The sequence below is a fragment of the Siphateles boraxobius genome, unplaced genomic scaffold (genome assembly GCF_051911475.1).
Source record: "Siphateles boraxobius isolate OS27281-9 unplaced genomic scaffold, OSU_SipBor_1 7, whole genome shotgun sequence".
Classification (NCBI taxonomy): domain Eukaryota; kingdom Metazoa; phylum Chordata; class Actinopteri; order Cypriniformes; family Leuciscidae; genus Siphateles; species Siphateles boraxobius.
Window position 1 is genome coordinate 33,095,776 of NW_027509197.1, and position 288,358 is coordinate 33,384,133.

Here is a 288,358-nt window from a genome sequence, read left to right on the forward strand (position 1 = left end):
TTTAGAATACTGTTCCAGGTTCTAGATAATTACCTCAGAGTTATGCAGTAATTACTAATGGGTTCCCTATATTTTCACTTTAGAATACTGTTCCAGGTTCTAGATAATTCCCTCAGAGTTATGCAGTAATTACTAATGGTTTCCCTATATTTTCACTTTCCTTCAGTAATTTTTAAGTAATTCCTTAAGAATTATGTAGTAATTCTTTTTTAAATATTCATGGGTTTCCTGTATTTTCACTTCCCCTCAGTCATTGCCTAATTTGAAATAGTTTACCCAATACAGACACACATACTGTATTGTATATAAATTCATAATCCTACCTGCGGTAAGTTGGCTAGTTATGGCAAGGCACTTAGAGTTGGGATGGGGTTCCATTCCTAAGTTTATTTCTTCTTAAAGACCTCACTCACAAAGCAATAGACCATACAGGAAAAAAAATGTTGCTTAAATGACTATTTTTGGGAGTGCAGTAATTCCACTAAATCCATATTGCATTTCTATAGTAGTAAAAATAATGATACATACATACATAATAATAATACTAGCATTGGTAATAAAGAAAAAGACCAACCTGATTATTGTAATGGCTAATTGTGTGACTGTTCATTAGTAGTTACTTCATAGTTATTTTTGATGAACCTTAATTAGTAGATACTTAATAGTAGTTCTTCAGGAGGCATGACTGAATTCAGTAGTTATTGATTAGTTAATTGTTACTTAACCCAATAAAAAAAATGATATTACTTACCGATTAGTTAACACATCTTCCTTAGTAGTTAATAGTAGTGACTGAAGTGTTCATAAATAATTACCTATTAGTTCTGCAATAATTCCGTATTAATTATGCATTAAGTAAGATACAGTATTCTAAAGTGTTACCAATAATTTTGATAAATCAGATAGCTGTCCGATTTGAGAAAACAAATGAAGTGGCCAGGTGTACCGTGTAACAGCCCCATAGTATAACGACCTCATAACTGTCAAAAGATCAAGGAAAATTTGAATTCTCAGCTCATGACCCCTTTAAATATAGATACATCTTTATAGTCCCAATAGCAGTGAGGGGATTACTCTGTCTTTTGTAGTTTGATTAACAGTAAAAAAACACAAAAAACACAGCAGCAGGTATAGGCTGCTGTCCCATTAAGCCCGAATGCACTGATCCAATATAGCCTTCCCTACTGTGTGTTTTCTGTTTACGTTCATTAAGATATAAACGACTATGTTTACCAGGATACTCGCCAAGATGGACGTTTTACATAATTTTGTGTGAATTTGTCCGTTCAAGCGCAAGACTGAAAGAGAATTTAATTCAAGTTGCACACTGTCTGAGGCAGCTTTCAGGGCGTGTGCTTCAAATGTTTACATTTGCATCTGTAATAATGTAGGGAAGCACTCGTTATAAATCACGTAACAGTTCATGTTTCACTTACACAGACGATTTAGTTTTAATCCAAATGATGCATGTGTGCCGAGTGAACGATCAGCAATCAAGAGCATGCAACAGAAGTGCGCTCTCTCTCTCTCCCTCCCATCAGTTAACGTTAGTAATACATGCTTCGTTTTACTTTCTTTGCCATTTACATATCTGACCGAACTACAAACTTTCCACTGATGTCTGTGACAAAGGGATGTGCTTAACAAGCTCACGCGTCTGTGCCACAGCCATGGGCCCCAAATCGGTATCGGTGCATCCCTAGTTATATTCATAAATAAATACATAGCCGCTGTTGCAAAGTGGACTGTGCACATTCACTTGTTTAAGTCTGTGTTGTGCCTCAATCCTATTACATCTCTTTCAACACTACTTTCCTGTCTATTCTCTACTTTCATATAAAATGAAGACAAACAGTCCAAAAGAATAACAAAAGAATGAGTAAATCATTGTACCATAATTAAACAAGACACATTGAAACCACTGAATAAAGACAAGGACAACATTTAGTGCTGAGAACATGCTTTATTGAATCATTAATACTCAAGGAGGTTGCATATATAGATAATTCTACAATTCTACATTAAATCAAACCAAAGTGCAGGGCATTAAGATACTAAACTGTTTCTTTCTCATTGCACAGCAGGTGGTGTTACTGCGGCACACTTTCTTGATGTTTGCCCAACAAGTGACAAGGTGAATTCTAAAGCTAACACACAAACACACAATGCTTCAAAGCAAACCTCCAAGAGGAGGCTCTGTTTCTGCAAGTAAGTACAAGATATACTTCCATTATTGGCCAGGAGATGTTAATTTTGAAAGTTTATTCAAGCAGTCCCTTGCCAGAAACAGAGCACATTAAACATTTTTGCTCATAAAGTGCAGGCCGCTCGCACCTTGAGCATGTCATTAAAATGGTGGTATGACATAGTCAGTCAGAACACAAGGCCTAGTCGCCCTGCTTACATGAGGGTACAATGCAAACAACACTCAAGGCCTTACGTTCAAGTAACAATGCATAAGAGTATGTTATAATATCACTGCACGTGTAAACATGCAGGCATAACTTAGTCTCCCAGATTTAGTGTAACGTCAACAGGGAGCCTCTCTACCTGTTGAGGCAATCTTAAGACTTCAACTTATTGTTGAGGCACAGAGTTTAGTTTCAGGTTTATCAGGGTATTCGTTCCATGTGAAACTTTCTCCTGACAAACATTTAGTTCCATTTGTTTCAGTTAATATTGTTATAAATAACAATTCATACATTTTCCATAACCGTTAAATTCGGCTATATACATTATGTACATGTCACAGAAAATTGGATCAAAAATCCTAAGTCATAATTATCCAATATGGCACATTTTATAATACTTTAGACCTTAGTCTAGATTGGCAAAAATTAATGTCAGGTTTGGTATAAAAATAGTTTATATTTACAGGAACAGATATCCAGGTAACTTATCAAGATTTTTTTTTTCATTTCATTTAAAAAATACAAAGTCGCTTAATGAAGAAAGGGTTGGGGGTATAAATTATGGCTTTACTTTGATCGAATACTGATGGTAACTGTTGCCATGTCAGATCCATTCTCATTGGAAAGTTTGAGTGTGTATGCCCCAGCATCACTTTCTTTCACATTAGTGATGATGAGTGTCGTCAGGTCTTCTGTGGTGTCAATATGGAACCTGCTACTTTCTTCCTCGCCAGGCAGTTTCTTTCCACCGCGTGACCACTCAATACGAGGTGCTGGCTCTCCAGAGAAAGCACAGGTCACCGTTAGAACCTTTCCAGTTTCAATGCTGATATCTTCAGGAAGAGCTTCAATTCTTGGAGCTAAGCCTATAAAATATAAATTGATTTAAAATTATATTCTTCCATATTACAACATTATTTTACAAATTCTTATGCATGCTTGTTATTAAACTGGTCCTTACCTTGAGCACTGTGGAGGGCTGCTCTAACTGAAGATTCTTCAACATGTGAATGACTTGACATTATACTGCTTGAGCTCATTGCATATACTGACTCTGATGTCATAGAGGATAAGCTAGACATTGACATAGTTTCAAATGTCATCTCAGCCATTGAAGAGCTGCTGAAGGATGCTTCTTGCATTGTGCTCTCCATGTGGATGGATTTTGAAGTAAAACTTTCATGCATGCCACTAACAGCAGCACTTTCCTTCTTAAGAATCATTTCACTTCCCCCATGTATTTGGGAAGACACAGATTCTGGAAAAGAAGACAATAAAGCATTGGCACTAAGAAGAATGGGCATCGAGACTTTAAATGGATGAGAATTTAATATAATTTATGGGAAGTTAAATTTACCTTGAACAACCTTATGTGTAGCCACAAATGCAGTTATTTTTGTGTAGATTGCTTGAAACAATTGACCAAGAAATGAGAATGATGTTCTTGACATAGCTCCTCCTTCATTTATGATTTCACAGGAGTATTCCCCTTGGTCACTCTCAGAAACATCAGATATATAGAGACAGCAAGTTCCATCTGCAGATGAATGAATCTGGTAGTGACTACTTTGACTGAGTTTTCTGCTGTCCTTGTACCACACAACTTCTCTTACTGAGCTCTCAGCAACAAATATCATCTTAATTTTGTCTTCATAAGCTTCAGCTTTGAGTTGCTGAATGATCTTTGGTGGTGCTTCCTTTGACGGGGTTGGGGATTTCACTGTAAGTGGAGATTTAACTCTTTTAGGTGACATGATCGGCTCAGGAGATTTGACTGTTGGTGGGGATTTAGCTCTCTGAGGTTCAGGAGACTTCAGGCCTGTAGGGGATTTAATTCTCAGAGGGGAGGCAACTGGCTCAGGAGATTTAACAGGAGGTGGAGATTTTACCCTGGCAGGTGAAGCTATTGGCTCAGGGGACTTAAGAGCTGTTGGAGACTTTACTCTTTGAGGGGTGGTTGGTTCAGGAGACTTAATAGGAGGTGGAGACTTTACCCTCTGAAGAGAGCCAACTGGCTCTGGTGACTTCACTCTGAATGGGGATTTGATACCCTCTGGAGATTTAATTCGAGGTTCAGGAGATTTCACACCAGTGGGTTCTGGTGATTTAATTTGGGGTTCCGGAGACTTTACTGAGGGCACAGGAGATTTTAATGAAGGCTCTGGAGATTTAACTGAGGGCACTGGGGATTTCACAGAGGGCTCTGGAGACTTTACTGATGGCACTGGGGATTTCACAGAGGGTTCTGGAGACTTTGCTGATGGCACTGGGGATTTCACAGAGGGCTCTGGAGACTTTACTAATGGCACTGGAGATTTAACTGATGGCACTGGAGACGTCACTGAAGGTTCTAGTGACTTCACTTGTGTAGGTGTAACTTCCTCTTTAAGTATTGGTTTGTGAATAGTCAATGTAAACCTTGCCTCTTGCTTTCCTTCTGAATTTTCTACTACCACAGTATAGCTGCCTTCATCAGAAAACTCAACTGATGAAATTTCAAAAGTAGACTTATACTGAGTTGTAGACACATGAATACGGTGTGAAGAGACAATTGTTCTTCCCTCATGCATCCAAGTGACACTTGGTGCTGGCTCTCCATCAATATCACAGACAAATCGTGCAGAGACACCCTCAGATACAGTCAGAGACTGTGGTTTTGTAAGTATTTTGGCTGAAAGAGTAGCTTTAACTTTCTTTACTGATACTTCAGTAGATGTTTTTTCTGATTCTTTTATCTTTGATTCGAATGACACATGTTTTTCAGATGTATGCATTTCAGAAGATGAATATGAAGCTGATGATAGGTATTCAGTGGATGCATATCTAATTGGAGATGATGCAAGCTTCTGAGATTCATATTTTTCAAAGGCAGAAACTTCACGTCTCTCAGTTAGTTTTGTTTTGGTTTCTTTGATCTCCAAATTAGTTATTGACGCAGAGGAAGCTCTGATTGTTGTTGAATGATAATAATCAGTTTTTGTTATATCAGGTACAAAGTGTGTCGGAGCCTCTTCATCTCTACGTCTTGATGAGTACGTAGTAAACGCTCCACCTGAAACATCAAGAGTTCCATAGTCTGATGCCTCCCCCTTTGAATTTGTGCAGACAACACGGTATGTGCCACTGTCCTCTGCCTGACAGTCACTAATTTGGAGAGACAGAACTCCACTCATATTTGTGAACTGGTATTTGCTGCTCTCTTGTATTTGTTGTCCATTATGGAACCACTGGATATCAGCATCTGGCTTTGATTGAACATTCAAAGTGAATTTAGTGTTTTGACCACGTGGTACACGGTGAGAACGGATTCTTACTGTGATACGTGGAACATGGTCAAGACTGAAGGGTTGCTGAGTCACAACCTGGTATTTGCGCTCAGATTTGAGAGCTGCTTTTCTTGCTTCATATCTAGACATGATGTCAAATCTTGCAGACCTTTCAAATCTAGAGGAGGATCTGGAAGATCTTCTCTCAGTGGATACAGGACTTGGTGATCGAGGGCGTGTTCTCTCAGGGGTGGGTGATCTTCTTTCAATGAGTTCAACTTCAGCCTCTGTTGAGATGCGTGCACGGGGTTGTCTGACGAGTTCAGAGACAGGACGCATCAGTTCAATGTATGTTGGAGACAAGGATCTCCTCCTTCTCAAGAAATATGAAATGGGAGGAGGAGAGCCTCGAGCTTGCTCAGTTTTTGTTACATGTTTGGTCTCTTCTACACGTCTCATTTCAGCTTTGTGAACAGGTTTTGGTGAGGCAAGTCGCAGTGCAGACAGCTCAAATCGTATGGGGCTTCCACTGGGTGGGGAGGCAGAGAAGCCAAGTTCTAGTTCTTCTTCAAGCTCTTGCCTCTCTTTTTCAGTTCTCTTTATTGTCAGATAGTCCTCACCCTCGAGGAGCTCCTCATCTGAAAGATCTCCTAGTGAGCGTCTTCTCAGTCTGAAGGATGCCTCAGATTCTGGGGATGGTGATCGCCTTGCTGGTCGAACAGTCTCTAAATCGTCTTGTGTAAGTTTTGGAATGCGCCACTTTGGTCTGTACTGATCAGTTATTCTAGGCAGTGGCATGACATAAAATTGCTCCCATCTGGAAAGACGAATACGCCTCTGTCTCTTCTGAACAATTCTTTCCATTCTCTCAGGAATCTCATATTGGTCACGCAGTTTCTTGTACCATTTCATGTCAGATAACGGCACAAAGTGTTTGATCAAGTTATCTTCACCAAGAACAGTTGGATCATGTGCACGAGCTTCAGGGATTTCGTAAGGCATACGCATCTTCTTATCTTCTTCTTTTATTTTCTTTATTTCTTGATCCTCTTTATCAGAGATGTCAAACTCACCCTGCACATGCTTGGTGCTCACTGCAGGTTTATATAATTCAGCAGCTTCCTTCAAAGCCTCCTGAGCTACAGGATTAAGTGTAACAACCTCTGCCGTTGAGAACTGTTGTGCCATTTTCAGTGTCTTTTCTATTTGGTTTCTAACATATTTCTGCCTCTCTTCCTCACTCTTGAACTCCCTCCTTGTGTATGTCAGGCGTTCAACTTTGAGAGTAGCTTGACAACTTGCTGATCCAGCTGTATTTGTTGCAGTGACTCTGTATGTGCCCGAATCCTCTATGAGTGTTTCTCTGATATGTAGAACATGATAGTCTACATCCTCTAGAACGACTTCAACTTGTGGTCTGAACTCAAGAGGTTTGCCATTTTTCTCCCATTTCAGAGTTGGTGCTGGAGTTCCTGATACTCTCAAGTCAAAGCGAACACTTTGCCCCTCAACACACTCAATATTGGCTAAGAGACGTTTGAACATTGGTCTCATAGTGTCCTCAGCAATTAAGTGTGGTTTCACAGTGAGACGTGCCTTGCAACTATCCTCACCAAACTTGTTGTTTGCTACAACAGTGTATTCAGCATCATCACTGAGGTCAAGATTGTGTATCATGAGTTGATAAAGACCCTTGTCACTTGTGAATGTGTATTTTTTAGGATCTGGTTTGATTCTGTGCCCAGCCTTCAACCATGTAACACTTGGCTCTGGATGGACTGTTATGGTTACACCAAAGCGAACATTGTCACCAATGTATGCTGCACGGTTGTATAATGGCAAAGTAAACTCTGGTGGCCTCTGCAAAATTTTGGCTTTGTCAATTCTACGCCTTGGTTTCTTGAGTGACCGTCCCAGATAGTATTCACGGTAGGACCGAACAGTCTCGATAAACAACTCAGCATAAGCACTATCCTCCCGGTCTTCACTAACAACCTTGCATCTATATAATCCATCATCACATTCTTCAATGTCTTTAACATAGATGCTAGCAACTCCATGAGCATAACTGATTTCATATTTGTGACTTGCAATCAGTTTGCGGGACCCAAAGTACCAGGTCGCTTCAGTGTTTCTGTCATAGTTTTCAATGCAGCAAACAAACCTGACATGTCCTCCCTCTTCAGCAGATCCATGCATGACAGGACCCGCTCTCAAGCCTTGTTCAGGATGTCCAACTTTCACTCTACCAATGGAAACATTTCTCTGGTTTCTGTAGCCACCACCATAGGCAACACGTGCCGCTGAAACAACAGTGCTCCATTCCTTTTTCACCAGGGATTGGTAGTATCTTCTGTGTCTCAAAGTCTTGATGACCTTTGAACTAATATGTTCCAATTTCATCTTGAGCCAAGGGTGCTCCAAAGCTTCGGAGGCAGTCATACGTAGCTTGCCGTCTTTAGTCAGCAGTCTGTCGACAAAGTCCATACCCTCAAGGCTGGTCTCTTTAAAGGCTTCACTATCAAACAAATACTCTGCATTTGAAATGTGCTCAACCATTTTCAGATGTGATTCAGCAGCAAATGGATTAAGTCCGCTAAGGAGGACATATACAAGAACACCTACAGACCACATGTCAGTGGCAGTGGTTACAAAATCACTGTTGTGGATTTCAGGTGCATAGTACTCAGGGGCAGTGAACTGAATCCTGATGTTTTCTCCAGGTGTAAGTAACCTGGCTTGACCCATTTCAATTATCTTAATTGTATTGCTCTTCCTTGTGGAATAAACAATGTTATCAGGTCTGATATCAAAATGACAATAGTTGCGACTATGGAGGAACTTCAGGGCTCCACACACTTGTCTCATATAACAAACAATTTCTTGCTCTGTGAGGTCAAAGTTTGTACCAAGGCGCTCAAAGATGTCCATACCAGACATGAATTCATAGATCAGGACATATTCTTCCAGGCTATCAAACGATTCATGAAGATATAGAAAATTTTTATGTCTTGCAATATTGAGTGTCTCAATTTCTCTTGCAACCAACTCTCTATCTGCATCTTTAACTTTGATAAATTTAGCCAAGAATGTCTTCTTAGAGCTAATTTCAATACAGCGATGGACAATGCCAAACTGTCCATTGCGTGCAAGTTCCTCAGAGATTGTGTAGAGAGATGGTACAAGCTTGACTTTTGAATGTGGTGCCTCCTCCATTATAACCACTCTTGTTTCATCTACTTCTTCATCATAGTTTCGAATTGCTAACTTATCTTCTTTTGTAGTCACAGGGTCCGTTGGCACAGATGGATCACTCAAGCCAAATCGGTTTTCTGCAATCACACGGAACTGGTATTTTGTTTTGCCAAAGAGACTCATCACAGTGTATTGGGGCTCAGGAGTCTGAGCAACACGAATCCATCTGTCTCCAGTGGTAGGGCACTTTTCTATAATGTAATTGATAATTTCACTCCCTCCATCATTTCCAGGACTCCAAATGAGGGTGAGTGTATCTCTGCTAATATCACTGACTTTAACATCCTTTGGTGGATCAGGGACATCAGCAACATCAAGTTCAACTGTCTGCTTATCCATGCCAAATCGATTTTTGGCACATATTATGTAGTAGCCGGAATCCTTCCTTTGTACTCCCTTTTGAAACACCAGGGAGGTGAATGATCTTGTGAGAATGACTTGATGATAAGCTGTATTATTAATAATATCTTGTCCCTTTTGCCAAGTGACTATAGGATCAGGTTTTCCACTAATTGGAATTTTGATGGTAACCACTTCACCACGAATGGCATGAACAGCTCCCATGCCTTGGAGATGTAATGGTAAGTAAATTTTGGCAGGAACTAGAAAAAAAAAAATCAATGATAAGACAAAACTTAATATGGAATAGTACATTCTAAGCAGTCGTTCAGAATGATAAATGTATAAAGATATTAGTTTTAAAAAAGTCCTCAGGTTGAACAACATGTTAAAAAACAAACCACAAGAAATACTTACCCTCAACCTCTAGGTTCATACTTGTGGAGATTGATCCAAGCTGGTTAGTAGCTCTAATTTGGTAAACAGCTGCATCATTCTCATCAGCATTGCTGATAACAAGTTGGAAGTAACCCCCCTTGAATTCTTGGACCTTTATTTTCTCTCCATCAGGGAAAATTTCTTTGCCGTTCTTGTACCATTTAACCACTGGCTTGGGATGTCCAATAACCTTTGTGACAAATGTGGCATTTGCCCTGTATTTGACACACATGTCCCTCAATTCTTCCTTGAAGAATGGGGCACGGAGAGCTGTATCTGATTTTGGAATGACTGGTTCTGAAATCTCACTCCAGTCACTCTCTCCACCAATATTTTCACATTTGACACGGAATTCATATTCGAAACCTTCAAGAAGGCCTTTAACAGTGTAAGATGTCTCGTGGATTTCTTCTGAAGTAACTGTAATCCATTTGTTCTGTTTCTTCTCTCTTTTTTCAAGGTAATAGTTCTTAATTTTGGCACCCCCATCACTGGCTGGTGCTTTCCAAGAAACAACACATGAATCCTTTGTTACAGAAGAAACAAATGGCTGTTGTGGGACTCCAGGTTTCTCTGTTGAAAAAAAATAAAGAGGATTAAATTTAGGGGTTGCACGATCCGCTTTTTTTGCCTCCGATACCGATTCCGATACCTGGGACTCAGGATCCTGCAAATATTGGTAGTATCGGAGCAATACCGATACTGAGTATCGGATCGGCGCACCCCTAATTAAATTTAATGGATTTGACAATCTATCCTTTTGTTTCAAGCTAATTTATTGTTAAATTTCTAATTAAAAAATATATATTTTTATATATATATATATATATATATATATATATATACAGTATATAAATATATATATATATATATATATATATATATAAATATAAATATAATATATATATATATATATATATATATATATATTAAACTTACCGAATGGACTCTTGATAATCACAACAGATGGTATCTCAAGAGGTTCACTGATTCCATACTGATTCTGTGCAGAAACCCGGAAGTAATATCCCGCACTCTCAATGAGGTTTGGAACACGACATGTGGTTCCTGGGATAGCTGAAGACACAAGATGCCATTGCTCGCCCTCTTTTGCTTCATGTTTCTCTACAATGTAATTTGTGATCATTGATCCACCATCATCCTTAGGTTGTTTCCAGCTAATGATCACAGCACTCTTCAAGAGAGCATCAACAACGATTGGTCCTTCAGGCATGAGAGGTTTATCTGAAAAGTCAGGGAGAGTATTTTTTACATTTCCAAATATATTTCATGTTTTACATTTGCAAATATATTTCATGTTTTACATTTGCAAATATATTTCATGCAAACAAGTCTATTGGCATTTCTGTGTTTATCTGTTTAAAAATGGACCTTAATTTACCTTGGATTTCAACACGGAGGGTAGTGTCCACTGTGCCAAATTTGTTGCTCATTTGTACCTTATATCTTCCAGCATTGGTCTTACGCTGGACATTTCTGATTACTAAGTGAGTGTAACTTTCTGTGTTTTCAATTATTACATTCTCAGATGGATTGAGAGGCTTCTTGCCATAGAACCACATTATTTGTGGAATAGGGCGACCAATGTAGACGACATGGAGACGTAGGCTTGTTCCACAACCAGCATAGTATTTCTCCTTCAATGGGAATCCAGGATGGAATTGCGGGGCAGCCTGCAATAGGAGCTTGCCACTGGTCTCAGTTTCACCTGCCTCATTGACAGCTCTGCATGTGTACATGCCCTCATCTTCTTGTTCATCTGTTGACACTGTTATAGAGTGGTTTCGGCCATCAGAGCTCATCTTGTATTTTCGGCTCTGGATCAACTCCTTTCCATATCTATACCACTTAATTTCAGGAAGAGGTCTTCCAATAATTTGGCATGTCATTGTTCCAGATTCTCCTAGTTTAGTGGTAGTATCTTTAATTTCCTCTTTCAGGCATGGAGCCTCTCCAACTAGAGGATCATTGAATATGTTAGTCACGTTGCATACTTCGTTAATGTATTTTTCAGAAAAATAAATAAAATGTCATTAACTTACCACTCAGTTTTGTTTTAATGCCCATTGCTGTTCTTCTTGGTCTACTCAGTCCAGTTTCATTTTCAGCAAACACTCTGAATTCATACTCTGTTGCTTCCATGAGTCCACCCATGGTAAACTGTCTGTCCTTGGAACGCTCTTTGTTGCATTTCTTCCAGGCACTTTCCCCTGCTTGCCTGTATTCAATCCAGTACCCAAGGATTTCTTTTCCACCATCGGATTCAGGACGCAACCAGTGAATGGTAATGCAGTCCTTGGCTATAGAGATGATGTCAATCTCACCGGGTTGGCCTGGTTTATCTGTTGAACACAAAGAATGGTTTAGGGATGTAAAAATACTTTAGTTTCTATTTAGGAAAATTATTAACTTCTTTGGAAGGGAGAAGGGAGGGTTACGTACCAAATGGATCTTTGCATACAACTGACTCAGATACCGGTCCAGGCTCACTTTGACCAATATCATTTTGAGCAATCACACGGAACTGGTACTCTGCATCAGGGATGAGACCAGTAAGAGTATACATTGTTGTTGTGATATGCGTCTTGTTATGACGCACCCACTTCTCAGTAGAAATCTCTCTTCTCTCAACATAGTATCCAGTGACACGAGATCCACCATCATCCTTGGGTCTTGACCAGGACAGGCCAATTGTGGTCTTTGTAACATCCATGATTTCTGGAGGGAAACTAGGAGGTTCTGGTGGACCTTTATGCAAAACGAATAAAACAATATATAATAATTAGTGTGATTTTCAATCATTTAAATGTGGTTATTAAGAAAATTAAAAATCAATAAATAAAAATGCTTACAAAGAGGTGTCTTTGGTGTAACAGATTCATCAGATTTGAGGGATTTGCTAATACCAAACTGGTTCTCTGCAGTAACCTTGAAGTGATATTCAACATTTTCCTTCAGTCCCTTGACCACAAGTGATGTATCAACCACACGTGAGTCCACAGTGTACCAAGCTGCTTTAGGCACCTCTCGCCTCTCCACAATGTAACCAAAGATATCAGAGCCACCGTCATCGGAGGGCGGTCTCCAGCTCACTCTGACTGAACGTGCCTGAATATCATCAAATTCAAGAGGACCCTCGGGTGGATCTGGCCGTCCAATTACTTTAACCTTAATATAGACAGCCTTCTTTCCACATTTGTTTTCCAACACAAGGTCATAGGTACCCGTGTCATCCCTGTGGGCCTCCTTAATCACAAGCTCAGTACGTTCTTCACTGGTTGCAATCATAGCTCTGTGAGAAATGTCACGACCTTCCTTTGTCCACTTGCATGTTGGGAAGGGTTTACCCTTGATGGGCATAGATAATCTAATGACACCTCCTTGTCTGACAACATAGCCTTCCTGGTAGATTTTATCCAACTCATAATCAGGATATTCTGAAAAGAAAATACAGTTCTTACATTACAAAAATACACTGCCATATACATGTATGACAGAATAATACAGTTTGTATGTGTACATATGTTTATAATAACATATTCTTATTCCCATTGTTAGGTATTTCCTCTTACCAAGCATTTCTGTAACTTTGACCACTCCTGAAATCTCAGCTGGTTCTCCAGCTCCACCAGCATTACATGCCAACACACGGAACTTGTATTCAGCTCCCTGGGGCATATGTGTCAAGGTGTATTCACAAATCTTTGTTGGTGTTGTGTTGCATTTTGTCCATTCAACCTGGTCAACCTTCTGCATCTCAATCAGATAGCCAGTTATAGCAGCACCTCCCTCTTCCTCTGGAGAAGACCAGGCAAGCGAAACTGATGTTCTTGTGGTATCTGTGACTCTTGGGTTCAGTGGAATACCAGGAGGCTCTGTTTAAGAGGAAAGTTGAAAACATTGGTCATGTTTGGTCTACTGACAATTGATTTACTTAAATTTTTACAAGCTTGTGTTGTTTCTTTGTACATACCGATAGGATCCATTGCAATAGTTGGTTTAGAGTTTGCACTTGGTTTTCCGGTTCCTCTAGAGTTGATAGCTGTCACTCTATACTCATATTCAAGGCCCTCAATAAGTCCTGTGGTTCTGTATCTTGTCATGGTAACTGGATTCTTATTGATGCGAAGCCATCTGTCGGACGCAGCCTCTTTGCGCTCAATAATGTAGCCAGCAATAGTAGAACCACCATTATCCTCAGGTGGTGTCCAAGTAAGGGTCATGCCATCATGAGACACATCAAGTATTTCAGGTGTGCTTGGTGCTCCAGGTACAGCTAGAAAAAAAGGATATGATACTAATTTAATACTTTCATTTTTAAATAACGTAAATATATATAGAAAACACCTGAAGTAGGAAAAAAACATACTTTTGACACTCTTGCACTCAACAACTTCAGATTGCAAGAACCCGCCAATACCAAAACGATTTGTTGCAGCCACACGGAATACATATTCAGTGCCTTCCACAAGTCTTGTAAACTTGAACGTGGGTCTTGTGACAGATTCAGACACAGGCATCCATCCAGGTTGATGTGCATCACGCTGCTCAACAACATAGCCACTGACATTTGCACCTCCATCTTTCTGTGGTGGTTCCCAGCTGCAGGTGACAGACGTGGCATCAACCTCATCAATTTTCATGGGCCCAACAGGTACTCCAGGTTTATCTAGGAAATAAATAAATTTGGTCAAATTCAAAAAATACTTCAAATGTAGCTGTATACCTGTAAGGAAAAGTAAAATGTAAAATTCTCACCAAGAATGATAACTTTGATGACCTCAGTTGCTGTTCCAGTGATGTTTTTCACTTCAAGAGAATAGTCACCAGTATCATCAATTGTGGTTTCACGGACTGTCAATTTGGTAAATTTAGCAGTTGTCTCAATCTTGATGCGGTCAAGCTTGTCCTTCATCTTGACTCCACCAAAGAACCATGAACAGACTGGTATGGGTCGGCCTTTAATGGGAATGTTGAGCACAATTGGCTTACCAGCTGGCACATTGACAATCTTTTCTGGGATGCCAGTCAAGTCAATTTTTGGCATGACTATAATGAAAATATAAATAACAATAATTAACCTTTCAAACAGACAATAAATAATATGAAAATCATTTTTTGACGTTTTTCCTCATTTCATTTAGCAGTTTTTAATTATATCTTACCTCTCTGTTCTTTTATTGTTACAGGTGTCATGAGATCTCTGGGCTCACTGACACCTCTGCTATTTTTAGCTCTGATTCTGAAGAGATATTGCTCATTTTCATTCAGTGAGACAATTGTGTGCTGCAGCACAGATGATTTCACATTAGCAACATTCATCCAGCGGTCACTTCCAGTTTTGCACGCTTCGATGACATAGCCAGAAAGTCTGTTGCCACCATCGTGAAGGGGTTTTTCCCATCCAAGTATGACAGTAGACTTTGTGGTATCAATGACATACAGATCTTGAGGAATAGATGGAACTTCACAAACCAGTACCGCATCTGTAATTTCACAAGGTTCTCCAATACCATATATGTTCTCAGGCAATACTCTAAAGAAGTATTGAGTTCCTTCTTCCAGCCCAGTGATTCTGTATAATGTCTTCTTGCATTCTGTTGTCACAGTTTTGTAAGATTTCATTGAAGCTTCACGCTTCTCAATTATGTAGTTGTTGATGGGAGCACCTCCATCAACAGTAGGCACATCCCATGTGATTACAACAGACTCTTTTGTGTAATCTTTAACCTTTACTGCAGCACATGGTCCAGGAGTATCTACAAGACAAATTTTAAACGGTTTTAAGCGTTGGTTGCTCAAGTTACAAACGACTTACCGTATTTAATAGAAGTGAATGCACAGTATTCATTATTAATTGCATACATTTACTTACCATAAATCTTGACAATAATGGTAACTATTTTCTTGCCAGATGGATTCTCTGCCTCTATTGTGTATTTTCCAGCATCATAACGATGTACCTTCTCCACTATTAAAGTTGTAGTGTTTTCTGTAGTATCTATGAATCCACGGGATTGTAGGTCAATTCCAGGCTTTCTCCAGGTAACAACTGGTGCGGGTCTTCCATTTGTAGTTACATGAAGACGTAAAGTGTTGCCAGCTCTGATGCAAACGGTTTTCTTCAGTTCATCAGGTAGTTCAATATCAGGAATTTCTGAGAAGATAGCAATAACAGATTTTATGCAGTAATTCCACATAAAAAAATAGGCCTTTAGGAGCAGAAATGAGTTTGACCATCTTTGCACATCACTGTTGACCATTATTAAAAAAAAACTTACCAATTCTTTCTGAAGGTGCAGCCTCAATACTGCCTTCACTGAATTCTCCAGTACCCATATCATTGACTGCAGCCACTCTGAAGCTGTACCTTTTGTTACTTGCCAGACCAGTTACTGTGTACTCGGTACTGCTCAAGGTCTTCTGGGTAGCTCTATACCATTGCTCTGTTCCCTCCTCCAGAATTTCAACAATATAGCCCGTGACAACAGATCCGCCATCATACATCGGTCGTGTCCATGTCATACTAATACTGTGCTTTGTGGTGTCTGTAATACGGGGAACTGATGGTGGAGCTGGGGTATCTGTAAAATGACAGGGCAGTTTAGGCATGTTACTATATTCTATGCAGTTAATAGTTTTTTTTGGCCATGAGGGTCAGTGTTACTCACATGTTGGGTCTCTACAGTGAGCATACTGAGATGCATCACTTGGAATGCTGGTGCCAGCGGCATTGACGGCTGCAACACGGAATTGATAATCGCTACCCTCAAGGAGACCAGTGATCTTGAGGCGTGTATCATAAATGGTGTAGGTTTTGTTCACTCTTGTCCATCTGACACTGCTCGTCTCACGTTTATCTACAAGGTAGTTTTTGATTTCACTTCCACCATCACTTTCTGGTTTAAGCCACTCAATAATGACATGTTCTTTTCCAACAGCAGTAATCTCTGGTGCTCCAGGAGGTGTTGGAACAGCTATAATGTGAATTACAAACTAATGTTAATATTTTATCCTTGGTCCTCCTGTAGGTAAACCTAAATTATTAATGGGAACACTAATACATAATATTTGTAATTAAACTTACTGTATGCATTTCTTGCAATAACTGGTTCAGACTCTAGGGGCACACCGGGCCCGTACTTATTTACACCTCTGACACGGAAAATGTACTCATTGTTCTTGATCAGTTTTGTGCTGACACAAGACAGAGTCTTGCATTCATTTTCCATCATGACCCAGTTGAGTCTGCTCGTCTCACGTCTTTCAATAATATAATGAGTGACATGATCTCCACCATCCTCGAAAGGGATCTTCCAGGAAACTGAACATTTCTCCTCTGTGACCCTGCTGATTGTTATTGTTCCCTCAGGTGGACCAGGTGTATCTTAAATATAAAAGATTTTCTCATTAAATATACAGCCAATAAATGGTATTTTTGAAACACGTGATTTATTATGTTCTTACCAAGTACTTTAACATTGACAGCAGCTGTTTTGATTCCACTTGCATTCTTCACAGTAAGGATGTATCTTCCAGTATCATTTCTATCACATGACTTAATGATTGCCATCGCTCTTGTACTTGTGTACGTCAGTGAGTATTTCTCTCCAAGATCCAGCTCCTTATCACCCTTGGCCCAAAAAACCTTAGGCTCTGGTTTTCCACCAACAGCAGCATCAAGAACAAGGTCTGATCCTGCTCTAATAGTGATTGTCTCACCCACAAGTTTACTGTCCAGCTCAGCCTTTGGTGGTGCTGAAATAAATAAATAACATATTAATACATATTAAAAACAGTATACAGTATATGTGTGTTTCTACACATACTGTAAGCATGCATCCAATTAAGGAAACCATCTTACTATATTCATCTTTGCATGTAAGAAATCCTGTCGATTCAGATGGCATACTGTGGACTCCAGCACCATTTCTGGCAATAACACGGAATTCATACTCCTCTCCCTCATGGAGTGATGTAATAGTGAAGAAGTTTTCTGTGATTGTAGTGTAGTTGCACTTTAACCAACGAGCTTCTTCATCATCACTGGATGCCCTGCGTTCAACAACATATCCAACAATCTTGCTGCCACCGTCATTGAATGGTATAGACCATTTAATAGACACTGAGGTCTTGGTTACATCATAAACCTCTGGTTTGCCAGGTGGATCTGAAAATGCAGACAAAACAAGTGATGCATATTAAGCCATGAATAAAAACAACACACATAAATGATAGTAGAAAGTAACAAAAAACTTACCAACTGGATTTAGAGCCAGTACTGGCCTTGATGGTTCACTTGCTTTACTCAAACCAGCGATGTTCATTGCATATACTCTGAACTGATACTCAAGGCCCTCAATAAGGCTGGAGACCTTGTAGTGACACTCAAGGCAAGGAATCTTGTTCTCCCTCACCCACAGAATGGTATTACGCTCTTTCTTCTCAATCCAGTATCCAGTTAATTGGCTTCCACCATCATGATATGGCAAGTCCCAGCGGATAGAAATTGCATTAGCAGACACTGAAACTACATCTGGGCGGGTTGGTGGGCTTGGTGAAACTGAAAACAGAAATTTAACTTTTATTAGACAGGAGACAACAAAAATAAATACAGAATTGTTTATGTTTCATTTCATCAATAAAGTTATATACAATAATAAATACTTACTGAATGGATGCTCAGCAACAATAGCTTGAGATTCAATAGACTTGCTAACACCAAACTTGTTCTCAGCACAGACTCTGAAAGTGTACTCCATGTACTTAGTGAGATGAGTTACTTTGATGGTGGTCCGTTTCACACTTGAATTCACAACCTGCCATGTGGTGGAGCCAGACTCGCGTTTCTCAACAATATAATTGGTTATGTCCGTTCCACCATCATCTGTAGGTTCTTCCCAAGTCAATACACATGATTCTGATGATATTCCTGAAACCTTAACAGGTCCAGTTGGTGGGGTCGGTCTACCAAAGACAATGACGGTAACAGTGAATGTCTTTGATCCAGCTGCATTTTCAAGCATGAGATAATACTTTCCACTGTCACCTCTCTTGGCATCCTTAACCAGTAGAGTGGTTCTGCCTTTAGAAATCTTAATTGACACTCTGTCTGTTTCTTTGAGTTTCATTTCTTCAAGTTTCCATGTTACCTTGGGGGCTGGTCTGCCACTGATTGGAATATCAATGGCAAATGAATTTCCAGTTTTGCAAGTGATGAGCTGTTTATCTATGCCACTGAGATCCGCTGTTGGCTCAATACGTGGTTCCTTTATGATGACAGAGGCTAGTGCATCTCGTGGATGACTAATGCCAGCATCATTCTGAGCCTTGACACGAAACTCGTATTCTGTGTTCTCAACCAAGCCTTCAAGGACCATTTTCAAAGATTTAGTTTGACCACCTACAACCCAGTGAACAGAGCCCTTCTTTCTAGTCTCAACAATGTATCCAGTAATGCGGCTTCCACCATCATGCTCAGGCTTCATCCATACTAAGCTGGCTGTTGAGGATGTAGTATCAATGATATCCAGTCGCTTAGGTGGTGCAGGCTCTTCTGTGGCTACAATAGGCTCTGTCATTTCAAATGGCTCACCTTTGCCATATTGATTTTCAGCGATAACTCTGAAGAAGTATGGTACGCCAATATCAAGGTTGGTCACTCTCAGGATTTGACGTGTGCACTTTTCACTGACCTCTTGCCAACTCAATCGACTTGCCTCTCGCTTCTCAACAATGTAATGATGAACCCGTGCACCTCCATCATTGGATGGTGCATCCCACATGAGTGTCAGAGCACCTCTTGTCACATCCTTGAATGAGAGAGGTCCTGCTGGTCCAGGTGTGTCCAACACTTTGACTGTTAATGTAATAGCTTTACGACCACTGTTGTTTTCAAGAGAGAGTGTATACTTTCCAGCATCATACCTCGTGCAATTTTCAATTGTCAAAGTGCTGAATGTGTCTGCGGTATTAATATCCACCATTATGCCAAGATCACCATCTGCCTTTGTCCACGTGGCAAGTGGGGCTGGCTTTCCACGGAAGGGAATATGAAGTGTGACTGTTCCGCCGTTCTTCACAATATGTGTCTGCTTGAAGTTTGCATCTATATCAATTTCTGGTGAAGTCAGTCTATCAACAGTTTGTACTACATTAGGAGTCTCAGAGTATTCTCCCTTGCCAGCACCATTGACTGCACAAACACGGAATTTATACTCTTCACCAGGTTCTAACTCTGTTACTTTGTAATGTGTATGGATGCAAGTCTGATTGTTGACTCTGTGCCATTCCTCAAGGCTTGCCTTGCACATCTCAATAATGTAACCAATGATTTCCATGCCACCGTCAAACACTGGTTTTGTCCATTCCAAAGTAACAGATGTCTTTGTGGAATCAATGACCTTCACTAAAGTTGGTGCACTGGGTGCACTTGTTGGTTCTCTACATTTGAATAATCTGGATGTACCACTTGCAGGTCCAATTCCAGCACCATTTTCAGCCATAACACGGAATTCATATTCATTTCCTTCCGTAAGATTTGTAACTCGGTGCCTTAGTTCAGTTATTGGTCTCTTTGCGGAAACCTTCAACCATCTTAAGCTCTTCTTCTCTCGTCTTTCAAGAATGTATTGCTTAATCTCATTTCCTCCATCATGTCTTGGTCTTGTCCAGCATAGAGTGATACTGTTTCCTGTCACATGAGTGCAGTCAGGTGTTCCGGGAGCATCCGGTACCGCTGTTAGATATCAAAAGGAATGTGTTAAAGTCAAGAATAACCAGTACTAAATTAGAAAATGATTGGATCAAGAACAACTATTTTTACTTACTGTACTGCATTTGAGCAATGATTGGATCAGACACTAGTTGCTTGCCCACACCAAATTTATTGACAGCAGATACACGGAACTGATATTCATTGCCTTTGATTAGTTTTGTGGCATTGAAGGAGCAGGCTTCACACTTAGATGTTACAAGTGCCCATGAAATTCTGGAAGTTTCACGCTTCTCAATCAAATAATTAGTGATAGGTGCACAACCATCATTTTCAGGTGGGCTCCACCAAAGAGTTGCTTTCTCTGCAGATATATTTGTGAAGCGAATAGGGCCTTCAGGTGGTCCAGGGGTATCTGAATAACACAGAGTGGAAATAAGCAATGACTAAATCAACTTTATTAGGGACCGTTCGGTATTTATAGAATGGACCACCGGAGGAAAATAGGGGAGGGTCATGACTTTTTATTCTTTGTTGAGGGGAGGGTCATCCAACTTTTTTTATTCTAGGTGGAGGGTCATCCAACTTTTGTATTCATGAAAACAGCAATATTTCAAAATGGCTTGTTTGGTGCATAATTTTCCATGTAGCTCTCTCAGTCTCAGCCCCCCATCGCTAGCAGATGGGTCTGACCCAACAAAAATCAGACGCGAAAGAAAAAGTCCAGTTTGGCGCTGTTTGACATTGCGCGCGCACGCGCTCAGAAAAAGTGCATCATGTCAGAACAGAACACCAATAAAATGTTTCCCGGCAAAGCTTTAAAGTACGAGCAAATAATGAACTTTTGTGATTGCGAATAAGTGCAGTGTCCTGTGAGTGTAACTCTGCATTAACATGTGTTGTGAATGTACGTTGAGTTATACAGTATTAGGACTTAAGCCTTGTTTATACTTTCGCCTGGCTCCGCAGTGCGAGCCTCCGCTGTCTGCGCGCGCACTTCCCCAAGCGGACGAGGCATTTATAATTGACGCGCTCGCCGTTGTACTTTTCTTTGAAACGACCAGGAGGCGACTCGGAGTAATTGCCCTCTAAACCACCATAAATCAGCGGTGAGAAGAAGTAAGGTACACAGGTAAATGTTTATTTTAGTACACTTCACCAAAACCTCACTACAAAAGTATCATGTAAAGCAGTAAACCTTGAGATTATTACTTGTTACATTAGAACAAAATAAATAAATTTGAGAACATAGCCTATACGACTAAATTAACGAAAACGTATTTTCTAATTTCACTAAACATTTTCATTTAGTTTCGATAATTTTTTTTATAAAACATTGACCATAGTTAAAAGGGCTTATGTCTGCTATTGTAGGCTCATTTTGTAAATTTAAGCAACTATTAGACGCACAAACTGGGTGCCGGTGTGACGAGACGTATATGCTCGGCCGGATTCGACTCGGAAGTCGTGCATCTTCGGATGCGGAGACGAGCGCACAGTCACAAAATCTGCCGTGGCAACAGGCAAAATGGGGCTTGCGCACCTTCACGCTCACGCGGACGCGGCGAGTTTCTTCAAAAGCAGATCGTGGAGGCATTAAATCATCCACGATCAAAAATCATGATATCGCATAAGCTCAAGTATGAAACGACTGTTATCATGTCTGAAAACAAACACAAGTAACAAGGTTTACAAAACTGTATCGCACACGTGTTACAGTGGTGCATTTATTCATCCCACAGACCAGTCTTTTCATAGATAGGATATATGTCGCACTGTACAGGACCCTTTTTAATGAACGTTTGGTGTAGGTCTACTAGGCATAGAGATATCTGAACATCTTTGCCAAGCGCAAACCATATAGAAGTAATCAATAAATTATCGGGGAGTGCCTTTTTTCACAATTATTTTGGAGGGTCATAGAAAAATGTATTGCTGGCGAAGGGAGGGTCAAGTCTATTTTGACTATAGATCTCAAAACTCCTCGGGTAGCCCCTTAAATAAAAAATGAACAGTCCCTTAAAACTATCAATCAAAATTGATTTTAGATTATACCTTGTACTCTGACAAGAACATCCACTTTTGTTGTGCCTGAACTGTTCTTGGCCTCAACTGTGTAGATACCACGGTCATTGCGGTCAGCATCTCTGATGAACAGTGAGCTTGATCCAATAACAGTTGTGATGTCAACCAGCATTTTGTCTACTTCCTTTCCATCTTTATTCCAGGTGACTTGAGGTACAGGACGTCCACTTATACTGCAGCTGAGTTTAATGTTTTCTCCTGCCTTGATGGTGAGGGTCTTCTCAGCTTTAAACTCAATCTCAGGGATGACTGAAAAAGAAAATGTTTGTTTTTTATGAATATCTCCTAGTTTTTGGCTCGTCTCCTGAGGCCACAAGAGGGTGCAAATCAGCAAAATATGAATGCACTGCATTAAATTGCTTATTCAAAGCAATGAAATAACAAGACTGTCTGTAAAAAAGTGCATAACGTTTAAACTAATGTTTATAAATCAAATATAATTTCGGAAATTGCATAATTATGAACAAAACAGCATCATGTATTTTTGCCTAGTTTAATACAAAGAGCCGAAGCACTGATCAGTATTTCTTTTGAATATTAAAACATGAGATGTAGTGGAATGGGGAGAGGCACAAAGTATTGAGAAATATTTTCTAAAAGTTGATCTTCTTTTAACTCTAGATGGCTTTCTAAACATGCGGTTCTCTAGGTTAACAAAAACTTTAAAACGCAACAACGATTCTAACATCATCATCATCGCATCTCGTGCACCACAGATAAGGCTGTTTTTAAACAGCCTTATCTGTAAACAGCCTTATCTTTAAACAGCCTTATCTATAAACCTAAAATTTGAATATAATGTTTTTTGCATTTGAATGTGGATTTTTAATTTAAATTAGAACAATATTCAAAATTTGAATTTAAAATTTTACAGCCCTAATATAGAACAATTTATATTGATAATGCCTTTGTAATTACATACCACTTTCATCCTTGGTCATGATGTAGCCAGATGACTGAGAGGGTGGACTAACTGTTCCAACAGCATTCCTGGCAATTACCCTAAATTCAAAGCGATCACCAGCAGCTAGGCCTGTTACTGTAAACTGACATTCGCTAATGTCAATGAAATTGCACCTCAACCAACGTGCTCTTCCTTGACGCCTTTCAACACTGTATGCCACAATTCTACTTCCTCCATCACGTTTTGGTGGTTCCCATTGAAGTGTTACAGAGTCTCTTGTAACATCAATGCAGTTAAGATTGTCAGGAGGATCTAAAGAAAAAAAAAAAAATATTTGGGAGAGAAGAAAATAAGGAACTTATGCATTCTGTGAAGTAATTAAAACCATAAGCATTGACAAAAGCTTATCGTGGATGAATGTTACAAAGACAATACTAAGACTTACCAACAGGGGAAATTGCCAGTTTGTGCTTGCTCTGTTCACTGACTGGACTCATGCCGGCATTGTTTTGTGCATAAACTCTGAATGAATACTCCAGACCTTCAATAAGTCCAATTGCTCTGTATTCTCGTCCAGAGATAACATTGGAATTCACTTTCATCCACAATAAGCTGTTCCTATCTTTTTTCTCAAGATGGTATCCAGTGATTGGAGAACCACCATCAAATCCTGGGGCATCCCACTGAACAGTCATGCCATCACTTGTAACATTGAATACTACAGGTTTTCCTGGTGGACCTGGTGGCTTATATTGGTGTTGAGCAACCACATCTGATGAGGTTAGAGGCTCGCTCACTCCATACTTGTTCTCTGCACGTACCCTAAATTGGTATTCAGTACCCTTAAGCAATTTTGTTATCTTGAATGTGTTCCTGACCACACTAGAGCAAACCATCTTCCATGCTGCTTGACATGTCTCTCGCTTTTCTACACTATAGCAGGTGACCTCTCCTCCACCATCTTCCTGGGGTTCATCCCATGAGATAATAATACTCTGGGCTTTAATTTCATCAAAACGGATTGGGCCTACAGGCTGAGATGGTGGCCCAAGTGTAATCACTTTGATGTCAAAGAAGTTCTTGACAAGTTTGTTATCAAGAACCAAGGTGTATTTTCCTGCATTGTCCTTTCTTACATTTCTTACAATGAGACTTGCCTTGTTTTCTGTTTGCCTGAAACGAACTTGTTCGCTTTCCTTGAGTGGAACATCATCTTTCATCCACTGACTAGTTGGTTTAGGTTTACCTTTGTAGGGCAGGTCAATATTTACATTTTGTCCAATGCGAACGCTTAATTCTGCATTAGGATAGTCAATAAGGTTTGCCTCAGGCGGTATAAGGAAGTCCTTTACAGTAATGGGTCCAATTTGAGAGAAGTCACTGCGACCCTTCTCATTTTTGGCAAATACTCTAAAGTAAATTTCTGAAAGCTCTTTAAGGTGCGTTACCTCATAGTGGCAACATCTGCATGTACCACCAATGCTCCAGGCTTCTTCTTCCTTTGTCTTCTTCTCAATAATGTACTCAGAAATGTGGCTGCCACCATCATGATCAGGCTTGGTCCATGCCAAAGATACAGATGTATTAGTTGAGTCTACCAGTACAATATCTTTTACAGCACCAGGCATCTCAGTTGCTCTCACAGGCTGTGCAGTCTCACAAGGATCACCAATGCCATATTCATTTTCAGCAGAAACACGGAAGAAATAGGAGATTTCTTCAGAAAGACCATCAACTTTGTATGTTGTATTGGCACATTCATTTGCCAAAATGGTGAATGCCTTCATTTTAGCATCCTTCTTTTCAACTATGTAATTTGTGATTGAAGAGCCACCATCAATATAAGGTGGTTCCCAGCTCAGTGTGAGTTTACCTCGTGTTACATTCTTCACGATCAACCTATTACAAGCAGAAGGTGTGTCCAATACTTTAACAGACACAGTAATGGTTTTTGGCTCTCCGACCCCATTTTCAATTTGAAGAAGGTATTTGCCAGTATCATCCCTCGTGACTTTTAGAATGATGAGTGTAGTTGAGTATTCAGTGTTTTTGATGACATATCTTGCATCACCACTAATGTTCTTGTCTCCCTTCCTCCATGTTACATTTGGAGCAGGTCTACCCTTAAGAGGGATTACAATCTCCACATCTCTTCCAGCCTTTGCTATGTATTGAGTTGACATTGACATGTCAAGATCCACATCCGCCTCCTCTGTTAAAATGAAAGAAGAACATAATTTGATCAGGTTCACATTATCATAAAAAAATTTGAAGAACATAATTTGATCAGGTTCACAGTATCATAAAATAATTTGAATCAACTTTTTTATTGCTTCAGACAGTTAGAAAGGACAAACCCAGAATATCTTTGGCTTGCACTGGCTGCATCATCTCAATTGAACGTCCAGATCCAACACAATTTACAGCAGAGACACGGAAGAAGTAGTACACTCCAGGCTTCAAGTGGGACACTACAAACTCAGTTGTCCTTACTTCTCCTTTAGAACTTATAGTGACCCATTCTGTCTCGTCAGCCATTCTTTGTTCGACAACGTAGCTTGTGATTTCACTACCACCATCATAGACAGGCTTCACCCATCTAAGGGTAATGGATGTCTTTGTTGAATCAACAACTGTGAGCTTGGTTGGCTCACTTGGTGAATCTAAAATAGCAATTAGTAAATATAACAAATTCTGTTTTAAATATCATTGGATACTTTGCACACAATTAATGCACATTCAAGAAAATAAAACAATACAAATAAACCACAAAAAAGCTTACCAATTGGGTCATAAGCTTTGTAGAAGATGGACACTTCAGAATATGGGCCTGCGCCAGCTTTAGTGATTGCACAGACACGATACTGATATTCATTTCCTTCTGTGAGGTTGCTGACTTTCTGTCTGGTATCACGAATCGTATCTTTAATAACCTTGAACCACTGTAGACTTTTCTTTTCGCACTTCTCCAAGTAGTATCCATCAATGTCACTGCCACCATCCAAACTTGGTCTTTCCCATACCACAGTCATTGTTGATCTTGTAATCATAGTGACTTGTGGTTTAGAAGGCTGACTAGGAGGAACTGTTGGGCAAAATTAATTACATTAGGTCACAAATGTAATGGTAATAATAAAAATATTAGATCATTAAAAATGTTCTTACCAAAGGAATTCTGTGCAATTATTGGTCTAGATTCCAGAGGATCTCCGACTCCATATTTGTTTACACCACGAACACGGAATATGTATTCATTGCCCTTAATTAGCCTTGGGACTGTGATAATGCAGTCTTGTAGTTTTTCAGAGATAATGGACCACAAAATTCTGCTTGTCTCACGTTTCTCCACAATGTAGTGGGTTACCATTGCACCACCTTCGTCAACTGGGGGATCCCACATGATGGTCATAGTATCTGCTGTGATTTTCTTGAACTCTATGTCTCCAGCAGGGGGTCCTGGTTTGTCTGATGAAGGTGAGAACAAAATGTAGCAAACAAAAATTCAAATTAGGGCTATCAAAGCTAATGATTTAAGGCATGCAATTAATTAAATAATTTAATACAGCATTTTTTTCTTGATTCCTTAAAAGTAAAATAACTACATAATAGCATGTAATTTAGAAATAAAATGATTCATGGAAATAGTGTTAGATATAATGCAAGTTATTAAAAGATATTCGCAACATACCTTGGACAAGTACTCTGACAGCAGCATACGCTGAGCCTAAAGAGTTCTTGATCTTAAGTTCATATGTTCCAGTATTCAAACGGGTGGCTTCCTTGACTGAGATGCATGCAGAGTCAGTGGTGTTGGAGATAGAAATCTGACCTCCAGGCTCTAGCTCTTTTCCATCCTTGTACCATTCAATTGTTGGTTGAGGTTTAGCAATAATACCTATTTTAAGCTGAACTGTAGCACCTGCTTTGTATTTTACAACATCAAGATATTCTTGAGGAAGTTCAATCTCAGGGGCACCATAAGTGTCCACGCATTCGACTGGTCCAACAGTTGCTGATGGGTTACTAATGGAGCCAACTGCATTCTTAGCCATGACCCGGAATTCATAAGATTCATTTTGAGTCATGCCTGATATGGTGAACTTTGTGTCAGTAACATTTGTCAAATTAGCTTTTGACCATCTGCCTTTTGAACCATCCTTACTTTCAATCAAATATCCAGTAATTTTACTTCCTCCATCATATGAGGGTTTCTCCCAGGCAAGGCTAATTGAACTCTTTGTGATATCAGTGACTCTAAGGTTGTTTGGAGGTTCTGTGTGGGGGGGGGGGGGGGGGGGGGGGGGCAGGGGGGTGGGGCAGAGAAACAGTGGTAATTAATGTTAATTAGAATTTTCTCAATGGATTAAACTATAATTATTAATACCAATGGTTCAAATATATGGAAAAATTATTTAAAGGGAACTGAATGCTTACCACATGCATCAATTGCAAGCACAGGATCTGAGGGCTTGCTAACTGGACCAATACCAGCAGCATTTTCAGCTGAAACCTTGAACTCATAGATTAGACCAGCGTTCACGTTTGATACTTTGAAGTGTGTAGCACGGATAACAGTTGTGTTAACTTTCTGCCAAAGAATGCTATTTCTGTCTTTCATCTGAAGGTGATATCCAATAACATGGCTTCCACCATCCGAAGATGGCTCCTTCCAGTTAACAGTAATACTTTCCTTTGTTACTGCTGATACCCATGGTTGTGAAGGTGCCACGGGGAGTGCTGAAAAAAAATGTCATAGGTTTTCATAGATGCTTAATTGGGGATGCATTTGTATTTACTAATTTGCTGCATATGATGTAGAGAAGAATTTTACTTACTGTATGGAAGACTGACTGTAACAGTCTGTGAATCAATGTGCTCACTGATGCCGAAGCGATTCTCAGCCTTGATTCTAAACTGGTACTCAATTCCAGTAATCAGCTTCATGATCTTGATTGTGCACCTTGCAACAGCAGATGAGATTTCTATCCAGTTTGCAGTAGTCGTTTCACGTTTGAGAATGATGTAGTTGGTGATTGGGCTACCACCATCATATGCGGGAGGCAACCACTTAAGATTGACACTGTCCTCTGTGACATCATACATTTCAACAGGGCCAACTGGAGGACTTGGTCTGTCAAGGACAACAATATTCACAAAAGACTTTGTGGTCCCACTGGAGTTGGAGGCTGTGATATCATATCTGCCTGTGTCCGAAGCAACACTCTCACGCAAAGAAATGATAAGGGAGTCAGTTGTCACGTCAGAGTTGAATCTTATGGTTGACTTTAGAACCTGTCCATCCTTAGAGAGAATTACTTTTGGTAACGGTTTACCACTGAGGGGGATCTCAATCTTCAGATTTGAACCTGCTTTAACATAAGCAGTGTTATGTTGGAAGTCCTTCATGTTAATTTCAGGCGCCTCTGTTGATTAAAGAAAGCAGCAAGATTATATATAATTTATCATCATAAAATAAAACATTATGCAAGTGTAAAAATGAAACATTGTTAATAATAAATAACTTACCCAGCTGGTCTTTTACAAACACAGGTAAAACCATGTCTTTGGGGTCGCTAAGTCCTGCATGGTTTTCAGCCCGTACTCGGAAGTAGTATTCAGCATTCTCTCTCAATCCATAGACAACAAAGTGAGTCGATTTGGTGGAACCACACTTTATCCACTTTTGTTGTCCTTTTTCAAGAGCCTCAACCAGGTAATTTGTAATTCTGCTACCTCCATCGTGTTCTGGTTTAAGCCATGCTAGTGAGACACTGTCTTTTGTGACATCAGTGACTCCAAGCTTGGGCAGTGGACTTGGTTTTTCTAAAAATTAAACATAATAAGTATCATAAGTATAAGAAACAAAAATATGGATCAAAGATTTAAAATAATAATCAAACAAATGTGCTACAATCATGATGCGGTAAATTAAATACTTTTAGTTTACCTGTAATCTTTGTTCCTTCTTTAGTCTCAAGTGGCACTCCTATACCATACTCATTTTCACCAGTAACTCTGAAATAATAAACCCCCCCTTCTTGAAGGTCAATCACTTTATAAGTCAACCTGGGACAACTGTCTGTAATCCTGGTCCAGCCCATTTTAGTTGCCTCGCGGAGATCAACAAGGTAGTTCTTGACTGGAGCACCACCCTCATTCTCAGGAGTATCCCATGAAATAGTTGCAGAGCTCCTAGTGACGTCCTTTACCTCAATGTGGGCTGGTGGGCCTGGAGAATCAAGGACCTTTACACTCAATGTTAGTGTAGCAGTTCCAGCAACATTTTGCAGGGTTACAGTGTATTTCCCTGAGTCATCTCTTGTAGCTTGCTCAATTGTGATAGATGTGCAGTTATCAGTTGTATCAATAGCTGCCCTTACTCTCAGATCAACATCTGGTTTGTTCCACATTACATGTGGGACAGGCTTCCCCTTGAATGGGATTCTAAGGGTAAATGAGCTGCCATCTTTCACAATCAGTGTCTTCCTCATTTCATTACTGATGAGGAAAACTGGCTCATCTTCTCTGTCCTTTGCTAACTGTGGATCGGTTTCATTGCTCGGCTCACTTGGTCCAATCTTGTTAATTGATCTTACTACAAAGATATACTCTGATCCTAGTGTGAGTCCAACCACTGTGAACTCTGTGCTCTTAGTGTTATTGACACCAACTGTCCAGTCCTCATCATTGGTTTTCCTGTATTCCACCATGTATCCTGTAACTGGAGAGCCACCATCAAATAATGGCTTGTTCCAAGAAAGTGTTATAGATGTTTTAGTAGAATCAATTATTTTAGGTTTAGCTGGAGGTGATGGTAGGAACAATGGATCCTCTGCCTTTGTCAATGGACAAGGTACACTTGGGGAACTCAAACCAGCAGCATTCTCAGCAAATACTCTGTATTCATACTCGCATCCTTCACGAAGATTGGAAGCTTTTACTCTCAAGTCATAAACAGGCTTTTTGTTGACACGTACCCAACGAAGACCGGATTTCTCACGTTTCTCAATTACATAACCATAAATGCTACTGCCTCCATCAGAGACAGGTCTTTCCCAGCAAATTGTCATTGCTTCACTTGTAACACTGGTGACTTCAACATCTGTTGGTGCAGCAGGGACTGTAAATGGATCCATTGCCTTAGCAGGATCACTCTCAAGAGTTTCACCTGTTCCATACTTATTAACTCCCCGAACTCTAAATATATACTCATTACCTTTGAGCAGTTTTGTTACTTTACATGTTGTGGCCTTCATGTCTGCATAGACCAGAGTCCAGGCAAGCCGGCTTGTTTCACGTTTCTCAACTATGTAGTGCTGAATTTCCGCACCTCCATTTTCTTGCGGTGGTCCCCAGGCCAATGTACATTTCTCTGCAGTCAAACCAGTTACCTCCAATGGTCCAGATGATGGGCCGGGCCTGTCCAGCACCTTACAGTTTACTGCTAAAGATCTGGTGCCTGCAACATTCTGCAATGTAAGAACATACTGTCCTGAGTCTCGTCTAATAGCATCCGTCACAATTAGTGTTGTACTAGTTATTGTTGATGAAATCTCAAATCTGGCCTTGGCTTCAATTTCTTTTCCATCCTTTGTCCATGAAATCACAGGAATTGGACGTCCTGATATTTCAGCATCAATTCTCAGTATGTCTCCAGCTTTCACTACAACCAGTTGTCTTAGCTTGTCCTCAATTGTGATGCGTGGTGGATCAACATCATCTTTTACAGTTACAGGTCCTGTACTCTCTGATGGTTCACTAAGTAAGCCAGCTGCATTCTTAGCAATGACACGGAAATCATATCTTTGATCTTCAATTAGACCAGTGACATCAAAGAATGTTTCTTGAAGATTGGTGAAATTACACTTTAACCACCGACCATCTGGAAGTTCACTGCGTTCAACAATGTAACCAGTCACCTTAGCTCCACCATCAAACTCAGGTTTTCCCCAGGAGAGCGAAACAGATGTTCTTGTGATGTTCATAACTATTGGCTGACTTGGAGGCGCACATGGATCTCGGGCAGAAACAGGGTCACATGCCTTTGTGCAAAGTCCAATACCAGCTATATTTTCAGCATATACTCTATACTGATAGAAGAGGCCTTCTTCCAAACCAGTTACTTTGAACTGAGTTTCTGGAATAAGTACTCTGTTCATCTTTGTCCAGAGAATGCTGCTCTGATCTTTGCATTCCAAGTGATATCCAATGACTGGACTTCCACCATCACTTGCTGGTTTGTTCCAGGTAACTAACATTCCTGATTTAGTGGCATGAGAAACTTGAAGACTGGTTGGAGGGCCTGGAGGTGTGAAAGGGTACTGTGCAACAATTGGGGCAGAGTCAATTGCATGGCTTTTACCGTAACGGTTCTCTGCAGCAACACGGAACTGATATTCTGTTCCTTGTGTCAAACGAGTTATTTTGATTGATGTTCTTGCAACTGTTGCTGAAACAATTTGCCACACTGTAGTGGTCGTATCTCTCTTCTCAACTACATAATTATTAATTTGACAGCCACCATCATAAATTGGAGGGTCCCATGATAGTGAAATAAAATCAGCACTTAATTCCTCTACCTTGATTGTACCTGGTGGACCCGGTTTATCAAGAACAATGACACATATTTCTGCTGATTTGACACCAAATGTATTGGTTAAAGTAATTTCATATTTTCCAACATCCTCTCTTGTTGCATCCTTGATGACAATCTTGGATGCTGTCTTTGATGTCAGAACATTAACTCTAGTTGTTTGCTTCAATGAGTGACCATCCTTTTTCCATGTAACCTCTGGAGATGGCCTGCCTCTGAATGGAATATCTATTTTGAGATCATCTCCTGATTTTACACTGTATGTATTAAACAGCAAATCAATAATGGGTTCAATAGTAATATCTCTTGCCACAACAGGTGCTCCCAGCGGTTTAGTATCACTCTTTCCTTTGTCATTAAGTGCTGTAATTCTGAAGCTGTATTCCTCTCCTGTTGTAAGTCCTTCAATTGTGGCTTCCAGTGCCTTTACTGTAGCACATACTGTCCATTTATCTGATCCCTTAGTCATCATTTCCACCACATAGCCTGTGATTTTGCTGCCACCATCATGATCTGGCTTTTCCCATGCTAGAGTAACAGTGTGGCGAGTTACATCAACAACTGCAATTTTACCAGGTGGTAAGGGTGCTTGGGATACTTTGATAGCCTCGGTGGTCTCTGCAGGCAAACCAACACCAAGTTCATTCACAGCCAAAACGCGGAAGTGGTAAAGACCTCCTTCTTGGAGATCATCAACCTTGAATGAATTTCTGACACAGCTGTTTGTCACAGTTGTGAATGCCAGCCTTTTAGATTCACGCTTCTCCACAATGTAATGGCTGATCTTGGCTCCACCATCAATTTGTGGAGGCTCCCATTGTAGAAGGACATGGTCTCTCTTTACATCCCTAATTTCAAAGTTCACTGGAGCACTTGGAGAGTCAAGGACTTTGACATTAATAAATGCAGATTTTGAGCCACATATGTTTTCAAGGGTCACAACATACTTTCCTGTGTCAAATCGATTAACATTGTCAATAACAAGCACAGTGTAAGAGCCTGTAACTTCAATTTGAGCACGCTCTGGTAAGGTACCATCTGCCTTTGTCCACTTAACCTCTGGCTCAGGCCTTCCCCTTATAGTGACAATTAAGCGTAGTGTTGCACTGGCACGAACAGTCACACATTTCCTAAGATCTGCATCAAGTTCTACCTCAGGAGCTTCAAGTTTTTCAGCAGCAATTACAGATCCTGGAACATCAACTTGTTCTCCAGCCCCCTCAATATTAATTGCACAGATACGGAAGTTGTATTCTGCATTTTCCTTTAATTTTTTTACTGTGAAGTGAGTTGTTTGTACTCCGGTTGGAGGAGTGCACACTGTCCATTCATCTTCACTAACTTCCTTTGCCTCAACAATATATCCTGAGACCGTTGCGCCACCATCATAAATTGGTCTACTCCATGCTAAGGAAACAGTTGTGCTTGAGTGGTCTGTCACTTTAGGATTATTAGGAGGACCAGGGGAATAAGTTGCATCACAAGCTTTGTAATATTCAGATGGCTCACTTGGTGTGCCAACACCAGCTGCATTTTCAGCAGATACTCTGAATTCATAGAAGTGTCCCTCTGTAAGCCCAGTGGCTCTGAATCTCAAGTCATTGAGTCTTTTCTTGTTACACTTTGTCCATCGGATACCCTCTTTATCACGTTTCTCAAGAACATAACCATCAATTTGTGATCCACCATCCTCCTCTGGCCGTTCCCATGTGAGGACTATTGAGTCTCTGGTGATGGCACTTGCTTCTGGAGTTGAAGGTGATCCAGGTTTGTTGAAAGGATTTTTTGCAAGGACAGGTTCAGATTCAAGTGGTTCACCAATACCATACTTGTTTACTGCCATGACTCTGAATATATACTCATTACCAGGTAGGAGTTTAGTGACTTTGTAACTGATAGCTTGAATTGTTGGTTCCACTACTGTCCAAGACAGTCTACTAGTTTCCCTTTTTTCAATGATGTAATGAGAAATACCAGCTCCACCATCATGTGATGGGTGGCTCCAATGCAAATAGCATTTTTCTGCTGTGACACCAGTTATTTTCAGAGGGCCATCAGGTGGACCAGGTCTATCAAGAACCTTTACATTAATTGGTACCTGCTTTGTTCCACCAACATTACTAAGACTTAATTGGAAATGACCACCATCTACTCTGATGCAGTCCTTAACAGTCAAAACTGTTCGTGTGATTGTGGATTTAATCTCCATTCTAGGTGTAGCACTGTCAATTTCCTTTCCATCCTTAAGCCACATAATATCAGGAAGAGGTTTGCCAGCAATATCAGCATCAATAGTAAATGATTCACCAGCCTTTACAATGGTAACATCTTTAAACTTGGAATCCATAGAGACAGATGGAGCTTCAATCTCGTCCTGAGCAGTAATTGGTCCAGTGCTTTCAGAGGGTACACTTAAAATACCAGCTGCATTTCTGGCTATTACTCTAAATTCATATCTTTGTTCTTCTTCTAATTCAGTTATTGTAAATTGTGTGTCTATGATATTTGTGAAACTGGCCTTCATCCAACGACCTTCAGGCAGCTTCTTTCTTTCAATGATGTATCCTGTAATTGCACTGCCACCATCATACTGTGGTTTAGACCACTGAAGAGTTATCAGATTTCTTGTAATAACAATTGCTTCAGGAGTTCCAGGTGGATCACATGGATCACGTGCAACAACACTTTCTGAGACTTTGCTTGATGGACTGATTCCTGCAATATTCTCAGCATACACTCTGTATTCATATTCAATTCCTTCCTCCAGACCATTTGTTCTCAATCGAGTGTCAGTAATAAGAAGCTTGTTAAGTTTAGTCCATAAAATGCTGTTCTTTTCTTTACGTTCCAGGTGATACCCAATAATAGGGCTGCCTCCATTATTGCTGGGGGGTTTCCATTCAATTGTCATGTGGTCTTTTGTCACTGATGAAACAAATGGAGCACCAGGAGCTGCAGGCTCAGTGAAAGGATAACTGACCACAACTGTTGCTGAATCCAATGATGTGCTTTTTCCATATCTGTTCTCAGCAAACACTCTAAACTGATATTCAGAACCAGTCTTCAGCTTTGAGATTTTGATTGTGGTACGAGCAATGGTTGCTGAAACAATCTGCCAGTTAGTAGTAGTTGTATCACGTTTTTCCACTATGTAGTTGTTTATCTGACAACCTCCTGTGTATACTGGTGGCTCCCAGGAAATGGTAACATAGGTAGCACTTACTTCATCCATTTTGACTGGTCCGACTGGTGGGCCTGGTTTGTCAAGAATGATTATGCCAACTTCCTCTGTGACAATACCTATATTATTTGTGGCTGTGATTGTGTACTTGCCAGAGTCCTCTCTATTTGCATCTTTAATTTTAAGAACTGTTAATGTTGCCGTGCTCAAGACATTCAATCTGGTTGTTTCTTTCAGAGATTGTCTATCTTTCATCCATGCAATTTTCGGAGTTGGACGACCTATAAATGGTATTTCCACTTTGAGATCTTCACCAGCTTGAACACTGTATGTGTTGGAAAGTATTTTGAAGCCTGGTTCAATATTTACATCCTTGGCAATGACCGGAGCAGCTAATGGCCTTGGGTCACTTTTTCCTTTCTCATTGTAAGCTAAAACTCTAAAGAGGTACTCTTGTCCTGAACTAAGTCCGGTCACTATACCCTCACATGTTTTGGTAACTGCAGCAACTGTCCATTCCTCTGATCCTTTTGGCTGCATTTCAATATAATAACCCAAGATTCTACTACCACCATCATGATCTGGTTTATCCCAGGAAAGTGATGCTGTGGTTTTTGTCACATCAGTCAAAGTTACCTTGCCAACAGATAGAGGAGGATCAGCTGTCTTCACAGATTCTTCTGTTTCTACAGGCAGACCAATTCCAAATTCATTTTCTGCCATGATTCTGAAGTAATAAATACCACCCTCTGTCAGATCACCAACTCGAAAGCTGGTCTTGGAGCACTTAGTAGTAATGTTTGCAAATCCTTGTCTATTTGATTCCCTCTTGTCAATTATGTAATTTCTTATTTTGGAACCACCATCAATAAGTGGTGGTTGCCAAACCAGTGTGGCATAATTTCTTGATATATCTTTCACAACAAGGCTCTGTGGAGCACCTGGTGTATCGAGTACTTTTACTGCCACAAATGCTGATTTAGAGCCAGCACTATTTACCAAAGTCAGAATGTATTTTCCAGCATCATTTCTGTCACATACATCAATTGATAACTGAGTGTAGTCTGGTCCCTTTTCTAATTGGGCTTTATCTGGTAAATCTCCCTCATCCTTGGTCCAGTTTATCTCAGGAATGGGGCGTCCTTTGAATGGTATGTTAATTCTCATAGAACCTCCAGCAGGCACAACAATACCTTTTCTCAATTCAGAGTCAAGCTCAATTTCAGGGGGATCCATCTTATCCACTGGTTTGATGGTTCCTTGGATGCCCACTGGCTCACCAACACCCAGTTTATTAAGGGCACATATGTGAACTCTGTATTCTTGGTGTTCAGTGAGTTTAGTAATTGTAAATTTAGTATCACTTAATCCAGAGGGTGGAGTACATGTGGTCCATTCTTCTTCATCAACTTTACATATCTCAACAACATAGCCCTGGATGTCTAAGCCACCATCATATATTGGTCTACTCCATGCAATTGTAATTGAATTCTTTGTAGTGTCAACAAGGTGTACATTAGTTGGTGGGCCAGGCTTAAATGTTGGATCACAGGCTTTGTAATAAACAGTTGGTGGACTTGGTTGTCCAACTCCAGCAGCATTTTCTGCAGATAACCTGAATTCATATTCATGATCCTCTGTCAAGCCTGTGACTCTGAAACGTAAGTCTGTGACCCTGCGTTTGTTACATTTTGTCCACCGGACTCCAGCTCTGTCTCTCTTCTCTATGATGTAACCAACAATCTCACTTCCACCATCAGTCTCAGGACGAGTCCAACATACCGTCATAGAGTCCCTTGATATATTTGCTATTTCTATGTCTTTAGGTGGTCCAGGTAGAACAAAAGGATTTCTCATAATCACTGGTGCAGATTCAAGTGGTTCACCATCTCCATACTTGTTGACAGCCATGACACGGAATATGTATTCATTTCCTTTTAAAAGCTTGGTAACTTTAAACATTGTTGCTCCACAATCACCTGAAACTACAGTCCAAGCAAGACGACTTGTTTCTCTTTTCTGTATGATATAGTGAGAAATGCTACTGCCACCATCATGTCTTGGAGGTAGCCATGACAATGAACACTTCTCACATGTAACACCAGAAATGGTCAAAGGACCTTCAGGGGGTCCAGGTCTATCTAGGACCCTTACATTGAAGGAAACAGACTTTGTTCCAGCAACATTAGCGAGGTGCAATGTGTACTGTCCTCCATCAATTCGAATGGCGTCTTTGACGACAAGAATTGCTTTAAAGTCAGTGTTCTTGATCTCAGCTCTTGAAGAATTCTCGACTTCCACATCGCCCTTAAACCACTGCATTGTTGGAATTGGCTTTCCTAGTACGGATGCTTCCAGGTTAAATGTGTCTCCAGCATTCACTGTCAAAATCTGGCTATATACTGAGGCAACCTCATAGGTTGGTGGTTCAATTTCATCCTTTGCTGTAATTGAGCCTGTGCTCCCAGAGGGCCGACTGACCGATCCAGCTCCATTTCTGGCAATAACTCTGAAATCATATTTGTAGTCTTCTATCAGACCTGTGACTGTAAATTCAGTTTCAAGAATGTTAGCAAAACTAGCTTTCATCCAACGGCCCTCTGGCAGGTCTCGTTTCTCCACAACATATCCAGTGACAAGGCTACCTCCATCAAATTCTGGTGCTGTCCATCTAAGTTTTACTGAGTGCCTTGTCACAATCACTGGCACAGGGGTGCCTGGTGGGTCACATGGGTCACGTGCCACACAACCCTCAGATATTTTGCTGCACATTCCAATTCCAACTATGTTTTCAGCATAAACTCTGAACTCATATTCAATGCCCTCTTCCAATGAAGATGTTTTGAATCTGGTGTCTTGAATGAGTGTTTTATTGATCTTTGTCCAAAGAATACTATTTTTCTCTTTTCTCTCAAGATGATATCCTAGAATAGCACTTCCACCATCTGAGACTGGTTTGTGCCATTCAACTACCATAAACTCTTTTGTGAATACAGACACAAATGGAGTTCCTGGAGGCCCAGGCTCTTTGAAAGGATACTGGGCAAGAACTGGATCTGAGTCAATTCCATAGCTTTTACCATATCTATTCTCAGCAAAGATCCTAAACTGGTATTCAGATCCAGTTTTTAAATTACAAACTTTAAGTGTCGTCCTTGCTACTGTTGCAGAAACAACTACCCAGTTTGTGGTGGTGGTGTCTCTCTTTTGGACAATATAATTTGAAATCTGGCAGCCTCCAGTGTATGTTGGTGGGTTCCAAGACAGTGTAATGCTCTCTGCACTCACTTCATCAATCCTGACTGGGCCTGTTGGTGGGCCAGGTTTTTCAAGTATGATTATTTCAACGGTGGCTTCCTTTTGTCCAAGTACATTAGCCACAGCAATGTTATACATACCACCATCTTCTCTTGTTGCATCTTTTATCGTAAGAGTGGTATGATGTGCAGTGTCAGCAACATTTACTCTTGTGGTTTGTTTCAGAGCTGAACCATCTTTGGACCATGTAATTGTTGGTTTTGGATGACCAGCAATTCGTGCTTCAATTTTCAAATCTTGCCCAACCTGTACATTGTATGTACTAAGTTTTGTTCTCACTGAGGGCTCAATAGTAAGGTCCTTTGCAACAACAGGATTTGCCAGGAGTCTGGGATCGCTCTTTCCTTTATCATTAACAGCAATGACTCTAAAATGGTACTCCCCACCTTGGGCTAAATTAGTTACAACAGTGTCAAGGGATTTTACTTGAGCACAAAGAGACCATTTATCTTGATCTTTTGCTTGCATTTCAATTTCATAATGAGTAATTCTGCTGCCCCCATCATGCTCTGGTTTTTCCCATTTGAGAGAAACACTCTTCCGTGTTACATCCACTACAGAAACTTTACCAGGAGTTTGTGGCACCTCTGAGATTTTCAGTGGTTCTAGAGTCTCTGCAGGCAATCCAATCCCATGTTCATTTTCAGCAAGAACTCTGAAGAAATAAATGCTCCCCTCTTGGAGAGGTTCAATTTTCCATGTCATCTTGTTGCAGGAAGTAACAGCTGAGAATACCTTTCTTGTACTCTCTCGTTTTTCAACAATGTAGTTTTTTATTTTAGCTCCACCATCCAACAAAGGTGGCTCCCAGGTAAGAGTGACTGAATTTTTTGTTATTTCCTTCACACGGAAGTTTGCAGGTGCATCAGGAGTATCTAATACTCTGACACTAATAAATGCAGATTTTGTTCCAATGGCATTCTCCAGAGTTAAAGTGTATTTTCCACTGTCAAATCTATTAACATTTTCAATGATGAGTGAAGTGAAACTGCTTGTAATATCAATCTGAGCTGCCTCATTGATTTCACCTTCAGCCTTTCCCCACTTGACTTCAGGGGTCGGCCGTCCACGGATAGGAACAAACAATCTGAGAGAGCCTCCAGACCTGACAGTGATCATCTTTCTCAGGTCAGCATCAAGATCAATATCTGGTGCTTCAAGTTTATCCTCTACGATAATGGATCCAGGGATATCAGTAGTTTCTCCCACGCCAACCTTATTTATGGCACAGATTCTAAATTTGTACTCATGCTTTTCAAGGAGTTTTTTAACCTCAAATCTTGTCTCTGTTATTCCTGAGGGTGGTGTACACATTATCCATTGATCAGAAGTGACTTCATGGGCCTCAACAATGTAACTTTGAATCTCACATCCACCATCATAAATCGGCTTGCCCCAATGCAGGATAACAGATGCTCTTGAGACATCAATTACCTTAGGGTTGTTTGGTGGACCGGGCTTGAAGACTGGATCCACTGCCTTGAAGTACACTGTGGGTGTACTTGGTTTACCAACCCCAGCTGCATTCTCAGCAGACACACGGAATTCATAACTTCGGTTTTCAAGAAGACCTGTTACTCTAAAGCGTAGTTCACTCACTACACGTTTGTTGCATCTTGTCCACCTAACGCCCTCTTTGTCTCTCTTTTCAACTATATATCCTGTAATTGCATTACCACCATCATTAGTGGGCCTTTCCCATGTGATAACCATGGAATCCTTTGTTATATTTGACACTTCAACATTACTTGGTGAATCAGGTGGGACGAATGGATTTGCTGCAATCACTGGATCAGATTCCAAAGGTTCACCAATTCCATATTTATTTACAGGTATCACTCTGAAAATATACTCATTTCCAGGAAGGAGTTTTAAAATTTTAAGATTGAGGGTTTGTACCTTAGATTCCACAACAGTCCAAACTAATCGGCTGGTCTCTCGTCTTTCCACTATGTAATGAGACACCTCCGCACCTCCATCATGCAATGGAGTTTTCCAGGAAATGCAGCACTTTTCACTGGTAACCCCATAGATTGAGATTGGGCCATCTGGAGGTCCAGGTCTGTCCAGAACCTTGACATTGATGCAAACTGATTTCTCTCCACCAACATTTTTCAGTAGTAAGGTATACTGGCCTCCATCAACACGGATAGCCTCCTTCACACTAAGAGTAGTTGTGAAGTCAGTATTCTTGATCTCAAATCTTGCAGTATTTGTAAGTTCTTCGCCAGCTTTTATCCAATGAACTGAAGGAATGGGTTTGCCAAGTATCCCTGCATCTACTTTGAATGATTCACCGGCATTAACAACAATAGTTTGTGAATATTTAGCATCCAAGTCAATTTTGGGTGGATCAACTTCATCCTTTGCTGTGATTGCACCAGTGCTGTCTGATGGAGCGCTAGACACGCCAGCAGCATTTCTTGCAATGACACGGAACTCATACTGCTGCTCCTCTACTAAGCCACTGACGACAAATTCTGTCTCAATGATATTAGCAAAAGAGGCTTTCATCCAGCGGCCATTAGGCAATTCTTTCTTCTCAACGACATATCCAGTGATCTTGCTGCCACCATCAAAGTGTGGTGGTGTCCACCTGAGTGTTACAGAGCTTCTTGTGACGATAACTGCTTCAGGTTTGCCTGGAGGATCACATGGATCTCTAGCCACCTGGATTTCTGATACTTTGCTTGCTTTGCTTAGCCCAACTATATTCTCAGCATAAACTCTAAATTCATATTCAATGCCTTCTTCAAGGCCACCTATCTTGAATCTTGTGTCTGGAATGATCGTTTTGTTTTGTTTCACCCACAGCAAGCTGTTTCTTTCCTTAATCTCAATATGATATCCCAAAATCTTGCTTCCACCATCACTAGTGGGTTTGTTCCACACAATAACCATGCTTTCTTTAGTAGCAGACTGAACAGTGGGAGTTCCTGTTGGATTTGGAACCTCAAAGGGATATTGTGCAACAATAGGCACAGAGAGAAGAACGGAACTCTTTCCATATCGATTTTCAGCAGCAATCCTAAATTGATATTCACAGCCAGTCTTTAATCTTGCAGCTTTAGTTGTTGTTCTCGCAACTGTTGCAGAAACAATCTGCCAGTTTGTGGTGGATGTGTCTCGCTTTTCAACAATGTAGTTATTAATGCTACAGCCTCCTTCATACTCTGGAGGCTCCCATGATAATGTAACACTGTCTGCAGTTACCTCATCTATTTTGATTGGGCCAGTTGGTGGTCCAGGTTTATCAAGTACAATAACATTGATGTCTGCTGTAGCTTCACCAGCTGAGTTTGTCAGTTTAATAGTATATTTGCCCACATCATCCCGTGTTGCCTCTTTTACCACAAGGTAAAGGTGTTTCTCTGCTACTTCAGCATTTACTCTTGTTGTTTCTTTCAAAGCAATGCCATCTTTTTGCCAGGTAACTGCTGCCTTGGGCTGGGCAACATATGGCACATCAATTTTCAGATCATCACCTGCCAGAACACTGTATGTGCTGAATACAAGTTTGAAGGCAGGAGCAATAACAACATCCATAGCAACCACAGGGACATTAAGTGGACGTGGATCACTGGTTCCCTTTTCATTGGTTGCTGAAATACGGAAGGAGTATTCTTCACCTTGTATTAAGCCGACAACAACTGCCTCTGTTACTTTAACAGTCATTACTTGGGTCCATTTTTCACTGTTTTTCGTTTGCATTTCGACAATATAACCAGTAATTCTGCTTCCTCCATCATTGTCCGGCTTCTCCCAAGAAAGTGTTACACTGTTGCCAGTTACTTCTTTTAGAGTCACTTTTCCAGGAGGAAGAGGCTTCTCAGAGATTTTTATAGCTTCCTTGGTCTCTACTGGAAGACCAATACCAAACTCATTTTCAGCTAAAATTCTGAAGGAATACAAGCTTCCCTCTTGTAAGCCTCCGATTCTCCAACTTGTTTTGGGACAAGAGGAATTAACAATGGAATATGCTTTTCTTGTAGATTCACGTTTTTCAACAATATAATGCCTGATTCTTGATCCACCATCAATTACTGGAGGATCCCAGATGAGTGAAGCAGAATCTTTTGTTATATCTTTGATTGTGAGGTTTTGTGGTGCACCAGGAGTGTCAAGAACTCTGACATTAACAAATGCTGTTTTAGCTCCTGAACTGTTTTCCACTGTTAGCATGTACTTTCCACCATCAAATCTGTTTACATTCTCAATAAGCAGTGTGGTGAAGGATGATGTAATATCAATGGATGCTCTATCAAGGGGTTCACCATTCTCCCTTGACCATCTGACTTCAGGAGCAGGTCTTCCTTTAATTGGGACAAATAATCTTAAGGTACTGCATGCTCTGATGTTCACTACTTTGCGGAGGTCTGAGTCAAGCTCAACTTCAGGTGGAAGGAGTCTGTCTTCTGCTTTCGGTGAACCAGGCACAGAGGCTGGTTCTCCAACACCTTCACAGTTAAGAGCTGAAATGTTGATCTTATATTCTTGGTTTTCAATAAGGTTGGTTATGGTGAATGATGTTGCTGTTAGACCTGCTTTTGGAGTGACAATTGTCCATTCATCTTCCTCTGGCAGGCATGTTTCAACAATATAACCTGTGATATCCGAGCCACCATCATAAACTGGTTTATTCCAAGCAAGAGTAATGGATGACTTTGTTGTATCCAAAACCCTAGGATTTCCAGGGGGTCCAGGTTGGAATATTGTGTCACATGCTTTGTAAAATGGACTTGAAGGGCTTGGTGCACTTAAGCCAGCAGCATTTTCAGCTAAGATTCTGTATTCATACTCATGTCCAGGTGTTAGTCCTGACACTTTGAGGCGCAGATCAGTAACAGTCCTTTTATTGCATTTTACCCAACGAAGACCAGTCTTATCTCTCCTCTCAATGATATAGGTATTTATACTACTTCCGCCATTATGTTCAGGATGTCCCCAACAAACCACCATTGAATCTTTTGTGATAGAAGTTACTTCTGGTGGCTGTGGAGGATCAGAAGGCACATATGGGTTGGTGGCAACAGCAGGCTCAGATTCAAGAGGTTCCCCAACTCCATACTTGTTCACAGCCATGACTCTGAAGATATATTCATTTCCTTTCAGCAATTTGGTAACCTTATAGCGGTTAACTTGTAAATCTGTGGCTACATTTGTCCATGTAAGTCTACTTGTTTCACGTCTTTGAATGATGTAATATTCAATCTTTCCTCCTCCATCATGAAGTGGTGGAAGCCATGACAGAATACATTTCTCTGTTGTCATGTCTGTGACATGCAGTGGTCCCTCAGGTGGGCCAGGTCTGTCAAGAACTTTAACATTGAAGACAAATTTTGCAAATCCTCCCGGATTGCTGGCAGTTAGAGTGTATGCACCACCATCTCTACGTAAAGAATCTTTGTTAATCAAGCAAGTATAGAAATCTGATGTTTTGATCTCTAGTTTTCCAGTATCTTCAAGCTCCTTGCCATCTTTAGTCCAAACCAAGGATGGAATTGGGCGACCTGTAACATGTGCATCTAGCTTGAAGATATCACCTGCTTTCACCACCACACCACTACTGAAACTTGCATCAGCATCAATCTTCGGCTCTTCAATGTCATCTCTGCAGACAATTACCTCTGAAGGTTTAGATGGTTTGCTAACCGCTCCAGCTGAGTTCCTTGCTAATACACGGAATTCATAAGAAGCATCTTCTGTGAGACCACTCACAGTAAAGTTTGTTTCAAGAATGTTGCTGAAGTTGGCTTTGAGCCAGCGACCATTAGGAAGTTCTTTTTTCTCGACTGTATATCCAGTTATTGAGAAACCACCATCACCCTCTGGCTTTGTCCACTGAAGAGTAACTTCATGTCTAGTAATGTTAAGGGCCACTGGTTGACTTGGGGAGTCTATGGGATCAAGTGCATATGTCATCTCAGATGGCTTGCTTGCTTTGCTGAGACCAGCCAGATTTTCTGCAATAACACGGAATTCATATGCAATACCATCCATCAGACCTGGTGATTTAAACATATTGCCAACAACTGGAGCTTTGCTGATCCTCTGCCAAAGTATGCTGTTCTTCTCTTTCCTCTCAATGTGGTATCCTAAAATTGGGCTACCTCCATCTGAAGAGGGTTCATTCCAGCTGATTGTCATTGAATCCCTGGTGAAGGCAACTATTTGTGGAATTCCTGGCTGTCCTGGAACATCAAATGGATAAGCAGCCACCACCGGTTGTGATGTTATGCAGGGTCCAACACCATATCTGTTCTGAGCTTTAACACGGAGTTGATATTCAATGCCAGTTGTAAGGCGTGCAGCTTTGAATGTTGTGCGGATAACAGTTGCTGCCAGTTCAGCCCAGGATGTACCAGTGGTCTCACGCATCTCAACAATGTAGTTATTAATTGGAACTCCTCCATCATTTTCTGGAGCTTCCCATGATATTAGAACATAGTCACAAGAAACTTCATCCACTTTTATTGGTCCAGTTGGAGGTCCTGGAATATCATGTACTTGAACAGTAATAATTTCAGTCACAGTTCCTAGGATGTTCTTTCCAGTCATTGAATACTGTCCTCCATCTTTTCTCTTAATTTCATTAATGTTGAGAATAGTAGAAGTTGCAGTATTTTCAACGTTTATTCTCTGTGTTTGTTTAAGTTCCTGATCTTCTTTCGTCCATACAACAATTGGTCTTGGGCGACCGAGAACAGGGATCTCAACTTTAAGATTATCACCTGCTTTAGCTACCACAATCTTCTGATGTATACCTCTGAGGTCAAATTCTGGAGCTGTGGTTTGCTCCTTAATTACAACTGGTCGACATTCACGAGGTTCACTCCTGCCTGACATGTTTACAGCAAAGATGCGGAACACATATTCTGCATTTTCCAACAATTCTGTTGCAGTGTAGTCCAAAGCTTTGATTGTTGTCACATGGGTCCACTGATCAGAATCTTTCAGTTGAGCCTCTATCACATAGCCAGTTATTCGACTACCACCATCATATTTTGGTTTTGTCCATGCAAGAGTTGCTGTGTCTTTGGAAACATCAGAAACAATCAGATTATCTGGTGCAGAAGGAGCCTGAGAAGCTCTTATTGGTTCAGGTGTCTCTGCTGGTTCACCAATACCCCTTTCATTCTCAGCTAAAACTCTGAAGTAATATTCTGCGCCCTCTTCCAAATCTGGAATTTTGTACGAGCATTTCTGCCAGTTTGCAGTTATAGTTGAGAAAGCCTTTCGTGTTGCTTCCCGCTTTTCAATAATATAATTTGTGATCTTTGAACCACCATCAATAATTGGAATCTCCCATTGTAAAGTAATGCTATGCTTTGTGATTTCCCTTGGTTTCAAATTTACTGGAGGTCCTGGGGTGTCCACAACACGAACATTGACAAATCCAGTCTTCTTTCCAGCAACATTTTCTAATGTTAGGACATATTTCCCAGCATCATATCTTGTACACTCAGGGATGACTACTAGAGTGTATGATTCAGTAGTGTCAATATGAGCACGGCCTTTAAGAGGTACGTCTTCCTTATGCCATGTTACTTCTGGAGCTGGCCGGCCCTTTATTGGCACAAATATGCGGATTGAAACACCTGACTTCACAACAAGTGTTTTTCTCAGCTCTGCATCAAGTTCAAAGTCAGGAACCTCCTCTCGATCCACCAGTTCAATAACTTGCTCAACTTCAGAGGGTTCTCCAAGTCCTTCTGAGTTCTGTGCTCTGACTCTGAAGTGATATTTTCCTCCTGATTGTAGACTTGAAACTACAAATTCTGTTATTCTCAAGGGAGTAGTTGTGTCTTGAACCCAATCATCATGTCCTTCCTTTTTATGTTCAACAAAGTATCCTGTAACATCAAGACCACCATCATAGAAGGGTCTACCCCAGTTAAATGTTGCTGTTGTTTTGGTGGTGTCAGTAATTCGTGGGTTGGATGGAGGCCCTGGTGGATCTGAAAAATAATTAAATGATAATGATAAATAATCAAAATTCTTTGATACAAAAATTAATAAGAAAAAATATCTGGAAATATGTCATTAAAAAAAGAACAATTATCAGCTTACATGCAATATCCTTTGTCATTACAGGTTGTGATGGCTCACTGGGCTCGCCAAAACCAGCCTTATTCTCTGCAGTGACACGGAATTCATATTCAATTCCCTCTGAAAGGCCTGAGACCTTATAACGTAGATCAGAAATTGACTTCTTTGAAGCTCTGACCCATCTCATTCCTCTTCTCTCTTTTCTCTCAACACTATAGCCTCTAATGTCACTTCCCCTATCTATAGTTGGTCTCTTCCAGGAAATTGTTACAGCATTTCTACTGACATTATCAATTTCTGGTTTTGATGGTGGCCCGGGGGGTCCTGCAAGAAAAGTGAAGAAGTTGAAAAAACAATAATGAAAAAACAATAATATATATTTATATATATATATATATATATATATATATATATATATATATATATATATATATATATTCTGAAACAAAATAATGCAGTAAAAATGGAAGTTGGGCTAACCAAAGCTGTCAACCATTTTAACTGGTCCAGACTGTGTTGCATCCCCAGTGCCATACTGATTGACTGCTGAAACACGGAATATGTATTCATTTCCCTTTATCAGCTTGCTGGCAACATGGCGGCAATCCATAACATTTTCAGCAAGCTTTGTCCAGAGTAGGCGGCTGGTTTCTCTCTTTTCTAATATATATGATTTGATACTGCAGCCACCATCTTCTTCTGGTGGCAACCATGTCAATGTGCATTTTTCAGCAGAGACACTGCTGGCTTCAATAGGACCTGGAGGTCCAGGCACATCTAGGATTTTCACTTTAACTTTTTCTTCTTTGATACCAAATGGATTGCTTGCACTAATGGTGTACTCTCCAGTGTTCTTTCGGCTGGCATACTTGATAGACAAAGTTGAAGATGTGGGAGTGCTTGTGATTTGGACAATATCTGAGGATTTGAATTCTCTTCCACCCTTAGACCACACAGCTGTAGGAGGTGGTTTGCCAAGAATGCTTGATGCTGTGATGACAATTGTTTCCCCAGACCTCACAGTCACTCCATCCTTCATTTCAGGGTCAATTGTGATAGTTGGCGGTTCTGTAAAAAGGTAGTTAATGATTATAAACATTATTATGTTTATGGAGGGTTTGATTAAGCAAATTCATTAAAATCTGACAATATAACTTACCATATTCATTTTTGCAGATAAGAGGCTCAGTTGTCTCTGAGGGAGCACTGATAGCTCCAGCTGCATTTTTAGCCCTTATTCTGAATTCACAAGTACAGCCTTCCAGTAGGTCTGTAACAGTGTATGCACAGCTTTGGACATTCACATGGTTAGCCTTCATCCATGTCTTTCCAGGATGCTCTAATTTCTCAACAATATAGCCAGTCAATTTGTGGCCCCCGTCATACTTGGGTGCAGTCCAAATAAGTGTTACACTGTTTCTTGTGACATTGATCACATCAGGTTTGCCAGGTGGATCTATAGAAATAGACAATAATAATAACAAAAATCATTTTCTGCTCTCTTCCTCATAAGCAGCACAAATAGAAGTAGGAAAAGTAAAAAGATAGCACACTGAGACTCACCAATAGGATCAAGAGCAACAAGTGATTCAGTTGTTTTGCTTGGCTTTCCAAGTCCCGCCACATTCATAGCTATGACCCTAAATTCATATTCCAGGCCTTCAACCAAACCGGTCACTCTGCATTCTTTCACTCTCAAAGGTGTCTTGCTGGCTCTCTTCCACATTAAGCTATTTCTATCTTTGAATTCCATGTAATATCCTATAAGCAATATTATAAGTAAACGTTTTTAGATACGACGAAACTGCTAAATAACTACAGTAAATAAATAAATAACTGTAGTTAAGAAATGTTTTACCTGTGATGGGAGAGCCTCCAGTATCTTTTGGATCAGACCATGTTAGGATAGCAGACTCATGACGAATGCTCACAACCTCAGGTGGTGCTGAAGCCCCTGGTGCATCTGGTGTAGGGAAAAGTGTGTATTTGATGTAAACATATGTTTTAAATATCCATCATATTTCATTAAATAAATAAAAATTGGGCTTTCCTGTTAAATACTTACTGAATGGATGTTTAGCAATCACTGGATCAGATCTGAGGAACTCTCCAACTCCATATTTATTTTCCGCACAAACTCTGAAGATGTATTCTGTTCCGTCATGAAGTCTTGTAACTCTCATAGAGTTCTTCTGAATCGCAGAAGCAACTGTGACCCACTTGTTGGCAGTAGAATGCCTCTTCTCTAAAATATAGTTGCTAACTTCTGATCCACCATCCTCTTTGGGTGGGCCCCATTCTACAGTAATCGCCTCTGCTGTGATCTCATCAAATTTGATAGGACCAGTGCATATTCCAGGCTTTCCAACAACTTTAATGTCAATAGCTGATTCCTTTGTTCCAGCAATGTTTCTCAAAATGATAGTGAATTTGCCAGCATCGAGTCTATGGCAATCACGAATTAGCAAGACCGTGTTTGTTGCGGTTGATTCAACTGAGATTCTGCCACTATCTGATAAAGTAACATCACCCTTTTTCCATGTGACTGCTGGAGCAGGTATACCGATAATAGGGATATTAAGGCGAACAGTGCTTCCTTCCTTTGCCACATAGCTAGAGTCTGGCAAGCCTTTAAGGTTACATTGTGGAAGGACTGTAAAGAGAAAAGAGAAAAAGGAATGTATATTAATGGACATGATTGTATACCCACTAAGACACAAATGCAACTATTAGGTACACCAGGGCTTCTGAAAGTGTGGGGAGAGCACTTCAGTAGGGCTGGGTGACAAATATATAATATAATGATATATAATATAGTTATAATAATAATAATAATAATAATAATAATAATGTGCAACCAGTTTCAAACAACAGAGATATTGCTTTATATTTTATATCACGGTATGTTAATCTATCTGCTGAGTGTGGGGCTGCTTAAAGTTATTAATAGGGCTGGGGTAATAAATCGAAGCATCGCAAATCGATAAATGATTCTGGATCGATTCTGAGATTTTCAGAATGCATCACGATTCTCTCTCGCACAAGCGCTCTTCTTCATGAGCATTTGAGTGTGCGGTTAAAAACTAGCCTAGAGCGCTATCTGCTGTTAAAAACTAAGCTCAGAATCGATTTGAGAGAGAATCGCAATGCATTCTGAAAATCTAGAAATAGATCTATGAATTACGATGCATCAATTTATTGTCCCAGCCCTAGTTATTAACATGTCAGAGCAATAAAGAAACATGGGTGAAGGAGAAAATAAAGACTGAAACATACCTGAAAGTTATTAAAAGCACAATAAACCATGCAAGAGAACTGAATTATTCAGATTGGGGGGTTAGGAGAGATTGGGGGTTAGGAGCCTTGCTATCGAAACCGTAACCTTTGAGTTACCAGTATGACTCTCTAACCATTAGGCCACAACTGCCCCAATTCAGCACCCAAACGCTGACAGGCAACCTTCCATGCACACACAAACGAGGTGCACACACAGAAAGCAGTCTTGTCAGCATGCATTCAGTTCTCTTGCATGGCCCATTGTACCTGAACGGACAATTACACACACTTTGTTAAAATGACTTGACTTTGAAAACCTCTGAAAGTAGATTATATGAATACCTATTTGATCTTTAGCCAAGACAGTGAGCTCAGTTGACGGTCCCTCAGCTGCTTCATTAATGGCCTTGACTCTGAACAAGTACTCCTTTCCTTCAACAAGATCACTCATTGTGTACTGTGTGAGCTTTGACTTAGTTAGAAGCTTCCACTTGTCTTCGCCTTCATTGATCTCTAGAGCATATGCAACAACATGGCTTCCACCATCACTGATTGGCTTCTTCCAGCCAAGAGTGCAAGAATTCTTGGTGATCTCTGAGGGTTTAAAATCTGTAACTGGTCCAGGTTGCTCTGCAATATACATCAATATAAGAATTTGGTATAATTAACAGATCAATGTATTTAAACTTTAAACTAACTTGCAACATTATCAAAGAAGTCTCACCTGAGGCTTTGACTGGTCCAGCTGTCTCACATCCCTCACCAATGCCGTATATATTTTCAGCTAGGACTCTGAAGCAGTATGATTTTCCTGCTTCGAGATTAGTTATCCTGAAAGACGTCTTGGAACACTCAGGAGCGACAGAGGTCCATGCCTTTCTCTCAGCCAGACGTTTTTCAACAACATAGCTCTTAACTGGACTACCACCATCAATTAAAGGAGCATCCCAAGTAATTGATACATGGTCCTTTGAGGTCTCCTTAACAATCAGATTGACTGGGGGTCCAGGTGTGTCTGTGTACATTTACAGACAGTAGTTAGATACAGTAAATAATAAACCTCAACTTGAAAATTGTGAGAAAAAAAAATCAACTTACCAAGTACTTTGACAATAATGGTATATGACTTGGTACCACTACTGTTTTCTAGAGTTAGGACATATTTGCCGGCATCATATCTGTTGATTTCTTCACAATAAAGGAAAGTATCCCATTCAGTTGTCTTGATCATAAGACCTTGTCTCTCTTTCAAGTTTGCATTGACCTTAGTCCATGTTGCCTTTGGAGCAGGACGCCCTCTCAGAGGTACATAAATTCTCATTGTGACTCCAGCACGCAAAACTAGTGCTTTTCTGAGATCTGCATCAAGTTCAGCCTCAGGAGCAACTAAGAGTAAAATTAAATGAAAATAATATCAGAAATGTATAGATTTTGAAATCCCATATATTTAGTTATGATATATACTTACTCAGGATATCCTTTGCCATATGTTTTCCAGGAACTTCACTTGGCTCTCCAAATCCAATCTTGTTTACAGCAGTAACACGGAACTGGTATTCAGTGTTATCCATAAGACCAGTAACATTAAATTTTGTTGCCTGGAGATTCTTTGGAACATTGCACTTCAGCCAGTCTTCTGCATCTGCTCTCTTGTACTCAACAAGATAGCCCATAATTTCACATCCACCATCATAGGCTGGCTTGGTCCAGGACAAACTGATTGAACTGTGTGTAGAGTCAACAACCTTTGGAAAAGCAGGTGGTCCAGGAGGATCTATGATAAAACCACAGAAATAATGTGAGAAACAACACTTAAATGCATGAACTATAAAATGTATTTTTTTGACAACTTAATTGTTAATTATCGTCCAATGCAGTATTATTAGTACTTACACACTGGGTCTACTGCAATTACACCAACTGATGGATCACTTGGTTTGCCCAGACCAGCTTTATTGAGTGCAATGACTCTGAATTCATACTCGGATCCCTCTGTAAGGCCTCCAGCTTTAACTGTCCTGTCAATAACTGGTCTTCTGTTTACTTTAGCCCAATTGAGGTCTTGAGTTTCACGCTTCTCTACCATGTATCCAAGAATAGTAGCCTTGCCATCATCAGCAGGGGCCTTCCAACTGACAGTCATGTGATCTCTAGTGATATTGGTAATAATTGGAGGTTCACATGGTCCTGGAACATCTGAATTTGGAAATTAAAAATATATATATTTAGGTTGGATTTGTTTAATCACATTATTTTTTTTAAAGAATATACATTTTCAAAATTATATAATATATTTACATTAATTTTAGAGATCAACCGATAATTGGTTTGACATTTTTGAATGATATTTAGGTTTTTCTAATGGTGAAAAGCCTTTAAAGAATATCACCCAAAACACCATTACAACTTATTATTGACCAATAATGTAGTTAACCAATAATACATTGCTCATGTTTATATTACTTAATGTACATAACAACCATTCTATGCAGTAAAAGCTTACAACAAAATCTACCTGTGCAAAACTTTCAACATTAGATTAACACGTACAGTTAACTTCATTTTTGGCATTATCCATCAACATAATTACAACCCTGTAGAAAAGTAATGCAACATGTTTGATTTTAACTAAGACTAGAGTACTAAACTGGAGTACTACAAGTGGTTTTTCATTTCCCTAGAATGTATGATTTTTGCTGTAAACTATTGGGCATCATACAGCCTTCTAAATAAAGAAAAAATTAAGAGTACATTCTAAATTATTTTTAGTTAGATGTAATATTATTTATATAAGTAATATAAAAAAGTCAATGCTGTAATGAAAATACTGTAATGGTCACTCATCTGTCTATTTCTATAATATATAAATGCACAAGAAAGAATAAAATGTTACCAAATGGATTCTTGGCGATCACAGAATTAGTCACAATTGGGTCTCCAACACCATACTTGTTCTCAGCACTGATGCGGAACTCATATTCATGGCCTTCAATGAGTTTCTCCACGGGACAGTCCGTTATCTGACCATTAATGTTAGCAGTAACTTGTGCCCAGTTAGCTCTGCTTGTTTCACGTTTGTCAATAATGTAATTTGTGATTTCAGAACCACCATCAGCAAGAGGTGGCTCCCACCTCAGTTTCACTCGGTCAGCAAAAACATGGCTTATCTTCACTGATGCTGGGGGTCCAGGTTTATCTGCAGAAACAGAATTATACATTTTTCACATAACAAATACACTTTCTTAAATGTTTGAAAGACAATACACACTCAGAGCTTTTTTGGCATATTTTTAATGTTAACTTACCTAGAACCTTCAATTTAATGTTGCCAGACTTTGTGCCACTTGGGTTCTCAGCAGAAATTGTGTACTCGCCAGACTCTTTTCTTGTCACAGAGAACAGTTCCAAGGAGGAGAGATGTACCTTCTGAGTCATTTTCATACCTTCTGCCAATTTTAATGTAACACCATCTTTCTTCCAAGTAACCTTTGGCATTGGTTTACCATAAACTTCAGCCTCCAGGCAGACATTTGCTCCAGCTTTGACAACAATTAAGTTCTTCATTGCAAGACTAATCTCAACTCTAGGTGGAACTGAGATAATAAAAAGAGAGACATCAAATAAACTATATAAAGTCCATCATTTAGAAAATTATAACATTATTGGTGGAACGCAAGACTTACCATGCTCTGCAATAACTGGGATAGCATCAGATTCCTCTGAGGGTAGACTGACATTAATTGCTGTCTTTGCAATTATTCTGAACTTGTACTGGGCTCCCTCCTCAAGTCCAGGAACAATGTATTCTTCCTTTGGTACATTTTGACTGCTTGTGTTGACACGCATCCATTTGTCACCTGGAAGCTTCAGAGATTCAACATAATAACCAATGAGTTTGCTTCCACCATCATGTTTTGGACGGTTCCAGACAAGAGAGACAGAATTTCTGGTCACATCAAGAACTTGGGGTTTGCCAGGTGGATCTGAAAAAGAATATACATAAAACTTGTAGTGCTTTTATTTTAACTTTTATTAAAAGTGACAGCAGCATGTTTTCCCCCCTACACATACCAACTGGAGATCTCGCAGTGATAAAATCTGTCTGTTTGCTTGGTTTGCCTTGTCCTGCTTTGTTAACAGCAGACACTCTGAATGTGTACTCCAGACCATCGATGAGGCCAAAGCATGTATATTCAGTTGAGCGAATAAGGACCTCATTTGCCTTGACCCACAAGAGGCTATTTCTTTCTTTGCGCTCAATGCAATATCCTGTGATGGGACTGCCACCATCGTTCACTGGTATCTCCCAGGACAACACAACAAAGTCCTTGTTGATTTTGTTGACACAACAGTTCCTTGGCTCACTGGGTGGATCTGAAATCGGACCAATTGTATTGGTGTTAATAAAGCCTAATCCCTTTGCTTGTCTGTGTTCAAATGTGTCAATTTATGAGACTTACCAAATGGATATCTAGCAATGACCTTCTCAGCGTAAATTGGTTCTGAAATTCCAAAGCGGTTTTCAGCACGGACACGGAAGCCATACTCTTTGCCACATGTGAGCTTTCCAACTCTGCAACTGGTCTTGGTGCAAGATGCAGCTGTGACCCAGTCACCTCTTGTCACATCACACTTCTCAACAATGTAGTTTGTGATGTTGCTGCCACCATCTTCAGCAGGTGAATCCCATGCTAGTGTGCAGGCATCTACGTCCACCTCAATAATTTGTAGAGGACCCTGTGGAGGACCAGGAATGTCTAAAGAAGAAAATTTTTTTTTAATTCAGTAGAATTCAAAATAGACTTCACCTTTTGAGACTATTAAGAAAATGTTCTTAATAAATATCACAGCCGTGCTGATATACATCCATATTGTATATTGCTACTCGTGTGATATTGCTCATATATATAGGGCTCAACATTAATGCTTGTCCGCTTGTCCAGGACAAGTGGATTTTTTGAAGGGGCAAGTAAAAGATAATTTTACTTGTCCGACTGGACAAGTAGACTGATTAAAACCTCAGTGACAAAAAATAATTAAGGAAGCATCGCAACGCGAGAATTCAGTGAGAATTAATTACAGTCATCGTAAACAGCAATTGCCAATGGATAGTATATTTTTGGTAATAAGGTCAAGCTGTTGAGACTCATGCTGCCTGTCTCTTTATGAGAGACTTTGGAGAGAAATCAAAACAAATGAGCATAACAACACATAAAATAACTCAGAGAAGAAACATCATGAAGTAAAATTCTAAAAGTTTCATTTTTTATTTATAATGTGATCTGGTTAAGTAACGTAACAAGAACAAGGTTGCTGTATTACTGAATATTATCATGATTGCAAATGTTACATTGATTTTATAGTTCAATAAACAATTAGTTAATAATAAGTCACAAGACACAATATTGACTGTTTTTGTTTATTTCACCAACGAAAATAGTTCCAAAAAAAAAATCACAGTGGAACTATTGCGCATTCTCAAAGCACCACTCACTGGTGTTTTGTTACTGAATGATTTAACATTTTAAATGAATCGGTTGAATGAATGACTCAATGACTCACTCATTAAGTGACTTGCCGCCACCTACTAGGCCTAGTGGTTTAGTTTCATGTTTAAAAGTCACATTGGATTTTTTCCCCAACATTTCTTATTTGTTCATTCAAAAGTGTTATTAAAACATTAATCTCATCACATTATTTATTGCAGTTGTAATTTTTCAGTGTAAATTATTTAATTTAATTGGTAACAGCCCCGCAGTTTATATTATTATAATTGAATTTATTGAGCAAATGTAAGAATTTGACATTAGAAGATTCAACTATAGATTTAATAAGGTTACAAAAATTGCCTTTATACAGGTAAATAACGCCCTGGGCTAATAATCCAAAATTTACAGATTAAAGTATCTAAAAGATAAAAATATATATATATATATATATATATATATATATATATATATATTAATACACTTACCCATAATGATTATCCGGATGATCTGGTTGACCTTAGCAGTGCTGTTTTCAGCAGAAAAACTGTAATAACCACTATCCTTCCTTGTAACTTCTTTGATCAAAAGTGAACTTGTGGTTGATGTTTTTTGTATGAAAAGACGATCAGATGTAACTAAATCATCATTTCCTCTTCTCCATTTTGTGACTGGTGCAGGCTTCCCAGACACAAGAGCCTCAACTATAAGTTTAGTTCCTGCTCTTGCTGTAACCACATCAGAGATGATGATCTTTGGTGCCACTATAAAAAAGGTATAAAATGTATTCAGAGAATGATTCATGAAAAAGACAGCACTAATAAAAATAAATTAATAATGGGAGAGCACAAAATCTTTGTCTACATACTCAGCTGTTCCTTGACCTCAAATATACCCTCAGCTTCTCTTGCCAAACTGCATCCTATTGCGTTTCTTGCGGCGACCCTGAATCTGTACTTTGTGTTTTCTTTTAGTCCAGCTACAACAATGGTCAAGTCTTTTACAACCGAGTATGATGTCCACTTGTCCTCAGGTTGACCATCCTGCTGGTATTCAACAACATATCCATTAATCTTAGATCCACCATCTCTAAGTGGTTTCAGCCACCCAAGAGTTGCACTGTTTTTAGAAATTTCTAATACATCCATCTTCTTTGGAGGATCAGGCTCACCTTTACAAAGTAAAAATATACATGTTATTTTTAAAATGCATCATATTATATGACACAATACAATATAACATATATAATAAATTATACTGTGCATTGTGGACTTACTTTTGGAATCTGTAGCTAGGTAGGACTTTGGAGAGTCTTGAGGCAAACCGATGCCATACTTGTTAACTGCCATCACCCGGAAGTAATATTCTGTTCCTGGTGTCAGATTTGTGATTTTGAAGCTTGTCTTCTTTAAGTCATTTGTGCAATTTGTCCATGTTTTCCTGTCAACCTCACGCTTTTCAACAACATAGTTAAGGATTGGACTACCACCATCATTTTCTGGAGGCAACCATGCAAGCTGGCAGGTTGTCTTTGTGATATCAGTTCCCTCCAGTCCACCAACAGGACCAGGAGTATCTGTTGATAAATTTCAGTAACAGTTTTACAGACAGTACTTGGTATTGTGTAAATGTAAAGCTTATCTTAATTTTAAAATGCATTTTATGCAAATGTAAGTTTACCTAACACTTTTACACGAACAAATACAGCCTTTTCTCCAGAGGCATTTGAAAGAGTCAAAGAATATTTGCCAGAGTCTTCACGTGAACACTCAGGAATCACAAGAAAGGTCATTGTATCAATCTGATCCACATGGCCCCTTCTAATGACATTGTCAACACCAATGCGCTTCCAAGTCACTTTAGGTGCTGGTCTTCCTCTAATTGTTGCAAAAAGTCTGATAGGACATCCAGCTCTAACGCTAAGACCTTTTCTTAGACTGGCATCAAGATCAATCTCTGGAGGTTCTGTTGTGAAGGAACAAGACTGAATAAGTATACTGAATTTCAAGGGGAATCATATCAGTGACACTTTAAAACAAAGACTTACCATTGATCTCCTTTGGTGATACAGCATCCTTGAGGTTTGCGGGACAGCCCATGCCAACTTGGTTTTGAGCGGACACTCGAAATTCATATTCCTGTCTCTCATCCAATTTAATAATTGTAAATTCAGTTAGGACAAGTTGTCCAGAAGTATTACATTTCTTCCAGCCTTCCTCAGGATCTCTCTGTAGTTCACCTTCCATTTGCACCTTATCCCTCATTTCAACCAGATATCCAATAATTGGAGCACCACCATCATACACAGGTTTCGCCCAGCTAAGTGTAATCGATGTCTTTGTGCTATCAACTACTTTAAGGCTGCCAGGAGGACCAGGGGGCTCTAAATATTACAAAAAATGTCAGCTTAGTTTAAGATACAATTAAATACATCCTTAGGAGGAAAAAAAACATTATACAATCTCAGAAGAATAGATATACTACAGACTTTACATACCAATTGGATCTTTTGCAGTGACGGGCCTGGATGCTTTGCTTGGTTCTCCCAATCCTACTTCATTTTCAGCTTTGACACGGAATTGATAATCGTGGTTAGGGATCAGATTGGTGACCTTCATGCGTCTCTCAGAGATAGGGCTCTTTGTGACAGGAACCCATCGAACAGCCCGCTTTTCTTTTCTCTCCAAAATGTAACCAGTGATAGACTTTCCACCATCATTCTCAGGAGGAGCCCATACCACAGTCATCTCATCTTTACCAATTTTGGTTACCTCAGGTGTGTCAGGTGGACCAGGCCTGTTGAATTGTGTCTTAGCAATAATAGGCCTACTCTCCATTGGTGGCCCAGTCCCCATTTTATTTTCTGCTCTGACCCTGAATATGTACTCATTTCCCTCAACAAGGCGTGTTACATTACAGTAGTTCGTGACGACAGAGGCAGAATAAGTGGACCAAACCATTCTTCTCGTCTCACATTTTTCTAGAATATAGCTGTCCACCTCACAACCACCATCATCCTCTGGAGGATCCCATACAACTCTGCACTTGTCTGTGGAGATGCCAGAAATCTTAATATCTCTGACAGGTCCTGGTATATCCAAAACTGTAACATTAGCATATGCTGTGAATGATCCTGCTGAGTTTGTAGCAGTGACCACATATTTTCCAGTATCACTACGTTTGGTTTTAGTAAGGAGGAATTTTGAGTAATCGTATCCAGTGTCAATACTGAGCCTTGGGTTATCGCCTGTAGCCTTGTCCTTCACCCATGTAACCTCAGGCTGTGGTTTTCCTCTAAGTCCAGCTTCAAGTCTTACTGATTCACCTGCTTTGACCACAATAGTACCAACAAATTTCAGGTCAAGAACTGGTTTCTGAACTTCTTCTTTGACAAAAATATCAGATGTCTTAACCCAGGCGCTTTCACCTCCATCATTTGTTGACTGGACTCTAAACTGATAGGTGTGGTTCTCAACACATTTGTCTACCATTAAGAATGTCTCTTTTAGGACTCCCTCATGTACCTTTTCCCACTCTTCAGCATCCTTTGCTTTTCTCTCCAAATGGTAGCCCAGGTTAGAACTGCCACCGTCGTAATCGGGTTTTCTCCATTTAAGGAAAACATAGTTCTTACCGATATCACTGACATGGAAGTTCTCTGGCTCACCTGGCTTCTGAAGTGGGTCGATTGCAAGGATAGGAGTTTTGGTTTCTGTTGCTGGTCCAGGACCACACTTGTTTTCAGCAGACACACGGAATAAATATTCATGATTTTCCATGAGTTTTGCCTTTACCATACGATTTGTACAGTCAGATGATATCATTGACCAGGCTCGTATACTTGGCTCCCGACATTCCACAATGTAATTTGTTATCTCAGTGCCTCCATTATCCTCAGGAGCATCCCAGGACACCATGCAAGAGTTTTTAGTTACATATGTCAGCTTAAGATTCTGGCAGTGCCCAGGTCTATCCAGAACATTTACAGTAATAGTAGCTGAGGCCTCTCCAGCTTCATTAGCAGCTTTGAGTATATACTTTCCATGATCTGCTCTGGTTGCTTCCTTGATACGCATTTGCACTACTGGGAAGTTGTTTATCAGAGTGGTACGCTTGCCCCTTTCCAAAATACTTTCACCTTTGCTCCAAGTGATTTCTGGATCAGGTCTTGCTTTTACATATGCTACAACATTAATGTTATGTCCAACACGGACAGTCATACGGTCACGGCATGTGGCATCCATCTCAATCTCGGGAGGAATGACAATATCCTTAGCAATAACTGACTCTGGGATTTCCCTAGTCTCACCTTCTCCAATCATGTTAACAGCTTTAACACGGAACCTGTATTCTGTGTCCTCTGTCAGTCCTTTTACTCTATAAGCACACTGCTTAATCAGATCATCCTTATTGACTTTCTCCCACTCAGCACCTTCTTTATGGCATTCAACAATATATCCTAAGACTGGACTGCCTCCGTCTCTTGTGGGTCTGATCCAGACTAAGTCAGCATGTGTACAACTGTAGTCCTTTATCTTAGGGTTAACTGGAGGTCCTGGAACAGTAATTGGTCTGCAAGGCCTGGCAGGATCTGAGATAGGTGAAGGTCCACTAAATCCAGCAATATTTTCTGCAAATACTCTGAACTCATATTCAATACTTTCAAAAAGCCCAAGCACTCTATATCTAAGGTCCTTGCAGGGTGTTTTATTCACTCTAATCCATTTGCCTCCTTTATGTCTTCGCTCAACAATGTAACCACTGATTGGACTACCACCATCAAACAGTGGCATTGTCCATCCAAGTGTGAGTGCATCTTCAGATATATCAGATGCAACTGGTTTTCCAGGATGGCCAGGGGGCTCAAACTGGTGCCGGGCTACAGTTGGTGCACTTTCAAGAGCTGCGCCAATTCCCATTTTATTTTCAGCGCGAATTCTCACAACATACTCAACTCCTTGCTGCAGGCGAGAAATCTTGAGCCTTGTGGAAGTGCTGCCAGAACTTACTCCTCCCCAAGTTTCCTTATTTGATTCCCTCTTCTCAACAATATAGTTCATGACAGGGCTTCCACCATCCTCTTTGGGAGGACGCCAGTCAATGACCATGGATTCAGGAGTAACTTCAAGGATATTAACAGGACCTATCGGGGCAGATGGCACATCAAGGACTGTGACATTCAGAGAAACAGTCTTACTTCCTGCTGAGTTAGACACTGTGAGAATATAGATTCCGGTGTGATTTCTTGTGCAATCAGCAATGCTCAGAACAGTGGAGAAGTTGTCTGTGTCGATTTTGATATTGCCTTCACTCTTGATTTCCTCTCCATCAATGACCCATTTGGCAGTGGGAACCGGAAGGCCTCTCATAATGGCAGGCATCCTAATAGTGCTTCCAGCTTTCACAATGATTCCCTCAATCAATTTCACATCAACCTCAACAATGGGTGGTACTACAAAGACAGTAGAAGAATACAAATTTTAATAATACATATTGAAAAAAAAAAATCTTTAAATATTCATACATGACATTAAAACTAGTGTCTACCTAGTTTTTCCTGGCAAAGTACTGGCACAGTGGTATCTGGTCTACTAAGACCAATTGCATTCTCTGTCTTAACACGGAACCTGTACGTCTTTCCTTCTTCCAGTCCAGTCACATGGCACTCAGGAATGCTGACAGTCTTAAAAATGATCCAATCCCTTTCACCTTCTTCTTGGTACTCAACCAAGAAACCTGTGATGTCACTTCCTCCCGTGCGATCAGGCCAATTCCACTGGAGCCATACCTCGGTTTTATCAGCATCTACATGATGCAGGTCTTTTGGTGGACCAGGAGGAACTGAAATATGAAATATGAAAACAAATTTTAGTTTATTATATATATATTTTTTATGTTATACATTATGGAAATTGTTTTTAAAATGAACATTAAATAAGCCTCAAAGTGGAGAAATTTCTAAGGCCATACTTACACAGGGGATTCATTGCTTTGATAGCTTTTGTTGTCTCAACAAATTCGCTTCTTCCAAACTGATTTTCAGCCGCCACACGGAACATGTATGATGTTCCCTCAATCAAATGCTTAGCCATCATGCTTCGTTTTTTGGATGATGAACACACTGGCACCCATTGTGCAGATGCTGCATCCTTTTTCTCAACAACAAAGTTAGTGATGCGTGCACCACCATTATCTTCAGGATCTTTCCAAGACAGCTGGGCAGAATCACATCTGACATCAGATACCCTGAGATTCTGAACTGCTTCAGGCTTGTCTACAAAAACAAACAAATAAAACAACAACTTAACTCTTTGCCTGAAAAGAATGGTATGTTTTAGGTGTTTGACGAGTCACAAGATCTTGCTATATTAAAAAGTGACGATATTCCTTGTTGAGGTGTAAAGCTGTCTCACGATATCAGCATGATGGTGTTAAGTTTGTGGCAAAACCTTCTACAGTGCTTATGTTGTCTTTTATTGCATAGGATAACTCCTACTCATAAATTAGAAATAGTATTTAAATAGTTAATAGTCAAAAGTCTTAAAAATACACCTGCATTGTTTTGCATTTTGTGACTCAGTCGAAAAATAGTCTATTTCTCCAGGTCATATATTTCGATATTGAAGATTTCTTAAAAATAGTGTTAAAATATCATCTTGAACCGCTCTCGTGAGCCCAATATCATGTAGTCTTGTCTCATGAGCTAGGTGTATTGTCACACCCCTAGTATTTTTCATTTACATTTATTTTCATGTTCTATTTGTTATAAATTATTTAAAATTGTACAATTGCTGATTTTTCATAGTCTTTGTAATATAAAAAAAATTACCAAGAACAAGCACGGTGCATGTGGCTGCCTTTGATCCAGCTGAATTTTCAATAGTAAGTGTGTAATCGCCACAGTCTGCACGGGTGCAATAACGCATCTCTAGTTTGGTTGCTGTTCCAGATGTTTCAATCTCTGATCTTGTAGGAACATCTAATTCATTTTTCTTCCATGTGACTTTGGGGAAAGGCATTCCTTTGATTCCAGCAATAATAGTAATATGGGTTCCGGCCATTGCTTTGAGTTCACGAGGCATGCCCAAATCCAGTTGAAGTTCTGGGGGCTCTATAGACAAAAACAAAACGAAAATAGCATTTAATATTGTTACACATATTTTCTTAATTGCAATAACATGCATAATTAATAACTAATATAATAAATATCCAAATACGCATAAATTACCAAGTCTGTCTTGTGCTCGAACAGGCTCTGGTACATATTCAGGCTCAGATTCGCCAGCAGCATTCACTGCCTTCACTCTAAATCTGTAAAGTGCACCATCCTCAAGGTTGATAACCTTGAATACAGTGCCCTGGCAGGAGTCAGGTGTCTGATTAACTTGAAGCCATTCCTCATCACCAGCTTTCTGATATTCAAGGAGATAGCCAAAGATTTTGCCTCTGCCACAGTCTTTTGGTGGCTGCCAAGAAAGAGTGACAGACTCTTTTGTCTTGTCAATTGCTACTGGAAGTACAGGTGGGCTTGGAATCACTGTGACAAGAAAATCATGAAAAGGGTAGAGGGTGGGTGTAATTATTTTTGTTTAAATAATTACTTTGTTTAAACCTTTTTTTTTTCTTTTTTTTTTCAATAGTTAATTGTATTTTTTTCATTTAAAACATCTTTGGATACATACCAATAGGATCTTTGGCATAGATGGGCTTTGAAGGTGGACTGGGGTCACCAACACCAATCACATTCTCTGCCATGACACGGAATTCATATTCACATCCCTTGAGAAGATCAGGAACCCAATATTCTGTGTTGGGGTATATGCGGTCTTTTCCAGCTCTAGTCCACATATTGGCCTTGGTCTCCTTTCTTTCAACAATGTAGTTTGTGATTGGTTTGCCACCATCAGCTGGCTGGAGCCATGAAATCAAAGCTGTATCTTTATAGATTTCTTTTATTGCAGGTGCCTGTGGTGCATCTGGAACCTCTGCAGGTGTTTGAAATTTGAGAACATGAGTAAAATTCTAGACCATTCATTAAAAGATTATTGTTAAAATAATTTATTGACTATTATATTATACTGCAGAATCTGTTACTTACTGAAAATATCCTTTGCTTTTGTTTCAGCAGATAGCAATGGATCACTAATACCATGAATATTTTGAGCACAAATTCTAATGATGTACTCTCTTCCTTCAATTAGTTTTGGAACTCGGCATGATGTTCTTGTGCAAGATTCTGTAACAGGCATCCATAAATCCCTGTTGGTGTCTCTCTTTTCAACAGTGTAGTTAGAAATAGCAGCTCCACCATCATCCAATGGGGGCTTCCAAGAAATGAGCATATAATTCCTGTAAATCTCATCAAAGACAACAGGACCCTCTGGAGGTTGTGGACGGTCTGAAAAATGCATAAAACAAGATTCATCATTAAGTTTGCAAAGAAATAATTGTAAGATAAGAAAATAATATATATAAAAATATAATATCTAGTTGACAAAAAGTAGACATTAGCTTACCAACAACAGTAACAGTACATATGCCCTTGCGTGAGCCAATGGAGTTCTCCAGAACTACAGTGTATTTTCCACTGTGATCACGTTTTGCTTTTGCAATAGTCAAGAATAATTTATTCTTTGTGCTGGTAAGAGCGATTTCTTCATTTGCCTGAAGCTCCTCATCATTTTTGAACCATTTAATTGTTGGTGCTGGTTTGCCTGTGTATTGGCTTTGAAGAGTGCAAGTTTCCCCAACGCGAACAACAAGCTTGTCACGGAACTCAAGATCAAGGTTTGGTGGTTCTAGTAAAGAGTATAGTATACAATAAATCAAAGTCAATAGAATTTTTTTTTTTTTAAATCACTTCAGTGCATCACTTCAATTACTTACCAAACTCTTTTTTGCATGTAACTGGTTTGGTGCTGAATGATGGTTTGCCTTGACCGATTTGATTGACAGCACTAACTCGGAATTCATAAGAATAACCTTCTTTAAGACCAACATGTGTGAATTTACGGTCCAAAAGTTTATCCTCTGTGGCAATAATCCTGAAATTGTCCTGTCCAATAAGACGAACTTCAAGAACATAGCTTGTAATGTCTGAACCTCCATCATACTTTGGAGGCCTCCATGCGACGCTGATTGAATCATTTGTGATGGCTGTAACCTCAAGATCCTCTGGACGCTCAGGTACAGCTGAAGATGTTGTGTGAGAAATGTGTGAGACATCATACGAGTAATTAAAAGTAATGACATGTAAAAACAACAAAAAACAAAAACAGTAAAAAATACAAAACACTGATACAAACTAACAAAAACAAGGCTTACAGAGTGGATCCTTGATGACGACTGGAGCTGAAGTCTCAGTGAAGGGACCCATTCCAATAATATTTTCAGCTGCAATTCTGAAGAAGTAACCCTTGCCATCAATAAGACCCTGGACAACAGCATTATGTCTTGTGACAGTATATGTCACTGATGTCCAGCCTCTGCGATCAGCTTCTCTCTTCTCAATTATATAGTTGGTGATAGCTGAGCCACCATCATCTTCAGGAGAGTACCATGTCAACTTACAAGAGTCATTGGTGAGATTCTCACCAGAGAAAGGCTGACCCACTGGGCCAGGGACATCTGTGAAGAGAAAAAACAAGCAGTGTTCATTAGTTTATTGAAATCATTTCAGAATTATATATATATATATATATATATATATATATATATATATATATATATATATATATATATATAAATAAAAACACTCACCCAATACTTCAACAATAACTGCTTTCTTCCTCTCTCCACCTGCATTCTTAGCAGTCAGCGTATAAATGCCTTGGTGTTGTCTCCTGCAACTTTTGATAACCAAAGCTGAACTTATAGAAGTGGTCTCAACAGCAGCCTCCTTCGGTAAATCACCAATGTCTCTATTCCAAATAATCTCTGGAGCAGGCTTTCCTGACACATAGGCCAGGATGCGGATTACCCCACCAGCATGAACAACAATCTTTTCCTTGACAGTTGCATCCAGGTCTACTTCGGGGGGAACTAAAATATATGGTTAATATAAAATAAATAAATAAATAAATACAGAACACAGAAGACAGAAAAAAGACAGGAGAGAAATCTAAAATCTGAACTAATGCTTACTTGTCCTGTCCTTGACTTCAATCACATCAGAAACCTCACCAGGTTCTCCCACACCTGCAAAATTTACAGCTCTCACTCTAAATCTGTAGAGTCCAAGCTCTTTAAGTCCAGGAACAACAAACTTGGTGCCTCTGATTTCCTTGTCTTTAACCTAAGATAAAAAAAAGTAAATTATATATATATATGTGTGTGTGTGTGTGTGTGTGTGTGTGTGTGTCTGTGTGTGTGTGTCTGTGTCTGTGTGTGTCTGTGTGTGTGTGTGTGTGTGTGTGTGTGTGTGTGTGTGTGTGTGTGTGTGTGTGTGTGTGTGTGTGTGTGTGTGTGTGTGTGTGTGTGTGTGTGTGTGTGTGTGTGTACACACACCTTCTCCCATTCCTCTTGCCCTTCTTCTTTGTACTCCACAAAATAGCCTGTGATCTTAGATCCACCATCAATAAGTGGAGGAATCCATTCAAGATCAACAGTTGACTTGGTACAGTCTGTTACTTTTGGTGTTGGAGGTCCTGGAGGTGCTGTTAAAAAAAATACAAACGTATAATAGATGCATGAATTAGAAAAAATGAAAGGGCCACCAAAATACAAAAGTACACGAGTAAAAAAAAGGAAGACAACAAGAACTTCCTAACATACCTATGGGGTCTCTACATGGAACAGGATCAGAAGGAACACTAGGAGGGCCGCATCCAGCTGCATTAATTGCAATAACACGGAACTGGTAGATAGCACCCTCCATAAGGCCTGTTACAATATGGGAAACTCCTAGAGTCCTGATTCTGATAGGTTCGCGATTTACTCTTGTCCAACGCTTTCCTGTAGTTTCCTTACGCTCTAACCAATAGCCAGTTACTGGAGAGCCACCATCATATTCTGGCTCATCCCAGTTGACGGTCATAGATTCAACTGAAACATCTGTAACAGTTGGCTTCTCACATTGGCCAGGCACAGCTATTAAGGGAAGAATGGAGTAAAATAAGTATTTCATTGAATTTAAACAATACATTTATTTTTGCAAGGATCCAAGTTTGAATAGTATATTTAATACATTTAAAACCATTATAGCTTTTACTGAATTTTACAATGCCATTGTTTCATTCTGTTTTCAAAAGACTGGAAATCGATAACCAAAAATCATGAGATAATTCATCTTACTTTTACTTTTTAACAGTTATACAAAAAAAGAAATACATATAATATTACTCTAACTATGGGTAGACTGTCACTAGACATCAACATACACTGACAAATTAATACATAGTAAAAATGTTCCAGATAATATTTGAATATTCTCCTTTAGTATAATGACAATATAAAAGCCAATTGTTAAATTTGAATTATGTCAAGCTTAACATTTTTCTCACACAGTATAAATGGGTCCTTATACATCTACATATTTCAGTAAGGTGGTCCCTCGCTAGGGGATCATCATATTTGGAGGTCATGGGATTCAAAAAGTTTGAAAACTACTGGACTTAGAGATTCCAAGTGTATGAAACTTACTAAAGAGGTTTCGTGCTTTCTCAGGTTCACTGTACAAGGGTGGTCCAATTCCATATTTATTCTGAGCCATAACACGGAACTCATACTCATGGCCCTCTGTTAGCCTTTGTACTGTGTATTGGCATTCCTTTGGATCACTTGAGACATGGACCCATGTTTTTCTGTTTTCCTCACGCTTTTCAACGACATAGTTTGTAATCTTGGAACCGCCATCATCTGTGGGTGAATTCCAGGAGAGACCAATCCTTTCAGCGAAAATCTCCCCAATCTTAATTGGTCCTACAGGTACACCAGGACGTCCTAAGGACACAAGAATAAAATATTATAAATTTGTATCTTTCAAATGGATGAATCATTTCAAATTAGGAGAAATGAAATCATGGAATTCAAGGACTTACCCAAAATGCTAAGCTTGATGCTCTTGGTGGCTGTGCCCAAACTGTTGGTGGCTGTCAGAGTATATACTGCGCTGTCACCTCTCTTTGACTGCTGAATTAACAGGGTGCATTTCTCATCAGAAACAAGTTTATTGACATGTTTGTCATACTGTACAGCAGCTATGTCATCAGGCTTGTCCTGAGGAGCCTTGTGCCAGACAAGAGATGGGAATGGGCAGCCTTGTATCCTTGCAACAATGTTGACATCATATCCTTCTGCACCTTCTAAAGTCTCTCTGAGATCAATACTTGGAGCACCTAAAAAAGATTTAAAAGAAATGTTAGCAGATAACTAAGTGTCATATTTCAAGAAAGTTGCTCAAAAATTACATGATCTTCAACTCACATGTCTGGTCCTTAATGACAATTGGACCGGCAGTAACAGAGGGTCTGCTTGCACCAGCTTCATTTACAGCTTTAACACGGAACTCATATTCGCCACCTTCTTTAAGGTCTTCAATGATGAAGGTAGTCTCTTCAACATCTCTCTTGTTGCATTGTTTCCAAGTCTCTTTCTGTGGACCACTGGTATCCCAGCTCAACCTCTCAATGATGTAATGCTTTACTGGTGCTCCACCATCGTTCTTAGGAGGAACCCATGTCAGGGTTACAGTGTTCTTTGTAACAAGGTTAATTTTCACCTTGGTTGGAGGATCAGGAGGATCTTGACATTAAAAGAAAATAAGATTAATCAGAAATTAATTTTAACAATTTAGAGGCATGCAATGCTTTTCAAAATACTGGGGTAACCAACTTACAGATAGGATCCCTTGCCCTAACAGGTTCTGTGGTCTCGGTAAATGGTCCAAAGCCAAGGCGATTCTCAGCACGAACACGGAATAAGTAGTCCTGTCCCTCAAGGAGGTTGGGCACGACAAAGGCCATGCTGCCACAAGTAGCGTTGGCAATTGTCCAAGCCTTTCCATTGACAGCCTTCTTCTCAATAAAATAACTTTTGATTCTTTCACCACCATCATTGTCTGGCAGCTTCCAAATGAGTCTCATTGTGGTTCTGGTGACATCAGTAACTTTGAGCTCTTTGGGTGCTCCAGGAACATCTGGAAAAAATATATAAATTTACTTCATAGCACAATGTTATTTTTTAAATTAATTAAAATATAAGTAGCAAACTCACCAAGCACATTTACTCTGACGTTGACATGCTTCTGTCCTGATTTGTTCTTTGCTGTAATTGTGTACCTGCCAGAATGGCTTCTCAAACTCACAGGAATTGTAATAACTGAGGTAGTGTCAGTTGATTCAACCTAATCCCCAAGAAAACCACCAATAAACATATGTTTTAGATTCAGAAGAAAATAGTATTTGTGTCTAATATTAGAGAAAAAGTATTACCTGTGAATCCACTGGTAAGATATGAAGACGATCCTTCTTTTCTGTCTTTGCTTTGCCATCAAACTCCCATGTAACTTTGGGAACAGGACGTCCTGTGATGGTAGCTGGAATCTTAAATGGAGATCCAGCACGGATACACAGAAGATCATGAGCACTGATATCCATGAAGATCTTTGGTCCAGCTGTGGAATTAAGAGAATGCATAAGGTCGTGCAAAAATAAATAGTGTGACTCTTGAGGAAGTTAATTTGTATTTCAGTACAAAAGACTTTACTTTGAATGTCCTCTATGCGAACTTCAGTGGTTCTGGGGCTTGGTTCAGACTCGCCAATTTCATTGACTGCAATGATTCTGAATCTGTATTTCTTAAGTTCTGGGAGGTTTGGAATTGTGAACACAGTAGAAGGATGCAGATTTTCAGCATCATTAATCCTGGCCCACTCAGAAGTTCCTTCATCCTGGATCTCAATGATGTAACCTTTGATGGGGCGACCACCATCTTTAGCTGGTGGGGTCCACGCAAGGGTGACACTATGCTTGGTTTTGTCAGCAATCTCAGGAGCTGCTGGCATGCTGGGTGGAGCTGTAAACACACACACACACACACACACACACACACACACACACACACAAAACAAACAAACAAACATGAAATATACATGAAATATAAAAACAACATTCATCAAAATCTATCCAAAATAAAAATGTATTTAATTCATGTTCTTACTCAATGGATCATCAGCAATGGCAGATTCAGAAATGGCACTAGGTGGTCCAATACCAGCAGAATTGCAAGCCATTGCACGGAATTCATACTCCGTTCCCTCTATGAGACGGGTAACCTGGTATTCCCAACCTTTCATCCCACGTTTTGACACCAGTATCTTATTTACACGAGACCAATAGGAAGTTCCCTTTTCACGCTTCTCAAGCCAGTATCCAGTAATCATAGAACCACCACTGTCACTAGGTGGTTCCCATGTCAGTACCATATGGGTCTTAGAGCGCTCCGCGATAGTGACCTTCTCAGGTGGGCCAGGCAGAGCGAAAGGATCCCTAATCTGAACTTCTTCCGTTTCACAGGCCTCACTTATTCCATACTTATTCTCAGCTTTGACCCTAAATTTATAGTTGCCACCAGTTGCCAGGTTCCATACCTGCAAAGAAACATTAAAAATGTATATAGCCTTTAAACAAGATGATATCATTATTTCAGCAAATTTTCCCATTCTATGTGTCTTATATCAACAATACTCTTGTTTGACACATTTTGAATAACTACCTACAAAAAATTATATGAAACAATTGTTTGCTTACCCCATATCGCTTCTCAATAATGGAGTTAGTAACCTGCACCCACTCAGCCTTTTCAGGATCTTCAACATTAAGGTCTTTCATCTCAACAATGTAGTTGGTAAGTTCACTGCCACCAATATCCAATGGGGCATCCCAGGTAAGGTTGCAAGACTCAGATTTAATATTTGAAACAGCAATATTCCTTGGTGGTGTTGGCCGATCTATGAAAAACGAGTTAATTATAAATCATTGAGGATTATGCGAAATAAACACACTTTGGACACTTAAGCCATGACATACTGCTTGCCATTGAATCATATAAAAAGCATACATTTCAAGTAAAACATTTAACAACATTTTTTTTTATAAATAAGAGATTTATTTTTTTTAAATACAAAAATTAAGACAAGGGTATTAGGCACCTTTTGGTTGTCAAACATAAGTCGATGATTTTCATAGTTAATGTGATGAACTACGCATTTGGCTATTCAACTAGGACAACTGTGTGAACTTGTCCACTACAAACACCCACAACAATCACCTCAGCATGATGCCACTTGGTTGGACATTTTGTCCAAAAACGTTTTAACTGAAGTGTTCAAGTGTCCAATACTTTTTGTTGTATAGTATAGGATAACTTACCCAACACTTCCACTGTGATTGAATGACTGAGTGTTCCCAAACGATTTGAGGCACTAACAGTGTATGTGCCCTTGTCCATTCTTGTAACACCAGGGATGGAGAGTTTTGTATGTGATGTCACTCTGTCAATCTCTTTGGTTTCTATCAGGAGTTTCTCAGAGGGTGTGTCAATAACAACATCATCCTTCAGCCATTCAATCTTTGGCATTGGTAGGCCTGTGACTTCAGCAGGCATCTCAATAGGTTCGCTTTTCCTTACTCGGATCAAATCACCCTTGAAGTGCTTCAGCATATGCAGACTTGGTGCCACTAAAATTATCAAAAGACAGACGAAATGTGTGTCATCAAAAAAACAGATGAAATGTCTCTGCTGAACAACAGTGATGTTAAACTAGAATAAGACAAACCTTCATCATCCTGAATTACAACAGTCATGGTAATTGAAGGCTCACTTTCACCAAGTGCATTGACAGCCTTTGCACGAAACTCATACATATGCAACTCATCAAGGTTTTCAACTGTCAAAATTTGAGCAGTGACCAGCTCTGGGTTGACACGCTGAAAGGCTGGTTCATCTTGTCGCTTTTTCTCAATGATGTAACCAATGATTGGACTACCACCATCATTACGCGGTGGTCTCCATTCAATAGTAACAGAGGACTTGGTCCTCTCAGTATAGTGGAACTTTTCAGGAGAAGTTGGTGGACCTGGCATCCAAAAAACATATGACAATAAATACACAAGAAGAGTCATAATGGTGAGAGTTGTTCTAAGAGTAAAAGCATTGTGTATGTCAGGTTTACCTTGAGGATCCACAGCACGGATTGGTCCGAGATCGACTGGGGGTCCACATCCATACTTGTTCTTAGCCACAACACGGAAAATGTACTCCTGTCCCTCAATAACACCTACAATCTCACATTTGGAGGAAGGAGTTTCAATGGGTTGTCTCCATGTGTGCATCTTTGGTTCCCTCCTTTCAATGATAAACCCTGTCACATCGCTACCACCATCATCATCAGGATCTGACCAATTCAACATCATTAGCTTTCTTGTAACCACAACAGGTTTCAAGTCAAGAACTGGTCCAGGAACATCTGCAGAGAGATTTTAAATGTTGCAAACTGTATGTTATGCATGCTGTAATGAAAAGGAGTGTACACTTTGAATCCATATTAAAATTTAAAAATTCTTACCCATAACTTCAACCCTGGTCCATGCAGACTTAATACCACTTGGATTTGCTGCTTGGATTTGGTATTTGCCATGATCACTTCTCTTTGTTGTTTTAATGACAACAGTGCTGATTGGTCCAGCTTCTTCTACCTCCATACGATCTTTTTCTAATGCACCATCATCCTTTGTCCATTTCAAAAATGGAAAAGGTCTACCAGTCACATGTGCTGGAATTCTCAGCATCTCTCCAGCTCTAACGACAACGCCATTTTTCACAGAGATATCAAGCTCGATGACAGGAACCTCTGTTTTGGCAAAGAAATAAAGCTATCTGTTTATCTTGGAACATTTTAATTGCTTATCAATTAAACAATAGCCTATGATAATTAACATTAGTATTATGTTTATACCTGCAGGGTTTCTCACAATTACTGCATCTGTAAAACCTGGTTGTCCTTCACCAGCACAATTGACAGCAACAACACGGACAATATATTTTGCGCTTTCTCTAACCCCATACACTGTAAATGTGCGGTTCTTCCATGGCCTCTCTGTGGCTCGTGACCAGTCCTTGGTACCAGCAACAACTTTGTCAACATGATAACCAAAGATGTCTGCACCACCATCGTCTGCGGGAGGATCCCATTCAACATCAATTGAAAAGTCTGAGGTGTCAACAACTCTTGGAATTGGTGGACCCGGGGGCACTGAAATAACAATTGTTATATAATAAATATTACATTTTAAATTGATATTAATTTGATATTAAATATAATTCCGATATTTTCATGGTTTATATAGTCAAGTTTAATGTTACAAACTTACTGATTTGTGCCTGTGCTGTTTTTGGTTCTGACGGGGGACTGAACTTTCCAGGTCCAGCTACATTTTCCGCACAGACTCTGAAAATATATGTCAGACCCTCTAAAAGGCCCTCTACATTTATTTCCAAATCAGGAACCATGGTGCGATTGACTCTCGCCCAGTGTGTGCTGTTAATTTCTCGTTTCTCTACCCAATATCCCTCAATGGGGCTGCCATTGTCATTGGGTTCTATCCAGGTAACTCGCATACTGCTGGCTGTGACATCCTTAATTTCAGGTTTCTCCGGTGCCTCTGGAGGATCTGAATTGACAAAGGCATATTTAACTGTTAAATTAACTGTGAAAAAAATAATGCAAATTATGTGATCAAACAAACAATGGAAAGTCGTAATACCAAATGGATTCTTTGCAATGACCGGTTTGGAGATGAATGGGGTTCCAGGACCATACTTGTTCTCAGCAGTGACGCGGAAGAGGTACTCCTTGCCCTCAATAAGTTTGGGCACTAAAAATTTACAACCTCTAAGGATTGATGTTACAGTCATCCATCCAAGCTCAGCCTTGGAGTTATCTTTTCGCTCTAATATGTAGTTAAGGACTTCACAACCACCATCATCCAGAGGAGGATCCCACTTACAGAGTATTGAGTTCTTCCTTATCTCTTCGAATTCGAAATTGACTGGAGGTCCAGGAGTATCTGAAATATGAAAGTGTAAAAATGAACGTTCCATTCTTTTCCCAAAATATTCAAGCTGGAAAAGGGTTTATATGTTTCTTGTAAAGTGTCATTATTGAAGTCGGTTTCAACTGATGTGTTAACAAACCAATGTGGTATACCAGACCAAATAAATTTACTTGAACAATGATTTGCAAAGCTATTTGAGTATTGATTACATTATCCAATAGCTTGTGTGGGGTAAGTGACATCAGCAAAAAAAGGAAAGTCATGCTTTATCTTCTTCAGATGAATAGTAAATTATCATGTTTTGATTAAAGATTACAGCGACAAATAAAATCTTTATAATATTATCTCAACTCACCAAGGACATTAACTTCACAGGAGGCAGAAGCAACACCATGATCATTTTCCACTTTTATGGTGAAAACACCATGATCGCCTCTGATAGTATCTGTTACAATAATTAAGGATTCACCCTTCCTCTTGGATTCAATGGTAAGACGTTCATTTAAGCTTGGGTGGTAAGCTTCCTCAGGTTCCTCCGGTTCCTCCACCTCCACCTCCTTTTCTTTCTTCTTTTCTTCTTCCTTCTTTGCTTTGTCCTCCTCCTTCACCTCTTTATCTTCCACCTTTTCTGCATCTGCCTCTTTCTTTTCCTCCTTTTCTTTTTCTTTCTCTTTTTTCTTTTTAATGGGCCTTTCTGGTCTCTTCTTCAGTGGCTCTGGCCAAATGGTTGAATTGTTCCTCATCCATGTAATTTGGGGGTAAGGAAATCCAGAGATGTTGGCATCCAATCGGATCTCTTCACCTCGTCTCACAGACAAGCCTGATTGTAGACTACCGCTAAGGAATACCTTTGGACGATCTGGAAGCAGAATAACAAAAAATGCTTACATATACCAATAGCTTGCATCAGAGGGACTTCACATTTGAAAAAAACTTTATGATTTGACAAGTAACAAAAGATTAAGTTCATACCAACTGCATCTGAGGCTTTGATCAAAGGTGAGCTGCGTGATGGATCACTGACACCAGCTGCATTTTCGGCACGCACACGGAACTGATATTGTTTATCTTGCGTCAACCCCTTAACCGTATAGGACAACACTGGCACAAGGAAGTCATTACATCTCTGAAAATTATCTTCCCCTTTCATCATCTTCTCAAGAATGTAACCCATAATTTTGCTTCCACCATCATACATGGGAGGCTTCCACGTAAGGGTCACACTCTCAGAAGTTGGGTTGTGTGTTTCTACATCGACTGGTGGATCAGGACGTTCTGTATTTCATGGACAAAAATTGATTAAAAATATAATGTAAAATGAAAGGTACATCCAAATCCATTCAATGAATGTCATTACTTACGCTTCTGATCTTCAGCAATTACAGGATTACGAAGCTCAATGAATTCACCACCACCAATCTTGTTGACAGCTCTGACACGGAAGTAATACTCCCCATTTTGAATGAGATCCTTAACTGGCCAGCTCACTTTGTTTTCTCCAGACATAACATTGACGTAGGTTCTCCTGCCTGCTTCTCTGCGTTGGAGCACATAGTGGAGAACGGGGCTACCACCATCATAGTCTGGAGGATCCCAGGACACCTTGCAGGTGCTCCTGGTAATTTCACTTGCAACAATTTCTTTACACGGTCCAGGAAGACCTAACGTTTGTTCAAAAAAAAAAAAGCAATTGCATTAGTTTAAAATGTAAAGGTGCATTTTCATTTTTATGTTAGCATAATCAGTTGTTAACAGTTAAAATATTCCAATAAAGCAGTCAAACTAGTAGCAGAACTTAAAGTCATACCAATAACTTTGACATTGAGTGTTCCACTTGCTGAACCATTGCTGTTCTCCAAGGTAACTTTGTACTGGCCAGCATCAGCGTGTAAGCAGCTTGGAATTTCCAGGTGGCAGGATGTGTACTCAGCTCTGAAGAAGGTTCTGTCATCAGCCTTCAGTTCATTTCCATCTTTGTGCCATGTAATCTTAGGTGACGGCACAGCCTTAAATGGAATAGGTAGGTGCATCTTTTCACCTTCTACAACAACAAGGTCTTTGGTCTGGAAATCAAGGGTTGGGCTACCTGCAATGATGTGAGTAATAGGGCAATCAGCTATCCTTACATTAAAATGGATAACAAATGATAATTTAAAACTTTATTTAAAAAAAAGAAAATAGAAAAAAACTCTTACAGTCAGAATCTTTGGCATATACGTTCTCAGAAATGTCAGAGGGCTCACTGGCACCAACAGAATTGACAGCACGGACTCTGAAGGTATACTGCTTCTCAGGAACAATGCCCTCTTCATCCCCTGCTCTGTATTTTAGCTCTTTGACAGGACGAGAGTTGACTCTCATCCACTTCTCAGTTCCAGCCTCACAGAGCTCAATATGGTAGCCGATAATGGGACTTCCTCCACTATTTTCTGGTGCCTTCCAGGCAATACAAATATGGTCTCTGGCTGCTTTTGTGACGTGCAATTCTTGAGGTGGTGATGGTGGGCCTGTCAAGATAAAGAATGGTTTCATTATGGATTACATCTCAAATCAAACATTCAACCCATTTTTTTAAACCACTTTTTTGTCTCATGAAAATAGTCCATATTATGTGTTTACTAGTCTTCTGAAGGCATGCAATAGTTGTGTGAACAGTCCAAAATATAATTTGGATTTTCAGTAAATAACGACTTAAATGTCTGTCTGTTCCTCGAAGCTATCGTACTTGTCTTTTTTTTTTGCCTTTATATTGGAAGTCCTGGAGACACCATTATTATTTAAAACATAATTAGAATAAATTTGCTATCATTCCAAACCTATTGGGCATATGCAATATTACTAAAGATGTAACTGTTCTGTTGAATCACAAAGAATTTCTGTTGAATTTATTATTATTTTGCATATCTTTCTTGTTTGACATGCAATGATTCGGGAAGGAAATACGGTAGGGGGAAATTCTTTTTTGGTGAAGTTCCCCTAAATGTGAGCTGCATCTGGAAAAATTTTGTGGTGATAGCAGTAACCAAAAGTTAGCCTTTGTTTAGTCCTCACACATTTGGAAGGCATTAATAAAATTGTTGTTTTCTGCGTGACATACACAAAACTAAAGACTCATAACTCCAAAAGTATAGCAAGGAAAGTCAAAAGGTAGGTATCGTTTGATAGAACACTGTTTACATTTTTAGAAAATATACAATTTCATTGTATTTGGACATTCTCATGGTGAGAAACTGTTGAGAAATGACAAAATATTTATAAATATATATTTTTTGATTTTGCATCTTTCTTATTTGACATGGAATAACTCAGGAAGGAAATAAGGTAGGAGGAAATTCCCTCTACATGTGAGCTGCATCTGGATAAAATTGTGTGATGATTGCATAAAGTAATCAAAAGTTACAGCATTTGGAACCAAGATAGCCTTTTTGTTCAATCCTTGACGCCCCCTAATGGGCAATTTTAAAATTGTTCCTCCATGAGGAATATCTTGCGATCAACGCAATAGATTATGTTCATTTTGGGATTATTTTAATAGTAATAATATGCTGTAAAAAATCATGGTCCATTTGCAACGATCTGTGAATGTTTTATGAGCTGTATGATGTTTTTGACGCATTGCAGTACATAGTACAGAAAAGTATTTTATAGATTATGAAAAATTTTTTTATCTATTTATCAGCAAATAACTACTTAGGAGTTTTTCAAATTGGCTACATTCATTGTGAAGTGCAGACTCTAAGCTTTCAAATGACACCTATTTTGTGTTGATCAAGATGTTCGGGGTGTTTAAGGGGTTAAACTTCTAAAACGATATTGGGGTCTATATTTAGCATACCTGTTGGGTCCTCAATGACCACAATATCAGTGGGTTCACTTGGGTGACCAACTCCAGCCTCGTTCTCAGCAGAGACCTGGAACTGGACTTCAGTTCCCTCAATGACATCAGTCACTCTGTAATGGCAGTCAGGACCTGAAGTCTTTCCAGATTTCATCCACCGGGTTCCAAGTTTCTCCTTCTTCTCAATGACATATCTAAGAAAGATGGATATTTAGAACACAAAAAAATAAGGAATTATTTTTTTACATGTCTGTGATCTTTGAATAATTGATACATTGGATGAACTTTTTTGTATGCTTTGAGACATATTGACTCAAGCACTTTAAGGCCAATTCACATCACACAGACAGACGGAGGCATGGCAACAGACACTTTGCCGGGTTTTGTCGGATCTGAGTCTATTGCTGTCTGTCAGAGCTTGTTTTTGCTGATTGAACATGCTAAATTGGCATGAGAATGTTTAAAAAGTGACATGCTGTAATCTGGTTATTATCTGCGTAGGTCTGCGTCTGTCGGTGCAGTGTGAATTGGCCTTTACAGCATGATTCAAGGGTCATACAAAAAAATAATTAAACATGAGTTAAATGCTGAAATAAAATAAAAATATTAAAATTTGATGAAAATTTTAACTTGCAAAACTTAAAATAAAACTTAAAAATGTTGCCTTGGCAACTAACTTAAAATGAAATAAGTTGAAGTACTAAAATTATTAAAATTGAAATAGATCTAAAATAAAAAAAAATAACAATAAGTATATAAATTAAGTAATCAATTACAAATAAAATGTTTACATAAAGCTTAATTCAAAATATTAATAAACTATAATAGTATATGAAGAATTCTAAAATAACAACTGCTAAATGTTAAAATAACAATCAACTGCTACAATGGCCATATGTACGTAACTACCTCAAGATAGGTCTTCCACCATCATTCTTAGGTGCATCCCATTTCAGGTCAACATGAGTCTTGGAGACACCTGTAATGGTCAGATTATATGGAGGTCCAGGGGTACCTGTGAAGAAGAAAAGCATATGTGAGACAAATTCAATACTAAATTTCAACTAATCAAAAGGATCAAACAAGCAATTAGAAAGTCTAAATACGCACTGAAAGTATCCTTGGCGAGAACAGAGTCTACAAGTTCACAAAATTCACTGGGTCCAACTGCATTCTCAGCAGCAACACGGAACACATAGAGAACCCCTTCATTTAATGGGGTGACAGTGTACTTCAGCTCCTTCACAGTGGTGTCCACAGCCTGCCAGCCTTTGCGTCTGACATCTCTCTTCTCAACAATGTAGTTTGTGATTGGAGAGCCACCATCTCTCTCAGGTGCTGTCCATTTTAGTTCAGCGCTGTTCCTGCTACTAGAAACTACATTAAGCCATCTTGGTGGCGATGGAGGATCTACAGGAGGATCATCATTAGAAAATGTTTATAAAGAATCATGCACTTGAATATGTAAATGTTAGAGCAATAGTTAATTATAGACTTACAAATTCTGCCATCATTTACTCACTCCAAATCTTCCAAACCCGTATGATTTTCCATATGACCACAAAATAATAATATTAAGAATGTCAAGAATATCCTGCCCATTATAACTTTTTTGTAAGTAATGAGAGAAAATAGCGATTAGTGCTTAAAATAAAGCACCAGAAAAGTGCAACTTGTGTGCTATATTTCAAGGATTGTGATGCCATACGATAGCTTTGTATGAGCAACAGACAGACATTTAAGTTATTTACTGAAAATCCAAATTAAATTTAGGACTGTTAACACAACTGTGGCATGCCTTCAGAAGACTAGTAAACACATGATATGGACTATTTGTATGAGACATTTATGATCTCTTTGTGTCCTTTTTGAAGTATGAAATCTCCCCATTTATTGAAATTGCATGAAAAAGAGTAATCAACTACATTATTCATAATTTCTTCTTTTGTGTTCCACTGAAGAAAGAAAGTCATAGATTTGGAACTGAATGAGGATAAATAAATGAAGACAGAATTCTTATCTTTAACAGTGTGACTTACTGAGTCTCTCCTTGCAGAGCACTGGATCGCTTGGTTCACTAGGTTCACTCTCGCCTGCTGTGTTGACAGCTTTGACACGGAATGAGTACTCTTGCTTCTCCATCAATCCTCTCAGGAAGTGCTCAAGAGCGGGGATACCATCAGCTACACGAACCCACTCATCAGTTCCGCTCTTGAGGAGCTCAATGGTGTAAGACTCAATCTTTGCACCACCGTCATGTTCAGGTTTTGTCCATTGCAGGAAGGCAGATGTTTTGGCCACATCTTTAACAGTGGGCTTACCAGGAGCCCATGGAGGATCTAAAAGAAAATTTCACATCATACAGTATGAAATTTTGTAGGTGAAATAGGCCAAGTATAATATTAATCAAATGTTAATCCTACCAATTGGATCTTTAATCAAAATTTGGTCTGTTTCTTTGCTTGGTTTGCCAGGCCCGGCAAGATTCTCTGCCAAAACACGGAACTTATACTTCTTTCTTGTGGGCAGGCCTTTTACCCTGCAAGAAAATTTGTAATTCAGACATTTTATAATACAAACAAACAAGTTTATGACACACAAAAACGGCATACTAGGGTGATTTGACATCCATACATACCTAAAGTTTGTGTCCCTAATAGGTAGCTTGTTGCATCTGATCCATTTGTCATGGTCAGGCTCATATCTCTCTACCCAATATCCAGTAATAGGACTTCCACCATCATCATCAGGCTCATACCAGGACAGAGTTACCGCATCCTTTGCAATATCAGATGTCTCCAATTTATATGGGGCACCAGGTGTATCTAATATATTGTGAACATATATAATAAGTAATAATTCAAGTAAAAATTAGGCAAAATGTGTTTGAATTGTTGAAGCAGCATTAAATAACATACCAAATGGGTATCTGGCAATTATTGGGGCATGTTCTGCTGGAGGACCAACGCCAAACTGATTTTCAGCATAAACCCTAAAGACATACTCCTTGAAAGCCACAAGTTTGGTGGCTTTGTATGTGGTCTGCTTCACAGTGGAGGACAACTTGTACCAAATTTCACTGTCTACAGCTCTCCTCTCAACAATATAGTTTGTCACCTTTGAGCCACCATCATCTCTTGGAGGATTCCAGGACAACAAACAGGACTCATTGGTGATTTCAGAGATATCAAAGGCAGCTGGTGGACCAGGTTTATCTAAATGGAGTTAGCAAAGATTAGATATTAATATAATCGAAATAACTTCTCATAAAAATATTTTCTCTAAATAAATTTTGTCTCATTTTCCATTATATATATATATATATTTTTTTTTTTTTTTCACACAACCTAGAATGTTGACATCAACAGTTGCAGTTGCACGGCCACTGCTGTTGACTGCCTCAATTATGTATGTAGCTGTATCATCCCTCTTGGTCTTAGCAATGGACAGTGTTGAGTGGCCAGGTTGGGTATCAATTGTGATTCTGTCGTCTGGCTTCAGGACTAGGTCAGCCTTGGTCCATTTGACTTTAGGCTCTGGTTTGCCTGTGATGTCAGCAGGAAGTTCAATCTTAGTGCCAGCTTTAGCAGTCAGGCCAGCCAGCAGCTTTGCATCTAGTTGAATCTCTGGAGGCTCTGTGAAATTGGTAAGTAAAGCATGCAAACATTGAGCTTAACCTCAATCATAATGTCATAATGTCACAGAATGTGAAAGCATAATCTAATAAAGTACCTTTAGGATCAACGGCCAAGATCTCATCTGTCGCCTTGCAATGCCTACTGGCACCCAGTTTGTTCAAAGCCCTCACACGATAAGCATACCACTGTCCTTCAATGAGACCAGTCACTTCAAACCTGTTTGTAGAGTTAATTTAGTTTCACTTTTGCAAGTATGCACCTCAATTCAGTTTACAAAAAAAGAAATATTAAATGATCACTCACTTAAGCTCAGGCACTGGATCTCCACATGGCTCCCACTTGTCAGTGCCACGTTGGCATTTGTCAACAATATAACCTTTAATTGCAGTTCCACCATCCCATTTGGGAGGCTCCCATGACAAGAAAATCTTGCTAGCAGACTTGTCTCGCCATTTAAGGTTTTCTGGTGGGTCTGGTACAGCTGTGAATCACACACACCAACACAAGTATTTCATACTTTTTACATTGTGAATATTTAACACTGACTAATCTTTTATTAGTATTGAAACCCACTTGCAGGTGAAGACACATTCACAGGCTCATCAATATAGGCGGGTTCTCCAGGGCCACATTTGTTACAGGCAATAACTCTGAACAAGTACTCCTTTCCCTCAACAACATCTGTGACTGTGTATTCCTGGTCTTGCAAACCTGACATCACCTAAAATTGCATAAGCACAAGGAAATAAAGCACTGTAAGTTTGCAAAACAATTAATAGAAATTAATGGTCAAAGATATGTTAATGTTTATACCTTCACCCAGGTCTTTCTGGAGACCTCGCGCTTCTCAACCTGGTAGCCGGTGATCGGACTGCCTCCATCATGATCAGGTGCCTCCCACATCAGGTGAACATGCTTTCTGGTCACTTCTGCAACCTTTAAGTCTTTTGGTGCACTTGGAGATGCTGCAGAATAAAAAAGTATAACTCTTTACTTTTTCCTTTCTGAAATGTAAATTGATGTATACATGACTATAATAAAATATTGTGTGTACCAATGACATTAACTTCAATCTCTCCTGAGACACTGGTCACATCATTTTCCAGCATCAAGGAGTATGTGCCTTTGTCAGGACGCACACTTGGGGTTCTAATGAGCTCTGTGAAGGTTGACTTTGTAACCATGGACACACGTTCACCAGCCGTTAGCACATTTTCACTGAACGTCCACTTTGCTGTGGGCACCGGGTACCCAGTGATAGGGACACGAATTGCAAGAGGGTTAGGGACAATAACCTCCAGACCATCCTTAAATGCACTCAAGTCCAGAGTGGGTGCAACTGTGTCAAGAGAAGCAAATCATTTAGTAAGCAACTTGATTTGACTTGAAGATTCAGATCAAAGAGTTCTGTAGACTTACAGTGTGGATCATCTGCCAACACAGGTCCAACAATGTTTGAGGGGTCAGACTGCCCGGCCGCATTCTCAGCAAGTACTCTATAGCTGTATTTTTTGCCAAATTTCAGGCCTGACATCTGTGGAAATAGTTTAATCACAAGCATTTCGTAGCATACTAATAAGCACTATAACAATCAAAGACAAAATCTCTTTCAAGGAAATTCAGTTCACTAGGAGGTTGAGGTCACTTTATTTATTCACATTAGAAAAGGGGAAATACTGAAATCTCAAAATTGATAGCCAAATTCAAAGTCTAACATTGACTGTCCCATAAAGTATGTTTCCTATGCTTAAATAGCATTAAAAAGCATACATTTTAGGTTGGTCTTTGGCAAAGATTGAAAAGCTAGCACACTTACCCTGTATAGCAGGTCCTGGCAAAGCCTAGCATTGCATCTGAGCCACTTGTCTGTGCCTTCTTCACATCTCTCAATGACGAAGCCAGTGATCGCTGTGCCTCCGTTTTTTAAGGGAGTCTCCCATGTCAACAGACAGGAATCCTTGGTCTGTTCAGAGTGTGTCAAATTCAATGGAGGGCTTGGTCTCTCTGTGAATCAAAACATTGGATACATATATTACATGTGAAAGCTTTCATGTGTGCTAAAGTAATGATATTTGGGATTTTACAAACCGATAGGGTCCATGATCTTCACTGGGTTAGTGGCAGCACTTGGTTTGCCAATTCCAGCCTTGTTCTCAGCCTTAATGCGGAAGATGTATTCTTTGTTCTCAATAACATCATTAATGATAGCTGTGCGCTCATGTGGTTTGGTCACCATTACCGGAGCCCAGTTCACAGAAGTTCTATCACGTAGCTCAATAATGTATGATGTGATCTCAGATCCACCATCGAACACTGGTGGTTCCCAAGAGACGGTTGCACTAAACTTGTTGACATTTTCAACAATAACTTTCTGTGGTGGATCAGGAACATCTGGAGTGTGTACAGTTAAAAAACAAATTGAGAATCATTGGCTAGGGTGCACAAAAACTTGACTTTCAGATATTCTTGACTTACCAAACTTATTCTTGGCTTGAACAGCTTTATCTGTCTCAACATTGGGTCCACTTCCGACTCGGTTGCGTGCACAGACACGGAAGAGGTACTTGGAGTCTTTCTGCAAGCTAGTTACACAGTACTCTGTGCTATCGGCACAGTCAGTGGCCAGAGTCCAGGTCTTACGTTTGATATCACGTCTCTCAACCACATAAGCCAAGATCTTGCTGCCACCATCACTCTCGGGCTCTTCCCAGGAAATGCTGACCTCACCGTCAGCAGTGTCAACAACATGAAGGTTCTTCACAGGCCCAGGAACATCTGAGAAAAGATCAATATTTTTAAACAACAATGCAATATTGGGATGTATTACTAAAACAAAATGATATACTATGAAAATAACTTACCAATAACTTTTAGGTTTATGAAAGCCTCTCCTTTTCCATGTTTGTTCATGATGATGATTTTATAGCGGCCTTCCTCTGACTTCTTAGGGTCCTTAAGCCTGTAATCTGTCCTGTCGATAGAAGTGTGAATATTGTCTTTTGGCAGACTGATTTCATTGTAGAACCACTCAGCCTCAGCATGTGGGTAAGCGTTGAAAGGAACTGCCATAACAAATGGCTTTCCAGCATCTGTCACCAGGTCTTGATCCAAGGTTTTAATCGTTGGTATGGCTGTGGAGAAACACCAGGGCATTGTAAACATGCATTGAATGTGATTGTGCTCTGCTTGTAATATATATATATATATATATATATATATATATATATATATATATATATATATATATATATATATATATATAGAATGTCTTACCAGCAAGCTCAAGCTTGGCTCTGGCATCTTTGTCCTTGGCAATGCATCTGTACTCGCCTTGATCACGTGGCCTAATTTCACACACTTGAAGCCTGTGAATCTTACCCTCACTCATCATCTGGTACTTATCACCTTGGACAATGGTCATGTTGTTCCTCAGCCATTTGACCTCAACTCTGTCTTTGTTTAGCTCAACTTCATACACAATATCTGATCCTGGGGGCTCAAACACATCTGTGGGTGGTCTGACAATCTCCACAGGGGTTTCTAAAGAGGTGAAAAAGTCATAAAGACCATTTAAGATTTCACTAATTTCCATCACTAATCTATGCCTGGAAATCACAAATTTTAAAAATCTGTGATATTTTCAGGTTTTTGATGGACACTGAAACAAACGTACCCTCAACAAAAAGACGGGCTCTGGTTCTCTTGTCATCCACTCCACAGGCATATTCACACTCATCATCTGGTCTGCACTCCTTTATACGCAGTCTGCATGTTTTGCCATCTCTCTCAAATTGGAATCTTAAAAACAAACTTATGCATATTAAACAACCTCAAGCCAACAAAAATACCCTTAACAAAAGCACTTAGAACAACACAATGCATCTTACCTGGGTCCTTCTCTGATCTCCCTGCCATCTCTGTACCATTTGATTTCAGCCTTCTCTTTGGAAATTTCACAAGTGAACTCAGCATCCTCAAACTCTGTGATGGTTTGGTCTCTGAGCTGAGTGGTGAAATCAGTGGGTGCCTCACTAATGATCAGTTCTGCCGTGGCCTTATCAGCACCAGCAACTACAGTGTATTCACCTTCGTCTGCAAGGCTGCAGTCCTTAATGGTCAGAGTGTGCTTGTCCTTGTCCACACGATATAGAATTCTCTTGCTAAGAGTGATTTCCTGACCTGCCTTCATCCACTGTACTGTCAAATTTGGTCTGTTAACCTTGCATGAGAAGCTGATGGTCTTTTTCTCCTGTGTGTCAACATCCTCAGGAGGAACAATGATTCTAAGATCTTCCTCTGTGGAAATTAAGGTGTATGGTAAGTTAACTAGGCATGTGATTTTGAAACAAAGTCTAAGTCTCAAATCCATTAAGTTAAAATGTCACTGTATGATGCAGGTTAGTTGTCTTTTGCAGTCTTTTGGACAATTAATGCCATATTTATTAGAAATACATGACTATATATGCATGTTAAATATATTGTATAATAATTAAATCCTTTAAAATAATGTTTTAATACTTGTCAAAAATGTATGTTAGCTTTAAACTAGCTTAAACTTACAACTTTAAAACCCCTTTACTGTTAAACAAATTCAAAACAGTCCACTAAATACCGACTCAATGGGACATTTTATGTTATTTTTTTTTGGCAGATGGTTCATGAGAGATCGCCTTTTATATAAACACAGTTGCAGTATTCAGAGAAAACATTTTCCTTGCAGGCATATAGATTTTTGTCCATGAGTCTCTACTTTGGAGCCCAAGTCAATAGTTCTGCAACTTAAGTTGGATTCTCATGCTCAAAGTCAAAAAACTATTAACTATAAAAAATAAAGGACATCCATGTATGTCATACCTTGCACAGTAAGGTTGGCAGAGCTATTTGCATGTTCACCACGCTGGTTGGTTAGTGTAATGGTGTAGTTGGCCTCATCTGATTTGTGGGTGTCTTTGATCCTCAGAGAGAATACATTGTCCTTCTGGACCATGATGAACTTGCTACTTTCAAATAATGTTTCATTATTCTTCAGCCATTTGGCCTTTGCATCCTCAGTGTTAACTTCACAATTGAGGACAGTTTCTTGTCCTTCATTTGACTTTGTGTCTCTGAGAGGAGTGACAATCCTGAGCTTTTCTGTAATAAAACACAGTAAAACATCAGAATTTTCATATTTCTGTCAGCATTTCTAAAATAAATAAATAAATAAAAATCACAACATGCTGTACATACCAAGCACAGTCAAATCAGCTGAGGCTCTTGTGGTGCCAATTAGGACTACAAATCCTCCCTCATCCATGAGTTCACAATTTTTGATAAGAAGAACTCTCTTTTTGCCCTCAGAAATAATGTCATATTTTTCATTTGTCTGAAGTTCCTTATCTCCTTTGAGCCATTTCACTTCATATGTGTCTTTGGAGACTGAGCACACAAATTGTGCCTTTTCACCTTCAACCACTTCCTGGTTTTGAGGCCTGGCAATGAACTCAGCGGCAAGTTCTAAAAGGTTAATAAAAAAAAGTATGAAAAAATGGCAATCACGAGTATGGAGCACGTTTATAGAAACAAGGAATAAAGTTAATAAGTAAAAAATATGAAGTATATTTTCAGGGACAAGACAAAGTCTCACCATTAATCTTCAGGTTTCCTGTGGTCTGTGAGGTTGGAAGTTTGCAGTGGTACTCTCCAGCATCATCTATACGGAGGCCCTTAATAATGAGGATTCTCTTTTTTCCATCTGCAATATGCTCATATCTATCAACTTCAGGCAACTCTTGGTCCCCCTTGTACCATGAAACCTCCGCACTGGGCTTGGAGACCTCACAAATCAGTTTAACACTGTCGGTTTCAGTGCCTTCAACATTAGCCAAGTTCTTTGTGAATCTAGTCTCCTCCTCTGTTGTAAGAGAAATCAAGAAAATCAGTCTACTGTTCAAAGTAAGCAGTTGAAGTCTGTTTAGACTACAAATAAACAGGATAACTTACCAACAACAGTCAGCATTCCAGAGGATTTGGAGGTCCTGGCATCACATTCATATTCTGCTTCGTCATCAAAAACAGACTTGCTTATGATGAGAATACGCTTTACTCCTTCAGAAATCATCTCATATTTTTTGCCTTTTCTGATTTCATTGCCATCTTTGAACCAGCAAACCTATGCAAAAAGGACAATGGAATATACCGATAAATTCAATTTCAGACATAACATTCAATGATAAATTCAATATTACATAACAGAATATCTAACATTTAACTTATAATTAAAATAATTACACTGATAAAATAAGTTTAAATGTCAGTTGAAAAAGAGATGAATAAAAGGCTTAAGGTGATTAATAAAAAAACTTAATTGAATATTAGACAACCAACCTTTGCACTTTCACGAGACACTTCACATTCAAATCTGGCAGATTCCTTCTCTTTGACCTCAACATCATGGAGTGGCTTTGTAAACTCAACATGTGGAGCTGAAAATCAAAAGGTAATCAAATTCGGTGATTAATATTTATTTAAGTACAATTTGAATTTGAATGTTTTTTCCTTTTCATTCTCGTTGACTTACGTTCAACATTTAAGAAGGCTGAAGTCTTGAACTGTTTAGCATCACAGGTATATGTCTTTGAGTCATCAAGTGTGCAGTCCTGGATAACAAGTTTTCTTTTACAGCCATCAGCAACCATGTCATACTTCTTGGTTTTGCGAATTTCTTGTCCATCTCTAAACCACCTGACCTCTGCTTTCTCTTTGGAGACTTCACACTCTAGTTCAGCAGTGGCTTCCTCTTCCACAGTCTGGTCCTCCAGAGGTTTGGTAAATTCAACTGGAGGCTCTGTGCAGCAAATTAATTTAATTCGATTTTTTACAATTCACTGTTTTTAACAATACAGTTATACTTTCCAGTGCTACTATTTTAAGACAGGCTTATTATATCTTTATTTTAAACAGCGAAAGACACTTTCTTACACATGTTTAAGAATGTTTTGTGTTATTAAGAAGCACCTGAGCTAGATTATAGATAGATATTTACTTACCCATGATTGTGAGCATGTCAGGCCGATTTAAAAAATACATGTGATGCTTGTTAGTAAAGAGGATGCAATTACAGTAAATCTACATTTTATAGTGAACAAACGACACCCACCATTTACAATGAGTTGAGCCTGTGTCAAGAAGTCCTTTGCAGTGAGTTTTACTTCTCCTGCTTCTGTCAGCTTCACATCCCTAAGTGTCAGCGTGTGAGTTCTGCCTTCTGCCCGTGTCACCACCTGTGCCAATCAAACCAATTGATAAATCAATCCCCCTTGCCATGTCAAGGGTGGGGGAGGCTATTTACTGCCCCTCTGCAATAGACATCAGCAGCTGAGCACTAGGAACTGTTCTCAATTTCACACCTCTACTGCCCCAAATATGTGCCCTGGGAGCCAATTTATACACTCCTACATTTGGCTTGTGTAACTTCAAATAAGGCTAAATTGTCTAAGATGAATGAACAGATTGAAAACTGTTGTATATGATTTGTTTACAACTAACATATTCCTTAATTTATCAATAGAAATAAAACTAAACTTTTTTTATTTTTTACAAATTAACTTAAAAGTCTTAAATCATCAATTCAAGCATTCTGCAGCTATATCTTTTTAATTTTTTTTATTGTTCAGTACCATTTCTAAAAACTTTCACATATATATTAAATACCTTTAGTTCTGTTAAACAACGTTATAATATATTTATGTGATAATAATAGTACAATAATAATTAAATAAAATCCATGTATGTTGTTAAACCTAATATGAGTGCTTTCCTGAATACAATGCAGAAGCTAGAAAGTACATACACTGAAATCAAAATATCTATCTGACAAAAATAAACACAAGTGGTGAAAATAGGGTTCATTTGTACTAAGAATCAAGTTCAAATCATACAAACATATCAGGAATACAAACACATCTTGAACCACAGCTATCGTCACCTAAATGTATAGCCTTTTACCAAAACCATTTTCTACACGACACTCAGTAAGATAAAGGTATAATGTAAAATAGGCCATTACTGAAGATCTAACTCACACACATTGCAAATGACATGGCAAACACTTTAAATGCTTTTAACGAAACGTAAAAAAATACATACATTGCTACATGTATAAGCTATGTCTGTAAAAAGGCCTCTTGCCACCTGCCACTGCACAGAGTCTTGGAGTTGAAGCAGTTAAAAATAACCAGAGGAACGCTTGCAGAGCAGAATACCCCTGTGTGTTATCTCAAAACCCGGATCAAATGCTCAACTGGTATCCTGATCCCCCAGGTCCTTATATGAGGAAAACATTTAACTCACATATGTAAAGAACTATTATGCAATATGCAGAAAAAAAAAGTCTTTCAGTTGTTAAATATGTATTTAATCCTAAAGGTTAAACACAATTTACCACAATTGATTTTCATGTACTGGTATCCCATTAGCAGTGTATCATAGCGACCATCTTGAATTGATTAATTCAGGTATAATTCAATTATTGTATACACAATAAAATGGCACCAACCCTTTTTTCCTCCAAAACCACAAAAGACATGCATTTCTACAGGACAACATGCACACTTACTCTGTCACTTGGTTCCAGCTTTGTACCCCCAAGGAACCATTCCACAGGTATGCCCTCATAAGACAGTTCGCAGTCAAAGGTTGCAGTCTCTCCCGCTGTCACTGTTACATCCTTGAGAGGCCTCAAGAGGCCTATCATTCGTGCTTTGGATTCAGGAGAAGACATTGTTAGTCACCTCCAAGTTCCAAGAGACACTGGTAATCCCTTAACTATAAATCCACATAGCGTTTTCCCGCTGACAACAGGCCACTGCTCTGGAGCCTGTAAGCCTCCAGGACAAGTGGGATTCAGCAAGAGAGGGACTTACGTTGGGGGCCTACAATCATTTGCATATTGAGTTTCCTTATGATGTATATGGTCAGAAACAAAATTGGAGGTAGGCCTGTTGAGCCTCTGCCAATCACTGACAGAGCCTCTCTCGATATGGGATGCAGATTCTAAAATAACCGCAACACCTGATTGGCCACTAGCCCACCCCTGTAATGACACCCTGCTCAGAAATCTGTTACTGTCAATCAACCTACTGGAATTTTCCAGGAAAAGGAGAATGTTACATGTTACATGTAAAATTATAATAGACAAAAAAAATCCCAGATCATTGTTAAGGGGTGGCATGTCATAACAGTGTCCCCGGCTTGTTTCTAAAGCATGAGTATTAAAAAACTAAACAAAAAATTGTTTGGCTGCCAAACCTATCTGTAAAACATTAATCCCTGCCATAATAAATGCTTTTCACACCCTGTTATCACTACATGACATCTGTCAGAGTAATTTATGAGCTAATGATAAACTGCAGTGGCCGACTAATTCAACTGCCTTTAATTCACATATTGTATTCTAAAGCAACACATATCATCTGTCTTGTGACTCAACACAAATTGTTTCTAGTCTGTCCACTGATATACAATTTCTCTGGCGTATCCAAAATATGCAAAGAAGGAATCGTATTCATCACCCTCACCTTTAACTCTGAGCTGAGCCCTAGATTTAGCATTAGCAGCACTGAAGTCTACACCACCAGCCATATCCATGTGGACATTGTAAAGGATAAGCATGTGCTTGGTGCCTTCCTCCTTAATTTCACAGTCCTAATAAATGAAATAGAAAAAATACTTGAAAGATAATTTTAGCACAGAGAACAATTCACAGTAATTAAAATAAAATCACACAATTTAGCCCAACAGTAAGCTCTTAAAGGTACAGTTCACCTTAAATTGAAAATTTTGTTCTAAGCCACAAGTAACAAACAAGTTTCAATCTATCCATCACACATAGTGCACAATAAGTATTTGATACTTAAATAATTTTATGGTGCTTTTGTGAAAAGACTATTATGCAATATTTATGAAAAATTCATTTGAGTTTAGAACAACATGAAGTGTGTACTTGACAGAATTAGCATTTCTGCATTAAAGGGTTGGTTCACCCAAAAATGAAAATTATGTCATTAATGACTCACCCTCATGTCGTTCCAAGCCCGTAAGACCTCCGTTCATCTTCGGAACACAGTTTAAGATATTTTAGATTCAGTCGGAGAGCTTTTTGTCCCTCCATTGAAAATCTATGTACGGTATACTGTCCTTGTCCAGAAAGGCAATAAAGACATCATCAAAGTAGTCCACGTGACCTCAGGGGGTTAGTTAGAATTTTTTGAAGCATCGAAAATAAATTTTGTTCCAAAAATAACAAAAACGATGACTTTATTCAGCATTGTATTCTCTTCCGGTATTGTTGTCAATCCGCGTTCACGAGGCCAGTGACGCTGCTGACGTAAGACGCTACTGACATGTTATCTGGTGCGTCCGTGTATTCGGGTTCAAATAAATATGTCTGGTTAAAAAAAAATGCAAGTCGAAATCCTTAGACATGTTTGCAAAGATTGTTTTGTTTACAGTGTGCGTCTCCCTCAGACTGTAAACGAAGCTCGGGCGCACCAGATAACACGTCAGCTCGTCTTACGTCAGCGGACTCATGAACGCGGATTGAGAACAGAACCGGAAGAGAATACAATGCTGAATAAAGTCGTCGTTTTTGTTATTTTTGGAACAAAATGTATTTTCGATGCTTCAAAAAATTCTAACTAACCCACTGAGGTCACATGGACTACTTTGATTATGTCTTTATTGCCTTTCTGGACAAGGACAGTATACCGTACATAGATTTTCAATGGAGGGACAAAATCTAAAATATCTTAAACTGTGTTCCGAAGATGAACGGAGGTCTTACGGGCTTGGAACGACATGAGGGTGAGTCATTAATGACATAATTTTCATTTTTGGGTGAACTAACCCTTTAATTATTCCTTTAATAGAATTCATTATTAGGATTCTATTTGAAATTAAATTATTCTAATTAACTCAAATTATAGCTTTGATAAACATCAAAATGTCCAAAAAGCATCTGTAAGTTATGCTAATATTCTATTGAGAAATCATTCTTTGGTATTTTGGAGTAACAGAAATTACCGGTGACTGGTGCAGGGCATCTCCTTTGAGTTTCCAGCTTCCATGAACATCCTCCTCAGAGATTTCTGTCTCAAATCGAGCAGTCTCTGTCTCTGTGACCTCCACACTGTACAGTGGACGGACAACCTTAATATCACGTTCTGCAGAGAAAGGAAGAGGAGGAGTAAAGACTATATCATAGTAGGTCATCAATTGAATCTATTAATCTATAGATGGAATTTAAAACAAAACACACAAATACATAAAGTACATACCTTCAATGTTAAGCTTGGCTGTTGTTTTGTCAGAGCCGCAGTCACACATGTAATCGCCAATGTTTGCCTTCTCTGCCTTTTTTACTGTCAGGATACGTTTCTTTCCATCAGCCTTGATGAGGACATTCTTAGAGGGAGTGATCTCATTGCCATCTTTGAACCATTTCACCTGAGCAGATGATTTGCTCAATTCGCACATTAGGACAACCTCATCCTTCTCAACTGCAGTATAGTCCTGCAACTTGGTAGTAAAGTATGGTTCTCCCTCTGTTGATATACAAGAGGAAATTAAATGTAATTAATTATAAGTACTTAATTATAAGTAATTAATAAGTATTCTAAGATACTATTATTAGTGTCCAATTTTTTTAACACCTACCAAGTACAGTGAGCATTGCCTCACAAGTTTTTCCGAGAGCCTCAACTTTAATGAGAGATGTGTCATCAATAGACACCTCTTTGAAGGACAGAGTATGGATCTTGCCATCCTCGGACATGTGCACCACTTTGCTTGGATGCAAACGCACGTCATTCTTGTACCAGGTGACTTGAATCTTCTCATGAGAGAGTTCAATGCTGAATTCTGCAGTCTCACGCTCCTTAACGGTGACATCTTTAATGGGTCTGACAAACTCAAGACGGATGCCTGGCGAAATATGCAAGCACATGATTCAATCTGGCAGTAGTCTTCACTTAAAACTTTATGGAAAAAAAAAAACATTACATAAACTCTTTTTTAAAATAATGTATTATTTTCTCCCCCTTACCCTGAATAACAAGTTTGGCAGACGTTCTCTTGTCTTCAGCCTCAAACAAGTACTTAGCCTCATCCTCAAAGGCAGCAGATTTGACCACCAGAATGTGTCTTTTGCCCTCCTGAAGTACCTCAAATTTATCATCAGGTGTAATCTCCAGAGATCCTTTCAACCAACGGAAGCTCTTTGGCTGTCTTGAGATCTCACACTCAAACCTCGCATCATCTTTCTCATATACATGCACATCAGCCAGAGGTGTTACAAAAGTAATAGGAAGCTCTGCAAGAAAATATATGAAGAACATATCCAATAATCTGCAACAGTGGCTCTCAAACTGTGCTCTGTCAGCTGATTTAGAAAAAAACAAAAAACAAACTTTAACAAGATTTAAATAAATAAACGAATTAAAATTTACAAGCAACCAGAATTATTGAATTAAACGAATTAACTCATTATAATGATTGTGTTAACATTCATTTGTGATAAAGTGTTTCAGTTGTTTCACTTCAACAACTTACTGGTATATTGCAATGTATGAAAGCAGCAGTCTAGTTAATTACAAAGAATTAAATAATAAACCAGCAGTCAAGAAAATAGTAGATCGGTAAAAAATATAAAGAATTGAATTAAGAATGTATGTATTTAGGAATCTAGCCTTAAAGTGTTGGTAGTTTGCAGTTTCCCCCAGAAATGAGTTCCACACTTTTTATTCGATTGATTAAGTTTGAAAAAGTTTTAGAACCACTGACTGAGAATCAACAATGGCTGCATAAAATTTAGGCATGATGTACCTTTCACTTTCAAATTGGCAGAACATTTTGCATTGGCACCCTGGAATGAAACCTCTCCAGACTGGGACACTTTGCAGTTGTACAATGTTAAGATGTGCTTAGCTCCATCTTCAATGATTTCGACATCCTGTTGCCACAAAGATAAAAATACAATTAAGTCGTTCATGCAAATGTTAAATTTGTCACCATTTCAAATAGTTTCAATAGCCTTACCGGTGATGAAGTGAGGACTTCTCCTTGCAGTTTCCATTGGCCATGGACATCATCTTCAGAGATTTCCACTTCAAAACGTGCTGTCTCACCATCGAAGAGCTCAACACCGTACATGGGTCGTACCACTTTGATGTCACGAGCTGAAAAATAAATTAAAAAAAAGTTATAAGGACTTTTATTTCCTCAAGACAGCTCCTCTTTAAAATATATATATACATACATATATATATATAAAGAGAGAGACAGAGAGATAGATTATTTATATAGAACAAAAAATATTTGTAGAGCAATTTAGAGCAAAAAAAAATACCATATGGCCATAACCTTGAACACTGACCTTCAATGTTCATGGTGGCCGACGTCTTGTCTGTTCCACAGTCGCAAACATACAATCCTTTTTCTTTGTCCTCAATTTTTTTGATGTTTAGGATTCTTCGTTTGCCTTCAACTTTTATGGTAACCATCTTGGAGGCTTTAATTTCAGTCTCATTGTGGAACCATTTCACAGGAACATCTTTGCTGAGCTCGCAGTCAAGATTGACCTCATCTTTCTCAACTGCAGTGTAATCTTGCAGTTTAATTACGAAGTAGGCATCTCCCTCTATATTAAAGTAAATAAAATTAAAAAAGTAAAACATTTTAGAGAACCAGTAATGTAATTTGTGGAATAAAACACTGTTTTATATGATTATTGTTTAGTTAACGTTCACTAGATTACAGATTTCAAGACCACTTATTTTACCACCACCATCATGTATATAAAAAGTTACCTAGCACCGTCAGGTTTGCTGTTGTCGACAATCCTTTAGCCTCTGCTTTTATTTGGCAAGTATCATCTAGAGTAGCATCCTTGATTTCTAGTATATGTTTCTTCCCATCAACATGCATAAGTACAGTTCTGCTCGGATGCAATTTTGTTTCATTTTTGTGCCATGTCACTGGTACACTGTCATGGGACAGTTCAAGCTCAAACCGAGCTGTTTTACCTTCCTTAACAGTTTGATCCGATATCTGTGAGATGAATTTCAGCCGCATACCTATAATGTGTTAGTCCATTGCAAAACCATTTTAGCTTGGTGATTTTGTGAACAAAACACATTTTTCAGAGAACCCCATGGAGAGTGAAATATGGCTTGAATGAAAACTTACCCTCAACTGTCAGTTTGGCTGTTGATGTTTTACCCAACACCTCAATAGTGTATTCTCCCTCATCCTCAAATTCACAGTGGTTTATGACCAACATGTGTTTCTTTCCATCATCAATGATATCATATTTTTGGTCTGATGTTACAATATCAGATCCTCTCAACCACATGACTTTAGGCACATCTTTAGTGATCGTGCACTCAAACTTTGCCTGTTTCTTTTCATGCACAGTAACATCCTTCAATGGGACTGTGAAGTCCATTTCAATTTCTATAGGTGTGAATAACAGTTATCACAAGACAGTTATTTCTCACCCTCTTCAGTTTATAAATACTGCATTTCTTGATTAGACATACAATTTATGCTCATCAACATACCTTTGACTGTTAGTATTGCACTGGTGATGGCATTTAAAGCTTGGTAAGAGACTTCTCCAGCCTGGTCAAGTTGAATATTTTTCAATGTGAGGAATCTTTTATTTCCCTCTGCTCTGATATCACATGTCTGAAGATGAAAAAATATAGAATTACTTGTGTAAAAAAGCCTATATAAAACGGCATCTTCTTCAATTATATACTAACTTACCGGTGATCTTGTCAGAACCTGTCCTCTAAGTTTCCATTCCCCTGGCACATCATCTTCTGAAATTTCAGTATCAAAGTTGGCCTCCCCTTTCTCGACCACCTCCATACTAGCAAGAGGCTTCAAGATCTCAGCTTCACGCTCTATATTTTGGACAGTCAAAATAGTATTTAAAGGCAATACAAAAATAATATTCTGCAAAAGGTAATAAATGAAAAGTCTGTCTAAAACCTCCAAGAGTGAGTTTTGCTGCATATCTGCGGCCCTCAACTTCGATGGCATACTCTCCAACATCATCAGGTTGAGCATTCTTGATTGTAAGAGTGATATCTTTTCCATCCTTTTTCACTTCAGTCTTATTTGTAGGGTCAGTAGGAATTTCTTCATCTCCCTTGAACAACTTCCAGTTGGGAGTGTCCTTGTACAGTTCACACTTGAATGTGGCAGTAGCCTTTGGTTTTACATGCTGGTCCCTCATAGGTTTTGTCAACCAATCTCTGATTATTTCTGCAAAGGTAGATATTTAGTTTAGTAATTTTTGGTACAAAACTATTAATAGATAAAGTAAATAACTATAAAGATGCCCATATGCATACCAATGACTTTGACATTGGCTTGTGTCTTGATGTCTTCACACTCGCAAGTGTAAACGCCAGCATCATCATCATTTGTGTCTTGAAGCGTCACAGACCGCTGCAGTCCAATAACGTTGATTTGAATTTTGCCAGCAATTTGCTTGAGCTCTTTTCCATTCTTCTTCCATACCACATCCCTGTCCTTGCTCAACTCACAGGTCAGATACATTGGCTGTCCCTTAATCACAGACATTTCCTCTTCCAGAGTCTTTGTGAACTTCACAGGTAACTCTATAAAAAATTACAAATAAATAAACAGAAGAAAATCTCAATTCATGTGGTATTATTTTTTTGTATACAGTATATATTTTAAATGAGATGACAGTATATTAATATTTTTACTCATAATCAGCGCACTACCTTCAACAATAAGTTTAGCTGTTGAGGTCTTCTCCTTGTTTCCAAGCTTTGCAACACATGTGTACTCTCCAGTGTCTGAAAGCTGTACATCAATGATTTGCAGTTTGCGGTCTTTGCCATCAGATGTGAATTTGTGCTTTGGACTCTCCCTTAGATTGCTTCCATCTTTCATCCAGGTGGTGATAGCCGTAGATGGAGAGATCTGGCACTCAAATACAGCCGAGGAGCCGATTGACTCAGCCTCCTGCAACACAACATCTTTGAGCTCCTTCACAAACTTCAGGGGGACCGCTTTGAGCTGGAAACCAAATGGTGAATCTCCTGGAGGTTTGTCACCACCAGCACCGGGCTTCAGGCCTCTACCCCTTCCACCATCACCAGGAGAAGGAGTTTGTCTTGCTGTAATATAAAAAGAGGATTAATTAAACTAAAATGGTACACTTGAAGACATGATTAGTAAGCACATTTCATACAGATACATTCCTTCCAGAGCTGTCATGAGTGAATATATAAATGGTGCAAAATGGCTAGGGGAAAAAATAAATAAATAAGCATACGTTTCAAGCCTCTGCCTCGTCCAGTTTCCTCTTTAGGCTTTCCCTCTGAACAAACAAAAATCAATTATTTTCAATTCATGGACATGAAAAATGTAATTAAAATGTCAGTTAATGAAGAAACACTTAGAGACAAACGGGAAAATACTAAACATAGGGAATGAAGGGTCATGAAGATGATAAAAATCATGCTTCCTATTAATGGGAAGTTAGATGACAAGTTACGATCCAATTACGAAAACCATTCCTACCACCATTGGTTATACTTCATAGATCAATGAAGAAACAGATAAACAACAAACAAGATGAAAAGACATTTAAATACAACACACATGCCACAATGAAGATTGAAAGAAGATGAAGAAGGCGGCAGACAAGATTTAGCAGTTTTATGTGGATGGACATGGATGTAGAAATGGAAATTATCTGGGAAGAAAATAAATAAAAATAGGGGGCTGGTTTCCATAGCACGGAAAATGAGGCATTCAATGGTGTAGTTCACAGCCACCCTCTCACCTCGTCTACCCCCTGGCATCCCAGGAGTCTCAAGTGCCCCTTCCTCCAAATATCTTTCTTCAGAGCCTTCTGAACCATAACTGTCTCGAGAAGCAACCTCCCATCCCCACGCTTCTTCTTCATCTTCAGCTTCAAATTCAGCCTCAAACTCTTCTTCAAATACTTCTTCCTCAAACTGGGTTGACACTTTTCTTAACTGTACAGCTCCAGGAGACAGCTCCTTTAGGACTTGAATCTCCTCTACTTCAGAAATAGGAAGAGTTTCTTCAAATTTCTCCACCTCAGGTGAAACCTTTGAAGGTACTTTTTTCAAGATAACAGCTTCAATTGAGTCTTTGGGTGAAACTTTCTTAGGCTTCTTTGCTAAATCCTCACTAGGCTTCCTCTCCACAGGAACTAATTCAGTTAGCTTTGGTTTCCCAACCTTGGGCAAAGGAATCTTTTCAGACTCTACACCACCCTCTTCATGCTCAATGGGTTTTAGAATTATGTCTTCTTTCTCCTCAGCCTCTTTGGGTAAAATACCCTTTTTGGTGACTATAGGCTTCTTCTCATCTTCCTTTAGTGTAATGTCCTTTACCGGGGTAACCTTTTTAGGTAGCATCTTTTTGTCTTCTACGGGTACTTTAGTTGGTATCTTCTGAACCTCTTTACCTTTGTCTGGAGTTTCTTGACTCTCAACTCTTTTCGGTGGAATACTTGGTTCTTTTTTAATTTCATATTTTGGTGCTCTACTAAGTGGTGACAATTCAATTGGTTTTTGTTCTTCTGGCTCTGGAACCTCCTTTTCTTTTGGTGATCCAGCTGAAGGTTTCTTCATAAATGGTTTGAGTTGAACCTTTTCAGACTCTTGATCTTTAGATGGAATTTTACCTTTACTTTTAAATAATTTCTCTTTAGGCTCTGAAGGTGCTTCATCTTTGGAAGGTCTGGTTACTGCTTTAACGGCAACTTCCTCTGGTTCCGTTTTATCAGGAACCGAGGGCACTTCTTTTTTCATGAGGACATCAAGTTCTTTTGGCAATTCATACTTTTCAGGTCGCTCTCCTTTCTGAAAAGTAACTGGTTCTCTACTTCTGTCAAAAGTTACAGGTTCTCTTCCTTTTTCATCTTTTTTGGTGTCTTTTTCAGTTTCAGCTGGCGGTTTTACAGGTTTCTCAAATGGCTTTAATTTTACAGATTCTTGTTCTTTTTTGTCTAATGGTAACTTTTTAACCTTTTTCAGTGCGAAGCCAGGCTCCTCTGGTGTATCTTTTTTTGGAACCTTTCCTATTGTCGTGTGCTTTGCTTTTTCTTCTACTTCGCTTTCTGGCTTTATCTGAGGTGATGTTTGATCAGGATCAACTCGACTCTTTTTGTCTACCTCAGGTTGAATTTTCTCAACTCTCTTGGTAGTTTCAAAAGTCTCAAAATGCATTTCTGCCTCATAACTTTTAGTTATGATAACTTCAGTGTGAGCTTTAGCATACACTTTTGGGCCTTCTTTATATTCTTCCTCTTGTGGTTTGAGCACTTTCTTCAGTTTGGCCATTTCTTGATCTTCGTCTTTATCTTTGGATACTCTTCTAGCTTTCTTTAAGGTAGGAATTTCAAATCTTCCCTCTTGTTCCTTTATTTTAAGAACTTTGCCTTCAGATTTGGAAATTTATTGCATTATAAAGTGAATGGTACATACAAAAAAAAAACAACCACAGCACATTTAACACAGTAACATCCTTTGGCCTCCAAGTACAACAACATGACAAGACAAAACATAATACAAGACTAAAGAACAATCAATAACAGACAAAGGGACAAAGGTGGAACTGACAACATATAACATTTTTTAATACACATAACCAAATTCAAAATAACATCACAAATAAAATTAGAGAGAAGATCTAATCTAAAATGGCTCAACCATCTGCGAGAAAATATTTTCGGTAAGATTTAATTTTTTTTAATGCTTTTACCTTTCTTTCCTGGTCCAGGTGCAGAAACTGGTCCCTTTTCACCATCTGATTTAGAAATGTGGTCACAAAAAAGTTTTAAAAAAATTACAATAACAATATTTCTTATCTACTGCAAAGAAAAGTGTCTAAATTAAATAATGGAAATCAAAATGTGCAGAAAATGTGCATTTTCACTGGTTGTGAGTTGCTAAAGAAGACACCTCTCAATATGAAGTGGAAACTTAAAGGGGAAGCTATTAAATACATTCACTTAATAGCTTACACATAAGAGAAACAAATGCAAAACACAACTTGACAGACATTACTGCACACCTTACAAAGTTTTTACATTGAGAAGCAGAATATGACCTACCTTTTATAAACAATTTTTAATTTTTTTTCAATTAAAATAATTCCCTAAAGATATATTATAAACAATGGGAGTTATTTTGAAGAAGGGTTTCTGTTTCAGTACCTTCCACTGGTTGGACTAGTACCAGTTCTTCCTTTGAAGCAGGCTTTGGTTTCTCTGGTTCTTTAGGTGCCGGTACTTCAAAAGAAATTTCAAAGATATGATGAGATTTCTGTACTAGACATTCCTTCTCAGCACATTACAGGGATGTAGACTTGTGGTTACCATAATACCTTTTGTTGGAATTGTCTTCTCTCCCTGGGGCTTAGAGATGAGTTTATCTTCAGCCTTCTTATCGACCTCTTTAAATTAAAATAAAGTGTGTTGTTTGATTTTAATTTAAGTCAAAAGACATTTAAGATAACAATGTGATGAAAGAACTACCTCTATCGAGGTTAAGAAATAGACACACAGATATTACAAGCATGACATACAACACATGAAATGCTCTGCTTAAATCTATACGCGTTATGTTAAAATAAAGAATCAGTTATTTTAGTTGTAATGTCCAAAACATTCTCATGACATTACTCTATATGCTCTACAGATTAAAATTGTACAAGTGATACAAGATACAATTTAACATCAAGATAAGCAGTCATAGGGAGTTGAGATATGTGGAGAAATCACACAGCTTATATTTTAAATAACTATTGAAAGAAATGTTATAATATAAAAGATATTTGCTGTGACACCTATTAGTCAGTAATAAGAACTCATGCAAACAACAAGGACATGCATTCACATAGATTTGACAGAACATGTTTTAAGCACCCCAAAGAGATCGTGTCTTAACGACACAAAATTGTGATACAATTAAAGATTAATTACTAAGTCAGAGTGGTTCACTAAGCATGACATTTTTATCAAGACTGTTCGAGACTTATAACAAGACCAATATTGGTATACACACTGAACACAAATGATACAGAACAACATAAAAATATGACAAATGTACAGTATGTTAAGGCCCCCATGAGGTTAAAATATAACAAACAAAAGAAACAAACTATTGTTGTTAGACAAAACATATTACATACATATAAAAAAAAGTACCTTCTGGGGAAACTGTCTTTCCCTGAGGCTCTGGCAAAGATTCTTTTTTTCTTTCAGGTTCTGGAGATGGTTTCTTTTCAACTGTGAAAATTACAAATTTGAATGTGTTATGATGAACAAATACCTAGATATGAAGGATTTGACTTGTCAAAAACAGGACAAACATGGAAAAGAGACCACAATAATTTGACAAACTGAAACATAACATTTAGTATGACATAAAAAGAGTTTGTTGAAGAAACCCCATTGTACCTTTTGGGGGTGCCACTTCTTTCAAAGAAGCAGGTGTCTTCTCTAGAGATGATATCTTTTCTGGAGATGTTTTCTTCTCTGGTTCTGCTACTTTACATCACAAATACAATTTTTACATTATAAACCCAAACCTTTTTATTTTTAAATTAAAAAATAAATAAAAAATTTAGCCATTTTACCATTAAACTCAACAAATATAATATAAAAAGTTGTTTACACACTTAAAGGTAAAATGACAAACACTCATACTTAAAGATCAGGGGTCATAACTTTATGACTTCAAGACAGGACAAAAAAGAGGTTAGTCTCTTCTCTTAAAAAAAAAAAATAAAATATTGTCCTGAATGTTTTGTGTTGTTTGTCCGGCAGTATCCAACTTGATGTAATTGTAAGAAAATTTCTACTTTCTGTGTCGATAAATATTCAGCAGACAAGTGACATACGAGACCACACAGACATATAAACAACTCAGTATAAGATTAAAAGAAGTTCAAAGAAAATAATTTCTAAGAAACCAAGTTTTAGAATAAGATAACACAAGATGGTGTCTGATGTCATTATACCTTTTTTAGGGGTCACCTCTTTCATTTGAGGTACTGTAGCATCTGCTCTTTTAGTGACAGAAACCATTTCTTTCTTTTTAGGCTTAACATCTTTCTCCTGTGGTTTAGGCTCAGAAAAGAGTTCTTCTGCTTGAAGAAATGGAACAATCTTTTTTAGAAAAGAATCTTCTTTCTCTTCCAGTTTAATTATGTGGGACATTTCCTTCAGTAGATATGTAATTTCTTCCCTATCAAGAGAGGGAGCAACTTCTGTTCTTTTAAGTGTACTTTCTTCTTTATCCTTTGAAATTTGTGTGGGCATTATCTCTTTTGTCTGAGGTACAGTTTCTTCTATTTTAGAAGCAGTGACAACCTGATTCATTTTCAGTGGAACTATAACTTCTGCTGTCAGTGAGGGAGCCTCATTTTGAGTAACTGATTTCTCTTCATTATGAGGAAAAGGAACCTCATTCTTTTTAGGTACAATTTCCTTATCTTTTTTAGAAGAAAGAGGGATTTCTTTCTCCTTAGACAATATTTCATACATTCTGGGAGGAAAAATAACCTCTTTCTTTCGAGGAGCAATTTTCTCATCCTTTCTATGAGGAACCCCTTTCTTGATAGATACAATTTCCTCTTCCTTTTTTCCAGGAAGAGAAACCTCTTTCTTTTTCAGTAATATTTCCTCTTCCTCCCTGGGAGAGGGAAGAACCACTTTATTTTTAGATACAATAGCATCGTCCTTTACAAGAGGAAGAGGAAATTCTTTCTTTTTAGGCAATATTTCCTTATCAGTTCTTGGAAGAAGAGCCTTCTCTTTCTTTTCAAATGCAATTTCCTCATCCTTTCTGAGAGAATCGTCTTTCTTTTTAGTTAACATATCCTTGTATTGATTAGCAGGAAGAGGAACCTCTTTCCTTTGAAGTGCAATTTCCTCTTTCTTTTTTAAAGGAAAGGTAACCTGTTTCTTTTTAGGAAACATTTCCTCATCCTGTTTAGCAGGAATAGGAATCTCTTTCTTTTGATGTGCAATTTCTTCTTCCTTTTTATGGGGAGGAGGAACCTCTTTATTCTTAGGCAAGATTTCCTCATCCTTTCTGGGAGGAATATATTTCTCTTTAGGTAACATTTCCTCATCCCGTTTAGCAGGAGGAGGATCCTCTTTCTTTTGAAGTGCAATTTCCTCTTCCTTTTTAATGGGAAGATCAACATCTCTTTTTTTAGATACAATTTTATCTTTCTTTTTAGAAGGAAGATGAACATCTTTGTTTTTAAGCAATGTTTCCTCATCCTTTCTGGGAGAAACATCTTTCATTTTGGGTAACATTTCCTCTTCCTGTTTAACCTCTTTCTTTTGAAGAGCAATTTTGTCTTTTATTTTAGGAAGAAGAGGAACCTCTTTCTTTTTAGGTAGCATTTCCTCATCCTTTCTGTGAGAAAAAGCAACCTTATTGTTTTGGACTACTATTTCTTCATCTTTTCTGAGAGGAAGAGAAACCTCTTCCTTTATAGGAGAAACAGCAACGTTTTTCTTTTTAAGTACAATTTCTTCCTTTTTAGGCCCAATAACATCTTTTTTAGGCAGTTGGTCTGCAATTTTCTTTTTTTGGTGACAAGTCTCTCTTTTTTGAGGTACTTTGCCTTTGATATCTTCTAATTTACTATCTGCAGCAACTGGTTTCTTATAATATATGTCCTCAATTAAATCTCCTCTCTCAGTAGCCAATAACTGAGCAACCTCTGGCGTTTTAGAAGGTTCTTGCACTTCAAAAGAATAATGTTGAAAAATAGTTTCTGTAAAAGGAGATTTACAGAAGATTAATGTTGTCTATGGCTTTGAAACAACTCTTCTTATTTTATGATTTTGACATGGGAGATATCTGATCACTGAGAGTTTAGAGGGGTTGCTCCTTATAAAAGATGCAATTCCTCTAAACTCTAAATGATCATATCCACAATTTTGAAATCATAATGTAAGGACTGTTTTCTGTCTTTATCTTTTAGTTTTTACAGTTTATCTTACCTGTCATTACAAGTGCTCTAGATGGCTTTTCATCAGAAAAGTTTTCACTCATACTAAAATATTCTGAAGACAATCTACTTTCTTTTGAAGAATCCTCCAGTTTTGAAATTTGTAAGCTGTCAATTTCTGTGCTCTTTCTTCTGTCATACAGTATTTCTGCGTGTGATACGGGTTTTTGTTGAGAGACTTGCTCTTTAGAAGTTTCCTCAATTAGCATTGTCTTCATTGCAATTTCCCGATAGTCTGATGGCATGACTTCATCCTTCTTCAGGACAGAAGTGGACTCTTGAAGATCTTGGATGTGGTGAAAAATTTAAGATTTTTTTTACCCAACAGTGGAACCAAGAGATTCATAGATAATAGAAAGACAATACGTTTGTAATGGAGATGAATCATAAATCTGGTAACGGGGTATACTTAAAAGTCGGAAATCTTTGCTGTGTCTTTGCTGAAAAATAACTTGAATGAATACTGTCTTAACTCTTTACAACTCTTTAAAAAAAGATTAAATCTAAGAGCCATTACATTTCATACAAATTTACACAAATTCTCTTGTAGGGATTTCATAATCTGTACCTTTAACAGGGTGCGGCGACTCTAAACCCTTAGTGATTTGTTGTTTTTGTTTAGTTTGGACATTTTGGGGTTTGATTTCACCCACTTGAAAGACATTAAAGATTGCTGTACTTAGTATACCCCATGGGATTTAAACAGAATATGAAGACAAAGATGTTCAAGAGAAAAAAGTTGTTGAAAAGAAGGTCAAATAAAAATATTACAAAGAATCCAGTGGTGTTTGATTTATGTATGTTCAGTCTTCTCATATTTCTTTGGTGGAAAAAGAACTGTAACTGGCTTTCTTTGTAGTTCTTCTTCTGTCCATCTTGACACCAAAACATTATATTTAATTTTCAGTTAGCACAGTTTTAAGAAATATAAGTGAAAGTTCACATCCATAGGATCAAGAGATCACTCTAGCGAGTGGTAAGAGGTTAATGAAGAAGAATAAAAACAAACTGGAAAAGGACAAGAGACAAACATATATGGGACTACACAGCCACTAAGAAATTAGTACAATAAAATAGTTCAAGATAAGTTTTCAAAGAAAATCGTTTATATGACAGGAAAGTAAAGAATAATAAGAAAAGACAATCAGATGTTATCTGATATCGTTGTACCTTTTGTAGGGGTCACCTCTTTCTTTTGGAGTACAATATCTTCATCCTTTTTAGCAGGAACAGAAACTTCTTTCTTATGAGGCAGTATGACCTCATCTTTTTTAGTGACAGCAACTACATCCTTCTTTTTAGGAAAAATATCTTCTTTCTCTTCCAGTTTTGGTATAAAGGATACTTCCTTCTCTAGATGTGTAATTTCTTCTCTGAAGAAAATCTCTTCACTTTCTTCTTTCTTCTCTGAAATTAGTGTGGGAAGCATCACATCTTTCTGTAGACGTGCAGTTTCTTCTATGAAGAAAATTTCTTTTTCTTCTTTCTTCTCTGAAATTTGAGTGGGGAGTATCTCTTTCTTATGAGTCATAATATGAGGCACATCTTTTTTAGGAACTTTCTCCTCTTGAAGAATTTCTTGGGAGGATTTTTTAGGAGGTAGAGGAACCTCTTTCTTTTTAGGTTCAATTGCCTCATCCTTTTTAGGAGGAAAATAAACCTCTGTTGCTTGAGGTACGATTTCCTCCTTTTTAGCAGGAAGAGGGACCTCTTTCTTTTTAGGTAATATTTCCTCATCCTGTTTAGCAGGAAGAGGAACCTCTTTCTTTTTAGGTACAATTTCCACATCCCTTTGAAAAGGAAGTGGGAGCTCTTTCTTTTGAGGATCAATTCCTTCATCCTTTCTTGCTGTAACATCTTTCTCAGTGGGCAACATTTCCTCTTTCTGTTTAGCCGGAAGATAAACCTCTGTCCTTTGAGGTACAATTTCCTCCTTTTGAGACACAATTTCCTGCTTTTTAGGGCTAGAAACAGTCTCTTTTTTAGGCAGTTCTTCTTCAACCAAGTCTTCTCTCTGTGTAACCAATATCAGAGGGGCCTCTGGCTTCTTGGAAGGTTCTTGCACTTAGAAAGAATATTAAAGTTAAGAATAATGCTTCAAATCGCACTGTTTTAAGACCGAGACAAGATGAGTGAAAGATCATTTAGGCAGATATGAATGCAACTAAATATAAAAGACTTAAGATACATAAGAAATTAAGACATAAGATGTAAAAGATATGGTAGAAGCTGCAAATAAGAATACACCAAACTCCAATAATATTGCAGGACAAAGACAATGATATAAAACCCAGTGCTTCATAAGAGTGTGGATAGTTAAAGAAACAAAATACAAAATCTTTATCTCTATACCTTTCTTTGGAGGTTCTTCTACTGCAATGGCTTGGTCAAGTTTAGCTGGCACTTTCTTTGTTGGTTCTTGAATTGTTGGTTTTGGTTTCTTTTCTTCAACACGGACTTTAAAGAACATGCATTGTATTGTTTTAAGAAAGACAAATGCAACAGAAAATATCCCTACATACAAAACCTTTATGTCTATACCTTTCTTTGGAGGTTCTTCTACTGCAATGGCTTGATCAGGTTTAGCTGGCACTTTCTTTGGTTGTTCTTGAATAGTTGGTTTTGGTTTCTTTTCTTCAACAAGAACTTTAAAGAACATGCATTGTACTGTTTTAAGATTAATTTCATAGGCACACATACAAAAACAGTGTCACATAAAATGTGCTTCCTTCCTGGAAGCTGGACAATTGCAACAATAAAGACATGTATATGAAAAGCCCTTAAAAAATAAAATCACACAACATAAACCATTAGAAATGAACAAAATGCCATAATGAGTTAAACCAAATAATATTGCAGGACAAAGACAATGACACAAAAAAACACAGTAAGGTTATGTGTTCCTCATAAGATTGTGGCAAGTTAATAAAGAAATAGCCCTACATACAAAAAGTAAGTCAATACCTTTCTTTGAAGGTTCTTCAATTAAAACCGCTATGGGTTCATCAGGTTTAGCTGGCAATTTCTTTAGTGGTTCTTGGATTGGAGGTTTTGGTTTCTTTTCCTCCACAAGAGCTTTAAAGGACATGCATTGTATTGTTTAAAGATTTGTTTTCATAAGCACATCAAAGCACTCACAGTCTCACATATAACATGCTTCCTAATGGAAGCTGGACAAGAAGCAATGAACAGTATAATAAGAGTACATGGGAAAACAATAATATTGCAGGACAAAAATACTGTCATAAACAAAAGCCACTGTAAGTCATGTGTTCCTCATAAGAGTTTGATAGTTAATAAAGGACACGCATACAAAAGAAAACAAAGTGAGTCAATACTTTTAGTGTAGCTGGCAATTTCTTTAGTGGTTCTTGAATTGGTAGGTTTTTTTTTTCCTCCACAAGAACTTTAAAGAACATGCATTATATTGTTTAAAGATTTATTTTCATAAGCATGTCAAAGAACACACAATGTCACAAAAAACATGCTTCCTAATGGAAGCAGGACAAGAAGCAATATACAGCATATAATAATAAGCATGTACCAAAAAACAATATTAATCGCAGGACAAAGACATTGACAAACAAAAGCCACCGTACATCATGTGTTCTTCAAAAGAGTGTGGCTAGTTAATTCAGAACACACACAAAATAAACATAAAGTGACTCAATACCTTTCTTTAGAGGTTCTTCAATTGGAACTGCAATGACTTCCTCGGGTTTAGTTGGCACTTTCTTTAGTGGCTCTTGAATTGGTGGTTTTGGTTTCTTTTCCTCCACAAGAACTTTAAAGAACATGCAATGATTTGTTTACAAGCACATGTCAAACAACATACAGTGTCGCATTCAATGCACTTGGTAATGGAAACTGGACAATTGCAACAACCAAGACAGGTATATAAAAAGCTTGTAGACAAGAACATGAACACACAACATGAAGCATAAGCAATTAACAGTACCTTTAGCTGGAGGTGACTCAGGCTTCTTCACAGGAGTAGGCTTAGCCTCAGGCTCGGGCTTAAGCTCAATCTTGGATTTTGGTTCTGGTTTGGGCCCAGCTACTGGTGTAGCTTTAGGCTCTTCAGGTTTAGGTGCAGGAGCCACAGGAGCTACAGGTGCTGCTGGCTGTGGCACTTCTTCATATAACACATATTTTGGTATTAGTACATTTGTAGTGTTTCGAAAGAGTTAAAATCATACATCAAACAGAGAAAAAGACAACAAGATAACTAAAATTGGACAGACACAAGATTTGCTGTTTGCATGCAATAAGAAAAAGAACAAGCAGACTTGACATCAATAAAGATCCCAGATATAAAATAAGGAAAGAATTAAGAGTGTCATATCTGACTTTGTCAATTTGTTCACAAAACGTTTATGCATTAACATAAATAAACAGACATTGAAGCAAAATGTCTACATTCACAAGAGGGTGTAAAAAGGACGTCTTCAGCTTAAGAGGTGTATATGCACACATTAATAACCAGGTATTATGACACAGAACAGGAAATAATGGCATGTGTTCTTTGCATACCTTTTGCTGTAGGCCGTTCAATTGGCTCTGGCACTGTAACTGCAGTAACTATTTCTTCCACAGGCTTTTTGGCTTTTTGGACAAAAAATTATTACAAATGTTGTAAGAATATTCAATTAGACAAAAAAACAAACAAAAAAAAAATTACACTACAACAGAATATTGACATCGCAGACAGAATTAGAAGAAAGTTTAAAAAGTGTTTTTTAAACAAACAGAAATTGATTAAAACTGGAGCACATTAGACCGACATTTGCATACCTTTCACAGGTACTTCAGTTTTTAGCTCCACTGGTTTAGATGGCTCAGGTTCCTCGAATTCTTTGAGAATATTAAGAACAATTACTCTATAATATCAAGACTAGTAGCTTTGCTAGGGGTAGCAAAGCTTCAGCCTTGAGAGTGACCATGCATATAAAAAACATTGACAGCACATAACATTGATGACACAACATAACTAAGGATGTGAAAGTCAACACAAATTTACAAACACACCCATAAACATGACAAATGTGAAGATAATCCAAACATGTTTGCCAACAAGTAGTAAAGCAGTGAGCTGTTGCTTTCAGTACCTGTTGTTGGAGCCACCTCTCTCATTCCCAAAGTTTTTCTACTGACAGGCTCTTCGATCGGGACCCTCGGGGCTGATGAGACAAAGAAAGTCCTTAGGATAATTAGCAACATATGAGAAACATATGACAACACAAAATCTTAAAATAAATCTGTTTAAAAAGATTTTAAGTTGGTAAAGTTGCATATGATTGTATGATGACACCTGCAAACAACACACAATACAACTTAATGAGACATTGTGAAGGCATGGTGAAGACAAAGGGAGATAAAAACATTGTACAAATGTCAGAAATGCATACGAAACAGAAATAACAATATGTGAGCAAACAAAAGAGGAAAGAGGGTGAGAACAACATTGTGAATTATTTGTTGACCCAAAAGCTCTCAGTAATACCTGTGACTGATATTTCCTCTACAACACTCTCTTCTGTCCAGGTCACATACTCTGGTGAATAGTAAAATGTTGTTACAACGTGTCAAAAGAATACTTTAAATATTGACGTTATTTGGTTATTTCACGCAAGATATTGGACAATCAAAGAAAAAAAAAACTCACACAATCATGTTATTCTTTTGAATGTTTTGTTGTTGTTGAACAGATGAATGGTTAATTGATTTTTGTAAATTTTAGTGAATGATACTATATGAAAAGGATGATGTGAAAAAGTTAGTTTATTTCTTATAATAATGCAGTTTTACCTTGCGTTTCCATTTTTTCTTCATAATGGTAATATTCCGTGGAAGATTCAGCTTTTTGAAAATAATAAGTGTGTGAGTAACTGTCTCTTATTTTAAGGATAAGGATTTATTTATTTTTTAGAAGTATTTTTTTATAAAATCCTAACCTTACCTTCAATGGTTAATGCAGATGCCTCAGGCACTTGTATTGATGTATCCGGGATGTCTGTGTGAGTGTTGTTTAACATTTTAAATTTTACTTATATAAATTAATTGACTATGTGAAATAATCTGTCAATTTGCACTATAGGTTAAAAAAACTTTAAAAAGTGTCACATACTTACCATAAGGTACACTTTCTATTTCAATTTCTGAGGGGGGGAAAAATAAATATATATAAAAAAAATTGTAAGAAGCCTTGATATTCTAGAGATTGTTAGTTAAGTAAATGCTGGAGCACGACAGCTGTACCGACCTTTGCCTGACAGGTAAAGTTCAGCTGTACTTTTAGCCTCACCCCTGGGCTCCAATCTGACAATGACCGAGTATACGCCTAAAGGATTATTGATTTGGTTAAATGGGCCTTCTTTTTTAATATTATTAAAAAAAGAATGGTCCCACACTAGAACTCCACAAACCTTCATCAGCAGAGGTAACATTGCGGATGATCATGAAGTGCCGTCGCCCTTCACTTTGAAAGGTATATTTGGGGCTCTCTTTAAGCTCCCAAGTGTTCTTATACCATGTTACAATAGCATTGTCGAAAGACACCTCACACTCAAAAGTGGCGGATTGATGTTCTCGCACCACAATGTTCTGGATGCGTTTGGTGAAATGTATTTGCTCGGCTAGAAAAAAGATAACGCAAGATGGATGATTAGGAGTGAATCTGATGTCGAACTTTTTATTTTATTTTTTTAAACAGTCTGTTAAGATTTGGTACTAAAGAAAGCCATGAAAATGTGAAGACAAAAAATCCCTGGCATTTAAAATAAGAAGAGTTCTTTTTCCATAAGAGGTGAAGGGAAAGAAGTCAGATGATGATAGAAGAGGTTAGTAGATGGCATAATTTACAGTAATCATAAGTCTGACAGTTCAGTGAATCTATACAAACCTTCAATCCAAAGATTTGCAGTCGTTTCAAGATTTTTATATTTGCAGGTATATTCTCCTTGGTCTTCAGGTCTAACATCTTTGATTGAGAGCTTCTGAGTGTAATTGGCCACAGCACATGTATATCTGTTATGAGGCTCTAAAAGCTTCCCATTTTTAAACCACTGGGTTTTTACATTAGGTACAGAGAACTGGCATGTCAATGTACAAGTCTGGCCTTCCTTACCAGCCACATCCTGCATTCCCTGTTCCACTTCAGCCTCTGTAGATAAAATAAGGGCCAATATTATAAAAACATACAGTATAAAATATAGTTATAAAGTTTTGCATTCACTAAAAGGAAATAATGTTGCTACATACCCAGCACTGTCAGTTTGGCACTGGAGATATGTGGGCCACACACAATACGATAATTGCCTTCATCTCTTGTCTGGCAATCCTTGATCTTTAAGATGTGACGATCACCCACAATTTTGATGTCATACTTGTCTCCACTGTCAAGTTTTTGGGTTCCTTTGTACCAGGACAGTGTGATTTCGGGGTAGTTAATCTTAATCTCACATTCAAACACAGCTTCCTTCTTAACAGCAGTTGTCTGGTCTTTGATATCACGTACCACAGTGACAGGCTGTATAGAAAACGACACATTAATACTCTATAAATTACATACAGTGGCTCCACAAAGTATTTAGGCACACAATATTTGGACACTAACCAAAGCTGTATTTAGCAAAGTTGGAAATTCTAGGCAATACTCTAGTACTGTAGCAAACACTGTAAGAACTGGTTGTGAAACAAGTCTGTTATATAATACAATGATATTCAAGAATGTTTGCTGTCCGAAATAACTTATTTAATACAGATGATAAAATTAGATTTCAAACCTCTGTTTGTTCCATCCTCTTTTGCAAATCAGCAACAAGTTTAGCCAAATCTTCCTCAGACTCTCTTGCACCACTTTCCACTTCCTGTAATATAATAAATCCAAGCAGTGAAACAATTATTATAATTTACTTTCATTCCTGGCTTGAAAGTTGAGTTCCTGAAAGGTGTCACTAAATGCCTTCCTTGACCATATTCTTTGAGTTAGTAAATTTAAGCTAAACAAATAAGATTTATCAATTAAAATGAGTATTATCATGAATCAATTGAAATTTTTGATAACAAAGGATAAGGTTGCAGTGCACTTTGTTTGGAAAGACACTAAAATGTGTCAGGGAGATAATTAGGTAATGTATTATTAATTGATACAGAAACAATGTGCTTGGTCTTATCAACCAAATGAACCGATGCTCTTGTACTGTTATCTGACTCAATCTTACTGGTCTTCCACTTTCTTGTTCTTTTTCCTTCTTCAGAAACTCAATAGCTTGAAGTAGGCCCCGGTAGTCTGTGATGCCATACATGCGAGCGTATTTCTCATACTCCTTGGGATCAACATTTCTAAGCAACTCAACAATGTCAATATCCTTGTCCTCTTTAGGGCTTTTCTGCTTTGATGGAGTCCTGTAAAAATAAATAAATAAATAAATAAATAAAATAAAATAAAAAACCTTAGGCAATCTTATATAGTTTACTAGTTATCATATTAAATCATATTAAATCATATTAAAGCAGTGTTTCACAAAGTTGGGGGATGTGACCCCTACTGGTCCATAGCAAAATTGCATAATTAAAAAAAAAATCTACTTAAACTCTAGTAGGCACAAATGGTGCAGCTTTAATAGCAACCCATGTATTTAATACAAATTTAGCCTTTAATTAATTTATTTTAAATTAAAATGTCTAACTAATGTTTGTGGAGAGGGGTCCTTGGAAATGGTTTGCAATTGACACACACTTACTTCTTGAGTTTGACCACTTCTAAAGATGTCTCTTTCTTCTCATCAACATTCAAGTCTGCGCTGCACTCAATTTCTCCATGTTTGTTTGAAGCAACACATCTGTACTGGCCAGTGTCAGATTTGGTCACCTCTCTAATCTCCATCTTGGCCTCTTGGCCCTTTTGTTCAATACTGATGCGACCACCATGAGTCATCTGCCTCCATTTGCCCTTCATCCATTTCACATTGGGAATGGGGTCACCACCAACTTTAGCAATGAAGGTAGCTGTACCTTCTGTAAAAACATAAGTTTCAATAACACTTTCTTCTAAATTTCAATACAGTCCACCCATGAAAAGTAAAAGGAGCATCACTTACTCTCAATGATATGGACACTCTTTGGCTCCTCAATAAAGAACAAGTTGTCCAACTTTTTAACTGCTTGTGGTGGTGAAGGTGCCGTCTGTGCCAGGGAAGGTGCTCCTGGTTTCTCTGAAATTTTTAAAGGAATTTTGCAGTGAGATAAATACATTTTTATCTAAAGATATTCAAGAACCAGGCCTAAATCATTTAGGACAACAAAAACCCTTTCAAAAAGCATTTTCAAATCATTCTCTTTTTGAAAGCTCTTCAAAAAGAACTTTTTCAAAAAGCACAGCTGCAGGAAGAACAAGAATGGCAATGAAACATTGGCAAAGAAGCGGATTTGGCCAAAACAATCACTGAGACCTGTTTGTAAGCAACGAGCATATACTTAGCCTGACAAAAGTAATCTGTTGCCAGGTCAAGAAAAAAAAACATAAAACAGAAATAGATTAATGAAAGATTAATAATTACTCGGATATTCTAATATTGACAAACAGCCAACATAATGGAAAGGTTAGGATAAAACAAATAAAATAAAAAATATACAAAAATATACAAGTAGCCAAAAAAGAAAGAGTTACCAAAAATGATACAACCATTATTTTTCTTACACACAGAAGAAAATACCTTTGATAGTGACTTTAGACTTGCAGAACTCACTACCAGCCTCATTGGTTGCTTTGCAGAGATAATCTCCAGTAGCTGTCTTAGATACATGAATCATCTGCAATGTAGCAGTGCCATCAACAAATGTGATCTTAGTGTTTGCAGATGAAGAAAGATCCTGTCTGTCCTTCATCCACTGAATCTTTAGAGGAGGAGATCCATGTACATGGCAGTTGAGGGTAAGTGTCTCACCCTCAGTCACAGTCACTGGTTTAAGAGGCAAGTCAAAGCTTGGTGGTACCTTTTGCTCTGTATTCAGAAAAAAAGTAATTTATAAAATGGACATTTTACATGTTATGTATTACATACATATTTTACAAGAAAGTACTATGGGACTACCATAGTATTTACCAAGGTACTTGCAAGAATAATTACATTTATTACCATGGAATTACCTTCTGATACCATCATTGTACCACGGCACTGCCACAGTAATTTTTGTAAGGAATACCACATTTATAACAAGACAATGGAAATAAGAAAAACTTGACATAGAAACCAGCAGTATACCTGTAATCTGAATTGACACTTCATAAGAGGCAGTGCCAGCTTCACTGGAGACTTTGCACATATATGAGCCACTATCTGACAGTTGAGATCTTTTGATGCACAGGACAGCTAGGCTGCTCTTGAAGGTTACATCATAACAGTCAGAGGTGAAGATTTCTCTTCCATCTTTATACCAGTTGACAGTCAGTGGCTGTGATCCAGCAACACGACCCTCAATCTTCACCATTTTGCCCTCAGTATCCTCAATAGCTGCTGAAGGCTTTTTGGTAAAACTAGGTGGAATTTTGCATTCTGTAGGAACAATAAATAGAGATGTTGTTAGACAGGACATGTAGACACTTTTGATAGACAAAAGTGGTCCTTCTATCTAAATGCATATACCAAAACTAAATAATTTTAGAAAAGTGTTCAACAGTGTCCCCTGTTTGCAAACATTGTAAGCAAAGAAAAATATTACAAAGGCAAAGGACTGAAGAATGGAAGACACAAAAGTAAAAGAAATAAAGCACTACAAGGTCAGACCTAAGACAATAAAGAAAATGAAGACATAGTCACACCGAAAAGTAGTGACCAAATACCTTTCACAGAAACCTCTGTGGAACAAGAGTCCTTCCCAATATCATTACTAGCATGGCAAGAATAACGACCGGAGTCTGCTTTATCAGCTTTCAAAATTGTTAAATGAGGGGTGTTATCCACACACGATATCTTATAATTGCCCCCTGTACGGATGTCCTTGTGATCCTTGGACCAAGTAACTTTTATAGGCAATGATCCCGTCATGTGGCATTCCAGTTTGACAGTATCTCCCACTGTCACATCCACTGGTATGAGCTTTTTATCAAACACAGGTGGATATCTTGGCTCTGTGGAGTTAAATAGAGACAACAGTACAATTGTACAGACATGTTAACATCCATTTCAGTGCATTTCATAACACATGAATCTCATTTAATCAGGGAACAATACGAAAGAGATAAACAGACCTTGAAGCGTGAGCTTGGCTCTACAAGAAGCAGTTCCAACATTATTAGTAGCAACACAGGTGTATTCACCAGAATGTCTCATTTCACCCTTGGCTATCTTTAGGATAGCAGAGTTGTCATCAAAAGACATTGTGTATTCTGAATTTTTCCTAAGAGCTTCACCATCTTTGAGCCAAGAGACCTCCATAGGAGAGGATCCTGCAACACGACACTCAAACTGGACAGGCTGCCCTTCAATTTCTGTAATGCTAGTAATCTTTTTAGGGAAAGAAGGTGGTGTTTTCACATCTGGAAAGCAAAACATTAAGCAAAATACATTGAAAGTGTCCACATAGTGCAGGTGAATCCTTAAGAGACAGATTCAGAGCTTTAGAAAGAAATTTGCATCACCTTGTACAGTTAAGTGGCAGCTGCAAGAGGCAGATCCTATGCTGTTTTCTGCCTTACATGTGTATTCACCAATGTCAGATTTGGCAACTTTAGCTAGTTTCAAGCAGACAGTGCCTTTGAAGAACTCCATCTTGCAAGTTGGAGAAGAACGCACTTTTCCATCTGCCTTGAACCATGACACTTTAATTTCAGGAGTGCCACCAATCTGGCATTTCAGACAAACTGCATCACCTGCAGTGACTTCCATAGGCTCCAAACTCTCAATAAAGAAAGGTGGTTCTAAAAGTGACAAAACATAAATATTCCATAAAGATAAGCATGCATATTTTTATATTGTCTCACAGTTGCTTATATTGAGCACATCTACTCAGAAACAAACCTAAAATGGACACTGCTGCTTCACAAGTGTCGTGTCCAGCATCATTAAAAACCTCACAAGTGTATTTTCCAGCAGCCTCTTTATCACTGTTTAGACACTCAAGGATGCAGGAGTTCTCAGTGGTCGTAATGTTGTACTTGTAAGAGGAGTATATTTCCTGTTCATCTTTATGCCATTTCACAAGAATCTTTGGGCTTCCCGCATATGTGCATTCAAGTATCAGTGACTTGCCCATTTCAACAGAGAGGTTCTTTAGCTTCTTGACAAAGCATGCAGCCTCTGAATGAAAATGACATATATATGTGAAACACAAAGTTCTGCTTTAACAAGTATACAGGAAATTGTTACTCATATATTAACTAAATTAAAACTAACCTTTAACAAAAAGGTTTACAGGACAGTTTTCCTTCCCAGCATCATTTATGATCTGGCAAGTGTACTCTCCAGCATGAGATTTATCAATGTTGTAGAGCTCTAGAATTGCTCTATCTCCTTTTAAAGCAATCTCACAGCTTCTCCCAGACACTACTTCCTCACTGCCTCTAAACCATTTCAGTTTCATTGGGGTACTTCCTTGAACGGTTGCTGTAAAGGTGACATTTGTGCCTGGGAGGGCTTCCACTGGTTGAGGTGTGGTCACAAAAGAGGGGGGTTCTGTAGCAAATATGACATGGAAAAGGTTGTGAAATGTGGTTTAACCAATAGATTTACATTTATCAGTTAATATAAATGATTCTACTGTCAAACACTAACCTTTAACTATTAAGGATGCAGATGTCTCTGCAGTTCCAGCACTGTTTACTGCTTTACATTTATATGTGCCAGAGTCTGAAAGTTTCATAGTTGGCACTTTCAATGTGCAGGTATTCTCAACAAATGTAATCTCATAGTTCGGCCCACTTTTAATCTCCTTTTCGTCATGGTACCAAGAGATAGTGAGAGGTGCAGACCCTGAAGCTTTACAGTCCATTTCAATAGATTTTCCAACAATATTCTGTGTGTCCTTCAGTCTTCGTGAGAACGAAGGAGGCACAATTTTGTCTGTTTGACCAAAAACAACATACTCAGCTTTTGGCTGCATAAGAAAACTTACACAATTCTAAGATTGTAACAAATATTAAATACAAGAATACTCAACATTACTAACCCAAAACAGTGAGGTCCATTTTGCAGCTATCACTGCCAACTTCATTCTTGATCTCGAATGTGTATTCTCCAGTATCACTTTTCTCTGTTGACAATAGCTTAAGACTGGAGATCATTTTTGAGAAGGTGATTTTGTATTTTCTACCTGAAGACAGCTCCACACCATTCTTGTACCATTTTGGCTTAAGTTCTGGAGTTCCAGATACAGTGCACTCTAAGGCTGCGGTTTCACCAGCGGTTACACTGATTGACTCTGTCTTATCCACAATTACTGCAGGTTCTAGAAATTTAGAAGCGTCATTAAAGTAATTTACACAATTCAATTCATTTTAAAAGATTAAAAGTACTTGAGAGGGGAAAATATTATTCTTACAAACCTAGGATTTTTATGATCGCTGTGCATTCAGCTACTCCAGCATCATTTTTGAGCTGACATGTATATTTTCCAGCAGTGGTAGATTCAGCTTTAAATATCTTAAGAGTGACCTGATTATTCTCAAATGTAATTTTCCTGTTGTCACCATCTCTGAGAATGTGGTCTTTATCCTGAACCCAAGACACAGTCATAGGCTGTGAACCTTTGACTGCTGCCAACAGAATCACCTCTTCACCAGACATGGCTGTCGTATTTGATAATTTCTTCACAAACGCTGGTGGTTCTGAATGTCAGGAAGATGGTCATCAGAGAGTCAGAAAACTAAAGTGTAAAACAAGTATTCACTACTTTAAACTCCTATCTTACTGACCTCTTAACTTTACAGTGCCCTGGCAGGAATCACTTCCAACAATATTTGATGCTTTGCACTCATATTCTCCTGCATCTGATACTTCCAATCCAAGGATGTGTAGAGTTGCAGAGCATCCCTCAGACACAAATTTATACTTCCTACTCTCTTTTAACTGTTTTTGATCTTTAAACCAGGTTATCTCAAAAGGAGCTGAGCCTTTCAGCTCACAGTTAAGACTGCCATCTTTAGCCTTCAGCCCCTCAACTGGTGTTGGGACTTTGTGGAAAGTTGGTGGTTCTACAAGAAATTAATTCAAATAAAAAAAAGCTTATGCATAATAAAATCAATAAAAGGTTAATTAAATCAATAGATAATATATAGTACCATTAACTAGAGCTAAAATCATTAATAAAGCTGAAATAATATAAAATATTAATATATTACATGAAAAATTTACAACTAAGTTAAAGTACAAAAATTACTAACTAGAAATTAATAAAAACTAAAACTGAAATAAATTAAAAAATAAAGATAAATATTAACATGTAAAATAAAACACATAAAATTATACTAAAATAACACATCTGAAACATATAGCCCATGTCAGTTAATGTTCATGCTAATAAAGGCATAAGATTTAAACTAATGAGTGAAAGATCCATCCACGTCTAACCTTTCACTGTGAGTGTGGTACTGCAACTCTTAGTTCCAGCATCATTCTGGACTTCACAGGTGTAGACTCCATTGTCCTCCACGCTGGACTTGAACATTTCAAGGACTGCCACAGAGTTATCGAAAGTCATTCTCAAGTTGTCATCATCACTGAGTATGGCATCATTTTTGTACCAGCTTATTTTCAGAGGAGCTGTGCCAGTAACTTTGCATTCAAGCTGGAGTGGCTCTCCCATCTTTATGACTTTTGCAGCTGGCAGTTTCTGTACAAACTCTGGAGGTTCTGTAAAACCAAAATTACAACATGTTATCATAATGAATAATGTAATATATAAAATGGAGCACTGAAGATGGTTTCAAAAAGATGGCAGATGATGGCTGAAAGGGAGTAAAGCGTTATGATGAACAGTAATGAAGTAAGATGATGGTGAAAGGCAGACAGACGGTTTATGTAAGCGAGACAAGAAAATGCAAATGGTGAAGCATTAAAAAAGAATGATAATGAAGAGTGTCGATAAGGGTACTTGAAAAGATGTCCAACCTTTAACCAACAAGGTTGTGGTGCATTTAGCGGTACCAGCATCATTGCTTATTTGACAAGAGTAAGTTCCACTGTGTGATATTCCAACCACAAAAAGATCTAGGAAGCATGAAAGGCCCTCCAGGCCAGTAAAACAGGAAGGTCCACAAATCAGCTCAGTGTCATCCTTGAACCATTTCACTGTGAAGGGAGGTGTTCCCTTAAATGTACTCTTAAAGCGAACAGTGGTATTTGGTATCACAGCCTGTGATTCTGGAACCAAAACAAAGCTTGGTGGCTCTAAATAATTGATGGGAAAGAAAGACAAATACATCTGTTAAGAAACCAGCAGCCATCAGAGATCTTAGGGTTATGAAAAATACTATAAAAGCCATCTGACCTTTCACTCTCAGTGTACCACTGCATTCACAACTGCCCGCTTTGTTTGTAATTTTACAAGTGTACATTCCAGTGTCAGCTTTCTCTAAACATTCAATTTCCAAAGACACGCTGTTGTCATGCTGAAGAAGTTTATGTTTGGTTCTTCCTGACAGTTTAGTTCCGTCCTTCACCCACTCCACAGTTATGGGGAGTGAGCCTGATATTTTACATCCGATTTGAACATTTTTGCCCAGAATTTCCTCCATCTCCATCAAAGGTATGATGAAGGATGGGGGTATTATTTGCTCTGATAAAAACAAAGAAAATAAATATCATAAATAACACTACAATTCAACTAATACTAATCATTCCATTAATCATGAAGAAACACTAACCTAGCACATTTAAAGTCACTTTGCACTGACAGGCACTGATGTGGTTGGAGACCTCAAACACATAAGTTCCTTTGTCTTCCGATTGGACAGATTGAATTTTAAGTTGGCTGACATTATTGATGAAGCTAAGGCTGTGCTGTCTTGAAGGCATCATTTCCTTGTCATCTTTACTCCATTTGACTTTCAGCTCAGGAGAGCCTGTAACTTTGCACTCTAAGCTTACTGGATCTCCAGTAGTGACATTAATCACATCTGGCTTTTCAAATATCCGAGGTGGCTCTGGGGATAACATAACAATTATATTTATAATAGCAAGTCTTTAGGATGGACAGTTACAAAAAGCACTTCCAAAAATAACCAACCTTGCACTACAAGTGTAGCAAAACACTTCTCTTGCCCCGCCTCATTCACAGACTGACAGGTGTATTTTCCACTGTGGATTGACTCACACACAGGGATTCTCAAAGTGGCAATATTGTTCTCAAATGCCCTCTCAATTGCAGGATCCTCCAAAATCCAGTTTTCATCTTTCTGCCATTGTATGTATAGAGGAGGTGATCCTCTTACAACACATTTAAACTCAACCTTTTTTCCAAGAACTGTGACAATATTTTCAATCCTCTCCACAAATGATGGAGGCTCTGATAGGAAGTGTAAAATATGTTTAACAAGGCGAAGAGAGATAAAATCATATATAAAACTGATATCAAACAAACTCAAAGCTAACCTTTTATGCTGAGTGTAGTCTGACTTGAACAACTCCCAATTTCATTTGCTACAATGCACTGATATTCTCCAACATCTAAAGCATCACATTTCTGTACATCAAGAGTCATTATAGAGCCATTCTTCTGCAAAACTACATGCTTAAGGCTTGATTTGATATCCTTTAAATCTTTTTGCCAAGTCACCTCAAAAGGAGCTGTGCCTTTTACCTGACATTCAAAATATGCATTTGAGCCATTCACAACCTCAAGAGGACTCAATGGCTTGACAAGAACTGGTGGCTCTGAAAAAAAAAAAAAACGGAATAAAAACAGTTCTATGCTCTGGCTATAGACATTTTAAAAGAACAATAATAAAACACTGAAATGCCTATAAAGTGCACTATATACTAACCTTTCACTCTTAGTTCCATACTACAGCTCTCACTGCCCGCCTCATTCCGGGCTTCACAGTAGTACACTCCACTATCTTTTATATCACTGCTACTTATCTCAAGCCGTGCAAGAAAATCGACAAAAGTAATTTTATGCTTGTTGCTTGGACTTATTTCATTACCATCTCTGAACCAGTAGGTGTCTATCTCTGGAGTGCCTGTAATATGGCATTCAAAAACTACCAATTGGCCTGGTTTTACCACTGTTATTTTTTCAGGTTTGCGGGTAAATTTGGGAGGTTCTGAAAAAAATGAAATTGAATTAAATCAAGTACTTATTTTAAGCATTTAACAAAGATTCAAGAACATTTTTTAAAGTCATTTTAGTGAAAACCTTTAACGAAGAGCATCGCTTGGCAAGCATCTGATCCTACATCATTACTTATTTCACAGACATAGTCTCCAGAGTCTGAAGGCTTTGCAAAAAAGAGCTCAAGTGAGCTGGAAGTGTCATTTTTCTGAACTGAACAGTCAATTCCTGATGAAACTTCTTTCTTATCCTTAAACCATTTAATGGTCATTGGTGGCGTTCCAGACACAAGAACATTAAACTGCACTTTGGATCCTGTTATAACGTCTTGTGATTCAGGCTTCTCAATGATTGATGGAGGTTCTGCTTGCAAGAGAGAGATTTAAGATTACAGATAAAAAGAAGATAAAATTTGCTAAAAAGCCTAATAAATTTACTGAAACTAACAAATCAAATCGTCACTCATAAAAGTCAAGGGTAATTGCAAACCTTTAATTTTCAGCATGCCAGAACACTGAACAGTGCCTGCTTGGTTTTTAGCGATACAAGTGTAATTTCCACTGTCTGAACTATCAAGACGACTGATTTCCAAAGATGCCGCATTCTCAAAGAATATGCATTTGTGCTTCTCATCTGTCTCTATCTCCTTATTTTCCTTGAACCAAGTTACAGTTATGGGAAGAGATCCAGAGACAAGACACTCCAACTGTGTAAAAGATCCTTTTATACTCTCCATTTCCTTCAATTTTCTTGTAAAGGAAGGCTTGATTATTTGATCTGTTAAAGTGAATAGAAAATAAGACAGTTTTATTCTAAAATTGATCTGAAATGTTGATTTAAGTGTTGATCTAAAACTTCCAATAATAACGTCAATATTATTTTCTAACATACTAACCTAAAACAGTTACAACTGCCTCACAACTGCAGCTTCTAGCATCATTTGAAATCTCAAATATATATTCTCCAGCATCACTCTTCTCAGAAGAAAGAATTTTTAACATGGAGCTTGTATCTGTGCTCTGTACTTTGTATTTTTTCCCTGATGTCAGCTCTTTGCCATCCTTTAGCCATTTTGCCTTAAGAACTTTAGAACCAGAGTACCTGCACTCTAGAGTGGCAGGATCACCTACTGAAACACTCACAGACTTGGCTTGCTCTGTGATGTTTGCAGGCTCTGTAATTACAATAAAATACGTATAAAAAATACATGAAAATAGCTCTAAATCAAAAAGAGCTATGATACGATAACTGAAAAATAACGCTGAAGAAAAACATAGACACAAGAAAACAAACAATACTATAAATATGCAAATTAGTCTTTAAAAAATACTACACACCTTTTACTGCCAGTACTGCTGTACATTTTTGACTACCAGCTTCATTCTGAGCATGGCAAGTGTACTTTCCACCAAGTTTTAACTGTACACTAGAAATGTGTACCACTGCAGTCCGGTTCTCAAAAGATATCTGAACATGCTCAGATTCCTTGATCTCATGATCATCTTTCATCCAAGAGATGGTCATAGGCAATGACCCTTTCAAAACACACTGCAAGGAAACCTCACCACCCAGGAGGACATTTGCATTATCCATCTTCTGCACAAATGATGGTGGCTCTAATTGAAGATTATCAAATGCAAGATGATGTTAGGACAATGTTCACATGCTTTTTGCTTTCACAAAAAATAAAAAATATTCCAAGAATTCCCTGGACTTACTAACCTTTCATCATGATATGAAAATCACAAGAAGTTTGGCCAACTTCATTTACTAAAGTGCACTGATATTTGCCGACATCCCCAGGTTCAAATTTCAAAATCTGAAGAGCTGCTACATCCTTTGTCAGGCTTATTATGTGTCTTCTATCATTTCGGATCTGCTTTAAGTCTTTGAAACAGGAAATCTCACAGGGAGCTGAGCCTGACACGGTTCCTTCCAACACAACATCTGTGCCTTTAACAATTTCTTTGGATTCCAAAGGTTTCACAAATTTTGGAGGTTCTGAGATAAGAAAGCACCAATTAGCTAATCGAGAACTGCTTTAACCAACAGGAATGACTTAAAAATCCTTGAAAAGTATGATGATTAACTTCAAACAAACCTTTGACTGTAACCAAGCAACTGCATCTATCACTGCCAGCTTCACTTGATGCTTGGCAGATATAATCTCCACTGTCTTCAACACAGCAATTGGAAATTTTAAGTGTAGCAACTGAGTCGGTGAAGGCCATTTGGTATTTATCATTTGAGCTAAATTCAGTCTCATTCTTATACCATCTAATATTGATCTCTGGGCTGCCAGTCACTTTACATTCCAAAGTTGCAAGACTCCCATTCAATACTAGTTTTGTCAATTCAAGCTTCATCACAAATTTTGGAGGTTCTATAAAAAGAGAAATGACACATTAAGATGAATTATATAACTAAAGAGTCATTCTGTGAAAACAAAAACAAAAAAACAAGGGATCTAAAAATATCATCAAGAGTAAGAAAAGGCACCTTTGACAAATAAGGCAGCTGTGCATGAGACCCTTCCAGCATCGTTAGAAACTTGGCAAGTGTATTTTGCAGACTGATGTGGCTTCACAGAGTGCAGCTCCAGTGAACTTGAGTTGGCTTCTTTCTTGATGAAACAAGTTCCTCCAGTTAACATTTCTTTGTCTTCTCTGAACCACTTAATGATAAAAGGCGCTGTCCCAGTGAACACAGCTTTTAGAACAACTGTAGTTCCTGGTATAACATCTTGGCTTTGAGGTGTTAAAGAGAAGACTGGGGGTTCTAAAGTTAGTTTGAAAGGATTGGGGAAAGAGATTATTTTTAACAACCACATTTCAAGTTGACAGCAAACAAATACAAACATTATAAAATGGGATCTATTATTCTAACCTTTAACAGAAACAGTTCCACTTGTTTCACTGTGTCCTGCAGCATTTGTTGCATGGCAGGTGAAAACCCCAGCATCTGATGTCTCTAAATCTGTTATTTTCAGTGCAGCAGTACTTTCCTGCATTTCAGTTTTATATTTTGTTCCAGTTGTAATGTCCTTTTCCTCTTTAAACCAAGATATTATTATAGGCTGGGATCCTGACACTTTGCATTCCATTTGAATACTACCCCCAACATTACCATCTACCTTTTTAAGTGTTTTAGTGAATGTTGGAGGTATTATTTTATCTGCTCAAAAGAAGTAAAACACCATCGTTAAAAAAAAAAAAAAACACACACATACACACAAACAACCAACTGAAAGATAATTTAGGAAGAATACCACTAACCAAGAACAATGACTGAACAAGAACACTGCTCTTTTCCAACCCGATTAGAAACTTCAATTTTGTATTCACAGCTATCTCCCCGCTCTGCCGAGAGGAATTTCAAGACTGACACATTGTCTTTGAAGGAGATTTTGTATTTTCGACTTCCTGTCATCTCTTTGCCATCTCTGAACCATTTTACTTTGAGATCTGGACTTCCTGAAACTTTGCACTCAAGAGTTGCAGAATCACCTGCTGTTACACTGATGGATGGAGGTTTCTCAACAAATCGAGCTGGTTCTTTAACAAAAATGAAATAAATCAATTAATAATAATAATAATAATAATAATAATAATAATAATAATAATAATAATAATAATAATGAGAAGAAGAAGAAGAAGAAGAAGAAGAAGAAGAAGAAGATACTACAAAATAATATAATGCTAAATAGTGATATGTTTATGGTTTAATTCTAACCTTGAACTGAAACAGTTGCATCGCATTTTTGTTTTCCTGCCTCATTTTCAGCTTGACAAGTATATTTACCCCCATGGTTAATGGCCACATTTGCTATTGCCAGAATAGTGATGCTGTTTTCAAAACTTGTGGTTATATTAGGATCATCATCTCTGACTAACTCCAAGTCTTTAAACCAATGAACTGTGATAGGAGTAGAACCCTTAAGAGCTCCTTGCAGTTTCACAGCACTGCCTAAAACTGCAGTGGTGTTCTCAACCTTCTTTACAAAGGATGGTGGGTCTGCATAAAAAAAGGCAGATTAATTTTCACATTAAATAAAACATTAACAACAACAAAGCAATTTTTTAGGCCATTGAAATTGATTGTACCAACCTTTCAATTTGGCCACTGCTTTCGTAGATATTTTACCAACGTCATTGGAAATGCAGCACTGATAATCTCCAACATCTGCACTTTCAAAAGATTTAATTTCCAAATATGCAACTGAGTCCTTTGAAACAATACTGTACTTCTTGTCAGAGGAAACTGGGTTTTTATTCTTAAACCAGGTCACATCAAATGGAGCAGTGCCTGTAACTTCACATTCAAGCTGAGCTGTGCACCCTTTGACTACCTCCACCATTTGCAACAACTTTTTAAATGCAGGAGGTTCTAAGAACAATAAAAGCAATAAGAGTTATATTATATTATAACTCAATATAATGAGCATTAATCAGAAGGTAAGAATCTTGAGTATTACCTTTTACAGTTACTTGAGAGCTGCAGCTTTCACAGCCAGCCTCATTCATCACTTCACAAGTGTAATTTCCACTGTCAGACTCAGACAATTCAATAATCTCAAGAGTGGCTTGGGCAGCCTTAAATGTGATTTTTCGTTTTTCAGAGGAACTAAGCGGTTTGTCATTCAAAAACCAAGTCACATGGAGTTCAGGCGATCCTTTGACAGTGCACGACAGACGTGATGACATTCCTTGTTTCCATAAGATCTTAGGCTCTAGCCTTTTAACAAAGACTGGAGGTTCTACGGATCAAAATGCAATGGGGGGGAAAAGATTTTTGATTTGTTTGAAAGAAAAAGACAAGTTAAGAAAAGACAACTTCAACAGGTAAATTTAAGAGACATGTGAAGCAGCACCATGAAAAAAGCTGTAATACTAAATATGGCAAAGAAGAGCAGCATCAACTGATGCTTAAGCTTTGTGACATCCGTCTAAGCAATGCAAAAACACTAATCTGCTCAAACTGACAGAAATGAATACCCAGTCATGCAGATTTGTTTCAAATACTTCATTTACCAAAGGCATTAATCTGAAAGTCTTACCTTGCACTGTTACACTAGAAGAGCAACTGGTGCTTCCTGCATCATTGGTAGCAGTACAAGTATATGTACCTGTATCTTTGAGTTTGGCCTTTTGAATCTCAAGACAGGCTATTTTTTCTTCAAAAGCTAGTTTACAGTCCATTGTAGTATGGAGTTTCTTGCCATCTCTCATCCAGATGATGGAAACACCAATGTCTTCATCTACGTGACATTCAAGATGTAGTGGGTTTCCCACAGCAATAGTGATTGACTCAAAGCTCTTCACAAAGTTGGGTTTGTCTACAACCCTCAGTTCAGAGCAGCATGTAGCTGTACCGACACTGTTTGAAGCTTTGCAAAGGTATGTTCCCTGATCACTTTGTTGTAGATTCAAGATTTCAAGAAAATACTTGTTCTTGTCAGAGGAAGCTTTGCAGTGATCATCAATTGAAATGGCAATATTGTCTTTATGCCAGACAACATTCATTGGGTCAGAACCAGAAATAACACACTGAAATTTAGCTTGCTTGTCCACAAATAAAGTCATCGAATCAGGCTTTGATACAAACTCTGGTGGGAAAATCTCTACAAAAAGAAGATATCAATAAGAAGATATAAACAACTTTGCCAACAAAGTATCAAACACAAAGCATGTCAGCTACAGAGTTAAATATATCAAGACAACCAATGGACAATAAGAAAGTTATATCTGTCTTACCTGTCACACTTAGTTTAGCAGAGCAGCTGTCACTTCCATGGCAGTTTGACGCTTTGCATGTAAATTCTCCACTGTCAGCGACTGATGGGCTAAAGATCTCCAGGGATGAGGTGTGATGAAGGCTGATAATTCTGCATTTGTCAGAATGTCTGAGCTCAGAACCAGACTTGAACCACTTGAAGGTCACACCTGGAGCCTCCTCAATTTCGCATTCGAACTTTGCAGGACTGCCAACATTGACCTCCAGATTTTGAATTTTCTGCCTAAAAACAGGTGGCACTAAATTGTGCACACAGATAAAAAGCAAATTAGTACACTATATTTAACATCCGCTAACAATTAATAAGTGTGAGAATGAAAAGCAGAAACCACTGATTGGCACTTTCAAACACCTGAAATGTTTTACAAAAACATTTACTACAAAGTTCAAAAGGTTACAGGTAACCATTTAGGTACATCCTAGCATCCATAATATTTATAGATATGGTATTTTCAAAAAGTGCCAATTTCTGTGGTTACTGTAATGGAGTAAAAAAAAAACATTCCAGGAGTGACTGTGAAGAATAATGGTGATCTCGCTATGAGGGAGAGAAAACAAATTGCATGAAGAGTGAAAAAGACTTGATATCCTGTCATGCATGCAAAAAAGATCAAGAATGAGGTGCACAATGACTGATGAAACAATGAAAAACAATGGAGTATTTCATGACCAAATTACAGAGGTGAATACAAAAAAAAAAGTGGAAAATACTGCAGGAGTGAAGGAGATGAATGTTGGAATGACACTGAAAGATCCAACGGGTTAAGAGTTGGTGTGAAGAAGTGAAGACATGCTAACATTTCAGTGATGTGGAAATGGTGGCAAAATCACAGCATTGTGAACAAGATCAGAGTGGAAGGCATTACGAGGGTATTTTCATATGAAACAAAGATCTATACTATTAGTTGGTGTGGAGATACTGAGAAAGCACATCTGATGAAGTGTGTCTATTTTAGCTATGAATGCCAAGAGTTAGTCATGTGGTGACAAAATAATCCCATAATTCCAACCTCTTAAGACCACAGTGAGGTGGGAGGACGTTGAGGTCTTGCCAGCATCACCTAGAGCCTCACAGGTATACTCTCCTTGATGATCCTTCATAACCTTGCTGATTACTAGTGTGTAAGTGTCATTGTCTATGAAACACTTGAACTCTTTGCCAGACTTAATAGATTTTCCATTAAAAAGCCAAATCACTTCCTTTACATGTCTAATAGTCACTGAAAATGTTGCTTCTGAATGTTCCTCTATTATAATATCCTCCAACGAGTTTTCAAAAATTGGGTAACCCTCTCTAACAACTTCTTTCTCTAATTTCATAAATGCCTCAGTTATATATTCCTCTCTTTCCCCTCTCTGAACTATGACTTCAGTGGACCGTTCATATGAAACAGGCCCCAAAACAGGTTCAGTTGTCACACCTCTAGCCACTTTATCCCTCCCATGCCCTTTTACTGTCACAGATCTGGTTTCTTGTTGCTCAACTTGGATAGACTGTTGAATCTCAATTTTTGATTCACTTGCCAAATGAATAGATGACTGTTGCACAAAAGCTTGCTCTTTAGCTGCTACAGACTGAAAAGAGGCTTTGGCTTCAGTTTTTACAGTTGCAGATTGAATATTTGGTGATGTGAAAGGCTCCACATTTTCTGTCATTCTTACCATCTCCACCACAGGTGAAAGCAATTCTTTTGTAGAAGCCTTATTAACTTGTAATCTTTGGGGCCTGTTGATTTGCATTGTGCCTGGCTGCTCTGAGGTCAGAACCTGTTGCTCTCGATAGACAATAGAGTAGAAAGCAGCTTGAAGTTCACTTCTGAGATCAGCAGTCTGGGGATAATCTCCTTCAAAAGCAATTGTAATTTCAAGTGGGGCACTTGCACTTGTGATAAGATAAGTGAACATGACAAATTTGGGTTCTCTCCTTTCTTTTACCTCATGAATTTCTACAGCTCCTAAACTCTCCACTACATCTGCCAGGATCAAAGGCTGGTCAAGAGCAACAGCAGTTGCAAGAGTACTTTTTAACTGGTATTTAATGTCCAATGTATGTGGTTTTGGAGGTGCAATAACAAAAGTGAGCTCTTTGGGTAGCGTTTGGCTCTCTCTTGCCTCTGACACTAAAACAGTACCCATCTTTTGCTCACTGACAACTGCTGTGGTTGTTTCAGATTTTGAAATATCCTCAGATAACTCGCCTTTGATTACTCGCTTTTCTTCCATTAATACTGACTGTCTAACAGACTGTCCTTCCTGAATTTGAACTGCAAAGTCTTGTTCGGTGGCCACAAGAGCAATACTACTCTCTGTTGAGATAGCCTGTTCTTCTACATAAATTAATTCAGATGGGATTTTGGGTTCAACTTTGCTTTTAGACACAAATTTCTCAATTGTTCCTATATTCTCTGTGTGTCCCTCCTCTATATCCTGACTCTCTGACACAGATGTCACATGCACAATATTCCAGTGATCTTCTTTCTGAACTAGGGCACGCTGTTGTTTAACATCACTTACAAAAGGAATTTCCTTCGGTAACGGCACTGGCTCTGAAAAGACTTGAAGAATACTTTCAGATTTGGGTTCTTTTCTGATTTCAGACTGCATGCCTGTAACAGACACAACAAGATCTTTACAATAATCAGCAGTATGCTCTCTTTTCTCTTCTGTGCTTGCAGCATGATGACGGGCTTTTTCCTGTCTCTGTACTGCTATCTGTTTATCTGGTTTTTCCATTGAGATTATCCCTTCTTTTGTCAACGTATTTTCTAAATGAATTGCCTGAAGATGCAAAGGAGCAGGAGCTTCCTTACCAGGATGAATGAAAAGTTCTGTTTTTTGTGCTGAAAACTGAGAGGACTCCTCGCATGTCACTGTCTGCTGTAAATCCACTGACACTGTATGCTTAATAACAGGATTTTTTTGAGCATCTGCCTTGCCTTGGACTGGTTTCTCACTGCTGAACCTGCCTTCAGATGGAAGAATATCCTGATCTGTGATGACCTGTAAATGTAGAACTTGTACTTCTTCTCTCTGGGACTGCACTGAAATGGCACTTTCTAAACCTGGGATCAAACTTGACTGATCAGCTTGGAGCTGATGCTTTTCCTCAGAAACGAGAGCTGATTTAAATGCACTGTCTTTGACTAGAGATGCAGTCTCCTCAACTGGTATGTGCATTGATAACCTCAGTTCTTTTGCTAAAGTTTGAGCAGTCTCACTAACTGAAAGGATAACTGGTTCTGGTGGTTCTTTCTTCACTACTGTCTGAAAGGTAGATTCTTGAGTTGACAGTTCTTTAGTGTGACCTTCTGTGATCTGTTGTTTCTCTGTTGAAACTGCACTGTAAAGAATTTTAACTCCCTCTTTAACCTGGTAGCCCTTTTCCTGCTGAGTATTCGGTAAAACCTGTGAATGTTCTTTAACAATTAGGAGTTTTGACTCAATTTGGTGACTTGATATTGGATACTTGGGCTCAGGAGATGCCTTGATCTGTTCCGTTTCTCTTGCTGATAATGGCTCAGCTTTGACAATTGTCAGTGGAGTTACACTCTCAGTTATGGCAGACATTATTTGTGAGGGGTGCTCTTTTGCAATTTCCAGCTCTGTAACCTCTGGACTTTTGATTAGTTCAAAGTGCTGTTCTGTGAAGCCTTGGCGTTCTTGAACTGCTGAGGTCATAGTAGCCATTTGGAGCTGTTTCAAAGGGATTGCTACCACTGGCTCTGGCTGAATTGAAGCAGATATTACTCTCTCCTGCACTTCATGAGACTCCAAAACAGCAGCTTGATGAGTCACCTTCTCCCTGTGCACAGTTGCAATGGAAACATCCAAGTCATGCAGAGTGTCAACCTGCTCGCTCGCTACCATTTGCCTATCTTCTGTGCCAATGGTATAAATTACCTGATGGTCTCCCTGCAAACTAGCACCTGCCTGTCCAGGTAGGCTAACACTGTACAAACGTGATTCAGTGGCTTCCTCTTTCATGGACACCTTATAACTTTTTTGCTCTTGAACTAATTGCTGTTTATGAAATACAGCGACTTTTTTGTGGAATACTATCAACTCAGCACTGCAGCTTGCCTCCCCAAAAGTATTGACAGCCTTGCATGTGTAGAGTCCACTGTCTTTCTGTTTGATGCTATTCATGATAAGAAAACCAGAGCCATCTGCATTACTTACAACAGAACAGATCTGGCTTGATTTAATTCGAAAATTACCCTTAAACCACTGAACATCAGGGAGTGGAGTACCAGTAACTCTATACTGAAATTTCACCTCACTGCCCTCCGCACACTGCACAGGTTGAATTTGTGTGGTAAAGCATGGTGGTTGCCCTGGTATTTTAAACATTTGTTCCACCCACTTTTCTGCTTCTGATAATTTACTCACTTGTACCTTTAATATTGTCTTGCAGGTGGTTTGGCCAAATCCATTACTGGCGGTACAAGAGTACTCTCCCTCGTACTCTTTCTTTACTTGTGTTATTATTAAAGTGTACTCATCTCTCTCCTCTACAAACTTATAAACTGATGAAGAAGTGATAACTTTTCCATTGTAGAACCACTGAACTTTTGGCTTTGGAAAACCAGATACTGTGACAGTAAAACTAACGGACTCTCCAACAGTGACTTCCACAGGTGTAAGCTTGGACTCAAATACAGGTTTCTCCTTTTTCCTTTCCAACAAACTAGAATAACGTTTTTGCTCTGGCTTTTGTTCAAGTGTTTTTGACTTCTCAGGTAAATGAAGTGATGTGCTGTAGGTTTCTTCCTCTTCTTCGGTCTTCACAGTCAAACTAGAAAATTCTGTATGAAAATAATGGGATTAAAGATTCAACAAAATATTCTCATCAATTACAAGTTTAGATAAAGATTTAGGTCATTCAGTATTAGTAAAGAAGCGGACATAATAATGCCCTTAAGAGATTAAAAAATACAGCATAACAGAAAACAGTGTTATCATAATTTTATTTACTTTTCATGTACATAGAATTACAATAAATGGGCAGAACAATGCATTTATGATTCTAATAAAATTATAGCACAGTCATTTAGATTTCTTTTTCCCTATCCATACAGGTTTGACAAGCTGACTACCTATATTTGTATCCCAAAATAATGACAATTGTAGATACAGAAAGGCATAGAAATGAGAACACATAAGCAAATTATAACTCATAAATCATCACTGTATAATTTTTTTTGATCTAACCTAATTTTATTTTAACATTTTTATTTACAACCTATTAAACTTTTAACTCACTTACCACTACTTTTAGAAAAACGTGATCGAACTATACAACAAAAATGTTAAATTATTATCCAACACTACGCAGTCTTATTTATACTATAAATGACATTGAACAAGGAAAATCTAGTCTCTCCCAACATAATTAAGTATTTAAACGATTTTTCCTTAACTTTTTTCTGATCACACTGTTAACATTAAGGAAGAAAGAAAATCACAAAAGGGGAAAATAATAGTCATGCAATTTGAATCAAAACAAAAAACTGTCAAAATTTGAAATCTATTAGACTGGACATGCGTTATCAAGAAATTCAATTAGATCTTTCAAAACTGTGCTTGAAAATCTCACCTAAACTGTTGCCAAACATAAGCAAAGGTACAATATTTCTTTATAAAATGTGTCATTTCATAACCAAAAACAAAGTCCAAGTACACCATCCAAAAGCGAAAAAACTAAAACTGTCCCCCAAAGTGGAAAACCAATGTAAGTTACTGAAGAGAAATTGAGGACCATTTCAGGTCTTTTCAATAAATTGTGGATCAATCAAAATATATACCACCGAATAATAATTTTGAATGCAGATTGAGCAAACGTTTCTATACATAATGTCACAATAATTTACAATTGTAATACATAAAAAATGTGTATGTGTTCAAAGTAAACAAAGCAATAAAACCTGCCTGACATTGTTTCATAAACTGCACTTTAAACTGCGGTCAAATTAAAACACTTTTAACAACGAATTTGTTTCAGTGTAACCAGCTTTGTTTTGGATAATACATTTGAATTCACCAGCATCACTGTGAGTAACATTCGTTATAAGCAAGTTGAAATGCCCTGATGCTTTCTCCTGGATAATATATCTAGCATTTTTTACCGGAGCACCATCTTTGAACCACTCTGCTGTAGGATTTGGTTTGCCGCTCACTAAGCACTGAAGAATCACAGGTGTACCTACAGCTGCAGTTACATTTTGTAGCGGGATTATACATTTTGGGGGAATTTCAGTGACCTGAAACTCAAAACTACAAGAGTTTGTTGATTTGCCTTTGAATTCAATTTTGTCATCTTTTGAGGGTTCCGCAAAGACATCTAAATTAATACTAACATATTTCTCTCCTTGCTCACTTGTCTCATTATCAGTAATAGCAACCAGTCTGACAGCTTTCTGAGACTCATCAAATTCCTGTTGGAACTCAAATTCAAGCTCTATCTCTGATGTCTGTTCTCCATCAAATGATGAATTTCCAACAACCAAGTCAAACTTCTGAGGATGAACTTTTGCACTGCCAAGAGAAACTGCAGTTAGTTCTCTTCCCCTTGTCTTGCCTGAGAATGACTGTGGATTCATAACCGTAAGTGACGCCCTGCAAAGTGTTTCACCAACAACATTAATAGCTCTGCATGTATATATGCCACTGTCATGTATGTTGGCTTTGAGAATCTTCAGAAAATGATTATCACCATCTGAGCTACAGATGTATTTTTTCTTATCCATAGGAATCTTTATATTGCCTTTGTACCATGACACTATTGGCGAGGGAATACCCATTAAAGAACATTCAAACATTACATTTGTGTTTACAAGAGTTTCAATGTCATAAATAGGGTTTATAAAACGTGGTGGCATTTCTGTAACTTCAAAAGCTATTTTTAAATCATCATTTTCTTGAGTTATGAAATCCACAGTCCCTTCCTCAAACATGCTTGGTAGAACATCAAGGGATATGATCATACTTTTGTTATCAGCTGTATACTCTGGAATGGTAACAATCTTTACCTGTCTTTCAAACTCTTTCACCTCATTCTCATCTAACTCAACCTCCAACAAGATTTCTTGAGGAGAGGGAGACCTTGACAGATCCTCATCCTCCTCAACATCAAACTCAATGACATGCTGATGGGTAACAGCAGGAGGGGGTAGCATTTGCCTTGCTTCCTGAGATATAACAAGAACCAATGCAACACTTTTTGCCTCACCAACATAATTAAGAGCCTCACAGATATATTCCCCTTGGTCAGCTTTTGTGATATTCCTAATTTCCAGGGCAATGTTATCACCTTCTCTTTCAATAATAGTCCTCTCATCTGCTTCAAGCTCAGTTTTGTTTCTAAACCATTTCACTTCTGGAGTGGGTAGTCCAAATACTTCAGCACAGAACTGTAAGGAATCGCCCTCAACAATTCTTCTCTTTGTAAGTGGCTTAAGGAAAGCTGGAGGAATTCCCTGAACCTTTTCCTGAAGTGTCCCCAAGCCTAGTGAACCACGTCCCTCTGGAAGAATCATACACTCATCGATAGTAAACACAGGGGGAGTTGTTTCAATACCCTCATCGTCTGGAGAACTGAGAAACTTAGCCGGGGAATAAAAACCTTCACTAGAGCTAGTTGAGAGTCTGGTATGTTCCACAGGGGAAAACGGATACTCAGGAGGTGTCATGACACCCCCTGGAGTCTCTGAGGGGGTATGGAAAGATTCTGGTGACTTTTGAATTTGAGAAATTTCAGTGGATGAAGCTGGTGTGTAGAACCGTTCTATTTCTGCCATCTCCTCACTGAATGTGCTACCAACTTCAATAGACATCTCTGACTCTGGCGACAAAGGCCTTCCCCAATCAGTCGGTTGGTTATAGTAGTCATAAACAGCACTAAAAGTTACTACTTCTTCCTCAAGTTTGGGAACACCAACAGCCCCTAGCCTAGCAGATTTTTTCTGTTGTAGTTGCTGTCTCTGTGGGGGGTACTCTGACAAAGGGTAATCTGCTGAGTCAGATTGCAATACTCTGTCAACCTCAATTTTGGGTTTTACACAAAGAAGTTTTGTCAAATCTGAGGCTTCCATCCTATCACGTTTTATATCAACGGGACTGACATTATCTTGTGGCATGTCCTCAACTTCTGCTCTTCGAACACTAATAGTACCCATTTTTACAGGTTCAGTTATTTCAGCGGACTGTACCTTGGTTTCTAACATGACTTGTTCTTGAGCAGAGTTAACAATTTCCTCCTCCACTATAATTCTTTGCTCAACTGTGCTATCAAAAACTGCTTTAGGGCTAACAGAACTGTCTTTTGGGTTAATTTTTTCTGGTAATCTAGCCTGGGGTCTGAATAAAGTAGGTGATTGCTGAACCTCTGTAACATTTGCCAAGGATACAAAATGCTGGAAGTCAAATAACTTTGATTCTATAGAAGACATTCTCACATCTGACTTTTCTTCAATAGGGTTTTCTGTGTTGTCCAGAACTGCCTCTGTAACATCTGTTGGAGCTCTTAAGGGGAAGGTCTTAGCTGCAGTCAAAGTAGGATATTTTATCCTGTCCTCACTGGAGAGAATTGAAGTTATTTGTTCTTTTTCATATTGCCCAGGTTCAAGAGCAAACTCTGAAATATCTTCAACAGGAAAATAGGCCTCATCCTTTGATTGTGTTGTTGGCTCAACAGACTCATCAACAAAAGATGTTGGCATTTCAAATGCTTGTTTCAATTTTGATACTTTAACCTCTGCCCCAGACGACTGCAAACCACAGCCTGTTATTACAGGCATATCTAAAGCTGGTTTCTTAATGCGCTTAAGTTTGGGAGCATCTGGCTGTGGGTAATGGGGTTCATCCGTTTTGATAATATCTTGAAATTCAGCATGTTTAACTGAACAGTCATAATCAGGAATGTCCTCACTTGTAAGAGTAATATCTTGGGATGGTGTGGAAGAACTTGATAAAGTCTTTGTTTGAACTTTGGTGATTTCTAAAGATAAGCCAAGAGATCTTGTTTGGTTATTCATTTCTGTTAGGGCAATGGATGAAAATCCAGAGTCCAGAGTTGCAGAATCAAAAGACACATCAGCAACACTTTCAACCTGCCCAAGTTTGTTAGATGCAATACATCTATATATTCCAGCATCAAGACATGTGAAATTATCAATGAAAAGTCTATAACTTTTGTCTTGTACCTGACATCTATATTTACTGTTATTAAGATCAAGGCAAATGTCATCATGGAACCAGGTGGCTTCAGGTGTTGGTTCACCAATTATGATGCACTCAAGCATAGCAGTCTGTCCCTCTAAAACACTAATGTTATCTAGTTCTCTGAAAACTTGGGGAGCCTCACGACCATCATCAAAGGAAAATGTGAACTTATGCTTCACTGTTTGAGAGGTGCCATCATCAACTGGAGATTCCGGGGTTTGCTCAACAGGCTCAAATGTGTCTTTAGCCTCATCGAACATCTCTAGCACTGGGGTTGGAGCAGTAATTCTGATCTCAACTGGTGAGGAGTGAATAGATGAAGATGAAGTTTGTGGCATGTGAATAACTGCCTGAGGTACCTGCAATGTGTATTTGCTGTCTATCTCAGGTTTCATTAGGGACTTAAGTTCTTCCTCTATCATTTCTTCTTCAGTGAACACTGACTCATCTGTTACTTTAACTTCTTGAGGAGGCCCTATCTCTGTCTTTGACAGAACATCTTCAGTTACTTTAAATCTGCAACATGTACTTGCTTTTCCATGTCTGTTAGCAATATTACAAGTTACCACACCTTGATGGTCAACGGTTGGATAATAAATGGTCAGTGTTGATGAATTTGCTTTGGAACGGACATCAAAATCAGGGTCTCTCATTATAAGATGTCCATCTTTATGCCATGAAACAGATGGCTGGGGATCTCCCTGGAATTGGCAACTGAGTTCAGTCATTTCACCTCTCTTTACCTCGATCTCTGGCTTTAATATCATCACAAAGACAGGTGCTCCTGGTTTTACTACACTCATAGACATTTTCCCTGCAATGGGAGAAACCCTGGGGGTTTCTCGTTTTGAGAGAGTTTTCTGTTGCTCTATTACATCAGGTTTATGTCTACACATTGTCACAACTTTTACATCACCATGATGCTTCTGAACTACATCCTCATAACCCAAATATTGTCTTTCAATTCCTACAGTCACATCTGTACCTATTTTGTCAGGCATAAACTCTTCAGGCTTTGTATACAAAATAACTTCTCCTGTTGGCAAAGCTGTGGACATCAATGTTGTCTCAGGTAATACAACAGAAGACTGCACATGCTCTGCAATGGCCCAATTAGATTCTAATTCAACACTTTCTTCTTGCTCAATTGGAACATCTTGTTGCCATTTTTTAATCCGCTTTGCTAGAGCCTCCTCCTCACTGACAAAATAGTCACTTTCAGTCCTTAACTTCTCACTATCAGCCTCAGAAATCATTTGCTTTTGTGTTATAGACCTATCAGTTACATAGGAGTGAGAAGAAACATCACTAAAGAACCTCTCTTTTGCTGTTCTCTGTGGTGACACCTCATTCATATTTTCCAATTCAACATCTTTATGTGTGGTTTTACTGAGAGTGTTTTCTAAAGCACTCTCAGTAACACCACCCCTATCAGGATCAAGTGCAACAGCCGGTTCTTGCTCAGTCAAAACATCTTGTTGCCATTTCATTATACGTTGAGTTAATGCCTCTTTTTCAGTCACATGATCACTCTCACTTTTTAACTCATTTATTCTTTCTCGTGATAAGTGCAACTCAATCTCACCCGAGCATTCAGGTAAAAGTTTTTCTTTAAATGAAAATCTTGAAGTCTTTGTAAATGTGGACTCCCTTTGAAATTTTAAAGCTGATTCTGATTCTTCTTTCTGAACTTTGGCAAAAGATTCATGAGAATAAGAGCCTTTTTGCTCTGACTTTAGGGAAGCAACAGAGTCTGCCTGATCAACCTGCACATTGTGTTGCCATTTTTGTGTACGCTGAGCTAAGAACTGACCTTCACTTTCTATGTGATCACCCTCCTTTTTACTTTCATGTTGCAGACTATCATCAGCAAGTATTTTTTCTTCCTTTAACTTCACTGCCTTTGTCCTTAAATACTCTTTGTCTGCTTGCTTCTCGTGTGAAGGGGTGATCTCCTTTGGACTGTTTACTTGATTGGAAGCTTCTCCTGTCTCTAACCACTGCAACCCAAATGGTTCCTTTGCCTTGACCTGTGCTTCTTCATTCCACTGTACATCCTGTTGCCATTTTCGAATGCGCTGAGCTAAGAACTGATCTTCACTTTCTAAGCACTCACTCTCAAGGTTTTTCTCAAGGATGTTCTCCACCGACATAGCTCTCTGTTCTAATTTTTGTACAGGAACTGTTTTAACTACATCACCAAAAAATATTTCTTTCATTGGCTTCACTGCCTTGGCTCTTAATGACTCTTTTTCTTGTGAGTCTTCATGTGATGCGCTTATCTCCTTTGTGTTGCTTGCTTGTTTAGAAGCTTGTCCTGCCTCTAACCACTGCAACACAAATGGTTCTTTTGCCTTGGTCTGCGCCTCTTCATCCCACTGACTCAGGCTTGCATCATCTTTGTGATCTAAAATATCATATTCTAAATCCTTTTCTGACTCCTCTTTAGATGTGATCTCTTGTTTCACCCGTGCATCAGATACTTCAACTTCAATGTCTTTTCTTAAAGTTTCCTCTAGGGGAAGTTCACCCTTCATAATTCGCAGTGCCCTAGATCTTGACTGAGGTTCAAAGGAGTGTCTGACTCTTCGTTCTGTTGATTGGGAGCCGAGTCCAGTAATTCTCTCCAGTCTGCTCTGATATTCTGCTGAACATCTACCAATTTCAGCTTGCTCACCAGGGCGAACAACATGTTGAATTTCGGGCAAAGTAGATGGCTTTACTCTGAGTCTCTCAACATAATCTGTGTAACAAGGCTCACTTGTAACCGATTCCACGTCAAACTCAGAAGAGGACAATGTAGATATTGAAAGTCTCTTTTTCTTTTTGACAGCCTTTTGTAAGAGATTAAGTTTTGCTTTAACCTCTCCATGAAGGCTGTCAGTGTCACTAAATCTGTCACTGTACCTATCACTACACCGGTCACTGAATTTATCACTAAACCTATCACTGTATCGGTCACGACCAGTGAATCTGTCACAGTATATATCACTGTATCGATCACTGAACCTCTCGTATCTCTCGTACATCGGAGTTGGAGAGCGTGCACGTTCGGATGCAGTCTCAAACTTGCTGTCTTTGTCTGGTGTTCTTGATGGGGATGAAGTTCTAAAATACATTGTGCGGAACAGAGTGCTTTTTGATCTATGACGCCCCTTTATTTGCCCTTTGCTTGTTTTATCAAAAGGAGAGCCAACACATCTTAGATCTACTCGAAATTTTCTTTCTTTTGTTGAATCAGCTAATGAATCTGAGCTTGAGTGGGCTTTGTTTGAGGATCTAGAATGGCAGAAATAAGATACATCTTGCTCTTCCCTCAGTGATACAAGAAGTGATGCTGTGGTATCAGCAGAACCTTCAGTGTTAATTGCCATGACTTTGTAACTGCCTGAATCTTTTTCCTTAATCCCTTTAATTGTTAAACTGGTTGCATGCATATGCATTTTACTCACTGTATATATTTTACGATGGTGCTCCTTCTGTATCTGTCTATTATTATGAAACCACAATATTGTTGGAGGTGGCATTGCAACTACCTTGCACCTAAAAGATGCAGTGTCACCCTCCACAACAGATTGAAATTTCAGTTTTTTGGTGAAGGAGGGTTTCAAGTTTTCAGATGGGGCTACAAGACCTTGATCTAAACTTTCTTCTGGGTCTGAAAATGCACCATGCTGCAGTCCTCCTTTTTCCATGTGTTCAGCTCCTTCATTATAAAACAACTCTGGAAAAAAGGGAGACAAATTTCAAGAAAATGCCCAGTTTGCTACAGAAAATGAAATATATTTCAAATAGAATATTAATAGATATATTAAAGCATGCATCAAGTCACAAAGCCATAAAAAACATATTCACTCACCATATTTGTTCGAATAAACGCAAGACTTGAGTCTTTATTAAAGATTCTGACACGAAAATCACTTGATGTTTTGTTCCTTCTTCTGTGGACAGTTCTTCAAAGCATAAATTAATTTTCAAAGCATTAACACGTATCGAAATAATACTGATCTGGTTCGCAAAAGAGCCTCTTGTATATTAAACTTGGTGGATATATCCTAAAATATTCCTTACCTGACTTGCAGAATGATGAATAAACGCCCTTTCTAATCCTTAGAATGACGAAAATATTTCATACATATAGAAAAACATCACTCTCTATTGATAAAAAAAGAGTGTTGTCATTAAAACAGCTCTAGACTTCTTTGAGAAGGCGTTTATTCGAACTAATATAGTTTAAAGGTATAACCATGTTATTTTAAAAAGCAAACAACATTAATCACATACTGCTATCTGCAAGCCAGTCTAAGAAATATTTGCAGGAAGGTGTTCCAGATGCAAGAAACGTAAGAAGCAAATAAAATATGTGGCTACTTCCATATCTTTTAAAATGTAATTTTCCTGTGGTCTGGAACTTTTAAAGGACAAACATCCTGCACCTTTTATTTCTAGAAACAACCAAGAAGTACCATATCCTTCATGCTTTTCAAGGGGAAGACAGATGCAAAACTTTGCAAAAGTGCTTCACAGCAAGCATTTGCCAATCAAATTGCTTGCTATCCAGAAACACTTGATTTCAACCATACACATATCCAAGAGTGACATATGAAAGTTGTTCTCATAAAAGAGGATTTGTTTGCATGCAATACAATATGCTCGGAAATGTTAAATTCAATAGTTTTACAGAAAGACATCATTATTTACTAAATAAATACTGTAAAATGATCCTACCTTTGACCTCTTCCTCAATTTTTGCTTCAATCTCCTCACGTACTTTTGTAACTGTAAAATAGAGTCATTTAAATAGATGAATAAGAAATGAATAGCAAAATATGTCACCTATAACATGAATATCCAAGGGAAGATCAAAAAATTGGTTTATCTGCATGTGAAACAAATGTGAAAATGTTAAAAAGAGGTGAAACATGGGAGTTTGCAAAAGCATGCATTGCCAGCACAATATCAAGAGAGCACTGTATGATACAACTTCTTCAGAAGCATTGATAAGGTTTCATAAAGTGTAATTAGTGAACGTGATCGGGAAATTCCTTGAACTGTTCTTGAGGTTGGTTGAAAGGCTTAAAAAGAAAATGACGTGAATTAATTGTGATACGTTAATCAAAATCTATAAACTACTTTGATCTCAATTACCTTCTTCAGTTACAACAAGGCTGGCTGAGCAAGCTGCCTCTCCTGTGATACTGACTGCTTTGCAAGTGTACTGTCCAGCATGCTCAGAGAAAGTATCAACTATGATTAGCGTAGCAGTGTTTGTCATCTCATCAAAATGAAAGACAACATTTTTGGTAGGCTTTATAGACTGTTGGTTATGGAACCAACTTATCTCTGGTTTTGGCATGCCAGACACACGAGCATGAAATCTAGCCACTTCTCCATGAGCAACCACACAGCTCACAATAGGTTGAATAAAAGTGGGCCTTTGGCCAATAGGATCCTTCTGAACACTCTTAATGCTTGTGAAGAGGCTGGAAGTGGCTTCTGACTGAGACTTGGATGTACAGTCCATAATATGTGTTTGTCCTGAAAGGAAGTATTGATTTATCCTCAACTTATCACTACAGTGCACACATTGAAATTTGTTTCCCTGTACAAATGTGTTTTGTTTTATATTTGGCTGGCAAAATTGTTCTGTATCACAGTAGGGCTGTCAATCGAATTTATTTAAGCGTGACATATCTCATACTTTTTTGTAGTTAAAGCATTAATGAATTCAGTTCCTTTTTAAGGAAATTATGTGCAATCAAAAGGTTCAGCAATTTGTGTGGATAGCACTCATAGAGTACATGTATACAACAGTGAATATTACTCAACTCACTCACAAAAAAGCAACAGATTCTAGACTTCTCAAATTTCATCAAAATGCACGAGAAATGTGAACACTGAAATGCAAATCTGCAAAAAATCAGTAACTATTTCTCATTATGCGTGTAATCTTACATGTGCAAAAATGCAGTTCTTTGCAAGTTTTCGAATTAATGTTTTTATGAATGACAGAATGCAAATTACTTTATGCAATTACTCATAAATGGGTGCGCAGTTACGTGTGCTCGTGTAGTTCACTCTGAAAGTTTTGATTAGTTTTTAGAAATACTATGTTAGCTTTGACAGCCCTTATTAACAGACAAACCACCACCAATTGCATTATTGACTAATAATAATAATAAAAACATATTATCATTGAAGCCATTATCAGGGTTTTTTTTTTTATTAGTTTGCAATTTTTGGTTGGTAAGAAAATTTAGCTCACCGTCCACTTTCAGTACAGCAGAACATGAGACCATTCCTGCAGAGTTACGGGCAACACATGTGTACTCGCCCTCATCCTCAGGATACACTCTGGTGATCTCCAACTGACAGTTTTCATCAAACTGAGACACTCTGAACATATCAGACTGCTTGATCTCCTTGTCTTTGCAATACCAAGTTATTGTCAGATCTAAACAGGAGTAAATGTGAGGAATACGCATCAAACATCAGTTAAGGTACAAATGACTATTTACTTGATCGTACTGTATGTGTCGATATATGTGCTCTGCTCCGAGACGTAGTGAGGAACCTTCATTTTAAAGGATCATAGAAGAGCTACGCTTTATTAATGACTACAGTATTGTGCCATTCCTTTTGCGGAACCTATAATCAAATAAACTGAAAAGATTTCTATGGTGCACAGAGTGTCTGCCTATGTAGAGCATTGCAAATCACTCATTCTTGAGACTAAGTTAGGGAGATAACAAAACAAAAAAAGCAAATGCCAATAGGCAGCTCACTAGGTTTTGGAACAGACCTAGAGTTACTGATCTTACCTTCCCCTGAGACACGGCACTGGAATCTAGCAGATTGTCCTTCATTGGTAGAAGTGTTACGGATTGGTGTTATGACCACAGGTGGTGACAGTGGGGCTCCAGTGTCAGGGGAAACGACTTCTGGAACTGAGGATTAAAAGACATAGCAAATATATGTAAATTATGTAGCTACAATTCATGTGATTTTTTTTTTCCTTCATTTTTTTTTCTTTACCTTCCACATTAAGTGACGCAGAACTTGTGGCTACTCCATAGTCATTCTTAGCTTCACAGTTGTACTGAGCTGCATCCTCTGGGAAGACTTCAATGAGCAACAATGTGTGCTCATTTCCCTCCCTCAGGAACTTACACTTGAACCCAGACGACAGGGCTTGAGTGTTCTTATACCAGGATACCTGAGGCTGAGGAATTCCTATCACCTCCACAGAAAAGCGTGCAGGTTTGCCAGCTTCAACAGACAGGGGCTGCAAGTGCCTGATAATCTGAGGAGGCTCAGGGACTAAACAATGCAAGAATGAATAAGAATTAATAATAGATGCACAGAGACAAACAAGAACAAACTGAGAAACATTATGAATCAAAAAGTTTTGAGATCAAACTCACTGTTGACATGTAGGGTTACAATACTCCTGTTTTTTCCAGCAATGAATGTGTATTCTCCAGCATCGCTTCTGTAGGTTTCTATGATTGTCAGGCGATGAATTTTTCTAATAATGGCATAGTTGAAGCGCTGATCTACAGAAAACTGGATCTCGACTCCATTTCTCAGCCAGCGTCCCTCAATGTCATCCTCATTGACTTCAAATTCAAATGTAGTTCGTTGTTTCTCAAGCACCTGAATTAAAATTTCAATTAAAAGGAAATTGAATGTATTATTGATATACTGAACACTGTCAGAATTTAAATATTATTTATTATGACAGCTTGGTACTTACAGTGATTTCTTTCTCGGCAGGTTCACTTATACGCACATCCTTGCCCTCAACAATGAGGTTGGCCTTCGATACACTTGATCCAGCAACCACAGTGTACTCTCCAGCATCAGACATGCGCAGAGATTGGATCATAAGACGATGCATGTGTCTCTCTGTGGAAACTTTGTACCTAAATGGTGAAGATGATATCTCCATCAGGACATGAACTTAATAAAGACAGATTATTAATGTCAAAGAGCAAAATTGTGCATGGATGTATATGGTAAACCATTATATTGAGTACCTTTCAGATATTTCAAGTTCCTGGCCATCTTTCATCCATGTTACTTGGACATTGGGTTCAGAGAGTTCACATTCAAAAATGGCCTTCTTCTTCTCAGTAACTTTAATGTCCTTGATGTGCTTGGTGAACTCGATGACACGAGCTTAAATTGATCATGAAAAAACCACATGATCAGAATTAGCCAAAAATAAATAATAAGAAAATCTGAATAATGAAGTAAATATTACCTTCAACAAAAAGGTTTGCGGCTGTTTCAGCAGATCCAGCCACAAATTTGTACTCTCCAACATCCCCAAAGTGAACATTTCGGATAGTGAGGGAGTGAGTGAACTGTTTGGTGCGAGTTTGGCATCTATCACTGGATCGGATTTCAACTCCATTCTTCAGCCATTTGTAGGTGATGCCTTCATAGTTGACAGTCACCTCAAATGTGATGGTGTCCTTTTCTTGTGCATTCAGGTCTTTGAGCATAGATGTGATGAGGACAGCTGAAGGAGAGGGAATAAACATTTGACTCAATTCTAATTGTTGTTGCCATTGTAAGTACATGTCTGGTAGGCAATGAAGAAAACAACTACAAAAACAATGATATCAAAAATAACTTACGGCTAACTGTCAGGGTGGCAGAGACTTTGTCATTTCCACACACAAATGTGTATTCAGCAGAATCATCTCTGCTGGTATTCATGATCTTTAACTGATGCAGTTTGCCCTGCACCACAATCCTGAACTTCTCACTCATCTCAATTTCAACTCCATTTTTCAGCCAGGTGGATGGAACATTGAAATGTGAAACTTCACACTCAAACGTGGCCAAATGGGTCTCTGGAACTTCAATGTTCTTAAGGGGCTTTGTGACTCTCAAAGCTGAAACAGTCATTGTATGGAGTTAGTGGTGTGTATAAGACACTAGACAAGTTTAAAGGGATAGTTCACCCAGAAATGAAAATTCTGTCAGTAATTACTCACCCTCAGGTTGTTCCAACCCCGTAAAGACCTTTGTTCGTCTTCAGAACACAAATTAAGATATTTTTTATTAAATCTGAGAGCTGGATCACTCCTCCATAGGCTTCTAAGGGATTGAAACTTGCCGGCCCACGAAAAGTTATTAAAGACATTGTTAAAATATTCCAAGTGACTACAGTGGCTCAATCTTAGGTTTATCAAATGACGAGAATATTTTTGTGCTCAAAAACCCCCCAAAATAACAAATTTATTTCAACTATTCATTTCCTTCTCTGTGGGCCTCGAATCAGTTCACGTAGTTTAATAGCATAGTGCTTCTGTGTTGTACGTCACACGCATCACACACATAACCAGCGTCGGCCAATAGTGAGCCTACTGTACGCGTGTGACGTACAGCAGAGTAGCACTACGCGGTTACACTTTGTGAACTGACTCGAGGCCCACAGAGAAGGAAATGAATAGTTGAAATAAAGTCGTTATTTTTGTTTGTTTTTCCGCACAAAAAGTATTCTCGTCGCATGATAAACTTAAAGGAGAACTCCAGCGCAAAATGAACCTGGGGTGTAATAACACATTGGTACCGAGTCAACTGTTCTCTGGGATTTGTTTTCATGATAATCGAGTGTAAAGAATTTTATCTCTAAAAACTGTTTAGCTTATAACGCTAGTATATGGGGCATATAATAAGTAAATGAGATCTCTAGTTAATACCACTAACAAGGCTTAAAATAGCCCCACACTAACACGGTAGCTTAATGAGGGTCTCTAAATACAAACCGAAGCACTGAGAACTTTGTAAGTGTACAGACAGTTTAATAATAATATACTTTATAAAGACAGTACCATCACGTATACAGGCAGGAGCCATCTTTGGGAAACAGCCTCGACCAGTCGAACCGCTAACGCCGTGCTAAGTGAGCTGAACTGTGAGATTCCAAGTCACAGTTCAGCTCGTAGCACGGCGTTCGTGGTTCGACTGGTCGAGACTGTTTTCCAAAGATGGCTACGCGATGGTACTGTCATTATAAAGTATATTATTATTAAGCTGTCTGTACACTTACAAAGTTCTCAGTGCTTCGGTTTGAATGTAGAGACCCTCATTAAGCTACCGTGTTAGTGTGGGGCTATTTTGAGCCTTGTTAGTGGTATTAACTAGAGATCTCATTTACTTATTATATGCCCCATATACTAGCGTTATAAGCTAAACAGTTTTTAGAGATACAACTCTTACACTCGATTATCATGAAAACAAATCCCAGAGAACAGTCGACTCGGTACCGATGTGTTATTACACCCCAGGTGCATTTTGCGCCGGAGTTCTCCTTTAAGATTGAGCCACTGTAGTCACTTGGACTATTTTAACGATGTCTTTAATCAATTTTCGAGGCCGGCAAGTTTCAATCACTTAGAAGCCTATGGAGGAGTGAGACAGCTCTCAGATTTAATCAAAATTATCTTAATTTGTGTTCCGAAGATTGAACGAAGGTCTTACAGGTTTGGAACAACATGAGGGTGAGTAATTACTGACAGAATTTTCATTTTTGGGTGAACTATCCCTTTAAGATGGTGACTTAAAATCTATAAATCTTCAAATTTTATACTTACATTCAACATGTAAATATGCACTGCATTGTAAATGTCCAACTACAGCAGTGTACTCTCCATCACTGCTTTCTTCAACATTTTGAATGACCAACTTGTGGGCTTTCCTTTCGGACATTATCTGAATATTGGCACTAGGTTTCAGTTCTTGGTTTTTGAACATCCATTTAACAGGTATGTCATCGTGGGATAAACTCAGCTCAAAAGAGGCAGTTCCATTCACCAAGGAAGTCACATCTTTTGGCTTTTTCACAATCTTAACAGCTGCAAGAGAAATAGCATATTTGTTTTGGGGGTTTTTAGTGCAAATTCTTTGATTAAACTAAATATTAAACTTACTTTCGACATTCAGTCTGGCATTAGCAGAGAGTTTTCCAAGTTTAAATCCATAGACTGATTCATCTTGGGAGTTGCAATTCTTGATCTTTAAGGTGTGAACCAATCCATCAACTGTTATCTCATATTTGTTACTGGGGACAATTTCTATTCCATTCTTGATCCACTGGGATCCTTTCACATCTAAATGTGTGAGTTCAAGACTAAAGACTGCCTCTTGGGTTTCGGTGACTGTTTGATTTTTCAGTGTCTTTTTGATCTTCACAGCTGTGAAAGACATTTGCATTCAGTTACACATATAGGAAAATATGATCAATATGAAAAAGTTAAACATAGGAAAACATGATCACTATGAAAAAAAAATTCAGCCTTCAAAACAGTAGTAAAAGTACCTTCAACCCTAAGGTTGGCAGATGTCTTGGAGTTTGCTACTTGGTATGTGTACTCTCCAATATCTTGTGGTCTTGTGGTAACAAAGACAAGTCGCCGGACCACACCTACATCCTCACTCCTGACATTGTCACTAAAGTCAACAGAGTGGCCATCCTTAAGCCACTTGCCTTCAGAGGTAGGGTTAGCAACCTCACACTCCAGAACAGCAGTTTGGGATTCTGCTACAGTCACATCATGGAGTGGTCTGTTTATAGCACCACCTAGTGTAAGACAAACATAACCATGAGGCAATATCTGTGCATCAACTTAACACATATTTAACAAATGGTGAAAATCATACCTGACACAGTTAGTTTTGCACTGGATGACTTTTCGCCTGCTGCAAATGCATATTGTCCCTCTTCATCCTTCATGGCATTGATGATGGTCAGGCTATAGCGTTTCCCTTTGGACTCAATTTTGTATTTGGGTCCAGCCTTAAGAGGCTGATTTTTGAAGGTCCAGTAAGGATCTATCCCGATGTGGGACAATTCTACTTCAAAAGTGACATCCTGAGTTTCAGTGCATACACAGTCCTCCATGTGCTTGATGATGCTGACCTCTGTATGACATAATTATGTTTGTTAATAATAATAAACCAATTAAATTTACCTTTAAGCAAACCCAGAGAAAGATTGTATATAAGCTCCTTTAAAGAAATACTCACTCTCAATTGTGAGTTTACAGGTTGTTTCCACTCTGCCAACAGCCATCTTATAGTGTCCTTCATCAGAAGCAAAGGACCTGTTCAAGACCAGTCTCTGTTTGGTCCCTTTGGCAACCATCTGGATTCTCTCACTAGCTACAACGAGCTTGTCATTTTGGTACCATTTCACTGAAGCAACATCAGAGGCAGAGATTTTAGCTTCTAGCACTGCCTTCGTACCCTCAATAGAATGGACATCCTTTAGAGGAGTTGTGATTTCAATTGCTGTGAAGAGGGTGAAAAAGAAAGGTTACATGTCTGCATTCTCTTTCTGTATTTTAGCTTTCAAAAAATCATCGGGAAAAGGGGGGAGGGGGGGACGTACTTTGGACAGTCAGTTTTCCAGTTGTAGAAATGTCTTGAATAGGAACAACAAATGAGTAGATTCCTGCATCATCCCTGGTGACATTTTCAACTAGAAGTTTGTGGACAAGTTTGTCGATGACAATGTGAATTCTGTCAGAGGCAGAGATGGGCTGACCATTTTTCATCCATGACCCCTCCACATTTTCCTGAGAGAATCGCACTTCCAACTGGGCAATGTCACCCTCACAGATTGTCAAGTCAGAGAGGCCTTGCATCAGAGTTACAGGGCGCACTGATACAAGACAAATAATTCCATTATTTACATATCATGTATAATGGAGTCAAAATATGTCTGAAAATACATTAATACAAAAATGTATATATTAATATATAAATTGTATTTAAATTCTACTTACATTTCATTTTCAGTGTGGCGCTTGTCTTCAGATCACCCACTTTAAAAGTATATTTGCCTTGGTCTTCCTTCCTGACATCTTTTACAGACAAGGTGTGTCGGCCACGACGAGAGGATACTACATATTTTAGGCTTGGTGTAATTTCTTTGTTCTCAAAGTACCAGGTGCCTTCTGCATCTTCACGCGACAGTTCACACTCAAACTCTCCAGAGTATGTCTCAGGCACTTCAACACTCTCTAAATTTTTTATCATTTCCAGTGGTGCACCTGTATAACAGATCAGATGGCACGTTTGACCAAAAATTCAGAGATGACTCTAAAAATGTGAAATTAAATAGCACAAATGAGTGTAGGCTAACCTTCAACATGAAGTCTGGCAGTGGTTCTTATGTGGTCATCATCAGCTATAGCACAAGTGTACTCGGCATCATCTTGCATGTTGATTATCAGCACAGATAGGAAGTGCACCTTTCTGTCCGAGTGCATCCTGTATTTGTCTCCAGAAAAAATTTCAGCATTGTTCTTCATCCATTTGACCTTGACAAATGGCTCATTTGTCTCACACTCAAAGGTTGTCATGGTGTCTTTCTCTTTAACGTAGGCATCCTCCAATGTCTGGGTAAAAGATAAAACTTGCTTGCCTGCAAAAAAAGGAGAATTAATTAGATAAAGTAATTTCGATATGAACAATGATCACAAAACTGATTTATAAATGACACAACATACCTTGCACCAACAAGAAAGCATGGCTTGAGGCCTCACCAGCAATGTTAATGGCTTTGACCATGATACTAGCAGAATCCTCAGCTGAGACATCTCTAATTACTAATTCACAGACATGGTCCTCGGGCCAATACCAGTAAACACGATCTGATTTCTCAAGTAAAATGCCATTTTTGAACCACTGGCACTCTGGTTCTGGTTTACCAACAACCCTACAACGGAAGTGAACTTCATCAGAAAGTGAAACTGTCTGGCTCTGAATTCTTTCCAAGATCTTTGGAGCCTCCATGCTAGGAGAGAGAGTGACTTTCTCAGGTCTGATTGTTGGAATGGTAAGTTTGCCTTCCTCCTCCTCTTTCTTCTTTTCTGACTCAGACACCTCTTTAGTCCAGTGCATAAGTTCATCTTTTCTCTTCTTTAACATTCCTTCATAAGACTCATCCTTCTTGCGAGACTTCATCTCAACCGAGGAAATGGCTTCATAATAGCCCTCTTCAGTCCTGCGTTTAAATTTGCTTCGCAGCTCTTCTGTCTCTTCTGTGGATCTTTCATGAACAACTCTTTCAACCTTCCTCAGTCGGACAACCTCTTTTGCTTGTGAAGCCTCTGCAGGTTTATCTACCTTCACAACATCAAAAGACACTTTGCCAGGTTCAGGGCCAGGTGCCTCCGGAGCCTTCATCTCAGGAGCACGGCGCAAGATTGACCTGAAGTCTTCTTTCTGTTGGATTTCGAGTTTGACAGTGTGCTCAGCTGTACCCTCTGGGTTCTCAGCCAATAATTTGACATCTCCAGAATCATAGGACTTACAGTCAGTGATTTCCAAATAGTGAATGCCATCATAGTGTAGTCTGAAACGTTTGCTCTTTCGAATGAGCTGTCCATTGAGGTACCAGTTAACTTTGGGAGTGGGATAACCGGTCACTCTGCAGCGATATTTGGCTGTTTCACCCTCAAATACTCTTATGGGTTCAGGAAGCAAGACAATCTCTGGCTTGGTCTTATCACTCATGTCATCCCCAGTTACTCCAGAGGGTGCACCCTCATGGGCAATTCGCTCCATTTCATCCATTCTATGTACTTTTCTTCCCTCTGGCAACTGACTGTCCTCCACAAGACTCTTCTCATCTTTCACAATTAGTGTAGCAGAAGTCTGGTCAGCACCAAAATTGTTGGTAGCTCTACAGGTAATGACGCCACTATCTCTGGAATAAGCAACTTCATAATCAAGACTGCAATAGCCAAACTCATTGATCATACGCAACCTGTTAGCAGCTTCCAGCGGCTTGCCATCATGGAGCCACTCAACAACCATAGTTGGGTCTCCAATAGGGGTCAGTCTGCACTCAAAGTGCACAGGACCGAATCGCTTCATCCTGACTGAAGTTAGCTTCTTTTTAAAGTGTGGCTTCTGTTGCTTTTCCTTGTCATAGAGGTCCCCCTCTTCCCACTGTTCCTGACCATAGCGAAGATGCAGGGGTTCAATCTCTGGTGGAGCAACTTCCTTAGCCTTATATGTTCCTTTGGGAATTATGAGTCTTCTTTCTGGTGCAGGTTCTGTGTACTCTACCTCCACATTGACTCTGCAGCGAGTGGTATCCCTACCAGCTTTGTTTATAGCTGTGGCTGTGTACCATGCACTGTCAGAGCCGGAAGTCTGAGGAATTTGGAAATGTGCCTGTCCCTTGGTACCCTCAATTCTGTAATACAATTTCTGAATTTAACATAGATAGTACTAAAAAAAGGAAATAATTAAACAACAATCCAAAGTAAAGTAACATACTTGATGTGAGGGTATTTATGAGGAGAGATGATGTCACTGTTTTTCAGCCAGACAATGTCAGGGAGGGGGTTTCCAATGGCTTTTACTGCCAACTCAACCAAACTTCCTTCCTTAACACTGATATTCTTTAGCTTTTCAATGAACTGGGGCCGGACCAAATTTTCCTTTGCTGTAACAGATAAGATGAGAGTTTACACTATGTTCCACACCACTAAGTCTAGATCAAATACATTTTTTTAGAACAAAAATGCTTTACCTTCAACAGTGAGAGTCATAGAAACAGTTGTCTTTCCAGCTCTGTTCTGAGCAACAACCGTCCACTCTCCAGAGTCCTGAGGCATGGCAGGAACCACAATCATTGACTGAGTTCCATCCTCCTTTACCACAATCTTGTGGGTGTAGTCATTGACCACTTGTTGTCCTTTGGTAAATATAATAAAAGATAAAAAATTAACTTCCTTTTTTCTGTTTTCAACAGGTAGGAAAGAAAACAAATAACCAAGCAAAAAAAAAAAATGAAAGCAAATACTACTGTTTACATGTTTGGGGTAATATTTGTTTTATTTTTTCTTAAAGAAGTCTGTTATGCTCACCAAGACATGGCATTTATTTAGTATTAAATAAGCAGTAATTTTGTGAAATATTACCATTTAAAATTTGCATTTTTTTAGGATTCTTTGCTAAATAGAACAATAGGAAAATAAATAAAAATAAATAAAATCTTTCTGACCCCAAACATTTGAATGGTAGTGTAGCTTTAAAACACACTTACCATTGTGGAACCAGTAAGTCTCGGGCATAGGTCTTCCAACTACTTTTAAGTCAAACCTTGCAGTCTGTCCTTCAGAACACCTGAAGGATGATGGCTTCTGTACAAAAACAGGCTTATATAGTCTCTCCAATTGACTCTCATCAGTGTCATCAAGTCTACGACCAGGAGAGCGGCTAACAGAACGAGCAGGAGAACGTCCAGGGGAGTAGCTAGTTGAGCGAGCAGACATTGGAGATGTAGACCTAAAATAATCAAAGTGTAAATGTGTAAATATGGGCAACATTATCCTAAACATCTAATTACAGAACAGCAAATCCAGAGATGAAAGCAAAGGCAACTCACTGGACTCTTCTCACAGCTTCGGCCTGAGGGTAGTAAGGCTGAGCAGCTGCAGTGGACTCTACATAGAGCTTTCCGGAACTGACAGCATTACCCTTCATGTTGCTAGCAAATGCAGTATAGATGCCCTCATCTTCTGGCAGCACCACAGGTAGGCGCAGACTGGCTCTTCCGTCTTGTAGAACCTCCATCTGATAGCGGCCTCCATGCTTAATGCGCTTGCCATCTTTATACCAGGCAATCTATTTAACACAAATTATATAAAATGAGTTGTATACATTGTGCTGCTGTAAAAATACTGCTTTTCAATATAATTACAATCCATTACCTTTGGTAATGGTGTTCCTTCCATCTTGCAATGGAAAGTAACACCCAATCCTTCCAGAATTCTGTAGCTTTTGACAGGAGTGCTAAATGAGGATCCGGCAGCCTCATGCTCTGCAACATTCATGACCATCTCCTCACCATCCTCAATCACCAACTCTCGGTAAGTTATTTTAAGGATGCGGATTTCAATCTCTTGGATTATTTTTCGTTCAATAGCAGATATGTGAAATTCCTGATGATAATGAAATGTTTGTATATTTGTATTAAATTATCATTTTTAGAGGCATTTCTTAGTATGCAAATGTTTTATGTGATTTACGATCTTATTTCAAAAATTAGTAAAATCAGTTTTCCCATATAAAATCGTACCGTCTCTGAGATGAAGGATTTCATCATCTGTGTTTGCTGAGCCATTCTCCTCTGTATGAGCTCTTTTTCATATTCACTTACAACTACAGGGGGCACATCTGCCACTTTGGGCTCCTGCACCATTGCCGTCACTTCCGTTACATATGTCACATCCTGTTTCTTCATATAGGTTTCAAACTCCTCTGTAAATGCATGATGGCATGATGGATGTTTTTTTTTTTTTTCGAAGCTTTATTTAATTGTGAGTCACAGTTTATAATAAAGTCACAACTAACCTTCTTCAAACAGGATTGTGGAAGCAGATGCCTCTCCGTGTTGGTTCTTGGCAAAGATGGTGTACTCTCCAGCATCATCGGCAAATGTCATAGAAATTTCCAACTTGCATTCCCCTGTATCCTTGTTATAGCTAACTCTATATCTGTTAAATTACAAGAAAAGTATGAGCTTTTTTTTTCACTGTGTAGAGACCAACTAGATCCAAAGTGTACTTGCTCGAAATCTATACCTGTATCCAGTAGTGAGTGGAACTCCACTCTTCTTCCAGTAAATATGGGGCTTGGGGCTTCCTCCGATCTGGCACTCAAATACAACACTGCCTCCCTCGATCAGCTTCTGAACCACTGGCTTCTTCACAAAGAAAGGAGCAACAGGTGCTCCAGTGTCCACAGAGACCGCACTTATTTCAGACATGGTCTCCTCTTTAGCTTCAATGACAGTCCTTGTTTGAAACACACACACTCAATATAATTACAACAAATATTAAAATGTGTTACCTTTTGACTCTACTCTTTTACTAGTTAAGGTCCACGAGTCCATGCTCTTGCCCTTGTAACTTACTGTTTCTCCTGGACAGTTATCTCTTCTCTGCTCTCAATCTCCTCTGACACTGTAAAAAAAAAAGTATAACATTAATGTTTTTTGAGTTTGTGCTTTTATTTATTTTTTATCAAAGTCCATTCATTCAAGATGTTTAACCTTGGGTTCAACAGAGATGCAGATGAGGTGGTAGGAGATTCTAATTTATGGTATTGTTTTAAAACATTTGTGAACTTATTGTTATAGCCTTATTACAGACCTACATATAAAATAAGCATATTTTTGTTCTCCACAAAAAATATTTATACACAGAAATGTTATTACAGTACTGTATATAAAATGTACCTTTGACAAGCAGATAGCAGGAAGTGCTGATAGTTCCAGCCTCACTGGTAGCAGTGCAAGTGAAGCGACCACTGTCTTCAGCAAAGGCCTCACGGATCACCAAGCGGGCATAGCTGTTCTCATAAGTTATCTGGAAGTCAATGGAGTGCTCAATTCTGTAATCTTCTCTGAACCACATAATAGCTGGGGTGGGGTGGCCTGAAATCTGGCACTCCAGAGTGACAGACTCTCCCTCTGTTACAGTCACATTCTTCAAACCCTAAAGAACAAAACACCAATTTGTATATAGTGGTTCTTCAAGTGATTCTACAAATCAGCAGCATTTCATCAAAATCCTAATAAAACACTTACTGCTATCAAGGTAGGGGGCACTACAGGCTCTTTGAAAGCTGAGGGGATCGCTGCAGTCTCAACAACCTGCAAGAAAAAACTACATTTGTTTACTAACCAAGTGACTCTTGAATACAATTTGCTTTGTTATCGAGTGCCACAAAGAATGCTAAAAAGGAAAAGAGGTTGAGAAAAGAACGAGTTTGAAAAGAGTATGAAACAAAAAAAAAACTTTCTGATAAAGATTAGGCGGAGGTGATGAGAAGAAATCCTCAGAATATAAGATGGAATCTGTAAGGAAAACAGTTAGCTTTGAGGAATCTTTCTGTAAGTGATAATCCAACCACAAAAGTCAAATGTTAGCTTTGCGAGTGGGCAACATGTTAAACTACAAACCTGTGTGTCCCACTCTTCACCGGCAAACGAAACACCTATCTTTCTGTGTAACTCTCTGTCGAAATGAGTCTGATATCTCTCTCCAGTGTCTCTAAAAGGAGGAGGGGTCGGCTCTGGAGTCACACGAGTCTCTAAAATCTTATGTGTTGGAGGCCTGACAGGCTTGATGATCTTTTGAGCAGCAGTTGTTGAGGATAACTCTTTTTGTAGTGCGGCAATAGCAGAACCTGCTATTGACACCTGATAAACCCAAGAAGAGCAACATTACCACAGAATATCAAAAAACAAGTTCACTTTTGTTTAGCCACACAGAGGGGAACAATCAGGGAACCTTTAGAAGGATGGCAGGAAAAAAATAATTAGCTAGCAATTTCAGATAACAAATACTCAATTATATAATTACTCAATGGTATAATAAGAGGTTGATGGACAAACTAATGGATGGATGTTATGTTGAAAGTTATTTTGAAGTTTGTATATTAGGTATTGAGGGTGTTTTTTTTTAGATTGGTCTGGATAGGCGGCACTTGTTAAAGGCTAGTGATATAAGTTAAAATAAAGTCTACCACAAAGGGACACACAAATTCTGAGACTACTAGTGAAAATGCATACATTTTATATTTTATTATTTTATACAAAAACTAAATGTACTTTAATTTCAGAATGTATAAGTATTTGGTAAGTTCTTCTTTTGCTGTAACAGCAGTAGTCAAGCTGCATGATCTCCACAAGTCTGTGTAAAACCTGATGATTATGTTTTCCAGAATGATGCTAATATCTTGTACTTCATTGGAAGCATAACAATTTATATTTTTATGATTTGTGCAATGACTTAAAACTGTGCAAAAATTAAACATTTATTCATTTTCATGTTTTATATTTTATATAATTTGATTAAAAAAACATTCAATATATTCATAGTGGTCTCAGATTTTGGAACCCATTGTGCATAAATATACGGTTGAATAGGGTTGTTTCAGGCAAGCAGGAAAACAACTTAAATTAAAAGAAAATAGATTTCAGATTTATTTCATATGTTTCATACAAATTTGTTAATGTTATATCAGTTTTCTCTCTCATTATCCTCTTTCCTAAATATCTGAAAATCCAGGTACCTTAGAAAAGGGGGATTTCACTGCTTGCCTGTAATCACCAAATCTTACCTCATAGCTATGATCTGGTTTTGGTACAGTAACTTTTGATACTGTGAAATGTGGAACTGTGGATGGTGAAAGGTCAGTCTCCACCTTGGAGCTGACCTCAGTAGCTCTTTGAATCTATTGCAAATCAACAGAAGAATATTTGAATGCAGATAGACTAAAAAAGTCATGTTCATGTTTCATCTTCTGTTAAATCCTTCTAACCTGGGTGAAATGTACACTCTCAGTAGTAGAAGTTGGCATTTCAGTGGGGATAAGCAACAGCTCCTTTTTACTTGTGACCTGTTGCTTAGTTGCAAGCATTTCCTGATGTCTTATATCAGCCTCTTCTTCCATCTGAGCCCCTTCAGCATGCGTGGGCTTTCGTATACGTGCATGATCAACAGCAGCAAGCACAGTGGCAACTGCTTCTGCTTTTTTCCCATCACCCTGGCAAGAGCAATCACTGATCATTATCTATAATGCATGTATAGACAGAATCCATTCTCATCTAAAAAATACACAGCTTGAATACTGTAAATGAAAAAAAAACAATATAGGACGAAAGCTGAAAAATGCACCACCCAGTGAAGTTGTCTGCTAAATGTTAGTATTGAAAGGTGTGGAAAAAAAGATAGTTTGACCTCCGTTGATTTAAGGGTAACATTTACGTGAGCTTACATTTACATTCCATCTTAAGAATAAGTTCACATATTTATATTCATTTAACGCTACTTTCAGAAAGTTTTAAAAAAACTTTCACTTTAAAGATTTAGAAAAGACAATGTTTTGTCTTCATAATCAAAATTATTTTTTGACAATTGTTCAAAATAAGACCATAAAATCAAATTGTATTTAATCACTAAAACTAACATGACTGAATATGTAACCTTTCAAATGTTGCCCTTAAACACAAAAACAGAAGGTGCTCTCTGAAAAACAAAGTTAAGTGAATGTGAAACAGGATAGAAGGCATTAGAAGTGTGGCCAACTGAAATATTATTCTCTTAGATTCTACCTCTGCAGTTGATGAGATCTCTTCAAAGGATTTCTCAGTAGTGGTTGAAACATCAATATTGATTTTATGAGTTGTCACTGTTGTGACTGAGTCCTCTTGGATTTCCTTACATGATATCTATGAACATGTGGAAAGAAATCTCTAAATTGTTGTCTAAATGTAAAAAAACTAAAGAAAAGAAAAAAGTTTATATTTGGAAAGGTAGGAGAAGGTGGAGTAATGGATGGAAAAATGGGCAAGTAAATTATGTTATTGTTGTCCTATAAAAATCTTTGTGGAGTCAGTGGTAAAAACAAAGAAATAGGAGTATGAGGTTTGGATGGGTGACAACCACAACACTAAAGTACCAGACTACCTGCTCATTTTTAGATGTAATGTGTTCTGCAGCTATGCCGGTTTCAACACTGGGCTGATCTACAGAGCCACTGAGCGGCCCACGACTACGAGCCTGGTCCACTGCCGCCACCACAGTGGCAACAGCAATACTTTTCTCATCCACGTTTTTCTGCTCCTTTTTCACATGCAAGTAGATTTGGGTTGCAAGATGTTGTTAGAGTTTACATTACAGGCATTTTCACAGACAAATAAACATTTACATGAGATAGACACTTGCAGAAAGGAAGTGGTGGCACCAATAAACAAGTCATTCATGACATGCAGAAAGATTGAAAGCAAGTTGTCTAATGGGAAATTCTTTACCTCTTTGACAACTCCAACTTGTTGCTGAACAGAAACAGAGCCCTCCCAACGCTGTTCCATTTGGACATGGGTAGAAGTCGTCTGGACTTGTGTTGCACCGGCAATCATGCGGGTGTAGCTGGCTTCTGAAGCATACCCCGCTTGTTTCCATGGGGGTAGGACCTCAGAGGCCTGCGTGATCTGTTTGCGGGTCATCACAGGGGATTTGACTGGTCTGATTGGGGAAACAGACAGTCTCATAGATGGAGAGACAGCTCTGAAATTAAATGGAAAAACATGTTATGAGAACATGAACCACAAACCTTAGCCTTTGGATTAATGAGAGCTGGGAAACTTGATATGTACTGTTTATTCTCATCTAAAAGTATTCAGCAAAAACTGAATTTTTGCCAATTATTTTACAATTAATAAACATGAAGTTTTTATGACCTCATTAACTATATGGAATATTAGTATTAAAAAACATTTTTTTTCACACAACAGGAGATGTTTAAATGTAACTAGAAAAGGTCATGTTTAAAAATGAAAAGCCTAAAAGAAATGACCAGCTCCAGGACAAAGTAAGATATACACTTTTTCTTATATCCATTAAAATGTTAAACTAAACAAACATACATAAAATATGTATTATTTATTGTAAGAAATACAAGGAGTAGTAGTAAACTACAAGACACAATTGGCCATGATGTCAACATGGTAGCCCCCATCAGGTTGTGATTCACTTTGGGTAGAATAAAACAGATTTTAGGGTCACTAATTTGACTGAAATCTACATCAATCAATCTAATGTGCGTACACATCATTTTAATAATTTTCCCAAATTGTTACTTATTTCTTTATGAAGAAACATCTTGTAATGTGTAATAAATTGCAGAATCCAAAAAATATATATATTTTATTAAGAGTAAAGTCCATCACTTTATTTTCCATCATAAAGTTATTTTATGAAGTTACTAATGCTACCATCAAATCAACATAGGTTTAGAATCAAGTCCACTTAAAAATATAATATGAATTGTCTACACATGTAAATCTGGATCCTTTAGATACATTACCTGACAGGAGAGGGTGTCGGGCCCTTAACATGCCTCACAGGAGAGGGAGACTGTTGGCGAGCTGCTGACACTCTAGTCACTTGTGAAGGGGGGGATTTGGAGGTCGGTTTAGGGGGCACACGAGGTGGAGTCTTATGTGCCAGCTGTTGGGTCACAACCCCACCCTCAACTTGCATTTGCATCATGGCTGTGGCAGAGGCCTCATAATGAGCCTCCATCCTCTGTTAAAAGAAAATTATTAACAGTGATCTACGGGGTACAATTCTGTTGCGACTAGTTCACAGTCACTCACCTTCTCTACTCTAGTCTGACGAGTCTGTGAAATCTGAGAGGCTGAAATAATTGTTTTTGACTTCTTTGCAGGTACGACTTCTTCTTCGCCTGTGAATCATGAATGAAATGCTAGTTGCGACATCGATAAAATAAAAAATAAAAAATGCTACACATTTTTTCCAGCTAAAAATCTTACCCTGAACAAGCAACTCTGCAGTTGAAGTTGCACGTCCACTGCTGTTAGAAGCACTGACAGAATAAGTTCCAGAATCTTCTGGGAAGGCCTCGGCAATCAACAAACTGTAAAGGTCTCCATCTTGAACAATCTGAAAGTCAGCAGAGCTCTGAATCTCAGCTCCCTCTCTGTAGAACTTCACCACAGGTGCAGGGATTCCTGTAACTCGAACATCCAGTCTCACTTGGCTCCCTTGTCTCACAGTCATACTTTGTAGTCTCTGAATGAAGTTTGGTGGCGCAGTTTCAGCTGAAAATTAAAAGATGGTTAAAAACAAGTACATTTTTTTTTTTTACTTTTAACACAACAGTAGGCTATCGCATTCTCTCTTAAGGCCAATTCACACTGCACCAATGGCCAATAGATTACAAGACATCACTTGTCAGGCATTCCACAACTCACAAATGTCAACATGTTCAATCAGCAAAAACAAGTGCCGACCATGCTAACAGAAGCTGACAGGGGTGTTGCTGTCTGTTGCTGCCTACTTGCCAGTGCAACTGGAACTGGCCTTTATATTTATTCATTATATAAAATTAATATGTATATATATATATAAAATAAAATAAGTAATAATAATTTATAATAGCTAATAATTGCAATGTATTATCCTTTAACACAAACCTTGCCTTGCATGTGCAATATCAAAAATTCCTCCTTCCTGGAGGAAATACCAGTTCTTACAAGGCAGCACACTGATGTTGTAAAGGTGTGAATTCAAATAGACATCATCAATGTTTAATCCTAACTTTCTTTACAGTTTGACTTGGAAAACACCAAACATAGCAGCACTATTAGCACACCTAGATTGAAATTACCAATAAAACAAATGTTGATTGTAGCTATTATTATTAAGAGGGGAAATTGTGAACGAAGAAGATGATAGAAGTAACAGAATATTTGAGTATATCGATATACAAGAATGGTACAATTAGGGAATGGTTCAATTACCTTTACACAGTGCGGTTTAAGATAAGTCTCAGTCAGCACCAGTATCAGTCAGCTGTTGATGTTTTTCTCGCGATATCGAATTTTCTATTGCCGCCCCATTTTTGTGAGGTTACATTTTGTTGACGTCCACGGAAGAACGGAAAATATGACCGTTGTATTCGCGCCTACAGTCACATTCTAAAAACGCGGAGCTCAAGTGCAACTCGCGCTGCGCTGTCTGTTTGAATCACCAGTTTCTACGGCGGGCAAGCGAACGTTCCCCATTTGTTCTTGTTTTGTCGGAAGATGCGCGAGGTGGAGTACATCATAAACAGAACGGTCTATTTAAACATTAGTGATTTTTTTAAATGCTATTTGAACGTTTAAACGCAATTAAATGTTTGTACGATAACATTTTTGAGACCCCCAAGCAACCCTTAGCTCTTTTGCCCCCCAATGTCGCCTACATTTAAATCCCCCGTCAATACAGCACTGCCTTGCAAGAGTGGAAAAGGTGAGACACATTCCTTTCCATAAATTATTCGCGCAATGACAGTCTGCATGTGTAATTTAACAATAACCTATCACTTGATACCCTTACCACTTTCTATAACAAGTAGCCTAACAGTCATTAACTTTATGGGCCCACATATTTGCTTACTGTGGCTCAAGGGTGCAAGTAACGTTAGGCTACGCAGTGGGAGAATACTACAAATGAACTTGTAATCACCATAAGCATTAACAAAATTTATATTTTATTAACACTAATTTTAGTGGCTAACTATAGTATTTTGGATTATAAACATGTTGTTGTTGTTGTTGTTTTTTTTGTTGTTTTTTGTTGGGGGCAATAGCTCAAACCAAGTTACTGGTTATTACCTGTAACCAGTAGTTCAGCGGTGCTAGTGGCTTGTCCAGCGCCATTGGTGGCTCTCACAGAAAATCTTCCGCTGTGTGCGGCTGTCACGGCGGGGATCATCAGAACAGCGCGGCCATCGCTGAACGAGATCTGAGCGCCGGGCAGAGCGGCAGCAGTAAGAACCTGGCCATCACGAAACCAGCTCACCTCTGGAACTGGATTACCTGTGGGTACAGTTTTATGTTATCATAATATCATACAATATTTTATTTTGACAAATAAAAACATTTCTTAATCTGTAGTCAAAAATCATGTCCCCTTGGTGGATAGAAAGATGGAGCTGGGGCCCCTTGTTGCATATTGTATAAAATTTAGGTTTTCATTTTAATCCTGACCTGAACATGCATATGGTACCATATTGATGCATTTACAACTTTATTATGATGCTTAAACATTGCACAGTGAAATAAATTATTTACTTGCTCAGACTAATGTATACATTATTATAATAGTTGTATTTATAAACAAATAAATAAAGAAAAAAATAATTACCTAAATGTTTTACTGTTCCTCCCACAAATAAATAAAGTGATCAAACAATAATGGCTGGATCCCCAACAATGCTGCTACAGACCCCAAGGTGAAAACCACTTATTCAGATAAATTCATCAATGCTATGTAATGTAAACACTCTGTGGAGTTATGCAAATAAATACAAATATTCCTTTAACTAATTTCATATTGTACACTCAGGTGTAAAAGAGTCAAGTATAATTCTACATTGCAGCAATGGAATGGCAAAGTGTGAACATTCTTACCACTAACTTGAGCTTCGAACGTTGCAGCACTACCCTCAAGTGCCACAACGCTCTGAAGCGGTTGTGTAAATGTTGGCGCCTGTGTTGACATGGTAGAAGGCACCCTAAAGGAAGACATAAAATAAAATTATGGTTTTGGCATGGAACCCTGCAACAACTTAAAAGAATGTAATTAATTCAAAAAGAGAACAGTATTTTTACAGCTTATAAACAGACTAATCATTGGTGTGATCCCTATCAACCTGTTAGAACTTGGCCTGTCACTTGAGATTCAGTGGCTCCATTGGGTGTTAAGCCAAACATTTGGGCCTCATATCAACTGACAGCTCTTGAGACATGACAGAAACAACTGGTGCCTGTGGCCTGCAGTGAGCTCTTTTCCCGGCATGACACATAATTTAGAATAGCCCTCCAGTTATAAAAGCCAGAAAGGTCTGTATCATCAAATCTAAAACTAATCTAAATAAGTGGCTTATGCATCTTTATAGAACTTGTGACTCAATCTCAATGCTGGATTGAAAAACTGTTCCACTGCCAAGCAATACTGAGATGTTATTCATAAACATACTGCAAAATCTCACAATCTCTTAAGGTTTAAACACTCTGCATTTAACATGAAACAGTCTCGATTGTCTGAAAATGTTTAAAAAAATAAATAAAAAAGTTACTTTGAAGAGAACTGGTTTATAATTAAAATTTAAAATAGCTGACAGGAACTACTAGACACATGACCTTTACCTAAAATAGAACAACACAGACTGAACAAAATTCAGGTATGGTTCATATGGAAATAATTCTATTGTTGTAAAAGTACTATTACATTTGTGTATAATCAATATGTTAGTTACCCGTATAGCTATCATAAATAATTTGATATCATTTAAGTTTACATATTTAAATGTATTAAAATAAGTCAAAATGAAAACTTAGCATTGCTCAGAAATATGCAACCACTACACAACAATGTATTTTTACTTTAAGAGACAACTCATGTTTCATGGAGAATAATTTGACTTACATTCTCATTTATTAAAAAACAAAGAAATTAAGAGTGCTAAAAATAATGTATAGCCTCATATGAATGGCTTTACCATAGCAATAATTCAAAGGTAACCAGGTTCATTAAAATCGAAAGTTCAGAATTAAACCTTAAGAACCATAACTTGAAAATAACTGTGGATTTGCACAAAAATAAGGCAGAAGTTTCCAGCAACCACTTTAAGAAAATCAATTTAAACTGCAATAAATGTTCATAAGCAAACCAAACCCAGTGTCACAAAAGGCATCCTCTAAAAATAGTCAGTATCCAGCTTGATTGACAGTCACCATGTGGCACATAGCTGGAGGTGCAACTGATATCTCTGCTGCTGATTCCCTTAAAAAGACATCATGGCCCAGCTAGGGCACCACTCTAATGCTATCACAGGCTATTCTTAGCTTTACTAAAACCACTGCACTATTTTATAACCTTCAGCAACGAAAAGTCTTAGGACAAAATCAAATGAATATTCATTCAATTTGATAACATCATAAGCATAAGTAAACATTGCTTTTGGCATTTCTACTCTGTTAGAATCACACAACAAAGCATCATTAGAAAGCACTGCATGGGTACAGAGCACAAAGCATACTTACTTGTATCCAAGAGTGCCTTGAATTGGAGGGACGAATCCCAAAGGGTTTTGTCTTCTGAAACAAAGTCCTTATCCAGATATGATTTCAGAAAACACAGTGTGAGAACGGATGAGCCTCGAAATATCCAAAAAAACAAAACTACACAGGGTCTTAACCGTGTAGTTTTGCTTTTTCCCTTGCAATCCCTACACCCGAGGCAAGGCTGGGAATGCTCCAACTGCTCAGAAGTGTTAACATGGTGGTTTTACTTTATATACCCCTTGGCTAATCAGCATCATCACTACATTGCCATGCCCCATTGGCCATCCCCTCACGAGGCATCATGGGAGGTAGCAGCCATTTTATGCAAACTCACACCTGTCACCTACTATAACATAACGCAGGACTCATTATCAGACTGTCTGAAACCCCTGTACCTAAAGAAACAGGAAAATGTCCCTCATAAAGAAAGAAATCTTCACTGGCTTTATCTCATAAATTAATAACTGTTAGCATGTTGATCCCCAAGAAGTGAAGAACCAAATGGGGGAGAAGGGCTGTCACTGTCACTCAGGCTCTGAGTCTGCAAAATAAACGTCTCCAGCTCAGATCACAGGCAGTGTTCACCCATTTGTTTTTCTTTTGTTTATTTGTATAGTGAGGCAGCAGTGACTTAAAACTTTGTGAAGAAAATAAGTTACATTATGAACATTACCATCATGGTGAGATCTAGTTGGTTTAGCAGCAAACTAAAACTGAAAGAGGAGACCATGTTAAAGATAGGCAGTGACATGTAAGAGTGGAATGCATGACTAGCATTGACAAGGACTAGTTAACTTTTCGAATGCTCCTTTGTCTGCATTCATAACATACATACACACATGCTATATGTTGATAATCACATATGGGAGTTATTTAATAGTATGAATCATGATGAACTTGATATTTTTTCCCACATTAGGGAATTTCATCTCTGTAAGCTTCCAGCAATAATCACTGAAAAACAACATGCAGCTGTTTTTCAGTTGTTTGTTTTTGTTCAGAATGTGGTAATATGACATTTATTGGTATTGGTGAATGGTCTGAATATTTTTGCAAGGCAACGTATGCACAAAATAATCAGTTGCAAGCAGTAGTGTTAAAGATAGTATCCATTTTTTTGAATAATTCACAAAGAAGATTAGGCTCATTGAACTCTGATATCCAAAGTTTTCCCATAAACAGAATCTGTGCCTGAGAATGCAAAGATTGATAGCAGGTTTTCCAGATCCTTATACGTCCCATAATCAGTGACCTTTATGGTGGTTTTGGCCACTGTTAAAAATACACATACAAATAATTATTATAATTCTATATTTTGTAAGATAGTCTCTAATAGTCACCTAGGCAAAACACATCTTTCTCCTGAGTCATCAGGCAAGTACAGGCTCAAAAATCTGATGTATCAACACCTCGTTAACACTTTACATTAAGGCTGCCTTTGTAAATGGTTAATAAAGGTGTTTGTTCATAATGAATAAGTCATTTACAAATGCTTTGAAAATCTTTGATAAGCAGTTATAACTGCATGAATAAGAATGGTGACTTTAACGCAACACCTGCCAAATAGTGAACCATTTTGACCTCAAATGTTATAAATGCTTAATAAATGTATTTATTCAGTTTTTATTCAATTATTCATATTTATTCAATTATTTATGACCCATTTATTCATGGGTTACAAACATTAATAACCTGTGAAAGTGAACCCTTAATGTAAAGGAATCATCAAAAATAAGTCGCTGTTTGGATTTAAATAATCAAATACTTTAGAGTTTATGATTTGATCGTTATTGCTGTGATTATTCTTTCTAGCATGTTATTTTTGGGAACAGTTCTTCTAACCCTAATTGATGGATTGTGTCGCTTTTCATTTCTTAAACAACCATGTAGGAAGACACATCATGGTCAAATTCCAGGATGACAATGTCAAAATTCATCAGGCTCAAATTGTGAAAGAATGGTTGCGAGGGAGCATGAAGAATCATTTTCACACATGAATCGGCACCTCTGAGTCCAGATCTTAAATTCATTGAAACTCTTTGGGATGTGCTGGAGGAGACTTTACAGAGTGCTTGACTCTTGCATTGTCAATACAAAATCTTGACCAAAAATGTATGCACCTCTTGATGGAAATAAATTTTGTGATGGTATGTCCATCAAGAGGTGCATCATTTTTTGGTCAAGATATTGTATTGACAATGCAAGAGTCAAGAACTCTGTTAAGTCTACTCCACTACATCCCAAAGACTTTCAATTAATTTAAGGTCTATAGATATATATTGGTGTACGTACTACAGAGCCCCTATATAGGGACATGGTGATGGGAAAAATGTGATGTTTTGCATTGCTCCAAGACACTTTGTATTGGTTTGCAAATTCCTTGTGTTTCCTTCAAAAAAGGTTTTGCATTTCCTCAAAACCTTGTGTTCGCTCACAAAGAAAGAAAACATTTTTTGCAGTAGAACACAAAGTTTCTCAGGGGGACGCAAACATTTGTAATAGAACGGCATATATAAACGAAATATATATATATATATATATATATATATATATATATATATATATATATATATGTGTGTGTGTGTGTGTGTGTAACGAGGTTCAATGTAAGGAAGGAAGAAGGAGGCGGGAACCGGCGAACATTCAACACTTTTAATAACAAAATAAAACAAATACAAAAACAAAAGTAAAAGCCACCAGCCCCTCACAGACGACTGCTGGCCACACAAAACAGAAACAAAACACAAGTTCAGGCCTGTTCCTCTCTCGATCTTCACATTCGTCGCTCCTCCGTGAGAGATAAGTAACTGGTGCGTCTCACACGTCCCTGGACCTCGTCCTGCTTGCCACTATATATATATATATATATATATATATATATATGTCTCTATATTTATATATATATATATATAGGCCTATAGTTTATTCAAAAATATATATACGTTTGACTCACTTGGCTCTCGTCACATGCTGAAACGTAAGTATCATTCATTCAGAGCACTTGAGGATAAGTGCAGTGTGAGCTGAGGTCTTCTTCCACCAATACATTTTGCTCATCCAGTCTGGAGAGAAAGTGTGGAGTGGCCCTGTGTCCTGAGGAAATCAAGTTGCATTATAACTTACTGCACTGATTATGAAGCAGAAATTATTATATTATCTCGAACAAAAAAAGGCTAATAAAAATGTTATAGTTCAAAAAGGGTCGTCATACTCCCAACTTGTGCCTCATTAAGCATGTTACCTGCCTTTATTGTTTACTGTTGGAAAAAAGTAGTAAGTAAAAAAGTAAAGAGCACTGGAGGCAAAGTTAAAAGTATAACTGCAAGACAGCTGTATCTGAATGCAGGATGAGGAATGACGCCATAGACACCTTCTCAGTAGGGCGACATAGCAAGGAAGCAAAGGTGTAACCCGAGAGCCCTGAGTTATGCTGTGTGACAACAGTAACATGCCCCTGACTAATAGTCACCCTTTTACTCTGTAACATTTGAGGTCATCTGTATGCTAAAGGTTCATTCATTCAATTCATCATTCAACATTATTCATAATTCTTTCTCTTCTCGCAAAACAAACTAAAATACTGACGAATCATCTTGCACTTAATGAAGTATTATTGATAATAATAATATCTCTAAAATAATATTTTAATATGTTTCTTCCCAACTTAATTTTTAATCGGAAAAGAATCCGAAAGAAAAAATACTCCTAAAACAATTTCAAAGGGTCTTTAAGGATCAGGTTTTAAGCAAGCCTTAAGTTACAGAACATATAATCCATCCTGTATCTATTTTACAAATAAAAATATATTTTCCTACCAAAAGGAAAAATATTTTATCAACAGGATTTATCAACAAGAAATATTAGTAAATGTACTTGTCAACAAAAATTCAGATCACTATAAAAAACTGCAACTCATGTGGATATTATGACACCACTGACAAACAACTTGCATGCAATAAACAAAGTTAATTGTGATGCGTCTATTAGCTGGTGGGTTGGTGAATATACTTCCCTCAGTCGCCACCTACCTCAGGTCAAATTACAGACTCTCTCACAACCAAAGGTACACATACTGTACAACAGTGCTTACTCTTATTTTCAAGCTTAGTGCTGAAAAGTTAGAAATGAAGCCCTTTGAACACCAATTTCACACGTCTGTATAAAATACGGGTCACTATACATTTAAGAAAATCTAGAAATATAAGTAATATTAAATATAATATTAGGGTCCAACTTTATATTAAGTGTCTTTAACTATGTACTAACATTTAAATCATCATTTGATACAATGTATTGTGTACATGTTTTTATATTGCACTTATATTTAAAAAATACCAACCTCAATATCAGCAAAAGTGTTTGCAATAAAAAGTGACTGCAACAAAACATTTGTTTAATGCAAGTACATAATAGTTAAAGACACCTATTATAAAGTGTGGCAGGCTTTAGATTAATCACTGTTCCAAAAGGTTAAATTACCTTAATTTATGATCATTTATGTATTATGGTTATAATTTATCTGGATAATTATGGAAAGTTGAATAAATATAACAAAATACAACAATGATGGTAACACTTTATTTTGATATTTCACTTCGGACATTCTACTAACTATAAGTAACTATGCAATTACATGTCAACTACCATCAGATTCATTAGAGTGTTAGTAGACTGTCTGCTTAATACCTGCTACCACTTTATTTCGATGGTTCCCCAACAGACATTTTACTTACTATAAGTAACTTTGCAAGTATGTCAAACTTAAACGTCAACTTATTCTACTTACCCGAACCCTAACCCAACAGTCAACTAATACTCTAATGAGAGTTAGTGGACATGTAGTTGCAAATTATTGAGAGCTTGTTGAACAGCTTGTTTACTTGCCTTACTTGCCTATGTATTTATTTATTTGGTTGTTGGTTGGTTGGTGTGTATTAAAAAAAAATCTATGTTATTTTGGACCCCATTTACTTTCATTGTATGGGCAAAACACATAAGCCTATATATTCTTCATAAGCCTATATATTTTGTGTTCTGCAGTCATACAGATTTGAAAGGACATGAGGGTGAGTGACTGATAAATTAATTTTCCTTATTTAACCATTTCCTTAAGACCTAGAAGTGGATTTGTAAAAAAAAAACACAAACTCTTTAAAAATAAATAATTTAATTATTTCTCAACTATAAATAACTGGAGAGCAGACACTATAGGGCTTAAAGGACAATTCCGGCCAAAAATGAACCTAGGGCTAAATAACACATGGGTACCAAGTCGACCGTTCTTTGGGATGCGATTTCATAATTAATCTAATGTACCCAGTTTCAACCTTATTTTTAGTTTAACCACAGCTTAGTTTATAACGCTAGTGTATGGGGCATCGAATAAGTACGAATAAAAATCGCTAGTTAATACCACTAACAAGGCTCAAAATAGCCCCACACTAACACGGAAGCATAATGAGGGTCCCTACCTGCAAACCGAAGTATTGAGAACTTTGTAAGTGTACAGACAGTTTTCCAAAGATGGCTCCTGCTTGTATACGCGAAGTGTACTGTCTTTATAATATAAAGTATCTGCTTATTAAACTGTCTGTACACTTACAAAGTTCTCAATGCTTTGGTTTGCAGGTAGGGACCCTCAATATGTTTCCGTGTTAGTGTGGGGCTATTTTGAGCCTTGTTAGTGGTATTAACTAGCTATTTTTATTCATACTTATTCGATGCCCCATACACTAGTGTTATAAACTAATCTGTGGTTCAACTAAAAATAACGTTAAAACTTGGTACATTCGATTATCATGAAAACGCATACCATAGAATGGTCGACTCGGTACTTAGTCGTTATTTAGCCCTAGGTGCATTTTTGGCCGGAATTGTCCTTTAATTACCATCACAAAGGGAATTGTATGCAGAACCATTGCAATTTGCATAATATATTAGGGAAAATACAGAATAATTAATCTCATGTTGAATTTGATTAATGCAAAACATTGATATAGTGAGTTCAGTGTTATAGCCAAAATGAGCAAATATGTGGTTAGTTGATGCATATATTTTTGATTAAAAAACAAACAAATAAAAAAAAAACACCCAATTTTTTACGTTAACATTTATATGAATGTATAAAGTTAAATGTATATTTAAGTCCTGTGACTGATCACTATTTCTCAAAACACCTTTTTGCCTTCACTAGTTCACTGCATTGCTCTGCAGCGTGACAACATAATTTTTTAAACTACAGATATTCAGTTTTGTTTTTCCAAACAAAATATGCATTAAATTATAAAAGAATAATTAGTTTTAGATGGAGTAAAGCACATCACACCACAAGATGTGTCAAAAGAGTTTATATCTACCCATGTGCTCTTATATTTGTGCAAAGACAGTTATTTTTGTGCACACCAGTGGTTTTGTGACACGTGAAGAAGGTTCAAAAGTAAAGAGTCCACATCCATGAGTTTTCCTTATGTTAATGGCAGTGTCCATTATGACAACAGCAGATAGAGAAGCCACAAGAAGAAACACAGGGTGCCAAAGCAGGTGTGCCAATCCAGTTTGAGAACGTCAAAATCAGGGCTGCTGTTACCTTTGACCTGTAGTATGGAGCTGGACGAGATTGTGCCAGCTGAGTTTGAGGCAGTAACCACATACTGCCCAGAGTCTCTCACTGCAGAGCTGTGAATGAACAATGCATGTTTGCCTTCTTTATGGGACAGTTCAATGTGCTCATCATTGGCCAGTTTGTGTCCATTCTTGAACCTGAACAAAGAGTGAATTATGTCACACAATCACACCACAGCAAAAATGGGCACTCATTAATACAGACTCAATGGAAGAGAGAAATTAGAGGCATGTTAATATTGAAGGTATACAGAAAATACATACAAACTAAGGAAATGTTAGCTACAGGAAATCTAGAATAAACAATTAGTATGAATGGATATGCATGACAGGCAGACACAAATATATGTCTACATAATTATTCATCTATCTGAACTACAAATACTGGGCTTAGAACATATTTTAAAAACTTGATATTGATCCATATGTTGTATAATGAGAATTTGCCACCCATTTAGATACAAAAGTATTCAGATAATTAATAATCTCTTTATTTTAGGCTACACCACCATTCAAAAGTTTAGGGCGGTACAATTTGTTTAATGTTTTTGAAAAGTCAAAATTTTTTTGATCAAAATACAGTAAAAACAGTAATATTGTGAAATATTATTTCAATTTAAAATAACTGTTTTCATTTTTTTAATATATTAATAAGTGTTAAGTCTTCCGTTATATATGTCTTTTCTATCACTTTTAAACAATTTACTGCATCCTTCCTGAAATATTTCTATCTTTCCATCTAAATTTCTTTAAAATCTTTCTGACCCTAAACTATTGAATGGTTATATTATTATTATGTTATATTATATTATACATTAAATTATGTTATATTATATTATACATTACATTAAATTATGTTATATTATATGACATTGAAGAAATAGCAAAGAATGTTTTAATTTATAGGTCAAGTTTGTTATAAGCTACCCACCAGGTTAATGTAGGCTCAGGGAATCCAGTGACTTCCACCTCCAGTGTCACCGGAGAGCCCTCCATTACCATGGTATTAGACAAGGGTTTGGAGAAATTAGGACCTGTGCCGCCTGTCAGTTTGCCCATAACCTTTTTGGAAGATGCCCGCCTGATCTCCTCTCGAATGGCTGTGGGCTTGCAGAGATCCGAGTCCAGCTCTGTGGTTAATGGGGTTGGGGTAGCATGCATGTTATTGGGCTGAGCACTGTGGCATTGACCCATACTGGACTCATGCACACACTTTTGCATCTCAGTATGATTCTCATGCACTGAGTAAAGCGTTTCAGTGATGCTGCCTGGTGGTGGGTTGCCAGATTTCTTTAAGATGCTGGAGATGGTGTTTGACACAAGACTAGGAGCAGGTACTGTAAGGGGGCTTTGAAGAAAGGAGGATGATTCTGCTCTAAATCTGGCCCCCGAGCCAGTGGTGGGAGATGGGTAGCTTTCGGCCTGGCATGACATCCACTCCTGTTGCCTCTGGTTTAGGGTTTCACCCTGCTGGGAGTGGAACTGGTGGCTGTATTGGTTAACGCGATGGCTGTGAGAGCTCACGCAATAGCCATCATCAAGGTCATTTTCTGACTGAATAATGTTGGATTCGGGAGTCTCAGATAAGGAAGGCAGGGAGATGTCATCTGGGGAGGTGCACTCATATTCATCATTGGAGAGTGACTCCTCAGTGAGATGGTCAGGCTGGAACTCAGCCTCTGGTACACTTCCTACAGGAACTGCTGGCTCTGGAGTCCCATGTGACAAAAAGTCCTCTAAAGAATGATGAGCTGCCGTCTATAGAAATAAAACACACAAATAAAGAGAAAAGAATGCCTGTAAATCTCCTTGTAAAATAATTTTGTGTTGACAATGTTTTTTAGTTAGCATTTACAAGCTTAAAAAAAAAACAAGCTTTGTTACATTCCTGTTTCTCGTCATGTGTGTCATTGTTGTAGTCCTGTGTAATTTTTTGGTCTCCAGCTCCACCGTGTTGGCCCTCAAGGGGAAAAACTACACAGGACTACAACAATGGCACACAGGACAGGAAAGTAACAAATATATAAACTCAAAAATACAAAATACATGAGAGTTATTAAATCTCATGAGAGATGACATGTAGATACACAGTTGCTTATAGTTAGTAGAATGTCTAAAGTGGACTATCAAAATAAAGTTACCAGATATTTTATATGATTATGATGTATTATTTATACATAGTTTAAAAGAGTATATACACTCCACACTTTTCAAATATAGTGTATGTTTTAAAAAATGCATAATTTATTTAAAAATAAATAAATACATTTAAGTAAAACAGGATTTATCGGTCACTTAAAGAATAGGCCTATTCTTGGTCGAATAGAATTATTAAAATCTTACTTATAATTTGCCTAAATAAATAAATCAGTCAATCAATCACCTTTTCAAAATGGCAAAAGGCACCTTTCCATTGAATGACTCTTATGTCAAACAAGGCTCACCTTGGAATATGAGAGAAAAGGATGATTTCTACTACAGGCCTGATATTTGTCCACAGAGTTGGTCTTCTGAACAGGATGCTGTTTATCTGTACCATGCAACTCCCTTTGGATCTCTATGATGATGGGGCGAGATAAAGTTGGATCTCGTGGAGGTGGCGGAGGAGGAGGAGTTTCTTGTGAGTCTCTCTTGGTTTGCTGCATAGTGTGACTCCCCTTATCCCACTCCAAAGGGGAATGGCTCACATTAATGGTGTGGGAGTTAGAGATGGAAGTGTGCATTTCCTCTCTCCTCTCTATTGTAGATGTGCACATGATGGTCTCCACTTTGCTGGTCTTGGAATAGGCCTCCTGGGTGTGCAACCTGGTCTCTTGTAGTACTTTTTGATGCTCTGGATGATGCATGTCTGGCAGATCTTGGCTTCGTGCTTTGCGAAGCTGAGGTTTCTTGTTTTCTGGATTCTTGCCGACAGGCATCTCTTTAGTACAGTGTGGGCCTGTCATCTCAGGGGTATGTCCACTTTCCTTTGGTTCAGACTGAAGTGGCAACAGAAAAAAAGTAGGGTTTAGGGTTGAGTGATTTTCTGAATATATATTTGCAATGCCTTTGCTGATGACAAAAGTAAATAACCATTATATTTGACTATTATGTTTCCTTTAAGGCACCGAACTAACCTTTTAAGACCATCATTACACAGGTTTTATGACCCTTGTCTTGTGATTTGTCTCCGATTTAAACTTTAGCAGCAAATATAGTTTAAGAGTTTATATGCAAGTTTGATTCATTTCTGTGAATTCAATGAATTGATTTAAAACTCTGAACTAATGATTCCTTTAGATCAGGGGTCACCAATCTCGGTCCTGGAGGGCCGATGTCCTGCAGGGTTTAGCTCCAACCAGGTCCAACACACCTGCCTGAAAGTTTCTATTATGCCTAGTGAGACCTTGATTAGCTGGTTCAGGTGTGTTTAATTGGGGTTGGAGCTAAACTCTGCAGGACAGCGGCCCTCCAGGACCGAGATTGGTGACCCATGCTTTAGATCATATACATCAAATATTCACAGAAGTATATTCACAGATTTTATTTACAAACAGGGCCTTGATTATTTTTTGTATTATTTACAAACATGCCTTGATTATTTTTTTATTCTAAATTTTTGTAATTGAACTTTATTTTTAATTTTCTGCATTTTAAATAGAATTTAAATTGAATGTAACAATTTAGAATGTAATGTGTACAAAATAAAGAACGATGTAATTCTGGCATGTTTGAAATTGTAAGTCAAAGTATTACTGGTGTTTACCGTATCAATGGTTTCCCGTTTGTTGTTGTCTTCAGGTGTAAGAGGTTGTTTCAAAGTCTCTAGCTACAGAAAGAGTTCATTTAAAAATATTAGTAAAAGTATATTTCATAAAAAATCTCAGATGAATGTACCAAGTACAATATTATGTTTGGTGTTTTCATCACCTGAAGCTTGGCCTCAAGGTCCAGCAGTCCATTTGAGAGTTCTTTTATTGATTCCACAATTTCATGGTGTTTGTTGATTGTTTTCTCCATGTATTTCTTTCCATCTTCAGCACCTACATTTACAAAATCAGTCACACTGTAAGGCCAACAACATTTCAACTAACTAAATAAATGTGCTTCAGGGTTATATCTATAACATGAAAACATTGGTGAAAAAATCATTTTGACATGCTAATGATTGATATACACTCCTGCCAGTTGTTTAACCGGATTTTTTTTATCATATTGTTCTAGTGTTTCTGATGGGGTGGAATTTACACAAAATATTTGCTACTATGTTGGATAAGTTTCACATTTAAAATAATAAGCCCATGTCCACCTTGTAAAAGCACATTATGTCAAAGTTTAGTAATTCTAGCTTTTAAATTGATCAGAGGAACATTATAAAGAATTTGAATGGTTAAAAATATTAATTCCCAAATTGCTGCTATCATAAACAAGGGTTATATTCTCTGTTCTATTCATTGGAATGATAAAGAATGCATTCTTCCAAACAATATTTCAGAATACATTCTCAGTTTCTCACCATGTAGCCGCACTGCCAGCTCTGTGATCTGGCTTATTCTCTCCTCTTGCTGTGGTATTGTGGGCCACACAAATTTTTCAAACTGTTTGTAGAGAGAGCTGACTGCTTCCTTAGTCTTACATTGGGAGGAATATTTACCCACACGGACAATTGTGGAACTTGCCTCGTCGCACCAGAACTGATACTGTGTTTAAAATGAAAGGTGAGAGGAGAGACTATTTTCAGAGACTATTTATAGACAATTACTGAGAGACTGCTTTGAAGGCAAACATAAGTTAAAGCAAAGCCGATTATTTTTGTTTCTACTTCATTTGCAGCATTAATGGGTAGATCTAATGTAAAACTTTGAAAGAAATTAAAAATTACAGAAATTCAACACCAGGATTATAAATTGAACATGTAAAATTGCTGCTGAATTGTGATAGTAGCTCCTATTGGCTCATTATACTGTATGTTCCTGGTGCACCCCACCTCCTCTAAGGCTTGCTGGAGCTTGACATTCATATCCAGGTTCTGTTTATACTCCTCCACTGCCCTGTCAAAGTCGCACACCTGTCTCTGCAGCTCATTTAAGGCATCCTCAATCTCTCTGAGTCTGTTGCCAATTAAATGCCTCTCACTGCTGCTGGATACTTTCAGAGTGAAGGTTTGCAGCTTCTTCTTCAAAACCTACAAAAGGGAGGGATTTGGATGTTACATTTTATAAATATAAAACTCTCAAAACATTAAAAGAAGAAAACATCATTCCAAAAATGAGTGCAAGTAGATTAAAAGAGCGCTTCCTTACCTGCAGCTTTTCAATGTAAATCTCAATTTGCTGGAGCTGATTTTTCACCGCCTTTATGTTTCTCGACTTCTCGTTTTTCTTCATGTAGTTGAATTTCAAATTGTTGAATTTCTTTTTGAGATCTTTAAAGGACTCTCTCAGCTAAAATAAAGGATTCAGGAAAAACATGTAAATAAGTGCCTAAAAAGTGCAAAAAACACCACTAAAAGTATATCAAACAAGTTTTAGAATTAGAACATTTTAAAGAATTTTAAAGAAATTTTAAAGAATATTTTAAAAAAAACCACCCCCACCAACACACACACACACAGTTCCCAAAACAAAAACTCTTACAAGTACTACACATTAACATATCAAGTTTCATGATTCCTTTCTATAAGGAACAGACTAAAATGCAATGCATTATTCAATGAAAGTCTTCCCTTGGTGCAACTTGCAATTTAGGGGTTAGGATTAGGCTTATAGTTAATAATACAGTAACTACATGTAACATGTGTAACAAGAACACTCAAATAAAGTGTTACCAAAAACACAAATGGGTAATATATGTATCAGGCCCGGACAGTGATTCGGAAATCAGTCGGAGCCGCAATGGGCAAGGCTAACTATTGGCCACAGACTTACTGATGAGGTGGTGATGCACTCATGTAACCAGTGGGTGACATCGCTGCCAATAACACACCAAAAAGCTGCCACAAAGAACCGGCAAAAGTAATGATTATGAATGTGTCAAATATAGCAATGAAGCTTTTAATTGTTTATTAATAAACTAGTGTTTTCTGCGTCAGTGTCGGTTGACAATGCTGACTTGCCATTTCCGCAGTAGTAAATGCGCTTATAGAGAGAAATGCACATTTCATAGGATACGGATTACATAAGCAGAGAGGCCTATAGCCTACTGTTTCTTTTCGTTTTGAATTGTTTTGTTTAATATATTTATGAGATGAGCTCCAGTTCACGTGCAAGTGATCGCGCCGGCGCCTCCGCGTCCTGATTATATTGTTGGCTATATTTGCTTCTCATTTATTAAATCCAGGCAATTTGTTGATGAAACACTGATTAAAATTAAGATACAATTTATACAAAATGAAATTTACTTTAAAGAAAGGCTTTCTACAAAACAAAACTTAATGAAGTGGTCAAAATCATGTCTGACCCACTCAATATGTCTCCCAATATATTGCGCATCTTATGATCCTATCTTACCCATGCTGTTCACTTTTCATATAATCAACATAGATGAAATTTAAAAATAACATTATATTATTTAAACATAAATATGAAACTAAATAGCCTACATTTTCTTTAATGGCTACAGCACGTTTAGTAAAGTATGAGAGAAATTCAATGTCAAAGTGGGATTTGAGCAAATAATGCTGTTTTACCGCTGAGCATGTGGGGGAGGGGTGCAATTTGAGTAATAATCCAATAATTCCCAGCAATCATCGAATATTATTTTTGCTTGAAACGCCCATCCCTAATAAAGTCAAACTTGTGTGATACACAGTCGCATTTGCTTGTATAACAGAATTGTGAGATAAACTCGCAATTGTGTGAAATAATGTCAGAATTAAGAGATAAAAAGTCACAATTATCTTTTAATTTTTTTATTCCGTGGTGGAAACAAGCTTCCATATACTTCTGATTGCTTTTAGAAGGAAAAGCGGTCCATAAATGCTGGTCTAGGATCAGTTTTCTCCGTAATTAAGAATATTGACAATCCTCTCGTTATAATAACTAGTAAGACATTCGTTGTGACATTCTTGACCTTAGACTAAATGGAATACAGAAATGCCATTCTACATTTTCTGGCGATGGCCCTGATATTTATGGAACAACATAAACATGTACAACATGAATCATTTTAATTTTAGGTTTAACTATCCCTTTAAAACCCCTTACTAAAACCACAATATCTGCCTTGTTTAACATGCTGATTATGAAACGTGTAACCAAATATAATAGCGTAATCAAATATAAGATTAGTTGTACATGGATGTGGGGAGGATCTCTAGCAGAGGGCAGAGTGCAGTTCGGTGAGTCCAGGGGGATTATTTTAGAGGGATTAATTGTCAGACTGTTGGATGATTTATAATGCAGATCCATTTCTGTCCAGCCTGATGAGCTTTTGCAATGGTGTCGTGTCTCCAAATGACAGGCTCAAGTGTTGCCCAAAGACAGCTGCAGCCCAGCTTAGAGCCAGTTAAAGACGCCTCATAACTGTCTTACTGGATTTTTCCAACAGGGGGCTGTAGAGGAAATTTCTGCTTGCAACTTACTCAAAATGTGCTCAGTAAACATTTATGGTGGCACTGTTTTTTCATGGCCGTGTGATCTGTAAAACAAGGAATGAGGGGTTTCTGCAGACTAAACTGGTGAATATCACAGCATAATAAAGGTATAAGTCATTAATGGCCTTCTTAAATGCAATTAGATCCACTACTAAACAGGACAGTAAGAAATTTTACTTTTAATTCAACTCTAAAATATAAAGGAGTCAGCACGACTACAATGAAATATCCTTTCAGTAAAGCTGTATGAAAGCTTCTGTAAGCAGTGCACTGGACTTGTGAACTCACAGTGAAAGAAATAGAGTCCCTCCACCTTACAGATGAACAGCAGCAACTGTCCAAGCTAAAATGTCAGCTTGTTTACTCATGCAAAATATTTATGACTGGATGGTGGATCGATGGGTATGACTGACGTGACAACATATGGTGACTCGCATGGACATTGAATTTGATATTATGTTGAGTCATGCCTTATTCTTGAAGTGGTGATTTACAGTTAAATTAAAAATGTATCATTCTCTCCATTTTTGCTTTCGATTACATACTATGCGCTATTGTTCAAAATTTTGGGGACATTTTTTGGGCATGCATTAAATTGTTCAAAAGTGACAGTAAAGACTTTGAGCATTGTTACAACAAAACAACAACAACCAAAAAACATTTTCACATAAAATGCTGTTCTTTTTAACTTTCTATTCATAAAATAATCCTGATCATGGTTTCCACAAACATATAATATTGTTTTCAACATTGATAATAATTAAGAAATGTTTCTTGAGCACAAAATCAGCATATCAGAATGATTTCTGAAGGATCATGTGACACTGAAGATGAATGCTGAAAATGCAGCTTTGCATCACAGAGACAAATTACATTTTAAAATATATTAAAATAGAAAACAGTTATTTTAAATGGTAATCATGTTTCACATTAGTTCTATTTTTACTGTATTTGATTATATAAATGCAGCCAGAGACCTATTTCAAAAACATTAAAAAAATCGTATCCACCCCATTCTTTTTAACAGTACTTATAATTTCAGAATTATATAATATTATTATATAATAAATTATTATATATAATAATATAATTTCAAAATCATAAAAAAGTTTTCATAGTATATGCACCAATCCAAATCCCACTGTTTAGACAGTTATTTGAAGTGAAGACTCCCTACATTTTAAAGCCACACTAGAGATGTTCACATAAAACTAGAACATGTACGGACTCTATAAAGTACAGCTACTTTTAGAAATTTCTTTGCTCTATTTACAGTCTTGCAGCAGTCATACATTGAAATAGCATGACATCACGTGGCATATTTAACTTAAGAAGCTTTGAATTTGACTTCTACTGAGGAAAAAGATATAGACACAAGGGTTCTGGAATGCTGATTTACTAATAGAGACCCATGAGTTTAATCGGTTCAAAACCTCGCAATATGTCACAGTTGCTTCCAAGCGATTAATAAAAAGGTCATTTAAAAAAAAAAAGGTCAAGGTCATTCATTTAAATGAAAGTATAGAAATCACAGTTTTATAATTATTCAAAGAAAACAGTTGTTGAGAGGATGAATTAAAATAAAATGTTTTAGAAATATTTAATTTCAAGCTTATTTTAATGCTTGTTTTGTCTTTATTTTACGTCATCTTGATGCATCTATAAAAGTTTGTTGAGGCCCCCTAGGGGACCCCAGGCCTCTAGTTTAGAATCACTCTATATGCCTGTGCTTATGTGCTTATTCATTTAGAGAGAAAAAAAATGAAATTGTTGTCCTCTAGAGGGAGACAGAGATTATAATATTATCACAACAGTACAGTAACAAATGCTTTTATGAAGACATTCTAAAATGTTTGAAATGATTTATGTTGCCTCTAACAAATCTCTAAAATTAAACTATTGTTAACATTTTTTACAGTTCATGTGGCAGCTTAAAAAAAGAAAAAGAAAGATAAGTGAATATGTCTGTTTTCCTCTCACACAGAAACCAATTTGTGCTGTAATCAAAAATCATAAAGGACATCATGAAACTGAGTCGTGATAGGAAAGTGCCCTGGGAGGCTTGCAGTGTAATCCTGGGGATTGGCTGTTGGTTTTGTGGTTGGGGGGCATTAAGTATGTGATAAGGGTGGAATCCTTCCTGCTATCTGAAGTGACGAGAGACAAATGGCAGGATCCCTCAGTCAACAGAGGGAAAGACAACCCCTGCAGTTCACAGACTAAATTTAACAAGCTATAAATAATTCAGGGAGAGAGAGACAATGAGAGTCAGCCACAAAAGCCCAACACATGTGTTGCTGAGTCCTGGATCTGTGGGCTGAGACATTAACACATCTTTAAGGAAAATGACAGACAGTAAGGGCTGGACCAAAATCCTTCTTCATACAGTTAAAAGGGGATCATGAGGAATCAAAGCTTCAGTGATCTGAAAAAATTAAAACGTACTAACTTCCAGAACCCAACATTTCTTCCTAAATGGAATTTTTTTTTGAAACTTAAGCTGCTCAAATGAGCTTGTTCTGTACTTTCCAACGTTAAGATGAATACATTTGAAAAAATGACTGCCAATTTTTGCACATTTAAATCAACCATTGCTTTGCACAATACAATGCAGGCTTTGCAAAGAGGCTGTGAAGGAGGGGACCATTAACAACTATATTGGACCCAACAGTGTTGTCTTAATAGCACAGCAGCAAATAACGCCTCTGAGTTCTAAAAGATAGTGGAAAATGGTCTAAGTTATGATTGCTTTGGGCACAAACATATTATAAGTGAACCTCATGGGGAAAAACACAAACAAGTGCAAATAAACACTTATATCATATTATCTTTCTTCCTGTGTTTTTCCTGATCTGCGCCTCTGATGAGATTAGTAGGTCAGAGATCACTATGGATTGGTAAATGACCTAAACCCTGACCAACTGACACACACATACAATACTCACCTCAATGATTTCTTCCTTATGAAGGCAGAAATGGACGTTGCTTATCAAACTCTCTTCACACTTATTAGCCTCAGCGATCCAGTCAGTGCTTCCTCTCTCCAACTTTACCAGTTTCTGATGTAACTGCTGCACTGACAACACCAGCACATGCTTGGAGCATAAAGAAGGGGTAAAAGGATGGTCATTTGAGGCAGTTTTTATAAAATCAGTAAGTATTGTTTATGCATCGCAAAGAAATAATCAACAGCATGGTTCCACATGTTCTGTTGACATAATGTAAAAAAAAAAAAAAAAAAAAAAAGTTAAACAATTCAAATTCAGGTAAGGAAATCCAAATAATGCATGGATTTTTTTGAAAATAATGAGGGCATGAAATATTGTTAAGCAATCAACGCACCGACTGCTGCACAGTGCTGGTGAGGTCTGCACCCAGCGAGAGGGCCAGCTTATACAGATGGCGGATGTGACTCTGCCTCTCTTGGTGCTGAGTCAACTGAGTCCTGGCCTGACTGATGTCACTAAACACCATCACTGGTTCTGTGTGTAAGACGGTATCCAACTAAAATAAAATAAAGTAAAAACAATCAATTATGCTTAGGCTCCAAATTTCAGAATGTAATGTAATTATTATTGCTACTAGTTGTACTTCTATTGTATATAAATGTATATTTGTCTACAAACTTAAAAATAAAAAATATTATTTTAATGAGCTGGCCATGGTAGTTAAGGTAAAAAAAAACTGGCAACAAGTGTCCAGAATATGGTAATAACATTCAGTACTTGTTCAGTACTGTTTAAAACAATTGCATCCAATTAATGAATGATGATGATTATTACTATTATAATTATTACTACTACTTCTACTACAACTATTATTAGTAATTAGTCCAGTGGCTTAGTCACAATTTATAGTTGCCAGGATGTAACTTGTGACGCTGGCTAAAATAATGTGCAGCTTGGTTGGTGACTGAAGATGCTTTTAAATTTTCTGCAGCCCTATTTAATTCTCATGCTTTAATTATTAATTACACTAAAACTGTGAAAATATCAATAATAAAGAATAAGAAGGTGCCCATCTATTAACAGTACATAGCAATTCTGATTTTAAATCCATCACAATCTCTGATTTCTCTGATTCTATAAAGTGTTCTTACAGAAATGGGACTTTACCTCTTGATAAAGCTGGTGAAATTTACCGGCCATACTGAGAACGGTTTCATACTCCCTGATTTTATTTCTGATATGCTGATGTAGCTGCAGAAGCTCAGAAACTTTCTCGTTCTTCTCTTTCACTGGTATTCCCTTTAAGCCGAGCAGCTCAGATGTTTTAACCAGGAATTCCACCTCTGCATTCAGTTGCTATGAAGGTTTTAAAATTTGGGTTAGTTGTAAAGTTGCTAAAACAAATCATAAGCACTACTAAAGCAAAAAGTCTTCTCTCACCATGAACTCTGGCTTTACAGAGTTGAATTTCTCCTGTAGTTTATACACAGACTGAGGATCACCCCCCAAATCAACCTTTGATGCTGGAGCAAAAATCTCCTCCAATGCCCTTAAATCATGAAGAACCTGCAGGCAATTAACGAAAAATTTGGTCTATAAATAATGTTTTGTAAAAAAAAAAAAAAAAAAAAAAAACATTTGCAGTCTCTTTAAATGCTCTAATAATTGAAAATAATAGGGATGGGCCAACATTTCACTTATTGCCATATTCTAATGTTTTTCCAAGTGAAATCCCAAGTTACCTTTTTAAGTTGATCTTTACATTTTTTCCATTGCTTCTTCACTGATTTTATCTCACTGTAATGAAGTTGCCAGGATGTCCACATGTCTGCTAGTTCAGATTTCTTCCTGGTCAGTGTCTCTATATATTTTTCTACAACATGCCCTGCTGCTTTAACGTTTAGATTCAGGTTGCCACTGATCTGCAAAATACATAAATGCACACATAATATTTTTAAACCCCCAAGACACTGCCATAGATATGTAAAGACCACTTGTTACATGTGTGTTAAAATGCTATACAGTGTTTCTTACCATGTTAGATGAGTTAATAAAGTTGCTGCCTAGATCCTGCATGGTGAAAAACCTCTGCAGCAATGACTGCCACTTAGCATCCAACATTTCCTTCATGGATGCCCCTACTCCTTCATTTTCATCCTCTTCCGCTGGCTTGTTCTTGTAGCATTCCTGAAGAGTCCTTATCTGCTCCTCAACCTGTGCCACCACAGAAAATATTAGCATTGGACTATTGGCCTTAGTCTAACTGGGTACTTCATTACAATAAATATATGTCATAAATAACCATACCTCATCTGCGCAACGCAAAAAGTCCACATAGGGCCTGAGGCTCTCCACGTGTGATGATATGTTCCTCACCAATGTTTTCATCTCCTCTGCCAGAAGTGAAGCTTTGTTCGAAAACTCGACTGTCTCTGAGGATTCCAGTCCCTTTAGTTCTTTTATAAAACTAGCTATAGCCTCTGATTCTTTCATAGCATCCTGCAGGACAAAAACACCACGGTTTACAATGAGTAGATCTTCATAGCACTTTTACAAACTTTCTAGGGGTTGTATAAAATAATAAAATAACACAATTCACTTTGAACTTTCCATATCATATTGTACTTTCAGTCTAGGCGAGTATAAAGACACCTGAGACTGTGAGAGTAGCTCAACATGCTTGTTAAGGGTGTCCTCAGCCTCAGTTAGAGATGAACCAGGCTCTGTGCTGGCAGACAGGACACAGTTGCTGCTCTTAATCCAAGCAGAGACCTGTAGAGATTCAGATCATTGAGGAAATAAATACACTTTTCAACAAGCTACTGTGAAATATTAAGCCACATTTATTGACATATAATAAACAATCTAATGATGCATTTAAAAAAAAAAATATAGTTTGAGGGTGAATCTCAGGAAAACATGTCCAGGTTAATTAATTAAACAAATAAATAATACATTTTTGCATTTGTTTAGTTTAATCAGCATATAATCAAGCGAAAATATAACCATGATCTATAAATACTAAAATTACATTTATAAAAATTATAAATATATAAAATGATTATTATTATAAATAAATAGTATTCGTCCTTTCAGCATTAAGGCAACAGTAATGACAACAATGGTGTATAAAAACTGTACTTAAATTGTTATTTTTTTATTATTATTATTAGGTGGAGAAATGTGCCAATAAATGTACATATTTTGTGACATTAGATAAATAAATTTGATTTGTTTTTAATAAGCATAAATAGAAAGTCAACCGTAAATAATAATTATATTTTTGCATTTGATTAGAAAGGCAACAGCAAATACAACAAGAATGTATAAATACATCATATAAATAAGGTCTTTGAATTTTAAGTATTATTATTTATTACAATCATTTTGAAATAATGTATCAAAAAATTTTGTTTCATAATTCTGTCTTATTAGAGGTGTCTTAAAACAGTGAAAAGAGAGACTAACTCATGTTTCTATACCTTATCCACCAGTTCTTCGAATGAGGACACCAGCTGCCGCCTTTTGCCAGTTAACTCTCTATGGGCATGACACTCATGGCTCAGAACCTCGATTCTCTCTTTGATGTATCCCAGCATCCTTTGTAGCCCTCCAACTTGGGCACTAACAAACAAACAAACAAACAAAGATGCCTGACACTGCACAGAACATCCCAATCCACGGAAAACCTGGAGTCTGGATATCTACTTTGATAGGGTGTTTTTTTAACACACTGTGGCATCTGCTCTTTGTCTTCTCACCTTTGTGGGTCAAGCTTCTGAAGGAACAGCTGACCTCTCTGAAGAGGCTCGGTGGATGAGTCTTTTATACTGCGTGAAAACTCTTCATGTTTCCTAGCCAGCTCAGGTAATGACAGAGGTTGAGTCTTCAGCTCCTTTATAGCAATCTCTATCGTGCCCAGCACCTCAAAAGCCTGATGACAAAAAATATATAATTTCATAAAAACCTTTGTATTTAATACATAATTGTGGATCACTAATTTTTGAGTCTATGCTGACTAAAACATAAAATATAGGGATACTCTGACTAATTTCCATTTCCATTTTACAGAGACTTGTACTGGCCAGATTTCTATCTGTAAGTCAAGATCCAATCTCTTGAAGTATATATTTAAACGATTTTTATACTTCAGGAATTATTGCAGATCAAATGTCTCCATTATGGCCCTCAAAAGACTGATGTTATCACGCAGATAATCAGTCATAATGTATTTGATTGAATTCGATTCTCACTAATTCTAAATTGTCCTTTCTAAAAAAGCCCAGCACTTATATACGTTCAAAATGTCTTCCAGTTTTGTGGAACAGACCAGCCATTAGTCGTTGGTTGTGTAATTACACAGGAAAGAGAGAGGCCACAAAGCATTTGACCAATGGATTTAAATAAATCATTCCACTTTTGAGGAGGGTTTTCTCAACATTGCATATCGAATCAACTCCTGACGAACACTAATCATTATTTGAATTGTCACATTTAACAATATATTGCTATGTATTTGGAAGGCTTTTGTCTTTAAAATTTATTTTTTTTTGTTATTATTTTACAATTATTTATTTAAAATTTTACATGTTTGTGATTTATTTAATTATTTGCTTTTCATTAAACTCACAAACCACCTGCAGTTCCTTCCCGAACCCAATTCAATTCTATGCAATAAACGAGTTTGGTCAAAAGTAATCTAAAAGTAAAAGTTTCTGTAATGGTGTAGTTGCTGTTTTGATTCTACTGTGTATTCTTCCTGTTTATTATTAAAGACTGTTTATTCTTTTTGGATTCTTACGTTTTTGACAACCTGTGACAATTACATAACCAACTTCAATATTTGTCATGTAATGCAAGTAACATTAAATATATAATGCAATATAAAATTTCCCTGATATTTCCAGGTTTTACACACTCTGTATTTATTAACTATATCAACTTACATTTTATAAGCACACAACAAAATTCATCTTTAAGGTATCAGTGTGATTTATGTTTAGTTAAAAATGTGAAAGTTTCTTCAAGTAATGTTAATCACAGGCTTTTATTCCTGAGGGAATCCTTTATTCCTGAGGGAAATTAGCCTTCGAGTTAGCCTACAATTTGATGTCATGACCAAACAGCCCTATATCAATCTATGCAAAAAATCACTCTATTTTCTCCTCTCTCTCTCTCTCTCTCTCATAATCCAAACTCATATTATTACAATATACATCTCCACTAGAGGGTACTACCTCCAATAACAAAACACATAAGTCACTAGTAGAGTGCGCTCAGAAGAAATACAGCCGCTGAAGCGTTCACCAAGAGTTAGAGCTCTATCAGCTCAGTTATCCAAACCTCAACTTAGTCAAAGCATGTGAAGTGCTACTACACTACAGTGCATACTTTATTAGCACTGCTGTAAAAGGCATTGCTCTCCTGCAGATGAGCCAGACGATTCATCATGAGGCTCCAGAACTGCTCTTGTGTCGTTTTGAGGTTCTCACTCTTCTCTGACAAGCGCTGAAGTTGTGTGGACTCATTCGAGGAAAGCAGATCTGATGCCTGCTGTAGTAATCTCTCGACCAGCACACCCCAATCCTGCAGGAAGAGACAGTATGAAACAAAGTCAAACAGTATTATTTGGGCCAGTCCTGATATGAAGTACCTTTTAAACTGGAAAAGAATATGTGTGTGCTGTAATATTAGCAGCTATTTCTATATCAGATTTTAAGTAATGCGCTGTGGTCAAGCTTAGACACTTTATTAATTATAACCTGATTATTTTACACAATGGCAAGTAGATTAACAGTTCAGAAATAGAGATCTAATGTTACTGTAGCTGTGGCTCAGTGAGGGATTTAAATTACATGATGATGTCAATTTAATTTAGAAAGTTATATCATGCCATACACATTTCTGTCATTATATCAAACTATTTATTAAATTAATGTTATTTTTTATTAAAAGTATTTATTTAACGTATACAATTATTATAAATTATTGTCTGTGTTGTTGTTGTCAACCAAAATGATGTCACATCCTGATGTCTGGCTTTTGCTAGTAAAATAGTTGCCCACCACCAGGTTTAATATTGTATCCAATTTATTAAGGTATATGTGATTTATTTTACATGTATGTTCTTTTACTATGAATTTAAACTCAAGCCAAATGTTTATTGAAAAGTGATCTCTTACCTTGGCTTTCTGTTCAAACTCTTTGCATTCATGTAGTAAGTCCTCATTTTCTGACAGAGATGAACCCAGCTGACTTTTTTCCAAGAACAAAGTAGTCTTTTCCTTAAACCATTGTGTTACCTGTTTAAAAGCACATATTACACACTTTTAAGATGCAACAGTATGAGAAGTGTGACACCTGAAGTATAATTGTGTAGTAAATTTTACAATTTAATACAAAATGAAATTACAAATGATCAGCATAAAAAAATGGATAAAAGTATTTTTTTATTATTTATTTTATATATTTATGTGTCATATATCTTTAATGACAGCAGTAGAGATCTGACATACATAAAACCTGATGATCATGTTTTCCAGCAAGATTAGTGTAGGTATGTTCTAAAGAGCTCCAATGGAAGCAAAAACATCTGACTGTCAGTTTTTTTCCATTAATTGTTTTTCTTTTATTTGATAATCTTGAATATTATTTGATTCACTTTTTTTAATTCAGCAGTATACATTTATTATTATTTTAAAATGAACATTGTGATTCAAAACATTAGTGAAAGCAGTAAGAGCATTTCCACAGGGATCATATCAAACACAAGCATGTGCCCTGTTCCCTCTCAGCATGTTAAGTATGCTGGCCAGTTATTTTAGTTCAACATTTTTAAAAGGCAGCCGGTCATAAGCGTGTTTTTGCAGAGAGTGCCTTTGAGCTTGAGTAACCTATGTGAGAGTTCGTACAAACGAAAGTGAACAACAAAATGCTGCTATCATGAAAAGGATGACTTTTACGTTAGCTATATTCATCATATCATATTTTATTACCAAGCTATTCATTGCACAATGGCAGTAATGTCAGGATTGTGACTGGTTTCTGCAGAACCCTTTATGCAGCACACCCAGACATTTATTCTGATGTCATGTGGTCAATATCTTAAAGGAGCAATCAGTAAATTTTAATGTTGCACAGGCCAGTATTGTCTTGGACCTGGCGGCATAGCTGTACCGTCCAGAAAAGAAAAAAATAATTCCAAGCCAAACACTTAAAAATAGTGCCTCTTACACTCTTCTGTTGCAAGTCCAGGTGCAGCTGATGGCATATCTTCTTTCTACAGATTTTTTTTTACTTAACTTGAGACACAATATATCCCGTTTCTATAATAAAAATGACTTTTTATTCTGGCAGAGTGGCTTACCTCCTGTTCCTGTCGCTCCCATTGGCAAATGCGGTGGATTGTTTCCAGCTCATGCTGCTGATGTCTCATGCAAAGGTCCACTTGCCTGCGTCTGTCCTGCAGAATCTCCATTAGACCTTCAACCTTTCCAAAGCTGCTCCAGGCCCCATGAGAAGCTCGGTCATACTGCAGGGCCTTCTCGGACTGGAAGTCCTTCAAAAATTCCAGCAACTCACGACTCTTATTCAACACCAGCATTGACTTCTCCAACATCCCTGAGGATAGAGCACAAGCTTTGGTTTGTTTGATCCTACAGTATCCATGACAGATAACAAAAAGCTATATGCACACTTATTTTGACCTTCATATGATGATCTCATTATAGTGTTTTTTTTACTGTCAATCTAACAAAGCTTCCACTACGGACTTTGCTCTTGCTGGGTGTTGGGTGCATCATTAGTCAGTTGCTTTGGTGTTTGAGTGGCTGTGAGTTGCAAGGGTGTTCAGAATGGTGACTATAGTTACTTATGACAGACATACCTGGGGAACAAAGCTCTTACCTCTTCTAATAGTGCTGTGTCTCTGAAGCAATTCATTCATGTTGTCTGCAGTGGTCGACTTCTGGCCAACACTCTGAAAGTCCTCAGCTTCGTCTATCCTGATGGCAAACTATAATCGAAAAAGTTTTTAAAGGCAGCTGAAAAGACTGGTAAGATTAAGAGGCTTATGGAAATATGAATTTAAAAAATATATTCAAGTTTAGGGGCGGTAAGATTTTTTAAAATGTTTTTGAAAGAAGTCTCAACAAGGCTGCATTTATTTAATTAGAAATACAGTAAAATAGTATTATGAAATATTATTACAGTTTAACATAATTGTAAATAAAATATTTTAATTTCATTTTTCCAAAGCTGAATTTTTAGTGTCACACGATCTTTCAAAAATCATTCTTATGTGTTAATTTGGTGCTCAAGAAATATTTCTTATTATTGTCAATGTTGAAAACGATTTTACTGCTTAATATTTTAAGTGGAAACGGTAAAAATAAAAAAAAATAAAGTGAAAAATGTATGCATTGCATGCAACAAGAACTGTACGCAACAACAAGCATGTGACAAGTGTGTAGGCAATTTACTCTCATGAACTAGTGTTTTTTATGCGTCTGTCAAAAATACTTGAGTCATTGGTTTGAATCAAACAACTATTTGTTTGATTAATATTATAGCCATTTCCATGAAAAAATTGTTACTGTGTTGTATTTTTTTATGAGATTTTTGTTACTGACTAGTTGCTCACATGACAACATGTAGTTTCAGAATCAAATTCAGAACAGAGTTTTGTTGTAAAAGATGGTATTTTTTAAAATGCAAATATCAAAATGTTACCACAATAATACTGTTTTGTTTTAATGAGTATTTTTGGTTTGCATGGAATCAATTTATTGGTAAGGAGGTTACTTCAAAAGTTCCTACTAAAGCAATTGTTGATGGAATCACTATGGAACAAAAATAGTTAAATTCCTTTGATTCTCATCTCTGAGAAAGAATGATATCTGAGATCTGGTATACGCCACATTTCTTTCAACATCTGCTCGGAAACAGTGTGTGTATACTCTGCATGACCAGTTTCTGGTGAAAGACAACTCCATCACGTCACAAAAATAATAGCAGCAACCTTCAAAGGATGAATGCAGCTAACTATGTACATCATCATAACGGGAATTTAGCAGGAAGCATGTGTGTTGAAATGTTAGCAGCAAAACAAATATTGTTCTGAAACACGTTCAACATTTGCTTTCGCTATTGGCTTCTGTCAAAACAGCAGCATGTGACCTTGATGAGGAGTCATCTTTTATCTGGAATTTATAGCGGAAGCAGATTTCAAAGTACTGTGATTGACTTGTTTCAGATTGCTGAAGATACACAGAAGTGGCTGTTCACTATAAAAAAACTAAAGAAATATACAACATAGCATGTTCAGTATCAAATAGCACCATGGTTTCCAACTTTAAAGTTGTAAAAACAGAAACCGTCATTGTTTTGAACAGTACACTCACTACCTACTGCACTCCCCGCGGAATGTTTAACCATCAGAGACCAAGCTTTTTTTCTATAAATTGTTTTTAAAAGCCATTGGTTATGAAAATAATGATACTTACTTTATATTTGGAAAGTGTTGCGAAAATATAACAATGGGCTTGTAAAGTTACAAAATGTCACTGCTGTTTTGCAGAGTGGCCCCTAAAGGACACTTAGGGGAACAGTTCTCTTTGCATTTTCTGCTTCAAAAAAACAAAACTGCATTTTCAAAATGCTTAAGCTGCTTTGCTTGTCTTGTCTTAAACCAGCTTTTTCTGACTTAATTGTTTTGTTTATTTTCAGCAGGGCAATACAAACATTTTTTTTTTAAGAAAGACAGCACAAACTTGAATCTGTCCACAACAATGGAAGAGTAAAAGTATGTTTGCTTTGACACGTCCATTTTAAACAGCTCTTTTGTTTCACTGTACAGACTTCAGAAGAATCCCAGCATCAGAAACAAGTGGATTGTTTATTTTAATGGCATCCCGGATCGCATCTGAGGATTGTATGTTTGTTCGGAGCATTTCGTTTTGTCAGTGAGCCACGGTGCTATGGAGAGTTCACAAAGAAACTTTTGACAGATGAAGCAGCCAACTGTATTGGATCTGACAGTAAATACATCACAAACCTTAAGTCAATTATTTAATAATGCTTTGCCTGTAAATTACGGTTTTACATAGATATATAAATCTATAAAGGAGCCGCCCCTTAAAAACAGATCATTTCAGATAGAGGGGCGGAATGAAGGTTGAAAATAATCATTCTTCCTGCACATATATAGTGCAACATTTTTTATTAACATTATATGTGAACCTCAAGGAACATAATAATAAAAAAAATCCATGTTTGAAACAAAAAGTACTCTGACACTTTCTGGTTAATCTGATAAACTACGCCTTTAGTTGGCCATGCTAGGTTTTGTAAGTTAAGTTTCAGTAAATGCTTTTTAGCCTGGGGAGGACGTTTTGAGTTCAGTATGTTTTTAAGTTATCAAGGAAAACTAGATTGCTCATTATAATGCAATAAACAACTATTGCAATTTTGCTACAGCGAGTCTCTGTGAGTTTAAGTATGTCAGCAGTTCATAAGCAAATACATTACCTCCAGAGCACACTCAAAGAAATGGCAAGCCAAGATCAGGAGGGATCTCCTCTTCTCCAGATGGGTCACCAGTGTTTTCCAAGCCTCGCTGAGAGAGACAGCCATTGCCTCATACACCAGACCCTCTCCTACCTTCTGAGCTGCTGTTATATCTGCCTCCTCCAGCAAAGCCCGCACACCTCCTTCATTTTTCTGTTAGATTGAAATTCAATCATTAGAGTATTTTTAAGTGTATTAAGTCAACCTGATTTATATAGCGCTTTTAACAATGTAGATTGTTTCAAAGCAGCTTTACAGAGTGTACTCAACTCTTTATTTTATTTAAACTGTAAACAGGAAGCAGCTTCCATGCTGATCAGACACGTCTGGTGGGCAGATGCACATAAGCACATACTGAAATATTAATGTGCAATGCCGTTTTCACTGTGGTAGAGCATTTTTTTTTTGGATTAAAGGCTATACTCTCCGTTCTGGGTCTGTAGTTACTTTTGGTCAGATAGCAGCTCTGATGTTCACCAAAACAGTTTTGAGCGGTCTGACCATTTTTCTACTTTCAAATATAGTACAGAAATGCATATAATTGTATGTTCAAATAAATATTTTTAAGGCAGATCAAAGCAGCAAGGAACTCTCCTTGTAAGGTCTGAAAGCATCGCTTTGTGGCATATGACAGATGTAACGCCAGATATTTGGATAGAACAATATTAAAGTGTACAAAATGCCTTATAAAACTGTGTACATAATGTTAAACATCTGTTATTAATTTATCTTCATTAAATCCTTGATAGTTACCCTGCAAATAACTTTATAATTCACCTTCAAAACATTCATAATGAATGGAATCATCTCACTGAAAAGAGCAAATTTATAACAATCATATTTCAAAGGCTCAAATTAAACATTAAAGAACCTTGCAGTTAAACTGTGTGGTGGGTCTTAAATAGGCATTAAAGTTCAGGAGCCTCCAACAACGGCAACATAAAACGTCAGTGGAAATGCCGTTAATCTTCTCCTCATGATTCTCTGAGGAAGACATTGGGCTTAAGAACAGAAAACAAATACATGCCAGTCAAAAGTTTGAACACACATACTGTTTTTTTTTTTTTTTTACTTTACAGAATAATAATAAAGTCATCAACACTATAAAATAACACAACTGTAATTTGGGAATCATCAAAACTGTCCTATATTATAGCTTCTTTAAATTTGCTAAACCAACTTTTTGAAAGAAGTCTCTTATTCTCACTCAAGCTGGATTTATTTGATCAATAAATACAGTAAAGACACTTGTTGGCTGCTTAATTCACTATCTGGTCTAACTCATCCATAGTAGCAATAATAATAAAATTTTTTTAAATGGCTACAAAACTAATTTTGTCTGCATAAACCTTAAAATAAAAATGGTTTTAAAGATCAAGAGAAATATAAATATAAATGTATCTAACTTAATATAAGTTTAGATAAATATAAGGTTTATCAAAACTTTTGTCTGGTAGTCTACTAAATAAAACAATTGTGCTTTAAAGCCCAGCTGTAGTCAATAGTTGTATCCCTTAAAAACAAGGTTGTTTGTGATGTCAGAAACACCAGCGATTTCAAACCGTGTTTCTGAGTCTTTGGTTCACTGCAGTTTTAATGAGAAAACACTCAGCAGTGGTGTAGTCTTCTGTATTTCTACATGGTTTGTCTTAAAGCACATTAAAAACACCACATAAACATATAAACAACATTATATAAACTTGATTTTCACCACAGAAAAAAACAAATATTTTGCGCTGGTACAGCTGAGATTACCTTAAGTTTCGCAAGAAGCTGCTCATGTTCCTCTAGAAGCTTTTTGGTCTCATCTTGGTTGTTTCCAATCTCCAAGAGGTTGGGTTGTGCTTCAATCAGTTGTAGATACACCAGCTCCCCACACTTTAAACACACACGCACACAGAAGTGTTAATGTTTGCTTCTGCTTCTGCACATGGCACATGCACTTCTTGTATCCACGTGGCTCCAAGTGCATTTCACAGACTGTAAACAAGACTAGTCCTCCACTGGCCCCTGGCCAAAGAGCACTTCTATTTCAATGCCAAGCCCCCACAGTGAATTCTCATCCGATTAATTGATAGTCACAATGCATACTTTGGCATGCAAATTGCACTGATCTTAAATTCGCATTGCAATTTGCAAGTACGGGGCAAGCCATTCTGAGTGAATGAAATGTGAAGCTTCCACAGCTGCCACATCCTGTCATGTTTGTTAAACAAAAGCAAAAAATACATTTAAGGTATGTGGTCTGATGGCTAATTATCAGCAATGTATACATTAAAGTGTCCCTATTATGCTATTTTAAATGTGCCTTGTTTTGGAGGTCTTCTACAATAGCTTTACATGCATCCAAGGCCAAGGTACACTTACATTTTCAAATAATAATATACATTGCAGCATCACCTCTTTTCTAACAGTGCATGAAAACGGTCGATAAAGGACTCAGTCTCTCTAAACCCCTCGTCAACGAGAGCTTCAGGCAGCATTGCAGGGTAAAACCAACACGCCATTAACAGCTTTGTGTCTGAAGAACCAGTCATATAAACAAAGAAAAAATTTAATACTTAAACCTAAAAAACTAATGATATATCAAACCTCCCGCAACATTGGTGAAGGGAAGATTATAAGTGAATAACAACTTAAATACTATTTCCAACACAAAGCTATCAAATGACGTCAGGAGATTTGGAAGAGAGCAAGCATTTTATGGACTACTTTTTGGACCCTAACTCAAATCAACAGCATATAAATTATACGAAGTAAAAATATTAATTTTGGGATGAACTATTCCTTGAAACAATAGCAGGGTGACAGCAGTGTCCTTCTAACAAGCACACACTAGACAATAACAAGACAGGAGGATGAACGGTCGCAGAGAATCATTATGAATAATTCATTCCATAAGTAGTTTGGACCATTACAGAGCTCTGTGTTTTTCTCACAGCTGTTTTTGTATTCCAATTAAATCACTATGTCAGGCATTTTTGGAAAATTCAGTGCATGGAATTCTCTCACAAAAAAACAAAAGGTTGTATTGATAGCCTGAACCAAAAGTCTATTGAGCCCAAGCGGTGTGCTCAGGACATCACTGGTGGGAGCAGTTTCCTTTCTGTGTTTGTAGAGCTTTAGATAAATCAATGAAGATCTCACGGTGAGTTCAAATCACATGCAGCTACGCAATAGTTTTAATTTAAAGATATTATTAAGAAAGGAATATTTCACCCCAAAATGTAAATTCAGTCCCATCATTCATCCCCATCAAACAACTAGTAAAAATTTGATTTTGATTTTTTTTTTTTGGTAATCAAACATAAATAGAAATGTAGTCAAGTCAAGTCAAGTCATCCTCATTTATATAGCCCTTTTAACAATGTAGATTGTTTCAAAGCAGCTTTATAGAGATAAACATATAATTTAAGGTAACAGAGATTGGTTTGGTTTTATAGTGGTTCTTGAAAAATGTTTTTTCCAGCTAAAGTTAGATCTGATTGATTCACTTCCGTCTAAATGATCATTTGTTATGAAATTAGGGGCCGCTAAGACGACACCGTTCTCTCTAAACAGACTTTAAACGTGAACCTGTGATAGACGCTGATGGCGTTCACATGCGCATTAAGAATTGATTCTATAGTTATGTGCGTTTGAATATATGTGCGCAGGTTTGTAATTCCTTACAAACCATGCCTAAACAAACTACTTGTCTTGTCTATAAATTTTGATGCAGAATTTTATTTTATCTTATCAATTTGGGTAGGTACGCGAACCGAAAAATTCCACGACGCTTTATCTGTAGAGTGGTATAGGGATCCTCCATAGGGAGAGGCTAGTTGGCACTTCAGCACTGCATTGTCATCAGGTCCATTGTCATGTATTCGTAACTAACTAACTGAAATAAATAAGTTGAAGTGGAAGTACTAAAATAAAATAAAAAAACAAAATCTAACTTAAATTAAAATTAAATCTGTAAAATATCTAAACAAAAATAATTATATATTAATATACTATAATAGTATGTAAAAAATATACTAAAATAACACTGCAGCAGGGAGATTCTGCTGAATCTCTTATTTTGTGTTCCACAGATTCTACTGATTTAGAACAGTAATTTGAGTAAATAATGATTTAACTTTAATATTTGAAAGAACTACCCTATTAAGTCATTTCAAGACATACTGATACTACAGTACAAGTCAACCTTAATCCCCAAACAATTTTATTAGTGACTGATCATCTGAAAGAGTTATAACTGTACCAGTAACAAACAAGTATCAAGTTAATAAGACACAAACATGTTTACACAACAAAAAAGTATTCGCATTGTAAAGAAAAATAGTTCAAATTAAAATACCTTGAGCACTGCTACAACAATCTGTGAGTCTCCAGCCTGTACGGCCACGGTGCTTATTGTGGTTGTGGAAGGCTGACCTCCAGCATCACCTTCACTGGACATTGTGGACATTCTCCCCTCGAGTCCACACGTCCAAGAATCAGAAAGGTCAGAACAAAGCTCAGTACACACAGGTTCTTGCTGTAATCCAAATCTCCACAATGGCCCCAGTGGGCAGCCTAACCCAAACAGAGTAAAGTCTCTGAGGATTTTAAAGTGACACAGCCCACGTCCACATCAAAGATCCACTTGCCCTGCAGGTAAACTCTGCAACCCCTCAAAGGACTTTCACAATTGCTGGGCTCCTGCAGGCTCCACCAGGTTAACTGGCCTGACTGAACAGTATGGTGCAAACACAGCCGTCTATGTTGACAGGGCAGAGAGAGGCGTGTTAAAAATAGAAATATCCACTAAGTTTATCACACTGTGCGGAGAGTCATTTGACACACCCCCGTTTGGTTGCTTTAGTGTGTCTGTTGCTCTTTCTCCTCCCCTTGCATGTGTCTCACTTAGCCTTAAGTTTGTTTTTCATCACAATAGAACATATTGCGAACTATTACATACCAGAAGAAAAAAACTAAAAACATTCTGATTTTATTTACTCATCTCATGTAAAAATCATAACAAAATAACAAAAAAAAAACACAAGTAGTTCTATATTCCAAAACTAAAGTTGTCATTCACTAAAAATCTTGACGCTCTATTGCTTTATTGTCCTCGAAAGGCAATTTATGTAGACAGCATACATACATGTACAGTAACACACACACACACACACACACACACACACACACACACACACACACACACACACACACACACACACACACACACACACACACACACACACACACTTTATAATAATTCAGGTATAAAGGAATTCTTGTATATATTTGATTTACACAAAGGGAGTTTAAATCTCCAGCCTGAGGGAAGCAGTTGGAAAATAATACACAATGACATCAGCAAGGACTAACTGGCCCATCCTAATAACCCTTTGTTCATAAATTTGTGTAATAGTCCTTAAGTCGGTCCCCACTATCTTGCTGCTGCACGTTTTAACTATACTATTCAACTTACTCCTATTCTTTACATTAAGATAACCATACCAACAAATAATAGGAAAACTTAAGACAGATTCAATGAAACAGGTATAACACATTTTCATAAGAGACATCAACATTAAAATTGCAAAGTTTCTTCAGAAAATCCATGCGCTGAAGACCTTTCCCTCTAATAATGTTAAGTGTTTACCTCAAAATCAAATTTATCATCAAATAATGTCCTTTATCATCAAATATGTGTAATGCTTAACCACTACAACCTGATGTCCCTTTATGACAGCAGGCAACACGGGTATATAGTTCTTCTTATGAAAATCAATGGACATCTCTTTTGTTTTAGAAGCATTCATATTTAAAACTGAACCATCACACCATTTAATAAAATGATCTACCAGTGGACCATGACTACCATCTGACTCAGTGAGAAGAGACACAATCACCAAACTTAATAATGTGTCTCCCCTTAAAAATACTCTGACAGTCATCAGTATATAAGGGAAACAAAAGAGGTGACAGAACACAACACTGTGTAGTGCCAGTGGAAGACAGCAGTGCAGTTACGGTAGACAGCACACCGTTAACATCTATCCTGAGGTCTATTAGTTAAAAAAACACTAACCAACACACAATGTTCAAATGGAAATGAAAATCATCGTTAAGTTTTCTTGGCAAAATGTGTGATAAATGATAAAAACAGAGGAAATATCAATGAAAAGCAAACGTATATGTACCTTCCAAATGTCTTAAAATCATATTTAATAAGGTGCAAGTAGTGTCTTCAAGTCCTCTACCTGATCTATAGTGCTGATTGTGTCAAGGCTGAAATCTCCTTCCTAACTATTTTTATTAAAAAGACTTCATAACCAAAGAAGTAGTGCAACATGCCTATAATCATTAAGAGGAAGTGAATTACTTTTTTTTGCACACTTATCCTTTTTTCCCCATTATTAAACATCTTTTGTGTTCCACAGAAAGTCATAGGTTTGGAACGACATGACAAACTGTTCATTTTTGGGTGAACTAATCCTATCAGAACTGCTTATTTCCACTGATACTATATTGTCATAAGCATAATTAAATGGTCAGAAAGAGTTTAAAATGACCATGGAAGAGGCCAGTTCTGTCTTTAAATGCCTGTTCCAATCCAAACCACAGACCACCAGAAATCCACATTACGTTCCTTCCTATTAAATGTAATGGCTACTAAATTATTAAAATAACTGTTTGTACGTATATGCGGTTCATATTATTGCTAAGTATCTATTTATGTAAATGCACAATAGTACAAACACTGTTATACAAAGTGCAAGCAATTACAAAACAAAAGTTATTGGAAGGTGGCAGAGGTATCTGGTGTGTTTAGAGTCTAATGTCCATCAGTCAACTACAGCTCAATTGACGGAAAATACCAGAGGGAAGCTCTGATAGTGACTAGTGCCAAAGAGAAACAGTCCCCTCCATACCCTTAAAGGGCTAGAAAAAAACAAAAAAGTATTTTGTTAAACTAGCCTCATTTTGTTCTAAACTTGTATAGGCCTACATTTCCTCCTTCTGTGGAATGAAAATCAATAGTTGCCAAAGCTGTTTCGTTACCATTGTTCATGGAAATATCTTATTTTATGTTTCAAAGGGAAAAAGAAAGTCAAACAGGTTTGGAAAGACATGAGGGTGAGTTTTACTCGCCCAGCAAACTTCGTTGTAATTATATTACAAAGAGCATTACATCAAAATTAGCTTTAGCATACTCTTATATGTTGACAAAATTCCCCCCAAAATTTTGTCATCACTTACCCTCAAGTTGTTCCAAACCGGCATGAGTTTCTTCTGTTGAACACAATAGAAGATATTTTGAAGAATGCCAGGTGTCAGGTAATGTAGACATTTTTTTGCTTGGCATTCCTAAAATGAAAATCACTTACAGGCACTATTTAAACATTAATCAAAAGTAATATTTACTGAAATGATTGAACAGTGGAAGAAGTTACCTTTAGACCAGCATCCCACCACCACTGCTGCAACAATGTTGTCTTTTCCACTGAAGACAATAGCAGTTGCAGAACATCCTGAGGTCTTGCTATGAGGTCTTCCTACCAGTGCCTGATGGAGGAAATGTTTAGAGATAACATGGGGAAACTGATAACAACAGGGCAGCAATGGAAAGAGCAATTCAGCTGTGCATTGCACATTGAACAATTATTCAGCATTTTATACAACTATATATGATAACCATTACAGTGAACATGGACACGATGATGTCATTTAATCTTCAACCCTAGAAAAACTGGAAAAATAATCTATAGGCTCTCTATGGAATTCACAAGAATACATATTGTAGAAGATCATACATTTAACTAACATCATTAAACAGGATTTCCACAATTTTTAACCATTGCATTTCCATGACCATTGAAACCACTCAAATTCAGAACTTTTAGTGCTAACTATAACTTGCACCGATTTGTAAGTCAGTTGGCCTTCAAACAACTCAAGTTTCACTCTACAAAAGAGCAAGATTTTGTTAAATATTTTAGACTGAAGCATTAAAAAAAATCTCCATGACACAAATTCACTGCAAAGACTGGGATCTGTTTAAAAGGTTGCCTGTCAAAAACGAATATAAAGGTTTCCAGAAAGTTGCCACAGAGGGTCTGTTTTTCCCACTGTTACAGACATGCCACCAGTCCTCCCAAAACCAGCACAGAGGCAGCAGCTGCTAAGACAGCTGAGATATTCAATAGACTTCAGAGAGCACCAATGGCTAGTATAGGACCTAAGAAGGCCCCTGACGACAACCATGCCATTTGTCAGGGGCCCTGATAAACTCAAGTTTATTATTAGACAAAACTCTGATTCTCAGGCCAGTCATCACACACGCTCTGTGTCTATGCTTTTTGGAAACCTGACAAGCATGTATGTGCTAAAAATGACACCAGGTTTCATCTTTATAATATGGGAATAAAAACATACACATTGAGATAAAATGCTCATTAAATAATACTGCAATAAGATAAAATAGACTAACGGTAAAAATAAAATAATCTGAGTATTATCTCTATGCAGAATTTAAAAAAAAAATCAGCATTTCTTTTGACTTTTTAGGTGAAATGTGAACTGAACAAGTTCTGGACCGGTATGAATCAGAATGCTATTCAAATTTCTCCCAGTTATCCCAATGATTTCCAGTACAAACTAAGGGAATCATTTAGGGCCTGTAAATAACCAGAAAGCAAGAGTTTGAGATGAGCTGCTGAAATCTGCAATTAAACATTGATGCAACTTTAAATATTCAGTATATAAAAATATCTTCTTAACCAAAACTGACAAGGACTTTTCTCCTAAAATGCTGCACAGGGCAGAAAGGAATGTAGCAATGAATAGCAATGCCTCAGGCAACTAATGACCAGCTTGACTTGCATTTTTCCAGGGGATGTAACAAGAAATCACCAATACAAACACAAGTCAAGAGTTCAAGCAATATGCATGAAGATTTTGTAAAATATGTATACTGCACACAAACCAGTCAGCAGCCAAAATTCTCCCGCTCTCTCTATAAAAAATAAGCACATGCTACCTTTAAAATGTTTGGGGTCAGAACGATTTTTGAAAGAAAACAATTTCCTTCAAGATGCAGTGAATTTATCAATAATGTGACTGTAAAGACATTTTAAATGTTACAATGGATTTCTGATTATTCAGCTTTGCCATCAAAGGAATCTTACATTTTAAAATATATTAAAATGGAAAAGTTATTTTAAATGTTAATAATATTTCACTGTTCTTACTGCATGTCTGATCAAATAAATAAACAAATATACCAACACTGGTATAATCAGCCAGAAATGCTAATTATTTTGCATTGCACTGACAAAAAATAAAATAAATCACAAAATGCAATATTGTCCATGTTTATTGAATGGGTTCTAGAATATTCCTGTACAGCAATGGACATTGAGGCAGATTTATGCAAAGCATACATACAGTAACAAAGTCCTGTAAACTGTAACAACCTGCCAGCTTAATGACATAGTAAGAGAGCCAGCCTTTCCTCTCCAGTCTCATGGCGCAATTTTTTTTTATTCATTTATTTTATACAACTTATATTTTCATAAAATACACTATAGCCTTTTAAAAATGGCAAAAGCATTATACAATTTAAATGGTATGCAAGGTACAAAAAAAGGAAAATAAATATGGCATTAATATTTTATGACATGCATTCATTTGCAAGCAGCGTACGCATTAGACTGACTATTTATGAGATGAAATCGTTGCTCACATTTTCCCATCAAAACAAAGCTCTGAACAACAATTCTACATTTGGACCTTAAAGCTTTGCTTTTGTACCTTCATGGTTGAACTACAACAGCTTCAGTTTCTGATTGTGTTGTTTCAATACCGGTTCTACATTAGACACCATCTTCTGCCATTTCAGCAAAGGCCTTGTGGATGGATATTTATACTGACACAAGAGAGAAGGTTTGGTAATTCTCAACAGAAAGCAGCTGAAGGAAACAAATAGAAAATACAATGCTTATGGTCAGGAAAGGCCTAAAAATCTAGAGCACCAGGTACAAATGGAGTAAAGATGGTGCTTTATGTACATTCTAGAGGGTTTAGTAGCACCATTACAAGCTCAAGGCGCCTTGTGGGAGGAGAAAAAGTCGACAGGTAAGATAAAGCTTCTTAGGGAGGCGAGAGTTCAAAGTAATGTGGTCCGTTTAGTATTCAGCAGTCCACGGAGGCAATGCAACGCGAGCCCGTGGAGTCTATCTTTAACTGCACTCTGTAAGTTAAGATGGTTTGGTGAGGTGAAGTACAACAGAGACGGCGGGTGACCGGGGTCACTTCTGGACCGGACCGGGATAGCAGCGGGACAGCACGTGAGGATCAGGCGCTGTGCTGCCGACTGCGTCGATTCCTGCAAGAGGGCATGAGGAGTATCGGGTTCTCAACTTTCCCTAGGCCCCGCCTCCAGAGCCTCCTCATCCAGCCGCTGCTGCTCCTCTTCCTGTAGGAATCTCTTTTCCTCCACTAGCTTCATCCGGTCGCGGATGCTTTCGGCTGAGGAGGCCATGTCACCCGGGCTGCCGAAGAACTGCTCGCTCCTGCAACCGGGACGAATAGGGATGGTGGGAAATGATGACAAAAACAAGACATATCCATCTCAGTGATTGTTGAAGAAGTCAAGACGGTAAATCATTCCAATTAAGGAATAAATATTAAAAGATTATGCTGTAAAGCATTAAATTGGTTTGATGCAAATAGAAATTAGCCCAACATATGGATTTCTTTACAAAAGTAAAATTGCTATTTTTTTTGTAATGGATGAATCAGAACAGATAGTGAAAGAAACGTACATCACAACTCATTCAATGCTTTTTAAAATGATCCTATTTTAAAAAATGTATTCAGAAATAATAATAATAATAATGTAATCATAAGATGTTGTATGTGGATACATAAATTATTAATAAATAGATCAATTAAAGCGAGGTACAAGCAGGCAACATTTTGTGCATTATGGCTTATACATTTACGCTTATACAAAGTGACTACGACTGCATTCAAGCTATACATTTTTCAACGCATACATTCCCTAGGAACCAAACCCATGAACTTGATTGAACTGATTGAACATACATGGTTACTCCATCAATACTGTTTTAAAGGATCCTATTCTTAAAAATATATTCTATAATCATCATAATTATAAACAAAAATAAAAATATATTTTTTAAATGTATAAAAATATGATGTGGCTATAGTGTGGTCTACACAAGTGTGGTCATGCTTCATTTCAAATCTGAGGATGTCATCTAAAACTATGATTTTTAAAAACATTTCATGTTCAAGATCAAACAAGATCATGTCATGTGTGTTTTTAGAGAAGGCTGATTAGATGCTAATAAAATATTGTGTTGCCCTGCAAACACCCACTTGCACTCTATTGTCTATGTCTGGTGTGGCGAAAGGCCCCATTCATGTTTCTAATGTTCTCACTCAACAAACCTTTCACACCTCTAGCGGGTATGAGACCTAATCTTCATTCTACTTTTAACATTATTCTTTTGTTTGTATTCGGCCATTAATAGCCTTTAATATGGGATAACATGGCTTGCCTATCTACACCACTGTGATCCAACTATACCTTAATCCACCAATTCCTGAAGTATTTCAGATGAAGCCAATCAGTATATGGGGATGATTAGGAGGCCATGATTGACAGAGGCCAATGGGCAAATTGGGCCAGGATGCCGGGGTTACACCCCGGGATTTTTAATGACCACAGAGAGTCAGGACCTCGGTTTAACGTCTCATCCGATGGACGGTGCTCTTGGACAGTATAGTGTCCCTGTCACTATACTGGGGCGTAAGGACCCACACAGAGAAACAGGGTGAGCACCCCCTGCTGGCCTCACTAACACCTCTTCCAGCAGCAACCTGGTTTTCTCAGGAGGTCTCCCATCCAGGTACTAACCAGGCTCAGCCCTGTTTAGCTTCAGTGGGCAACCAGTCTTGGGCTACAGGGTGATATGGCTGCTGATAACTGCTTATCAGTTATTGGCTGAAACACTGTTTGTTGTTTCGTGGTGCAGTTTTCCCAGTTTCTTCTTGCTGTTTGTGGAGCATGGGCTGTCTATAGAGACCGCTTCTTTTTTTTACAGTGTGTTCAGGGGACAGGCAGCTAGCGGATAGTGAGGAGATGCTTGCTTGCTGTATGTGACAAAAAAACGTTTCAGCCTAAAAAACACGTGACATCACTTAGAGCACCTTTAATGTGGATTTTAGCCATATAATGTTGTTGAAATATGTTATGAATAGCCTTTTATAAGCAGCTAATTGCTACACCTGCTTATCAATATCTGATGTTTACATTATAAATGCTATGAAAATACCCCAAATCGCATTAAACTCACAAATCCACACTGTGAAGTGGATTCATACCTACACATGACAACTGCTCTCTCTGGGTCAGTGGTAGCGTGAACACAGATTTAAATGTTCCGGTATGATTTTGTCAAAGGTTTAATAGACATAGCCAAATCGTTGACATTTAGGGATAAGACCACATGGGTGTTTGAATCGAAATTCCATTTTTTTACGATTAATCATGCAGTTCTAATTAATATACTACAACTAATGAGAGTTGAGAGAAAAAAGAAAGTATAAGAGAGTATGTGCTGCACTTTGGCTTTTTGGCTCTTACCCATCAGGGAAAATTACTGGCACAGTGAGCCTGTCCAGCAAACCTTTCCCCACCGTCTCCACCTCTTCATACGCCTCCACATCCACCGTCAGCTCGGCTAATTCAGGGCTCTCTCTCAGAATCTGAAGGCAGGGAGAAAGACAGTTACTGTCTGATATATTACAGGACTCTGGTTTGGTGCATAAGTCTACATCTGAAATCATATCAATCACTTCAAAATCATCAAGCTTTGTATAGATTGCAGAATCAAAGCAGCTCGAATATAATACATTTTCAAAAAAACAAAAATTATTTTCACTTGTATTACATGATGACACTAAAGGAAAAAAGCTAATTCATTTTTTGAACCCCACTGAAGATTTATGATGTCAGCTTTCATTTGCCTAAAAATAGACACGAATATGCATATTTCCTCTACGATCAAGCAGACCATAGTTATTTATGGAATAATAATAAAAAGATTTTGCAATGCCTTAACTGTTTTAAAACTTTGTTTCAGTTTTAATAAGTTCAACTATATCTTTAAAACAGTTCACCCAAAAATGTATATTCCGTCATTTCCACATCCTCATGTTGCTACAAACCCATTTGCCGTTATATTTTCCGTGGAACACAAAAGGGAGAAAAATCCAAATAATCATGCTGCTCATCAAGATTTCTCCTGTTGTGTTCCATGGAATAAGAAAATTCATACAGGTTTGGAAAAACACGATCGTCGGTAAAGGACAGAATTTTCCTTTAATTATCCCTTTAAATTTGGCATTACATTTGTTCTGCAGAACTGCGCCAACCTTCTCAGCAGCTGTGTGGAAGGCACTGGCCATCTCCAGCCGGTGCTGCCTCTCATCAGACGTGACTGTGAACTGTTTCCACACACGGTTGAGTCTGGGCAGCGTGTCCCCAGAGGAGCGGGTGGTACAGCGCAGAGACTGGCACAGCACCACTGTGGCCTGCAGCAGCTGGCGGCCGTAATCATAGGTGCTCTGGAAGCAGAAAAGGAAACATTTACAGTGAACCGTTAACACCACATGGGCTGGATACTCTTACGACATTATACTATAAGCAGCATGAAAACTAATTTCTTACACTTATACTGAGGAAAAATTGCATTTTTTAAATATACTCAAGTCATTTTCGTTATAAAAACTGTTGATTTAGTACTTGTTGCCTTCTGTAACAATAAACATTAAAAAAGGGAGGAATTTATTTAATACATGATCATTTATGAGGTTTAAATACTTTGTACATCAAGGCAATTATGATATTTAAAGCAGAACTAAGTAACTTTTTTACCTTAAACGAACAGCTTTGGAGTCATTGTAATGTTTATATTACTGATTTTGTGTTGAATGGTGGTCGTCTCGCACCCCCTGGTGCCTGTGAGCCGCAAAACCACCCTTGCAACTTTGGGCCGGCGGGCGTGGGATATCAGGTCTCGCGAGGTAACGAATTGCTTTACGGCACTGCACGCGTACACGCCCCCATCCAGGATACGGCTAGCTATAAGAACAACTATCGTCCCATGGCAAAGCTGTCATATAAGAAGCAGAAAGCTAGAAAAGCATTGTCGGAGGAACAGAGAAAGAGGAAATGGCAGACTGACCGAGCGAGGAGTCAGACTGGCGAAAAAAAACGAAGAAAGCGCGGTCGGAAGAGTCTAGAAAAAGGTAACGAGAATCTGACAGCACGAGGAAACGGACAAGAGTCCCACTCGCTCAGTCTTTCACTGTTAAAGTTGATTCCTGCGATTATCATGACAACAGTTGTCAATATCTCACATAATTATCAGGACATAAATAAGCCTATATGTTGTAAATAGTGTAAATGAGCGCAATTTGCAAACTATTATGATAAATTGCAATAATCATGTCTAACATCATCATAACGGACGTTACGAAATCAGGGCTCTCAAGTGTCACGCATTGAGCGTGACAGTCACTCATTTCGGTCTTTTGTCCCGATCTCCCGCCACACATTGTATTTCTCACGCTGAAAAACTATTTGTAATATATTTAATATGCCAAAACTCTGGCCGCGCCGCTCTCACTGTGGAACCGGCAGGAATCAAGCGCGTCTCCTCTGGTGTTGTTCGTCGAGCTACACAATAGCCAATCAGAAAATAGCACTATTGTATCTGGGTAAGATTTAACGCAACAACCAATGACAAAAATGTATCTGTCGGCTGGATGTCAATCTTGCTTGTCTTCAAAACTTGAGAGCCCTGCGAAATAATGCGAGGTACATGATACACTTTATTGGTGTCATCTGGCATTTAGGCTCAGGTAAGCCTAACGCGGTAGGCTACTTTATTATTATGAAGTGCAGAGGCAGTGAGTGCAGATACGCTCTGCGTGAGTGGTGTTTACGACAGTAACGTTAAATACAAGTACTCTACAGTGACTCTAGGGATCGCTGTTTGACAAAAAAAGAAATCCTGCATAGTGCCACTTTAAATTTGAAGTGAAAGAACATCTAATAAAAAAACAAAAACAGATGAAAATGAGTGAAGACAACATAATAGGTCATAAGGATATAAAAGGCTGGAATTTAATTTTGAGAATCTATTAATGGGATTAAATTATTATTTTATCAAAACTAATTTTTTTTTAGCTTTTCACAATGTCTTTAGCAGCGGATTCAATACGATTCAGTGAGGCAGTTTTTTTAAAGCAAGGAGCATTAAAAGAAGAAAATCAAAACCTCAGTTTCAAATACCTGTGCAACATCCACAAACTTCTTGTGTTTCTCCAGCAGAACTTTGGTTTCTTGTGAATCATCTCCCAGTCGGATGTGGGTCTTCAACAAAGCATCGAGCAACTCTCCTAACCACTCCACAGCCTGAGAAGAAATGAAACAGCCCTTACAGACCCTCAGGAACCACAGACACACTTCAAAAGTCTTTTCAATTGAATTTCAAGCTCTGACCTGCGAAGCATCTTCCTCACACTTGAAGAGCTGTACCATCTGCAGCATCTTGAGTCTCCTGACATCAACCATGTCCTCACACCTATAAAACAAGCAAACACATAAGACCCTCTTTGCTTGCTCTTGGTACACCGGGAGTGCTGTGTCCATGATGAGAAATCATAAAAAGAGGAGAGGAACCTCTGTTTGCGGAGCTGCATGTCCTCCATGATGCTCTGAATATGGTCGATATTATCTTTGTTCTCAATGCCTACATCCTTGCCGTAGGAAAAAGAAGTCTGGGTAGACATCTGGTCAAGCAGCACTTGGCCTTTTTCTCTTAAACTTTGCAAGGCACCCTCTGGAAGACAGTGAGAGAAACTCAATACACTGAAAGTGAGGAAACTTCTCTATTTGACATTTCTCCTTTATGTTCATGCATATTTAGTCTCAGAGATGTACGGCAGGCCCACTGACTGCCCGATGCATATTGCACAAAAATGGAAAAACTCAGTTCAAAATTGTTTTTGCTGCTCACTTTTTTTTTGCTTGAAGCACTAATTAGCAAGTTAACTAAATATCTACAAGCAGAAATGCATATTCCACTTTGTTTTCATGAATTACGGTATGTCAGAGTTAATATTATAAATAGTGCAAGTAGTATGTTCACACTGAAAATTCCAAATACAAAAAGTGCACTTCAGATATCCGGATGATGCACCTATTTAACCGAAAAAAATCAAGTGTGGAATGTTGGACACTGTGGACTCAACTGTCACAGCTTTCCTTATGTAGTGGAGGGGCTATTAGACTTTGATGTTGGATGACAAAATAACCTTATAAAATTCATACATTAGATAGCCGAGTAGACTGTGCATAGTAGCATTTAATTTAAGACTAAACTTTTATTTAAATTCTATATAATTCAGATAAAGAAGAGCTGAAAACGGCACAGTAACAAAATTAACTGTATAACAAATTGATCAATAAACTTATGTCTGGGTGGTTCTTGAAAATCAAACATCTGGTTATGTAAGACTAATGAATAAGCACCAGAAGATCTGTTTTATCAAACTTTAATTACATGAAACAGGATCAGGCATACGAGTAGGACAACAGGTCTTCCTAACCTACGCTCTTGAGTTTCTCCTCCAGATGTTTTAGAGTTTGCTGGATTGCAGCTCCATCTGCAGGGGCGACGTCTGCACAGAGCATTCCCAACAGCCCGTCTAACTGCTGGGACAACTGAGACAAACACAGATACTGACATCAGAAAGAACCTTTCCACATACATATACATATATGGCCAACAAAGAATTTGTACACTTTTTTTTTTTTTTTGATGATGATTTTGTGACATGCTATTTTAAAAGTTCCTGATTTTGTTTTAGATGTCTCCAACAATTTTCTCATAATACACACTGCCTCTCTAAACCTCTCCTTTCCTACTCTGCTCTGATTGGTCAGATGGCCCAGTCTGTTGTGTTGGAAACTAAATGTCTAAAACGGGTCAAACTAGATGTTATTTGTGGGCAAACCAATGAAGAGCATTATGCAAATGTGTTACAAACCAACAAAGGTTTGTGCAGGAAGTAAGACTGGAATTACTGACTCGTTTCAGGCAGTCCAGAATTAGTTCTTTCTTTTGGGAGACAATAACTCCATTTATCATGCACTTTGAACCTTAAAACTTTGCAGACCTTTTACATTCACAAACAGCTCTATTACACAGTACATAAAAGGTAAAATCCGAAAAAGCACAATAGGGGCACTTTAAATATGCGTAATTGGCTGGTGAAAAGCATTTTATGTTGACTTTAAGACATTTTACTTCTAAAATTTGATAAATCCAAGTAAAACAAGAGAAAAATAAAGGTAGGATGAAATTTGATTTTATCCATCTGGAATTTGGATTGGATTGCGAAGCGTGGGTGATAAATACCACATTGGAGCCTGGTGATTGGAGGGGATGGGATGAAAATATGAGAGAGATTTATGCCATTAAGTTATTAAATTTTGATGGCATTTCATTTGGAATAACATGCATAGGTGAACGGTGCACAATAAGACCAGAACTGTACATTGGAAAAGTAAAATTTTGACTTCATGTTGACTTTACACTAGTCACTACATCTAACAAACATTTTTTCACTACATCTAGTGATAGCAGAAAGCCAAAATATTTACTTAAATCTACATTCAAAAGATGTTTGTATTCTGTTGAAATCTGCAGAGCTTAAAATAGAATTCTGTGGGTGCAGATTCCATGATCAGATATCATCTAGAATCTTACATCTTGTGCCGTCATGTGGAACTCATGGGCAGACTGCAGGACGTTCTGTCTGAACTCTAATTGGCTGGCCTGCCGGTAACAGACATCACTGAGCTGCTGCTGCAGACCCTTGAGCTCCATCAGGTCCTCTTCATCTCCTGCGCTCAGCAATGCTGCGATCTGCTGGTTCAGCTCCACATAAACAGCAAACCACTCCTGCAGCAAACAGCATGACATTGGCTGTTAAGGCAGTTAAATAAACCACTAGCACTCATAAAGATCACATGTCCATAAAAACAGTACACCAATCTTGCAGGCCAATGGCCACAACCGCTCCCATGAAACATTAAAAAAAAATACTAAAACACAACAAAACTTCTAAAATGTAGAACACTTGCAGTTTATGGACTGATGAACGTCCAAAACACCCCTAAACATCACAAGGCAAGGCCGTTCATTTTTACTGTATCGAACATACAATTCAAATGTTTGTTTGTAAATTAACACATTGTTAGCTTACACAACCATTTTCAAAGAAAAACTAAAAAAAACATTTAAAAAAATTATAAATCTAAATCTAAAACTAATTAGTGGTGAATGCTTGGACAAGGATAATTACTATTATTGTTTCTACAAACTGTTTTCAACATTGATAAGAAAAATGTTTCTCGGGCACCAAATCAGCGTATTAGAGTTATTTCTGAAGGATCACGTGACACTGAAGACTGGAGTAATGATGCTGAAAATTTAGCTTTGCCAACTGGAATAAATTAAAATGATATATTAACATTGATTATATTTCACAATATTACTGTTTTTACTGTACTTTTGATCAAATAAATGCAGACTTGGTGAGCATTAGAGACTTAAAAAAAAAATTCTGGCCCCAAGCTTTTCAACAGCACAGAGACCAGTAAATAACCACCTAGCAACCAAGCTGAACACCTTAGTAACCGCATAATGTCCTGGCAACCAACCACAACCTCATACCCTCAGATTTTTGACTTTTGCATAGAGAAAGATCACTTAGCCTACATTGTTCTTTAGAAAATATCTAGAAAAATTACTATTGTGTCCAAAATCCCTATTCATGGAGTGTTGCAAGACAATCTTGTCAGAAAGCTCACCACTTTGGCAACACTTGCATGCTGACTAACATGAAATCACTTTTACGTAACCTACGGTTTGAACCATGTCTATAATTGGCTCAGTTCCTGGCTCAGTGTGACAAAGAGATCACTGTTCAAAAAACCATGAAGCCACTGAGTCACACAATCCAAAACAACACCTTCCTGCAACAAAACATCAATACCAACAACTCTACGTCACAGAGATCCCAGTGAATCACAGAGGCTGTTTGTGATCACAATGAGCCACAAACCACACTGAAGAAATACAGAGGCAGTAACTACTTCAGACAAGCCAAGAGCACACCACAAACCACTCCTGAGACAGACAGCCAAACAGCTGACCTTCAGGAAAACTGACTGTGGGTGAAAACCACATCTTTACAGCAAATCAAATGCATTTGAACAAAGACTGTAAACATGACATAGTATTCATGAAATATGTAGTAAAATATCGTAGCCTGAATCAAAGATTTAACATGTATCTAAATACATCATATTCTTATTTCCTCAAATAAAGTTTGTACCGTCTGAAGCACAAATATTCATGAAAATTGGAATGCGATTCCCTCAAGTAAAATGCATCAATACTGCCACCTACTGGCGGGACATAAACTGCATGATTGTGTCATTACTCTGACTTCTGCTTTTGTGACCTGACAAATTTACTCAAGATCGCAATTATATCTTGAAACACAAAAAAAAGTAGAACAAAATAATTTTTTTAATGAAATCCCTAATCTCAGCAGCTCTGATTGCTGGAGTTCTATGGTCAACAAAAGTGTTTCTCAAACATTTCAAGCCAAGAACATCCGAGTGCCACAAAGTTACCAGTTACTAACCAGTAAATAACCAGTTCTAATTATAGTTCACTGTGGTTTTCTTTCAGTAGGTAAGTTGTAAGACTAGGTAGCAAACATGTTATAACCAGAAAATGGATGTTAAGCTGCGAAATTCTAAAAATAAATATTATTTATTTCACTGCAATTTTCATTCAACAGGCACGTTGAAAGACTATAAGTAATCGTAACACTTTACAATTAGGTCTCATTTGTTAACGGGTTAGTTCACCCAAAAATTCTTCACCCTCATGTCGTTCCCAACCCGTAAGTATTTAGTTAATTTTTGGAACTCAAATTAAGATATTTTTTATATAATGATGATGAAAATGATGAAATATTATAATTATTGAAATATTTTATGATGAAATATTTCTATTCCTCAATTGACAGCTACCCATTTACCCTTTTGATGCTTCAAAAAGTTAATAAAGAGATTGTAAATCTAATCCATATGAATTGAGCGTTTTTCTGAAGAGACTCGATCGCTTTATATCATTAAGCAATTGAATTTAGGCTTTAAATTCCCATATAACCATTCATCAACTCATCAACACATTAGTTGTGGTAAACAGAACCTCAAGCATGTTCGCTTGACGTGCGAGAATCAATAAGGTTCATTGCGGAACTGGTTGGTTCACCCAACTGGGTTTGGAATGACATGAGGACGAGTAATTTATGACAGAATCTTCATTTTTGGGTTAACTAACCCTTTAACATTAGTTAATACATTAACATAAACTAACAATAAGCAGTATATTTTCACTGCATTAATGAACCTTTCTTAGTTAGTGAATTTTTTTGTAATGTTCATGTTAGTGCATTAACTAATGTTAACCGATTGAACTTTTGATCTTAACTTATTAGTAAAGGTTACGATTGACTTAGATTGAAGTATATCAAGTATAAAAAAGTATACCAATAATCTTCACCTCCAAATTCTGTTAACTTGTGACCAGACTGAGTTAGTTGCTGAACTGAACATAATTTATTTCTGATTTGTGAATTGATTCAGTCGAATTTGCAGACTGGTTTCTTGACACGAACCATACATTTCAGTATGTTCCTCACACAAAGCTATTTTGTGTCAATTCTGGATCATAACTGATTTGGTCAATCCGTTATGTCCTTGTATATAACGGACCCATATTGAAAATTCTGCATTTGCATTTCAGAGGGACTATACATTCCACAAAAACCAAGCCAGAGATGACAGCTGTACTTACACTGTGTTGACTCTCGATCTCCTCATGCTTCTGTTGCAAGGCCTGAGACGCACGAATGGAGTCTCCAATCCCCCACTGCGTGCGGAGCTGCTCTGTGCCAGGTCCCTCCAGCCAATTCACAACCTGCTCACACACAAGACACATAAACACAGACAAATAAACCTTTAATTAGTGAAGCACTACCACATTTGACCCCGGAGCTACTCAGCAGACTCTAATTGGAAATAAATCAGGAGGAACAAAGAGCAAATCTAATTAACTAAATGACAGGATCAGGTCGATGAGAGCTCAAATTAAAGATTTACTTAATTAGATATGTACTTGTTTACAAAAAGACAAATGTAGGTTGCACGTCTCGAGGGCTGCACAATCCTTTAACTTTCAGATTTTGAATGAACATCAATGTTAGATCTGACAAAAATGAGATCTCAGAGCTGCAGCTAAATGGAAGAATAGCACCTAAACTTCATTCTGTTTCCTCACACAAATATAGTATAATATTTACTGCGTTTATGGTGTTTTTCGAAGCTCTTTGTAAAGATTTTTTCAAAATGCATCCTTTTGTTTTGCACAGAAAGAAAAGGATAGAGGTTTGGAACAACATGAAGATAAACAATTTTCATTTATGGGTTAAAAATGGGAATTACAACTGAAATGGCAGAAAACTTCATTTAATTTCTGTTGTTCAATGAAGTAGGGGAGCAAATGAAAAGTCTGGAACCGCAGCAAGATAACTTGCTTTGTGAAGAAGGTCATTAATTTGTCTAATGCTGATGTGCCTGAACTTTTTAAGAATCGCTGCTCAGTTTGCAAGGCTTCCTGTTTGTAATTGCTTCAGGCACTGTGGATTACAAATGATCCCCCCTTCCCTGCACAATTTTTCACAGAAGGTAAGAAGTAGGCCAAACTCCTTTTCCAACACACAAGATGTGCACCTCCCAATATCCTGATCACCATGGAAACATGCATTGTATTTCATCTGACAGAGTGGTTTTGGGAGACTTTCATAGGATACACAACTTCTGATCTTGGCATCAACCTTGGTGATTTCCAGAATTATTAGACATTCTTCGTTACATTAAACTAAGAAATTATTTGTGTGGAAACCCTGACATATTTTTTCAGGATTCTTTGATGAACAGAAAGTTCAAAAGAACAGGATTTATTTGAATTTGTGACATTTGTGACAAATGCCTTTACTGTCCCTTTTGATCATGCATTTATATAAGAGTCATTTAAAAAATATATATATATATGACTGACAACAATTTTTTGAAGAGATGATTGTAATTTTTTGATACAAGAATAAAAATCAATTAATATCAATGTAGTGAAAAAAAGAAACCAAAAGCACAATATAGAGATGTATGATTGTACCGCCACAGCCCTGCTCTCTAACAGTTATTCTCTATAGTAATCGGATTCTCAGAGAGGATTTGGTGGGAGTGTGTTTTGTAAGCCTTCCAAGAATACAGCGCAGCACAGAAAATTATGTGACAAATCTTTTCTGTGGAAAAACTCAGATAATACTGTGCAGAGATCCACCAAAACCTTTTATTTGTAGACTAAAGACTGCTGATTCACCATAATATCGAAGCCCAGCCAAAGTCTGAACTAAAGAGTATGATATCTTCTCTTTCAAACCCTGGTGGTATTTAGATATAGAAATAAAACAAAATGGTTCACAGATGACACTGAAACTCCCTCACACTCCACAACATCATGTGGTTGGTTTGTGAAAGATGACATGAAATAAACAAGGCTATGTCCTCCCTTATGAAACAGGAATGCCTGAAGGACATATCTTAAACACAACCTGACTATATGGAGGTGAACTTTCATTTTATTGCTGTTTTACCTGCATGACCTTGGTCTGGATTTCCTCTAGCTGGGAGCGTTTGCTGCGCTGTCGGCAAACTTCCTGATACTTTGTGTACTGTTCCCTCAGAGAGTCCAGGAGCTTCATCACCTGAGGCTGAGCCAGCAGCTCATCGTCCATGGGTGACCAGGCTGTGCCACTTCCTCCACCCTCAGAGCCATTGAAACGCCTCTGCTGGAGCTCAGAGAGCAACTCATGCCCTGTGAAAGAGGTAGACAACATGGCAAATAAACATATATGAGAGAAATATCAAGGCCTTGAAATACCTTGAAAAGGGAACACAGTAAACAGTAATAGTAAAAGTGTTTCACATGTCAAGCAGAAAGAAGCAATGAATGCAAATGTGATGGAAAATTTTTCATCTGTCAAATGCTCTACTACAAAAGGAGTACGGATTTATTTAATATAATATGAATACATTAAGTCAGTATTCCAACTAATTCAAGCACAACAAAGTGACAGACTCAAATACAGAAGAAAAACAAATTTTGTGCCATTGCTGTGTTCTAATATGTGCCTCTAACCAAGGTTAGTCAAAATTCAGAATTCATTGACAATTGGTTGCCTTTCAACTCATTAGCGTGAATATGAATTAAATGAGGCTTACAGGATGTTAGATTGGCGCTTGAATTGAAGTTGCAAAACAGAAACAAGGATGAACTGAATTAGCCCAATACAGCAACAAAACGGGCCAAAATGGAAGCATGTTGAGGACAAAAGTCTTCAGTAAAAAATAATTTAGAAGTATATATTTGAGATGCACCGATCACCAATTCTACTTTGAAACAATGCAAGTTGAAATTTAAGCCATTTAAAAAGGCATTCTCATTTCAATTCTGAATGGTGTACAACCCTGCTTGTTACAGTTTATTCACAGGAAAATCACTTACATGGGACCAGTGGTGTTGTAATGAACTAATAAAACTTTGTTACAGTACTTGAGTATTTTTTGGGAGAATCTGTACTTGAGTTTTTATATTTCTGTCAACTTTTACTTTTACTCCAGTACATTTCCTAAATAAAATGTATACTTTTACTCAAATACATTTTCCCAAAGCATATTCTTTACTTACAAAAAAATGTAAGTCAGAAGATTGACTGCAAGCAAGCATGTGCAAACAAATGCTCACACAACTGCGGTTGATTTCATTTTCCGAGTGTGCCCGTTGCTGGAGTGGCTGAGAAGGGTGAGCTGTCATTATACAGTACGAGAACGGCCTCTAGAAGCGAAATAAAAACTATCACTGATGCCTCGTGGAGTTTGTTTTGACACGTGACGTGAGGCTGCGTGCTGCACAGAGTGGGACACTTCAAAAACGGATTTAAACAAAGACAACAATATGGTATGTTATGCAGTCTATATTACAGTACATGTTTTCAAATCATTATAAAGTAAAGTTTGTTGACTAGATGCTGCATTAGAGGAGAACAGCAGTATGTTTGCAGTTGAGGCTGAGAGGATGCTAACATTTGTAGTACCTCAAGTGTCTAAAGCAATGTGACAAAAACACACGGAAGTCTGACCCAAACGATTAATGTCACAATTTTTACAATCTATTTACATACTTTTACTGCGGCTTTCAGGTACTTTATCCACCACTGCATGGGGCACAAGATCACTAAACTGATGAAGCCATTCTTTATCGCAGGGCATGATGTGAGGGACATACTGATCAGGAAAGAGTCAACTCACTTTACAAACCAGCTTTAGCCTCAAACACAAAAGCTGTGAAATCGGTTTAGAGTGCTAAAAAGCACAAAAGCCAAGTTCTTAGCTCTACCCAACCAATAAAATGAATGGAGTCACAGGCCAGCTGGAAAAAAAAACCTTCCCCATTGACATCACATGCTAAATACAGCATAACAGTTCAAATCCCCAAACCAAAATCTGCTTTTGCAACTAGTTTTCAAATGGACCCAAACCATTTCAGAAAAATCTAAAAGTTTAGCAGTTTTGCAATGTCAAAGTAATGCCTACATGCATGTGAACACACACAGCACAGATCAGCACTCACCAGTCTGAAGGACCGTTTCAGGGTCAAATGAAGGCAGGATGTTGCTCTCGGAAGACCTAAGATTGTAACAATATGTTGTTGTTGAGCATTTTCTATAAAATTATGACCATTTAACGAAACAAACTCATTGATTGCTGGGTGTATTTGATTGTTCAGTGCCTTTGAAAGCATTTTAAAATCACCCCTTTAAGAACAGCTAATAGTTAATAGAAAAACAGTGGCCCTTTAAACCACAGATATAATTAAGAGCTCATGCCTGGAGATGAGACATAAAATACCTGTCCTTCTCTGCCTGGCTTCCTTTCTCATTTTCATTGATGACGATAAGTTCATCCAGAAGGGATGTGGATTCCTTTGTGAATTTCTCAAAGACCTAAATGAGGGATAAATGGCAAATAAGACCTGCAGTTAAAAACAGCATACCATTATATTGATATAGCTACACACACTTAAATCTTTTTCAGCCTTTCAATGATATTCAATACCTAAAAGCTGATCAAAAAATAAATAAATAAAGATGAATAGAAATATTTAAAAAAGAATGATGATGTTACTAAATACTACAACACTAATTTCAACTAAACAGCCACTACTGTCATTCAAAAAAGATTCAAAAAAGCAAAGTTAAATTGAGTTAAATAATGAAGATATGGTTTACACACTATTTTAACTAATGAATATTTTAAATGTGAATTCTATTCACCAATACAACAATTCATAGTAAAAAAGGAATATTTAGATACATTTATTGTTTCTAAAATATACTGTATTGTAATATATGAAATATATCAGTGAACATTTTTAATGATAATGTAAACAAGTAGGGTTGTCAAAAACATAAAAATTAAGTCCATAACTTTTAAGGGGTATTGCGGAGGAACATTGTAGCCGGAGCTACAATCTCTTTTTTATTGTCTATGACGAGTCACACAGGTACTGGGCTACTCCACAGAGTGCCGACCCGAACCAGTCTGAGTCAGAATATAAACACTTATCCTGAATCACTACGGTACACCTATTATAAGACAAAAACACAGTTTGGAAAATGGTTTTATGATGTACTCGCTTATTATATAAATTTTTAACACAAAAAAAGTGTTATGGACTGCAGCTTTAAAAAAAAAAGTGACGATACCATCATATTCAGTACACGCTAGGGGTTGAACCGACTAGTCGACCTTAATGCAATGCCGTGACGCTTTAAGCTTGATGTCGACTAGTCGTGTTGATCATGTGACAATATGATTGTGCTAATTTTTATACTAACATGTTGCAGACGACAACAGATGAAGAGCCCAGAATTTCATTGCAGCAAGAAAGCAGCATTGGTACATAAAGTGTGTGTAAATACTTTACTAACCTAACACTAGATATTATTGAAAAAGAAAGTAAAAGCATGACACACGCTCAATGTATTACCGGGAAATGAGAGTTCAGTCTCTTTATTAAAATCATTAAAACATTATTTTTTTTCATTTATTTATTGAAACATATTAATGATGTAGCCTACCTCTAATTCACAATTAATTGGAATATTATTTTGTATTACTTGGATCTGCGCATCACTAACGCGCAGATGTGAATTTATAGCTTTTTTTTTCTTTCTTTTCATCCTAAATGATGACGTAAACAGCGGGCTGTTTACACCTGGCCACTTCATGCGTTTCTGTGATCTGATTGCTATCCGATCGTGAAAAGACCTGGGGCCTCATCTATAACCGTTGCGTGCGCACAAAACAGGCCCTGAAATATGCGTACGCTACTTCCGACGCATAAGTTGTGATTTATAAAAACAAACTTGACCGAAAATTTGCGCACCTGCACGCAAACTCTGACCCATGCGTACGAACGTTTTGGAGATGGAGCAGTTTTGCGACACCGATGGTGAACTGGAGTTAAATGCCTTTTTGGTCACTTTTAGACAGAAAATCTAAAGACAATTATACATATACAGAAAGATAATACAAACATAATTTCACCCACCAAGCCTGAAGCAACCATCCAACCCTTTTTAAATGTCCGCGCCAACGGGCGCGTTGGGCCGTTTAGTGAAACTGACACAGCCTATCTAAAACCGTAAATCTTCATTATAAGTCCTAATCATAAATGCAGTGCATGTTCACAATAAAAGTTTAAATAAATAAAAGAATGATTCAAACTATGTTTTACTTCTGATATAAACATTTAGATTAAATATGCCAATCACAGGCATGCTATGTTTTAATGTTTTAACTACAGAGATTAATTGCTTATTATAATAGCAGATTTTCTGAGAAAATAATTTTGTGCAAATAATGCACAACAAGGTCTGTCTTTTTCCATTAAAAATATAAATCAATTAAAAATACTATTTGGCCAGTGGAAAAGATTGAGAAAACCTTTATCTGAAATGTATTTTTCACTATTTGATTTATTTATTCAAAAACAAGGCAAGGATAGGCTATTAAATATTTTTTTATTAATGACATCCGTATTTCATATTTTCGTAATGTCTGGTACCGTTAGACATGTTATCACGTGGATGAATAATCATATGCAAATGATATGCAGATGAGGATATGCATAGTAAGTAAGGCCTTGTAAGCTCCATTTATGGTTGTTTCGGGGAGGAGACATGTGCGCACAATCTTCCGCTAACTGGGATTTATAAAGTGAATTCTGCGCAGATTCTGGTGTACGCACGGTTTTATAAGTCTGAATATTTTTGTGTATGACATTTTTGGCTTTCGGGCGCACGTACACTTTTAGTAAGGATCCTACGCAGAGTTTTATAAATGAGGCCCCAGGTGTAAATGCCCTCCAAGACGCATTCAAGACGGATATAAATCCGATCGCTCAAACCACTTCAGGAGGAGGACTGAGACGCATTACAGACGAAACTGGACAAGCGTAAATGTATCTGGTTTTTGAAACCACATATGTAAATTGGACTTCTCCCAACAATGGTAAAAATAAACGTGTGAGTGTCATGTCTTAGCCTATATGTCATGGCAAGGTAAGGCAAGGCAAGTTTATTTATATAGCACATTTCATACACAATGGTAATTCAAAGTGTTTTACATAGAAGAAATTAAAAGAATCAAAAGAAATCAGAATAATTAAAACAGTTTAGAATAAAAGATAAAATACAGAAATAATCAAATGAAATTTGAGTAATTAAAACTTAAAATAAAATACAGTGCAAACAGTCGGACGAACAGTGGCACAGTGCTCATTCAGTAAATGCACAGCTAAACAGATGTGGGAGAGAGTTGTCATGTTATTAGGGTTGGGCGATGTCCCCTAAATTGGCAGTTGACGATGTTTCCAGCAAAACATCGCGATGGACGATGATATCGTGGGGGGGGCTACGGAATCGCGCTGACCATCACGGAGAGAGAGAGAGAGAGAGAGAGAGAGAGAGAGAGAGAGAGAGACAGAGACAGAGAGAGAGAGAGAGAGTGAGTAGCTACTTCTACTGTGTTTACTGTGTTGTAGATCTCAGTCAAGCTCTGAACTTTAGTGATTGACAGCTTCAGTGATTATAAAGGCAGTGCTCTTTGCAGCCTTTCTGTTTATAGCCCATATACAATTTGAATAAAAGTATTGTTTTTCATGCTGCTCAGTACACTGCAAAGTTTCTGGATTCACAACTATATTTAAATGCGCGATCGAATCCAAAACTGCAAAGATTGACAGTGATATATCCAGAGCAACAGATGTGACAAAACAATCTGACACGGTATGTCAAAATGGTTGTGCATTAAGTATTAGACTGTAAAAGCAAACTAATAGACCTGTCACTTGCTCTATGTAATGTGTATGTGTTTTTTGTCCTTCATTTTATTACTAATTTTTCACTTGATCTTTTTATAAACAATGTTTACTTATAAAACTTTTGAAGGCTAAATAAATAGTAAACTAATTAAATTGAATTAATATTAATATTTCAAACAGTGAAATAAAATAGTTCCAACAGTTTTGGCTGTTACCGAAACTCGTACCGAGAACCGTGAAATTGTACTGGTATTGGTACCGTGACAACCCTATAAACAAGTGTGGAATCAGAGCTACGAGTCAATTCACTGATTTATATCACCAGCAAATTCATGTGAATATACATCACTCAGCCCTACTAACCACAACAACTCTGAATTATTGTAGTCTACCAATAAATAAAGCAATTTGGTACTCACCAATCGTTTGTTGACCCAGTCCAAATGATCGTAAACCAGACTCCCGCCAAATTCATCTGTAAGTTGGCATGGCTCGATATAGCGTGTGAGTTTATTGGCAGACACCAGAATCACCTGAAACACAGAACATTTACTCTCAGGCATGACCAAGGACCTTTTCCAATATCTGTTCTGCGAATGTAAAAGAGAAGAAAATAAAACCCACCCATTAGAGAATTATTTGTTGTAACAGAGGGGAAAGTGCACAATTTACTAAATGTAACCAACTAAACAGGCATCTCTGCACATAATGTAGCATAACCTGAAATTGCTTAAGAGCTTCTGCAGCAGTCAAATGTCATGCAAGGTTCAAATCCATGAATAATTTATTTGATATTTGAAGGCATATAGGACAAACTCTGCAGGTGAAGCAGCCCTTCTGCTGGGTAACATAATGTCAGTCAAACTCATTACCCAATACTGTTTCTATAGAAGAACACCAGGCGAAAATTTTTATATAGTGTTGCCTGTCATCTTTGAGAAAATAAACATGATAAAAAAAGGTGTAAATAGCCAATTATTTAAACATGATTAGTGTAATGAAGATTTTGACAATTTATCTCACGGTATGCCTAAGAACATTACTAATCTTTGGTAAAAATCACTACCACAGACAACCTTAACTTATTGCTTTTATAAAATAAATAACCATAATACTCCACAGACAAACTTAACTTATTGCTTTTATAAAATAAATAACCATAATACTCCACAGACAAACTTAACTTATTGCTTTTATAAAATAAATAACCATAATACTCCACAGACAAACTTAACTTATTGCTTTTATAAAATAAATAACCATAATACTGCATAACAAACTACTACTAATAATAATAATAATAATAAATTATTATAAGATTATTATTTATTAAAAATAAATTCTGTATAATGATTAATAAACTATATATTTTCCTTAGACAAAATAAAACCTTGTCAGAGACTGATATTACTCATACTACTCATTGTTTTCTTTCTTCTCAGATAATCAAATACTTCAGCTCAAATCAATATTTCATATCTATTTATTTATTTACTCAACTGTTATGTAGCCAAGTAATAAGAGGAATAAATGTACAATCGGCTGGTTGTTAATGCAAAACAAACCTGTTTCCAGCTGCCAAGCAGCGTAAAAAATATTCTGTAACATTATACACACATTGATTTATGGAATACTTAACATGTAAATGTTTATCATTCCTATGTCTGCGCTTAATGTATGCAGTCTCAATAAAAATAAGGACACCCCTCCTCACTGCACTTTAGTGTGTCGACAGGAAGAGAGAGAACAGCTGTCTTTACAAATATGTTCAGCTGAGTCAACACACGGGACAGAGGGACAAGGCCTCACTGCAAACATTCCCAGCCTGTGTCACCAAAGAGGAGATGAAGAAATATATTTTGGATTCATACTATCTGGGGTACATTACTCACAGGATGTAAGAGGCGTGTCTGCCTCCGCTGCGTGGCTGTCTGCCGAGGACAATTTAAGGGGGAAAAAAGCCTAAAGGATGAGCCAAAGCCAGGTTTGCTTCATGTCAGTTTTACAAACTCTCTCTAACGGGTGTTCTTGCATCTAAAAAGCCTTGTTTTGGGCCATGAAGTTTCTGTGGAAGATACTAAAATGCAGTTCGAGCATGACAGCTTTTTGAACAGGATTTAATCTCATCTCCTTCTGTCATGATATCATTGCAAATTCCAAGATGGAAGGCATACAGAGAAGAGAAAAATAAAAGAAAAGAAAGAAGAAGAAAAAAGTTCACTAAAAAACAAACCCAACACCTTCCTTAGAAGCCTTAAAAGGAAATGTTCACTCAAAACAAAAATGCTGTCACATCTCATGTCATCAGTATGCTGGGGCTGGGGGAGGGGAAGGGCCAGAGCATACTATTTGGCTATGTTCAGACTGCAGGCAAATTGGATTTTTTCTCAAATTAGATCTTTTCAGGCAGACTATCCGCACGATTAATTGCAAGTGATCAAATAAGACTTGTGTTTCCAGCAGAAACCAACCAATCTCAATGGGTTGCTTTGGTAACAACATGGGCATACCCAAGAACATGACTAGGTTTCCAAAACGGATGCAGGAAAAATGCAGGTGCATCATCTCGCTTTCCAAATAAGCGCCATGTTGAGTTGCGGTGCAGAAATCCTCCGTTGCACAGCAAAGGGCCGTAATCTTTTGACAAACCATTTGAAAACAGTATGATTACACCAGTTGTGTGTGTGTGTGTATGTATGTGTGTATGTGTGTGTGTGTGTATATATATTAATTAATATATATATTATATATATATATATAATAAACAGTGCATTTTCATTGACACCTGCATATATTCTGTGGTCACTATAAATTGTGATGAACACCAAAAACAAAAACATAAGTTTATAATGACATAAGGCTAAAAAAAGATTTTAATTTAATTTTAGGGTGAACAACTCTTTTTAAAAACCATCTGCTCACCAAACTTTTAATCTGATGTGTATTTAATCAAAGTAATGTGCGCTCTTTGAAATCCTCCAGTGACCCTGAACGCAGGCCTGATGCTGAAGCAGGAACGCAACAGCTTGGACCGTTGCCAGCTGTGCCCTCACATCTGCAAGGTTAGCTGGAAGAGATTAAACACTGTGTCTGCTAAAGCTATCTGATCAATACAGTTCCCTCAAAGCAGCTTGCATTCTGGTTACCTTGCAAGAATTTAAACACAATATTATTATTTTTTACAATTGGACAATTGTAAAAGAAATGCTGTGCTTAGTTACATCACTTACCCATATAGTAATACAAATAATTTAGTTTAGTTAGAGAACAGATACTACAATTAAAAACTGAACATGTCTGCTTTAATGCAGTGTGAGCCAAACAACATAAAATATTTTTTAGTATTTACAGAGCAAGGTGCCCCATACACTGTACATATATGCAGTTCAGCAATTAGGGTTTACACACAAAAAAGCTGCATTTGAAATTACTTTAAACAAATCATCCAAAAACATAATAATACAAGGTTATACTTATATTTACAACTGTATGAAATGTTCAACAAGCAATGGCTGTCAACAATCTTCACCATCATTCAGAAAATAAGAGCTGTGGAAAACTATGAGTGATCTAGGAGCTCTATACAGCTTTTTACAGCGGATGCCATTGAAAAAACAGTAAGTCTATCAATCACAGCCTCGCTTTCATACCTGTCATGGCGCTGCTCTGAATAAGGTCTATACGTACAAAAAAAGTGCAGCCCTTAACAGACGGTCCAATGGATCCTAAGTGGCAGTGAAAGAGAATCAACTTCTTTAATAAGGCCTCCGGGTCTTCTCCTTCCCATATGCTCACTAACGCCAGGACAAGCATCAGTGATGAAGAGGTTCTTGGACAGAATGATTAATGCAGAGCGCACGGTCCTCGTGCATCTCAGTGATCATATGCATATACAAAACCCCCCATTCAAGGATGGATCTTCAAGTAGGTCAAGAGTATCAGAATGACTGTTTTCACGAGTCTCCGTGTTCAAGCCTCCACACTTCCTAATGCTGATACACTGACCTCCATTCAGCCAAAACTGTGCCATCTGCTAGTTGTAAGCAGCTAGAGGGGCCTGCTGGCCCAGATCACAGCACAAACAACACAATGACCCCAACAAACAACACAATGACCCCAACAAACATACACATACAGAGGTCTCTATTTAGGAGACAGTGGTCCAACTGTCCTAAACCCGTCATTCGGCTCTTGGCTGGATCCATGTGATGGTTGCCAGGCAACCTGGCATTATTGGTTAATGCCCAGAGAGGGCATTAAGCAAGACAGCCAGACAAATGAGCATGGGGTTCGAGGCCAGGCTTCATCAGCACACATACTGTGCATGACCGCATACTTTAGTGCACATCTGCATGATCATGTTACGGTTACGTTCACATATAGCCCAATTTCCTGCTCCTAAAGTGAATGCCGGAGGGCTGCTCATTGAATGTAAACACAACCACCTGCCAACTTAACCCATTTTCTTCATGGCCCAATTACAAGGAAACACTGCAGTCTGCTCTAATTTATGATATTACAGGAGAGATGATGAAATCGAGAGATTCATGAAAGTGAAGGAACCAAACTTTCTCTTGTATAGCGATTTAAACACTTACCTCATGGTTCAAATTTAACAATATCAATAAGACAATATTTTTTCCAGAATAAATAATTCTTAAAACGAACCAAATACAAAAAAACTAAACAAAAAGTGAATTTAGGCATTCTAATATTATAATTCAAAGTATGAAACATTTTAATTCAAGCTAGGATTGGGTTTAGAGATCGACCAATAGTGGATATGTAAAATAAAATGAAATGAAAGTGAAATAACACTGTACTGCATTGTAAAAATTAAATACAGAAAAATGCTTACAATTAGTTACAATAGATATTCAGTCAAGAGCAGAGAGTGATTTCCTCTTTGTCTTTTGTTATTTTATTAATATAACAGACAGCAGCAGGAATATTAGACTGCGGTCACTTTAAGATATTATGCACAGATCCAATATAGACTACAACTTCTCTTTCTCAGTTAGTTTCCAAAACTAACTGTTTAACTGAATACTCGCCAAGACGGGCATTTTGACATAATTTTGTGTGTATTTGACAATTTAAGCGCAGTAAGCCACTCATTTTCGTACTTGCGACACACAAGCTGCTTGAGACTGAGAGGCGGCTTATGTGTGCTCCACTTATATAAATTTTGGTGCGAGCCCGAAACCTGCTGGAATGAATAAAAGTATGCGCAATACAAGCACTATTTAACCAGAGTGAATAAAGCTAGTGAGTGAGAAAAGGTCATGTGTCTTTGCAAGCGAGGGTCACTTCGCCGTCGGAGCTGGAGATAAAACTGACTTTCTCGGAATCGGTAAGGCTGTGTGTCCACCAAAGTGTTTTTAGCCAGCTAAAAACGCTGGACGCTCTGCTGAAAACGCCTAGCTGTGGGCGCTTGAGAGCGTTTTGGCAGCGCTGCGTTTTTTCAGTTGAGACGATTCGTTGCTATGATACAGAATATCCGCAGCACAGTTTACTTGTAACTGATTTCACAGATAATTTGTTTCATACTAAAAATTATTTTTTCATCCATTTTGTTCGGTTAGCTCTGCTGGTTGACGTAGTTGTACAGAAAGAATGTTGTGACAGTTGGTCGGTGTGGTATTTGTCCCGCCCCTCCTCCACTGTGATTGGACGGCTGGGTAAAAAGTGACAGTGAGTAGCACTGCGTTTTACCCAAAGTTGAAAATTTTTCAGCTCTTGGCGACCAGTAAAAATTGCCGGTCGTTCAGCGCTTGAGCGTTAAATACACACTCAGCGCCTCGTTACGCTCATGGCGTTTAAAAAATGCGGCGCTCCCATTGAAAACAATTGGAATTTTACGCCAGCTGCGTGAAAAAACGCATTTGGTGGACAGAGGGCCTAAGACGTGAGACTGACTAGCCGGTTACCGGTCCGTCCGATCATGTGGAAAATTGTCTGATTCCGGTCCCTGGCCTGTCGATCAGTGCATCTCTAATTGAATGCAAAGAAAGAAACAACCTTCATGATGCCAGTTTTCTAGTATAATTCATTCAGTCAAGCCCAGATGTGCTCCATGTCCTTTAAAGCCCTAAAACAGCCCTGAAAACCTTATTTTACTCACAGCATACTTTGTGCCCTGACAAATAAAAGAGAAATGAAGCCATTGCATTAGTGTCAATAACAAAAGCACTGTCTTACCGTGAAGCCCCAGACCATTGTAAATGAAGATGCACAACTTCTGTATATGGAGTTTCATTATTCACAGCAAATGCGGGAAATTACCTACTTACACGCATGACATCCTTCGGGTGTCCCTAATTAAATACACTGTCGTGTGTGATTGTATTATGTGCAGCTACACCAAGAGTGAAACGATGAAGTAGTGGTCTGATGTATGGAAAACACCTGCAGTGAAACCTTTCTGAACAGTCCATTTAGGTTGAACAAAATAAAAGCCATTTACTAAATCAGTTTTTTTTTTTTTTAAGACTGAAGGATTGGGAAGAATTTTCTGTCTACATCATTGTCTTCTGTGTATCAGAATAATTTGTGTTATCGTGTTTATGATCAGATGTACCGCTGGATCAGTCTCCTTATTTGCACAAACATTTTTCATTTGAAGATGACATGATGAAATATGTGAGCATACGTGGTGCTGGTTCATGTTCAGGGGTGATAGTAGAAAAAAATCCTGAGCCTGAACTTTTTTCCCTGGGACAGATGCGTAAGGGCGAGTTTATCCTCCGCTAATTTCTGACACAAAGTGATGAGCGATTGTTCTTCTAGTCTTCTTATATTGTTGTCTTGCATTCTCAAAAAATAAGGACAAAAATATAAGACACACACAAACACATGCCTATCTTCATAATTCTTGACTTCTAAAGTTTTTTGAATTCGACCCAAATCCTAAATTTCACTTGCACTGCAATGTATTTTTTTCATGATTAATATTGCATTGCAAAATAATGTGTGGTGGTCAACTAGTCTAAAATTAAGAAACCCCTAGAAAACAGTAAAAAAAAATTTGTACATTTAAGATAGTTCTACTTAATTTGTAATTCCAATATCCAATTATGATAGCCTACTTGATAAAAAGAAAAGAAAAAAGGGCTTTTATTTGAGCCGTGCTGTCTTTGCATTTGAACATTGCACATGGACACGCATTAGCTGAATACACGTTAGCCAATACAAACATACTTTGACAAACATACAGTTGACAATGAATAGACAGGAGTCCTGTCACAGGACCAATAATAGCAAAACGAATCACTTATTCTAAAAAGAATATCAAGTAGCCTATATGTTAGCAGAATCTGACATAGGTCTGTGTTAATAGTAAAACGTCCGTCATTTAACGAATTTTAAAAACACGGGATGGATAATAAAAAATGCTTTCTGGCATTTTGACAGGAAAAAAAACACAACCAAGAACAAAACAGTTCGTCAATATTCATTTTACAATTATCATCTCTCTCTGTGCGCGCGGTCTGTGTTTGTGAGAGAGAGAGCTCGCGCAGCACTGATACAACGGTTTCTTATCCACAAGTAACGCGCTAGTTTTCATACAAAATTATTATGTAACATAATTAAGTACTTTAGTAATTATAACACAATAACGTAACATGCAGGCTACGTTTCTCAACACTGAGAATGAATAAATAAACGCCCGTTTGCAGACTCGCGCTTGTCAGTAAATTAATCCACAAATCACAGCATTTTCATAATCAGTAAGCCATAGCGATTTTAATTTTATTTAGATTTATTGTTCATCAATACTTAAGCTTTTTATAATTTGCATGGCTGTATGATGTCTTCATCTTATCTGAGTGATATGAATGACGGACTATTTTAAGATAACCCATGCGATTGCGATCACTCCGTGTGATAATAGAATCTAGATTAAGTTAACTCAATACAATACTTCAACTTTCCACATCCACCCCAGCACGTTTACCTTCAGGAGTCAGAAGTGCCGTGACTACTGTAGCGTACTGTCCACGCTCATGAATTCAGTCAGAGGCGGCCGCGGGAGTGGAAGCGGGATCGAACGGGATTCTTTAGGCTATTGCTGTCGATTTTCAGTCTCTTTTTAATGATAGGCCTTACGCATCTGTCAATCATACCCGCTTGCTATTTGGGGAAATCCGGCGTGGTGCCGGAGCGCTATCAGGCCTGCATGTTTGGAGCAGGAGAGTAAACAAAATATGTCCGTAAAAACTTTAAACACGCTTTCTTCAGTCCAGATATGAACTGCGATCCACGTTGGGAGTTGTTAAAACTCAGCGTGAAATTTAGCTCTCATGCGCATTCTGCGTGTTGTTACATTACATATTAAATATTGTTACAGTCATATTTTCCATGTGTTGGTAGTCAAACTCCAGCTCTGACCGCAATGTGGGGAAAGACAACATTTCTCGCTCATCATGAGAACTAACCTATGCCACTCCCACACCAATCACATGGCAATGAAGTCCTTTTTTAAAAGGAACCATTTCCTGTAAAGCTGCTAAGAACAACACGTATTGTGCAAGTCAATATACAAATAAAACGGACTCAACCTAACACTAACCAATCAGAGCACAAGATACTACCCAATGGGCTACTGCAACCATTCACAAAATGAAAAACACAAATACTAAACTTTTAAGTACTTGTGTACTCATTCCCAACCCTAATGTCAAATAATAGTTGTGTCAAAATGTAGCTCTTTGTCCACTAAAACAAAATATCTCTAGTACTCTTACCTCAAAGCCAAGCCTGTCCTTTTCCTTCCAGAAGCAGAAATGGGTCACTTTTTTGTCCCAGAATTCATCAGGTTTCACCACACACACAAGAGAGACCTCAGCTGGGATCACATTCTAGAAGAAAAATATCACAGTTCACAATCCAGCTGTTTAAGTCATCCAAAAACATGACAGCCACACACACAAACTGACATTTACGAATAAGATCACTCTTTTTATTGAAGAATAGTGATGGATCAATCATTGATAGTCAGATATAAAGGGGACCAAGGTCACATAATACTTTCAGTTTAGGCTACTTAACATAATCGCCATATCAACCATTTAAAATCATCTGATCAATGTTATTGTACCTACTGGTCTGAAGGACAGTTTGATTTCAGAGCAAACTCCTTTTATTCCTCCTAAGGCTCTTAAAGTGAGAAAAGGCTGAGAGATACAAGAACCTGATTCTATTTTTAAATCCTATCTTTAAAGTTGTGGAAATTAAGTTATCTGCACACCGCAGATGTACAATGCACTCACTAATAACAAATCTATTCTTACTCAGAATCTCCTACTTGAAAACATAAAGGCATGTCATTGTCCTTAGCGCAGAAGACGATATAATTGTAAGGAATCAAAATCGCAAGTGCAAAAATGCAACTTTTGAACAGTAGTGTTTTACAGATCAGTTAGTAGGAGGTAATCCTAGTAACTGATCTGTAAAACACTACTGTTCAAAAGTTTGGGGTTCAGCAACATATTTTTATGTTTTTGAAAGAAGCCTCTTTTGCTCGCCAAGGCTGTATTTATTTGATTATAAATACAGTAAAACTAGTAATATTGTGAAATATTATTTAAAGCCCGACAAATATATCGGCGGGCCGGTATTAGGCATTTTCCAAACTATCGGTATCGGCATTTATAATGGCCGATAAATTAATATTTAAAAAAATACAATAAAAACCTACGTAACACCCTTCAACCATGTTATGACTGTTAACGTTGCATAGTTTGTCCGCCAGAGGACACTCTACAACATCCCTGTTGTAAAAACTCCAGCTGATCCAGCCAGAGTCAGGCCGAGCGAACATCCACAACTGAGATCATCTGTGAAGTGTGTTCATGGTAAGTTGGCAACTGTCACGAGACATACATTGCTTGAATAACAATTAAAAGAACATCCTCATCAGTTCTCTTAACTCAAATAAGCATTAAAAGAACATCCTCATCAGTTGTCTTAACTCAAATAAGCATGACAAAATTCGTGACTGCCATGTCCAGTTTTGCTGCTGTTACATGTAAGCCGAGAGTGAAACGGAATTAGCTAGTAATTACGTTACGTTGTTCAAGTATAGTTGACTGACTGTCAGTTTAACTCGGACAATGTGACTGAAGATGTATTTCTTTAATAGGGGGACAGTTATAGCAATGAGACGTATCATCTCTCCCCGGCCCGTTATTTTGAAAAAGTATGTTTTACAATCATTTGCAGTATGACTTATCCATTGTTCAATTATGGCTTATCATAGACTTTAGCCAACCACAAAGCTAGCTAATGCCATTGCTATCAGTGGAAGACCGCTAACATTTATGAGCATGGAAATCAAAACCAACTTATTCGGCCTAAATAAAGTAATGATTACTGTATTTATAACTAGCATATCAGTAGTTCCAGTTCCTGCATTGTAAAACGTAAGTTAGGCACGCGAGGAGAGAACATATAGACATAGAGAAAAAGTATCAAACATAGCCTGTGCATAAAAGTTAGCTTTTCTTTTACACGTGTGTGAAATCCAAGTGACGCAAGTGTGCGTTGCTGACTTCGTTCAGCCGCAGCATTAACGAGTCACATAATGGATTTAGTGCATCACCAAGTAGTATATTTTAGAGGGCAGGCAGCAAATGATGATTGAAAATGGTTTGTTGGATAGAATTAAAAGAGTGCAGGTAAATGGATAAGCAAGTTGACATTGTAATAAGGTAGTTTATTGTATTTTTTATACATTTTTATTTATCAGAACTTTGTCAGACAAACAAGTTTATTTTTAAACTGCATTATCATATTATTTTAGTGAGGCTGTGGACTCATAAATAACTAATGTTAGTGAAATCTGTTTGTTTTGTTACGCGTTTCTGGATTTTTTTAATTATATAATATATATATATATATATATATATATATATATATATATAGGCCGATATATCGGAATATCGGATTTTTAAATCACCAAATATTTGTATCGGTATCGGCCTTAAAAATCCTTTATCGGTCGGGCTCTAATATTATTACAATTTAAAATAAATTGTTTTCTATTCCAATACATTTAAAAATGTATTATTCTTGCTGAATTTTTTTGGTGTCGCCATGTGTTTGCAACATCATACACCAGCATCACTAATTTCACAAAACAAATTCTATCAAAAGAATGATGTAATCTTAGAAAAAGTTCTACCACTTTTTCACTTCCGATACCGATGCCGCAGCTTTGGCTATTTGCGATACCGATATTAATCCGATATTTTTATTTTACTCTATTTTATTCTTGAACTAATACTAGGCCTAATAAAATATATGGAAGCACTTTGCTCAATTAGCAACCTAAAAACATCTCACTCAAATGGAGAACAAATACTTCTCCAGTAGTCCAATACAACAGTTGATTATGAAAGACTGTCACCCTTTATTCAAACACTACAAAAAAAAAAATACAGGCAGGCAGGCTACTTCAGTAGGCTACTTAAAGCTACCAACAGGTTTAAAGTTAATCATTAACTAGCTTTAAAATGACCCATTGATCCGTTTACTTTTGCGTCCATTCGTTTTTCCTTTTTAACCCGTAAAACGAAAAATTAACGGTTGTTGTATTTTTAAAACGCAAAGTTGAACACCAACATTTTAATTTGAACTGTATGCACACCAAAAGCTGAGCAAAAAAAATAAATATTGACGTAAGTTATATATAAATAAGTTATTTTCTGTATGAAGGAAAACGGAAGTATCCGCGCCCACGCTCCGTGCCATGCAGTGCGCGCTCCGCACTGCAAAAACCCTTGCTTGGATATGCGTCAAAATCCTGTGTAGCACGCAGTTTACAGCCTACGGTTTACACTGAGGAGACAGATTGCAAAACCGTGTTTATAGTACACCGAAGGTAGTGGGATGGAGTGTCTGTTGTGAGTTTAGGGGGCACGTCAGCCACAGTGTGTGTGTGTGTGTGTGTGTGTGTGTGTGTGTGTGTGTGTGTGTGTGTGTGTGTGTGTGTGTGTGTGTGTGTGTGTGTGTGTGTGTGTGTGTGTGTGTGTGTGTGTGAGACAGACTACTGCCTGCTGAACAGAGGGTCGCCGAAAGAAGTGCCAGTGTTTCGGCTACAAAAACCCGCCGAACTGATCCGAAACCAGCCCAATTTTTATCCACCCGCCCAAACCCATTTTTTGCCCGCAAAATAGATTGCAAAACCACCCAATATGCGCCGCTTAATTGGATGTCGCAGCAAGGGAAATGCTATATTCAAGCATTGTTGGATAGGTATCGGATCATATTTTTTCTCCCCTCCGATCTCCAATTTAGCGTTCTGGGACAGGATCGGCACGATACCGATGCTGTGGATCGGATCGGGACATCCCTAATTGAAATGCTCAATAAAAGGACATGCCACCTTTTAATTTAAAGAACCAACCACCTGTTTTTCCCTTCAAAACGTGTCTTAGCTGGTACAGCCTGAAAAAGTGTTTTTTAGCACAATTTTGGCAAAATTTATGAAGCCATTTGTCAAATTTTATTGTTATTGAATAGAAAATAGCTGTCCACTGTGTCCAAAGATTACCAAGATGGCCACAGAGTGAACGGACTTGCATTTTAGGACTCTAATGTAACGTTAAGTCATAATGCAAAAGAAAAAACTGGAAGCATACATTTAAAGCAGCAATTCAGTGCTGTGCCCCATAATCAGGGGAAAATAACAGGGCAGAACAAGCATCTATTCAGTTCAACAAAGCTCAAAGTGAATTGACTTCCAACAGCACGCTCTACAAAACCAGGGAAGGCCGCCAACACACAAACAGCATTGTCTTCTGATAATAGCACTGAAATCTCATTATTTACAGGTATTCCTTAAGAAGTGAGCTGTGTTATAGGGGAGTCAAGTGCTCATTAAATAATCACCACAAATATTAATGGACTCATTAGTGGAAAAATAAGCACCAGATGTCAAATAAACAAGAGCAGACATATGTTTCACATAATGTTTCCTTTGTTGCTTTCTGCCAATCTGAACAAAATCCAAAAGTAAGCAAATAAAATAAAAGTCTCTTATCCTACCTGCAACATCAGAACAACAGTCTTCACTATATTCCACTGAGACTTCCTGCCATCGACGATGACGGTGAAACCTCGAGCTTTGCACTTCTCGCTGCAGAGATACAACAGAAAAACATGACATTTATTCGGTTGCATAACACAAATGATAGGCCAATACACGTTGTCAGTACAGATACAATGAATCAATTACAACGACTCCACTGTGGCGGTGTCGTTAAACAGACTAATTTGTTTTTTCTGTGGTGGCATTTTAAAATGAATAAACTGAGCTTGTGTGAGCTGCAATGACTCGCAGATTCCAAGTAACATGTATTCAATCATACAGTTACTATTTTGGTTTGCAAAAAAAAAAAAAAACACTGTAGTGCTGAATAACATTTCTTTTCATTCTTTGGGGAAAAGAACAGCCAACTCACCCTGTAAAATGCCTCTAAAATGTCATTAGAAAAGTAATTTGGAGAAGGCCACTATGAAAGCATTGAAAAATAAAGGGATTACAGAACAAGTGATGGTCTTACTGCCAGCAGTCATGTGAGGCATGCCTGTCAGTCTTTAACATTAGTCAAAACTCAGTTGACTGCTGCAGCTCAGGGAATGATTATCTCTTTCATGCAGACTCAGATTAAAGCAATAAACCAGAAGAAAAATGTTTATCTTGATTTTTACCATGGCAAATTAGTGTTCTCAGGCACAAGCCCACACCAAGTAAATAAACCCCTTTTTTCTATGGTAAAAATTAGGAATGGAATTGGAATACAAATTCTTCTGTCAAGTAACATTTTGTGACTGTCAAGCAACAATGCACGGTTACAAACTGTGCATTTTTATCAAGCGGTTTTGAAAATGGCTCATCCAGTCAGAATTAAGAATCATAACTATCCGTTTAATCATTTATTTGTTAAACCTTTATACTGTAACAGCCGACACAAAAGTAAAATGGACAAACTAACAGAAACATACAGCAAAATCTTTCCACTGCCTTGGAGCCTAGAAGACCTTCAAAGGTCTGGAGAACTCAAAAGTATTTTTCTACTTGTAACCAGTCTGACCATGAATTATGGCCACTTTCTATTCCATGTGTGAATCCCGTAACAGTGTGCATTATAATTACAAATGATCAGACTAATGTTTCATTTCTGCTCTCAATACTTTTGACATGTGCTTGATGTACAGCCTTTGCAACAGAGCTGTGTTTTTACCTAGGAATACTCAGTAGGTAGTCCAGAGTGGCGCTGAGCTCCTCCATGCTGGTTTGTTCAGTACATAGTGGGATGGTCAGGATCAAACCACTGCGCCTGTCCTTGCCTCCTGGAAAACCAAATGGGCAGAGTCAGGAAATATGCAGAAAATCAGCAGCACAAAGTGAAATATGATGTAGGAATGGAAAAACAGTGTAAGAGTGTGAGGCTTCAAGGAAAAGACTGACAAAAACAGTACTGAGGTTATACAAAAAGCCTTTTGGAGGAGTAGAGCCTCGTGACATTGCAAACTGTAATTAATTCAGACTATTTCATGGGAACATGCACCATTTCAAGGACACCAAGCATCAAATGTTTCAGTAATTCCTTTCCTAGAAGCTTTCATTATCCAATTTTTGTGCAAAGACCTTGATAAAAAATGAAAGGGAATTATAGAAAAAGAATCAGTTCATCAGAGAACACCTTTTATATGACCCCATTTTGCCAATGTTCTTGTTGACATCCATTGTTGACAAGGTTCATCCAGCAGACTGTTGGAAGCAGGAGGCATATATACAACCTTCAGCATATGATAACGGACAAAACAGCCTCATACTCTGTATATATTGAGTTCTGGAAGGCATATAAAATAATATGTGGACATATGAGTGAAAGTCCAACTAGTATCAAGAAGTAGTAAATAACTAATAAAATAAAATAAAAATACCACTTATTTGCCCCAAAAATGGCTTACTAACACTCAGAAAAAAATTTGAACAGCAAAAAGCTAATATAGCCTATCATTTTACAATACAGTGTTAAGGTTCACTGAGATTAAGCCAAAAGTAATAACAGATCATATAATGATCTCTGACTTACATTATATTAAGATGAAGACATAGTGAGCCTGAGACACAATCTTTCACTTCCATTAAAGCAAACAAGAAAGCAAGAAGTCAAGGGTTTCATATAATCTCTAGATCATGTCCATTTTATTGGATAGCAGCTAATTTCTGGCTCAGTGTTATAGTCAAATTTAATCATGAAACATGAATAAAGTATTCATATCACATCCAAGAGAGGAGGGATGCCTGCAGAAAATGCATTTCTATAATATTGTGATACATTTTGCCAAGCTACTCTAAACTATTTGATGACTTGTTTTTCATTTAATTAACTAAAATCTTATATAATGTTACTAGTCTTTACCTGACAGAAAGGCCAGCTTCTTCTTCAGCACAGGCAGTATGATGGAGGCCTCCATCCTGGAACAAGTCTATTGTCTACTTACACAGCTGCAAAGAGTTGAAGAAAATCTTGTTAGATAACACATTAAAGAACTCATTTTTGATTTGTGTGTGATAATTTAGTGGCCAGTGACAAGTATGGTGTGGTAACCCATACAGTGGTAATTGTTCCCTGCATTTAACAAATACAAGTTAGTGCACACCCATTAGGAGCAGCGAGTAGTGAACAGTGAACACACACACACACACACACACACGGAGCAGTTTGCAGCCATTCACTGCGGCCCCCAGGGAGCGATTGAAGGTTAGTGCCTTGCTCAAGTCATTTCTTGCCGATATTAAGAATCAAACCCGCAGCCTTCGGGTTACCAGTCTGACTCTAACCATTAGGCCACGACTGATTTAGGGCTAAAACAAATTACTTTGAAATGCATTTTTATGATTATAGACTCAACTGTCCCACAGGCATAGAATGAATAAAACTATATCTGTGACTAGGGCTGTAACGATTCCTCGATTAAAGTCGAGTCCTCGATTGCAATTTACCTGTGTCGAGTAACCGGCAAAATACCGGAAGTGGCGCATTCCATAGACAAGAATCAAAAAATTGCGATTTCGATACTTTTTCGATACTTTTCCTGAAAAGGGAGAAACACTCTCAAATATCATTGCTGTGCTCTATTTTAAAACCGGGACAACATTCTAATCATATAACACACTAGTGTTGTCACAATACCAAAAAAATGACTTCGATACGATACCAGACTAAAATACCTTGATACAATGGGGAAAAAAATGAAAACAGTAAAAGTAACTGAAAAATATGACAGAACTTACAATTTATTGTTTTATAAATTAATTAAAAAAAACTTTGTTCCTTCCCTGCTTTTTGACCATTCCCTCTCCTTTATTAAATAAAATAATAATAATTAGCAAGTGCCAGTGTGTACGTCCTTACAAAGATGTTTGCAACATTGACGTTATTATCAATCATGTTAACATTTGCTAACCTTTCACAATTCTGAACAGGTTGGGGTGACCAAAATCTTATTTCATGAAACGAGCTATTTAATATTTTTTAAATGTAATTTTATAATTACAATATAGATATTTAATTGTATCTTTGTTATTAAAATTAAGCAAAATTCATATTACAAACAATATGACAAATACTATAAGAGACAAATAAAATAAACAGTGCTTCATTTCTTTTTTGAATGCTACTGTTAAATAGATGTAATACTGTAGCTGAAAAAAATAAAGTCTTCACTCTATAAATTAACTATAGAGTGATTCTTAATAAATAGATACATTTATTCAGTCAAGCATTGGGTGATTGTCTATTTTCTGTTGTTTCATTAAAATTAATTACACAGAATATTAGGCTGCTGGTCCGGCCCTTTGTAGGTGCAGTCTGTAGATTTTAGCGGCATCTAGCGTTTCGGTTGCGAGTTGCACTAAGGTCTCAGCCCACTGCTCACCCCTCCCTTTCGAAGAAGCTACGGTTGCTAAAACGGGACAAACATATCGTTGTCTGAGACAGCAGAGAATAGCCAGCGTAAGCCAAGAGTGTGTAACATTGTCACTGTTTCTGTACCACAGTCCATTATAAACCACATGGATAAAGTTTACAAAGCCATAGTCAGGTGAGGATCAAGGGTCTTAATATATAATATAACAATAGTAATCAGCTGATTGTCTCACGAACATAACCAGCACATTTCTCCCCACATAGCAAACCCATAATACAGCGAGCGAGAAGAACCACATGAAACTGTCCAACTACATATTTTTTCTAACAGGGTAGTAAAAGTTTAGCTGGCTAATATGAGCTGTTATGCTGTAGGGCTGTGGCTGAGCTGGTTAAAGTGTAAAGCATTGTTTATACTCGACTCGTATACTGGTTGCTTCCTATCGGCTCTGTGGACTCACAGATAGGCTTTTTTGGAGCGGGTGCAGACGAGGTTTCAAAGAACATGGCCTTACAGTACACCTCTCGCCAGCTCTTATCCCTGAAGCGGAATTACTATCTGTCTGGGGACACCTACGACTACTGTGACCGGGCTGGATTACCGCGGCCTGGATTACTCATCGGAGCACAGGGCGAAGTTACATCTCTTCCTCGTCGTCTTCCATCCCAGTTTTGAACTGCCGGCGAAGGATTAAAAGACTGTCTTCCTCTAGGGTTGCTGTTACTAACTTTTCTGCTCTGCCGTACGAGCGGCATTCCTGTGATGCGATGTCTGCAAGCCCCCTAAAAGCCGCGCTACTTAACGTGCGCTCTGTGAACAACAAAGCTTTACTGCTGGCGGATTTTATTATGGACAAGAAGTTGGACTTGATTTTTATTACGGAAACATGGCACAAACATTGCGATGGTTTTCTTTTTAATCAGCTGACTCCAGCGGGCTTTGGACTAATTGACGTTCCGCGAACTACAGGCAGAGGTGGTGGTATCATAGTTGTTTACAAACTGCAATACAAGATTCATCCAGTGTCTTTTCCTCCTCCTAAAACTTTTGAATGTGTTTGATACTCACTCTGCACTCCATTCTGTTATGGTCACTATCTATCGACCTCCTAAACTGAATAAGGACTTTCTGTCTGAGTTTGCTGATCTTCTTTCTATATTGATTGTCAGATTTAAGAGAATTTTGATTCTGGGTGATTTTAACATACATGTAGATCAGAAAGCCTGTCTCTTGGCCAAGGACTTTCTATCACTCTTGGACTGTTTTAATTTATCTCAGTTTGTAAATGTCCCCACTCACTGTAAAGGAAAAACGTTAGATTTAATTATTGCAAATGACTCATTTCTTTCTAATCTCTCTGTTGTGGATGTTGGACTTTCTGATCATCTAGCCATCTTCTTTAACACTGAGACAATTCATTCTAGTAGAGAGACTTCACAAACTATTTCATTCCGTAAATGGCAATCAATTGATCATGTTACCTTTGCAAACTCGATTGTCTCTTCTTTAGACGGCATGTCTTCTGCTCCTCTTGAGGATAAAATTTCAGTATTTAATAATGTTCTTACAGCCAACTTGGACACCTTTGCACCCATAAAAACACGTAATGTTTCATTTGCACAGTCAGCCCCCTGGTATAATGGTGATTTACGTATACAGAAGGCTGTGTGTCGAAAATGGCGTCACTCTGGTTTAAATGTGTTCCACAGGCCTGGATAAATTCCTTGTCAAACTACAGAGTAGCCATTGAAACTGCAAGATCTGGCTATTTCTCAAACATTATTGAGAATAATCAAAGAAATCCCAGGAAGCTCTTTCATACAATTAACAGTCTACTCAAAGCAGATAGTGTCAGTTTTTTTACTTCGTCTGACTGGCTGTGTAATGAGTTTCTCAAATCTTTCAATGAAAAAAATCAACAATATTCGCACAAATATTCATACCTTGCAGTCTGCCGATCTTACAGTTAATACTCCTAGTTTCTCTGGCACTCCTTTATCCAAATTCACTTTAGTACAATCTGAGATGCTCTGCAACCAGGTTTCTAGTATGAAAGCTACCACTTGCATACTTGATCCCATGCCTGGTAGCCTGTATAAATCCTGCTTTGGTCCTTTATGTCCCTCAGTTCTTGCAATAATAAATTACTCTTAATCATACGGGGAGGTGCCAGCAGCACTTAAAACTGCTGCGGTTACTCCGGTTTAAAAAAAGCTAAATTCTGAGGTGAAAAATCTGTCAAATTATCGCCCAATCTCAAATCTCTCATTTCTGTCAAAAATCTTGGAGGGTGTGGTTGCAGCACAACTAAACAAGCACTTAATTGAAAATAAACTATTTGAGCCTCATCAATCAGGATTTCGAAAATTACACAGCACTGAAACTGCATTGGTGAAAGTCGCTAATGACTTACTAATTGCCTCTGACTCCAGCTCCACGTCTATTCTCATTCTCTTGGATCTCAGTTCAGCCTTCGACACTATTGACCATGCCACATTACTCAATCGCCTCGAACATGTTTTTGGTTTATCAGAGACTGTGCTTGACTGGTTAAAGTCCTATTTCACTGACCGCAGTCAATTTGTTTTTATGGGTGGTTATAGGTCCAAAGTTGGTTCTGTTCATACGGGTGTTCCACAAGGATCAGTATTGGGTCCTTTACTCTTTAGTATGTACATTTATCCACTTGTTCAATTGCTACATTCTCTCAACCTTAACTATCACTGTTATGCTGACGATACACAGATTTATATACATACTAGACCGGGTCAGCAAGTGAACGTTGGGCATCTTTCTAACTGTATTGCCGAGATAAAGACTTGGGTGTACAATAATTTTCTGTCACTAAACGGCTCAAAAACAGAAGTCATGCTCCTTGGATCTCCTCATCAACTGCGAAAGGTTGGGTCCCCTACTCCAGTGGTTCTCAAAGTGGGGTCCGCGGACCCCTGGGGGTCCGTGAACGATAGCCAGGGGGTCCGCGAAATAATTTATAACAGCCTACCATTTTTCCATGACTATAAGTCATGTTTTCTTTATCATCTGAAAACTTGCTATTTATTCCAAAGTGACTTATCGGCCTAATGCATTTAATGTCAAATAATAAAAAAGTATGCTTTTAAAGGTTTCTATAGATAGATAATCTATCTATATTTCTTATGCCTGTGCGTCAAGTATTCGCTGTGTTTTGGTCGTTTTTTGGGCACGCGCGCCAGAAGGAGACAGAGACGGCAGAACCGGCATCCTGTTGTTTTTTCTTATTTTTAAAAGGCATGACATTTTGTAGTCATTTTTAATGTACACACAAATAAAAAATTGACATTTTGCCGTTTTGAATGATGTACTCTTATCTGTATGACCATAAATAAGAGTATTCCTTTGTTTCCACTGCATAGGAAACAATCCAAGTGTTCGCGCCGGCGTCTCGCATGCGCGCACAATAGGCTATGTCAATTCTAGCACTGCTAATTTTACATCAAAACCTATTCATTATCAAAATAAAATACTCACCGAACTTATAAAAAGTTCTGCTTAATTTAATTTGTCTGTTGTGCACTATGAAGGCAGTGACGGTCAATCATTATACCGTCGACTTGCTGTTGTTCCAATCTCATTTCTCCACATGTGAAGATGCTGATACGTGCAGGTCTGGACCTCTGTAATTTTTTTAATGTGTAGCCTATTATATAATGAAAGTTTTGAAATAATTGCCTAATATAAAATCTAATTTGGCGCTGCAAGGATATTAAACATCGCGATGATAAACTGACCTTCTCATCTGAGCGGTTTCAGCAGACTACCAGCGCTCGTCAATGTCAAAATGCGCATTTCCGCATGACGCTTCAGTTATTCGGTCATAAAGTGTGAGATAAGATGTAGGCTAAACAAGATCTAGACACGTGTGAAATTAATGTGGGAAAAAATAAATACTCTGAACCCCAAGTGAATTTACACAAACTGAGAAAGTCAAAAAGCATTACTTTGTTCCCCGCTCTCCCAGCTACAGGTCAAGAGAAGCATACTGTGTCCAGGATGAAATTAACATTTTTTTTTTTTTAGCTAATTACAGTGGATATAAGCTCAATTTAACAACACAAGCACCTATTAAACATAATTTGCCATTATTACTGTACTATAGGCCTACTATTTGTGTACCTCGAATGTGTTAAAATATTGGAATTTAACATCTTTGCAAAATAATCCTTGAAACATTTCTCATTTAAGGCCATTCCTGTTTGGAATATGTGATTGTGTTTTGATGTGATGTGAACAATAATCTTATACATTCTGCATTTCCATTTTGTATGTGGATCATTCATTACATAATATTTCATAAAATTCATAAAATTTAAACTGTCATCTACTTGACAAAAAAATGTATTCCACTGCCCACTGACATGCTTTTAAAGCTATAGTTATCCCATTTTTTGGCCTTAAAAACACCTTAAAATGCATGTGTAGATCAAGAAAATCTAAAATTCCTCGGGGGGGCGGGGGCGGGGGGGGGGGGGTCTGGACCCCCTAGCAAGATCACTTTTGGCACCTCAGTACACTATTTAGAAAACCCTGCATACGACCCTGGGTGAAGACTATTTGTGTCAAAACATTTCATTAAGCGCTCCCACATTAACTTTGGGCTCAGTCACTGTTATAAATATGAGGGGGTCCTTGGAAATATTTTTCCCCCATAAGGGGTCCCTGGCTCCAAAATGTTTGAGAACCCCTGCCCTACTCTATCTGTTGATGGCGTTGCATTGGAGTTTAAGACCAAATTAAAAAATCTGGGTGTCATATTTGACGCCACACTGTCATTTGAGCCTTTTATCCAGAATATAGTTAAAACATATCACCTCAGAAATATACCCCGGCTACGTCCCATGCTGTCCTTCTCAGTAGCTGAGAAGCTGATAAACTCTTTTGTCTTTTCGCGCATTGACTACTGCAATGGTCTTCTAGCTGGGGTATCCAAATCATCATTGGATAAATTGCAATATCTTCAAGATTCAGCTGCTAGAGTACTGTCTGGGGTCAGGGCCAGGGACCATATTACCCCGGTCTTGGAGTGCCTTCACTGGCTACCTGTTATAGGTATCGTATTGATTTTAAAATTCTTATCCTGGCCTATAAATCTCTGCACAATCTGGCTACTCAGTATTTGACTAATTTATTAATCCCTTAATTACCACGTCGTAATCTGCACTCCTCGCAGAGTGGTCTTTTGGTTGTTCCGAAGACACGGAACATTATTATTATCTTTGACCGCCACGTCTCACAGCTTTTTCAACGTTTTTCAAAACCAGAACGCTGTTGCTTGTGTGACAGCATATTTGTGCATTTACCGGTAAAGTCATTCTGGTAATTTTACGGTAATTTACCAGGATTGCTGTCTGAAAGGGGCTTATGACTCAAAATACTTATGTTATGTGGTCGCACTTGTGCGAGTGGACGCTTGAGCAACAGAACGCCGTTGTATCAGCTGCTGCAGTCCGTACATAGGAAAAGGAAATTATTATAAAATGCAGAAGGTAAGGAGTGTGAGATTTCTGCTTTTTGTTACAACTATAAACTTTGATAACGAAAAATCTATCAGTTTATTATAATGCTCTAATCTTTTAAAATGTAATGCATACATTTGAATGTTTAATGATTTTTAAAAGATAGAAAGATGATAATAGACAGATAGATAGATAGAATATGATTCAAATGTAAATAGATAGATTGTATATAATAGATTGTAGATTAAAATTACTGTCCAAAATCCATGAAAATCCTGAAATTTGGCAATGATAATTAATATATTACAGGTATTTCTGCTGCAACCCAGAAAGCCTTTGCTAGCCTTGATCCATTTAAATCACTATTCATCAGCATGCATTGATTAATCCCATGGCATGTAGCAAAATAAAATAAAAGAAGGTGCGACCAAATCATATGCTGGTGCGACCAACTGAGAAAGTTGGTAGCACCAGTGCAACCAGTGGAAAAGTTAGTCTGGAGCCCTGTAAAATACACCAGCGTCAGCTTTGCATGAGAAACCAACCTAAGTTGAAGTCATTCACAGAATGTCAAACGACCTGCTGTGACTGGTCATCATTTATTCACCATCCAAACCTGTATGACTATCTTTTGTGGTACATAAAAGCTGACATTTTGAAGAATGTTGGGTTTTTTTCTCCTTTTACATTTAGTCATTTATCAGACGCCTTTATCCAAAGCGACTTACCATAAAATGGTAATCAATGGTAACCAAAAACTGAGACATACCTGAGACATACCTCATAAAATATATTATGTTCTACAGAAGTAAGAAACTCATACTGGATTGGAACAACATGAGGGTGAGTAAAGAATTTATTTTTGGTTGAACTCTCCCTTTAAATTCTAGTCTGTGCTTCATGCAAAAAGGGATAATTTGACAGCCAGTGAAAAATTACTTTAATGCCAAGTCATACAATGCATTCCTGCTCAATTTTTTTGGATAAACACACAAGCACAACTTTAAGCAAGAAGGGTTTCCAACAAAACCTTTGTAAGAAGCAACATTTCACCATGCCAGAAATACCAGAACGATACAAAAAAAGAACAAATTGACAAAACAAACTGAGAAGTAGGTTAAATCACTATAATTAGGCAACACTAGAATGTTCAAGGCATGCTTCAAGTACATAGTGATGCGAGTCCTCAAATGCAGGCTGTACTAGATTTCAAAAAGCTGATAGTCCCACTCACCTTCAACAGTGATGCAGCACATCAAGTACATTCCATCTCATGCGATTCCCTCCTGGTCCATGTTCTGCAAAGAGCGGAGAGTGGAGGAGGGGGAGAAAGAGGAAAAACAGAACATGTGAGTTACATGTTACATGGAAAAAAAAAACTATGTTGAGACCTTCTTTGGTGATTTGGATTCTGCCATCCAGTTTAGTTCAACCAATCTGAATACATCAGAATTAATCAGAGTGGTAAAGACCTCCTCATAAACTGCTGAGTATGGAAGTGGTCACGTAAGCATCCAATAGGGTAATACAAATGGAGTGTTGCTGGTTGACTGAGTATAAATCATAAAAATTAAATGCTCCCCCAAAAAAGACGATCAAAATCCTCCTCAACTGCAATAATGGATTTAGGGAGGATTGCAAAAGGAAGCACAGCTTGGCAAAGTGATCTTAACATAAGCTGATGCACAGAAAAGTGCCACATCATTTAGAAAAGGACAGCTCAGCAGCGATTTACACAGTTTGCTGATGTGTCTGCAAGCCAGTAATGGGTGCTAGCAAATAAAAAAGCAAATAAACAAAAGTGGACCTTTAGAATTATTACATTGCACTGCTGCACAATGATTTACCATGCAACCCACTGGCCCATCCCAATGCAAATTTTTGGCAATGCCCATGTTTGTGTTCTAGTTCTAGGCCTAGGACATAATATCATTCTGCACTGTCACTGTATGCAAAATTGATTTCAATGCCAATTTCAGCTTCAATATGTAAGGAGTGGCATATATTGCATTTACAAAGAATGAACTGAGTTACTAAAAAACTAAAAGAATAACAAACAATTACATTCAATCCAGAATCAAATGAAACACCTGCAAATTATGCTGTTCGGGACCAGTACGATTTTTTGCTTTGTGCCAGTATTTTCATGATCTTCCCCCAAATGTTCATCACATCACCAAATTCTCAGGTATTTTTTTATCTTTAATGTAAATGGCTGCAAAACATCCATCTATTTAGAAATTCAAACTAAGGGTAGCGCAACAACATTATGGATAAACTATTAAATAATTAAAATGAGTCTTAATAAAGTAAACAAATAACAATTAGCCTAATAGTCCTTTTCTTTAAATGGTGTGATGACATACAATTTATAGATCTTTTATATGGTTTGCCATAAAAATTCACATTGCAAATCACATTCATTAGATTATCATGACTGTATTTACAGTAAAAACAATACTGTGATTATGTAACTTTTAATCTAGAAATACTTTTATGTTGATGAATTTTAATGAATGTGAGACTGTGAGAATGAGAATGTGAGATTTTGGATTAAAGTTATGATGATGATAATCAAAGTCAAAGTAAAAAACAATGTAAATATGTAAAAAAAAAAAATAAAAATAAAAAGCCTTAATTTTCTTTAAGCAAAACATAACTGTTTTCATTTGCTTTGATAAAGTGGTGAAAGGGGACTTGGGATTGTTCTTGACAGGACTCTCGAGATTCACTGTACAGAGCAGCCCTATAAACAAAACACACAAACTTGGCCAGTTTAAGAATTAAAATTCAAACTGTGGTCTTTGAGAGTCGTTTCTGGCCACATACGGACAACAGTTGGCCAGTCCTGGGAATCAGTGTCTGGAATCAAACCAACAGCTGGCTGAGTTATAGGAATGACTCGCGGCTCGAGACAAAGACGGGTATCCACCTATATGGCCTACATAATATTATGATTACAGGTCATCTGCCCAGTAAAATGATGGTCACAACTAACGACAACGCACGAGGCTGGGTGCCACGTGAAAGTACACATTTAAATACAGTTTGGCTTTTATTTCACATGACCATGAACCATATTTTCTGGCAGCGTGCATGGCTACTGGCACGCGCGAGCCGCAGAACAGCATGCAATGACCTATATTTAATTCTATATAGGTTAATACATGACTAACATGAATACGGTGTATTTCAGGGTTGAATATAAGGACAATCCCTCACTAACTTACCTTACATAAACGTCGATAATAATGACGTGATTGTTAGCACTGCTAAAGACGCGAATGCATGATCCATGTGCTTTCGCTCAAAACGTCACAGCATTTTTAATCACACTGAGGGATTATTAAATGAAAGATAAAATTACCTTTCTCTGTTTGAGCCCCGAAGTCGATCTATGTTATTGATAATCGCCTTTGATACTGAAAAGACGCTCGGCGTTGTATTTTGTTAGAAAGGGGCTGGTCCTGCTCGGATGGCTCCTCCCAAATGACGGAGCAGGGCGTGTCTATCACTGTAGTGGGCGGGGTCTAGAGTTTATTTAAACAGACAGTGCATCATTCAAATAAATGATATCTGCTATTTGTGGATTGGTTTTACACTGACATCAAATGGACCATGCAAAAATTAAGAACGCCAATGGAACATAAAGGTGAATTGACAGTTAATTTCTCATATGAAAAACTTACAAAATATTGAATCAGACAATTGATAACAGACAAGTAAAGATTATTTAAAAAATATAACATTAACAGAAGTAAGAAAGAAAGAAAATAAAAAAGAACTTTTTCTTTTTATTTCCATACCATTCCTAAATTTTACCATTGTGTAAATAATGTTTATAGTCTATGATAATGTTTAAGTGTCTAACATTGAGTGGACTAATATTTCTGAAGTCCGGGGAACCCTAATTATAGAAATATCTCCTTAAATTACAACACAGGTAACGTTATATTAATTTTATAAACGTTACTGAGTTTCAAAGGTAGGCTACTGCAAAACAGGAATGACTGAGGTCAACATGTTCAAAGACCTACTTTTTTCATTGGTGATAATAGTGGTAACGTTTAATAGTTTTTTTTTTCTGTATAGTCAATAGGCTACTATGGTGTCTATTTTGAAATATGAAATATATTGACTTTTCAAATAAACATAAACTGAGAAATCTACACTGGAAAATTGTAAGCCCCAGTCCTTCCTATTTACAAAAAGTGCATGCATTATAGTGTTTATGGCCTACAAGTAAATCTTTTTTTTAAAACTTATTTCTGCTTAATTCAAATTTTAAACAAAACTGCTTCCATGTTTCTAAACAAGACAAATTGATTCTTCCAGTCCACACGGCTGACTTGTACTCTCCATGAAATGAGTCTGCATTATTTACTTTGAATGAATACTAATAAATAACAATAAAAATAAGTAAAGAACAGAAATACAAATTGCATAGTAAACTATATGTAAACCTTTCTTACTGCTCAAAGTTCATTGAGTTTACTCTCGCAATCACTATCACATACTGTTCATTAGCCTCTGCTCTATCTGTATAACTGACAACCGATTAGAGGGACCATGACAAGCAGTTGAAAATCCCTCTGCTGAATGCTATTATAAAATAGATTTGGCAATTATGCATTCCTCAAAGATTTTAGATAAATATGTTGTGGATTGTAAACAGTAGGAGGCATTTGTAAACTTCATACGTATCGTGGGGAATATGGGAAATGTGCTAATTTGCATGGAATACAGTGTCACTGCATTGTTTCAATAGACATCTAATTCAACAGAGCTAACAAATACATATAATCAAATATAAATACAAATAGATTTACTCACATATGTGTGTGTGTGTGTGTGTGTGTGTGTGTGTGTGTGTGTGTGTGTGTGTGTGTGTGTGTGTGTGTGTGTGTGTCTGTGTGTGTGTGTGTGTGTGTGTGTGTGTGTGTGTGTGTGTGTGTGTGCGTGCGTGCGTGCGTGCGTGCGTGCGTGCGTGCGTGCGTGCGTGCGTGTGTGTGTGTGTGTGTATGTGATTTACTTATTTAAAGTCCCTGTAAAGTCAAAATTAAGTATGTGTTCTGAGTTTGCCACACCACAGAAAAATGTGTAATTAGCCACACCGCCAAATTTGAATGATACAAAAGCCGACAAGTACATAAAATAAGCTATCAAAATCTTGAAAAAATGAGGAGTAGCCTAGTCTCTGCTCTCAAACGCTGGGGGCGTGTCCGCTGGCTGCGCTGAAACCACGCCCTCTCGCGGGCGTCGCCACACTCAACGTAGTACCCCAGAGTGCAGTCTGGACGATGGGGCGGGGCGACACTTTTAGGCGGGGCGACACGTGTCACCCTCCCCCAATTTAATTGGTTAAATAATACCGCAATCTTATTGGTGTAGACGATTCAGGTCTGATCATGCACATTCTTTTATGTACGATTTTGTGAATGATTTTGTGAATGACACGTGTCGCCCCGCCCCATCGTCCAGACTGCACTCTGGGGTTTCTCCACTCATTCTGGCTGTAACTGTCACCGCTACAGCCGGAATGGATGCTCGCATGGTGGGCACGCACTGCCGATGATGGCACCAGTTGTTGGTGCGACGGGAGGATGAAGGCCGAGGCGAGAGATAGTTGGTTTGGCCCCATTCACCAGTAACAGCGGATTATCAGTGAATCCCAGTTGTCTCCGACGAAAGTTTATAAAAATGATAATTTATATAAAATTATCCCGTGTAAAATTATCACTACAGAGGCGGGTTTTGGCGGTGATCCTCAGCTCTCCATCAAGGTGGTTCTTCACAAAATTAATCCATCTATTCTTAATGTGATCGTTTTTTGGAAATTTAAATAAGGACACGATCTGTTTTGTACGTGATCGCATTAAGGTAGTACGCATTTCCGCAACGAAGGCATAGCTAGCTAGCAAACTATAGGCTGTAGTAACTAGTACTGACCGTAGACAGTAAAAGAAATGGACACAGCAACCCCCTTGATTTCATCGAAGAAAACTGAAGCCGATTAGAGCACTTACTTCCTGATGGCTGAGCGACTGCGCAGGATCAAACTGAGCTTGACGACAGTCTGACAGTTGTAAATATTCTAGTAGCTGTGCCAAGACAAATCTGAATCACCTAATTCCTCAAAAACGTTGTTGAAATATTTTGTCCTGTTGCTTTTATGGACTCTCTATCTATGGGCTTCTCCCTTGACTTTATGCCTCTATGTTGATTGCCTCATAGACAGTAAAAGATTGCCTGCGAGTTTCTCCTCCTGTCTATATGGTAATTTCTCTACTGTGCGACAGAAAGTCGTGTTATTATGACGCAACGTTAGCCTATTTTTACAAAAACGGTTTCTACGTAAAAGATTGCCTGCGAGCTTCTCCTCCTGTCTATACGGTAATTTCTCTATTGTGCAACAGAAAGTCGAATGGTTATGACGCAATCGTTAGCCTATTTTTACAAAAACAGTTTCTACGGGGCCATAATAATGTAAGATACAAAGTAATGGAGCCTTTTATACATTGTCGTGTTTCTTTAGAAATAAATAATGGACAAATGGAGTCTTTGGACACCTCAGATGTAAAGTTATTCGCTGTCAAAGTGACGCCAAAATGAATGGGAGTCAATGGAATGCTAACAGCAGGTGAAGTTCTGCTACAATGGCGGCCCCCGCGAGGCTTCAGTTTCCGGCTGATGGATTACCCCCTGGTACTGACAGTAACTCGCGATTAGGGGAGGGGCCAGCCTCAGTGGCTCAAGTGCGTCATCAAGTAGGGGCGTGTCCAGGAGCTCAGGGGCTCCGGTGCGTCATCGAGCCCCCGTTTTAGCCTTGGCCAAAAAATCCAGAACACAGCAATGGTGAAAAACGGTCTAACTCCACAATTCAGTACTTCACAGTTCACAGTCTTTGTAATATGTTTTAGCAATACATTTCTAATATTTAGAATGTGTTTAGATTTTTTTTTAGAATTGCCTTTACAGGGACTTTAAATAAAAAGGTGCATGAAACGGAAATTAAGATAAGTAGGTCCATCCTATGTTGTATGGGTTCCAAAAATAGAAGAGGATGGATAGATTCAGTTGCTATGGTAATAATAATATTAGCTCAGAGAAGCCTAATTATCTGGAAAGGGTGTAAGAAGATGCCACTAGATGTCTCTGTTTGCTCATTGAGTCACTGGAAGCTATTCCTAGTGCTGTTCTGGGTTGTCACTTGAGATAGAGATGGATAATTTCATGCTTTGCCTATACTCTTCTATACTCTATACTGTCCTTGACTGAATGTGGATCCAGATAACAGACCAACACTGAATCAACCAAATTATCATTGAATCAATGTTGACATTTAAAATTGATTTTTCATCAGGTCTGCACCCTGGAATAATGTTATTTCAACGATGAAAAATAGATCAAGATGGACATAAAATCAATATTTGTTCACCTTAAATTAAATCACTTATTTAACTGAATCAACATAGAAACAATATCAAACATAATATTGCTTAAGAGTAATATTTTTTTTCATTAATTGAGAATTATTTTAGCCTGAAAATGCAATACTTAAATTAATCACAAGACTCAAATTGCTTTAGAAATATTTATTAACATTAATTCAATTCATACACTCATAGTATTTTCCTCATTCCAAAAATGTAACTTTGAGAAATCATTTGCAAAACAAATTGAACAAAGTTTCTGATGTAATTTCATTTACTGAAACTTAAAAAGATCCATTTCATTAACATACAAACTGCCTTTTTGCAAAGTACTTTGTACTGCACTGAACACTTTATGCCCAAATCTGAGCCACTAATATATTTATAAAAAAGAAATGAAACACATAAAAAAAATTAATATATTCTTTAAATAGAACCATAGTAAAAGTATGAGAAGTGCTTTAGAAAAGAGGTTATGCCCTAAACTGAGTTATGTAAAAAATATATATTCTTAAAACAGAACAATATCAAAGTGTCTTTAACAGCTTATGTTAAAGGCATAGTTCACCCAAAAATAAAAATTCTGTCATTAATTACTCACCCCTCTTTGTTCATCTTTGGAATACAAATGAAGATCTTTTTGATGAAATCTGAGAGTTTTCCGTCCCTCCATTGACAGCTGCGCAACTACCACTTTGATGCTTCAAAAAGTTCATAAAGAGATCGTAAAACTAATCCATATGAATAGAGCAGTTTATTCCAAAAAGATACATTAGAAATGAAGATATGCTTCAAAGCTGAGTCTCTTATTAATTTCAGTTAAATCTGAAAAACATTTAACCCACAATTCAGTTCGGCAACGCATGATGTCACACATTCAAAGTAAAAGAGAAGCGTTAACGCTGACGCTCTGTATGAATGCATCGTTATTGTGAGAGATGACACGCTGATAGTGTGACCACCAGTCCCGCTTTGCGTTGTACCGCACAGCATTTTCACCCCTTGTCCCGCACGTCGCATAATGAGAAAATGTCCCGCATTTTCATCAGTCTGTTGTTTTTTGAATATCATATTAAGAAAACGTGCATGCGTTCTTTTGCCTTTTTAAGAAAACTTTTTATTTATTCTTTTTGCAGCATAGTTTGTCACCTATATTTAACAGCGCTTCGTCAGATGTACAAATACAACAGCCATTTTTAAATCTTATCCAATGGTTGAAAGGAAAGGATTAAACACGGTCAATAGTAGGTTGTGACGGCTGTCGATTAAAATGTGGAGCGGTGATTCGTTCCATGTGTTCCCTGCAAACAAATGGAAAATTCTTCAAATTAAATTTCAAATTTAACAGAATTTATCAACTTGTTGCCTGCTGTGGTTGTTTTAATTTACATCCTTTCTAAAAAATATGAAAGTTTTTGGTTTAATATATTCATAATATATAAGACTGTCAATGATCTATATCAGGGGTTTTCAAATTGGGTGAATGTGAGCCTGCCCTTACAGTGGGTTAGGACAGCTGAGCCCCCCCTTCCCCAAAATCCCCCCCGCCTGCCCTAACCCACACACGCCTCTGCAGTAAATGCCATCTTTTGTGTGTTCCAGGCAGGCAATGGTGAGTTTCAATAAAAACTGATAAAATGTAAATATTTTTTAATATTGTATTTGAAGACATTTTATTTCCACAACTTTTTTAAAAGTGCATTCATAAACTATTCTTTGCAACAGCAAATCATTTCCAACTTTATGCAGGCCTAATTGAGGCTACTTTTAAAATCACTGAACATCAGTAAGCCTAACCACAAGTCAAAAAAACATGCTTAACATGTAATGCAACGAGTAGCAATGTTTCGCCGATGTTATGGGATTTGCCTGCCTTCGCTATATGTGACACAGTAAGATGCTTCTGTCGCCTTCATGTTAATAGTGCCAAACAACTGTATTATGCTTTTTTGTGACTGCAAATCATCACGCTTCCTCTCAAAAAACTCAACTGGCTTGTTCACTAAATTTGTGTGCTTAGTTTCAATGTGACACCGAAGTTTGCATGGTCTCATGCTATCATTTGCTAGCCCCTCCTTGCAGATCACACACTGCGGCAGAGGTGCAGCCTCGGACCCCGACTACTCAGGATCATCAGGGCTCGCAAAATTTGAAAATCGCTGGTAGCCTTTCGGGCAGGCACTCTTCAGATTTTGGTAGCCCGAAATGGATTTTACTAGCCCAAATAAAGACAATTTTTAATGTAGAAAATTGGTTAGGAGTCAAACATCAATCAAAAACTTTTTCAAAACACAAATATCAACAATTGGATATAAAATAATCAAATTAGAATCATCAATACAATGCATCTGGTTCTAACTGAACTGAAATTTGTGTGACCAGTGTGGAACATGAATCAGTCTGGGGCTCAGCCCCCAATGAGGGTATGAATAAAAAAGTTAACACTTTAGTTTTGTGTCTAATGCTCACTATTAACTAGTTTCATTAACTTGCAGATGGCAGGGTTTTATAATTACTGAGGTCCCGGATGTGAGGTAGGCTAGTTAGGGGGGTTCGAGAAAATGTTTATTTCTCTGATCTACATATCGCAAAAAATTGGATAACAATAACTTTAAAAACATGTCATGCAGCTGATTATTTTCCTTATGTCAGTGAAGAAAGTAAAAATAGGGTCAAATGATAGGTTGATTTATGAATAATTTTCTCAGAAGCGTTCATTTACGGAGAGCTAGGTAGCCTAACTAAGTTTATTGAATTAATTCACAATATACACATTCATTATTGATCTTATTCCTAACACAGGGCCGTAGACAGGGCTTTATTATCAAAGAGGTCCTAAATTTAAGGTTGTCAGGGGTTCAAATTTTTTTATTTCTCTGATGTGTGCATTTCAAGACATTTGAAGGCCAAAAAAGGATAAGAAATAGCTTTAAAACCATGTCAGTGGCAGTAGATTGTCAATACCTGCTCTCTCCTCATCTCCATCACTCTTTCTTTTTCTCTCAGTCTCTTCATTTTGCCCTGTCTCTTCCCCTCCGAAAAATGAACTTTTTTAATTTACTGAAGGCTACAAATTGTATTATATTAATTCTCAACATGTACACATTCATTATTAATCTTGTGCCCAACATGATGCAATCAGCTTTGTTAATGTTTCTTGTCACCTCACAATGACAGTAATTATTACATTACATGAATCACGTTACATAAGCCTATATTAGTTTGCCTGATTATGTTTTCATTCGCTTAACATTTATGACCTAAAAAAACTGTCAAATATGAAATGTTTAGTTTAGCTACTTACATAATTTCTCGCACTTGACCATAAACTGAAGCGTCAGTCACTCTGCTAAAATTCGCGCTCAGCAGCTTCTGTGACATAAAGCCCGCCTATTTGATTGGTCATCTCAAATATTCTGACATTGACGAGCAGTGACAGACCAATGAGGCTGAGATGAACACACACACACACACACTCACACACCCCTTGTCCTCTTTTTCTGACGTGCACTCTGCTCTGACGTGCACACGCGCTGAATCTGATTATAACAAGACTGAAGCGAACACGAATTTGTGTAGCTTACACTTAATCACACATTTTTAGGGGGGCGAGGCAGAAGTTTAGGGGAATTTGATTACACTTCAGATAGCCCGTCGGGCAGACCGGTTATGAATTTTGGTAGCCCGACTTGAAAACACAATAGCCCCTGGACGTCGGGCTAGCGATTTTGTGAGCCCTGATCATATTTCCTATGTTTTTTGATGGGTCCTGTCTCATCCCTTAATGCTGACCTTTGTTGACTTGGGACAAGGGAACGATGCATTTTAAAGCTCATACACGCTTTACACACAATTACCGATATCGGGGGCTAAAGTCAGATTTTTTTTATAGCATCTTTTTATGAATAAAGGCCAGTATCACTGATATTAATATAGCTACTGCATGTCTCCATGACAATGATTTTCCTCAAAATTTTAAACATTTATTAGGCTTCAAAAAATATAACAACTTTTAATTTAAGTTAACTTAAAACAATCCTCAATTAAACCCATAATATATGTCATATTTACCTGTAGGCTACCTTTCCTTTCTAACAGGTATGAAATATAGGCTACAGAAATTGAATAAAGTTATAAAACAGTTTGCACTGCATAAATTATAAATGAAATATAGATTAATCCTTATTAAAGCTATAAGCGTTCTTTAGTCAAGAGCAGTGAGTAATTTTCTCTGTTCCCTTTGTTCTTTGGTTAACTTTACTGACAGAGAGAATGAGTGCCGCTGTCACTTTAAGATCTGCCGCATCTCATTTTCTCACTACTCTTTACTTCTATTTAAGATTGTATTTAACTCATTTAAGACTGTTCTTGTGAGGATACTCGAAAAACGGACATTTTGCCATAAATGTGTAGGTTATTGTTCGTTCAAGCGTGAAAGAGAACTCGATAGCCTACTGGCGCGCGTCTTTCTGTGCGTGTGTGTGTGTGTGTGTGTGTGTGTGTCTGTGTGAGTGTCAGGAGGACACTGACAGCGCGTTCTCTTTTCGTCTTGTCGCGAATGGATGGTTTAAAAGCATTTGCGTGAATAAGAGCGTGATTATATACAAAAATGTATCGCATACGTTGCCGAAATACTTTAAGCCCTGCGATATTAATAGAGCTGCATACAGAGTTATTTTTTCTTCGCGTGTCGCGCCTCACCTAATGAAAACCGCTGATCTATATTCATGTTGGTTTATATTTTATTTGTTCATTGTTTATTTTGTTGGATTTTAGTTGGACTTGGTCAGAATTGTTTCAAAAATAGTTATCTACACGATGCCTGCTGCCTTTGGGTTCAGTGATGTTGAATTTAAATGTAAAATAAAGACATGTGATGTAATGGTGTTTTCTGGAAGGGACTAAAGAACAAAGCTTTTTTATCAGCTGAAAGGCAGAATACAAATGTTTTTATTAAGTTAGATAAACATTATATAACAGTTTCAGGTTATGTTTTAATGTTGGTAACATGTCCCACACAAACTTATAATCGTCCCACATTTGGTTTGTCACCCTACACACTGGCCGTTGCAAGATGGCAGGCAACGTGTCTGGAGGGGTTGAATATGGCTTCTACGTTTACATGTCTATGCAACTGTAGCCCCTCCATTTCGAACTGCCCGCTCTAAGCAGGACTCGAACCTCGACCCGTCCGCATGGGAGGCGGGCGCTCTAACAAGAAGCCTATCTTAGGAGAGAGGAAGAGAAGCTAACATTGGATTCAGACATGCCTTGATGCCTTCATACCTTGGAATACATTCTCTGGAGGAAGCATTTTTAAGATTTCGGACGCAGCTTATGATGGAAGCTAAATAAAGATTCACAGAATGAATCAGTGAATGAATCTGGATGTTGTCGTTTTGCCAATTGCATTAATAAAATCCCAAGAGGAGTTGTTTTGGAATTTTTCACAGCTGGACAAATCTGACTACAGTCGAGTCGAATCTCTGAGTGGAATCGACTCAAATGCAGCGGAATTGAAGATTCGATTATTTTTGGTCTCCCAGATTTAATAAGAAACTTTTTATGTCAGCTTACAAATTTTCATCATGTAGTTGTTGGTCCAACAAAGGTGTTGGGCTGAATGGACTGGAGGAGGAGATTATATGCATTCACCATAGTGAGACGGTTATCGCTGGATTACACAATGAGTTTACTGCGGTAATGAGCAGATGCAAAGATACGGCTTGCTTAGCGTATTGTTCTTATGCCAGTGTGCAGTAATTGTGCTGATACGTAATTACTGCCTATCAGCCCTGGGAACAGTTTGACGAAAGTAGAATGGCAGGGAATCTGTGTTCCCCACACAGGGGGTTCTACTGGAACTCACATTGCAAGGACAGTGTATCCAGCCACTATTAGTGATGTTCCTGTTTTCCTCAGGCACCAGCTAAATTGGATCTCATCCTCTTTTGGGTGGATAATGTGCATGGTACTTTTCAATTGTTCTTTTTTTACTATAAAATATGTTGCCCTGTAAACAATATTTTTTTTAAATTAGGCATTTTCAAAGAAAAATATTTAATACAAATCTAAATATCCCTATCTATTGTGTAGTATTATAAGTTTCTCAAATTCCCAGTAAAGGTTGAAAGAAGTTAATAACAGCAGATAAAATAAAAACTCAGATAAATAACAGCAGACTAAATCCAGTAAACAGAGGGTGCGCTTAAGCCTACAGGTGAGGATCTCCAGAGACTTCAAATGGCCATAATTAGATCATTTATATATGACTTCGTCATCAATATATCAGAAGCAAAATTTACTATTTTCAACGAGTTGTAAATTAACCAGGCTAATGGGTAACTAAATTAATTAATTATATTAGGATGCGAGTGAATCGAATGGCACCGGCTGACCGGAAGCTTGCACATAATTTATGGTCTATAGAGAGCCTAAGTCCCTCCCCTTCTGGTGGACCACCATGGGACCTTATTTTGGAAAAATATTGTATGGTAGTCAATGGCGAGAGACAACATTTGGATCCCGTTTGAATTGTGCCCTTTGTTGCCCTTTGAATTGTGAATTACACATATGATGTTTGTCAATTTAAAAGATACATTTTTAAGTCAAGAAAGTCGCAGTTTGATGTAAAACTGTTGAGGTATAAGACTGTGAAAATACGTAATTACAAAGACTACAAACCCAAAAGGCGCACATGTGACGTCATACCTTTTCTCTCAATGAATAAAGCTAACTTTACTGAAGCTAACGTCCGTCTTTTTTTCTATAGTCTAACGTTACGCCGTCATGCCTGTGTGTTTTGTGCCAGACTGCACACATACGAGCTTGGTGACGTACATAGTGCGAGACGAGAGATGTAGTTAAAGGTGCAGTGTGTATTTTTTAGCATCTAGCGGTTCGGTTGTGAGTTGCACTAAGGTCTCAGCCCACTGCTCACCCCTCCCTTTCGAAGAAGCTACGGTGGCTAAAACGGGACAAACAAATCGTCGTCTGAGACAGCAGAGAATAGCCAGAGTAAGCCAAGAGTGTGTAACATTGTCACTGTTTCTGTACCACAGTCCATTATAAACCACATCATGGATAAAGTTTACAAAGCCATAGTCAGGTGAGGATCAAGGGTCTTAATATATAATATAATAATAGTAAGCAGCTGATTGTCTCACAAACGTAACCAGAACATTTCTCCCCACATAGGAAACCCATAATACAGCGAGGGAGAAGAACCACATGAAACTATGCAACTATATATTTTTTCTAACAGGGTAGTAAAAGTTTAGCTGGCTAAATATGAGCTGTTACTGTGGTTGAGCTGGTTAAAGTGTAAAGCCTTGTTTAAACTCGACCCGTCCGCGTGAGCCCAAAGGTGCGCCTCCGCATCCCCTAGTCACCATTTACTACACACAATAGGCTTTTTTTCTCTGATTTTGAAAACTCTTCGCAATCGACTTAATATGCTTCCAAGATCGACTTGACAACCCCGAACGACGGGTTGGTTCCTGTAACATACAGTTTTTGTGACATATCAGAACGACACCGGATGCAATTGCAAATAACGCTTTATTACTGATGAAATAGACAGACAGGTCAGATCAGACACACTGGGGTCGAGACGGGTTCCAGAACTCAGATGGAACAGTGGCGCAGGGACCCAGGTGAGCCGGTGGTGCTAGTGCTGGTGATATTCCTCTGTGTAGGTGCTCGGTGATCCCGTGGTGTGTATCTGTGACAGCGTGTGGAAGTCCCGTGAAGGCAATCCAGAGACACGTAACGATACACAATCCACACTGGGAACGACAGCACGACGAACAGGTAATCCACTCAGCGACGACGACACGAAGAACAGGAACACACCGGAGACGAACAATGATCTGACAACATGAGACACCAGTTACTGAACATATAAAGCCGCATACAAAGTGAAACCTGTCACGGAACACACACAGGAGGCAGAAAATCCAAGAGCAGTATTTTTAATTAAAGGGCAATCCAAACTCGTAGTCATCCAGGCAGGTGTCAAAATCCAATCAGGCAATCCAAAACACAAGACAAAAACAAGAAACGGGCAGATACAGACTAGAAAGTGAGGTGACATAAACCAAGGACTCCGTAACAAACACTAACACAGACAGGGAATATATACACACAGAATTAACAAGGTGTTGGGAAACAGCTGAGTGCAATAATCAGATAAGTGACAGAACAGAATGCTGGGAATTGTAGTCTAATGTGAATGACACCGTGAGAACGAGAACCTCTAGTGATAACCCAGGGAAACACAACCAGACACTGTGACAGAACCTCCCCTCTACGGAGCGGCTACCAGACGCTCCATGACAGTACACAAGACAACACAAGAGTCCAAGAGGAAGGTGGGAAATCCAAGGGAGGGATGGGAGGGCCAGGACCATGAAGGGGAACAAGAACAGGGGGTGATGGCTCAGCCGGCGACCAGGGCGAAGCAGACAGTCCATCGGGCGGCCAGGGCGAAGCAGACAGTCCATCGGGCGGCCAGGGCGAAGCAGACAGTCCATCGGGCGGCCAGGGCGAAGCAGACAGTCCATCGGGCGGCCAGGGCGAAGCAGACTGTCCATCGGGCGGCCAGGGCGAAGCAGACTGTCCATCGGGCGGCCAGGGCGAAGCAGACTGTCCATCGGGCGGCCAGGGCGAAGCAGACGGTCCATCGGGCGGCCAGGGCGAAGCAGACTGTCCATCGGGCGGCCAGGGCGAAGCAGACTGTCCATCGGGCGGCCAGGGCGAAGCAGACGACCCATCGGGCGGCCAGGGCGAAGCAGACGACCCATCGGGCGGCCAGGGCGGTGAAGAACCCTCGGGCGGCCAGGGCGGTGAAGAACCCTCGGGCGGCCAGGGCGGTGATGAACCCTCGGGCGGCCAGGGCGGTGAAGAACCCTCGGGCGGCCAGGGCGGTGAAGAACCCTCGGGCGGCCAGGGCGGTGAAGAACCCTCGGGCGGCCAGGGCGGTGAAGAACCCTCGGGCGGCCAGGGCGGTGAAGAACCCTCGAGCGGCCAGGGCGGTGAAGACCCCTCGGGCGGCCAGGGCGGTGAAGAACCCTCGGGCTGCCAGGGCGGTGAAGAACCCTCGGGCTGCCAGGGCGGTGAAGAACCCTCGGGCGGCCAGGGCTGTGAAGAACCATCGGCCGGCCAGTGCGGTGACGACCAGGGCGGAGACGACCCCTCGGGCGGCCACGATACAGGAACAGACACCAGCTCAGGAACAGACACCGGATCAGGAACAGACACCGGCTCAGGAACAGACACCGGCTCAGGAACAGACACCAGAACAGTAACAACCGCAAGGACAGACACAAACTCAGGAACAGACACTGGCTCCGGCTCAGGAACAGACACTGGCTCCGGCTCAGGAACAGACACTGGCTCCGGCTCAGGAACAGACACTGGCTCCGGCTCAGGAACAGACACTGCCTCCGGTTCAGGAACAGCAGACACTGCCTCCGGCTCAGGAACAGCAGACACGGGCTCCGGCTCAGGAACAGCAGACACGGGCTCCGGCTCAGGAACAGCAGACACGGGCTCCGGCTCAGGAACAGCAGACACGGGCTCCGGCTCAGGAACAGCAGACACGGGCTCCGGCTCAGGAACAGCAGACACGGGCTCCGGCTCAGGAACAGCAGACACGGGCTCCGGCTCAGGAACAGCAGACACGGGCTCCGGCTCAGGAACAGCAGACACGGGCTCCGGCTCAGGAACAGCAGACACGGGCTCCGGCTCAGGAACAGCAGACACGGGCTCCGGCTCAGGAACCAGGGACACAAAAGGTCTGAAGGGTCCTTCCAGGATCCGTGCCAGACGCTCCAGATAGTTGCTCGGTATTCCCCCGGCTGCGAGAATGGTTATCTCCTGATCTGTCTCTGGCTCTGGAACAGACACTGGCTCCAGCTCTGGAACAGCAGACACCAGCTCCGGCTCAGGAACAGCAGACACCGGCTCCGGCTCAGGAATAGCGAACACCGGCTCAGGAACAGCGGACACTGGCTCAGGCTCTGGAACGGACACCGGCTCCAGCTCTGGAACAGCGAGCACAGGCATGTCTAGGATCCGAATCAGATGCTCCAAATAGTCCATCCGTGCCCTCGCGGCCACGCGAATGGGCATATCCTGATCCGTCTCTGACCGGGTAGACATGGCGTGGACAGTCTCTGGCTGAGCAGACGTGACGTGAACAGTCTCTGACTGGGCAGACGGAACCTGAACAGTCTCTCGACCACCTCCTCCACTGCGACCTCCACGGGTCCCGCGAAACTTGACCAATCGGGTCCCTTTAAAAAACTCCCTTCTCTCCCGCTCGGTGGCTGGGGAAGAGATGTTACAAAACATACCGCTGGATTAGGTGTGACGGAGTCCTTCTGTCACGGAACACACACAGGAGGCAGAAAATCCAAGAGCAGTATTTTTAATTAAAGGGCAATCCAAACTCGTAGTCATCCAGGCAGGTGTCAAAATCCAATCAGGCAATCCAAAACACAAGACAAAAACAAGAAACGGGCAGATACAGACTAGAAAGTGAGGTGACATAAACCAAGGACTCCGTAACAAACACTAACACAGACAGGGAATATATACACACAGAATTAACAAGGTGATGGGAAACAGCTGAGTGCAATAATCAGATAAGTGACAGAACAGAATGCTGGGAATTGTAGTCTAATGTGAATGACACCGTGAGAACGAGGACCTCTAGTGATAACCCAGGGAAACACAACCAGACACTGTGACAGAAACCAGCTGGCGCTGCTGATCAGAAGTGATCAGTGAGCACGCCCACACTAAACACACACACACACACACACACACACACACAGCACACAAGACGAGAGAGAGAAAGTAAATTGATCAAACGTGACAGTTTTACGGTCAATGACAAGAGTACTAATCAGCTGTCTCACGAACGTAACCAGCACATTTATCCCCAAATAACACAGTGAGGGAGAAAAACTAAGTTACATGAAACAATCCAACTACCTATTTTACACCACTGACAAGGGAAAAGTCACTATTCACGGTGTTTAAGGCTAGCTTCTAGCTTTCTGCTGCTTCTCTTTCAAGGTAGTGACGAAACGCGCTCTTTAGCGCTGTTTGTTCACTGTCGGCTACGGTAGAAACATCACGTCACATTATGTCGACCTTCATAGAAGGGGGTGCCCGTGGTTATGTAGATATAAATATTTCATTCTAAGGTAATAAAAACATTACGGTTTATTAAGTAAGTTCTTTATACACCAGTGAAAACATAGTTATGGATGTCATATTGCATTTCTGTTAATAGATACTCAAAATTATTACACATTGCACCTTTAATTGAGCGATTTTCACATTAAACTAAATGTTACTGTTCTGTTTTATGACAAACTGTGACTTTCTTGACTTTCATAATTATCTTTTAAATTGACAAACATCATATGTGTAATTCAGGGCACAGTTCAGACGGAATAAAAAGATAAGTTGTCTCTCGCCATTGACTACCATACATAATTTTAAGGTACCATACATAAAAATAAGGTCCCATGAGCCAGAAGCGGAGGGGAGGGACTTAGGCTCTCTATAGTCGACGCTCTTGCCTTAAAAAAATAAGTTGGATGTGAGACATTTAAAGAGAAGGGGACCGTGTTGTGAGAAATCAGTTTTAAAAGCCTTCCCCATTTTGTAAGACAACTAACAAATAAGTTTCGCCTAATAAACTTAAAATGCCAATCTCATCTTTTCATAGAGACGTAGTAGCGTAGAGACAGAGCACATTTAGGCCACGCCCACGCCTGAGGAGGGGGAGGGGCAATCCAACTGATCTCCATTCACTTTGCATTGCGAGAAGCTGCCTCCTTGTCATTTATAACTTTTTTATAACTTTATAACAAAAAACATAAAAGCTGCGATGTGACAAGATATACAGCAAACAAGCTAAAAAACCCAGAAATAAGTTTTTATCAGCTGACGACCCCCCAAAAAAGAGCATTTTATTTCCCCATTCAAGTAGATTGGTGCTAAATTATATGGAAAATCGCTTCCTGGGGTGCTTCTCAATTCATATTTGTGGATCCTTCTTTCCTTTTCTCAGCTCCACCCCCTGTAGGATGTGAGGGAAGGCTGCAAGGAAAGAAAATGAGGACTGACCGAGGAATCTAATTAAACTCTAACTAAACACTAAAACAACTTTTTTTAGCTAATGATCTGTAAGAATGGAGCTTCATAAATGCTGTTCATTGATTTGAGTACATTGTTTGACATTTGGGTTTAAAGTGTTTTAATTCTACAATATATGGTGTAAAAACGTCTGAGTGCTGCCCACCTCAGGTTATACGGTGGCAACTGCAGTTGAATTTTCCTATTGGAAGTTACCCTCTGACGTCAGATGCCTACAGAGAGATGTGTCTCAGGTGCACGCCCCCCCTCCGCTGGGCTCTGCCCACTTTTCCAGCATTTTTCAAATATTGCCAGTGGGTGGAGTCAGTGTCTGACCAGGGGTTTAGTTACCCTTTAAAGCTTTTTTATACATTGGAATACTTGATTAGTCGAGCGTCACTTCACAGCGTCATCAGCAGCGGTCAAAGGATCTGCCCTTATGTTGTTAAAGTTTGGTTATTTAAAAGTGCTCTAAGCAATGTCACATACAGCAAACATCTCCTCACTATCTGCTAGCTGCCTGTTCCCTGAACACACTGTAAAAAAACACGGTCTCTGCAGACACCCCAGGCTCCACAAACGGCAACAAAAACAAACTGGGCTAACCCGCACCACAAAACATAACAAACTGTTCCAGCCAATAACCGACAAGAAGGATTCTGGGGTGGGGTTTAGGGGGTTATTGCGCGGATGAAGAGGAGGGAGGATCTAGCTAGCCTTTGTTTTGTTTGACAATTAAACGTCAACAAGAAGTGACGTCACCCGACATCGCTTAGAGCACCTTGCGAGAAAAAAAGTCACAATTTCTCTTTTTTCTTTTTTTATTCAGTGGCAGAAACAAGCTTCAATAATCCATACATGTATGTAAACTAAAGTCTTCTATGATTAAAGAACATTTCTGCAGTTTCCAGGTCGAGATTCCAATTTATCTTACAAATCTAATTTAAAAAAAGAAATTGAAACAAACAAGTCTGAATGTAAACAATTCATCCTTGTAAATAGATCATCTGTTGAGAAATTCAGTGTAATTTTGTAGGCTAGCATTGGATTATTGGTCATTTTTAGGAAGAATAAACAGCATTGATCAAATTGAAATTAATTCCATTAAAGACTTAGAAGCAAGCTGTGAGAATCCAATACAGTCATTTATTTTTCTACATGAGAGATGACAGTATTGATGTATGAGACTGTACATTTATGCAGCATGCAGCTGTGGTGAAAGTTGGAAATGGTCATTACTGAATACTATTTGTTTTTTAGCATAACATCATAAAAGTATACAATTTATTTTACTACCAAAATACATTTTCTAAACACTTATACAACTTACGCTTTATTGCTGAGGCGTTGACTGATGTTTAGTAAAGAAGAGCCCTTGTGAAAATGTTAAAATGTCTTACTGCAGCAAGTGACAGTGAGCTTGATTTACACTAACAGCCTTACAGTCAGTGTAGTTAGTGAACAACTTGGCACACAAGGATTTCAAGAGTGCTTGTCAGAGAAGAGCTGAATACAAGCAATTTTAAGTTGTGTAGGCCAGGGGTTCTCAACAGCAAGCACAGGGTTTTTCTAAAACATTAACATTTTACATTAAAAGGATGGTTCACCCAAAATGAAAATTCTGTCATCATCTACTCACCCTCAAGTTGTTCCAAACCTGTATGAATTTCTTTCTTTTGCAAAAGAAGATATTTTGAAGAATGTGGGTAACCAAACAGTTGATGGACCCCATTGACTAGTATGTTTTAAAAAAAAAGTAGCAGAAACTGTTTGGTTACCCACATTCTTCAAAATATCTTCTTTTGCAGAAGGAAGAAATTCATACAGGTTTGGAACAACTTGAGGGTGAGTAAATGATGACAGAATCTTCATTTTGGGTGAACTAACTCTTTAAATTAACATTTAAATGATTCAATGTTACTTTACCTGCATCAACTTTAAAATAACGAACTCATTCCACTTTTTATCAATGGCAGAACAATCAACAAATCATAACAGAATTAACACTGTTGCAGCACACATCCTAGTAATAAGGCCGCATCTTATAGTCTCACATTTTTACAGTAACTCGTTTGATGAGCTAACATTAACTAATGAGATGTGTGTGCCTCTCTCTCAGAGCAAATTTTGTTTACTCTTGGACTGATGGATGACAGGCAGACTCTAAGCTCATTCTCCACATTCAAATGAGCCCTGTACTTAGTTTTCATAGCAGCCAGAGTTGAGAATAATGATTCGCATAGGTAAGTGGTAGGAAAGGGAAGCAATATTCCCATGGCCTTGGCAGAGAGTTCAGGATACTCGTGTGAGAGGGAGGGCCAAAAGTCTGCATGAGGCATCTGCTGAAATCAGACATTCTGTATCCTATCACAGGATAAGTCCAACAGCTCCTCTTCTGCCTTACAAGTAAGGTCACTTGTTGCATCTGGGGCTAGAGGATCTCGCACTCAGTCCCAGCATCTGTGTTCACATCTGGGAAGTATTAGCTGAAGTGCTTGCTAAGTGCAGTGAGGTGAGAGGTAACTACTCTCAATAGCAACAGACAGATTGTTTGTGTGGAGAAACTCGGTCAGTTTGGGGAACATGTCTGTAACTCCGTCTTGTATCCTTTTTCTCCATAGCTCTGTTTTCTTCATGAAGGCAGTGATTTTATCACTGACTTCCAGGATAGTTGCATAGCTTCCTTGCATAGAAATGTTTAGACTGTTGAGCAAGTTGAATACATCGGCAAGATATGCCAGTTTGGCAACACACTCCGGGTCCGAAAAAATCATAATTTGTTAAAAAAAAAAAAACGGCAGGATTGCGAGGCCCCCTAGTGGCGCGAGGCCCTGTGCGGTTGCACAGTTCGCACAGTCTATGTGACGGCTCTGTATATAAAAAACGTACAGTTTTGAAATGTAACAGTTTGCATATGTGTTTTTTTTTGTTGAGTATCAGGTTTAATGGCTTATAGTATTATATAGGAGAATATGGAGCTCATATTAAAGGAGAATAATGGAACACATTTAGGCTACCCATGAACATTAATACATAGAGGCAGGAAGAAGTACTATAGAAACCGTACTCGGTTACCTAACATAACCTCGGTTCTCTCTAGAAGAGGGAACGGGTATTGCGTAAGTATAGCTTACGCTACGGGAAAGATTCATCTTTTCGAGATATTGAAGCCAAAAAATTATCCTTAATTTTTGTATCCATTGTCAACGCACTGCAGCAGCTAGCAGACCTAGAGCAGGCTGTCTAGCGTGCTCATAGGCTGCCCTGCGGGAACTGCAGCAGCCTATAGCTGAACCCGACGTGACGTCATGTCCAATGAAGGCGCTCGCGCCTTCACTGCGTCAGAGCCCGCCAATATGGGCGTGGCTTAGCGTATATAAGCAGGGTTCGTAGGCTGATTCTCTGGTTTTCATCGACTGAAGCGAAAAACGCTCGTGGCGCAGGCATGGCAGGTTACGCAATACTCGTTCCCTCTTCTAGAGAGAACCGCGGTTACGTTAGGTAACCGAGTACGTTCTCTTACGAGAGGTTCTCTCGTATTGCGTAAGTATAGCTTACGCTACGGGAACCCTTTGTCAAGGCCGTGCGTGCCAGCATCCACTTATGAGTCCCAGAATTTCGGGGATCCCAGATCAGCGGGAATAAGCGCATGTATATAAGCACTCACAGGGAATACAGAGCGACGGCGGTCAATGTATAAGCATATAGCACATGACCTGATACAGTGCAGCTCAACCAGAGGAGCTAGTCATATGAGAAAAGTTTGCGCATGATAGTATCTGGGCAGAACCGACCTCTCACTAAACCGGCAGTAGTTTCGCCTGCAGGGCGGGAACCTCCAGATTATAGAATCTGACAAAGGTGGAAGGGGAATTCCACTGGACCATGCCCACGAAGAGGCCACGCCTCTGGTGGAATGAGCCCTGACGTCCAGGGGGCATTGCAGACCCTTTGCCGTATAGGCAGCTGCAATCGCATCTATTATCCATCTGGATAGACTCTGTTTCGAGGCGGCAAAACCCTTGGTGCGCCCACCAAACGAAACAAAAGCTGCTCAGAACGCCTGAAAGGGGCGGAGCGCGTAATGTAAGCTCTCAGCGCCCTGACCGGGCAGAGGAGATTAACAACACTCTCACTATCGGACGCTGGCAGAGCCGATAGCGAAATGACCTGTGCTCTGAACGGAGTGCCAATCAGTTCAGGAACATAGCCATGTCTAGGTTTGAGGATGACTTTTGAGTCAATCGGGCCAAACTCAAGACACGCGGCGCTAACAGACAGCGCGTGTAAGTCCCCCACACGTTTGACTGACGACAGAGCGATCAGAAAAATGGTTTTAAGTGATAAGTACTTTAGATCGCAGAGTCTAAAGGTTCAAAGGGGTATGCTTTCAGGGCCTCGAGGACCAAAGAAAGATCCCACATGGGAACTGAAGGGGGTGCGCAGAGGATTCATCCTTCTGGCTCCTCTGAGGAAGCGGATGATGAGCTCGTTCCTGCCTATTGACTGGCCGTGCGTCGATTCTGAGAATGCTGCGACGGCTGCCACATAGACTTTGAGCATGGAAGGGGACCTTCCCTTTTCCAACAGCTCTTGAAGGAAACTGAGCAACCGCGAAACCCCACACTCCCGTGGGTCCAGGTTTTTGTCAGCGCACCATTTAGAGAACACAGACCATTTGGACGTGTAGAGCCTTCTGGTAGAAGGAGCTCTAGACTGCGTGATTGTGTTCATTACTGCGTCTGGCAGGCTAACGGGTAACCGTTGGTCAACCATACGTGCAGAGACCAGTGCTCTGGATGGGGATGCCAGATTGAGCCGCAAGCTTGCGAGAGGAGATCTGCTTTCACCGGAATAGGCCACGGGGCTGTCTGTGACGCGTCAGCGTCAGCTCCGGGAACCAAGTCTGGTTCTCCCAACGCGGGGCTATGAGGAGCACTGATTGGCGCGTTTCCCTGATTCTCTTGATTACCTATGGTAACAGAGAGACCGGAGGGAATGCATATAGTGTGCGGCTGGGCCAGGTTTGGGCCAGCGCGTCCTGGTTCTTTGAAAAGAACTTTGGGCAGTGAGTGCTGTCTTGTGACGCAAATAGGTCGACTTCCGCTTTGCCAAAAAGGCGCCATAGCAACTGGACTGTTTGGGGGTGCAGGGACCATTCCCCAGGGGGAACATTGTCCCTGGACAGTCTGTCTGGGCTGTCGTTCAGATGGCCTGGCACATGCGCCGCTCTCAGCGAGCGCAGGTGGTGCTGAGACCAAACGAGGAGGCGTTCTGCCAGATTGCAGAGGTTTCTGGATCTGACACCGCCCTGACGGTTCACATAGGACACTAAAGACATGTTGTCCGAGCGGACTAGAACATGGTGGTCCTGTACAAACGGGAGGAAACGCTTCAGCGCATTCTCGACCGCTATCATTTCCAGGCAGTTTATATGGAGGAGTTTTTCCCGGTCTGACCATAGGCCAGAGGCTGGTCTGCCTTCGAAGAGCGCGCCCCAACCCGAGTTGGACACGTCTGTCCAGATGACCTTCCGGTATGAGACAGTCCCCCTACTCACTCCCCGCTGGTACCAGTCGGCCGCTAACGAGGGCTGCAGAGCTGTGATGCAGCTCTGAGTCACTCTGATCGGGGCACAGCCTTACTTCCAGGCTTGGTGAGGCACACGAGCAGCCAGCCAGCGTTGTAGCAGGCGCATACGTAGCAAACCCAGCTGAAGTACCGCAGAGGCTGAAGCCATGTAGCCCAGCATCCTCTGGAATGTCTTCAGAGGTGCGGTGCTGTTCTTCTGGAAAGACGCGGCCAGTCGCTGAACACAGTGTGTGCGCTGAGTTGACAAGCGGGCCGGCATAGCCACGGAGTCCAGTTCTATTCCTAAAAAGGAAATTGACTGACTGGGCACTAATGAGCTCTTGGTCCAGTTGACCGTGAGACCCAGGCTTTCCAGGTGACTGAGGAGCACAGCTCTGTGAGACAGTATTTCTGTCTCTGATTGTGCTAGAACCAGCCAATCATCCAGATAGTTCAGAATTCGCATGCCCTGATTTCTCAAGGGGGCGAGTGTCACGTCCATGCACTTTGTGAATGTGCGGGGTGCTAAGGACAGACCGAATGGCAGGACGGTATATTGAAAAACCTGACGGATTCGCCTTTGACGAATCTCAAGAATGGCCTGTGACGGGGTATTATCTGAATCTGAAAATAGGCATCCTTTAGATTGAAAAGCGCTATACAAATAAATTTGAATTGAATTGAATTGAATCGAGAGATATAAACCAGTCTCCTGGGCGAACGTGCGCGAGGAGTCGTCTGGTTGTAATCATTTTGAACGGTCTTATCATAAGAGCTTTGTTCAAATGTCTCAGATCTAGTATGGGTCTGATATATGTGTAGCTAGGGGCAGAATATGTGTAGCTAGGGGCAGAATGGCCTCCGGGTTCTGATCGCCGCACTGTGCGGGCTCGAGAAACTGGACCGGAGAAATGAGCGTGGCGCACGCGCTCTCTGTGCTTGAATGGGGCGGCTCGCTGACAGCGACAGCAGGCTGTTTCGTATATAGCGTCCCGATAGCTGTGAATGGGGAGCGCTTTATAATCACTTTGTGATGTGTGAGCGGCGCCATGGGCGGCGTGCATGTTAGTAAGCGTGGGCACTCGTGAGCGGGCACGGGACTTACATTCATAGCCTGACCGATATAAGGCTGCACTTTGTGATGCGCGTTTAACGCCGTGTGCGGAGTGCTTATTAGTAAGCGTGAGGGCTTGTAAGCGGGCACGAGACTAAGATTCATATTCTGACTCATGTGAGGCTGCACTTCGTGGTGCACGCGCGGCACTATGTGCGAAGTGCTGTTTAGTAAGGGTGAGCACTTGCGAGCGGGCACGAGACTTACATTCACAACATGATTTATATGAGTCTGCACTCTGTGATGCGCGTGACTTGGCCGTGCAATAGAGCGGACAGATAGATGTGGGCACGGGCACGTGGGCACATTTTCTGCAGATAACACTCGAGCGGGATTTGCCAGCTTTATGAGAGTGGGCTGTCTGGGTGACACAGGAAGTGCTGTGTTTGTGTGTAGGGGTGAGCACTGTGGCGTGGGCACTTTTTCTACACTTAAAACACCATCGGCGTGATCCGGATAACCAGGCATTATGCTCTTTCTGAGATTTCTCTGGTTCGCCGTAAAAACGGCGGTTGTGTGCAGGCGAGCGGGTAGTGTTACCGACTCGTTGACTGCTAAAGGACCTACTGCAGTAGCCTGTGTTAAGGGGTCTGACATGGCGAAAAGTTTTGACGGTAGTCCGGTCGCGGCGAGACTTAACTGTCTTTTCCCTCTTACTGATGCTAGGAGTGTTTCGCGTGCTCAGACTTCAGCGTGATCTTTGGCTGCGGCCCACGTGGGGGGTGGGGGAGGGGGCTGGGGTAGGGCGGTCTGCTGCGGTTAGTTGAGCTAGCACGATGGGGCAGGAACAAGTTCGTGGCTTGCGATGCTTTCTGAACCTCAGAAAAGCGGTCGACGATTCCATTCACTGCCGGGCCAATGAGACCAGTGTGGGAGAGAGGAGCATCGAGGAAAGCGGACCGCTCAGACTCGGTCATGTCAGCCAGCGTCAACCATAGGTGTCTTTCAGTGACAGTCAGCGAGGCCATGCATCGTCCTAGGGCTTGAGCTGCAGCCTATGTAGCGCGAAGGGAGAGATCCGTCACGCTCCTCAGGTCCGTTACAGCAGCTGGATCCGGGCCTTTCTCGTACCATTCACGGAGGAGATCGGCTTGCAGGATCTGCAATACAGCCATGGAGTGCAGGGCGGAAGCTGCTTGTCCGGCGGCGGTGTAGGCGCGACCTACAAGAGTAGATGTGGCCCGGCAGGCTTTAGACGGCAATGCAGACTTTGAGCGCCATCTCGCGGAGGGCGGGCAAAGATGTGCAGCAACCGCTTCCTCAACCTTAGGGATTGAGCTGTATCCTTTCTCGGCGGCGCCATCCACTTGGGAGAGTGACGCGGAGATAGAGGATTGGAGCCTCGCGGAGAATGGTGCGTTCCACGATTCTGAAAGCTCAGTGTGCAGCTCTGGGAGGAAGGGTGCAGACCTGGCAGCGGGCGCTTGACGGCGTCGACTCTGAAGAAAACAGCTGTCGAGTCTGTTGTGCACGGGCTCCTTAGGGGGCGACAACTCGAGCCCGAGGCGGTCAATGGCTTGTGAAAGGAGGCGCAACAGCTCAGCGTCCACTCTGCACGCACGGGTCCTGCCGGATTCCTGGATTGAGGTGGCGGCGGAGTGCTGAGAACTCGACCATTCCTCACTATCAGAAGCCAGGATGGAACAACTGTCTCCCGCGGCGGCGCTTCCGCCTCATCATCGGACGCTGGGGCAGAGCGGGCCGTGGCCGGCGGCTGCGCGTCGGTGAGGGGGGGTGGTGAAGGCGGGGCTCGAGGGAGGGACTCCGGCAAGCGCGTCGCAGTGGCCGCGGGCTCCGGCCGTCTTAGGGAACGGCGCTTCTTTCTGCGCGGTCCCGCAAAGGGCGGAGTGACAGCTTTGGGCTTGCAAGCTTCGAGTCGAGCCCGTAGGGTCGACATCGGAAGGTCTTCACAGTGCTCACATCCTCCGGAAGAGAGGGCAAGAGCAGCGTGTTCCGGGCCCAGGCAGAGAGCGTATTTAACATGGCGGTCTCCGACGCTGAGCGGGGCTATGCACGAGCCACAAGTGAAGTGAGACATCTTTAAAAAGACGCTCGTGCTCTTTAAGTGCTTGGAAGCTTTAGAATAAAAGGATACGTCGCCGGATAGCGTAGCTGGCAACGAAGGCTGAAGGTGGCGAAGACGGCCGGCTTCTTTAGGCACTGTCCTCAGCTGGCTTGTTGCTTGTTGAACGGCGGCGGCGGCTTCTCAAGGTCCAGCGATGCGAAGTGCTTCGCTGAAGAGATGAAAATCAGAGAATCAGCCTACGAACCCTGCTTATATACGCTAAGCCACACCCATATTGGCGGGCTCTGACGCTGTGAAGGCGAGAGCGCCTTCATTGGACGTGACGTCACGTCGAGTTCAGCTATAGGCTGCTGCTGTTCCCGCAGGGCAGCCTATGAGCACGCTAGACAGCCTCCTCTAGGTCTGCTAGCTGCTGCACTGCGTTGACAATGGATATAAAAATTAAGGATAATTTTTTGGCTTCAATATCTCGAAAAGATGAATCTTTCCCGTAGCGCAAGCTGTACTTACGCAATACGAGAGAACCTCTCGTAAGTGAACAGCCTTTATTAATTATTATTGAGATGGGGTTTGGGCATTGAGTGCATTGTGTACGTAACTAGAGTTTTGATCCTGACAGTTTTTGTTTTACCTATCTTTTGTCTTCTGCATTCTCTGAGTCCTTATCCATGTCTCTTGTTCTTCCCTCAGATTTATCCCCCAGAAACAGTCCCACTGACTCAGCCCCAAACCCCATCTAATAATAATTAATAAAGACTGGTTTCTAAAGTACTTCTTCCTGCCTCTATGTATTAATGTCCAGCCTAAATGGGTTCCATTCAGACCTTAACATTAAGTCTTTTACTGTTATATGTCAACAAGTTTCAACAAGACATTTTCATCTGCTATACCCAATGTTTAGATTTCTTGTGGTATTTATGCAAATTAGCACATATGTAATTAGATTATGCATCGTTTGTCCATGTTAACAAACAATTTCAAAAAAACTTGTAATACATTTTTTGTTTGTCTTGATGTAAGTAATCAACTCAGTAATTTTCATGTTGATATTTAAAGGTTAAAATTTTTACCCTATTCACGTGAGAAAAATAATGAAGAGACAAATGAATAGACTATATTTGGGTCTTTTTCGAAACTTTCCCCTAATGGGATTCTTCGGGGCTTTTTTTCCCTTACTCAGGACATATTGAGGTTACAAAATCAGTTGAGTTTGCTTCAGTTGCAATTTGTTCAACCTTTTTTCATAAAATGACTGGACTATTGGGTGATTCCGGGGAGCAGAATTTGAGGTAGCATTGTTTTGACCCTAATTAAAAGTTTCCAGCAGTTTTTTGTCCACCCAGGCAGACATCATAGATTTCATTTTTATATGACAACCTTTTACAGCAGCCCATGTCTGATTTCCTAAAAAACAGGTGTTTTGCCCCCTGGGTATAAGTGTTCATCTTGAAATATACTTCATTTGGTTTTATAATGAACAGCCATAATTGTTCACAAATAGTATTTTTCTTTCAGTTAATTCATTCAATTGGACACAAACACACACTGAAAACAAATTTGCACATAAAAGCTCAGGAATCAATTCTAGAGTGTAAATATTGTAATAAAAAGGTAATTTCTGTCATTGCTATTGACTTTTGACATTTATTTGGTTTTATTATTCTATGCTGTAACTTTGATGCCCAAGAAAGGCATAAATGAATCCCAATAGAGAAGAGTTGTCTTGAGAAGAATGGGTTCTGCGTGGAGCGGGTGAATGCCGTCGGTCTCATCAATTCGACAATAGCTTTTTGTCTTTTTTTGAAGGTTTTTCATCTTTTTTTCCCCCTGTTGGCAGAAAGGTACTGCGACTGCTGTTCCAAAAGGAGGGTTTGCTGAAAGGATTAAAGATTAGACGTTTCATCTACAAAAACATTCATCAACAGTATAGGCCTACATCTAAAACCACATTTGCTTGTTAGATTATAATACTTTAAACAATGGACATGTTCTCCATTGACTCATACAGCACTTTTGATGCAGTAGCCAAATCCGTTAAAGTGCTCCAACTATTTGTGCCAGTTGCTGATTTTCAAAGTACTTTTTTTCCAGAGTGTTTTGCGTCAAAGTCGTCGAGTCCAGGTTGAGCTGTAATAGTGAGTCATTCTGGTAAACAGGATTATGAAAGTGAAGGATAGATTGTTCTAGATGCTTAACATACACCGTTCTTGTATTGTCTATGTATAGGTTCTGTAATCGGTGTAAAAAAAGAACAGGAATTATTGTCAGAGGATATGACTACAGCGTTCCGTTCACTCCAGCCTCATCCGAAAATACATAAAGAGCTCCTGGCAGTGAACTAATGAAATATAATACATGTCCACTAATGTGGGTTGACTGTAAATCCTCCTGATGGACAGTGGGGGGATATTTCAGCTGCTAGTGAATGCCCTGCTCATGTTTTGCTCTGTTGTGTTTTGAACTGGACAGAGACGAGTATAAATCAGCTGTAGAGATCTTTACATGGAGACAACATTGTGCCTTGGAGACTGAATCTGTGAATAAGTGCAGCTTTGTCACTCAGCTCAAATGAAAGGGCAGCTAATCCTCACTGTTTGCTCAGCATTTCAATAAGAACTGAAATCATTTGTCTGAAAGGATTACTCGCCATCTCCAGTGGCCCTCTCTGACATGTTATTGCACAAAGGTTGCTCATTATGGAGTTCATGTATTGCTTTTAAATATCTTTTTTTCTCTTAAAATTCTTTAAAAGACAAAACAGAAATGAGCCAATTGTTGACATACAAAAATCATACTTTTGTAAAGCAAAGCGCAGATCATTTGCTCTCTAAAGAATCTTAAGTAACACCACTCAACACAGGAATTCATAACATATTCCTGTTATATGGCTACAATAGAACATAATGAAACATCACATTTTAGAGGATGTTTTTTTTCATTTTCTTGTCACTTTTGGAGCCATTTATGGCTGGTATTTTATTTATTTTTTTACCCATGAAAACTGACTCTATTACTTACGTCTCTAAAAGTACTGTACTGTACCACCTTCATTTTTTAAATGCCAAGGGCGCAGTGCTATAGGTCAGTGGGGTGTTCTATACCCAGTGAACCGGTCATTTTGACGTGCTCATCTGGGGGTTTGAAGGGTGTATGTCAGAAAGGATTCAGTGTCTTTAAGCTGCTCTCACTGAGCTGGACATCTGTCAGCCAGTATTACTATCAGTCCTAATGAAAAGCAGAGGTGAAGAGCAGTCCCATTATATCAACACTCACTGCTAGACGTCCTGATCTGGGTCTTATTGCAGTTGTCATTGCATAATCACAGGCAAATGATCATGACAAATTAAGTCACAATATGGAAGAAATTGTGAGCTGGTGAATCAAAATGCCAAAACAAATAGTGATGACAAATTGTTCTTGGCATTTACTACACAAATATCACAATATATAGCTACACTCACCGGCAACTTTATTTGGTACACCTGTTTAACGGCTCACTAACGTACATATAGTCCTCAGCCTAGATGCATTCAGGCATATAGACATGATCAAGAAGATCTGCTGAAGTTCAAACTGAGCATTAGAATGTGGAAGAAATCTGATGTTGTTGGTGCCACAAGGGCTGGTCTGAGTTTCAGAAACTGCTGATCTACTGGGATTTTCATGCACAACTATATAGGGTTTAAAGAGAATGGTCAGAAGAAGAGAAATTATCCAGTGACCGGCAGTTCTGTGGGCGAAAATGCCTTGATGATAAAAGGCCATGTCACAAAGCTCAACTTATCGCAGACTGGCCAAACAGTTTGTCTTGAACATGACAATGAGTTATTTTACTCAAATGGCCTCCACAGTCACCAGATCTAATAGAGCACATTTGGGATGTGGTGCAACGGGAGATTCCCATCATGGATGTGCAGCCAACAAATCTGCAGGAACCAAAACCTCTGAGAAATGTTTCTCAGGACCTTGTTGAATCTGTGCAATGAAAAATGAAGGCAGTTCTGAAGGCAAAAGGAGCTCCAACCTGTTACAAGCAAGGTGTACGTAATACAGTGGCACAGTGCTGTGCAACATTCAGAAACCACTCTGACTGGGATGTTTTTCATTTAAACTGAGAAATAAACAATAAATATAAAACATATTAATTACAATTTGGGATATTAAAAATGTAATTTAGGGAAAAAAATAATATTAAGGATACTGCTCTATAATCAAACAAGTAAGAGTTATTAAAATACTAAGAATTTCTGAAGTTCATTGACAATTTTTGCACCGAAATTGTGATGATAAAATAATTTCTAATAAAAAAGGATGAAAAATGATTAGTAAGGAAGCAAAACAGAAGCATTTTCACCAGTGGTTTCACACCTTTGAAGCCCATATTATGAAAGGCCCACATTCACATTTAAATTCTTGATTAATAAAAACAAATAAATGTGTGTGCGTGTATATATATATATATATATATATATATATATATATATATATCCTGTATATACATCCTTTAGTCAATCAAGTTAAACACATTACTTGTAGATCAATTAATCATACTGTGCAAACAGAGAACTGAGATATGATCATGTTTATAGTATTAGCAAATAAGACTTGAATGAGTCATTCATCACAGAGATGAATGAACATGAAAAACACTGGGGACTATGAAAAAAATAAAACTAATAATCAATTTACACAACACTGAACTGAAGGATTTAATCAAATTTAGCAAACAAATATCCAGCACAAATGAACGAACTCAGAGAAATGTACAGTAGAAACAGCGTAATTTAAAAAATACCTGAAAATAAATAAAATGATTCATGTAATATTGATGCATATAGTGTTTTTAATAATGAACAATAAAGATTCATGGAAAGTATAAATTAATGAAGAAATCATTTAAATATATTATTTTATTGAAAATGTAGTATCTTTATGTACAGCCTCTCATACATATATACTATGGACTTAAAGAATTCTCAGTGAATGGAAACTGTTCTCTCTCTCGATCTCTAAAAATAAATGTACCAAATAACATACCTAGTTCTCCTCCAGCTCTTAAAATACAACTAGTATTGCAACCTGGAAGGTAAACATTAAATACACAATGGAGAATATCAATATTAATGATCTATACATTATTGCATCATCAGAGAGCTGCAGATGAGTACAGTCTCGTGACAAATAAGGATATCACAGAGAGATGAAAGGCCCACGGTTTTCCCATTACACAAGAGAGTTTGAATCATGATGAAAACAGGCTGAATCTACTTATATGACAAAAAGAGGAACCCCAACACATGGAGAAGAGTAATGCTGTGTTTCCTGTCAGATGAAAGGATAAGAGTGAACTGGTGATTGAGCTTAGTGACTACACGATACAAGACAGCACACAGGCCAAAAACTGCATCACAGGCTCCCTGACAACATCAAGCCGTTGACTGAACACGGTGAGATTCGGGGTTGTTTCTGACAGCGCCTCCAGGCGTGTGCTTGTCCGGGGTTGGTTGAGTTGAAAAGGAAGACCATGATAATTCAAGTCTTTCAGGAAGCAGTTCAACACTTTATTTGAAGTGTTTTCAAATGCAAAAGTCCTCACTAAGACGGAATATATTCCTGGGTTTTGCGATGGTGAGGACAGTTGAGGATAAAGTTTTAATAAACACACCATTGTTTCAAGATCTGAACTTAGTGTGACATAGTTCCAGAAACGTCTCAGTAAGGCGCAAATAAGATGGAGCCCGCGGTATGTCGGATCGGTCCCGGAGCGGCGCGGAGAAAGGAGGTCGGAAGCGAGGCCGTCTGAAAGATGGAGGTGTTGGGACGAGGGTGGAGGGAGAGGGACGGGACTGTGGTGGGGACTGCGAAGGGTGTGTGGAGGAAAGCCTGTGAAATGGGCTTCACCAACTCATTCTGCAGGGTGAGTTTGGCCTGGAGGAAAAGGAAAAAAAAACACTGAATCAATTTGATGAAGGAGAAAGAACAGTGTCTACATCAATAAAGAAACGAGGACTGCACAATTAATCGAAAGGACATTGATTATATGGCCTAGTGTGATTATTGAACCTTAAAACCCTGTGATGTAATTAAATATATGCTCTGGTCTGCATGCACCATGTACATCTGAGGTTTTATCAAATTGTTTTTAGATTTGGAATGTAAAAATAGTCTATAAGCGTCTTCCTTCAGTTCACCAATCTGCAAATAATAAAAATAATTTTATTATAAGTATTACTATTGAACCTAACACATGATATGCTACTACTACTACTACTTATAATAATAATAATTAATATTATTATTAAGTTTAATACTTTATGAATAATAATAATATAAAAAAGAAGAGTTATTGAAGGCGTTATTATTATTATGCACGTATCTCAGGTTATTTTCACGTTATTTTGCACGTATCTCAAGCTGTCTGGCAGACATCTCGGCATGGATGAAGGAACATCACCTGCAGCTCAACCTGGCAAAGACTGAGCTTCTCGTTCTCCCTGCCAATCCGTCTCTACAGCACGACTTCACTATCCATCTAGAGTCATCCTCAATCACCCCATCAAGGTCGGTCAGAAATCTTGGAGTAATATTTGACGACCAGCTGACCTTCACAGACCAATTACAAAGACAGCTCGATCATGCAGGTTTGCAATGTATAACATCAGGAAGATCAGGCTTTTCCTAACTGAGCATGCAACACAACTTCTCGTCCAGGCCCTGGTCATTTCTAGGCTTGATTACTGCAATGCTCTTCTGGCTGGACTTCCATCATGTGTTACTAAACCTCTACAAATGATCCAGAATGCTGCAGCCCGCCTTGTCTTCAACGAGCCCAAAAGGGCTGACGCCACTCCTCTGTTCATCTCACTGCATTGGCTACCACTCGCTGCTCGCATCAAATTCAAAGCTTTGACGCTTGCTTACAGATCAACCACAGACTCAGCTCCGTCCTACTTTCACTCCCTACTACAAGTCTACGTCCCTAATGCAGAATCCCTGACAGCATTCAAAAGACAACTGAAAACTCATCTCTTCCATGAGTTCTTAACATAAAAAAAAATTATAAAAAAAATTCCTTCTCTTTTAAATCTTTCCTTCCCTTTTAAATCTCCCCTTGTCTGGCTTTTGCTACTCTGAGCAATGCCTGAACTTTGTATTTTGAGCACTTCTTGCGTTGTTCTTGCCTCGTCACGATGACTCGCTTGCTTTAGTCCTCAGTTGTAAGTCCCTTTGGATAAAAGCGTCTGCTAAATGAAAAAATGTAAATGTATTTTAATTTAACACTTTACAAATAATAATAATAATAATAATAATAATATTGTTATAATTATTACTGATAATAATAATAATAATAAAATAAATATTTGAATGCTTTATTGGTAATAATAATATTTTTTGTTAGTTTAATACTTTACAAATTATTATTATTTCTATTACAATTATTATTATTATTAATAATAATAATACTTTATTGGCGATGATATAATAATATTAATAACAATAATAATTATTATTAAGGTTAATACTTTATTTATAATATTATAATAGTAATAACAACAACAACTATAATGATGATAATAATATTATTTAATACTTTACAAATAATAATAATAATATTGTTGTTGTTGTTATAATTACTACTACTAATAATAATTTAAAATATTTTAATGCTTTACTGGAAATAATAATAATAAAATACAAAATAATAAAAATATTAATATTATTATTCTTTTTGTTGTTGTTATTAGTAATTATTAAAATATTGCAGTTTTTTTATAATGCGAGTCTATAGATTGGAGGATCTGTGCATTTGGATATTTTCAAGTGCGATTTACAGAAATCATCCTAAACTGTAAAGCTCATCTGAGCTAGCAACAGTAACCAAGGGAGGTGGAGCTTAGCGAAAGGCCAACTGTACTACGAATAGTAAGTTGTTTCAAGCATATTTTGCATATAATTTGAAAAAATGACAAGCGAGTATTAAGCTCTTGTGATGCATTAGCATCCCAAAGAGGTATTTGTCAGCCTAGAAAGTGTGGAACAAACTCCTCACAGCACTGACACTTGAGATGCCCGAAACACTTGATGAAAGCGCTTGATTATAAAGAGTATAAATAATGCATTACTGCCAGAGAGCTGGAGCTGCGCTGCTGCTTGTTGTACGGGCTGTATTTGGGTTTGGTGGGTTTGCCAGCCACTCTGTCCTTGTGCCGCCTACTGGAAATATGCTGTGAAGAAAACAGACTAAATTAACCTTGTTATGCAAGTGATACACATTTGTGACCAAACTTAACACTGAACTGAACTATACAAAAACAGCATAATAGGAAGTACAACTTCATTTTATCCGCATGCAAATTTGCTAGGATCAAGCCACAGAATCACATTACTATTTATAGTGCTTTCATTATTCACCACTGCACACATTATGTTTTGTTGTAAACTGCATAAGTAATGATCATGCCAAATGCAACCAAGGACACAAGCTAACAAGAATACACCCTCTTACACTGACGCTGAACTGAATACCTGTTTAAGCTGGATTTCTGAGTTGACGTGGACATCACAGATTTCACAATGAAACGTCTTGTTCTGTAAGCCCGAGCCTTTGTTAAGTTGTGTGGCCTGAACTTTGAGTTTGGACCCGGGTCTGGGGTACGCTTTAATGGGCCCAGCTCCATTTCGTGCCTCCAGCATCGTTTTATGCTTTGAACCTGGTGAAACAGACACAGTAGAATGCTTTCTCTGGCTTAAAGGGGGGAAAAAAGAGACAAATCTGTTTATTCAGTGCAGCTGTGAGGCTTTTGGTTGCATTGATCTAACTTTGCACAATTTGTAACACCGAATATTTCAATTAAGTCAGATGAGAGCTTGAATTACCTTATGCTCATTTTTACGGCCTAAGGTTGTGGAATATACTAGTAAACAGTGATTTTGTTGAAGGTATAATATTAAGCAAGACTGTATGTATATTTTAAGTTTCCCAAAGACTTACTAACTAATTCTGTGATACGCCCCTTGTCTCACGATTTGCGAGTATGAAAATGTCAGGACAATCTCTGATTGAAGTGATAAGTTTTATTTATTTCATTGAATCAGTTCAAACTGTCTTTAAGTGAATCAATTCAAAATTTGGGATCAGTAAGATTTTATTTTAGAAATGATTAATAAGAAATGAATACTTTAATTGCATGCATTAAATTAAACAAAAGTTACAGTAAAAACATTTATAATTTTACAAAAGATTTCTATTTCAAATAAATGCTGTTCTTTTAAAACTTCTATTAATCAAAGAATCCTGAAAAAAACAAGTTTTCAACTGATAATAATAAGAAAGATATTAGAATGATTTCTGAAGGATCGTGCGATAATGAAGACTCTTTTGAACACACAGAAATAAATAAATAAATATACACAAACTTTTAAACAGTTGTGTATATACTGAATATTGTCAAAAGGCTGAAAAATATCAAGATATTTTGTAGCTTTATCAGCCGCCCGACTCTGAGCACATTCTTCTATAGTGTGTCTGGATAATGTTTTCTAAGCATAAAAAAGCTATTTCTTGCCTATTAAATATTTTAAAGCTGAGCGTAACTAGAAATAAACGTATATTGCCTAAATAAATGTTACTGTCTTTTTAATATTTGATTAGCCTCAATGACTTTTCCAGGCTTTTTACAATTCCGCGATATGTCCAGGTTTTCCATGACTGTGGGAAACCCGTCTACATTTTCCAGTTCTTCATACATTATCAATGATGAGCCTCACAATCGCTACACAGGTTTTGAGTTATGCTTTAACTGCAAGTACATTTCCACACTCCCAAGCCTCAGAGGGTCACTTCATGAAACATTTATGATAAAGAAGGAGGGAGTCGTGGGAAAGAGTGTGATGCGGCCACACCTGTGTTGTGTGCCTCCAGCTGTGAGAGCGAGTTGACAGCCACTTTACACAGCGAACAGTACAGGAGCTTCTTGGCTTTCTCGTCCTCAGACTCCACGCTGGGCTCTGACGGGGCCGTTGGCACGGCTGCTGGTTTGGAGGTGTTCTTCAGGGCTGCCGCGTGCCCTGTCGGCTCGGTGGGTGGGCTGGCATGCGCGGGTGCCGTCTTGCATGGGCTGGGCACTACTGCCACCGCGGGCGCAGCGGGAGCTGGCACAAAGGCTTGCGGGGAGGCAGGGACTTTGTGCGCAGCCAACGGCTCTGCACTTTTCTCTGGGAACATGAGAGAGAGAGAGAGAGAGAGAGAGAGAGAGAGAGAGAGAGAGAGAGAGAGAGAGAGAGAGAGAGAGAGAAACAAGAAAAGAGCAAATCTGACAGTTAGTGGTGAAGGGCTCGGCATGTTGGATTATGCGCTGCCACATTTTCAGCTCCTTCCTTTTTTCCATTATTTTGTGTGTTAGGGTTTGATATAAGGCCTTCGCTGCAGGCAAGCACTCTAGTTTCTATGTCAAATGAGTTACAACCAGTGCTGAAAAGATCACTTACAAAAATTGTACATATTTTTTAGGTAATGCATTCTGACTATTTTTTTGATTACTTTTGAACTAACACATAGATTTTAATAGCAGTATTTAGCATCATATTCATAACAGAAGATATATTGTATATCAAAAACTTAAAACTAAAAAAAAAAAATGTGTACAAAAAATATAATAAATAAAATTTTAAATATAAATAAACAAATAAATAAAATATATTCCATTTTTTAACAACAACAAAGTGTGGTTCATGAAGGAGCTGCTGGGGGTTTGTGACAATACTGATAATTAATATCATAACAATGAATAAAATAAAATAAATAATTAAAAATAAAATAAGCAATCAAAATAAAACACTTGAACGGCTGCTTGTAATGTGACCATTAACCAACATTAGAGAATAAATAAATTATTAATAATTTACTGGCATTGTGTGAATAATATGAAATCATTTAATCAATAAAAACTAGGTAACTGTATTGTGATTATGAGTTTATATTATATTATATTATATTATATTATATTATATTATATTATATTATATTATATTATATTATATTACATTACATTATATTATATTATATTATATCATATTATATTATATTTAGGGCTGGGAAAAGATTAATCGCGATTAATCGCATCCAAAATAAAAGTTTGTGTTTACATAATGTATGTGTGTGCACTGTGTATAATTATTTTGTATATATAAATACACACACATGCATGTATACATATAAGAAAAAAATTATATTTATATATAAAAAAAATATATTTATATATAATATAAATAATAAATAAATATATACAGTATATACATGCAAATATTTCTTAAATATATACATGCATGTGTGTGTATTTATATATATACAAAATAATTATACACAGTGCACACACATACATTATGTAAACACAAACTTTTATTTTGGATGCGATTAATCGCGATTAATCTTTTCCCAGCCCTAATTATATTATAATATTAAAGTGAAATACAGTACCGGTCAAAAGTTTGGAAATATTCATATTTTTAATGTTATTCTTTTTTTTAAAGAAGTCTCTTAAGCTCATCAAGCCAGCATTTATTTAATTAAAATTATATAGAAAAAAACAGTAATATTGTGAAATATTATTTCAATTTAAAATAATGGTTTTCTATTTTAATATACTTTAAATAGAACTTATTTCTGTGTTGCAAAGCTGAATTTTCAGCATCATAACGCCAGTCTTCAGTGTCACATGAGGCTTCAGAAATCATTCTAATATGCATATATATTATCAATGTTGGGAATAGTTGTGCTGCTTAATACTTTTTTATAACTGTGATCATATTATTTTCTTAAAATATAAATATTTTGTAACGCACTATCGTTCCAAAGTTTGGGGTCAGTAATTTTTTTTTCTTTTTTTTGAAAGAAATGAATATTACTTTTCAGCAAGGATGATACATTTTTTTTTATAAAAATTGATATAAAAATATTTTTAATCGTAGAAAAGATTTCTATTTTGAATAAAAGCTGTTCTTTTTACTTTTTATTCATCAATGAATTCTGAAAAAAAAATCACAGGTTCCAAAAAAAATTAAGCAGCACAACTGTTTGCAACATTGATAACAACTAGTATCAAATCACTGAAGACTGGAGTAAGGGCTGATGAAAATTCAGCTTTGCATCACAGAAATAAATTATATTAGTATATTAATTGAAAACCATTATTTTAAATTGTAATAATATTTCAATCACAATATTACAGTTTTTTCTGTATTTTTGATCAAATAAATGTAGGCTTGATAAGCATAAGAGACTCCTTTGAAAAACATTTAAAATAGTAGTTTCCAAACTTTTGAACGTTACTGTATATCTAATTACAAGTACACCATCTTTCGAAATCTGATTACGAAATCTGGATTACATATAATCACTTACGAGCCAGCACTGGTTCCACCAGCGCTTGATAGGGTCAGGCTGCCTTCTAACACCAGTGACTGCTCGGGTCCCGCGTGCTGTAATGTGATAGGACGTGACCCCTGGATCGCCCACCACCCTTACACCCTTGTCATAGCGTTACATACCGCGGGAGGCCCTAGAAGTACTCTCCACCCACTCTCTAACAGGCTTCTGAGGGAATATTCCGCTGGTTTATATGAATGTCACTTTCTGCTCTTGCTTTTTTTTCTCTCCCCGAGGACTCAAAGCAGCCAGAACAGTCGAATGTTCCCCTATACAGTGACATTACACCCACTGACACTAACCTGAACCTCTAGGCTGGAACTGCTGCTCTTTTGCATTTTTCTTTCTCCCAGTTTCAGTTTATATATCAAATCTTCCAAAGCGTGGTAGGTGGAGACATGTGCCTCTTTGTTCTTGTTCTCACTATTTTTTGCGGTGAGTCATAAAGAACGTATTGTAACCGAGTAAGAAGACAGATCAGAGGTAAAGTACAACTATTTGGAAAACTTTTCAAAACGAACAGAAATCATAGACTCTGTAACAAATCAAAGTACCCTGCCTCACTGTCTCTACATAGGCAGCTGCTAATTTGAAATGCCCAACATAGGCAGTAAAAAATCTAAAGCACACAGAGACTCGAATTATAGTTGCTGCTAAGCTAACAGTGTGATGGCGCAGTGGATAAGACACATGCCTTTGGTGAGAGAGACCTGGGTTCGAATCCACTGTGAGACACCAATGTGTCCCTGAGCAAGACACTTAACCCCTAGTTTCTCCAGAGGCGTGCGACCTCTGAAATATAGCAATTGTAAGTCGCTTTGGATAAAAGCGTCAGCTAAATGAATAAATGTAATGTAAATGTGATACTTTAATAAGCATAAAAACATGCAGCACACACAAATAATCAGTCAAGTTTAATTAGATTAAAATTTTATAATGTAAGTTTTTGGTTTCGGATGATTTATAAGAATATACAGTAGCTCAAAGAGCAGTATGATGTCAAGGTAATATATTTGATTCCCATGGAATGCATTAACTAATAAAAATGTCTTGGATATACCTCATAATAAAATGCAAATGTAAAATGCTGCAATAAATATTTATCTGGCTTTTTCAGCTGCAGAACTACTTTCTGAAGGATAGTTGAAAAGGGTGGGGTCGGCAAAGCAGCATTTATTTACAGTAAAAAAATAGGGTAAACCAGTAATATTGTGAAATATTATTACAAGTTAAAAGTAACTGTTTTCTATTTTAATATATTGTAAAAAAAAATGTCTGTGATGTCAAATCTGAATTTTCAGCATCATTACTCCAGTTTGCAGTGTCACATGATTCATAAATCATTCTAATATTCTGATTTGGTGTTCAAGAAACATTTTTTATTATTACACTTGAAAACATTTGCGTATTTTTTTAGTGGAAACTCTGATACATTTTTTTTTTACCAGATGAATAGAAAGTTCAAAAGAACAGCATTTATTTGAAACAGAAATCTTTGTAACAATGTGAAAGTCTTTACTGGCACTTTTGATTCATTTTAATGTAATCTTGCTGAAAATTAAAAGTATTAATTTCTTCAAAAAAAAAAAAAAATCTCACTCACCCCAAACTTTTGAATTTGGCTAGAAGAACCAATCCACCCTTTGAAACAAAAGTGTTAATGATGCCTTAAAATACAGCCTATGTAGACAGCACCCTAGGTTTTGGGCCAGAGCCACAGTGATAACAACTGGTATTTCTTGTATGGATGCAGATCAAGCAGTGACCTCAATGTTGAAACGACCTTGCTATATCATTTCTGAAAAAGTCTGGATGTAAAAAAAAAAAAAAAAAAAAAAATTAAAAACCAAACATAGCAATTACCGTGCACACACATCCCAGAATAACACACGGAGCTCTGAAAAATGACATAAAGCAAGCTCTTACGTAAAGCACTGGCGCTAGCAATTTTAATGATTTAGTGCTTGAAGTTTTCCCATGTAAACTACAACTGACTGATTTGTGTGTTGCCAGGGTTTGGGGTGAGACGGAAACAGCAGCCCCCTCTCGAGCCTCAGTCCGAGCTCAACACCGCACTAATGCGACGGCATGGCAGTGAGGACCCATAAGCCATCTGTGAATCAGGCTGACATTCATTTGGCCTGATTTGTGCACAGACACTGCATATAAATGAGGACCAGCACTACCTAGTAAACGAGACGCACCCAAATCTGCCTCAGAGGCTGTAGCTAGAGAACGAGCAAATTCGGAAAGTATGCACTTGCTCGGATTTGCACCCCGTAGGGCATGTGTCTTGGTACATCCCAGTCTTAATTCTTAATCAGACACAAGGGCCTGGGATTGAGTGGGTCACAGTGTGAAGAAAAGATCAGATGATTATGTTCTTTGAAATGTAACACAAATCTAATTCAGTCAAATCAAAGGCCAGAGAGGATGAAAAAAATGAAAATAACAGCATCCCACCACGCATCCTACCGCCTGTTCCAGTTCCGTAAGCGTTTCCATAATTAAACATTTAAACGCAACACAAAAAGATCATGTGCATGCAGGTAATGATGAAAGAAGCAAACAGAGCAGCGGGAAAAGTGTTCTGTTGTTAGCATGATAAAGCATATGGCTTATTACAGCCACAGTAGGGCTGCTGCTTACCTCTGCACATGAGCAACGAGAACGCCCTTGGTCACCCTAAAGTAGTCTAGATGCTTTTATGGGGAACTACGAACAGTGCACACAAACACAAGCACATGGAGTGTGTAAACAGTGGCGAGGGTTCGGGGTTAGAGCGACGGGAAGAAAAGCATGGAGTTAAACGCACATGGAGAGGGAAGGACAGGAGAAAGAGGATGGACAGGTGATGTGGAGCAAGAACAAAAGGAGCTATTAACCTGGTTGGTCAGAGCAGCTGGCAGTGACTGCAGTGCAGGAGGAAGTGGTGGTGGTGTTGGTGGTGGTGGTGATTGTCTTAGCACCGCTGTCCTGGGCGGCTGCACTTTTCTGCTTATTTTTCGTGGACTCCTGTGCTTTGAGCTTCTTGGCATGTTTACTGCCTTTGTAGTGCGCCTCGGCTTGGCTCTACAAAGGAGAACAAATGAACCATCCAATCAGGCTCATTTCTAACAACTAGCATCTACCATCATGGACCGCAATCACACATTCATTTCAGACATGCTTTCAATAGCAGGCACTGTTCAAATCAAGGTAAGGATGAGATTTGGGTGAGCAAATTTTCCAAAGCCTAAGAAATAGACACGGACATGCCGTGTTTAGAGGGGATCGATTCTCAATGGAAAAAACGAAATGGACATCGATAGCTGGCACTCATTGAGGTTGTTAATGGAGAGTTTACTCGTGTCTTTAGTTGTTCAACTTTCAAGTGGAGATTTAAAGAGAAAATGACTACTTCACACTTAAATAGAATGAGAGGGAGCGAGAGAGCTTATGATGGATTCGGATCCCTTTGAATATCTGACTGCTAAGAATTAGGGGCTTAATTTCTCATTTTTATGACATCAAAAGTGACAAAGTCCCAAAAGACCTGCAGATGGATTTTCTCTCCAAATGCTGATATTCTGTCACATTCACTAACTGCAAGTTTAAGGGATTTCTGACAGTGCGGGGAGAAGCCAGACAGCACCGCTCATGGATGTTTTTCCTGCAGATTATTCAAACAGGAAGCCTGCAGTTTCCAGTTTTCGAGGTGTTGAAATAGCAATTACAGCAATTGTTCTTTTATTCATTATTGGCCCTCCATAATGAGATATAAACAATAGCATTACATTTAAATCATTAGGATTTCCATCACAAATCAAACAACAAGCATTTCAGGAAAGGGCCATTCACACACTGACAGAGATTTTTCTCAACAAGTGTTGCTAATCTTTTTATTCATCTTTTTTTTACCTTGTAATTGTCTTACATTTATAATTGAATTAAATTATATATTTCATATTTGACATAAATATATACATATATAAAATTACATTTAACTATAAAATTATAATATATTAAAACATTATTCTTATGTGTGTGTGTATATATATATATATATATATATATATATAGTGCTAATCTTTTTATTCATCTTTTTTTACCTTGTTATTGTCTTACATTTATATTTGAATTAAATTATATATTTCATATTTGACATAAATATATACATATATAAAATTATATTTAACTATAAAATTATAATATACTGTATTAAAACATTATTCTTATGTGTGTGTGTATATATATATATATATATATATATATATATATATATATAGTTAAAAAAATAAATCACTCTCAGTGTGAACCTTCACCAAACCTGTATTTGGGGACTTGGATATAGGGACGAGTTTTATAAGTTCAATGATTGCAGAACAGTATTGGATGTGCCTCTATTGAAAGAAACATATTAACTTTACTAGTTAATACATACATACAATTGATCACAACAAACACACGAACAGACAGACAAAATAATATCTATTACAAAGCATGCGGCTAACATCATGTAGTAAAGGTGCTGGGATTAAAGAGGGGTCAAAGTTCTTTTGTTTCTTTTTTCTGTCATAAAGACAAAATGGCTGCCGTTCACTTGTGATCTTGTGAATGTGTGTTGAACCATCTGAGTCAGAGCTGAAAAAACATGAAATATGATAAGAGAGAAGAAAGACAGAGACAGACCAAGCGAAAATGAGGTGCGTAACATCCATCGCACCAACAGCACAGATTGCTTGTTGAAGTGACAGGCATGAGAGTCATAATGACACACAGGACGCTGCTGCAGACAGTGACAGGAGAGAATGATGTGACGACCTGGGGCATTTTGTCTTCTCTGCACTGTGCAAATGTTAGCAGCGCCTGTGACCTGGATTAAGTGCACTTAACATTTATAAATTG

General features: G+C 38.3%; 6 protein-coding genes across 13 annotated transcripts in view; all 6 read right to left on the reverse strand.

The window, feature by feature from the left end:
* Positions 1-1,943: 1,943 nt before the first annotated feature.
* ttn.2 (titin, tandem duplicate 2) lies at positions 1,944-164,128 on the reverse strand. The gene is made up of 237 exons (XM_077215908.1): positions 163,904-164,128; positions 162,269-162,372; positions 161,471-161,674; positions 159,623-159,910; positions 159,446-159,534; positions 159,154-159,374; positions 158,099-158,354; positions 157,755-157,910; positions 157,400-157,516; positions 156,607-156,831; positions 156,406-156,519; positions 155,243-155,482; positions 154,868-154,933; positions 154,517-154,775; positions 154,193-154,241; positions 153,861-154,073; positions 153,631-153,773; positions 153,356-153,537; positions 152,988-153,218; positions 152,663-152,901; positions 152,321-152,562; positions 151,805-151,969; positions 151,549-151,717; positions 149,769-151,465; positions 149,402-149,683; positions 149,043-149,309; positions 148,646-148,918; positions 148,282-148,545; positions 147,916-148,176; positions 147,575-147,835; positions 147,186-147,449; positions 146,850-147,110; positions 144,885-145,145; positions 144,506-144,766; positions 144,279-144,420; positions 143,996-144,164; positions 143,664-143,895; positions 143,275-143,559; positions 143,061-143,186; positions 142,505-142,693; positions 141,388-141,777; positions 140,968-141,018; positions 128,031-131,825; positions 126,981-127,259; positions 126,284-126,847; positions 125,702-125,983; positions 125,335-125,613; positions 124,960-125,241; positions 124,503-124,781; positions 124,114-124,401; positions 123,727-124,005; positions 123,329-123,610; positions 122,950-123,228; positions 122,565-122,843; positions 122,123-122,401; positions 121,717-122,004; positions 121,312-121,590; positions 120,938-121,219; positions 120,546-120,827; positions 120,181-120,459; positions 119,819-120,097; positions 119,443-119,730; positions 119,064-119,342; positions 118,524-118,805; positions 117,869-118,147; positions 117,500-117,781; positions 117,124-117,402; positions 116,730-117,017; positions 116,352-116,630; positions 115,977-116,255; positions 115,598-115,876; positions 115,208-115,495; positions 114,800-115,087; positions 114,222-114,512; positions 113,673-113,960; positions 113,058-113,171; positions 112,701-112,974; positions 112,179-112,362; positions 111,741-111,824; positions 111,217-111,484; positions 110,858-111,118; positions 110,382-110,591; positions 110,219-110,296; positions 110,088-110,114; positions 109,916-109,969; positions 109,765-109,815; positions 109,460-109,510; positions 109,065-109,136; positions 108,751-108,810; positions 108,490-108,561; positions 107,915-108,091; positions 107,630-107,740; positions 106,921-107,031; positions 106,498-106,602; positions 106,309-106,413; positions 105,127-106,020; positions 101,384-101,473; positions 101,132-101,212; positions 100,309-100,377; positions 100,139-100,213; positions 99,685-99,729; positions 97,733-99,361; positions 97,220-97,264; positions 96,663-97,061; positions 96,264-96,533; positions 95,899-96,174; positions 95,671-95,810; positions 95,463-95,589; positions 95,089-95,355; positions 94,710-94,976; positions 94,277-94,540; positions 93,940-94,079; positions 93,727-93,853; positions 92,948-93,214; positions 92,560-92,826; positions 92,181-92,447; positions 91,927-92,066; positions 90,423-90,549; positions 89,462-89,604; positions 88,004-88,127; positions 87,425-87,691; positions 87,232-87,329; positions 86,848-87,016; positions 86,492-86,758; positions 86,095-86,361; positions 85,720-85,998; positions 84,753-85,161; positions 84,539-84,663; positions 84,139-84,405; positions 83,727-83,996; positions 83,341-83,640; positions 82,954-83,256; positions 82,682-82,869; positions 82,285-82,399; positions 81,920-82,204; positions 81,679-81,830; positions 81,439-81,586; positions 81,169-81,346; positions 80,960-81,081; positions 80,575-80,862; positions 80,146-80,442; positions 79,866-80,052; positions 79,651-79,766; positions 79,267-79,566; positions 78,338-78,637; positions 78,137-78,242; positions 77,225-77,421; positions 75,585-75,896; positions 75,197-75,475; positions 74,751-75,050; positions 74,362-74,664; positions 73,745-74,248; positions 73,099-73,401; positions 72,706-73,005; positions 72,291-72,587; positions 71,901-72,185; positions 71,508-71,801; positions 71,112-71,411; positions 70,705-71,013; positions 70,084-70,283; positions 69,494-69,923; positions 69,041-69,349; positions 68,767-68,948; positions 68,549-68,678; positions 68,172-68,471; positions 67,760-68,077; positions 67,375-67,671; positions 66,977-67,276; positions 66,110-66,424; positions 65,843-65,991; positions 65,480-65,630; positions 65,096-65,377; positions 64,661-64,963; positions 64,223-64,528; positions 63,853-64,134; positions 63,435-63,734; positions 63,019-63,321; positions 62,565-62,873; positions 62,166-62,447; positions 61,311-61,610; positions 60,884-61,177; positions 57,834-60,788; positions 57,384-57,719; positions 57,017-57,301; positions 56,613-56,912; positions 56,205-56,507; positions 55,825-56,100; positions 54,311-54,607; positions 53,922-54,224; positions 53,534-53,833; positions 53,156-53,443; positions 52,744-53,046; positions 51,744-52,046; positions 51,319-51,624; positions 50,949-51,236; positions 50,575-50,865; positions 50,193-50,480; positions 48,640-49,227; positions 48,433-48,537; positions 48,138-48,335; positions 47,734-48,030; positions 47,055-47,642; positions 46,596-46,898; positions 29,381-46,483; positions 28,960-29,256; positions 28,269-28,856; positions 27,868-28,170; positions 27,122-27,706; positions 26,599-26,898; positions 26,216-26,518; positions 25,791-26,096; positions 23,879-25,645; positions 23,452-23,745; positions 22,500-22,778; positions 20,560-20,859; positions 18,402-20,468; positions 17,991-18,293; positions 17,595-17,900; positions 17,198-17,488; positions 16,818-17,117; positions 16,402-16,707; positions 16,012-16,314; positions 15,606-15,887; positions 14,896-15,489; positions 14,489-14,779; positions 14,100-14,399; positions 13,704-14,006; positions 13,303-13,605; positions 12,583-13,167; positions 12,173-12,478; positions 11,773-12,072; positions 11,112-11,687; positions 10,649-10,954; positions 9,689-10,282; positions 3,769-9,534; positions 3,373-3,669; positions 1,944-3,277 (listed from the first exon to the last, which is right to left on the reverse strand). The coding sequence occupies exons 2-237, from the start codon at positions 162,357-162,359 to the stop codon at positions 2,979-2,981; spliced, it is 94,740 nt and encodes a 31,579-aa protein (XP_077072023.1). The 5' UTR covers positions 162,360-162,372; positions 163,904-164,128; the 3' UTR covers positions 1,944-2,978.
* LOC143723645 (uncharacterized) lies at positions 101,647-104,246 on the reverse strand. The gene is made up of 3 exons (XM_077216316.1): positions 103,949-104,246; positions 101,947-103,719; positions 101,647-101,660 (listed from the first exon to the last, which is right to left on the reverse strand). The coding sequence occupies exons 1-3, from the start codon at positions 104,199-104,201 to the stop codon at positions 101,647-101,649; spliced, it is 2,040 nt and encodes a 679-aa protein (XP_077072431.1). The 5' UTR covers positions 104,202-104,246.
* LOC143723484 (uncharacterized) lies at positions 131,971-140,195 on the reverse strand. The gene is made up of 2 exons (XM_077215935.1): positions 140,099-140,195; positions 131,971-139,963 (listed from the first exon to the last, which is right to left on the reverse strand). Exon 2 carries the CDS (start codon positions 139,932-139,934, stop codon positions 132,990-132,992), a length of 6,945 nt encoding a protein of 2,314 aa, XP_077072050.1. The 5' UTR covers positions 139,935-139,963; positions 140,099-140,195; the 3' UTR covers positions 131,971-132,989.
* A 2,691-nt stretch (positions 164,129-166,819) lies between the features above and the next one.
* ccdc141 (coiled-coil domain containing 141) lies at positions 166,820-196,226 on the reverse strand. Of its 5 annotated transcripts, XM_077216790.1 has the most exons (26): positions 195,978-196,226; positions 193,388-193,510; positions 191,594-191,785; positions 188,972-189,080; positions 188,433-188,686; positions 187,249-187,368; positions 186,458-186,652; positions 184,828-185,000; positions 184,549-184,690; positions 183,719-183,838; positions 183,374-183,565; positions 183,101-183,280; positions 182,809-182,988; positions 182,507-182,632; positions 182,234-182,422; positions 181,461-181,622; positions 181,064-181,213; positions 175,828-175,968; positions 175,512-175,709; positions 175,041-175,224; positions 174,455-174,567; positions 174,291-174,353; positions 172,990-173,523; positions 171,477-172,303; positions 170,511-170,683; positions 166,820-167,017 (listed from the first exon to the last, which is right to left on the reverse strand). In XM_077216790.1, the coding sequence occupies exons 1-26, from the start codon at positions 196,086-196,088 to the stop codon at positions 166,917-166,919; spliced, it is 5,052 nt and encodes a 1,683-aa protein (XP_077072905.1). In that variant the 5' UTR covers positions 196,089-196,226; the 3' UTR covers positions 166,820-166,916. The 5 variants fall into 5 exon arrangements, with proteins under 5 accessions (XP_077072905.1, XP_077072904.1, XP_077072907.1 ...); XM_077216789.1 differs by lacking the exon at positions 166,820-167,017 and having other exon boundaries at positions 169,842-170,683; XM_077216792.1 differs by lacking the exons at positions 166,820-167,017; positions 170,511-170,683 and adding an exon at positions 170,707-170,838.
* Positions 196,227-200,969: 4,743 nt separating this feature from the next.
* On the reverse strand, positions 200,970-246,238 carry sestd1 (SEC14 and spectrin domains 1). 2 transcript variants are annotated; one of them, XM_077216391.1, is made up of 19 exons: positions 246,115-246,238; positions 243,982-244,045; positions 235,743-235,828; positions 234,555-234,663; positions 233,356-233,446; positions 229,053-229,166; positions 220,725-220,838; positions 216,828-216,922; positions 216,550-216,605; positions 214,514-214,734; positions 212,656-212,778; positions 209,485-209,679; positions 208,322-208,436; positions 207,393-207,552; positions 207,213-207,294; positions 207,003-207,125; positions 205,079-205,270; positions 204,288-204,409; positions 200,970-202,185 (listed from the first exon to the last, which is right to left on the reverse strand). In XM_077216391.1, exons 3-19 carry the CDS (start codon positions 235,795-235,797, stop codon positions 202,029-202,031), a joined length of 2,124 nt encoding a protein of 707 aa, XP_077072506.1. In that variant the 5' UTR covers positions 235,798-235,828; positions 243,982-244,045; positions 246,115-246,238; the 3' UTR covers positions 200,970-202,028. The 2 variants fall into 2 exon arrangements, with proteins under 2 accessions (XP_077072506.1, XP_077072508.1); XM_077216393.1 differs by having other exon boundaries at positions 245,978-246,211.
* Positions 246,239-275,731: 29,493 nt separating this feature from the next.
* The window catches only part of znf385b (zinc finger protein 385B), a 134,487-nt gene continuing 121,860 nt past the window's right edge, over positions 275,732-288,358 (reverse strand). For all 3 annotated transcript variants that reach the window (XM_077215973.1, XM_077215972.1, XM_077215974.1), the window contains 5 exons: positions 286,357-286,543; positions 280,951-281,262; positions 279,574-279,758; positions 279,171-279,272; positions 275,732-276,975 (listed from right to left, as the gene is read on the reverse strand). In XM_077215973.1, the coding sequence (XP_077072088.1) occupies positions 276,760-276,975; positions 279,171-279,272; positions 279,574-279,758; positions 280,951-281,262; positions 286,357-286,543 (1,002 nt within the window). In that variant the 3' untranslated portion in view covers positions 275,732-276,759. The remainder of the gene's footprint in view (positions 276,976-279,170; positions 279,273-279,573; positions 279,759-280,950; positions 281,263-286,356; positions 286,544-288,358) is intronic.

Bases quoted from the DNA above. Each gene is read 5' to 3' on its own strand.
- LOC143723645 (XM_077216316.1), bottom strand. From the start codon at position 104,201: ATGCCATCAGACTATCGGGAAATTGCAATGAAGACAATGCTAATTGAG. The intron at 103,720-103,948 runs GTAAGATAAACT...CTCCTTTTACAG, and splicing joins TAGAGCACTTGTAATGACAG to AAACTATTTTTCAACATTAT.
- LOC143723484 (XM_077215935.1), bottom strand. From the start codon at position 139,934: ATGGAAAAAGGAGGACTGCAGCATGGTGCATTTTCAGACCCAGAAGAA.
- ttn.2 (XM_077215908.1), bottom strand. From the start codon at position 162,359: ATGTCAACACAGGCGCCAACATTTACACAACCGCTTCAGAGCGTTGTG. The intron at 152,563-152,662 runs GTGAGTTGCCTT...TGATTATTTTAG, and splicing joins GAAGCTGTGAGAAGAGTCCA to GTCTACATCTCCAATGTCTG. The intron at 10,283-10,648 runs GTAAGTTTAATA...TTTTTTCAACAG, and splicing joins GATTATCAAGAGTCCATTCG to AGAAACCTGGAGTCCCACAA.
- ccdc141 (XM_077216790.1), bottom strand. From the start codon at position 196,088: ATGTCCACAATGTCCAGTGAAGGTGATGCTGGAGGTCAGCCTTCCACA. The intron at 182,423-182,506 runs GTGAGAGAAGAC...AAACCTTCATAG, and splicing joins CTGTAAAGCCAGAGTTCATG to CAACTGAATGCAGAGGTGGA. The intron at 181,214-181,460 runs GTGCGTTGATTG...TTATGCTCCAAG, and splicing joins CCAGCACTGTGCAGCAGTCG to CATGTGCTGGTGTTGTCAGT.
- sestd1 (XM_077216391.1), bottom strand. From the start codon at position 235,797: ATGGAGGCCTCCATCATACTGCCTGTGCTGAAGAAGAAGCTGGCCTTT. The intron at 220,839-229,052 runs GTAAGAGTACTA...TCTGTGTTTCAG, and splicing joins AGGACAGGCTTGGCTTTGAG to GTGATTCTGGTGTCTGCCAA. The intron at 214,735-216,549 runs GTGAGTGCTGAT...CCTCTTTCACAG, and splicing joins TGAAACGGTCCTTCAGACTG to GGCATGAGTTGCTCTCTGAG.